This window comes from Stigmatopora argus, chromosome 1 (assembly GCF_051989625.1).
Source record: "Stigmatopora argus isolate UIUO_Sarg chromosome 1, RoL_Sarg_1.0, whole genome shotgun sequence".
Classification (NCBI taxonomy): domain Eukaryota; kingdom Metazoa; phylum Chordata; class Actinopteri; order Syngnathiformes; family Syngnathidae; genus Stigmatopora; species Stigmatopora argus.
Window position 1 is genome coordinate 15,984,370 of NC_135387.1, and position 243,793 is coordinate 16,228,162.

Here is a 243,793-nt window from a genome sequence, read left to right on the forward strand (position 1 = left end):
TGAGTGAAATGTCAACAACATTCAATCCAGCATGTGCCTCCTCTTCTCTCTACTTCTTCTATTGTCTGCACACTTTGTCTCCATTACCTTCTTAAAAACAACAATTTCAATCTCAATGTGTTGATAAAATTGTGTTCCAGAATCAATAATCTTGCTTAGTGCAAAAGGCATAAAACAATAACTCAGTTACACCTCTACGGTTGTATCATGTAGTTTCAAAAAAAGAAATGTATCATCAGGCAATGACTCAATTCTTATAATTATCATTACATTGCTCATGATTAAAGATTTTTAAACTAGCCAGTATATCAAGTAGCTCTCAGCTCGTTTCAGTTAATAGATTCTACTCACCAATGTGATACTGGAAATACTGCTGTTACATTTAATGCAAATTTACATTTAACGTGAACACTTTGGACTCATTTTTCGACAACAGCACACTGATTTTAATGTACTGGATTATTTATGTAGCTTCTGATTCCAAAACAGGTTACAGATACAAACTGGGCCTACAGTAACCTGCTCATTCCTTACTCTGCATTTAACCCGACCTTTGTCGTCATCATTCTCATTCTGCACAGTAAATAATGTCTAAAACCTCTTCCTACCATTGTACCCTGACCCCTCTCATCTTTTCCTGCTTCCCCTCAGTTGATCCTCAGGGGGATGATTGCCCAGGAAGTGAAATCAAATGTTTGTATTTTGTCTGCTTCTCATGCACTGTTTTCACTCTCTGCTTCATAGTTAAAATAACATTGCTTTGAGACCCAAATTAGCTCAAAATTGGAACTAGGGTTGGGCGATATGTTGAAATGGTTATTTTTTTAAACTGACAATTTGTCTACAGGCCATAGTAATGTAGTAGACAGATGAACGAACTTAAAATGATGATTGTAAAGATTAGTAGGTACCTACTGTGTTTCAAGCATATTCATCATGCATAATGTACTAGATTAGGAAGGGATTTTTTTTAGAATTTTCTTACTGTGTCTTGATTAATGATGGGAATGTGTCAAAAATAACTGCTATACGGATTTAACGATGAATTCCGCAGTTATATTTTTAAAAGCCATAGCTAGTTGAAGCAATCTAAAGTTCTCAATTTGAACACAAGTACAAAAAGATGTGAATAATCAACAAATACTGCGCAAAATTCTTAAATATATAATGCACATCTTGGCTGGCAACCAATTCAAGCTGTAGCCCATTCACTGTCCGTTGTTGGCTGGGATAGGCTTCAGCACCCCCGCGCTAAGCGGCTCAAAAATGAATGAATGCGATAATATTGCACATCCCTTTTGTTGAAACGTTGATGGTTTCTGACAATACAAAAATCCACATATTTTACTCCTTCCCCCAAAATACCCTTATAATCACAATTCTTTAATTTAATGCAGACAGAACAACATTACATTTTTGATAGCTTTAATTTTTATCTAGCCATATCGCCCAGCCTTAATTACTAAACTGCTATCTGCTCTGCATGTAAAAGCAAAGATGCTAAAGCTGAATAGAATTGCAAGGCTCCCTTCATTTTGCTGTTCTGGCCATAATTAGCATGCTGCCATAGCATGTGCTTGTGGTGATGAACTCTGCTTATTGCAGTTCCTAAGTAACTGTTAAAAGTGGTCTTTTAAGGCTTGTCCCCTTTAGACATAGCTAGTAATAGCATCATTTTCTGGCAATATTGTCTTAGTACTCTCTGTTTGCCCTTTCTTATTTGGCAGCAGCATTTCTTTGTATTTATTTATTTATTTTCTCACTAATCGTCCACTGCAGGTGACAGTGCTCAAAGCTTTAGAATGCCACTGCTCAGTTGTCACACTGAGGTTCAGAGCTTCAGACCAAAAGGTGCATTAAATAGACATTGAATGTAGTCTGAGAGATTCCACTAACCTAGAGTGAGTAGTTGGTTTGATGGTGTGCCCTTTGCTGTATTCCTAACACTTCTTCCTTCTTAACACTTATATTGTAATGATAAGTTTTAATTGGAGAAGCAATTGGACTTTTTTATTTTAACTTGATGTGGGGGTATCTTTTAGGTTGTATTGACAATTGTAAAGATTGCTGTGCATCTTGCATGATCTGGATGTGGAATCAATAATAAGTTGTGTGTGTGTGGGATGGGCTGAAATTTGGCGGCATGTCATCAAATATAATTTGCCCTCTGGAGCATTTTGCAGCCTCAATCTGAGGCCCACACTTACAGTGATAGCAGTTTTCTCAGCAACAAATATCAGTGCATTATTTTCAGGAATTGTACAGAGATAAATGCCAATACAGATGTCCTTGATTTGCTGTAGAAGTAGCAAAAGATGTTGGAAGAACTAACATAGAACATTTGAAGTGAAAACTGCTTTTCTGTAGCCGACATTGTGATGTACGCTCGTCTTATCTTCTTGGTACAACCTGTGTCTCACATTAGTCTTCCCTCCTTTTGTCCTCCCTTTCTTTCCCTGTCCCTGTTTCTTCCTCTCTCTTCATTTTGTATTTCATTCCTTTCATTTCATGTTTTATCACCCCTGTCCCTGTTCATATCCTTCCTGTTGTTGTTCTCTCTCTTTCCCTTTTGTTGTCGGTTCAGACCTCAAAGACATTCAGAACAATAAGAATAGATACTTGATAGCCTCAGAGAACCAACGCCCTGGCCATTTCTCCACAGCCCCTATCGGTTCCCTGACAACCTCCCCATCCTCTGGCTCACTGAGCAGCCAGGGGGCCCTCCAGTCGGTTACCAGCATCCAGGAGCGCATCATGTCCACTCCTGGTGGAGAGGAAGCTATTGAAAGGCTCAAGGTAAAGTTGGTCTCTGAGTTATATCATGGCATTGAAGTCTTAGAACACTAGCCAAACAGGATCCATTAATTTTCTGTGGGATTGACCCTTCCGGATACAATTGGAATTTATCAAGTTACACAGATATTTAGAAATAAGTCAAATGAATCAGATGTTAATATTTATGTTTTGTAATTCCAAAGTCCCTGTCAAGCTAATTCTGCTCATATGACTGTTGAATGGAAAAGTACAATCAAGCAACCAGTAGAAGCTGCAGTTGCCAAGACAACCACAGTGCCCACTCTTTCATCAAATGACGTCAAGCCCGAATGGAGATATGGGGGAAAGCGTACAAAAATAGCGCTTGAGTTATGCCAATTTAGTTCTGGAAGTCAGGGACATATGAGTCAAAGGCGGCACTCGTTTATTTTTGTTTTTGATACGATGGCTCTCCCTTGTGATCCATATATAAACATAACTTTAGATACTGTGTCGATTTGTAGTAGTTAGGCTGGGATGACTGTATAAGGCCTTTCTCAACAAAACCAATAGAGCATTTGTGCAAACTTCCCACATTGACTTTTGTGTTTTAGGAATCTGAAAAGATCATTGCTGAGCTCAATGAAACCTGGGAAGAGAAGCTTCGGAAGACCGAGGCAATCCGAATGGAGAGGTCACTATAAAACTTAACCAATCCGTCTACACTTTCTTTAATCTTGTGGCCGTTGTTTTCAAAATACCATTGGCGGGATCACTTCAAAAACTGCAGATGCTATTGTAGATACAAGCTAATTTTCTGGACAGTGTTATGTTTGCAATAGTGCAACACATGAATAATGATTATAAAACCTGCTCTGCCTTATTTGCAGGGAAGCATTACTTGCAGAAATGGGCGTGGCAATCCGAGAAGATGGAGGCACTTTGGGGGTTTTTTCTCCTAAAAAGGTAGGCCAGTCATCATCATACACTTGTATAGACAGTGACTGTGGGATGAATTTTCACACGGGTTTTTTTGTGATTCACTCCTCTCTTCACTTCCTCTTTTATTTGTGTGTATCATGTTTTGCTGTGTTATACAAGAACCCTTTATTCATTGTCTTTGAAATCTTTATTGTATCTTTTCTTGTTTTGGCTTTGTGATCATGCTTTATATTGTGCCTTGTTCATTTATCCAGCTCAGCCATGAGAATCCATTTGATGATCAATTTGATTGTTTTCCAAACAAGGTTTGTTTAGTCAAGTTGGCAGAAAACCTGATATTCTTGACTCCTTCCTTTAGTAAGGGTAGTTGATTATAGTCTTTTCTCCATATTGTATGCTGTGGTTTGAAATTCCATAATTGTATAATTGTTTTCGATACGTTTACAATTGGATTTCACACGGACTAGTAGAATGATCCTCATTTCCACTAAATTGTACCACCTCATCTCGAAATAGTTCTACAAATTGTTAAAGCTTTATATTGACAAGAACAGGTACAAACACTGGTTGCTCACTGGTTTAGATTTGGGACTTGGTTTTGTTGCAGCTTTTGAGAATGTGTGACTAGAAATGCCTTAAAAATAAACACACAGTAATTAACTTACCTTACTTCTTAGCTCTCTCTCCTTTCCCCACTTTTTCTAGTGGCTTGTTTGCAAGTCTGTTCTATAATGGAAATGATCCTTACTAAAGCCAGTAATAATTGGTTTTGTCAATGTGACCATTTTTCCCCTCCATCGGACTTTACTTTTGAAGTAGAGTAATTGACAAACCAAAATAGTAGTGATTAGAATGAACAAAGGTGTGTAGTTGAATAGCAAGAATTGTCCTTGTCCCTAGATTTATTCGTTTTTATGATTAATGAACTCTGGATGCTTACCACCAGAGAGTAATACGAGTAATACGACCTCAATATGTTACAGTCCACAGTTATTTGTGATTGACATGTGTTCATTCTTTTTTCTCATTCACTGCTGCTCCATTGGTTAGCTTTTGAATGAGAAGCCTTGTGATCTGTATACAGACTTTAATGGGGTCTTCTCCCCAAAGAAGGTTGGTTTTCTTTAACGAAGAACTCTGTTGTGGTAGCACAGTTTTATCTGACAGTATTAAAATACATTTAGAATAGTCATTTATAAAAGATGTTAGAAAGATCACCATGCCCACCTTTTTTTAGCTGATTTAGATTTTTGTGTTGCTATACACTGTTCTAATTACCTGTCACTTTGTCATGTTTATCCTGTAGACTCCTCACCTGGTTAACTTGAACGAGGATCCCCTCATGTCTGAGTGCCTGCTGTATTACATCAAGGACGGAGTTACAAGGTAAAATTAACTTAATGCATGTCCTTGAAGTGCTGACAAAAACCTAAACATTGGACTGAAGGATGGCTATCTTACATACTGTAGTTAACCACAAAGTATTATTTAAAACTTGTCTAAAATGGTATTGTGTGCTTTGTAAACTAACCAAGTAAGAGCACACTCTTGCTCTTGCTTAACTCACTGGCTGCTATTGACGACGGGAGACATGATCATTCACTTGTGGACTCAATAATGCAAATAAATCAGGTGAATCGAAACTGACATCTAAGGGTTTCAGGGTCGGACAGGCTGATGCTGAAAGACGGCAGGATATTGTCTTGAGTGGTGCTCATATCAAGGAGGAGCACTGTATTTTCCGTAGCGAGAGGAACGCCAATGGCAATGGTAACACATCATGTCATAAAGCTCTACTTTTGTGTCGCTTGAGTTCCTTAATATTGTTTGATGTGTTTCTGCTGAAGTGATCGTCATGCTTGTCCCCTGTGAGGGATCAGAGACCTACGTCAATGGCAAGCGTGTTGAGGACTCAATCCAACTGCGTTCAGGTTTGTGCATTCAGGGGGACTAGTCTCAATGGGGAAAAAAACAATGTAAATGCTAAAGCTGTTTTTCTATGCTCGTTTTGTTCACCTAAAATCTTTTAGGAAACCGTATTATTATGGGAAAAAATCACGTGTTCCGCTTTAACCACCCTGAGCAAGCCAGGGCAGAAAGGGAAAAAACGCCATCGGCCGAGACCCCCGTTGAACCGGTAGACTGGACCTTTGCTCAGAGGGAGTTGCTGGAGAAACAAGGCATAGATATGAAACAGGAAATGGAGAAAAGGTGCCACTTTGATTTGCATTGAAACTGTGTAAGGTACTGAACTGTAGTGTGTTTTTCAAAGCTGACGTTTTCTTGGTGTAGGCTAACTGAGATGGAAATCCTTTATAAGAAGGAGAAGGAAGAAGCCGACCAACTTCTTGAACAGCAGAGGCTGGTGAGTTCTGAGCAACTGGTCTTCCTACAAACTTATAACTACATTTGTTTGTTTTTCTCGTCAATTAGCTTGTTGTTACGAATATAGTTGGAACAAAGGGCTTCTGAGTGGGTTGGACTCGTGTAGCTTTCTTTTTGCTAGTTGTTGCAGCTTAAGGAAGCTTTGGGAGTGGTACAGTAAACTTGTCTCTTAAGAAATGATTGAATTTCCCACTTCATCCCTGCCAACCGCCAGAAGGCGGAGCTGAAATCGCTGAATGATACCTTCGCACATGCGCAGGGACCATTCTGTGATTGCAGCACTAGCCTCTGAAGGTCCTATAGGATTCATATAAACGTAGTTATATTTGTAACTTTAGTTGTTGGTTATCAATTTCCAGTGGCATAAGCAATTACTAATTCTCACACTGAGCTATGTGCGTGCACCAGTGCATGTCTTTGTATCCTTGCATGGACAATTTCTTATGAACCAGATAAGCTTTGTTTTCAGCAATTTGAAAGAGATTATGAAGCTTTCTCCTCTTTCAAAATCCCCTTTGTCACTCCTCTTATATTCCCTGCAGCGAATTTGAATCTTGCAAACCATTAGGCATCACGCAATGATGGGCATCTACAAAATTCTCTTGTTTAAATGAAGTGGAAAACTAATGATCAAATCAATTACTTTTTTGGGGGGATGAGAAAATCTCTCTGAATGTTATGGTCCGTTTCAGTGTGCGTGTTGCACTGAGCATTTGTAGTGATGTTTTTCGATTGTGTCCCAGAGCAGAAGTCTGTGTGGATGTAGCCCAACTTTCTATACAGAATGTCATGTTATTCAGTGCCTCTGCTAGATGTAGCCAAGACATGGATTCACATTTGACCTCAATTCATCTCCTCTAATCAATTGCACACATTTCACCAAATTTTTAACGGTCGGTTAACCAAATAATTAAGTATCATCTCCATCCCCAATCATAAGTGGTTAAAAATTTAATTTGAGAAAAAGGACAGTGTCAAATCCATTCGGATTTCTATGAATGGAGGCTGCTTCTGCATGGTTCATGTTAACTGCATGTTTTCTGAACTATATCGGTGTTGTCTCTGGGCACAGTTGCAAGATTCGCCTTTGACATTGTAATCTTGAGGTGACTGTGAACTTGCCTTGGCAAAATTAGATTTCTTGCTTTTAATGTTCATCTCTTCAATGTGGTGGCTGTCACGCACACTGCATTGTGGTAGCAAAAACTCTTCCTGTAGTTTTTGGGAGTGACAATGTGGTTTCTCATTGACTTCTTTGACCAAGTGTTTTGCAAACCTGAAGCCGTTGTCGGTACATTGAGGGCGCACCTCACTATCAACATTATCACTGCTCACAGCTGAATTAGTGAATCACAAACCCACAGTGTTATTTCAGGAAAACGTGTTAAGCTAAATCTGCAAAACCTAAAACATCTTCACCTACTGGTTGTGATCTGTCATGTATTTTGTCTACCAAAATGAGAAACTGCATTCCTTTTTTTAACTAACTTTTCTTGTAGTGATTTAACAATCCTTCAGCACAGTCTGTCCTCTCTCTTTTCTGGCTTTTTGATCAGCTGCAAGAACACGCTCTTCTAATACTCAGCTAACACTAAAGACACTCAAATCCTCTGGACTGAACGGGGAGAGCTTTCAAATCCAAGAACTGCATGCATGCTACAAATAGCATCTTGGGGACACAACTTTTCAATTACGAAGAGGAATTCGACCAAACCATAAAGATCAGCTTCAGTCGGCAGCATCTGTGCTCTGTTGATACTTCTTTGCTCACCATGACAGGCATAATCAACTTGTACTTTTAATATCAATATGCAACTTTGGGAGCAATGTTTTAAAATTGACAGCAGTCAGCCACAGCACATCAATCGACTGTTCAAAAATCCATGTTAACGTTGATGTCAAATCATCCATCTTTTCACCCACTTAAAATCACAAGAAAGTCAATGGAAGCCACGGTTTTGTCTCTTTTTATTGTGAACACAATTTTATTTTATCTTAGAAATAATATGGTGCATGTTTCAATACATTTCTTAAAGTTGTCATGTATGAAAAATGATTACTCAGCTACCTACATTAGTTCACCTCAAATCTTATCCCAGGAGTATCCCAAGTTAAAGCACTAACATTTGTTCCCATGTTGCATATTCATACCTTTGTATTCATCTTTTTTTAAAACGCATCCTTCATCCTTTCTTTGATTTCCCATTGTAATTTCTCCTTTTTTGGGGGGGTCCATTTGGTTTGTTTCCTGTGTTGTTCTCTCAAGGATGGCGACTCTGATAGTGGGGATGACTCAGATAAGAGGTCTTGCGAGGAGAGCTGGAGACTGATCACCTCCTTGAGGGAAAAGCTGCCTCCCAGCAAACTACAAACCATAGTGAAAAAGTGTGGATTACCTAGCAGCGGTAAGAGAAGAGAGCCTGTTAAAATGTACCAGATCCCTCAGCGGCGCCGCATCACCAAGGACTCCAAGTGGGTAACTATCTCAGACCTGAAGATTCAGGCTGTCAAAGAAATCTGCTACGAGGTAGCCCTCAACGATTTTCGCCACACACGCCAAGAAATTGAAGCTCTAGCCATCGTAAAGATGAAGGAACTTTGCGCCAGCTACAGCAAGAAGGACCCCAATGAGCGCGACTCATGGAGGGCAGTGGCGCGGGATGTGTGGGATACCGTGGGGGTTGGCGATGAGCGTATTGAGGATGTCATCACCAACGGGTCTCGAGCAGGTGGCGTTGTCATGGACGAGCTGAAGGTCCACATTGATAAGCTTGAGGACATCTTGCAAGAAGTCAAAAAACAGAATAACATGAAGGATGAGGAGATCCGGGCTCTCAGGAATAAAATGGTCAAAATGGAAAAAGTCCTTCCACTTATTGCCACCGAGGGTCAAGAGAGACCGCCCAGTACGGAACTTCCTAGCGAAACGAGTTCACCAAGCCCCCAACCGCCCGTGCCTGAAACAACTGACGCAGAGAATGGAGAGTCGCAAGCAGTGCAATACACAGGTGAAGACTCGACCCTAAAACGAGGACAAGCGCGTTGGATACGTCAGGAGCAGCTACGCCTTAAGAGCCTCCAACAACAGGAGATAGCCAGGCAGCTCCGCCGGCATACTGGACCCCACCGTTTTATCCCCCCAGAAGACCGCAAGCTACGTTTCCCCTTCAAAAGTAACCCCAAACACCGCAACTCGTGGAGCCCTGGTACCCACATCATTATCACAGATGAAAAAGTCGTTGAGCTAAAAGTGCCGAAAGAAGCTGTAGAGGAAGAAGAAGCTGAAAGCCAGGATACTGATGTACTGAGTCAGGAAAAGATAGCCGCTTCCGTCGTAGAGGTCACTCCCCTTTTACCAACTCCATCAGTCCAGCGCCGAGACAAACATTTTGATTACACTTTCAACCAGGGTCAGAGACAACACTATAGAAATAGCTACCATCAACAGCCCCACGAACGAGGTCGTAGCAATTCTTTTAACCACCGCCAGCAGCCCTCAGGTTCTACGGAGCACTTGCAGCAACCGGAAGCAAATCGCAGGCACACGCAAGCCTTCTACCAGCCCCGCCTCTATCCAAACCAGCAGCCTTCATACCACCAGCCCCACTTCCAACAGCCGTGCCACTATAACAGCACAGTGTATGTAGATGGCAACTTTAATGGCTATCAGCAGTACCACCAGCCTAACCATGCGAACCAGCCAATCAACTTTCAGGCACCTCCTAGGATCCGAAGGCAAATGTCTGCTCCCAATTTGAAAGCCAGCAGAGAGACAGTAGTTTAGAAATACTGTAGATGTAAAACTTATTTTGTTGGCAAAAAACATTACAGATCACAACTATGCATATTTAGACTGTTATTGGTTGATCCATAAGTACAGTATGTAGGCTATACTCACTGTTCATTTTTGAGCCAGTGGGACAATTCATCAATCATCATTTGATTTACCAAATGTACCTTGGTTGAATGTCAGTGTTTACATATTCACCTTTACTTGTTTCTTGTAGTTTTCAGCATTTCAACGGTGCCAGCATGTCTTATTTTGCCTGTAGTGAAGACACAATGACACTTTGGAAAGAAAATATTTTTCTTCAATTCAACTATACAACTGTATGTTAGGATTGGAAGCAAACATTTTATTCCATCTCGTGAAAGCCTTTGAACCTCAGTTTAATATTAACATTCAACATTGATAACAGAATAGAACTATTCAGCTGTTAAGCTGCCCCCAAATACATGTCAAAGAGAGTACATTTCATTTATAGTAGTTTTTTAAACAACTGTTATAATACGTAAAGCTAGTTTAGTATATCCTTAGAATGGTGCTTGAGTTTAATTCTTTTAGATAGGAGACTTTATTGAACTTGTGTGTTGACGGATCAAATGACACACTGTTTTAACTAGTGCCTGTTTTAGCAGCAAGTCTGCGTGCTATTGTCTTTATGCTAGCTAATGCCAGAACGTTTAGTTATTTGTCTCGATTTTATATGGCCTTAATATCATTTGAGGAAAAATTGCAGACCGTCTACAAAATGAGAGACTTTGATTATTAAATGTTTTTACATTTCAAACTTTTCCTTATGCTGTAATGTAAATGAAATAGCAGAGGCTTATGCAATACCCGTAGTTTTCCTGTCCTGTGCTGACTGTCTTTTAAATGCAACAACATAAATTGCTCATAAATGTGTGAGTAAAATGCTCGTTTTAATGTTTGCACGGGTGCACATTGCAGCCAGGTAAGCTGGAAAGTACAGTGTACAAAATCCAAGTCACAATGTCATACCTGTCAACCTCTGCCGATAACTGCCCTTATCATTTATAAGGGCAGTTATCGGCAGAGGTTGACAGGTATGCAATGTACTGTATTTTGAAATATGCTCTTTGTATGTGCTAAAAGTCTTCAAAGATATCTCGTGCACGTCGGCTGTTGGAATTCTTACATAATCAAAGTGCCTCGTGATCATGAACAAAAGTGTTCAAATATTTTGCAACGGTGTATGTACCTCCTGGAACTATTGTTCACGGGGTGGAAAAATATACTGTATTTACAACATGGCTGAGGCTTATTATAGCAGTAATAAATGGTTAAGATAAAAAAAATATGCTTTTTTATTTTTTATAAATTTGAGATGTGTCGCCATTTTTTTTAAAAAGCCACAGCCATGGAATTGGCTTAACGCTTGACAAGGTGTTTTTATTTATTTATAATGCAGCATTAATTTCACACGTGATCATCAATTTGCAATATAAATCAATGATGTCAGAAGACTAATTAGTTGCAAGAGAACGTGGTCAAATGCTTGATAAAGTGATAATAATCAGGGTAAGCGAAATAGGAAATGAATAGATGTATATTAAATTTTAAATGTCACCACATAATCAAACTTTTTTTCACCCATCAATAATTCCTAATCTAATGTTTTGCAGATAACGAAGTTATTAAATGTTGTACCATGGGAGAATGTAACTTTTTGGTAGAATGTCAGCAGGCTGGAGGTCAAATACAAATGAAAAGGCTCCATTGTTTTTCTCAAAAGAATGAACAAAGACGATGAGGTCACCAGGTTCAGAGGCAGTGCTGCTCTCATGAGGATGATGATGGCATACCCCATTGGATTACAGCAGATTTCTGCTTCCACGGGATATGGTGTCCTGCCCTCAAGCCATTGTTGTTTCCGCAATCCACATTTTTTTTGAAAACTACCAGTGTCAAACGTATCCAATTGCGAGTACATTTCTTAGCTTCAAGCATGACTAAAAGATGAGCTAGCTCTACAGGTGATGTGTCTGATCCAAATTTGTTTATGTGCTCTTTCCTCTTTCTTCACTGCCTATCCAGGTTTATGAGAGCAAACTGCAGGAACTTCAGAAACAGGTTGAGACGCGTTCACAGGTTGCCGAAACGCCTGATGAGGAAGAGCTAGAGGAGGAGGAGGAGGAAGGGGAAGGTTTGTATTAGGATTACTGGTTCTTCAGTGATGCCTTTCTACTTCTGTTTTACTTATATCAAATTAGAGAAGACACTACATTGTCACCAGGGGTGAGAATGATGGTTAATTCACTTTATATGTGCCATGCAATTGGTTGTAGACTGTCCCAGTCTTGGGTATACCTAATCTGTGATGCAACTGGGGTAGGCTCAGCACACATGTAATAAGGGCATGTCGTATGGAAAATGGATGAATTGTACAGTAGAATGATCAGTGACTGCATCGGAAAGGAATTTTCTCGTACTATAACTTGGACATGAAAAACGACTAAAGGAAAACCTTTCCACCAGATAATTTTTTTGGACTCCCTGCCAGCTTTTTAAAATGAATGTGCTTTGTCCTGGCATCCCACAGTGCCGTGGACTGAGCACGAGTTCAACCTCGCTCAATGGGCCTTCAGGAAGTGGCGATTCCACCAGTTCACATCGCTCCGGGACCAGCTTTGGGGAAACGCCGTCTACCTGAAGGAGGCTAATGCTATCAGTGTGGAACTTAAAAAGAAAGTAAGGAAAAGATCTTATACTGGGTAAAAAAAAATGTTTCAATCATTATTTTGAAGTCTAAAAGAAGTTCTAATGCTGACAGTTAATAACTGCCCTCTGATAAGTTGTTCCCTGTGTATACAAACTTAAATGACAATTTTAGCCTCGCAGCCACAATTGCCTTCGACGCAAAGGGGCATCAGCTTTCAGTGGTGTTTAACTTCAAGCTCAACCTTCAAAAGAAAATGGCTGTCTTCCCTCTGTCATTCAACCCATTCCCCTCTTCAACATAGGTTTTTCGAATGTGTGCTTAGTACAACCCTCCATCTTTCAGGTACAGTTCCAGTTTGTCTTATTGACGGACACACTGTATTCGCCACTGCCCCCCGAGCTCTTACCACCGGAACCTGAAAAAGAACGCGATTCCAGGCCATTTCCTCGCACCGTGGTGGCCGTTGAGGTCCAAGACCTAAAGAATGGAGCCACACACTACTGGTCCCTGGAGAAACTCAAGTAATGACAGTACTATCATATCTTCTGACATCAAGGGATTCTTTTATATGTAATAGATTAACTATATCTCTCTTTTTTTTTTCAAAGGCAGCGTCTGGACCAGATGCGTGAGATGTATGACCGTGCAGGAGAAATGGCTTCAACGCATCAAGAGGATGGCGGAGAAGGCACTTTGACAGGAAATGACCCCTTCTATGATCGCTTCCATTGGTTCAAGCTTGTAGGGAGGTATGGAAAAGCACTGGAAAATACATACACTATATTCAACACACATATTTACCCCATGTCTGTTGACTTCATGTGATGCCATTTATATCACTGTCAGGTTTTCAATCACTTTATTTATTTATTTTTTATATATGTCCAACCATTTTTTTCATCAATTTTTTTTCCGCCCAATATGTGAAATCCATGAATACCTACCTTGTCTTTATCTTGTTTTTAATTCATTGTATTCATTTTTCCTTCATATTTTGTTCATGAACAAGTATTATTTGGTTTGTTGATTTTGATTTCATGTCATTGCTCATGTGGTTTATTCATTTGACCTTGTGTCTTTTTACATTGTCATTATATTTACTAGTTACGATTTTTTCCCCTTTATTTGGGGTGTCAAACCAGTCCTCAAAGGGCCGCAGTGGGTGCACGTTTTCAGTCCAACTCAACAAGAGGATACCTTTTGCAAGTGTAATCAGTTGATTAAAGTCAGGTGCTACTTATTTTAGAAGTCACCTGATTGGTTAAAATATCCGCACTGGATCGGTTGGAACAAAGACCAGGACCCACTGCGGCCCTCGGCGGAATCGGTTTGACACGTGGCCTAGATCACTCACAACCATGTTAAAAATTTAAAAATCAAACACTACATATTATTTTGTAATTGCTTCTCTGTAAGATCCCAAATGTGAGAAGGTTGAGTTATCAATTCTCTCAAGAATGAGCGTTTAATTAGTTTTGATTTGAATTTGTTTGATTTTTGGCAATGCATGCCAAGAGTTCTTATGTTGGTGGAAGGAGCAAAAATGTGTAGTACATAGCACAAAGGTTTATGTGACTAATTGTCTCTCATCTTGAAACATTCCATTTCAAATCTCCATTTTGTTTTGACTGGGTTTTGCTTGGTGCCAATTTTCCCATCCAACTCGCCTCTCAGCTCCCCTATCTTCAACGGTTGCGTAAACGAGCATCTGACCGAACGCACGCCTTCGCCCACCTTCTCCACCACCGACTCTGAGATCACCGAGTTGGCGGACGAGCGGCAGAGCGAGACGTCTGACTTGATGGACGACGAGGCCTTCGTGGATGATACCAGCTCAGACGCCGGCACGGAGGAGGGCTCGGATATCTTCAGCGATGGCCAGGACCCCTTCTATGACCGCTCCCCCTGGTTCATCCTGGTGGGAAGGTTGGTGACTGGTCCTGGCTGGCTTTTCCATGTCATGCATATTAAGGCTAGCACATCAAACACTTGCTGCCTTGGTTAGCTTATAGTACAGTATTTTTGTTGCCTAGGTTTAGGTGACAAACACAAGAAGCGAGATAAGATACTTTGATATTTTTCATTTATCCTCTAAATTGACTCTGCCAAGAATAGTTGCAGATGGCATTCATAGCAACTTGCAGAGATAAATTGAATCTGGGTAGACGGAATGGATTATGATTAGTCACACCACTCAAGCTGCGTAAGACTCGCTATTCAGGGAAAGTAATAAGCCCCCATACTTTTTTTATTTTATATATTTTTTTATATACAATCCTCCCCCTCCCACTGTGATGTGTCTGGCCTTAACACCATGGTAACACTGAGTGTATTAACTTCTGTTCGTTGACCACATTTCTGTCATTTTGTTTTTATTTGCTTTAATTATCCCCTTAACCTGATTTGAATCCTGGTTTTGTTTTCTGTATGTTTTTTTAACATCTTGGTGTTCATGTTGCAGATATTAACAGTGCTTAATTTCAATCATTTAGCATGGTTGCCTTTTAGTTTGGAATTTATTATGACAGATAATTTACTGCTGCGACACAGTTTGTGACGTGCAACTAGATATCCAGTAGTAATGAAACAGTGGGACATTTTCAAAGCAGAGTTGACATAATCTGCGTCATCATGACATCAGACATTCTGCAGATTGATCACGCTCCTCTGCCACTTGCCTTGAGAGTCCCTGCCATAAGCAGATGAGAGGTGATGGTAGCGAATGTGTGGCCCACAAAAACATTATCACAACAGATCATATGTGCTGAAAATATGTCAGGGTTTAAAAAAAAAAAAGAAAACACTTTTTTTACAACCTTCCCTGCTGTATTAATCCTGTGTCAAATTGTGATAACATGAATAGTGGAAGTTGTGCTCATATTTTTAAAATATTGTTGTCACTTTGAATATCGTAAAATAAAACCATGGAATCTGTAGATACGTTTTTAAAAAAGAATGTACGACACATTCTAGATTCTAAACAGTTGAATAAATACACCAAATGTAGCATATTTGTTGTTTATTCTTTTCTTTCATATTCACCTCCAGAGCTTTCGTGTACCTGAGCAACCTGCTATACCCTGTTCCATTGGTTCATCGTGTTGCCATAGTAACAGAGAAAGGTGACGTGCGAGGATTCTTGCGTGTGGGGGTTCAAGCCATAGCTGGTGAGTCATAAATAAGGCTTTCTTAACTAGTATGCCTGTATACATGTGCTGAATTCTGCTCGATTAACACACTGTACAGATTTTGTGTCCCCCAAAAAAGATACAAAAAATCCTGATAAAATCTCGTGTTTTTGTAGCTGATGAGGAAGCCCCTGACTATGGGTCTGGGGTGCGACAGTCTGGAACCGCCAAGATCTCCTTTGATGATGACTACTTTAAGAAAGTAAGACATGAATTTTCTTAGTTAGTGCCTAAAGGATTTCAAAATCACTACTTGCTCTTGCATTCTCTGGATTTGTCGTTAAAAAGTAAATGTAGTAGGCGTGGTGGCTAATCATTTTTTTCTGTCCAATGTTCATTTCTCCTCTCTCTCTTTTGTCTTGTTATCCAATCAGAATGATTTCCCATCCACAGCAATGACCCACTCTGGCTTATCGTTAGAAGAGTTACGTATTGTGGAGGGTCAGGGTCAGAGTTCAGAGGTCAACACCCCATTAGAGGAGCTCAACAGAATTAATGACATGGGTACGGATGCCAGACCTTTATCCCGTAGTAGATAATAGATTTTGCTTTCGTACTCTAGTGATGTTTATGTTAAAATATCTGGACTATACATGTTATGTGAGAATTTAAAATGGCTAAACACAAGCTTTGTGCTAAACTTGGTTCTTTTCTACCAGAACTCAAATTGGGAAAAATTCCAGAGAGTAAGCTTCCTTGTGGCGACATGCTACCAGGCCAGCTGGAGATAGGCAGCACCTTCACCTTCCGCGTGACCGTACTCCAGACCACTGGTGTTCCGCCTGAATATGCGGATATCTTCTGCCAGTTCAAGTAAGTCCTTAAAATCAAAGTGTTGTTAGTACAGTTGGTGTACATAGTAATCACAAGAAATATTTTCATTAATAATATTAATACCGCAACTCACCATTTATTCATCAAATAAATGTGAAGCTATTGAAAAGAATTGACAGTTGTAACTAGTAATTCTTTTTCCTTGGCCACTCGCCTGTAAGTTTGTGTGAAAGTGTTGCACTGACATTCAACTGCTTCTTTAGTTTCTTGCATCGTCATGATGAAGCGTTTTCCACGGAGCCCTTGAAAAACACTGGCAAAGGCACACCGTTGGGATTTTATCATGTCCAAAACGTGAGTACTTTTACAGTGAGAATGGCGTATGACACAGTGAACACACCCAACTTCTCTTCAATGACTGTCTGAGCAGATTTCAGTGGAGGTGACCGAGTCCTTTATCGAATACATAAAGACCAAACCCATCGTGTTCGAAGTGTTCGGCCACTACCAGACACACCCGTTGCATCTTCATGGCCAGGACCTCATCAGGTGGGTGTCAAGGAATTGATGCCATACCCGTTTAAATCACTTGTGCCCAAATAAAATGTCCTTTTTGCAGTGGTTTCAAGGCTTTCTATTTTCTCCCCACAGTCCTCCAACAACATCCAGGAAATATTATCCGATTCCAATGCCACTATCTAGACCTGGTAAAGCTTTTACTTGCATGTTATCGACTCTCACGGTCAATCATTTGTCATTTGTCGGCATGCTTCATATTTCCTTCCACCTTTCTTTTATTTTTCGCTTCCTTCGGATTGCAACCTCAGACCATACTCGTAAGATAGAGTTGCTGCGCTATCTGATGAGTAGTTACGTGCACGGCAAGGTGCTGGACACGCTGTCCGAGCATGCCAATGCCTTGGCCTCGTCTGCTGTGGCCAGCCTGGAGGATGAAGCTGACCAGCTATCTCACTTCCCCTTCCTTTCAGTGCTCCACGATCCCGTGTTTGTCGTGCCTAGGCACCACGGTCGGTACAGTGGACAGTTGAATAGTTAGATTGTAGCCATCTGTCTGGTGTTTAGACTAGAGCTTTGCTTTATCGCTGCAGATGTGTAAATGTCCCTGCAGTATTGTGAGGTCTCACGCATCTTGCTGCAGTTCTTTTTATTCCTTTTGCTTCTCTTACTTTCCTTTTCTTTTGATGACCCTAACTAGAAGACAATGTGTTGCATTTCCTGTATCTCAGCACTAAAATAATGTTAGCCTTTATAATTTCAGCTGTCGTGTAGCTCCTGTAGTGGGGTTAGGGTTAGTTTTTTTTTGCTATGAGAATCATGTCAGATGAGGAATTTTTTTTCATTCATATCTTCATCCCTCACAGTTGTTGACTGGTTAGCACGCCCGCCTCTTAGTCAGTTTCTGAGATCAATGGTTTAAACTTAGCTTAGGTTCTTTCCAGAATCCAAAATCGTGCATTGAAAGTTGTTTGATTATTTTTATTGTTTTAAAGATTTTATTTATAGGGTATTTGATCTGGAGGATGAAGATAGTTGCGATAGTCTCCAGCACCTTTGTGGGCTTCATTAGGATAAGCGCAACAAATTATATTGATGGTTGGACAATGACTTTGTTGCATGTCTGATGATTTCTTTCTTTCTGTATGTCAGTGATGTATCTGACCAATTTATTGAGTTAACCTTTAAAAAGTTATTGTAATGGCCATCATCTCAGTTGACCCTACATAGATTCATCATAACTGATAGAACTATTAGGCTGTCCTCATGATAGCCTCCACACTGAAGTGTTGATCCTGCCGCCTGCAATGTCATCCTGAAGATTTCCCGGACAGGGTTATCTATGAAGTGTCCAATTTACTACCTGGATCCATGGTGGTCTGTATGGGGCATACCCTGTTGGTTGCGGGATGTTCACAGGGGGGTGCCTGAACCTTTTTTATTTGCCCAGTTTGTTTTTGTCCTTATACAACACCTAGTATTCACTAAAAGTGCTATATAAATGGATTTTTCTTGATTAATACGCCAACATTAGTATCACTTTACCCTTTTGTAGAATTTTGATATTTACTTAAGGTTTGTGTATGTATCAGTCCCAGCCACCAAGTTGAACACGATCACCAAGTCCAACCTGGGCCAGTGCGTCAGCAAGTATGACCTCCTCGTCTGGTTTGAGATCAGTGAGCTGGAACCCACTGGAGAGTGAGTTTTTGAGCGTACATGTTTTATTTTTACACTGTATTGTGTAGATTGGATTTAAAAGGATACATTGTCACATTGTTGTGTTTTCATACATATAGAAAAGTTCACTCTAAAATGTGACTGTTAGTTAGACGTCAATGTGACAGTCACAAGCTAGTATTTTCAAGCATATTGTTTGTATACAGACTTAACTATACATTTGTTTTGCATCTATCATTGTGTTCTCAAGTTATTCTTTGTTCCTTTACAGATACATACCAGCTATAGTGGATCACAGTGCGGCGATGCCTTGCCATGGAACATACCTGCTGCACCAGGTATTAACCGATGCAGTCTTTGTGTTCCACTGTACATAGCGTCATTGGGATGTTCCGGTTCACGTGAATTAGCATTTTAATGATTAAGGCTTTCATTCAAAGTAACTGATCGTTTAGCCGTTGTCACCTTCTGCTCTAGGGGATCCAGCGCCGGATCACTGTGACTCTCATCCACGAAAAGGGTAGCGAGCTCCACTGGAAAGATGTACGCGAACTGGTTGTGGGTGAGTAGCACATTAAAGGGGAATAGTTTTTCATTGGTCAGGAAAAAAAACCCAAGCTAATAGAACAAGCTGATTTCACAGCAATTTGATCAACTGCCTGTAACAAATCCAAAAGAGATTTGGAGAGAGCACTGAATTTGATCCAGTGGGCCGTACACTGTCCCAACAGGTCGTATTAGGAGCAAAGCCGAAGTGGACGAACGTGCTGCTGATGCCGTCTTGTCACTTAACATCATTTCTGCCAAGAATATTAAATCGTCCCACAATTCCAACAGGTAAATTCAGGACAGGCAGTTTTAGTAAAAAAGTATCAAATGTTCTTCTATGTACAGCACAGTTTAAAACATATTGAGATGTAATTTTACAATTGCCGTCCATTGTATTAGACTGCTTATGTTTGGTTGTACTGTATGTTTTGGAATCAGTGCATGACCATTGATTTGCTCCATCCTCTCTTTTCTTTTCCTGTGCATTTGTCCCTCCTGCTGCTGCTGGACTCTTGATTGTGCTCAGGCTGTCTATTGATAAAGATATTGATAGGTACTAGCGACCGGAGAACATAAGGTTCCTTCAGTGAAAGAACGTTATGTCTCTCTTTAGTAAAGTAGTCTTATAGAATGGAGCACCTAAATAGTCTGTGTATGCTTGTGTGTTGCATCAAATCTCCATGTGCTTTTTATTATGGTCCATTTCCTGGCTAGAGAAATACTTCAAGTCACACCCTGACATGCAGTAAATTACACACGTTCATTTTGATAAATGCTTTCATTTTTGTCTAAAATTTAGCTACACTTTCAACAAGATTATTTCCTGTCATTTTCCCCACTTGGAAACTAAAGCATTTTTTTATCTGAGCGCTGACTTTGGCAAGGTAAATTATACACGTTTATTGGCAAAGATATGCAAAATCAATACTATCAATCAGTCTTTTAAATCTATTTTGCTTCTCCCCTCACTAAGTTTTAAATCCCATGGGGGCATTTTTATGGCACTAAAATATTAATACATCTTCTCTGTCTGATGATCATTTTGGATGCAAAATATTTTCGCATATAGTTTCAATCTTGCTACCTTAGCCTTTTAAGCAAAATTGGTGAACCTGGCCAGCTTGCCATCATGTCAGACAGAAGACGTCTTTATGTGCCCACCTGACCCACATGCTGCTAATCATGAAAAATATGCTGCTTCAGTAGAGCTTCAAAACTTGATTTTCCCTATTTAAGTCATAAGCGCAACCTGCAAAATGTGAAACTCTTGTCACCCTTCAGACTGTGTCAAACATCATTCTGAAACCTTGCCACTCCTTCAAACACGATATTGATATTTCTTTTCTTGTGTTGCTGAACTTGCAATACAATATATTTCTTACATTGTGGTTTGAGCAGATAAAACATGTGAGAAATGTTTCACTGCACAGCGTTAGGTTCTGTAGGTCTTCACGCCCCTCCTTCTTCCCTTTGAGCTTTATTTTGAGCGTAAACACACTTTCCTTGTGCCCACACCAGTTCAATCAAGGGGAGTTATCCTTGTATTTTTCCCAACTGTTTTGATTTTCGTCCCCTGTAGGACCTTCTACCGCTTTGAGGCAGTTTGGGACAGCTCCTTGCACAACTCCCTCCTTCTAAATCGAGTCACTCCTTATGGAGAGAAGATCTATATGACGCTGTCAGCTTATCTGGAGGTCTGTCACTGCTCCTATGTCTGGTATCATGAAATTATCTCTATACTTGCCTCGTTCTTAAATATACCACACATCTGCTTTTCACAGCTTGACCACTGCATACAGCCTGCCATCATCACCAAGGACATCTGCATGGTTTTCTACTCCCGAGATGCAAAGATTTCCCCTCCCCGTTCTCTCAGGAACCTTTTCGGGAGCGGGTATTCTAAAACCCCGGACTGGTAAGACTGCAGCACACAAAACTAGAACTAACGTCACCAATCGGCAAGGTGGAGATCCCTGAGCCTAAGCAAAACAATAATTGGCATTTTGGTAGTAGAGGCAATGTACATCAGCATCACGATAGATAAAATGTAATAAAAAAAATTCCAGGAGGACCGGCAGTGTCCTTTCACTAGATTAAGATACCGGTAGCAGATCGGGCCAACACTGCCGTGATATTTTTCAACTTATTGGTTGCCGTTGTTGTGGATAGATGCCCAATCCATTTTGAGTGAGGGGAAAAAAATTGAGCGAATGCATTTTTCATCATTTTTAACTCATTGGCTGGCCCAGATGGCAATAGATGTCCCGTGTATTTTGACAGGGATGGATGATTACTAACCTATCTGCTCTTGTTTCCTCAGCAACCGTGTCACTGGAATCTACGAGTTGAGTTTGTGCAAGATGTCCGATTCTGGAAGCCCAGGTGACGTTGATGCGCAAGCACCGTGAAAAATGTCCCAAATCTAACAAGCCTTTTGTCTTCTCATGATCATTGTTCCTCCTGGTTTGCAGGAATGCAGCGTCGAAGGAGGAAGGTCTTGGACACATCAGTGGCGTATGTGCGTGGGGAGGAGAACCTGGCTGGTTGGAGGCCAAGGGGAGACAGTCTCATCCTGGAACATCAATGGGAGCTGGAGAAAATGGAGCAGCTACATGAGGTAATCTACATTGTTTTCAAATACCATCTACCCTCCGGATGACAGAATATATACCGTAGTTCAAGTGTTTGAAACACATTTTCCTTCCCTCCACCTGTCCAGGTGGAAAAGACCCGTCACCTCCTCCTGCTGAGAGACAAGTTGGGAGAAACGTCCCCTGTGGGATCAGCGCCAACAACAAAGTCCCTAAGCGAGTTTTTGTCTCCAAGCTTGAGCTCGGGCACCCTGTCCACCTCCACTTCCATCTCCTCGCAAATCTCCAGCACCACCTTTGAAAGTGCCATCACGCCCAGTGAGAGCAGCGGCTACGACTCTGCTGACATTGAGAGCCTGGTGGATCGTGAGAAGGAGCTGGCCACTAAGGTGACAGAAAAGTCCCAAACACGGCGAGGTTGACAATGGCCGTTTGCAGGAATTTCCTCCATTCTTTTACTTTTGTACAATGTCGTTTTAGTATTCTAGTCATTACTACATTTCGTACAATACCTGAACCTATAGGGTTTCGCAGCAAGCGATTGTGTTCGTAATTGTCACTTTCTTTCCCGTGTAGTGCCTCCACCTCCTGACTCATACCTTCAACAACGAATACAACCAGTTGGTGAACAGCATCAGTGACTGCAAGGTGAGAGACCGTGACGCCACATGACAACCCCAATGCCACTCTGCATGCACTGCCTTCAACGTCCGTCTCCCTTTTTAGCTCTCTGACATCTCTCCCATCGGACGTGACCTGTCGATGACAAGCTTCAGCAGCGCCACACTCACCCCTTCCTCCACCTGCCCTTCTCTCTCAGACTCTCGTTGCGGCTCTGTAGAACAGAAGTAAGTCATTGAGCCTGTGGCTTGCTGACCTTGACCACTGGTTTTTTTTCTTCTTTTTTTTTAACTTGTGTACTTCTGTACTTCTGCCCAAGGACTCCAGAGAATTGTTCCCGTGCGTCCAGCCCATCCTGCTCAGACTATGAAAACTTTCCCATGGTTCCCAGCCTTGAGGTGTCATACCTAGCACGTGCTGGGAAGAACGAGTTCCTCAACTTAGTGCCTGATATCGAAGAAATGAGACCGGGGTGAGAGCGGCCACGCGTCCATGACTAAATGCGAGATATAGAGAAAGTGTTTCATTGTAGCAACTCGAGAAAAGACTTGGAGATAAAAACGTTAACTGGGAAATTCACTTTCTTTTAGATCTGTTGTGTCCAAGAAGGGCTTCCTAAGCTTCATGGAACCACGCTCCAACTCGTGGGTGAAGCATTTTGTAGTCGTTCGTCGACCTTACGTCTTCATCTACAACACTGACAAGGATCCGGTGGAACGGGGGGTCCTCAACCTTTCCACAGCACAAGTGGAATACAGTGAAGACCAGCAGGCCATGCTTAAGGTCTACTTAAAAGTTCCATACTACCAACTTATTTAGGTAGTCATTCTTCGCACGACCTCTTGAAGAAATGATCGATCGAGCAATCCATCCCTCAAGTGGTCGTGCGCTGATATAAACAAAAGATTTTGACACCTTTTCATATACACATTCGCGAAATACGTATAGAACTGAAATACTAAGTGATTATGCGGCAAAAATGTGAACAAAAACTCTTTTTCCACATCAGACACCCAACACATTTGCTGTGTGCACAAAGCATCGAGGTATCCTCCTGCAGGCCAACAATGAGAAAGATATGAATGACTGGCTCTACGCATTTAACCCTCTGCTCGCGGGAACGATAAGGTAGGCACACTTTTGCACTCTACGCATTCAAACCACGCAATCTAATTTCCTCAACACCTCCTACCCAGGTCCAAGCTGGCGAGGAGGCGCAGCGGCCTCATCAAGAACTGAAGTGGACACCCACGAGGTCCATTCTTTCCAAACGCCTTTGAACATACCATGTTAATATCTATTAATCTTTGTGGTTCTTGACAGTTTTCTCTTGTAAGTAGACTTGTGGCTTATGTCTCTTTCTTGCGATTTCTGTCTTCTTTAATCTTAAGCTTTTTGTTTTGCTTCATCCATGACAAAGTCTCATTTTGTCCCGCTTTACCGTCACCCCACCGACGCCGAGTCCCTAACTAGTAGCATGTCGTGATAGTCTTCTCGTGTGCACGATTCTGCCGAAAGTGTTTCTCGGCCCACTCGTTTTCCGTTTGCAAATCACTTGTGAAAATGTCTCCCAGTGTTATTTGTCACCCTGTGATTTTTGCTTTTATTATTGCATGGTCACTGCAACTGTCCTCAGGAGAACACCCTATTTGCTTACTGGGAAAAAATGGGATTCAAAGATGAAGGGAACATATTTATCATATTTCTAAGAGATGCATCTGTTCTACGCAAAAGAAACACATGCTCGAGAACAACTGCTGCTAATGTTGACATTTTCCATACGAGTTGTTTCAGGATTCAACCGCGTCCCAACATAAGACGCTTGGCCTGCTCCTGAATTGCCTTTAGAAAACAAACCAACATAACACCCATGTACAGTACATAACCCCGCTGCAAGGCCACCTCACTATGGGATAACAGGGTGATGGTGAGGTCAGCTGCATATTTGTAACCTCACATGGGCAGAACCACAGAATATATGAATAATATGTGAGGTTTAAAGTGCAATGCTGGGGTAGGGAACCGTTTAAAAAAAATAAAGAAATAAAAAAGAGGAAAAAAATTAATATTTATCTATACATGTGTATAGTATAAGACTGCTTGTGCAAAACAATGCTAAAAAAATTATCATTTAAAAAATTATATTCACTCAAAACACCCGCGATGCGAAATAGGTTCCCCACTCCCGACGCACACACGGTATGTACAAGAGCATGAATTGGGGTTGGATTTTCACTCCCATTCTCTCCCGCTCTCAAAGAAAAATTCCCATTTCATCCCAATCCAAAAGTAAATCCCTCATGACTCAGCATATCTCAATTCCTTTGCGCAATATCATGTCGCAAACACAGAGTTCACAAAATTTGGACTTTCTCACGGGAATCCCAATAATTCATGCTCGTGTATGTACACAAACCGGACCCCCTGTTTTCTGGTTGTCAGCATTCACATGTTTGAAATTGCATTACACTAACACTCAATGTCACTGTGTCAACACCATGTGTTCTATTCACCTTGTCTTCTCAGTCTAGAAGTTGCTATTTTTCAGTTGCCGTTAATCTTTTTTTTTGTACCAGGCTTTCTTTCAATGATTTAATAAGGATGTTTTCTATACAATGTGACAGGGCATTGTCTCTATTTTTTTGAACCAGCTGCATTAGTCTTAACCTTTTATTGCATGTGTACACTAAAGCAAGGAAGGGCCGAAAAGCACATATCAAGGCTACGTACACTGGATGGCTGTTCACATAAAAAGGGTTATTTGAGAGATGATATATTTGAGGGGAAACGTATATACAGGTACTTTAGTCATGGGATTGTTGTCTGAAAATAGTTGCTCTGTGCATCACTGGTTCACTCTTTCACTTTTGGCCTCTCTGTCTCAATATGTAAGCTTGAAATTAAGGGTACAGAAGGGTGAATTAGACTCTGGCCAGCCAACCACGAGTTTTCCCTTTGTACATTGTGAATATGTATGAAATGAAGAAAAACAGAGAGGACAAATTTGCTATTATAATAATTGCCAACATCAACAAATCGTTGTCCTCAGGTCAGTCATCCTGCTGGTCAACATATGAAATTTGAGGGATGGCTTGATGTCCAGGGTTGCCATTTGTTTTTGCCAGAGCACTTATTTTCCACCAGCATGGCTCATTTGCAGAGTTCTCTCACTTTGTGTTGTGTATTCATTATTTGCAATGTACATATTAGTTTGCAGGTCTTTGCACATATTTACAGAAAATGTTGAACTAACTGAACAAAATCTGCTCAGTGTAGTTGCGCTTGAACCAAATGAATTGGCGTGGCCATAGGATGTACTGAGATGTGTGGATTTCCAGGGAATTAAAGAACCAGAATGAAGCTCACTGTTTCTTGTTGGGGACATTTTGATTGATTGATGCTTCCTTTCTTTCCCCGTCAGAAAGGTTTTCAGCTGAAAGTCTGCCTGTGATTGCAAGCATATTTACGCACTACTCATACTAGCCAGCCATGGGCAATTGAAATCATATTAGGTCTGTATTTTTGCGTATATCAGGGATTCTAATATGAAGTAGCTCATGAAATCTAAAATGACCAATGTGTTAGTGTTTGTGCTTCTGTTTTCACCTGGACACGTTTCCGTTGATGCCTTTTGAACAAAACACCCCCCCTCTGACAATTATCAGTCAATTCTGTGGAATCACCAAAAGTTAGAATTCTTGTAGAAAAAGCAAACATCAATTCTGTACATTGTTTTCGTTTCCATACTTATTTTGTAAATATCTGTGTCGTATGGAGCTTCAATTCAAATGTAAATATGTTTACTGTATTTGTAATAATTATAATCCATTCGCTGTATAGCATAGATGTGTCATGCAGATATCCTATCCTAATAACTGTACGGTAACCCTTGCACCATTGGTCTGTCTAGTGAATGAGAAAACAATAAACGTGCAAACTGGCAAGATTAAGTGATCCCTGTTTGTCTTGTTGTGGGGTGCCGTGTGTGTGCTTGGGGTCCGCAAAATCATTTGGATGGACGAATCTCTTCCATGGCATGTCGTTAGTGACAAAATAATATTGGACTAAAAACATGATTTACATGAATTTATGTGCTCAAAACTCTTTTTAAGAAAACTCTGATACTTAACTGATTTAGTGCAAATCATTTCCCGGATCTATTGAGGACAGGAAAATTTATATATATATATATATATATATATATATATATATATATATATATATATATATATATATATATATATATATATATATATATATATATATATATATATATATATATATATATATATATATATATATATATATATATATATATATATAATATATATATATATATATTATATATATTATATATATATAATATATATTATATATTATATATATATATATATATATATATATATATATATATATATATATATATATATATATATATATATATATATATATATATATATATATATATATATATATATATATATATATAAAGGTTGAATATCAATCATGGGATGGGTGCTTTTGGGACAAAAAAATATTTTTGTGAAAGTAATGATAACATAAGCGGGATTTGATGCCAAAATAGAGGTATATATGTTAATATATAGCGGCATTTATCATTACTTTTCAAAATGTAAACCTATTTTATGCATTTATAAACGAATGAAAATAGGACAACTAAATACGCCAATTTTTTAAAAAAAATAATTATTTACAAAAGAAGCATGACTGAATTGTTAGGGGGAAAACACATTTGAATCATGTGCCACATTGGTTTATGTTAAAATGGAACGACATCCACTTGCGTAATGCGTGATGTCTACATTGACCAATAGCAGAAGTCCCACCTCTGCTCAGCAATCTAGACCAATCACGGTTATCGTCTTGCCTCGTCCCTCGGTGTGAGGAGATTTGATTGGATGACAGCCTGAGTGGGGTGTCGTCAACCAGCTGAGAGCAGAACGAGGAAGTCGATTGTCATTTGGTAATTTCACGCCGACTGAGCACAATGCCTGAGTAAGTTCTCCGCAGTATTTTCCTACTTTAGTAAACAAATTTTTATGCTATGGCGACAAAAATATTAAAGGGACGTTTCGTTTCACTTTATTTAATAAGCATCAAAGCAAGGTGTTAGCTTGTTTGCTAGTTATTTTCGGAGTACATATGAGATGAAATTTGGTGAAATCACTTCCTTGACAAGCATGCACCGCACTGCATTTCATATAGCGAATATTTATTATCTGGGTAGTTGTTGTTATATCTGGAAAAAAATAACTCGCTCATTTTAGCATTTAATTTATCATGTATCGCTTTTGATTTTGTTTTATGCTTCAAACAGAGCAGACATCGCACTTATTGGTTTGGCTGTCATGGGCCAGAACCTCATCATGAACATGAATGACCATGGCTTCGTCGTAAGTTCTTCTTGTCATTTTTTATCTTTTTTAATGAGATTTAAAGTCGTCAATGTATTGGTAGATTATTCAGATCATTTAAAGTGCCACAACTACTAGATTGACCTACTAACTAACTAAATGAAGTGTGCTACAGTAAAAGTGTGCAAAAACCTATTTGTATTCTTTAGGTTGCTTGTCACATTTTTCACTGATTCCTGCATAATTTCCAATCAACACCTTTTTAGAATAATTATTTTTTACAGAAAGTCATCCTTGCCATCATATTCGTTTTTCAATTCTCTTAAAACTATTTCATTGTAAATGAAGATGGATGATTATGACTATGGGGTTGCTTTTAACTATTGGTATCATTTTTTTTAAATTAAAAATGATAACTTATGAATGTAATTCAAGTGTGTTTTAATGAATTATCCTAATGAACAAGGGTACTAAATAACATTACGAATGAATTTGAGCACTAAACAAATTCAAAAGGTCAAAATACCATAACAGAAACAAGGGAAAGTTTGACAAGATTAAATTGTATTCCCCATTTTTCGTGTTTTTTCCATCTTTTGTGGTTTTTGCAATACACAGCAAATAACAGGGAATTACTGCGGAAATATTTTTCACAATAAAACCCTACTTCTCACGTTTTTCATTTTTTGTGTTTTATTGCGGCGCACAGCAAAAACATTTTTGACCGGTCAAATAATTCATTGAATAACCTTAAGAGTTCCAACAGTTATGCCAGTTAATTTGACGTCAGCGTAAAAAGAAGTTTTTTTTTATAGCTGCTCTGGTTCATTGTCAACAGCAAACAAAGATTTCAGCACATCACAGAAACCGGAAAAATCCACTTGTGTGCAGTTGCAATGACTTTCTAACAAAGAAAATAACAATCCTGTTGTCTACTGAATAGGTGTGCGCCTACAACCGCACCGTGTCCAAGGTGCATGACTTCCTGCAGAACGAGGCAAAGGGCTCCAAGGTGATTGGCGCCGAGTCACTTGAAGAAATGGTGTCCAAACTGAAGAAGCCCAGGAGGATCGTTCTGCTGGTCAAGGCCGGACAGGCGGTGGATGACTTCATTGACAAACTGGTCGGTGTCTCCCGCATTTGAACGGTGCCCGAACTCTACGTTTTGTTGACCGTGTCGGCCGTGGTCAGGTTCCCCTCCTCGAGACGGGAGATATTATCATCGACGGTGGCAACTCGGAATACAGCGACACGACGGTAAGCAGGACGTTTTTGCCAAGGTACGCATGCAGTGAGGATTCTCTTCAGGCGCTTCTGTACGTTTGTTTTCACACAGCGACGCTGTAAAAGTCTGAAAGAGAAGGACTTGCTCTTTGTGGGAAGTGGAGTCAGCGGTGGCGAGGAGGGGGCACGCTACGGACCCTCTCTCATGCCGGGAGGACACCCGGAGGCCTGGTGAGACATGCGTTCCACAGATTTTACAGAATTTACGCTTTATTTTCATTCGTCACGTGTTATTTTAGATTTTCAAGCAACGTAAATACAGTAATCCCTCGATTATCGCGAATTCACATCTTCACGTTTTTCCCCCGCTATTAATTATTTAAAAAAATTGGGGATGTTCATAAAAATGTGAAAATCTTTGCTGAAACTCGTAAGTGGAAGCCACTCTTGCTACTAGGACTCAACACTGAAGGAAAAAAAGGTTATAATAGGGGTGACGCTATGGTTTTTCGATTACTGCGGCCATGTCTGGTCTACATTGACCGCGATATTCGAGGGATTACTGTATACTCAAAAAAGATTCTGACCAGCAGTAAAGCAAGAGAAAATTTCTCCATGCTTACTGTGGAGGATCACTATTTTGTAGTTGAGCTCAAAGCACTCGAATACTGCATTGGAATGGACCATCTGACGTTATTTTACAATTAATTCTGTCTTGATGCTCTTCATTTTGAAAGGCCTCACATAAAAGGCATTTTCCAGAGCATCGCTGCCAAGGTGGGAACGGGAGAGCCGTGCTGCGATTGGGTGAGTGTCCCCACTTGACTTCTGCGTGTGAGGCCACCATTGTTGTAATTTGAACGTCCTTCCCGTGCAGGTAGGAGACGAGGGTGCCGGTCATTTTGTCAAAATGGTTCACAATGGCATCGAGTATGGTGACATGCAGCTGATTTGCGAGGCCTATCACCTCATGAAGGACGTACTCCAAATGGACCACGACGAGATGGCCAAGGTGAGCGTTAAGCGTGCGATTCATCAACCCCGGTCGCTCTTTACCCGCCCGTTTGTGTCCTAACCCCTCAGGCTTTTGACGAGTGGAACAAAACCGAGCTGGACTCGTTTCTAATCGAAATCACCGCCAACATCCTCAAGTTTCGAGACGCCGACGATACACATCTGCTGCCCAAGATCCGCGACAGTGCGGGACAAAAAGGCACTGGGAAGTGGACTGCTATTTCAGCCTTGGAGTACGGCACTCCCGTAACCTTGATCGGTAAGGAAGTAGTTCCCTTTTTTTCTTCTTTTGATTTAGCTGCTGAGTCATTCATTGCCAATAGTGTCTGATGTCACACGTGTTTCAACATGCAGTGAAGAAACAAAAACCTATCAGGATGTAAAATTACAAAAAAACAGTCCCACTGAGATGGTTCAAAGATAAAATGAAAGATGGCAATATTCTTGAACTTTGATTGCCCTTTTGTGACAATTCAGCATTTGGCAACTCATAACTAGTTGCAGAAAAATACGCTCACACGATCCCACTGCGATTGTTTTTAGAGGAGGTTAGTGAGCCGTTTTCAGGCAACGAGCTTGATTTGTGTCTGCGCTTAAGAAGATTGAAGGCTTTTCTAGCAGTCTGCTCATCTAAGGTGACATAAGCGGGATTTGTCAGCCTCCCAGCTGACTCGCGGCAAGGTTAGAAAGCAGAACGTTTGTTGAGAATATGAAGGAGTGCTCCCTAACAGATCCGTCCATTCTTAATCGATACGTCCCACACTTTTCTACAAAAGCTGCACTGTGCTTGAAATTCAGCCATTCGTCAACCCCGCGTGCGTTTCAAAGAAAATGTAGCAGTAAAACAATGTCCTCTTGTGTAAAGTGCCTAGCCTAGCTGCTGCAGTCTGCCGTTTGCGTACACAAGATTTAAAAATGGGGAGTTACACTTGAATGTCACATTTAAAAAAGGAGTAACTAAGAAAAGTTTTCTGCCGTGTGCGAAAGTAAGGGAACGGTGATGGTCCGTATGCTTTTCTTTCCAATCGAAGTCTAGGATTGGACTTATTTTGACGTGCCTGCATTGGGTCGATTGCTGTCCGTGCGCTTGTATTAAAACACTACAACTACTGCAATAGATTTTTTTTGTGTGGCGGAAACGCAATTAGATATCACAACCGGTGTTACATCACACTCTATTCCTCCATATCCTGCTTCCTCAATAACCTGTTTTGCAAGATGAGAGGAAATTGAAATAACTTCCTTGTCCTGGCTCCTCCTGCATTTCTATCTTATGTTCCCATGTCGTCAGGAGAGGCCGTCTTCGCTCGGTGTCTGTCCTCACTGAAGGACGAGAGGGTGGAGGCCAGCTGCAGCCTGGCGGGGCCAGCAGGGGTCAATTTCAGTGGCAATAAGGAGGTCTTCCTAGAAGACATCAGGAAGGTACAAACAATCAAGTCAAAGGAAACCCGCACTCGGTCAACCACAGCTATGGAAACAAACCGAATCAATTTTTACTCACTTAATCAATTCATATTATTAAAAGAAAAAACTATAAATGTCCATTCCATTTCAACTGGTTTCCAGTAGCACCCAAAAACATTGAGCTTTGTGAAATCAACAAAATGAACCCTTTGACTGCCTAATGCACTTTTTGCCAGAATTAAAACAGTCTCATGACAGGCCTAAATAGCAAAAATGCACCGGATGGCAAAAAAATATTAAAGTTAGTGCTATGCTGTGTAGAAATGAAAAGTAATGTTTACATGCTGCCATCTCTCGCTAGTTTGAAGAAAAACCCACCCTCCGCAAAATGCCTTTTCTAATGGAAATGAAAGACGAGTGTGGACCACCATTTTATTGGACTTCTTTCAGGCTTTTAAACTCCCAAAAGTTTTCATTTTTCCTGAAAAAATATTCATTGTAAATATTTGACATGTCATAAGACGAACGCTAATAAGGCTATATTTGAATGGGAAATGGTCTCAACAACATCAGAAAATTATGAAAAGGAAAGAAATAAAACCCATTTCAATTTTTCAGACGCATAAATCCTCCCAGCATCGCGATGGCAGCCAAAGGCTTAAACCAACAAATTTGCTAGAGAATAACACATTGGTCGCACTTATTTGAATGTCTTTTCCAATTCTTTTGACATTTGATGACATTTTGGTTTAATTAGTTCTTCCAAGTTTAGATTTTTTGGAATGACAGTTGTTTTCTTTTTGTTTCCAGGCCCTGTACGCCTCCAAAATCATCTCGTACGCTCAAGGCTTCATGCTGCTTCGCCAGGCCGCCAAGGAGTTCGGCTGGTCCCTCAACTACGGCGCCATCGCTCTCATGTGGAGAGGCGGCTGTATCATTCGCAGGTACTGCGACCGGACCGCGTCCACCACGCCGGTGCTTTTGAAACGAGAAGTGTGATTGGACAACGTTCCCTGAATTCAGTGCTCAACCTCACTGAGTCCCGTCTTTCCTCCCCCCCAGCGTCTTCCTGGGCAAAATTAAAGAGGCGTTCGACAGGGACTCGGAGCTGCAGAACTTGTTGTTGGACTCTTTCTTCAGCGACGCCGTGCACAAGTGTCAGGTATGAGGAAGCGCCATTCCGCAATCACGCCGTTGACAAAGACGCACTCGCCTCGACAGCAATTTCCTCTTCTACATCAAGTTTCCAGTGAAGCAAGACTGTTTACGCTTAGAATCATTGCCAATCTTCTTGCGGCTAGTATAGACTTTATGGGAGGGATATCTGTTTTTTTATACTGTGACATTGATTTTTTTTTGGCTTCCCGCGTTAATAATCACACCAGGATTTGTGAATCGATTTTCAGGAGTCGTGGCGTCGAGCAGTCAGCACGGGCGTCCAGCACGGCATCCCCATGCCGTGCTTCACCACTGCTCTGTCCTTCTACGATGGCTACAGACACCAAATGCTGCCCGCCAACCTACTTCAGGTAGCACATAAAAAAATTAAGTTTACAAAGGCGTTTAGGTCAACGCTCGTATGAATCTTGCAAAGTTTTAGTTAAATAGTACAAGGGCATGCGAAATTTGCCAGTCCTATTCTCCATGTTGTATGTTTTCGGCGTCCATTTGAACATCCTTTGATGTGAATGGGTTAATTTGACCTATAATAGGCCTTGGTTTAGGTGTGTATACAGTTTGATTGGTTTTGTGTTGTGTTCAGGCTCAGAGAGATTACTTCGGGGCTCACACATACGAGCTGCTGACCCAGCCTGGCCGCTTTATCCACACTAACTGGACGGGCCACGGCGGAAACGTCTCGTCTTCCTCCTACAACGCATAGAGAGAGAACATGGAAAAAGGCACATTTCGCCAGTACAAAACCACAACATTTTGACTGTGGTGCTTCTTCTTTTTCCAAGCATAGATTGGTAAATGTGTGTGTCCCCTACATTGCCAGGTTGAGGCCTGAGTCTGGAGCGTTAACACTGGATTTAAGCTGAAGCGTTGCTCTGTACTTTACTAGGCTAAATAAAGATTTCAATCCCTTTATAATTAGCTTGAATACTCCTTACTCACAGGATTCCCCCGTGTTTGTGTCCGCTTTTATGAATAGGATGACAACAAACAAGTCCTACATTTCATACCTAGGCCTTCAGTAGTCCTACGTCTAAATCAATCTAACCCTCAATAACTATTTTATGGCTATAGTATAACCTTTACTGCAGCTGAGACACACAAAAAATCATCAATAATAACCTGGGTGGCCTGGCGGCTGAATGAATGTTTAACGTGTCGGCCTCACAGTGCTGGGATCCTGGGTTCAAATCCAGCTCGGTCCAAATATATGGAGTTTGGATGTTCTCGCGAGGCCTGTGTGGGTTTTCTCTGGGTGCACCGTTTCCTCCCACATTCCAAAGACATGCACGATAGGCTGTCTGGACACTAAATTGCTGCTAGGTATGAGTGTGAGCCTGAATGGTGGTTTGTCTCCTTGTGCCCTGCAATTGGCTGGTCACCAATTCAGGATGACCTGACCTCGGCCACGCCTATATAAAATACACAGAAAAAATAGTTTTCATAATAGCGTGTATTAGACTAATACACTATTATAAACACAATTTTTTGTGCATTTCACATCTACGCCTTCAGTATTGCTATGTCTGAATCAACGCTCAATTTTATGCCTATAAAACCTTTACTGCAGCGACACATAAAAACATCAATAATAACCTTATAAAGTTGAAATATTATTTAGGAATATAGCCACATTTTACTCACCCAAAATCATTTTACCGACTCCTATTTTACGCCGCAGGGTGTGCAGTACTGATTGTTAAGGCCTCCAGGTAGATTTCTGACCTTGGCAACAAATAATGGCTGAAATGTGATTGGTTAAATGCTTAAATATAAAATCACACATGTGGAAGCAGCACAACCAGGGGAAAAGCAATGAAAGGAAGCTAACAGACAATTTGGAATTACTTGATGCGTATTCATGCAGAAAATGTAATTAACATCAGTCTGTGATTCAGATATTTTTACGCCAGCAGAGAAGGCCTTGCAGGCCCTGACAGGCCACCACTGGCATAAAATATTACAGCATGGGTGTCAAATTCATTTCGCATCGTGGGCCACATACGGCCTAGGGAGATGTCAAGTGGGCCGGACCATTAAAATTATACCATGCTCTGCTATAAATAACCCAAATATCACGTCTTTCCTTTGTTTTGGTGTAAAGAAGCACAAGAACATTAGGAAAATATTGAAATTTAATGAACTATCCTTTTTCAAAACATTTCATTAAACACCTCATATTTCCTTAGACAAATGTGCAAATGACTTTTATCATTCACAAATATGGATTGCAACTGATCCCACTGATTGTACAAAGGCACAAAACTTTAATTGGTACTGAAAAATATAGTAATGCACTTTAAGATTAAATGAGACTTTTAAAGAAAGGAATTTTTAAACCACTTACACATACGCATATAAAATCTAAATGTAATCCCTGCATGCACCTTACAAACTAAGGAGAGTGATTTTAAATGTGTAATGAAGAAAGTGTTCGCCTGTCCTGTAAATCTGTAAACTTCATACATGAAACATACATACACATACAATACATACTGAAAATTTATGGAGTTGCTGCTGTTTTCAGTCTTTCTCAGTGATGCGGCTTGTCTTCTACTCTGATGGAAAGAGTGCGCCCCTTAGCGGATAATCCATGAATTGTAGCGAATTAAAAATATTAATTCCATGTCTTTTATGCATTTTTTCCACTTTCAAATTATCCTGCGGGCCTGATCGAACCTCCTTGGTGGCCGGTTCCGGCCCGCGGGCCGTATTTTTGACACTGTGCTTTAGCCAAATGAATCCCAATTGAAAAAGCATATCCAAGTATGTAACCTTAGAAGTAAAAAACAAACACTGAAGTGCATGTCACCGCAATGTTCATAATGTGCAATATTGTATCTTAAAGTATTAAAGCCCAACCAAAAAGTATTTACAGTATGTTATTATGAAAACAATGTATTTGTTTTGAAGTATTAATGCCCAACCTAAAAGTATTTGCAGCCCCAGCCCCCTGACTTAATGCACTCTATGATGAAAACGATCTCTTTTTTTGTGTCTATGTGTAATAGGCGTGGCCGAGGCGTGGCTGTGGTCAGAGTTCAAAAGACCGCCGCCATCGCCGCCATTTTTCAAAATGGCGGATGAGCCGGAGGCTGGGCGCGTTGGACTGCTGAGCTGCTCAGAATTGACGATTTCCCGAAGAAAGACCCGACAAACTTCTTCCAGGACAATGCAGCGCGTTCGGTACTTTGTCTTTTGGGGATTTCGTAGCCCCAGTTCTCATTTCAAGAGTGCTTTTTGACGGGAACGTGCTTCATTGGCGTGATGTAGCCCCGACGTGGATGCAAACACAAATGTTTGCTAGCAAGTTGGCTACATTGCATCACCTATTGCTCTTAATGTTTAAAAAGAAACCCTTCCATTGTGTGTTTCAGTCCCTCAACGAGGACAGACTCCTGGGAAACATCAAGAATGTGGCCATAACGGCCAAAAAGGAGCAGTTTGTCGGCAAAGTGAGTCTTTAATAGCTTCTAATTCCTCTACCCAGTGTAATTGGATTGGATAACTTTATTCATCCCGTATTCGGGAAATTTTGTTGTCACAGTAATGTTTAGATATCAGCGACCAGTGTTCACGGCTTTCCTAAATTAGCTTGTTTAGCATCATGATACACTCCAATTTTGAATGAAGACACTTTAACTGGGTTGGCGTTGATATTTTAATAGCAAGATCCTGTGTGGGTAACTCACACTAGTGCCATCAAGTGGAGGTGTAAGGAATAAACAGTACACTTCTAGAATACGTATATACCTTTGCCCTTCCCTTCCCTTTCCTAAAGGAAGACTTCAGGGCTTGGACCTTTTGATTTTTAATTGTGGTTTTGACAAAACCTAAGCGAGACATTCATTCAACCGTAGCGCATGGGTCATTTTTGACTCGTTTAAACAACCATTTTTCCTCCGTCTAAGAGCTTTGTGAGACGTATTTTATTTTTTTGATTGAATGGGAGTCATTTGTGCATCAAAATGGTTAAATAAGCAATGACATAATCATGGTGTGGTGTTTTGCAGAGGTTTAAAGCCACGGAGATGGTGGAAGCTGTCCAAATCTACAAGACCAAAGAAGTCGTGTATGACGTAAGACCTGTTTTTCCAGGTTATTTGATTTATTATTTTCATGTCATGTGTACTAAAAATACTCTATTTTGCTTCTCTTCAAGGTCCACCAAATCAACGCTAAAGAAAGGTGACTTTGGAGTGTGGCACAGCCTTTGACACCAACATCTTGAGGGCCCCTATCCAGTATGTTTTCCATATCTCTCACCACATCTGAAAAGAGAGATGGGTCCTTCTGATGTTGGTAAAACCTAACTGGCCCCCAGTCTATTGTGCTTTGACCCTCTTCTTTTTCTCCCCAGAATTCCATCCAGTGCCAAGAAGAGATTCATCAATGGAAATACCACCTCATCTTTAAATGCAGGAAGACTTGTGAACTTCTCAATTACCCCATTTTTGTGGGAAAATAAAACCTTTAAAATATACACATGTATTTTTCTTCATAGAACTAGCAAATGAATGCACGCAACATGACATTTTATAATTTTTATTTGAAGAAATACATTTGCACACTTAGGCTCACATTGATTGGTGTAGCTGGCGGTCTGCACCTGTAGAGAAAAGCAACACCAAAAAAAAAAGACCATTGAGGGTCTTGAGTCTTTTTTCTCCAAGTGTTTTAACAAAGACATGACACTCAAATCTCTTTTATTGAAATTTCTGATTGAAAAAAAAAAAAGGAAATCCTCCTCACCTTAGGGATCGGGACAACCCCTATAAAATAAGAGGGGGTTAGTAAATTGCAACTTTAGTCAATAAAATAATGTGAGATTGGAATGTTTTGACTTGGATACATTACCATATAACCCGGAAATAAGCTGCTTCCGATAGCCAGCGCTATCGCATTCCGATCTTAATCCATATGAAATAGTGCGTGCTTTTTGTGTCTAAAATACAGAAATAGCACTCGTTACTGACACTGCGGCGTAAGAAACGATGCGCCAAAAAGGCGTGAAAATACGGTATTAACCTCAGAGCAGAGTTCAGAGACGATGCATCATCTTCAAGTGGGCAACCTGGGAAGATCACCTGGTCCTCCAGGGTCTGGACATCACCATGGACCTGGTGCATGCAAAAAATAGAGCAAAAGTTATCATTTACAGAGACTGGAGATTCAACAGATGTGTTTAGGTGTTTTTTTTTGGTCATTAGTATTACCTTGATACCTTGGCCCAGTCTCCTCTCCCCTCAAGGGTGTGCATGGTTCTGGACTTGATTTAACCAAGCTATTTGGGAAGTGCAAACAATTATTACAGGAAAGAGAAATCTTAAAGTAAATGATCAAGATAAAGAATGAAAATAAGTTAGTGAGTGCTCGGTGCTAATTTCCCCTTTCCAGACAAAGCGATTCAATATACAGACTGATGTTTAAAAACTAGGAGAAAGTCGGCTTAACCATTTTGGTATCAATGATTTTTGTTTAAAACAGAATTACAAATTGGAAAAGGGCGTTTAGCAATCGCAGTGAAAACTATCATTACATTCAACACACCTTCACCTGGCAAACTGACCGTTGATATCTCGGCTTTGTTTGATAAAATGAAGTCTTCCCCCACGACTCAATAATGGAGAGAATACGGACAAAATACTTTTGAAGTCAAATGTCGTGAGGCGAATGCTAAGCTAGCTAGTGAGATGCCAAGGAGCCCATACTTCAAATGTCGACGGTGTGTTCGACCTGGCAATAAACTAACAGATTTGTTGGCGTTTTGGCTCAATTGATTCCTAAAAAAATCTCCCGGTAGGGTGTTAAAAATGCACATAGGCCAGTAAATTGCTCTAGTCTAGGGCTTACCTCGTTTGGGTGCTAGTCGTTCGACCGACGGCATGAAAATGGCTGCGCCAAAGGGCGAGATGCTGCGCAGGTGCATAATTTAAGCACCCGCGTCACCAATGGGCGTAACCACGCCCATAGGAGGTGATTTGTCCTCCCGACTCAATGACCATGTTTGGAAGATGACGTACTATAGTCGCCATTTTTGTAGTCTTGATGCTGTAAAAGAGTGTGTTCGGTTTTTTTTTTTTTTATATAAAAAGCCTTACTTTGCATGGTCATTTTTTAAAAATAAAAAGCCTTACTATACATGGTCATTTTTTACAAATTAAAAAGCCTTACTATATACTATGTCGTATTTTAAGAAAAAAAGCCTTACTATACTATGTCGTTTTTTTTTAAAGAAAAAAAGCCTTACTATATACACCATGTCGTTTTTTAGGAAAAAAACCTTACTATACTATGTCGTTTTTTAGGAAAAAAGCCTTACTATACTATGTCGTTTTTTAGGAAAAAAAGCCTTACTATACTATGTCGTTTTTTAGGAAAAAAAGCCTTACTATACTATGTCGTTTTTTAGGAAAAAAAGCCTTACTATACTATGTCGTTTTTTAGGAAAAAAGCCTTACTATACTATGTCGTTTTTTAGGAAAAAAAGCCTTACTATACTATGTCGTTTTTTAGGAAAAAAAGCCTTACTATACTATGTCGTTTTTTAGGAAAAAAGCCTTACTATACTATGTCGTTTTTTAGGAAAAAAAGCCTTACTATACTATGTCGTTTTTTAAGAAAAAAAGCCTTACTATACTATGTCGTTTTTTAAAGAAAAAAAGCCTTACTATATACCAGGGGTGTCAAACTCATTTCGCATCGTGGGCCACATACGGCCTAGGGAGATGTCAAGTGGGCCGGACCATTAAATTTATACCATGCTCTGCTATAAACAACCAAAATATCATGTCTTTCCTTTGTTTTGGTGTAAAGAAGCACAAGAACACTAGTAAAATATTGAAATTGAATGAACTATCCTTTTACAAAACATTTCATCAAACACCTCATATTTCCTTAGACAAATGTGCAATTGACTTTTATCATTCACAAATATGCATTGCAACTGATCCCACTGATTGTACAAAGGCACAAAACTTTAATTGGTACTGAAAAATATAGTCATGCATTTTAAGATTAAATGACTTTTAAAGAAAGGAATTTTTAAACCACTTACACATACGCATATAAAATCTAAATGTAATCCCTGCGTGCACCTTACAAACTAAGGAGAGTGATTTTAAATGTGTAATGAAGAAAGTGTTCGCCTGTCCTGTAAATCTGTAAACTTCATACATGAAACATACATACACATACAATACATACTGAAAATTTATGTAGTTGCTGCTGTTTTCAGTCTGTCTTAGTGATGCGTCTTGTCTTCTACTCTGATGGAAAAAGTGGGCCCCTTAGCGGATAATCCATGAATTGCAGCGAATTAAAAATATTAATTCCATGTCTTTTATGCATTTTTTCCACTTTCAAATTATCCTGCGGGCCTGATCGAACCTCCTTGGGGGCCGGTTCCGGCCCGCGGGCCGTATGTTTGACACCGCTGGTTTACAGCATACACTAAAGTCTTGTCTTAGATGCAAGTATTGGAAAATTCTAAAAGCTACTTCAATGACACATTGAACCCACAACTTTGGGGCAACAAACTAAACAATGTTAAGGAATAGGCTTTGGGCCAAATTAGTGGCATCACTAGGCCTATTTTAGGGTGCTGAAAAGCCCATGTAAAAAAAAGACCATGTATGGAAAGGCCTGATGAAATGCACTTTTTCTTACCTTACCATGATGTATCAAAATGTATGCCCTAGATTACCTGACTTCAAGTGAAATGCAAAACAACTTTGGAACTTACAACAAACTCTTAGTTGAACCTTCCAAAATGACTGACAAAATACCACTGTCCAAATACAGGTGCAAACTTAAGTTCCGCAATTGACCACTGGGTGTCGTCGTTTTCCCCAAATGTCATGCTCATTGCACACGTTACAATTCAGTGACAATCCACAAGCCTTTGCCATTTCCATTTGGGACGTGTGCGAGTTAAGAGGAACAACAAAATATGAACTACATCAAGTAAATTTTAATTTGCCTAGTGCTTTTTACAAACATTACACATTTGACACGCAAGCACGACTCACAAATAAAAACACTTCAAAATAACACTGCACAGGGCCAATTTGACAACTAATCTCCTTTTCAACTCCAATGACAGAACTCAACAACTCAAATGCTTTTATTTTTCCACAAGACTAAATAATTTCATTTGTCCGTTATTATCCCCTCACACTTCAGTTTGTGCGCACCGAATAAACTTTACAATGAATCGAAGAAAAAAACGCAGGCAACCTCCTGTCGTTAGAATAGACCGCAGAGGATTTTGATGCGACTGGGGGTTGGAGGGGGGCCAACTAGACATGGGAGAGTCCAAGGTTTCTTGTGGGTGGAATGAAGATAATCCTTTTCTGGATTTAAGGCATTCGTGTAGTAGTTATTCCATTGTGGCTTCTCCCCGTGGTCTTCAACTTCCCACCGCGAGCGACTCCTGGTTCCGTTGTTCCATGTCCAAGGGCCCCTATACATGTAAATTAAAGCGTTGGCAGTTCGATTAATGGACCGGGGGTGGGGGTGGGAAGAAGTCAACTTGAAGAGTGCATTATACCTAGTCAAAATCTCCTTTTATTTCAGTTTCAAATGACAAAAATAAAATAAACACAGGGGGAACCCTCATTCAAAACTCAAACTTTCAATAGGACCATGTCAAACATTTGTCATGTCAGCACACTTCCAAACGCTCCAAACAGCAGCAGTCTCATTTCCACACACGGAGGGTTGCTAGGTCAAACAAAGCACACAAGCAGACACACAATTCACATCGAACCTGACATTGAGAGAAACGCTCTGAAAAGAAATAGTCTTAGCACTTGGGCAGTGTTCTAAAAATAAAAATAATAAAAATGAAAATAGAAAAACACTACTTGGGGCTGGAAAATGATGTCCAAGCACACTCGCAACACTCCACAGGATCTTCCAACTTTCGCAGGCATTTGTCCCTTCCCACCAGAAAAAAAAATGGAAAGGAAAAAGCCAACAAAAACCAAGCAGTCTCTGCTCAATCTTGCGTCTTTCGTTCGCCACGTTGCACTCGCTCGTTCGCTCGCTCCACACCAAATCCCACTCAATGAGCTCAGACAAGAAGTCCACGACAAAGGAGGAGGAATGAGAAGGTGTCACCCACCGTGGAGCACAGTAAATGCAGAGTGAAGCTTGTGTGGTGCTGATGGCAAAGCTTTTACACGTGATACTGAGATCTGTAGAACATTGCTGCCAGTGAGGCGCTTCCTCCCGGGAGATTGCGAAACAGTTGGTTAACTGCAGGAGAGACGGTCGGTGAGGTGTTTCCGTCAGATTGGGACAGAGGGACAAAAATAAACAAAATACAAATACACTGCATCCACAACACAACAATATCAAGCCCAATTTGAGAGGGACTGGCGGTTAACAAACGACGCTGCATGCAAGTCAATTTTCTGAAAAGCAAATGACTAAACTCGCTCATGACGCGCGTCACGCACATTTCATGTTTTTATTCTTAACAAAAAAGGCAGTGTTTTTTTTAATTCATTTATCTCTCCTGCTTGGATTTTTTTTGTACTTACCACATGTGCTTAGGCCAGGGAACATATTTCTGTATTGTCTGATGGCTAGGCTAAACGGAAAAAAAAAACATCCAACTAAATGGCACGGCATCTAGGATACCGACGCCTACTCATTCATCTACATGCCCCAGTTGGAAGACTTGGTGTCCATGGAGGCGCCGAAGCCAGAGCCGAAACCCCCGCCGCCGCCCCCCGAGGCAGAGTTAGCGCCCGCGGGCCAGCCTAGGCCGGCAGAGTTGGAGCTGCTGTAACTGGCGCTGGACGAGCCATATGTTTGATCGCGGGTTGTGGAGGCCGAGCCCCCCGCCCCCGAGCTCATTCCCTGCTGGTTGGCCAGCATGCCCATCATGCCCCAGCTGCTCTGGAGCGCCGCCTGGGCAGCGGCCACCATGGCCGGATTGAGACCCAGGGCGCTGAAGTTGACCCCGCCCTTCCCGCCACCTTGGCCGCCCGCGCCCAAGCCGCCACCGCGATTCGCGCCATACGCCTGACTGAAAGCGCCCGCCCCGAAGCGGCCCCTCTCCATCATTTGCCTACTATTGTTGTGTTTGGGCTCGGCGTTGGAGATGTGCACGCTGACGCCCTTGATGATCAGGTCCTCTCCGCACAAGGCTTGGGCCACCTGAGGACGGCAGGCACACACACACGGCCCGACGTCAGAGTCGCGCCGGCCTGCGGCGAAAGGCCAGCTCGGCGGTCACGTCGTCCGTCCATTACCTGATCATCGGCAAAGGTGACGAAGGCGAAGGCCCGGAAGGGTTTGGGGATGAAGACGTCCGTGACCTCGCCGTATTGCATGAAGTACTGTCGCAGCTCGTCGGGAGTCATGTCCTCCGTGCAGCGGCCCACGAAGATTTTGCGACTCCGCATGGGCTCGTCCGTAAACGACTGAACGGGAAATAAAAAACGGTAATGAAACATGTCTGCAAAAGGAAATATTCAGGTAAAAGCTACTTGCCCTTCTTGTCAAATCAGTTGTGCACACTGGAAAGAATAATTTAAAAAAATGCCAACAAATCATGCCAACTTCAGATTTTAAATTCACATAACTCAAATATCTCATCTGTTAAGATTGACAAAATGAGTTGCGTTAATAACTAGATGAGAAGTTTGTTGGTAAACCTCAGCATTTCAAGTTATCACAAGCTCAGATTTCAACCTCTGTTTGCTCAGAAAGTTAAGTTATGTGAAGTGGCAATGATGAACTGCTTGAATGCGCCCCTTGACTCACTCCACCGGCCAGGTCTTTTTTCTCATGTCTACGCGATGCCACATTTCAGTGACCCAGTTTCGATTCCTGTTTGAATCAATTGATGTACTTCAATCCAGTTCACTTCAAATTTTGGGTTCAGACTGCTTACTGGAAGTCTGCTTTTCTTAAATTATGAGTTTGATATAGTAGGCACCAACTCCTTAAAAACTAATTCAAACTCACAGTAGAAGGATGAAAAGAGCCACATCATTGGGTGTCTATTATCACGAATAGCACCAGTTAACCTAAAATGTGACATTTCGACAATAACTTGACTTTGAAGGTTTTCCGTAGAACCGTACAAATTCAGTTGGGACAGGTTGACTTGAAATAAAAAGTCGAAAGTTTCGTTTCCCCCCCCCCGTGTGCATGACAAGTTAAGAGCTTCCCTTTAAACAAACCTTGGAATTCGGCAGCTTGCAGTCGCACCATCGTCCGTCTATCATGTGTCTCTGAGAAATCACCTTAACTTGAGTTTCATATTCAGTGAAACGCACAAAGCCAAACCCTTTGGAGTTTCCAGTGTTTGCATCCCTCTTGATCTGGAGGAGAAAAAATGGTGGTTACAAAGGTGAATAAGTACAAAAACAGTGCAAAGTCTTCAGCTGCTAACTACTGATGCCTCAATCCGATACTCAGTATCGGCCGCTGATACAGCTCATTTTGGAGTATTGAACAGTATCGGATTTGTTTGCAAGATCGGATCCGATTAACTAAGCATCATGTAATATTTGTAAACCGAGCATTTCTTGACCCCAATACAAGCAAGTGTGATTTATCATTTACTGCTTGCATTGCATTTTTAATGGACTGAAAAATGAACGTTCGGGACCAGATCGGCACAGGCAAAACGGAAAAAAACGGATTGAAAGTCAAGTCAGTATTGGGAGATCCCGAGTTTAGATTGTCCATAATAAGGGAGGGGCTCAATACCTGTACCATGATGACCTCGCCAAAAGTGGTGAAATAGTCTTTCAGGTCTTGTTCGGTGGTTTTCCACGGCAGGCCGAGAACAATCAGGTCTGATGTTTTCTGATAACCCCGCTTGACCTTCACGGCTGAAGCGGCGTCTATTTCATCCATCTTTCTTTTGTTGTCTGAAGAAGAAAAATGCATGGTGACTTTGAGGATGTAAAACATTGCTTTTTATGCAGTGTCAATGTAAATTGCTACGCCGTCAAACGTTTGAGTAACTTCCACTGTGGCAGACCTGAATCATTTTTAGGAAAACACCATCTCCAAAAGAAATAATTTGACTTTCAAAATAGCTGTCGGTGTGTTCGATAATTCACTAGTCCATCATAGTTGCAGGCCTAATGACATTCACTGAATTATTAATAAAACAATAATAAATATTTGAGAGATGGCATCCATATTTGTGGACATTACATTTTGGGCCATTGAGATACAGTTGGATACATGTTATGAATATTGTGACGTTTTAATTTGTATTTAATCCCAATTGCTTGCCCTTAAAGGGTTCAGGTTTGATGTCTCTTCTCAAAGACAGTACAAAACATATAATAGACACTATACATCTTTATTGATCAATTAAGATGCACGTGATCATAAAGTGTCGTGGTTTGCTTTGTTTAAGTGCCATGAAGCAATGGACGCGGGCCCCCCACTTACCTTTGGGGTAGTTGACCATGTAGACCAGGTTCCCCCAGTCGCTCTCCGGCGCGTGCAGGACGCCCTCCACAAGGCGGACTCCGCGCATGCACTGTGACTCGGGGTTCCTGTAGCGAAGCCCACAGGCCCCTGGAAACTGGGCCGCGACGGACGAGAGCAGAACTGTGCCGTCGTCCTCCGAGGGGATCTCCATCGGCTCTTCGCTCTCATCCTCGGCCACCCGAATGTACAACTCGGACATGTTCTCTGAAAGGCCGGTAGCCAGCTTGAAGCCTCGGGTGCTACCTCGCTACGAGGGAGCTAATCACGCAAGACGATGCGCCCGATTTTGTCTCCCCTTATGCAAACCAAAGGGCAAATACTACAAAACGTCGACACTCTTATTACTCCGAATGCCCGGGCGTCTGATTTGTTCGAGTTGTGGGGCGCGAACAGCGTCACTTTTTTTTCTTTTGTCGACGGCAAACAACTAGGCTACCTGGCTAACGAAGCTAGCGAAAACGCGAGAGAGCTTGACGTACAAACTGAGCTCCCACTCGAACAGCCGACTTGCAGTCACTGATCCTCCTTCTTACCTAGAGCTTTGCGCTCGTGAAGAACACAAAGTCGGTTTCGAAATACAACAGTTCGGTTTGAACTGGAGCTTGGCTACGCACAATGCACGTAATTAGCAACCACACGCTTCACCGGTTACCTCCCGAGTTGGCTAACAAAATGGCCGCCTTACATGGGTGTTGACGTCATACTACCCTACCGAGTATAAACTGGAATTTTACAAGTATAAATATCAAAGAATGAATAAGTAGACGCCGCCTTGAACACTGATTATCACGGCGTCGTTGCCCCCATGCTGGATTGAACTCAGTCCCACAATTTCCAAATGTAGTAACTCATAAATCAGTTTTAGTGGGAGGAATAGGGTTTAAAACAATTACTTTATCGCGTGCTGGACCTGTATGACATTTTTCCTCCAAATTGACTTTCAGACGTAGTACTGGTAGCAGGTGTAGATAAAAACTAAACGACGTGTCTGATGCGTTCTGTTGATAGCCAACAGTGACGAGCGTCGTCATTTGTCGGCCATTTTGCATCGGAGCCGTTCGTTAAATATAACAGTCTTTGAAATAGCTTCCAATTGCAAATTTTAAAAGATGTATCGTTTTTTACATACTTCATAAATGCAGCAAAATTAAATGCTCCAAGTAAAATATTTGTAAGTATTCAGGCGTAATAATGACCGTTTGTAATTAGAAATCACACTGCCCGTAGACGTCCCCCGACGCAAGATGGCCGGTAGTGACTAACGCTGCTGACTACCGCAACCTTATGGGATCTCTATGGTAGAAGCGCACAGCTAACGTTCACACAGTTCATTATATATATATATATATATATATATATATATATATATATATATATATATATATATATATATATATATATATATATATATATATATATATATATATATATATATATATATATATATATATATATATATATATATATATATATATATATAATGAACTGTGTGAACGTTAGCTGTCCTATATATATATATATATATATATATATATATATATATATATATATATATATATATATATATATATATATATATATGACGGAGAGAGATAATAAAAATGCTCTTAATATGCTATGTTACTTTTCGTTCTGTTACTCAAATGAGAAACCTCAGGTTAATAAAACATTCAAGCAAATAACACTGATTCTGTGGAATGACACGTTCCCAGATGGCCTACCGTGAATATGGTGCAATACACAAAAAATATACTAGAGGGCAATATTGTATTAATTGTGTACAGATCCCAGCCCCCCCGCGCGCACTCACGCAAGCATGCACACGCGCACACACACACACACACACACTAACACACGCACTCACACGCGCACACACGCACACTCACACGCGCGCACACACACACGCGCACGCACACTCACACGCGCACACGCACACACGCACACAATTAACCATTCTGCCATATTTTGCTCTTTATGCGCCAATCTTTGACTTTTCTGAAATTTACATTGCAGAATTATATGAACTATAGTTGAAAAATAAGAAATATAGTTGTAGGGGTATATATTTAATTCATTTCAAGTATTACTAACTAATGTGATGGATTCAATTACTATCTTGACAAATAAGGATATTATCTGCAAAATGTTAAGAATTAATACCAGAGTGACGGAAGCTCGTCCTTGCGAGGCCCGTCTTTTCCCCCATTGTTGTTGTGACCTCCCGGTGAGCACTCAAGCATCTGTAAATGATAACACTGCAGAGTTATGCACTTACATGGATCATATACAATGGGCCATGGGGCAGAAAATCTAAACTTCCTTGTGTCTTTGGTCCCCATCTGCTCGGTGAACTTATGAGCAGGAAATAGGAATAAGAGGTTCAAAAAGCGCAGCAACATCCGCGCCTCTTTCATGTGGTGTCTCCTCGGCCATCACCCTATCTGTAGTGACTGTCAACTTTCTTTACAAAGTTAAAAATCCCTTTCATGTTCCAGTCTTCCTATTTTGTTTTAATTTCAGTCACAACATATGGTTTGAACATCTGGGAAATGCTAAGCGTGGTGGCAACCCCTCACCACCACCGCCACGCACGTACGCACACAGACACACATACTGAGTTTTTATTTGAGGAATTCCAGTTTGATCTGTCAATCAAACAGATTGAAAGAAAAATAATAAGAGGTGCCTATGGGAATTTTGCCTGTGAGGAGTTTCTGCGAATACTACGCTTCTTACCACATCCCCAATATGCATTGGATTGGATTGGATAACTTTATTCATCCCGTATTCGGGACATTGCATTGTCACAGTAGCAAGAGGGTGTGAATGCAGATACAGGAAAGACATTTTAGACATAAGGAGATAGGTAATAAATAAGTCAATAAATAAATGAATAATTACATAAATAAATATATAAGTAAATAAATATATAAATAAATAAGCGTGTTGCTGAAAGATATATACATATACAGTAGGCTGAATGAACACCCTAAATTCTGAGCGTAAATTGTTATGTTCTTATACATGCCTTATGATTGGCTTGTAATCAATCCCGAGTCTTCCCCATCTGCCTATAATCAGATGGGATTGGCTCTTTGATTTCTAGAAAATTCTCATCTCAGATCGGGGATATATTTTTTTTTAGCGTGTAACAAAACTGAAAACTGAAAATCAACAATACTTTAAAAACAACAACATTACAATATAAATTTGCATGTGTCATTCCATTTGACTTGAAACCTTTCAAGTGAATGCTGGAAACTTGTAGCATGTTTTAATTGCTCATCTAAAGACAAGTTTTAGGCCTCTCCGTCCTGTGCTCTCCCGCTCGTGCCGCTCAGCGCCAGACTTTTGGCTCTTGGCACAGCAGACAGTGCATCACGCCACTGGAGGGCCACAATGAAGAAAGAGGGAGGCTTTGTGTGGCTTTGAGTGCTGCTGGGCCTCTTCATCTCGCTTGGTGGGTAATTACAGAATTATGGGTCAACCACGCATGTAACCGCAGTTACGTTGCACAGTAGCAGATGTGCTCGTGACATTATCCAGCAGCAGAGCAAAAGGTAAATAAAAACATCTGCAGCTGTTGCTACAGACCTTTGCCAAACTTGCCTCCGAGCCTAATTGTTCCCACATGGGCCCACTGAGCCGGAGTAGTAAAAGAGGTGGGTTGGCCACCACGTTTCAGAAATACCCTTGGAGAAATTTATGAATGGGACAGCCTGCGTTTCATGGTGGTGCGTGTTTTTTTTACACATGTTTACGTATGACTTGGGGCCTAAAGATGATCATTGAAAAAGCAACATCGTCATAAACAACTTTGCTTTTTTTGTAGCCATTTCTGTCTTTCCTGCGAAAGGATCTCTTGAAAAAATCTCCCGGTCATGGGGTTCCCCTGCTAAACCTTAAATGTGTGTATATCAATGTGAGGGAGGTCTATGTTGGACCCAAGCCAGCCCTGTTGCAGCCCACATGAAAAAAATAAGGAAGAGACACAATTTAGAGATATCCTGTCTTTGCTTGACTTTAGATGATTATACATGGCCTGTCATTGTCTGCTTCCGTATGAAACCACACGCACATGTTGGATACTCGGGACAATGCCCTGGAACATCTGATTCCCAAGATGGTGCTACTGTGATGGCTTCAATGGAGCTATGCAATGTTGTGGCAACTTATAATCAGTATTATAATCTAAGTACTGTTACAAATGTCAACTTTATGGCAGCTCAATGAATAATTCTTTTCACATGTACCTGTAGTATTTGTTGGATATTTATATTGTAATTGCAAATGCAGTGACAGCAATCAAACAAGAGAGAAAATATCTTACAATGCAAAGCTAGGGGATTGAAGGCACTAGTCACAACTGCCTTAGGTGTATTACAAAGTGTACAGTGTTCCAAAGTCAGGCGAAGACAGGAAGTTACAAAATCTGAGACAATTCCACAAACATTTTGGGTGCATATTGAAATATACTGTCGTGGTAGATGACATGATTGAAGGCTGACTGGACCGATATATAAAAATGAGTATAATAAGTCATGATATATATTTCTTTCTGTTTAATGTAATTATACTGCTAGGCTGTTTTTATTTTAAGATTTCCTTACCAAGTGGCATGATTGAACTCCTTTATATTGAGGGCTTGGTTTGTGTTTGGATATCGTCACATTTGGTATAATTAATACTTTTTGACGCCATATTGCCTCCTATTAGGGAGAATTCCGATCCCTAATCATCCGTTGATCACATTCAATATTGTGGCTCAATTTTGTGTGTGGTGCATACCTAGACTAAGGCAAGTCTTTTTCAGGTGAAAAGGGGTTTTCGACAATTTTTTTTAGGTGAAAATGTGTCTTCATGTTTTAGATGATTGCAAATGCGATTGCAACTAAATCCATTCTGAAAATAGTAGAAATTGGTCACGGCCTGACATCACGCCGTGCCTTATTCGGCAAGTACCTGCCCTCTCTGTTCAACCGCCACGTACACTAATATGGGGAACGCTCTTGGTAAGATGGAAATTGGACTCGAAGTTGGCCACTTCCTTTTTAACAGAGCCACACCTAGCATACAGCATATAAATAATGCAACATTTAAATGACAAAACAATTTTTGTTACATTTTACGCAGGAAGACGCCATCAAATTTGGTCCTTGGCATGGTCGTGAAAAATCAAATAAATGCATTTATGCAAGTAAATGCCCAGCAGTTTTCTTTTTTAATTGATTTTCTGAACTGCTTATCATCACAAGAGTCGTGGGGGTGCTAAAACCTATCCCAGCTAACTACGGGCACCAGGTAGGGCACACCCTGAATCGGTGGCCAGCCAATCACAGGGTACAAGGAGACGGACAACAATTCACGCTCACACTCATCCCTAGGGGCAAGATGGATTTTACACACACACACCCCCAAGCCCCCACAACCTTCCAAACACACAAACACACACGCTTGTGTCTTGCTGTGAAGCTGGCTGCCAACAGCATGATCCCCCTCTCCCTCTCATTAACCGCAACTGTCAGATATTCTCGACGAGGAGCAATTAAACTCCATAATAAACCCTCGCCATCAATTCCTGTTTGTTGATGTTGTTGGTGTGTTGTTGGTGACGGCAATGTCGACGAGCTCTGTGCTAACTAGGATTTCAGTGTTAACACCTTAGACGCAAAGAGAGACTTCTTAGGCCTCTCTGCGCACTCCACTGCACTGCAGAGGCAAAACTATGTATAAGCAATGATCCAAAGTCTGTTAACAATGTATAGCAATCACACACAACTCACAAAGGCGCCGCTGTCATTGCCCATCTTCACAGAAGGCAAACAAAGTGGTGCAAACTGTCAAGATAAAGCGCTACTTGGGATTAGGTGGTGTCTTCAGGTTCCTTAAAGGCCAGTAATCTAGGTGGCTGGGACAAGGCTGTAAAGACTCCCGTGTTTGCTCTTATATGCCCATGATAAGGCTGCTCATCCTCATCCACGTCGCTGATGAGGCTCGTCTCTCCTGACGAGGAGAACAAGCAGGAGCAGCAGCAGCGTTGGGCGGACACGTTTCACAAGCTGATGAATACCTGATGCTTCTTTTTTTTTTCCTTTTCTTTTTTTAATTTCATACATCCCGACTTCCCTTTTTTATGTAAATGTACACATGTATGGTATTAAACCTTAATGACATTTTGAACCAAGAGTTGTTGTAATGAGCTGAACTTTTAGTGACCTCATGAATAAGGCAAAGGTACATGTTCACTTCATTGTGGAGACTGGAAATTAGAAGACCGGGATGGGTTTTCACTTAAATTTCAAGGCTGGACAAAGCATTCTTCGGGAATTTAAAGACAATAGCCTTTCTTTGAGAGGCTATAAAAACATGTATACAGCTGTACAAGGAGTTTCCTGATCCTAAGGAAAAATATGGTGTCAGTTATTCCTATTAACACGTCAGACACTGGAAAATAATAACTAACGTGTCCTGTTCAGAAAGGAAAAAAAAGCTCACATTTCATGTTCTTTTTGGAAAAATGGCCTCTTGTTTTGCTGGCTTGTTTCCTAAAAAAGGCACTTAGAAAACCAAACAAAAGTGACAGAGTTGGATTTATTGTGTTCAGGTCTTTTGTCTTCAGTGGTTAGTGTTTGTGTGTTTGCCATGGAAACAGCCGTCTTATTTATCTTTACGGCCCTTTTACTATAACGCCCTGTTTTCCTGACCAAACAACAGAGGAAATATCAGGTCAAGCCTTCTTCCCCTCGCTAATGATCAGGTCAAATCAGCCTCACTATTCAAACAGCTTCTTTCCATACTCTTATTGTATTGGTCAGAAATTAAGATTTATGTCTTTAGTGTGCGCATGTTTTTTTCCTCCTTATTTTTTTAACATGCCTTTTGTTATTCAAGCAACCCTAATGTTAAAAGAGAATCACCCCACTTGGTTATATTTTTGTCCATTCACAGTATAAAACTGAAACAGATGGGGACAGAAAACAGACTCTGTATGAGAGTGAATTTCAGTGATTTTCTTGTAAATTGACTCAAGAAGCCCCACTTCGGCTGTAATTTGTGAAAAGACTTGGTTTTGACATTTGATTTGTTGAAAGACGTGGGTTGTTTTCTCACAGGATTAAACCATTTAATCATATGTACTCAGTGTTATCAACTTCAAACATCCTTGTGTCAATTCTCGCCGAGAATTGTACCCCCCAAGCTTTAAGAGGACCTATTATTCCTTTATAAGAGGTCTTTGTTGTCTACAGTTGTACGTCCTCATATTTCAACTGTTTCTTTCCATAGAAGAAAGTGACATTTTAGATGATGTTGAATCTGCATAAAAGCACAAGGTGTGTGGTAAGTGCATGTCACAATTAAATTACTTAATGGCTGAAAGTCCCACGATATATCACATGTAATTTACATCAAGCGTCAGGGTAATAAAGACTTTGTAAAACTTACATTGAAATTCAATTAGAGTGTTGAATGCATAACCAAAGCCGTGAAAAATGAACTCATTGGGGGTCCCTTTTCATTACTGCCCCGAGGCAAAAGAGACCATTAATTTAATACATTCCATGTTTTTTCACATGAGCATTTTTAACTTGGTGCACATTTCCGTACTAATGTTTCTAATACAAAGAGAGAGCTGCCAAAGACTATGTTATATCGTACACACACACAGGCACGCACGCTCACATGCACGTCTATATCCTCCCTGCAGTTGTTGTTGAGTGTAGTCGCACCACTTTCAATTACTCAAGCATGAGAGATGGTCGGGGGTTAAACAAAATACAAAAAAATATATAGTATATATATATATATATATAAACAGTCGTAAATCTACTTACAAAATTACTTGGTTCCAGAACTTTTATCGTAACTTGAAAATTTCGTAAGTAGAGGTGTACTTTATATGTAAATGTTCTAATTTGTTCCACGGTCCTGACACAACTACCAACTAAACCCTTTAAAATTGGTCAGTGTCCTAATTTTGTATGAAAGATGTGAGGAAACTCACAAAAAAATGAGAGCAAATTATAAGGAAATTATTTATTATTGTCTTAAAATAAATAAAGCATTTGAAAATGTGCCCTGCACCGCTGAAATAGTTCCCTCCACGACCGTTATTATGGGAGACGTAATACCCGTGTTTGTCCGGCAGATGGCGGCAATAGCTCGTTATACCAGGGTCCACTTTGTATTACATTTTAGACTTTTACCCGTGCCCTGTGTGTGTGTAAATATGTGCCGCGTTTGTACAGTTTTTAATCGCTTAATAAGGCGAATTGCAATCATTAATAAGGGGAGCATTTAGTCGAGGTGGACAGGTATGTAAGTGAGAATCTTGAAACATGGCTAGTGGTTGTTGCGAGACAGTTAATTGAATTGAATTGAATGCTTTTATTGTCATTATATGAGATAGAATGAGAGCGATGAAATGAGAGCCCAGTAGAGGGTAGCGATGTTCTAAAGTGAGAATCAATGCACCTGCGACAATATTTTCAAAAGAAAAGGATAAGGAAATGATTTTACTCTTTGGAGGATTTCATAACTTGGATCTTTTTCATAACTCGAGTCACTCATTTGCATATAAAAAAATTCGTAACCTGAAAATTTTGTACCAAGAGGCATTCGTAAGTAGAGGCATGAAAGTACATTTTTCTTTTGTGTTCACTATTTCTTTACTGATTCCTAGCATGGGTGGGTATGGTGTCTTATAAACTGTGGTGCAACAGCATATCTTAATTAAGAGATTTCAGTTTTACCTCACAGCACTGTATGTCCACCCTTCTGTCAACCACAAAGCCAAAACATAACCGGAACCTCTTCAGCCTAAAAGGAGAGTTAATTAAAATGCTATTTCATGAATTGTTCCAGCTTGGTAAATGTAGGTTTACCAGGGTTCAATAGACTTTACAACACCTAATGATTAGGAACACAATTGGGGTTTAAAAGGAGCCATAACGAATTGCTCTGAAACGAAGCAAACGTGTTTGTTGGGGCAGAGATGACCCAGTATGTCAGTCTTGGTTAACAGAGTGAGGAAGGCCGCTCATGTTAGTGGCTGTCATCTTGATGCTCTCTACAGTTTATCAACCTTCTGAGCGCTTTTATATAGTGTACAATAGCTTCCATTTGGCAAACATGGGATGTTTCTATTTTCCAACAATATGCATTCATAGCAATTTATAAAAAACAATAAATACATATGCGATTAAACAAATACAAATACCCGGTAAAAGGGGTTCTGATTTAGATTTTATATATCAGAAGTAAGGGGCTTTGGTCCAAAAGAGACATGGAAAAACGTATCCATACATTAATTTTTGTAGATTATAATATTATGATGGTCTAGTATTTACAAGTATTAAGAAAACTATTAGTCAGGGAGTTGTTTCTTAACAGAATGGAGTCGGAACCATATTACACTGGCTACCAGGAAGGCAAGTGTAAAACTATAAAATACTTCTGATGTTCTACAAAACAATAAGAGACTTATATATACATATATATATATATATATATATATATATATATATATATATATATATATATATATATATATACCTATATAAAATATAGGTCTGAATATAACTCTTCAGAACCTTTTTGCTGGGTTTTGGGTACGGCTGGGAATAGACAATTTTAGATGTTGTTAAACATTGTTTGTATTTCGTTTTAAAATAACTTTTCAATCCATTCGAAATACATTGGCATAATCATTGCAGGGACTGGCCACAAATCCAGGGTGTCCCCTGCCTGGTCCCCACAATTACCTGGGATAGGCTCCAGCACGCCCCGCGACCCTTGTGATAAGCGGTTGAATGAATGAATGAACAAATGAATGGTATAATTATTGCATGTGTTGAGTAGCAGTTACTTTAAAATGGGCCGATTTGACCCATCAAAAAGCAGGTTTATCATTATATTATTGAGGTCAATGTAAAATGGCTGGGTATTTTGTTATCATACAAAATCAACTCTTGCTCAATTAGGACTTTTTGTGTGCCCAGCCTTTTACACGCAGGATGCAAATGAAATCAACTCAGTGAACATTGCCTTGTGCTGTCAACAGCTCCTTTAATGAGTGGATACAAACAGCAGTGGCGCATGTTAAAAGTCATAAACACATATTTGGGCTAAAAACACGAGTGACACCGGGGGCCGACTAAGACTCTCAGCCAAGGAGGGAAATTCATGCATTATTCACAGAAAAGCTGCGAATGTTAGTGCTTCTTTTCCTTGTTTCAGCACGCATTTCTTCCATTTGTCTTGTGATGCTAAATTTTTAAATTTTTCCCCTCACATTGCATCGATGTTGCATATAATTAGAGAGTTTACATGAAAATCGTTTCTGACAACGCAGCATTCGCAAATTACAATACTTCAGATAGGGAAAATTCCTCTGGGAATTGTGGCGCTAGGATGTCTGAAAGTGGACTAAATATTATATGCAGTGGCCTGCAAAAGTGACAAAATCATTTGAATTAACAGAAAAGACGTGAACGCTAATTGAAAACTCTTGGTTTATTTATATATGTTAAGGAAACTGCTTGTGTTTTCAAGAACAGGACGCCGCTTGCACAAACACGACACCATATCCCGCACAGAAAAAGAGCAGGAAAGGCTGAAGTGCATGTGTGATTTATTTATTTTCACCCAGACGGATACTCAGAGGTTTATACAGATTTTGCCATTTGGAGGTTGAAATAATGGATGGAGTGCTCATCCATTTTTAATTCCACCATGTTGTGTGAAGGGTAAACATGTTGTTTGAGATGTCTTTTCTCTGTTGAACTGTGTTTTCACATTACAAGACTTTGTGTCATGGGCAAAAACTGGTCACGGAAGTGCCTAAAGTGTACTGTAACAAGTCTTATGGTTATTTCTAAAAGTTCCTTTAAAATATGGTTCAAAGTGCATTCGGCCCGAGGTTAGAAGGAACAGGCTCCAGATAAATAGGATAAGTGGTATAGAAAATAGATGGATGGGGCTCCAAAAAGAGCGCCTTTGTGCTTAAGAAAAGATAAGCAGACAAGTCTAATGATGGCCATTATTAGCCTCTCTAATCAAAACGTGATAGTCTAACAACAGGGATCTTTCCTGTTTTCTAAAGAAAGCGATGCCACTAATGCATTCCTCCATCTGGACACAGACACCCGTCCAAAGATCCAATGATAATTTTCCTTTTTAATAAGTCATAATTACACAGAGGGTCTGACTGTGCTGTGCAGTCCTTGAAAATGAAATATGTTACATTGGCGGCTGATGGTAAAGGATATTGCTTGCCGTTCATACATAATTGAGCAATCTTGAATGTCAAACCAGTGGGAGAAAATGCAACAGAAGCAACAGAACACTTCACCACAAATCTACTCAGCATCCTCTCCTTTTCCAAGCAGCCAACACGGAGGAACATGTGTTATGTGGTGTACCAATAGGCCCACAGAAGGTGTATACTGACAGCTTTTCGGGAAGCTCTCCTAAACACAGCCTCTTTTACTACTAATGTTACTACTACCACTACCACAGCTATTGGCAGCACTACTTGTAGTGACACAAAGGCCAACATACATTTTCACAAGCTCTATATGATATAACACGGAATTAACCTTACTCAAATCTTTTCGAGAAGTGATGTGAAAATGAACTTAAACAATGTGGTTGCACAAGTGCCAAACCATTAATGTGCCGATTTTCGGAATCAAGGAGCCACGAGAGATGGAATTTAATCTTTTTTTTTAAACCAGTGGGATACCCTCAGAGCTGAAAATTAAATGTAAACGAGTGGATAGTCCCTCTCACAGTTCCGAGATCAATGAATTCAGGCTGCCCACAGTTGGCTGAAATGGGCTTCAGCACCCCCATCACACCAAGTACAAACAAGGTCCAGTTTCTTACCTAGGTCTACAATGTCTTGTGTGTCTTATGTCTGTCTTGCTACTGCAACCAAGAAATAAGGGATTAAATAAAGTTCTAATCTAATCTAAATACATGTGTGAACTTAGAGTGAAACATTGACACCAATGACCAAATTCAAAGGTGAGTTTCCAAGCACAACTGCCTGCTTATTTGTTGAAAGGATATGATGGTGTTCACACCTATCAATGGCGCAAATACTTCTTTCCAAAACACATGCTTGCTCCTGCCCAACACCTGGTGAAGCATTGGTCTAGATGTAGATGGTACAAAAAAAAAAAGAAATAGGGCCCTAGTTATTACCTGGTCCAATTAAACGTTAACTCTACTGTATTATTACTAGTCTCCTTATTAGAAGTCTGAACAATGAGTGCATTTTATGAGCACTTTAATTCCTAAAGTATTGTTGCTAGGTGTTGTGTGTGTGTGTGTGTGTGTGTGTGTTAGTGTATGGGCAGGAGGGAAAAAAACCTTTCTTTCAGCAGATATTACTCCGCTATTGTAAATAAGTAGCTTGGCAAAGGACACTTTTTCTTTTCACCTCCTCACAGATGAGTGAGCGGCTGCCTCCCCAGTAAAGTGCAAGCTTTATATTTTTGACATTTTTGTGTTTAATGCATTGTAAACGTTTTATATAGCTTATCTTCATGCTCTACCTTTTTGTGCGTTCCCATCTAGCTCAGTTATTGATGCCCTTGCTCGAAGTACATTATGCCTCCCCTGCTAGTGGATTACTATTTTTGCATATTGACAGTAACAAGAAAATGCATGTATGGAAATGGGCTTCACTCTGCTCACTAAGCTCTTCTTCAAATAAAGTAAGTAAGTAACACTGTAAAAGATTGTCGTATTGAGGGATGTAAAAAGAAAAACAACGAGCTTGTTCCCCTTTAAACGGCTTTCATTTTATCTTGCGTTAGCGGAATGACAAATTGTGCCTCTTTCTAAAGCTTTTAAGCGATGTTTCAAGGGCCCCTGAGGGGGGCCAGGGGAGGCACAGGAGAACTAAAGGTAATATTGATAAGAATGGAAGGTGACGAGAAATGTACTCCAGTGTAACGTGTCTTTACAATGGCCTATTTCATTTGAACTGACTGTCATTTATGATTCAATTTCTGAGGTGCAGCATAGTGAAGTAGAACTGGAGAGGGGAAATGCAAAGAAGGAGCGAAACAGCGTCTTAACACAGAAACCCCAGTGAAATCAATTTTCTTGCAAAATATTTGCTTGTGAAATGAATGTGTTTTCATGAAAACAGCTTGTCGAATGGAGCTGATAATGAGCTGTTAACCTGCTCTGACAATATTCGCTCCTCATTAACAATTTGCACGTTTGGTTCAAGCTCCAAACTTATTAATTTGCTATCATATTTCATTTGTCTGGGATCTCTGCAGCGAAGAAGAGAAGATTTTTTGTCAAAGCATTAAATTGAACACAGGGAGCTTTTAGTTAAACCATTTAGCACAGTTTTTCCCTCCGACATCCTCATGATAATAACATTTTTTTCGTTCTGACGGAAGATATTAAGGCTTATTCAGCACTTCTTCACTATATTCAAATTTAACTGTTTCTGAATGCTCATTTGGGGTCAAATAAATATGTTGGCAACTATTGTAAAATTAGCATGTTTTTTTTCCCCTGGGAGATGATTTGCCAAAGGACTTATAGACAAACTCTTCACCATAATAAAAAAAAATAACACCTGTTTAATTAGAATGTCACATATAAAGTTTTTAGAGAAACATTAATGCCTCATCCTTCCCAACACATCCTTTTATGGCTCCATTTTGTGCTTATAATTTGAGTTTGAAGAAACCACCACACCTGAGAAAAAAACAAGGAATCTCAGGCAGAAGGTGTGATCAATACCTAAAATCAAGGGTCGACATACAGGAGCTGACTTCCAAAAGTGGAGCTATTGGCAGCTCAGCAAACTCAAAACTGACACGGAAATGGCAACATTTCTGCTTGACAGCTTTATTCATCAACTCCTGATTTGTAATGTTTTCTTAATTTCCTGAAAAAATTTAGTTCAACATTTTCAATTTTATTTTCATAATACAGCACGTCTCTTTCTACACAGCCAATATCTCTATGCAAGATTCGGTGTACACCACATTTAAAGGAGATGGGGAAATCCACTTGGATTGGTGAGGCCTCAAATCGGCTCTAAAGGCATTCCAATATGGGGATTAACTCTAACCTGTCCCTTGATACTTTCTGTTGCGCTGGAATTGCACTGATCACAAAAACTGAGCTATCAGTGTAGCATCGGTGGCCAATGTTGCCTTACTTTAGTTTACGTTTCAAGTTTTAAAACAGTAATAATGTTAAAATGTTAGTTATAGAATTGTGTGGTCAATAAAGCTTTTTTTGACAGAAACTGTTTGACCCACAATCACAGTAATTGTGTTCCACGCCGTTATTTATGTACTTGGGATTGCCATCTTAGCTCCACACACCAAGTCTACGTGATAAAATTAAACATTGTGGTCATCCTTTTGCAGAAGAACAGATGAAATGTTTCCCAACAAGAAAACTATAACATTACTGAAATGTAGAATAGGAAATATCCTATAAATGATTTTGGCCCCAATGCTGGCACAACTTGCTGATAAAATGCAGACTATGTGAGTGTTTTCATTGTGTCGCACAGAACTGCATTGTGTGATGGTGATAGTGATATTTTACAGGCCTCGCATTGCCACATACAATGCAGCATCATTTTCCTGTCTCCCAATAAGCTTTTGTGGATTTATTCTCAGGCACATAAAAGGCTTTATAAGGGTTCTTATAGAGAGACTCCAAAGGAATAAGGCTTTTTGAATCTGTCTAAATGATTTTAAAGGCAGAGCTGAAAGCTATGATTTTTTTTATTTATTGCCTCCCGTCTTTTAGTTCGGATTGATGTTTTGTGTGTGAGTGTGTGTAGGGTCTTCCAACACCCCCATTGGGTCCTGGCTTTTATGGCATCATCTTGTGTCCAGAGATGTGTCTTCTCCAATAAAGATCCTTTTAACTTTTCTCACATTTTTATAATAAAACGAGAACAAGAGAAGAATGAAAAAAATAATAATTCTGATTTCAAAACGCGGGCATGTGCAGTACAAATGAGACTTTTTGTTTGTAGAGGTTTCTCAAGTCACTTTCTAAAGCTCTATATACATTAAAGTCACGCTATGGGAAAAAAAATCCACTGAGGCGCAGTGTCCTCATCTCACAATTGTCGTGCGGGGTCGTCAATGAAACGAAGACGGTGGCCGGCATCCGAGAGGAGCTAGAGGGACAGGTTGGGCACGACGAGAGACATCCATTTTAATTAAATGCTACACAGTCCCACTCGGAAGCCCTAATACAAGTAGGCTTACTGCGAAGATCTCATTTAGGACAAACAAGATGACTGCATCTTTCTCTCACTATCAGCCACAGCCCTTGCTGGGTTGCAGGCCTGTAAAATGACTGATGTTTGTAAAAAGCGACAGTTGTGCCTGCTAAGCACTTCTGCGGGGACGCCGGCGACTTTTTATGTGTGGGTTCATAAACTCCCAGACTAATGCACTCTGACACTCTGTTTTGATATCATTACGCTGTTGTACTCATCCCTTTTTTGAGGAAAAAATGCAAGTACTTTGAAAGTCGAAATTCATAAATACATTTATGTCAAACTGCACTTAATATTGATTTTGTTAGCGTACAGATTCAATAATAAGGTACGGAGTGCATGAATATTTAAATATAATCTTCATTTCTGCATCTCCTAATGGCCTTTTCTCCTCTACACTCAATTTAAACACAATTTGAAAACTATAATGTATTGAAAATGACTGGAATTCAGCAATAAATCATTGCCAGACCTTTTTCTTTTCTTTGAGATAGTCCAGTCTTTGTCTCCAAGGGGACATGAACAATTAGATTTTGTTTAGCAATTATCCTTCCAACTATGGTTTCTCCTTTAGTGTTGCCATGCGTAAACAAAGCAAAGCCTAAATGGACTGCATGACAAAAAGGCTAGGTAGACATGTCAAAGGTCAAATGATCCCAACAACGTAACTGTTGATTTTGACTTTTTGCATCCTACAAGAAGTCACTTATTGCTAGCTGCCAATGGCGCAAAGTACAAGCAAACATAATGTGGAGCTTAAGCTGGCGTAAATGAATGAACACACGTGTAATAGGCATGCCGAGCCACAGCGTGTGCGCCATATGATGGCAATCAATAATTCATTCGTGACTCTGGCCTTTTGGGAGGCATTAAGGTAATATGAAGAGCAGCCGGGCCAACTGCTTTATGAATCCTTTTTGAGCAGGATACATTCTATCATTTCATCCATTGTACTTTACGATGATACCAACCATTTTACATCAGATTCCATTTATTCATTCACATTCCATACGGCTTATCCTCACAAGGGTCGCAGGTGTGCTGGCCCCTATCCCAGCCAACTGTGGGCAGAAGGGAGGGGACACCCTAAATCCATTACCAACCAAAGATTCATTTTATTGAGTGTGATTACAAGCAATTAACATTTTCATATAGATCTTGCTTTTCCCCAAATGTTAACCCAAACAAAGAAAATAAAACAAAATAAAAATGGCTCCGTCGTAGTTGACCCTGTAGCACATTAACAGCTGCTCGTAGTCTGTTGTACTTCCTCCCAGAGCATCTTCGCCGCAGCCCTATTTCCACTTTGGTGATGAGGCTGTTTGATTTGTCCCTACTTTTAGATGCCCATATGGCTGTGGTTTCTTTGAAAAATTGTTCTCATATTATAACTAAAAAAAAGAGAATTGTTTTAGGGTAGAGAAAACCACAATTATATCTACATCCTCTCTTATGTGTAGAAGGCATACTGTATGGACTTGAGTCTGCCAACCATTTGACTTCTCAGCCCTGTGATTAGTCTACCCCATAATATGTAAAGGTGGCCCGACAGTGGCGGCTAATAGCCTCCCTGTCCCTGTAAGTTATGGATGTAGCCTTTTGTGCTGCAGGGTCGCACATAAAGGTCCCCCTTTTTAATTCCCACTCACCCATGGTCAGGCTAAATGGCTGACCATGGAATTGAAGGCCCACGTTTATTCAAGTACACACACAGACAGACAGACACACACACACACACACACACTATGATGAAAAAAATAGGCTCTTGTCAGGCTCTTTCAACTTCTAATTATTTCATCTCATTGCTTTGAAAACAAAAATATTTCTTCAAAAAAATCATCTTTCCTACCAAACATTCATCAACAAAAACATATTCAATATACTATATTACAATCGTCTGTTTGCTCTGTTTGCTCCGCACACAGTTCACTGGTTTGTATTCACAGCAAGAGAGCAAAAGGTGCCGGATTTCAGCCTGGATCAAACGCTGCAGGTGTTAATATGCCCTTACCGAATTACACTGCAATGTGTCGATTCATGAGTAGTGCCATTGTATGTATCATAAGATATGCAGAATGCATATTGTTGTTAGCATTCCAAAAAGCTTCCAAGTAATGTTTTTTTTACGTATTTCAATAACCTAGTGGTTGTTCACATTGCTAAATACATACCTCCTTTTGGCAGTGCAACACTGTTTATTAAAGTCAATTCTGAGCATTTCTGAGTAGCACTTAATTTTTTGTTACTGGAATGAATGATTAAAAATTTATCATTCTTTGTAATAGAGTCATTTCTGTCACTTTTCATATTTTAATCCAGTTTTCAAGAAAACATGGTACATTAATCAAATATGACAGAACATACTCTTAATGTAATCATGCGGGGGCGATATGAATTGCAAATGTCTCACTGACTGAACCAGTGCACCAACACACACATAAGTGTAAATCCATTAATGTTACAAAATGAAATAATCATGACCATTTTATGTTTAAATCAACGGCTTGCAAATGTGACTGAATGTTTTGGATTGGGGTTTGTGCGAAAAGATAAAGTGAGAAAAGATTCACATTCAATTTTGGCGCACTTGGCATCAGACAAAAGTTAAGTCATGCATGCTTGGCCATGCACCATATTCTGTCTAGAACAAAGAGAATGTAAGAACAAAAAGAGGCAAACTTCCACAAAAATGAAATGGAGGTGCCATGGAGACAATTCACTGATGACATCCTGCAATAAATATATTCCATTATGAACAAACAGGAGCTATTAGATGCGCACACGGTTGCATTTACGGCCGAAAATATCTCATCAGCATTGGAAAGTTTTCTTAAAGAGACTGGGAATGAGCATTCTGCAGACATTGGCTTGAAATAGAGAGGCACCTTTCAAAACAAGTCAATATCCAGCGCAGAAGAAAGAGGTCCTAATTAGATTCATTTGCTCCTTGGATCAATGTTTTCCTAGGGATGTGAGTTATGAAGTCAGAGTGGAACATAAATAATCAAAAACAAATAAAGATGTGGGTTTGGAGAAATATGGCTGATAGTGCTCATAAAATCTCTGCCCAGCGAGCAAAAGCAAAATGAATATTTAAAGATGGGATGGGAGAAAATAGCGCAGGAAGAGGGGAAAAAAAGGAAAAGGTGCAGGTTTCTAAAAAGGGGCTGACCTTGGCTGGCTTTAGAGGGTACCTTGGCCATACTTAGTGAAAAGTAGATAATTTCTTAATGTCACGCACTTGTTGGAAATGGCAGATAAATGGATTCCAGCCATTATTTTCCCGCCTAAGTGAAGTGAAGGAGGAAACGTGGTGGGGAGGACAAACCCAGTTATGACTGATAAGTGTCTAAAAGCTAATGAAGGCTTCTTAGGCCAAGGTCAATGGCTGAGTGTGAGATGCTATGTGCAACGGCATTGTCCTGCTGCTTAAATATAGAGGAAATATACATTGAGCTTTTAACACCTTGAAACATAGGAGAGACTTGCATATGAAATATGGCCATGTAATGGTTTTTTAATGATGGCCTCCAAGCCCACTACTCTGGCCTGAGATTGGAAATCGGAGGTGAACCTTGATTTCAGTGCACTAAGTGCTTGTAATGCACTGTAACTTCTGGCCATCCCGTTGAGGGAGACAGTCCAGGCCGGCAGATAAATGCCCCTCAAGTGGACAGGGCCTCGGCTGGTATGAAGACATGGCACTCGCCGTGACTTCCACTCTGACTGGACACTCGCTGATTTGTGGCTTAGCATGCAAGCAGATGGATAAATACTAATTTAAAAGTGGTACATACCAAACAGTAGTTTCTTTTGGAGATTGAATAATAGGCCCCCAACAAATAAACAATTTTCAGCATAGCATGCTAGCACAGAATAGTAAACATTGAAAGATAAACTCTGGATCGGCATTCTGAGAAATTTCTGATAAAAATGAGGGAAGACAAAAATATGCATTGGAATTCCCATTTACGTCCAAGCAATTTTTTGCGTTCTCCGTGCGGTGTATTTTCTTCTTCTTTTTTTCTGGAGCATGTTGGTGTTCCTAGAAGACTCTCAGGCAGATATCCGAGGGTGTAGGTGATGCAAAAATCAAAGGGGGTAAGCGATAGTTCTGCTTGAATAAATGTGGGTAGAAATGTAATTTCTCCCAGTAAAACAGCTGGACTGTATTTTTCCTAGGAGTCAATAGGAAAAGCGAGAGTCAGGTCACCCAACTGAACTTATTATAGAGACCCCAAGAAAAACTACAATCAAGTTTCTGTGCTCTTGTAACCTGGGCAATAGACAAGATGGTGAACTGTTGAGGGGGGAGTGGAGGGGGGCTCGGACGCTCCCCCTGCGGTTGCAGCAGTGCAAATATTGATTTTAGAAAATGGCACAGGTGTCACATTAGGCTTATAGCTACAGCAAGGATCCTAAAGCAAACACGTGACACCATTAAGTAGCAAAGAGAGATTTTCAATGTAAAAGCGGAGGGTCGATGATAATTGAACATATGAAAAAGTAAGTAACAGAAAAAAATAAAATGAATAATTGGCACAGCACATGAATAACTCTCAATGTGAACAAAATAACAAAAATTCCTGGACAAAGCCATAAAAGCAATTACCACACAAGGTGCGCAACAGAATTTCCACATGTATCTGAAATAGTAACATTAGTAAGCATTTTGAGGTGCAAACAGGAAAAATATTTGGAAAATTAAACACAAATAACCAGAAAGTAATTGGAATAGTGTAATCTCCTCTTTCCGCAAGAGCAGAATCGATTGTTTTGCCAGTTAACTGGGAACAAGAAGTCTCCAACCAATGAGGGTCCCAAAAGCAACTGAATGTAGAACACAAAAACTAAAACAGCGGCACGACCATACGAAGCTCCTGCGATTAGAATGCGAGACTGCAGATCATGTAGAGTGTCACTGGACTGTCATTGGGTACAAGTATAGACCTTTGGCTGGACTTTCGGTTTTGACGCCCATAATCCAATCACTGAGTGAATAATTACAAAATAATAACACCGTGTGCAACATCATCGTGGCTCCATCCACGAGCATAGCTTCTCTCTGCCACTTGTGTGCTTAATGTCCTCTAAAGACCCATATTACATCCCAATTAGATGGCACTCTTGTTTCCTTACATCAAGGGCTTGACTTGACTACCTTGTCACCCTTCCTTGGCCTAATCAATTTCATTACTCCAGTTACAGCCCAGCTCTGGAAAGCTGTGCCCTTAAACTTCAGCTCCAGCTTTAATCGATCAATAGTCCACGTCCCTGCCAAGGTTCCATTTAAAGTTCATTTATTTTAAGCCATCATATAAAACAAGACAGCGCATCGATGCGGCCCCACTTTGTTTTATTTGAACGAGTATTTCCATCGCGACACTCAAATCCACTCTGTTTTTGTCACGATGCCGTTCTGGGAAGACCCATTAATGTAGGTCACATTCTGACGATGCTTTAATACAGGTAAATAAAATGAGTAAGAGTAAAAAAACCCATAAATGCTCTTTTGGTTTTTCTTCCATTCCTCCTGAATTAGTTTAATGATACAACAGGATCATCGACATAAACAGAGAACAACTATAATGCCCTTTATTTGTGATTGCTTTTGGTTTGATTTTCATTTGGATAAATTATTAAATTATATAAAAAATGTCAAACTAATACGCATTGTGATCCAACAAATAGGAGATGAGTTTGGATGGTGGTAATCTTATACAATAGGAAGAGGACATATTGTGACTGATGTTACGATAGTTCTCACCTGACTCTCTATTAGACACGTTGTAGTCAGTTTCAACTGACACACCTGTAAATGTCGTTTTATAGACAAGGTAATGTATCTAATATATGATCGTAAAAAAAACTAGAAAAAAAAACACAGGTACAAAAGTGTGGTTTGCTGTGGTACCAGGCAGCTCGTATGAATTTGAAAACAGCCATTTGTAGACTGACTCTCTGTTCACTCACCCTTTTGTGACCCCTTACTCTTTCCACCCCACCGCTAAATTTGTTAGATAGAATCTAATTAAGATGATATTAACGATCATGCATTAAAATTACATAGAAAACTTAGCCACTTGCAGCAGGTAGGTCCGCAATCCTGGTGCACACTGATCTACCAAACTCAAAACTGAGTTTGCATCGTCGCATTTCATGCCAGAGCGTGAGGGCACAGTTTATAAAAATAGGGCCGCAAGAGACAAGAAAAACTTTAAAAAAATTCACGACTTTTAGTTGTTAATCCCACACCTCAAATTTCACAAGCTTCTATACACCTCCACATTTTATGTGATAACATTTCACTTCTTCACAGTCCCTCCATGGATCTTACAAGTGCAACATCTTATGTTATCACCAGGTAATTAATTTCAATGAGTATTGAAATATACTTACTGTCTGTCCCCTCCATTACAGTATTGCTTTTGTCCTTCTTCCTTCTCAGAAAGGGCATTTGGAAAGAACAAGCCTTTGGTGGGCACCAAATGTGTGGCACAATTGCAGGATACAGAGATAAGATAACTATGGGATGGTATATATTGTCAATGAATGTGTCAATTTACATGGGAATGTCCAATCTTTGTAGACCAAAAACTTAAGTTGTGCATTCGACTTACGTTTTGTAACCTCTCTTGCCCTGTTTTTAATTTCACACAGAAGAGAGGCTTATTATTTAGTCTTTGTGTTTCATGTTGAAGACACTGACTGCAAGTTCACACTTGAGTAGCCACACAAGCTGCTCGCGTCTCAGGTTGCCTGACAGGTGTCAAGACAACCACCGAGTGACTTCTGTGGACTTTGTTCATTTGTGCTGCTGGTGAGTCAGCGCGTGACGGCTCGACCGCAACCACAGCCAGGCTCCTCAGATGTCCCTTCACATGAGCATGGACACATAACCTGTCAAAGGACATTTTCTCCTACTATTTTCCCATGTACATTCATCATCCGTCACAAACTAGAGATTAAACCAGACAAAGCTAGACACCATTATTGTACAGTTAGAATTAATGATTAACTCCCCAAAAGTCACATAAAAAAGCAAATATTACTTTTTCAAATGTTAGGACATAATAGGCATCATAATAACTGTAATTTTATTTTACACACTTAACACATTGTCAAACCAAAATTTAAGTTCCCCAAAAAATCTTAATTTTTAACCATGACCTTAGTTTCCACAACTTCTATAAAAACATATTGAAAATGTTCTTTCCAAATGCCTTTTTTGACAATTCTTACAACATAGAAGCAAAACATTTAAAATTTCAATAATTGAAATTCAGATAGTTTATGTTCAAGTTCAAGGCTCGGTGGATGGCAGGCTTCCTGTGAAGGGTTTGCGTGCTCTTCCCGCACCTGCGTGGGTTTTTTCCGGGTAATGGTTAGTCGTCTCCTCGTGGCCTGCGATTGTCTGGCAACCAATCCCGGGTGTCCTCGCCTACTTCCCATAGTTGACTGGGATAGGCTCTAGCAAACCGCAACCCTTATTGAATGTTTCTAAATCATCTGACTTGGAGCTCATAGATTTTGAAATATTAACAAGCAGTTTTATAAAACAGCCCCCATTTCTTGACAAAAGATAGGCACATTCGATACTGAGGATTTGATTGGGATTTAATATACACAGTTATGTTTTAAGGAGTGATGCTACGTGACTGGTACCTCTGGAACTCCACTTTGATGGAAGAGCCTTGATTTAGTTACATGTTCAAAGGCAATAAAAATTCTCTTTGGTACAATAATCATGTCAGCCTTGCCACATATGACAGAGCCTACTCACAGTGGCGCTTTGGCAACAAGAGGCCCATCTCTGCGAGTGATTTCTTCTAAAGCGAACCCAAATGACAGCATCTTGTTTTAATCAGGGATTTTGGCTGTGATAACTGTAGCAAGCGCTGCGAGTACTTGGCAGCTGCTTGCAACGCTAACCGTGGCACTCGTACAAAATACACAAATATTTCCACAGTAATTATGTGTCAAGTCAAACAAGCAATTGAGGGCTTGGGGTGAATGTGTAGGGAGGTGGCTGAGAGCAAAAAGAGCACGGTGAGTTACTTGGATGCATGAGCGGGACCCCAACAAGACAAATTAGGCCATCCGGCTTTCAAAGGCGCGAGGATGTTTTTTTTGGCCCTGGTAAGTGTAACAGACCGCTCAGTGCCTGTGATTGAACAACATCGTGTGCCGTTGCCAGGTCTCGTTCCAATGGAGAAATCCTCTCTCAGCTAACAAAATGGAGTTCAAAGACTCAGCTTCTGGCCAAAGGGACTAAACCATTGTGAGCTCATTGACTTGGGCTTTTTTTGTGGTTTATAATGGCTGATTTACAGCACAATCTGGCGTTGTCACATGAAAATTAATCATTCCCATGCAGTGTGGTTGAAGCGCTGCTGGAAAACAGAAATATGTGAAAAGAATTCACACTTCTAACAAGACTGTAAACAGAAACTGTTTAGACTGAAATGTTCATTTTAAGTCCAGAAGCCGAATGTGAATTCATTTCATTTTTTTCATGCAGCACAATGAAAAAAAAAAAAAATCTACCTTGTGTGTTTCATGTGAGTATAATGAATAAAAAATAATGAATTGATTACATGCATACATACATATTTTTAAATGATATTTCTATAGTTCAAAACCATAGAGTGACATCACATTCAGTGTAATCTCTGTGTCACTATGCAGTATCTAAAACCAACCAGCCACCCAGTGTGTTTGGCATCATCTTTAGTCTAATGACAACATCCTAGTTTCTCCGTTGTTTATTTGGTCGCTTGCCTTACGAGAAATTCCATCGAGGAGACTAGGATATTGGGAGAGGAGTGAGGCGGGAGGAGGGACAAACGCTTAGCGAAATGAAAAGGCTCCCTCCTTGATGACGCCAAATATATTGTAGAGATGGCATAGTTACAATTCAGTAATCTGTGTGGTTTTACTATACTTTATACTTTAATTGGGATTACATTGAAGTCAAATAGAATCAACTCTGTATTTTTTCATAACTCAATAAAGACAGAATGGACATTATTAATATTTGACTGTTTGGCTAAATAATATATGAAACATGAATAAATTCTAGTGTAACTCGTCATTTTTGATAATAATGTGGTATTCACATGGGCTAACACTAGTTAATGATCAGTCCAATTTGGAGCTCATTCATTCATTCATCGTCCATACCGCCTTGTAAGGGTAGCTGGAATTGCTGAAGCCAATCCCAGCCGACTTTGGGCGAAAGGCAGACTACACCCTAGACTGGTCGCTAGTCAGCCCTAGGGCACACGAAGAGACAGACGACCATTCGCACTCACAATGATGAGAGTTAGTAATGCTCTGTATGGCAAATTATACAAAAAAGCATTTCCTTTATTTAATGCCATTGGCTTCAATTTCAGAAGCTCTGAATGGGAAACTTCTTAGCAGGCATTTAGTAATACAGCCTGAAACTGCTGCAACTTGAACTAAGTTTTAGATGAATGTCAATAAAAATCAATTGTTTTGCAGAAAAGGGAGCCCTGCTGGACCCCAACATGCCTCAGTAGAATCAGCCACTATATAGGGCCAGGTTATTTTACACAGCCACTTTTGTCCCCTCACAAAGGTATTGTGTGACCTTCAAGCTCCAAGTATCAGCACACCTGATTTAAAGCTTGCTTATCCAAACAGGACACCAAGCACTTGTCAATTCAGCAAAAACAATATCCACACACACTTGCACACACACGCACATGCACATCTCAGTGTCTTTCAAAAGCGGCTTACACAGGATGAGGAATTTGAAAAGTGGCCTCACAGAAGCGTGTGCCAAAAGGTCGAGTCAAGTTTATATTTTCTCTCTCATTTAGTTCATCGACCAAAAGCAGGGCTCACATGCAAGCCAAAGTTTTTTTGTTCAGCTCCGTGATGCATTCAAAGAGGAGTAAAACCTGTTTAATTTGACTAAGAAATCTCAAATTATGGTGCATTTTACCTAACTTTCTGAGGTCCCTGAGATTTTAATTCTTCCCAATCATAAAACAAAAAGTGAGTGTTATTTTTTTTATTCCAATAAAAAAAATTCACATGTATATATTTGAAAACATTGAGATACAACACTGCAGGTAGTGCCAATATATACTAATCACAAAGAATACAGGATCGAAGTGTTGAATTTATTAATTTGACTAAATGTTGATTAATCTTTTCATGGTGGCCTCACAGTTCTGGGGTCGAGGGTTCGATTCTAGGATTCCTGGAGCCTATTCCAGCCTATGGCAGCAGGCCGGTGACTGAATTGGTCACCAGGCAATTGCAGGGCGCAAGTAGAAAGACTCACACTCATACCCGGGGACAATTTAGAGTGTTCTACCAGCCTACCATGCATGTTTTTGTGATGTGGGGGAAACCAGAGTACCCAGATTAAACCCACGCAGGCTCAGGTAGAAGATACAAATTCTATGCCAGAAGGTCGGAAGCCCTCAATCTCAGAACTGTAAGGCGCCATAATTTTTATATTTGACTGGAAATGTATGTCTACTATATTTACATGCACAGTACAACCGCCAAGTGACATCTGGAAGAATATTTTGCAAATCGATTGACATCATTTTCTTTAAGTTGTTAAAAAGTCGGCCACTGACTACAGATTGTTGGAAAATGTAGGAATGCAATGTAATGCATTCTAGCAAAAATGTTAAACTTCTGTAATTGCTTTAAAAATAAAATTAAAAAAAGAATACTCAATCACGGTAAAAAAAACTGTCATTGTTCTTTTTTTCATGCTTCATCTTCATACTTAATAAGGGAATTGAGATATAACATTTCATTTCTTATTTAAATACTCTCATTGTGTGTTCCAGAAAAATGTGATTTCCCTTCTCACTCTGCTACACAAAGCCAACTTCCCAGGTGCCTACTGCAGATGGTGTTTAAAGGTATTTGCTTTTTGAAGCCGTTGTCTTGGGTTGCGGTGTAAATTCATTATTAAGGACATCCTTGGCTGGCTCATTTATTATTGTCGTGTTTTTGGATGAAAACTTTCTGATTACTAGTGGAGTGAAAAATGTAGATGTGGGCCCTTGGATATTTCATCTGTGCAACTGTTAAACAAAAAAAGAACTTTTAATGAAATGTATGACTAGAATCCAAATTGTACAAAGTCCTGCAGGCTTTCATCACAGTCTTACAGTGATAAACATTTGGGAGCATTTCTATATAATGTGCCCCTAAAAGACTGTAATGATCCACTTCTGCATTTTCATCTGTAATTTCCTGAAACCTTATATTTAACGCTTTGTAAATCATTTGCAAACTCCTGCACTGAAAAAAAAGGCATTGTTAAAGATTTGGTGGCTCGTGGGCTTGCTCATGCATTTTACCAGTGGGGGGCGCTTAAGCAGTGCTGAATTTTAAAACCAAGTGTTACTGTGGCAAAACTTTCTCAACGTGGTTTTCATTGTCTGTCAAATATTTTCAACAAATATGCAGTGATAATAATGACGACTTTTCTTTTAGTTTCGGTGAGACATCTCCATGATACTAGGATGATGTATAATTGCAGACTTTAACTGTATATTTACATTTATCTCTATAGTTTGTGGCACAACAAGGCTTCATTTTGAATGATTTTTACAATATTTTGGTTATTTTGCAGCATTGTATGCTAGAGCAGAAATACACTATCACTATTTTAACAACAATACATAATACTGATAAATAACGCTAGAAATGTACACCTCCAACTAAGCCAAGCATTGTGATCTTTGTAAAAAAAAAGCATTTTAGGTACAACTATGTCTACGTATATAAGTATGCCTAAACGCGGCTAGTGAACACCTAGAGGTAATACATAGTGGAAGCAATAATGAGGAGAAAAAGCATAAGAAGAAAGGGCCACTGTGATCAGTGTCAACACTATGAATAAAGTCAGAGCATCATGTTGAGGTCAAAGTGTCTTTCCTCAGATTTCAGTTCATTTGCACTAAGACAGTGTGACGCCTATATCCACTGGCAGTCAATATCTGCAATGCAAAGTGAGCACATGCACAGAAAAGGACACTTCCTGGGACACGGAGAGTTGAGCTTTACTTCCGAGGGACGAGCTGCAAAAGAGAGGACACGAAAAAAAAAGCAAACTTTTCTCGCTGTAGAGAATATTAAACCTTTCTTTCATCTGTCTGCAAACTTTTCTCGCTGTAGAGAAAATTAAACCTTTCTTTCATCTGTCTATTTGTTCCAATCGAACAAGGCAGTGGTATCCAAACAACATCATGATAACGCATTTAAATATCAACCCTATTTTCGTTTTATTGTTATCTTGTATTTTCTCATTGCCGGCTTTGCATCTTTGCGTACCAGATGTGCCTCCACGTTGAAGAATTATTTCACCTCCCCTGAGTCAAATAAACGCAATCAATATTGCTCTCAGGCCTTGAAATATTGCATTAATGTTCCATGTGGTGACATTTTAGCTGGAATTTTCAAATACATCACGAAGGCCCAAATTAATATTTATCAGCAAGAGGCATTTATGCTGTGCAAAACGGTATTAGTGGGGACTCCAATAAACTTGTCCTCTTTGCCGGGGAGTGGTGTTGGAGAGGCTGGAAAATTTTGGAGCATTTAAGCACACCAGATGTTTCAATGTGGTCACACTTGAATTCAACTTACACTTACATAAAACAAAAAAGGGATTTTGAAATTCATTTCTTCATCAAACACGGCATATTTTCTAAGGCAATTTAAATTGCAATCACAATTCACATTTTTTACACTTATATTGCATTCCTCAAAGTGGTCAGACTCATTTGACTTCAGTGAGGGGGTGGGAGGACTCTGTATCGATATTATTATTTATTCAGCTATGTTAAACAATTTGCCCTTCCTATCCTTGCTGATTGGGGCAGAAACAGCTTAGAAATTCAGGAAAGATCAATTCTTCAATATGTTCTTGAACTCGCCCCATAAAGACAGTGTTGAAAAAAAGCTCAAAATATGTTGATGCACACACATGCTTAATTTAATGTAGTATGGCCCTTTATTTGCCTTCCCCCAACACAAGCAAATCTTTCCAGGGTTCATCCTGCCAATCCAATAAATTGTTATGCATCTGTGACCATAGGGAATAGCATTCTATCGTTTATAGATCTGTTTTAAATTATTCTTGTCATTGAGCCTCAAATTTATGCTGCCATTGATCTAGCGAGGAAAATATGAAACGAATTGGGGTTGCTATTTGAGGACCTGCAGGTCAAGGAGATTTTAACATTGCTATTATTGAGCGTGGCATCTGTCGTTTTTCACCCAGGCCGCTGCCCTATTCGCTTTCACTGCTCTTCACTGCCAGACAGGGAGACCAAACGTTCACAATCGGATGACTGCAAGGTGAAATGCAAAAATACATACTATATAGAGCAGGGGCGGCGAACAGGTGGCTCTCGAGCTGCATGCGGCTCCCAGACAAAATGAATGTGACTCTTTGCTTCCTATCATATTTGCCTCGTATCATGTATCTCTTATTATTATTCTCTCTTAAAACACACTCAAAATCATCAGGGCCCCTTAAAAATAACTAATAAATTCTATTTAAAAATAATTTGGCAGGTTGGATTTTTTTCATGCTCTTTGACTCCGACAATTTAAAAATTTTGGCTCTTTGTGTCTAACTTGTTCGCCATACCTGATATAGAGAGTGCAACGTAACATGAAAGAGATTGAACTGGAATTAGAGCCATGTGTTTCTATTTCAATTTGTTATTCATGAGGATTATGCACGTTAACAGTATACTAGTAACTAGTTGATGTACATCCCTAACCTCACCTGTCGTTACTAGCTTTGGGTTGTGACTGAAATAAAAGTCCACAGATACACGCGGCCGCAGTGCGTTTCCTCTGCAAGTTGTTTTAAGTGAAAGGGTAAAAAGCTCCGTCATCCGGAAGGAGCTTGGCGTAGAGCTGCTGCCCCACCACATCGAGGGGCATAGTTCTGCCATCTATGTAGTAATTAGGATGCCCCCTGGATGCCTCCCCGGTGAGGTGTTCTGGCAACGTTCCACAGGGAGGAACCCTGGTGTCGACCCAGGTTATACTGGGGACAGCATTTTTCCTGGCTGGCCTGGTAACATATCGGGATCCCCTTGGAAAAGCTGGGCGTAGTTTTGGGCAAAGTGAGAATATATTACGTTTGTGATCTGAAGAGTGAGCACTGCACTCTTTGCCTGGGAGCTTAAAGTGGGAATGAGCCAGGTGTTGAGGTAACAGACTTCCCCTGTGGCCCACTGATGAAGAACATCTGGAGTGCTTCTGTTCCGCCACTTCTTTCCTGTCCCCAATATGACCAGGCGGTGTAGCTAACAGTGCGGTGCATGTCAACACATGGCTCCAAGGTCCCCTGATAGAGGCGGAGACGCTCCGATACTCCTTCAGTGACATGTCCGCCAAATCCACACTTACATCGTGCTCTTCCCATATGTGTGACTGGTGCCGTTTTAAGGGGTTTGAGTTCATGAATCATAAAACGTTACACAAAGCTGTATACATTGTGCAAATTTGACAGATTAAAATCACAATGTATTTAACATTAATTTGAGGTATACATCATTTCTGCTCCAGTTGAAAACTTCACAACTTTCTGATCAGTTTATAAACAGCATGTATTTAGCGCACAGAAGACATGCATACACGTACACCCACACGCACCCACAACTGTTTTCCCAATACTATGTTAAGCTTCTAAATAGTGGAGTGGTCAGTCCACCAAGCCTGCGTGATTTTGGCTATATCCTTTTTTGCAGCTTTAGTTCACTAGTATACAGTATCAAATGAGTGTCAATCATTGTCTCACGTTAGAATTGCACATCTACCACAATGTAAACGAGCATACATTTGTATAAATACAAGTGCTAAGTGAATAAAGTATACGAAAGTGTCATTCCAAAATAAATGGATTATTTCAATTTGGAACATTTTAAAGTACATCCAACATTTTTTGTTCATATACTGTATTTGATCCCATCACATTGAGATAATGGTTAGAGGTACCGTATTTTAAAGGTGTGTACTTTACTGTATTTACTGTGTAATGTTAAGGAATGTAAAAATCTGTGACTGTAATGTTTGGTAGCATTTAGTGTTTTCGGTAAAATTCTGTATCTGTGTTCGGGTAGACAAACTGTAGAAGAATATTAAAAGAACAATCGAGCTGGTGTTGTGTTTGTCCTTCTTAGGCCATGGATGAGTTAAATCTGCTGGAAGGCTGCCCTACTGGCCAAATGAAGGGTAAGCACAGTGATCCAAAACACAGTCTGCAAAAATAAAACAATATATAGAAATGTGCAACCCTGGGATTTAATTTTCCCTCTACCATCCATTTATATAATACATGAAATGAACCTCAAATTAATTTGCACCGAGGCTCTAAAGTAACAATGTAATCTCAGCGTTATGGTGCAGTTGCAAATGGATTTCTGTCTCTGGTAATTTTATAAGAAGCACTCCAGAGGTCACCTTAAAAGATGTCGCTATTTTTTAAAAGCACAAACTACCCCGTGGCCTGTCAGCAAAAGGGAATCTCGGCAAGGCAATCTGTTTTGTGCCATCGATTTGTCTGCTGTTGCACCTTGTCACATGGTTTGCCTGTTAGCTTTGCTCCTATTGGCAGAGATGACTAATATTATACCTTCACGTCTGTAATAGAGTGAGGTGTCTCCGCTTACTTGTGTGCAATCTGCTTCTTCCTGACCACAGCGCAATGACTTGAATGTGAGAAATTTTTAAATGACCAAGCTGATATTACATGGCACAACTAGAATATAACCAATACATCGAATCGAAATTCCTTAATATTACTGGGGGTCATGATGGAGCTTTGTTCGAACATGACATTTATTTTTCCATCTTCTAGTCTGTGACTTGAACTATCCACAAAATGTTACAGAAATCAGGCTTTCACTTTTGGCTTGTAAATATAAGAGGAAAAATCAACAAGGATTTGATGCCCACTCAATAAAGTAAGTGCTTGTAGATGAGAGTTGAAAAGCACATTTTATTCCCTTTGGATGAGAATATGTCCAGAAAAAAAGAAGATTCTCTACTCACGCCAGAATAGTCCCAAGTACAAAAAAAAGCGACTACGATAGTTAACAAATAGTATATATCTGCGACAATGCGGGAATAATAGTTAAGATTCGGGTTTGTATAATACAGCCTTTTCCTCAAGCTACTCAAAATGGAACTGATAATATTCTATTGGTAGATGTATCATTTGAGCAAAGTCCCAGACCATGTTTTTGCTGGTATGAAATACATTATGCTGAAGTTTACGTAAATAGTCAAATGAATAGGATGTGTGCAGTCTATTCCAGTACAGACTGAGAGAGTGGGAGAGAAAAAGATAAATAATGGGTCACAAGGACCGAAAAGCCATTAAAGTGGTGTCTTTTCCATTTTAAAAGGGCAAATATCTGACACATGTCGAGCAGCAGCTGTCAGACAATCAGTCAAACTAGCCAGAATCAACGTCCTCTTACACCTGAAATCCACTCAGCATTTACAGAGCTTTTTCATATGTCACATGAGCCTACACCGATAACTCCTCCGCCATAACTCAGTGCCTAAATTTAGGCTATATATTAAAGCGATCCCCGGCTGGACACGATCTGACTTTTGCCTTTTTGGGAGGGGAATTAAAAAGGCGGCGGATGCGACTGCCCTTGTGCAGTGTTTAGTTTTCAAATTACCACCCAGACTCTTTGAAGGACGCCCGGTATACACAGTGTGACATGATTTGTTAAAAAATAAAAATAAAAAGGCTTTCACAATGGCGTTGCTTGAGAATGACCCAATAAGACAGCACCGTTGCTTAAAAAGACAATGTGGACAACATCAATGCTATATAATTTTATTGATTGAGGCGTCTTTCTTCACAGTAATGTCACAAGACCGACAATAAATGACTCACTGTGATTGGATATGACATTGTGTGTCACTCTTGTCCTTCAGTGCCTTCCAAAGCAAGACCGATCTGGTAGCTTGTAAATTTCCTCATTTCAGCAGTTTATGGATCGTCCAGTTGTTGTCGTGTTATTAGACCACTTCCCAACCGCACTCTTTGTGCCTCAGCGTTTTCTCAGAAGGAGGAATTTAGGACACAGAAAGTTTATAAATAAGTCTTCTATCAAGTTCCACAACAGGTGTGACCCCAATGTCCTAAAACCGAACACTTTCAGTGAGTGTTGTTCATTGAGGCAGTGTGGAGGGAGGAAGTGGAGAAAGGAGAGAAGAGGCGCAAACTATAGCTGTAACCTTATCATATTAAAACCACGCTTTGGTATGTCATAATATGGTTTGGAAAAACAAAATGAAATGAAAAATAGATCTACCACCCATCCTATTTAGTGTCAAACAGCACTCATTTGACCTGGCAAAGCAGCTGCTGTGAGGATAGACAAAGTCATGCTGTGTCTCTAACAGTGGCCAAGGGGATATATACTTTACATGGTTTATTTGAAGCTGGTGTCGTGCTCAGGCCCACACTATTTGAGATAAAAATTTGCCAGAAACCGGAGCTCAACCAGACCAAGACCAAAAGTAGGCCGTGACCATAGAAACCCAATCAAAATGTTACAGTTGCATACATTTAATAGTGGAGGTGGAATGTTAGTAACACTTAATTCAATTTAGAGTAGTGCACCAAGTGCATTATTCTAAAGTTAGTCTTTCTCATTTTTTGCCACAAAACAGCCCTGTTTGTGACAGATGTAATCTGATGCATGCAATGCTGATACATATCTTAGAAAGTTTTTGCTAGGGTTTAATAATAAATCAAAAAGTTGTTAGAAATATAGTTTTGAATATATTATTTATTGTTTTGCATTCTAGCCACTGACCATGCAGCTGGTCCTGTTGATTGTTTGGACCACATCAAAACAATAAATCATTGTTGTTATGCTGTTTTGGGGTGATTGTGACATTGGGAAATGTTGTGTTGTGGAGAACACAATGGATATTTTAGAGCAAAATAGAGACATTAAATTCACAGTGGCAGTGTGCATTTGTGTGTTGTGTGTATTTAGCATATTAAACATCAATAAAAAACACTTTGGTAGGGGCATGAGTTTGAAGTTGAAGTGCTAGTCTTAACAGAAAATCCAGTGTGCTTCACTGACCAGTCAGAGACCGAGACAAAACCAAAACAATTAAAATGTAGACCCAAGAGTCATGAGAGTTATGCCGCTAGACACACTCGCTTTAAAGCTCACTCCATTCAAGAGTAAATTCCACTCCTCTGTGAGTCGTGATTCACAATTAAGGCATTTTTGGGCCCTAACTACAATCATGGACAATTTGGGAAATTGAGATCGTAGTAATCAGGGGTGTCACGGCGGCTGAGTGGTTAGCGCGACGGCCTCACGGTGGGGGACCTGGGTTAAAATCCAGGTCGGTTCATCTGTGTGGAGTTTGCATGTTCTCCCCGGGCCTGTGTGGGTTTTCTCTGGGCACTCCAGTTTCCTCCCACATTCCAAAGACATGCATGGTGGGCTGATTGGACTCTCTAAATTCCCCCTAGGTGTAAGTGTGAGCTTGAATGATTGGCCGTCTCTTCGTGCCCTGCAATTGGCTGGCCACCAATTCAGGGTGGTCCCTGGCTCTGACCCAAAGTCAGCTGGGATAGGCTCTAGCACCCTCCGTGACCCTAGCGAGGATAAAGCGGTTCAGAAAATGAGATGAGATGAGATCGTAGTAAACAGTGAAGATTTATTTAGCGGAGTCTGCCTCATGAATAGTTTTTTTGTCATGTTTGTGCATGAAACTCTAGGTTTTACTCATTTTAAGGATGTAGGAGAAATTATAGCTGCCAATGGTGTCCAAACTATATCTATACCAATAAGGGCGCCAGTGGGTGTAGGTTTTTATTTCAACTGATAAATAGGCCTGCTTTTCACAAATCAAGTTTCTTACAAGTATAATCAGTTGATTGCCATCAGGTCCTGCTTGTTTTAGCTGAAAACTCGGTGTTAAACTGTTTGTGCTGGATCGATGGGGGAAAAAAATGAACCCACAACAATCCTTGAGGAGACCCCTGGATTCATCTGTAGAGTCCAGAAAGAGTTAGTGCAGAGCTAAACAAAGTTATCAAAAGAGAGACACTGGTTCGCCTCCCCTGATGCAGAGCAGTGCAAAAAAATAAAATAAAAAAATAATCAGAAATCTTGTAAAGAGAAGGTCTATAAATTTTATCATTTGTGTGAAAGAGTAAGGAGTGTTCATTATTTCCATTTGCTTGGCACAGACTTGAAGATTTAGAAGCCACATGAAAATTAGAATCACAAGCCTTTGGCTGTGTTTAGCTTGCTAATAAAGTAAGTAAAGGATGTGACAAACATGGTCTCTTCAGCTTCTTTCCATGCTTCTGCCATATCTCACATTCTCTTCAATTTGAAAATTGAAAATTTAAAAGCTTGCGTTGTATAGTGGAGTGAGTGACTTATAGGTAAATAAAATGGCAAACTTGTAGGGGAACCTAGGAGGAAAAAAGACCATCTATTCCTTTAGATGGATTTCTCAAGTGTGAGAGGGCCTCAGGTGTGCATGCATCTATCAATAACACATGGAGAGCAACTGGTGAGTGATTGCCCCTCAGATGAAATGTCTGCAATGTTTGGATGTGAAGAAGAAGAGCAAAAAAATGAATCTATTTCATGCATTTTAATACATGCCATAAATTAGGCATTGTTATGAATTCGAGTAGGAAAGTTGAAAAATTAAAGTGCAAGGAGCATCCAATCCCTGGGGGAATAATTACGGTCAATCATAAAACTTTATCACAGTGTGAGACAAACAGAGTGACAGAGACGGAGCTGATTGCTCAAATACAGGCTAAACAAAGACACTCAGCCATGCATGACTGATGTTCCCCACTCTTCAGTCCTCTTAAACGTAATGATTTAAAAGCTACACAGTCATCATTCTACACGTCAGAAATGAGAAGTCCATTTCTGTCTTGTTTGTGTCTCGGCCTCGTAATCGGCTTATAGAAAAATAGATTTATATAATATTGTGGAAATAAAGGTACTTGGAAAAGCTGGTCAAAATGTGATTTCTGAACTATTTGTCAATCAAACTCAGTTTTTATTTGAATATTTATACAACTATAAATACATATGTATGTGTGTGTGTTTTTGGATATACATTTCATAGAAATACCTCCTTAAAAATTCTTACTTCAGTGGCAAGCAAGCAAGAATGTTGTTTTACCTGCAACAACTGCTCTCATTTGACAGGGGACAGGCAGGGACATTTGAGGACATGAGAGTAACATGGAGCAGTGGTCTGTATTGTACTGTGTACTGTACATGAGTACATCATTTGCCATACCTCAAGCAAGTAATTGTTGAGCCACTCCTATAGAAACTCTCCTCAAACTGGTTAAACAACATTTTCAACATAAAGCTGTGTGCTGTGCCAACAATGATGTGTTTTTTTTCAATTCAGCCTACACAGCCTAGAAGCAGGTCTTATTATATTCTTGCAATTTCTGCTTTTCATTGTCAGCTAATGGTTCAAAATGTAGAAAGAAAGTGGAGACGATGGTTAATGGTGGGTAAAATGCAGTGCTCCATGTTACCCTCATGTCCTCAAGTGTCCCTGACTGTCCCTTGTCAAATGAGTGCAGTTGTTGCAGGTAAAACAAGATTGAAAGCTGCTTGGATTACTTTACATTACTCCAATCAATTATTCAAATATGCCCTATGCCTTCGCAGAGGCTAAGTGGAACATTCCGGACGGCTGGTGTTCAACATTTTGCAGATTGCTGTTTACGCAATAACGACAAAATCTTTATTTCTTTTTTGGAGCCTTTTTTGCCAGTCCATGTAAAGTTATGCAACCTAAGTTATGAAAGAAAAATAAAGATGTTGGCCAAACAAGCGATACTGCCTTTGTCTCAGGGTGTGTTTTTATTTTTTTGGGCTGTGAAAAGCTAATAAATATTTTAGAATTGGGTGTGTGACAGGTTCACTCCATCAAGCGTCTGCTCGGCTTACTCTTCCAGGGAAACAGGTGCAGTCACATGAAGGAGAATTTCATTTCCAAAATAGCATTTAGCATTTTGCTCCTGCTGCTGGAGGCCTTCTCTGAGAGAATTTCTCATGTAATCGTACACCGTGGTTACGGAAAACGTCTGAAGTTGATCCACAGAGACATATGGCGTTCTAGTGGAGGGGAGGAGCCACAGGGGCTTAAGAGACCCAAATAGGATTTAAATGTTTATTTTGTGATTATCTGCAAAGGGCATATTTCTATGACAACTGCGCGAAATTGCCAGGCTCTCTCATAATAGTAATAATAAAACAAATACAATAATATATATAACAATTAGTGCTGTCAATCAATTAAAATGATTAAAATCATAGTTAATTGTATGTTTCCGTAGTTAACTTGTGATGTTTCGCACTATTTCTTTAATGCAATTTGTATGAATTTTAAGTTTTAAATACAACTATTAGTTACCTGCGATCAGCTGGCCACCGATTCAGTGTATCCCCTGCCTCTGGCCTGAAGTTAGCTGAGATAGGCTCCAGCACCCCACGTGACCCTGGTGAGGATAAAGCGGTTCAGGAAATTAATGAATATACCTATTAGCACAGGAACGTGCTTTCCTTACATAATTGTAAGCCTCATTAAAAACAAGAGTTGGTCAGTTTTAAACTTGTAAAGATTAATTAAACATGAATTCCCAAATAACTTAAAAAGGGGTTTTGAGAGGAAGATTGGTTTGCACAGTTCAGAGATCAAAGGTTCTTTCATGATCTTCATTTTATATACTGTATAAATACCCTGTCAGATCAGCAGTATCCCTATGCAAGTCTGAACATTTCTGAGCCAACCTAAGACAGACTTTTTAAAAGCTGAGGACCCTTATTTTTATTATGTAGGTTTTTGTACATGTCGATCTTCCTTGGGGCATGCTTGGGGCCGCTTACAATGCGTCTAGTAACTGCGCAGAGCGTCATGAGGTACATCAGTGTTTCCAATCCAAACATGCTAGAGAGCAACAATAATTGGTTGTGCCAAGCGACCAGACGGGTTCGTGCTTACCGCATAGCCTCAGTGTGCCATATATATATATATATATATATATATATATATATATATATATATATATATATATATATATATATATATATATATATATATATATATATATATATATATATATATATATATATGTTTTATCAAATTACCAATCTACTTTAATGAGATTTATTTATTTGTATAGAACTTCTTGCAAGTATAGCGAAATACTGTACTTCAACTACGCTTCACCATAGTAAAAAGGGTCTTTATACAAATTGAAGGTTAAAACACCACGTGCACTTAAAGCCAATGGCGGACAATTTTGATTTTTTTCATTTACGTCGTCAAATGCCGAGCGCAACATAATGAGAGATTTGGCAATTAATTTTCTTTTAATCAAGGTTGAAATGAAGTAAATTGCTGCAGCTGGGCGAATCCTCATTTTCTATTTTTGCAGTGATGCAAAACAAATACGATAAAATGATGGCCCTCCTCACCTCTTGTAATTAGAAAGCATGAATGATCAGTGGGAGATGATACGTATAGTACCTCCGACTGCGTCGCTCTCCCTAGAGATCAGATTTCAGCTCTTTTGAAACAGATGACCATGTTTTTGTCACCACGCCTCCCTTATTTGCCTCTTCTTGTTTCCCTCTGCTGCGGTTGTAGACAGCAAGAGCAGCCCAACGTGACATTGACTGCAGTGTTGTTTAATGCCTCTCAAATCTTATTAAAGACCACAGCTGTGAAAGACCTTGCTGACTCTTCACTTTCCCATTAACTGTGTTATTTCAGAAGCCTTGCGAGCTGATTAGGAATGTATTAAAATTACCTGGGCATTGTATTGTCGACATATGGCCAATAGCACGGTTCCGAAGCTGGAATTTGGTTTTAATTCTTCAATGTGGAGAAGGACTTGCATTTTAATATTTCAAATCTCATTAAAACTTGCAAGGGCACACTTACATGTCGAATAAACAACTTTGTTCTCTTGGAATATAACATTTCTCTTGAGAAAAAAAAATAGATTGTGGTGATAGTGCAGTATTCTCAGACAACCTTAATTTCCTGTTGGAGGTACTGAGGAAGAAGTCAACTGCTCTTAATAGCTGCTGCTTAAAACATGCAAACATGGAAGCAGGCAACATTTTCAAAGGGGCTGTAATAACTATACTTGATGTGTTTTAAGGTCCCTCTGTCGTAGTATTTTCCACACAGATTAAATGATTGAATCGTATCAAAAGGTGTTAAAAAATCTGTTATAAATATTCAATATACATACATTCATACAGTGTGGCAGTTTTGAAATTCACTATAAAACATAAAGTTAGAACATTGATCAAATGTGACCTCCAAGTTTCGACTGTAAACGTGGTATGGCACAGCTTTTGAATTTTTAACTACCACTCAACCCAAATTGGAACTCAAAAATAAATAAATCATTCATTTATTTTCTAGACCGCTTATCCTCACAAGGGTCGCGGGAGTTGCGGGAGCCTATCCCAGCTAACCAGGCTGAGGTCACCCTGAATCGTTGGGCAGCTAATCACAGGGCACAATCATTCACGCTCTTACTCTTACCTATGGGCAATTTACAGTGTTCAATCAGCCTACTCCGTATATTTTGGGGATGTGGCAGTATCCGGAGAGAACCCATGCAAGCCCGTGGAGAACTTGCAAATTCCACACAGTGAGGACCGACCTGGGATCGAACCCTCGACCAATTCATTCATTCATTTTCTGAACCGCTTTATCTTCACTGGGGTCGCGGGGGGGTCTGGAGTCTATCCCAGCTGACTTCGGGCCAGAGGAGGGGGACACCCAGCCAATCTTAGTCAATATAAATAAATAAATCAATAAAAAAAATGCTGTACAATAAAATAATAATAAATAAACAATAATACCTACATATAGGCAGCCGCTTGTAATGTTAACTTGCAAGAGAGCCACCTACTAAAGGACAATTGTGCATTTTTATTTGATTAAGGCAAGTGACACTTGCTTTGCCCCCTTAATATGACTCAGAATTAATTGACCTTGTTCAGGCTCTGAACACTGGAGAGATGCAAAACAAGGCGTCATCATCACTGACCAAAATCCTTGCTTTGCAGAAAAGTTTCCTCAATCTAGTAATCTAACCAACACACGTATCGTGCAAAATGAACTCATCCAAACGCTATTAGAGCCATATTTTTTTTCTCTTCAATTAACAACTTCACAAACAAGATATTTCACAAAACTATATTTTACGAATTTTAAGTCAGTTACATGGCGCACAATAAAAGTGTCACTTACTTTGGGGTAAAAATTGACATTGTTTAGACTAAGGGTGTCAGACGCGGGCCGCTTTAATGTCAACTTGATTTCACGTGGTCCGGACCATTTTAGATATAATATTTAGATTTTTTTAATAAATGGATTAAAAGAAGTGGATTAAAAGGCCTGAATATTCAATTTTTTTATAGATCTAAAACAATGTTTATTTTAGCTTTTTAAATATATTTTTAGATTTTACAAAATGATTTTTGAACTAAAAACACAGAAAAAAATTATTTAAAAAGTACAATTATTGATTTAAAAGGGGGGAAATCAGGAAATTTAATATAGTCTATAGTCTTCATTTTAATTTGATCCTAAAACAGAAAGTCGGGACTCATGATTTACTTTCCCGGGCCAGACAAAATGATGTGGTTTAGACAAAAACAACATGAAACAAGTACCAAGGTTTTTGCCACCTGAACTTTCTTTTTCTATATTTATTGTGAAATAAGATTTTGTTCAATAACTTTGAACTTGGACCTTTGTGTAGTGTGTAGCACTGTGTATATATACTCTGAGGAACTCAAAAAGCATAGAGCTAAGCAAAACGTGATTGGATATGTCTGTCACATAACAAATTGACAATGAGGTCACTGTTCGGTACAGATGAGTTTATTAGTCATTTCAAGGTTATTCCAACAGTACAATAAAATGAGGCTGACTAGAAGAACTGGTCTTCCTAACAATATGTGCATGGTGTTCTTCAGTAAAATACACAATTAATATTTCTATCAAAAACAGCTATTCAAACTATAATATAAAAAACACATGCAATTTGTCTTTCCAAGATCATTTCAAAAATGGTCATTAACTCTAAATGTGCTTTATTTTTCATGTCGCAACTAGAATGACTACAATAGAAAGTCACGTACATTGGTGGGGTCTTTAAAAATACTAACGCACAATGGTGGCAAATGTACTGTAGGTAATTTTTTTAACTTAGGATGTGCAGCTGGTTAGATTTTTGGAAGTGAAGAAATGGAATTGCAAAATGCAAAAGGAGCTGTTACGAAGTGGAGCTACACCATTTCCCACATTTCATTTGCTGGGACCGATCATTGCAAATTGGTTCATAAAGGTCTATAGTTGTACTGAAGTGTCCATTTTGCGTACAACTTAAGAGAGCAACTACTACGGTTGATCAGATTTTGAGTATATTTTACCCCTTTGGAAAGAATAATTCGCCCCATAATTTTGTGGGGCAAAAAGCCATATTTTGCACAATTTAATACTTCCTATAATTAATAATAATTTAATTTTGAGCAATTTAATATTTGAAGCTGGGAGTGTCCCAGGCTGGGAAGTTGTCAGTGAAGGTTCACTGGCAATGAACATTCCTACCTGTCCATGGAAGCCAATAAGTACTAGTGAATACTTAGTAAACATTCTATTTCACATTAGATAAGAACTATGATCATCTGTAGCAGGTGATTTTCTTTTTTCTTCTTATTATTTTTAGGTTAACAGTCTAAACACATAGAGAAAATATATTGCAAAACCATATAAGAGTTACAACACTATAATCATATCATTGCAGGTCAAGATAAGTATTATGTCATTCAGACATAAATATTTCCCTAACCGCCGAATAAAAACAATCAGAATGCACATTTTTTTTAGAAAGAAACAGAGCAAACAATGTGTCTTTTCTAACCTTGCTCTGACCTGTGATTAGCTTTTAATGTTTTATATAATTAGTGCGACTGGCAAATGCGTCAGCAGGGCAGAGGTGGGATTGCTACGCCCTTGAGAGTAGGAGTTATGAATCAGCGACGGGCAACAAATGGAGCGGATCATTACTGAATCAAGTGATCTGCAGAATAATCTATTGATTTTCTGGTCTTTCGTACTTCTTTATTATTCGGTATCACAGTATTGCAACATCAGGAAGAACCCACTGATGGATGGCATGCCTACGCTTTGAACAGACGGGCTGCAGTTTGCTAACACAGTCAAGGTTACAAGACGGCAGATGAACGATAATCCACAGATTTTCAACTTCTGACTCTTTATATGTTTTGGACTATTTTAGGTATGTACATTTCTCAATGAATAAAGATGGGAAAATGCCAGAATGTATTTTTCATTGCCAGTAAAAATGACAGTAAACTAAAACATGAACTAGACACAGATATGTTTAGAATTTATGTATATTCTTTCTCTGCATGGGTATCTATGTAAAAGATTTGTGCTCTTCATTTTTTGTTGACTTGTTGATATTAAATATCGATTATTTTGCAGTTGGTATTATGCTTTTGATTCTTGATCTACAGCAGAATGTGTCAGAGAACTGCTAATTATCGATAATTGGTGTGTCAATAGATGGTGGAAGAGCAGAATTTAGATAAGGAAAGTTTTAAATACATTCACCTCCAATGTGCTTGGCTTCAAGGAGCATCATGCTCAGAATAATATGCAGTAAATTATCGATTAATTACAGAGACTGCGAGTGAGGTAAGGGGAAACCTAAAGAGGAGATTATGTACTGTAAATGTATTCTGCAAATGGGAAGGCACAAAGGATCAGTGAATTTAATTTAATACAAACATTCCAAATTACAAGGGAGGAGTTATAAGGAACATTTTCTCAGACTAGGCAGCCATGGACTGAGGCTATCTCCAAAACCAGTGAAACATTGATATAACAAATTTGAACCAAGGATGCATGCGCCACCTTGAGTGATCGTCACCACTTTAAGCCAATTGAGCCGTGCTATGAATGGTGAAATTTGTTCATTCATTTTTTTTTATATAATCACAAAATGGAAGATAAAAAAGGTCCAAACCTGGGATTGAACCCTCAGTCTGAGACCTGTGAGGCTGTGACACACTAACCACCATGCTACCTATCTAGTTTTGTGAATCCTTATTATACTGAAGTCAGGTGCTTCTTGTTTCTGCAGAAAACTCATTGGTCAAACTGTCTGTGGTGAATAGGCTGGTAGAAAAATCTTCACCCAAAGTGGCCCGTGAGAATCGGTTTGCCCACTTCGGGTTTATCCAATAAGATTTCTTTGGAAAGAAAAGCACCTGATTGCAATCCACTGATTGCACGTGTAGGACTGCGGATTGGTGAAAAGGTGTCCTCTCAATGGGTTGGAACGAAGACCCACACCCACTTCTGTGGAATACTTTGCCCATGGCTGGTCAAGAATTGGGTTTGGACCCCACATTCCCACAACACCTGCCAGTGGGTACCACATGGGAGATGGCCAACTGACTTCTACAACGACACAAAGAACATGTTGCGTGTTTGGTTGAAATTTTACAAACCCACCACATTGGTAAAGTGCAATTAGCTAATGTAAAGTATTTTGACAGAACGGTCACCAATACTACAATAGGCAAATTCCAAAATGAACAATTTAGAAGCAATGATAAAACGTTTGCCAAAAATATGTCTTAATTATGTGATTTTATTGACTCATGTTAACTGAAATCACCTTTGTATTGTATTGTCAGCTTATCTGAGCACAGCTGCCAGAAATAAGCCAACCGTTTTTTTTAGTACTGCTTCCAAATATATTGCATTGCGTAGAGCTAATCAAGTTGATGCCATTTAAAAAAAACATAAAACATCTATTGCATGAAGTACCTAAGCATTTTTGGCAAATATAACCACATGCTAGATAAAACAACCTAAGAATCAATGCCAAAAACTCACCACATTGTGGTTAGTGTTGCTGCCAGGACTGATATGAATAAATATAAAGAGAGTGACTCAATCACTACTGCTCCTACTGTCACTCCCATTTGAAAACAAAGTTTTTGCTTCTCAAGAAGAAATAATGAAAATTCTGAGATTTCCATATTCCTCATCATGCCTCAAAACTTGACTGTGTATTACTTATTTAACTGCAAACCAAGGGACACGAAAAAAAACAGGTTTAGATTTTTTTTTTAAAGCCTAAATGAGTGTTAGAAAACGGTGTGTTCCAAATTTGGTACAAACTTTGGCTTTCTTTTAAATTCAGGCTTTTTTTAAAATCAGTAATATGTAACTAAAGATCTTTAGGGGGCGGCCCGGCAGCTGAGTGGTGAGCGCGTCGGCCTCACAGTGGGAGTCCCAGGTTCAAATCAAGGTCAGTCCACCTGTGTGGAGTTTGTATGTTCTCTGCGGGCCTGTGTGGGTTTTCACCAATACAGGGTAATCCCTCCCTCTGGCCTGAAATCAGCTGGGATAGGCTCTTGCACCCCCTGCAACCCTAATGAGGATAAAGTGGTTCAGAAAATGAAAAGAAAAATATTTCTTTAAGGCCATTAATTGAAATGCACATAGGCAAGTATGGCAAAAATGGGTGAGGAAACACATCCAGTATGAAAAAATGGTACCATAGAAAAATATTATATAAATCTCCTCATCTCATCTCATTTTCCAAACCGCTTCATCCTCATTAGGCCCGTGGGGGGTGCTGGAGCCTATCCCAGCTGACTCTGGGCCACAGGCAGGGGACACCCTGAATTGATGGCCAGCCCATCACAGGGCATGAGGAGACAGATAACCATGCACACTCACACCCATACCTAGGGGCAATTTAGAGTGTCCAATCAGCCTACCATGCATGCCTTTCCAATGTGGGAGGGAACCGGACTACCCGGTGGAAACTCATGCAGGCCCGGGGAGAACATGCAAACGCCACACAGATGGACATGACCTGGATTTGAACCGAGGACCCCAGAGCTGAGAGGCTGATGCACTAACCACTCGCCCCACTGGGCCAACCATGATATAAATACATTCTCAAATATGATTTTTATTTTATTTTTTATTGTACTCAGCAAATGCAGTAAAACAAAAAGTTTGCGAGAGTTGTATTTGGGCAATGTTCAAAGTCAGGATGAATCCAGGCCACTTTTTCCATGCCACATCAATGAAGCGACAAATTCAATTACGGACTCCTCTTCCCAGGGTCTCCAGGGCACATCTTCCGAGCGACGCACCTTAAAAGAAATTAGAATATGACACATTAAAAAAGGAAAACAACATCCTCCTGAAATCAATATTACGACTGATGATGCAAATATAATAATATGAAAACTCCCGTAAAGACGCCACTCACCGCCAAGGCACGTGGGTCGCTTGGAGTTTCAAGTGACGGCAGGGCGACAAAGTCCACACAGGTAAGAGTTTGGCTTTTCCTCCCAATGTGCTTTGCATGTTTCACTCCCCTGCGTAGAAGAAAGTCCGAAGTGGAGACGAAGCAGTAGTGCGTACAGCTTGGCATGAAAAGGGAGGGGACCTGGGAAAGTAGTACTACTATCACCACATCCATACGGTTGGCCGAGGGGAGTCGCGCTCGCTCCCCGTCGTTTGGCGGCTCTTCCACCGGCAGCGAAGACTCCTGGAGCCGCCGGTGAAGGCTGCTGTCCTGCCCCCTCCACCTTTTAACACTCGCCCTCTCATCACAAACTACAAACTTTCAAAGCCCTACCCCTGTCCAAAGTCATGAAATATACACACACTTCACACAAGTTCAGACGCTTAATGTAACTTTATCACTGTTCGATGTCGACAACGAACATAAATGCACTAGCCAAAGTCGTGTTTTATATATATAACAAAAGTGATGAAACTGCCTTCTTTTTTTTTGAAAACGTATTGCAACTTGCGTGAAACAGGCTGTAAATAGCATATAGTGTAGTTTACTTCAAATTAATTTAATATTAAGCGCTTAGAACACGGAAGTTCTGCATATTTCCCTTTTTTTTGCTTTACTTCATTTGTTTTCTATAAATGATTAGTATCCTTGCTCATTTATCTAGTTTCACGATTCACTTGTGAAAAATAGGATATCAAGTCACATCATTTATTCCCAATTAGATAGCGAGTAAACGCTTACAATTTTTCATGAATGTTTACGCACTAGAGCACACAAGTTGTGTGATATGATTTTGCATAAGTTTGCTCTTAGTGGCTGACAGGCAGGTTTAATGACTTCTACCTCCCGTAGAACAAACAATCTGTTTAAAAACTGCCTGTTAGCTTAGTGGCAATCACTCCAAAACACCATTATGATGTAAGATTTTAATTCACATGCCTTTTCTCCCTCTCAAATACTCCCCATTTGTTCTAACTGGTGTTTATTTGTTTGTAATTTCAAGGATGAAGATGAGGACAAGAATAGATGACTGGCACTTTAAAACTCAGGTCTCTCCCATTCTCGCCGGATCTTTCGCCTTTGCTAATTATTGTGTTGTTTTCAGAGCAAATATGTCATATCCATGGCGACCAGGCAGGTTTTATTGTCTCTCACATGCAATAGCTCACACAAGTAATTAATTATCCTTCCCCCTCTCTCTCCTTCCCCTCCTGTCTTTGGTTAAACAGATCATTCATGGAAAGCCATCATCTTTATTAAAATGCCACAGCTAGTACAACATAAGGTAAACAATGACTGTTTTTCAATTTTATCATTTCAATGTCCCTTTTTGTGCTTTGATTCTTTTTCTATTGTACCTAATGTGTGTACTTTGGTGATATTTGCCATCACACAGCAGTTTTGTTTTATCCATTCATGCATGCAAAGAAACCACACAAGAAATACATGTTATGTTAGGAAATCAGCTTGCGTTTTCTGTCAACTGATTGACAGTATTAGACAGATTAAAGGGTAAGTTGATTTTGATGGAGACCTATATACAATATTTCAAGAGATCACTGACTGTAATGACCTACAGCAAGTGACACTGCCAAGTACAATAGTCCAGCTGCATGTATTGCAGCTATGGGTGAGCTGCACTTTAACCCCCCACACGCACACACAAAAAGACATATATGATAAGTTAGTGCTCCATCAGTGTGGAATGTGACGGCACGTGTCTTCTGCTGCATGAAGGTCTGTTCTTGATCTGGACATCATCCAACCTTCACTGTCTGACTGGTGGCATAGATTCCCATCTCTGTTTAGCATTGATGTGACACAGCAATATCCATCTGTCAAACATACTGCCCCTTATTTCTTTTCCTGTCTTTTGACCGCTCACCGCCTCCCTTCCCTAATGTTTCTATGTCTTTATCAGTATGTCATTATCTTCCATAATGTGGGAGAAACTACTAAATGGTAATACAGTTGCAGTTTGATTTTCAGAGTTCATTCTCTTTTTGCATCCCAATAGGTCATTGTTCTGTTTCATTTTTTTTCAGTGCAGCAGTCCGTTGCTCGAGCAAAATCAAGGGTTACACATTTGTTGGGATATGGAATAGAAAAATATTGAACAAGTTTAATATTTTTGATTTTTTTTAACTGTGATCTGGGTAGATCAGGGAGGACAAAAAAAAGTCATGTTAGACCAGACACAAGAACTCTAACTTTTTAGAGGACCAAACTACCTTTATAGACTTTGATTGCAAAGGTTGGAAATGTTCAACTCCTGCTAGATGTGTACTACACTTGTAGGTATGCATAGACTGCTCAAAGAGCCAATATTTTCACAATTTGTCCTGTTTTCGCCGTCTGTGTTTTGTTATATATTGATATTCTTTCATAAAGATAAGCAAAATCTATTATTGTGGACATGCATTTGTTAATTGTCTTGCGGTGCCACAAATGTTTTTAATTCCTGCAGCCCTTTCAGTCGATGAGATGCGTCATATCTCGTAAGTACCCATCTGCATCTGTCAACGGGTGTGTGGAATTAAACCCATGTGCATTCTGCCTCTCTTTGACCTTGGCTGTGGACCCCTTGTCTTTTAATGTCAAATAAGCATCAGTAATCCCAGGCACCGCTTGACAGGCTTCAAGAGCCATTAGTTTTCTTTCCCAGCTCATAAGCTTTATCAATTGCCCCTTTGTGTAATGATTTTGTGTACAAATTCACACAAGCATAGTGTTTGGCCTTGTAAAAATATAGTGCCTTTAATATGTGCTAGTATACTAGCAACACAGCCTTTTTTTTAATCACCTTGATTTTTTTCTTCTTTCAGTAAAGAGGAAATGTCATTTTTGTATTTTTGCATACTTGATCAGCCAGTAGAAAAATCCAATATAATGGAGGTTCAAGGAGAATTGCATTCCGTGTGTTAACCCCCATCTGGGACTGAAGGAAAATTCCCAAGCTAAATAAACAAATCACAAAAACAAACAGAAAGAAGTATGGCCATGAAATAAATATTGATTGGTCTACATTTCATACTTGAATGAAAATGGCCTTTTTGGCCATTCAATGTTGGCATTTTCAATAGATTTGAGGATGAGACATGTTTGAAGTTGTAGGGGTTGGAGAATGGAACAAGTCACAGAGTTGAGAAAGGGACAAGCAGCCCCTTTCTGAGCTCATTATCATTCCTAATAAGTCTTAAGGAAAGAAGGAGCATTGAGTGTAAATTCACGGTAATCCTTCGACTGTCCAAGGTTAGGAGGGACGTCAGCACAGACGCACCATTCCCAGCTGGCCACTTTGGGACCAGAGGTGCACTATATAGGGTAGTTGTTCAAGGAGAAACTGAGGGCGTTTAGACGCTGGGTGAAGGTTATGTTTTACCTTCTCAATGGCAATGCACCATCTGGCACCTCTTCAAGACTTTAAAACACCCATTTTTGGACATATTAAGTAATAAGATTTCCCTGTGGGATTTAGAAGCCACATTAAAGATCCAATTGAGGGAGTTCCGCCTTCAGCGGAATGCTGAACTTAAAGGAACTCCCTCCACTTTGGGTGTGGTCCAGAAAACAAGTATTGGATTAAATTGGAAGAACTAGTGACCAATTAACTCATTTAATAAATTGCCACTCACTTGTAGCAGTTGTTCAACCATGTTGCTTTAATGGAAATCCAATGCAGTGCTTATTTATTCTCTCTTCTGAGCTCACAGTCCAATGTGCCGTCACCCTGTGTTTTCTAAAGAGGGTTGGCAATATTATTATATCCATATGCATTAATCAACTCAGATGTGGCACATTAATCTTAATCCGTAGTGAAAAGTGGGCAATTTTTATGCTCACACTAATTAGAACAGTCTTTTTTCACTAACATCACTAACAACAATTGGAGCTGGTGGTGTACAGTTGGAATTTCCCTATGTCTTGCACAGTTTAATCTGTGCTTTTTTGTAATACAAGGAAGGATAATATATCCTGAAAGAGATGTTTAAAACTTTGCTCACCCTATAGTAAGACCTTGACATACGAGTGGCCCGACATACGAAGAATTTGAGATACGAGAAAAAATTTCGAGCAAATATTTACCTTGAGCTACGAGACAAATTTTCAGATATGAGCATACAAGACAGTCAGGTGGCCACGAGAGGCTGCTTATGATTTCTCGCTACATCTCCCTCTTGCGAAGATCTCTACAAGCACTGGGCGGAGCATTGCATTTAGTTTGTTATTGCACAAGAAGGTTTAAATTTAATGTAACGTAAGATTGCATTTTTTTAATTTAAAGTTTATGTTACGTTACGAGTGCATCCGTCAAGTCTCTCTCTCCCATCCGCGAACTCCACGTTGGGTTGAATAGTGTTTCATTTTATTATTAGACATCATAACCACTAGTTATTTGTTACTCTGTTAGCAGATGGTGAATTACAACCAATAAAAATGTTTTTCCATTGTAATATCCTGTTTTTTGGTGTTTTTTTTCAGAGGGTAGGAACGAATTAATTTGTATTTAGTTCATTTCTATGGGAAACGTTGATTTGAGATACGAGTAAATCGACATACGAGCTCAGTCCCGGAACGCATTAAGCTCGTATCTCAAGGCATGACTGTATTGTTATTCTTTTCAAATATTTTTTTCTGCAACAGTGTTTGTTCACTCTCAGTTCTGCCCACGTCTGATTTACTCTCTTAGCTATGCTCATTAAATCAACCCTGCCGGAACGATTATGTATGTTTAAATATCTTTGAATTATGTGTTCAAAGTCATTTTCTTTATCACTGCATTTTTGGTTGCTGCTTACTTTACTCTATTGCTGTCCTCCCCCCATGAACTCTACAACCACCACCTAGGAGCCTCAGGAGGCAGAGAGGCATCACCATGGTGATCTCAACACAGATTCCCTACACAACGGTCCATTGTGATGGGCATGTTTTGCGGTGAGTTGTAACAAAATGTCAGCGCAACAGGTTTTCCCCCCATTTTTCCTTATGTATGAATACTCGGTTTTGATTGTTCAGGGATGCAGCGGATGACAATCCCAGTTATGGTTGATATTAATAATATTTTCCCCTAATGTGTGTTAAGCATCTTCACAATACACAAATTGTCCATCAGAAAAGCTTTAATTATGTGTTTAAAACACAACATATACGTTGACTGAGTCTTCGATTCACAAATGGGAAACTACTTCAGATTACCCACCTACACATAATTCAAGACTCAATATTTTGGGTATGCTTATTTACACGTAACCAAACAAAGCTATGATAGAAATTGACATGAAATTTTCCCATGCTTCAAAATCCTACTTCTATTAAAATTTTTGTGGTCTTATTATGTTCACCTTGGCGATTCCTTCAAGTAGCAGTTAATGCCAACGCTGCAAAGCCCAGTTTTCTTGCCTACAGACTTGCCTACAGATCTGACATTATTGCCCTTAGAGCTGTTTCAATATGTTGACTTTGACATGCCCATATCCAAATAGTTGGGCCCTCAAGAAAGATCTTAGAGAGGAAAAGGAGTGTATAGATAATGTGGCATTCAAGAGATATACAGGTTATACCCGCAACCCCCAAGAGATTGTGGGCTATTATCATAACAGGTACTGGGTTGCCCTCTGTCCCCGGGGTTGGAAAGGAAATGTCTGGGCACCTTGCTCTCTAGGGGAGGGATATGCCCATTGTTTAGGATTTGAAGGTCAAAGATGATCTTAGTTGAACCTTTGTGTCTTGCGGTATGTTGTGTTTATGTTCTTCAGTTTTTGTATGCATCAAGTCCCTTTAATGTTTGTTTGCACAATAGCTGCCAGGTCTGTTCATGCCAGTTCTGTAAGAATAATAAGCCCTCCTAGTAACATTTAGTCCCCGAGTAGGTGCAAAATTGTTGTTCCTGAGAGACTAATTTATGTTTGGAGACCTCACAGTTACCACAGCAGCGACATGTAGTTTGGGCTTCGCTAGTGGAAGACAACCCACTCCAGCAATACTCTTGGCAAAAGAAGAAAATAAATTTTTCATTGTTTATATACTACAACTTGCCAGAAGGGACTTCATCCTGCTCTCCTATTGCAGCTTTTGCCATTAGCAAATTGATTTGGAAGACTTGACCACACCTCCATGGCTCTTATCTCCTCATTCTTGGACAATATTGCTACACCATGGGACAATGTAAATATTTAAAGGGGGACCCTTAGTGTCTCTAAATAAATGGCCATGGGGTAGTGCAGCTGTCTTCATCTGAAGGTCCAAGCCAATTTTCTAAACTACGATTAAAGAAAAGTTTTGGATTATTTAAACATGTCTTGTCCTGTGGGGTTTTTCGTCCTTGTGCCGCAGAAGAGCAAAGTGATTATTGCACCCCTTCATACCAGGACTCCTGGCCTCCCCTCGGATCTATTAGTTTGAAATCATGTGGGTGACAACTCTTTGAAAGTGGGGGTCATTTTGGGATACCATGTTCGAAATGCCACAAAGACCTCGCTTTTATCCACAAATGCTAATTAAAAATTTTAACCTCCCTATCCCCAAGATGCACAGGGAAATACTTTGTTGCAATTTAGTGGATAATCACACTGCATTTTTAAACAGCGTTTAAAAATGACTGGGGTCTGTTCACAGGAGGAAGCAGTGGCACAAATTAGGCCTGAGTAAGATGCTACTATACACTCAGAGGAACAATACAGCAAAATTCACATCATTACATGCACTGCTCGACTTATCTTCTTAATGACTTCAAATGATCTTACTTAAAAAGACGATCAGATTTGTTTTCATGCACACAGGAATACTGTTTTTCTTTTAATTATAAATTCCTTCTTGTTAAGTAGCATTTTCTCTACAACGTGTCCTTACAATCTCGGCAGTTGGGGAGAAAAAGCTAATGAGGTATGATTTGTTAACGGCTGTTGTAACTTGGAAACATCTTAGTTGCAATTTTAGATTTTCAGTCTGACAGAAATGGCAAACTGGGTGGAAAATGTTGTCAACAGTTATCTTTGTCTGGAGAAAAAAACTGCAAAGCACTCCCCTCCACATTTAATTTACATCCTTAAATTATTTTCAGCCAGTCAAACATAAGATCACTAATTTAAATTTAATTAACATATGGGTTTATTGTACTTAAACTTCCTTTTAATATATATTCTATTCTACTTTTCAGTTAACTTATTAGTTTTTGTTTGTTAGACTGATTCTTTCACCAATTAAATCTAACTTAGTACTGGTAGTTACGTTTGGCTCTGTTTGACTGACCATACAAAACCAGACAGAACAGTGGTTTCCTGGCTCATCTAGTAAAAAAACACGAAGAAAATAAATGTGGTTCTTCATGAAATTGCCAAGAAAAACAACAACAACAAAAAAAAACTTCCAGCTACCGAATTCTGAGAGCTCCCCATCAGTAGGTTATCGACACCTTTTATTGAGGAACAAGCAGGAGACAAGCAAAGGGCAGCGGAGAGCCAAGGTCGGGGCAGGCGAGCAAATTGACAAATACAGGAAGGGTGACCGAACAGAAGCTTTCTAACCTAACGACTAATTAAGTATAGTATAAGGAAAACACGAGTTGGCCAATACATCAAACACATACTCTAACACTTACCTAAACCGAAGTATGGTTTCAAAATTATTCACGTGAAGAATGGCAGAAACAACGGCGTACGACTCACTGTTAGAAAAAGCAGAAAACCCCATGTTCACCTCACAGACTAAAAAAAGAGTACAGAAGTGTATGTCATGCTGTCATCTTTGAATTGAAAAATGTCTCTTAAGTTCAAAATAACTGTAGTTAGCTGTTTTCCATGTGATATGAGCTAAAGTAGCTGTGTGAACGTGGTTGTTGTTTTCTTAATTTGTTTTGTCACAGATTTTCACATTTGATGTTCTTTTGTATCATCAGATTTGTATTATTTGCGTATATTTGGGCTATATCAAATTTTAAGTAATAATTCATTCATCTTCCGTAGTGCGCATCCTCGCCAGGGATGCGGGGGTTGCCTGAACCTATCCTAGATGACTTTGGGCTAAAGGCAGACTAGCCAGTCAGCCATAGGGCACACAAAAACACACACACACACACACAGACAGACAACCAATTACACACACTCATACCTCCACAGAGCAGGAATTGATCCCATGCTTGCCCGCACCAAAGTCAGGCGGGAGAACCCCTACACAATCAGGTGGCCTAACTAACAATAGTAATTCAAATTATTCTTTTCAATATCTCCCGAAATTAATTTTTAAAGCAATTCACTGATTCATGTGTTGAAGCTAATTTCAAACTGGCTCTTATTCATGTTCTTTCCACATAGTGTGCTCCACTTGATTGGGGTGGTATGTTTACAAACATTCATCTTTATCCAACTATAATTTGCACGTTTATGAAGTTTGTCGCGAAGTTAATGTCATTCATGGGCTTTAATTGATCAAGTGGATGACTGATCCTAAAATTACTGTCAATATTTGGCTGTGCCAGTGTGTTTGGGGTGTATGGCTTGACACACAATGATGGAAAAACATACCTATATTTACCCTCAAGGCTCCACTCAGCATGATGTTGCTGCCTGTTTGCTGTACAGTAAATACTCATGATTTTGCAATTAGTAGGCTTGACTTATCTATGCAGCCCAAGCAAAGGAAAAAGGAAAAAGTTTCCTGTAGGCCTTTTTCTGTTACCGCAAGAAATTATGTTAAAAAAAAGAAGTCTTTTTTTTTAATAGAAAGCTGCCTAGACAATAGAGTAGCTTTGATTTTATGCTACAGCAACCATTATCTTTTTAATAAAAATCCCGACTTGGTGAAAGTTTAATTAATAAGGGACTTGAAGCAAATGAAATGAGCAAGGGAGTGCTGTCTTTAAGGGGCTGCTTATTTTTCCATCTGGGCTGTCCTCCAAAAAAATGGTCAATTAGTGCATTAAGCTGCAGAGACAAAAACTTCATTAGTTCTAGCAAAAAGAATAATAGGTTATAAAAGTTTAGCTTTGGTGGCAGGCGAAAAGTACAAGAGACAGCCTTGTGGATTTTGTGTTATGCAAGTATGAGTTTTGAAACAATATTGCACTGTGGCGTGTGATTGAAGAAATCGTTTTCTTTTTGTAATTTCCATGTTAGTAAAGATACCTTTTGCCATCTGGCTTTTTGAATTGTTTCTTGAAATAGGATTCAAGCGTGATCAAAAATCCTGATTTGGTTTAATTTGTGTTGAAGGTTCGTTTCTAAATGAGGCATCTCAACCCCTCTTCTGCCCTTGTTGCCATTCTTTGGTCAGTTTTTTTTCCATTGCCCTGATTGCAGTGTTTAACCTATTAACATCCATGATGAAGCAGTTGGGCAGAAAATATGCTTCTGGGAAGCTTTATCAAAAACTTGTCTTACACTTCAAAAAACAGACACACAGATATTATTGACGTTATGGGACAGTTTCTTCTGGAAACCTTTTCCCTTCTGTTTTTAACATACAAGTGCTGATCTGATCATGCTGTGAATTCTAGTATATGATTGGTTACAGTAGATCCACCAATAAATTAATTATTTCCACTCCATGGTTAAGTATGTGCTACTCTTCCAAATTGAGTGCTGGTACTTGGTTATTACACTTTAATAGCTCGGTTGCCAAACTAACGATATATTACTCCGTGTGCTGGCTCAGATCAGAGAAGATGAATTGGCTATTAATTAGAGTTACACTGAGAGGGCACCAGGGAGAGACTCCTCATAGCCTCGCAATCAACGCCAACATGGGCTCTTGTGACTTGGACAGTTGAGACAGGCTTGGGTCACTGGGTTTTTGTGCAAAATCCTCTGAATGTATTTGTAAGGGCAAATCTAATTCCCCAACCTTGGTCTAATCACCATTTTTGAGGGAAAGTATCCAAATTCTAGGTTCTAAAGAGGCACTTAACAAATCTCTCACACAACCAAAGACATTGACTATCAAGACGAATTGAAAGATTTGACGAGCATAGGTGAGTTCTGCAAATATCATTGTTTGGCTCACTTTTGTAGTGAAGCCTCTAAATTAGCCCTTTTATCACAATTAATTAAAAAAAAATATGCGGCTATATGAGATGTTCCATCTTGCGTTCATCCACACAGAATAAATAAGTCAAAGCTTTAGGATATACGTCTTTTTATTGGCTCACTTGATCTCAGGCACATTTGTTTTGGGGGCTAAAACTGTCTCTGCGGTGCGACTTTGTGGAGGACTTTCTGCTATCACTCATGTTGAATGCCTCTTTTATGACTCGTTTTGTTAAAAAAAAAATCAATGCAAGGTATCATGAGTTATAGGTTGTCTATGCAAATGAGGGAATTTTGACAGTTTGTTGTACATGTCATCTTTTTAAACACTCAAAACCAATAAATTTCACAGTGAAATTGCCACTGAATATTATTAGTTATTTTAACAAGTTCCTTGTAAATACGCGTTAAATGTTTGAATGATGGGTGGGAAGAATAATGGCTTTGCATCAACTTATTAGATGCCATAAAATTGGAAGTGATTTATCATTGATATTGTGTTTGCCATCTTTCGCTTACTTATTAGTAAGCTTGCTTTGTCTTGATATATCCATTAAATAAAGAAGCGCTTGTTAAAGCCTGTGGCTATGACTGTCATGAAAGTGGTAGCCTCACACATATATTTTTGTCCCTCTGATCCTACTTGTGGTAAGATTAAGTGCAATACAGTACATTATAGGAAGAACATATTTTTGTGCTTCTAAGACTGAGAATGATCTCCAGGGTTTAAAACTTGGACAAAATATTTAAGTAGAACTTTTGATACAGATATAGAAATTTTATGTATGCCGAAGGTGGCAGTTTTTAGTTTTTTTTTTAATGATATAATCCAGGCTATTGTGGTACATTTGAAATGAAATCTCCTCTGATCTCATCTCATGGACAGATGCTAAAAATGCAAGTGAACAAGATTTACCCAAAGCTAACAATATCCAATTTACAGTGACCCCATGACGAGTATTCAAATTATGGCACTTGGGGAAAAAAATTAGAATTGTGTCACATTAGGGGCGCCATGTATAAATGCATCTTTTCTTAATTCATTGCACTTTAATTAAGATTAGGTTCAACACCATGTCTGCTCCTATTAACCCTAAGAAGGGAAATAGTGTGAGTGGACCTCAACAAGAGTGACAATAAAAACTACTAGTCATGGTGACAAATTGGTAAGTTAAATGTTTTTGTTCCATGTTTTTTGGCATAAGGTACAAACCTCTAGACATTCATTTGCTAAACTAGGAGCTTGCAGTATAAATTTGAAAACGTTTTGGTAATGAATTAAAACTGGGGAAATATATTTTTCTTGAAGGCTTGATCATTCTCAACATATTGTGATAAACAATCAGGTGTTTGCCTCTCCGATTCACAAGAAAATTATATGCTTTTGTTGTAAATTAGGTTTAATCCTGCCTTTAGGAATTAACATTTTAGATGAAACCTGATCTTTGAAATTTCTAGGCCTGCTCATAGGTATTCAGAAGGCTATTGTGGGTCCTGTAATCCACCAACCCTTTACTGTTTGCTAAGAAGCATTACACAAATCTCAGTGCTGTCTGTGCACATCACTTTTAATGCTTAGTATGACGTGACGGCTGCCATGTCAGCAACACGGCACATCTCTGTTTTCCTTCTCCGGAGCCCTCTGTGCGTTTTCCCTGGGGTTGGCAGAATACGAGTGCCCCCTTGTTTGACTGGCTATAACCTTGCCACCAGCTTGCATGTGTGTGTGAGTGTGTGTGGTTCCCTACTCTAAAGACTTGGACAATGGTGACTCAAGCCGTGCCGAGTGCACCTCAGGGAAGATATAGTGGAAATATAACAAGTCAAAATAACAAGTGGGTTTTTGACTGCAGTCAGATTGAGGAGGAGGCATCCTGGCATGGGGCTAAAAGCTCAACTAGATTCTATCCCCCTGTCATTAGATTAGGGTGTCTAGTGTTCAGGAAGTGCTGAAAGGCACTACAGATTGTATCTGCATGAAATGCTGTCCTTAAGTCCCGTGACAGTTACCAGTCTGAGCTTTTGGATTCCACGGTAGTTCTCAATTCACTTAAATCTGATATGATAGTGTGGTTGTTTTTCTTGCCCCCTCTGAATATGAGATTGATGGCATTTGACTTTCTGTTTTAACTCATCTACTATATCCAGCAGACTGAAATATTTATTTTCCTGACAACAAATATGATGTAATACGTTTGTCTTGCAACAGAGTAGAAAAATACAAGGCCTTGATGGTGCTTCTTTCCGTGCATATACTTGGGAGACTCTCATCAAACAATGTCTGTTTTTTATTATTTCTCTTGTTTGGTGGGCTGTGTTGATGTAACTCATTGCAACTGTCTTCAGGGGATTCCTTCCGTCATCTATTTGATGTGATGATAAGCATAATTGGGCCAAAATGCGGAGTTGTCTGATAGAGCTGCACACGGATTTTATTTAGAAAGAGGACCCTGTCACTGCCATCTCGAACATGCTTGGGCAAATGTGCAAGAAGCTTAAAGGGATGCTGGAAAAATGGGGTCTTCTTTGAAATGCCACAATTAATTGCTATGCTTTGTCCCCAACGCATGGATGATTAAATGTGCTCCTAAACTGCTCTGATTTGTGGGGGCACCTTGCCGATTTTATTTGCCACTGTTAACATTTTCATTCGTGCATTATGCATGGTGCTGTGGGCCAAGGAAGTGCTGCAAACAAATGGCCTGAGGGATCGGCGTAAACACAGTGTGCCATAAGGGCGAGGCGAGTGGTAGTTGAGCGCCGCTGCAATCAGCTAGTCTTAACACACAAACGAGACAGCCCCTCTGCAGCTGTCTACTGTCACTTCTATCCAATATTCCAAACTATTGGCTAGAAATTTGCAGATATAAATTGAAAATGGGAAGACAGGAGTTGGGGTTTAATATTAATCAACACTGAATGCATGTCTGATGGAATATTCCTGTCTAATTGAATATGATTCGTCCTCTTTCAGCATGTATAGGCTAAGGTCACTTTCACTAGTTAAATGTGACAGCTAAAGCAATGCTCTGCCGGTTCCTTTGTGTTAAGGGATTTTAGTTCGTCATTGCAATAATCAGTGACTGATGGAAGCCTTAGTGTTTTTTGAAGGCATGCCAAGTCACATGTTCTCCCGTTCGAACATGAAACACACAGAAAAGAACAATCTGATTTTACACATTCAAGGCATATTAATACTGTGATTAGGATTCACTTGATCATGGCTCTTGACTGTTAAAAGAGTGAGGATGTATCCACGTACTATTCGAGGTGTCAGCTAATATGATATCAGCTCAGGGTGTCCACCCGCTCACCTCTGGCTGAAAATGCAAATCCAAATGCAAATGACATCTAGCCAGTGGACAGCTCTCAATACAACTAATGTCACATTATACGTAGTAGATGTATCACAGGCATTTTTCCCCCCCAAGAAATAGTGTTCCAGCACATGAAAATGCTCAGCTTGGCATGAACTATAAATAATGCTCTTGGCAGTGTAAAGACAGTCAGTATTGGATTTTATGGCCTGACCTTTAAAACATTATTGTTTTTTTGTGATAAATTTACACTGAACACAGGCATTCAACACATCTCCATAAGACAACAAAACAAAACCATCTTGTTGAGTTTCCAGTTCAAGTGTCACATGTTGCCTGGTAGATACAGAAAATCTGTTTTAGTGGACTGGAGAGAAGTGTTAAATAGGTGGCGACCAGCTCATTAGGATGCCTTTCCAAGCATGAAAAATGACCTTTTCCCATCTAATTGTAGTTATAGATAGTTGACGGGAACCCAAGCAATACCAGAACCTGTACATTGACAAGGATCACTGGAAACAATTAGCTTTACATTTCAATAGTCAGTTAACAAGTTGTTTCTATTAACAGTTTCAATGCATATTTTTTCTTTGTTCTTGCTCAAGTCAAGGATTTTTATATAGTGGTTCCACAGTAAATATGTAATTATTCCTGACCACTATACAGTAGTTGGGAAATGCTATACCATATATACAGTAAAATGCAGTAAACAGTAAACCGTATGAGTGTGAGTGTGAATGGTTGTCCGTCTCCTGGTGCCCTGTGACATGCTGGTAACCAATTTAGAGTGTCCCCCGCCTACCGCGCATCGTTAGCTGGGTTAGGCTCCAGCACCACCCTTGTGGAGACAAGCGATATGGAAAATGAATGAATAATTTATAGTAACAATTTGATTGGCTGGGAACCAATTAACAGTGTCTTACTGGTCATAGTTGGCTGGGATATGTTCGAGCACCCCAGCGACTCTTGTGAGAGGGTAAAAGAGTTTCAGAAAAGGAATGAATGAACCAATGTTAGTAATTTATATTTAATCTAGTTCGATTTTCTTACAAGAAAATTGTATTTTTTAACCTAATAATTAACTGCTATGCTCACAAAGATTTTTTTTCATCAAGATTATTTTTTATGGCTCTGCAATGTTTTGACCAATCATTTGAGAATGTAGAAGATATTCGAGTGCTTACGAATGTGATGCACATCTGTCAAAGAGCCTGGGGGGTGAAAAGCGGCATATAACAAGGCAACAAATGCTGATCTGGAACTTCTCTGCAGCAAAATAAAATATGGCTCAAGTTTTCATTAAGATCCTATTGATTAGCTTTTGCTAGGAATGAATTATGGAAGACATTAAATACAAGGGAAAATCTTTTTATGTCTTTGCTTAGGCCATGCCAGATTCTCCCTTTGCCTTGTTTACCTCATGTTTGCTCACTCCAACAGGAAGTTTTGTTTCTCTACATTTTAGATCAAGTTTTAATAGCCAAGTAACATTTTGTCATATAAAGTTCTTAAGAAACTTTTGGCTGAGATCACTTGCAGAGACCATCCAGCATCTTTAAGTTAAGCAATTTTAATTAACGCTAGTCTCTCAACCTTTTTCCAATTTCAAAAAGGATCCAGAAATGTAAAACTATTTTCACCTCGTATATTTTGTGGCTCATGATGTAATTTTTTTTTCCTCTTTACCTTTTTTTTAATTCTTATTTTTTACAATTTTTAATGGCAATAATTAAAAGTACATTTTGCACTTAACAATAGTTTAAAAAGTTAACATGAATTTAACCTTTTGTGCCCTTATCTTGTTGGCAAAGGTAAAAAAATTGAAAATTCCAGTGGCTATCATGAGAGTACCTTATTGTAGCAATGTAATAGATGGTAAAATTTAATTGCAAATAGATGTATTTCGTTGCTTTGAGTTTGGCATGAAGTCAAACTGTTTTATTTACCAACATCTATGCAGTTGTACAGGACAAGTTCTAGGGGCAAATGATAACAACAAACAAAACAAGGGATTGTGTTACATAAAGTACGTATTATGTTTAAGAAAAAAAAACAAAAAAACTCACCTTGTTCAGATGGCAAGTACTTTATAAGCCAGGTGTTTTGCCCCAGGCCATTTCCTGTAGATAAATGTGCTATATTCTTTAAAACATTCTGTGGATATTCTATACAAGTCCCCACAGCTGAGAAACCAAAAGTTGCTTTATTACACTTTCCTATCTTTGTCAGGCAGACCTTTGAGTTTACGTTTTCATGTAATTATAGTGCGCTTACACAAGACTGGCACAAATTAGCACTTTGAGAGGAAAAATCAATGGCTCTTTGCCCAACATTACTGGGACGGATATGATAAACACACATACCGGAATGCTTGCAAAATGCAAAAGTGTGTCGACATTTTGATGGAGGAAATGTTTAGGAGGATGGCCATCGATGTAGTCCACACTGCTATAAAACCTTGGAGATTCTGATTCCTTATTTTTTTAATAGAATAAGGAATAAAATAATATATATTTGTATTCAAATATAGCCAACCAACTATAGTCAGCAGGCGGAGGGATACCTTCAATTGGTTCCCAGCCAATCACAGGGCACATTTACGATCACACTCATACCCAGGAGCAAATTAAAGTGTGGAACAAGCCTAACATGCATGTTTTTGGAATGTGGGAGGAAACCGGAGTACTCGGAGAAAACGTACGGAGGCCCGGGAGCACATGCAATCGCCACGTAGGAAGGATAAATCCTGGGATTGAACCCTCGATCTCAGAACTGTGAAGTGGACGTACTAACCACATCCATCGGTCCATCTCATGAGCTCCATACTGTAAATTAATTTTCTTTCCCTCTTAAATGTATGGAATTGTGAAAAATATTCCAGGCACACTACCACCATATAATAAGTAGTGTAATGTATGAGTTAAAACAGTGTTTGCCATTCCGATGCCATGAAATAACATTCTGAGAATGGAGGGTTGGACAGTCAGAACTAAAACAAGGACACAAATCCTTCCTATTACATGTGGAATTTCATAGTCCTCCACACAAGAGCCCATTGTTATGATTTGTAGAGAGAAGAGAGTGACTGTCTTTATTCGATCTGCTACACATTTGCTAACTTTCATCTCACAAAGTCAGTTTACTCAGGAAAGCATTGTTGAAATCAGGCAATCAAAGCTATTACAGACAGTCCACATTCATATACACAGTTTATTCAATGTGTATATGCTCTGCCTGTGCGGTAATCAATATATGCCAAGAAATACTGTATGCATTGCACTTAGCGTAAGATCACAGCAGAAAATAACAATAAGTAATCTTGTGTCATTTAGCTGTTCTATGCAAAGTAATGCAATCATCTAATGTTTAGTGTAATGCATCAATCATGCAAAAATCTATTGTTGCATTAGCCGTGAAAGAACAATAATAATAAAAATGCTATAATGGTTCTGGCTTCCTTGTCATAAATCACACTTTGAGGCTGGGAAGCGAGGATCTTAACTTGCTATTTTAGCTTGTCCCTGCAGCACTGCTGAATGTTTGAATACTGAAAACTATACAATCCATTAAAAACAAAAAACTCAAAATGCTAAATTTTCATTTGGTAACTTTTAACCCAAAGTGCTTGGAAACACAGTGTGACGTAACCTCCATCTAAACATGACCCAACACCTTGTATAATGACATAAAGCAGTTTTTTGTTTGATAGCCACTCAGCACTTGACTGTAAATCAAGCTTAAATGCATAAAAACAGTGCAGACTTTTCGATTTATTGCTACATTACAAATCCTCTCAGACAAATATTAAAATAGGAACCAAATCAGTAGTGAGTTCAGTCTTGGAAGTTGACAGGCTATCTGAATTTACATCAGTATTAACATTGGAATAATAACACAGCTCTCAACATATGCCTGGATATGGTCCAAGTGTGTATATCTCTCATGTATCAACAAAATGCTAATAGAATCAACTCATTATCACGGTGTAGTTTACTTGGCAATGGTTGACCATTACACCAAGATATATACTGTACTTCACATGTTGTAAATGTGAGCATGCGAGCTTGACACACACTTTCTATCCGCGTGAATGTCATTACCAACCCAGTTTTGTCACAAATGTTTCTATTAGATAATAGGTGTACTGTCAACCTTTAGAAGTGATCGTCTCTGAGTGGTGCTCTGACTACTGTATGAAGAGTATGCACTCTGCCTGGAAAGTGGGTGGAGAAGATAATATTATGAAAGCAGAAAAAAAGCCTGCATTATTAAACCTTTTTCATTGCCATAATCTTCCATTTTGAACCTTAAAGTCAGCAGAACAACAAAACAAATCATTTTGGGAGGAAAATACAAGTATTTTAATGCCCCCAAGCAAAACTAATTAAAGACGACACCCAATTTACATAAATAAGCATTACAATCTGCATGTGTGCACAAGGGAATAGGGTGAGAAAAGAAAGCAATATTTTGCAGTCTGCTAATTTCATTTTATTCATGATTTAGGCTTAATAACGATTTATTTTGAGGGGGAGAGAAAATAATCAAAGGGGAAAATTGAACTATCTCCAAAGATGCAGCAGCTCTATTCAAAAGAATCCTTCCGAGTCACCAGATGACTCCTAATCTGGAGTGGCACTGCCTGGCCCCACTCCAACTCCTTGAAAGGTAACAAAAAAAGATGAGGAAGAAAAATAAAAAAATATTTTAAACGCGAGCAATATATATTAGTATGCAGTTCTTGCATCAAGTAGACAATTAATGGCGTCGTCTGATAATGACGGCAATTGTAGCACAAATGGGGTGTTGAAATAGCAAACAACGGGCACAAGCCATGTAATGGGGTTTTATTAATTACCCAAGGTTCATACTATGAGCAGTCTTTAGGATTTACTGCGACCATGCCGGCTGGTGGAAAGGGGTCAATAAGTCCAACCTGACATTAAAAGGGTCACATTGGACTCTACACTAGTACCAACCTGGCAGTCAGTGACTTATTTTAATGATCCATTTGGGACATTTTTTCACAGTAGTTGATGTATTACATAAGTTCTTTTCAGTTAACACCAAGAGAACAGACATCAAATTTTCCAAAACATTTTATGCCTGTTACTATACCACTTCTCCAAGGCTGAAAAATAAAACATTTTCACCATTGGTTGTCAAAATGTATCTCAAAGTAAAAGCTTATCCGGGTGAAGAGTGTTTAAAAGACAGTCTCATTGTGAAGATTTATCCAGGTGAAGGGTGTTTAAAAGACAGTTTTACTGTGAAGACCGACAACTCAACTGCTCATACAATGGTCTTTCCATTGGTCTGGCATTCTTATCAACAAAGATTTTTGTAGAATCAGGTCATGACTAGGATATTTTTATTCTTTTTTGGGGGGGGGCAAAAAAAACGCACACAAAAAATATTTATTTTTAATCATTTGTTACATGTGGTAAAATAAGTTGCTTTTAGCAAAACGATCAGCTAATAGAAAACACAAATCAACATATGTTAGACTAGTCAGGTAGGATAGATCATTCACACATCAACTTATCAACAAGACAGGTTTGATTAAAAGTCCTTTTTATTACTCACTGCATTCTTAATGGATGCCAGACTTTCAAAATGGAAGAAACAATTAGAGGTTTACTGCTTTGTGGGCGATGCTGATTTATATAAATCACTGCACGGGTGTAAATTTTCCAATAAAGGACTGAACCACTCTTGGCATACATAATTAACATGTCCGTATTTGGTACACACTGTCAAATGCATCTCTTTTAATTGGAAGGACTCAAAAGTCACACCAATACAGACTCACTCAATCAACAGATTAGAGGTGCTTGATGGGAATTTTAAATCGTTTTTCCAACTATTCGCTTTAAAGCTACTAATTATACTTTGTTTCCCGAGCCCAAAAATAGAAAAAAAAATGCCCACGGCAAGCAAAGATTACAACCTACAGTATATTCCACATTATTGTAGTATATTTAAATAAAATACCTTTTTTCTGTTAAATTGGTTATTGTTACGATACTATACGTACATATGCTCTTCCAAGAGTCTGGAATCCTAATCTTAAATCTTTCATAAAACATTGCTCTCAAAATGTGTAGCCCAGGTTTTATTTATTATGGTTTAGTTATGTCGAGCATGTCATTCTCAAATACTGTATGAAATAAAATATTGTTAAGAGCTTTTGCTTCTGCGGTATGCTACATATCAAATTTGGACCCATCAGACCAAAACACAGATTGTAAAGCTTGGCCCAAACAAATTTCTTCTGCATCTTGCTTCTCCTTAGAATTTGTTTCCTAGCAGCTATTTTACTACAAAGGCCTGATCCTCGCAGTGTCTCCTTAACACTTGATCGAGAGTTGGATCTGCAGATAGAATTCTCTGTGGGATTCATCTGGTCTCTGATCTAAGATGCTGTTAACTTGCGATTTCTGAGGCTGGTGACTCGGATCACTTATCCTCAACAGACAGTTCAGAGATTCAGATTTAATTTGTCATGAACAATCATCAGCCGATACCTAGTGAACATGCACACGTGGTGTTTTTCATGAATGCATGAAACTTAACCCCATCCTCTTCTCAGATTCAATGAGATGTGACAATTTAATTTGTAAAAAACTTTTTTGAAGTCAGTGATTTAAAAGCTAAAGTCAAAAATCTGTGCTATGAAAATTTACCCACAAGCATTTTATAAAGAGCCTTTGTAAACATTATGATAACCACACACTGACACTCTAAAACTAGGCAGCTGGGTTTTATTTGTCAGGGAAACCCAACAATTTGGGGAACACTTTGTAAACACTAAAGACTTGATGAAACATACTGTGTGCGGTGTATTGTTGGTACAAGATGTATCAAAACCGCTCGTTTTATATACCTGAAAACACATGAAATATTTTTGATGTTTTCATTAAATACTTTTTCTAGTTTTGTCAGCAAATATAGCAAGGGGAAAACATTTACTAGTATAATTGTGAGCCTTTCCAGTACAAGTGATACCTTTTTGCAAATGTGACTTTTTCAAAAAGGTATCACTTGTACTGGAAAGGCTCACAATTATACAGGTGGCCCGACGGCTTCAGGGGTTAGCACGTCGGCCTCAGACCTCTGGGGTCCTGGATTCAAATCCAGGTCGGTCCACCTGTGTGGAGTCTGCATTAAATTTGTTGAAAACATAATCTTTTTCAAAATCCTCTATGTCCATGTCATTTATGTGCCAGAATTTGGCATTTTAGAAATTGAATGGATTATAATTTTTGTGAAACACATTCCTAAAACCACTCATAACAGTCAGTCGCTCAACAGTTAAAACATTTCACCTAGTTTTGATTGCATGTTTTTATCCTCAAAATCAAAATATGCACTCTTTTAGAAGCTTCCCTTGTTCACATGTTCTGACAAGGTTTCTGCAAGTCTCTTGGCTCCAGATTGTGTTTACTGCATTACTGTGTATTTTAGTAAGTGTGCCTTCTGGAAAATACCAACTTATAAAAACAGCTGCATAACATCCAGTCAAATAGGGGAAAAATGGGATGATTGCTTCCTTCTTGATGTTATGTTTCATTTCACTTGAATAGAGCTTAATCTATCCAAGACACAGTGAGTGCAAATTTGCTAAACAGGCAGCCACTCAGTGGATTTCAGTTCAAACAATTTTTAGTAGCATAGATGCTGATGCTGTTCTATTAGTGTATTTTGTTTCGTAACTGTATAATTTGATTTTTTTTTTTACAGTATAGTTATTGGGAAAGATGTGAAAGATTTGTAACACAAAATATTTTTATAGAGCAAGAACCTGAGACAACATGCCTCCTTCACTTGTGAAATACTGTTTTTGCTTTTTGTTAGCGTTTTTTAGTATCTGATCCCTGGGTGTGTTACATTCTTTTGCAAGATGTGAGCTCATGTGTGAAAAATGTATTGAACAACAGTCATGCCATAACATATCAAAATCATAAATATATATATTTTTATAATCTCAATATTATTTTCTTTTTCGAAATGAGCCATATCTAGAAATATGCAATGAATATACTCTTCCTCTTCCTCTTGTCCTCTTTTAGTGTTAAGTTATACTGTAACCAATGTTGACAGCATTCTTCAGCGGTGACACACAAGCAGATCCAAGCGTGCAGACAGTATCATCTAAACTACACAATGGTCAATGTTTCGGCATATCAACACTATCATAAGTACAGTGGTACCTTGAGATACGAGCTTAATGCATTCCGGGACTGAGGTCGTATGTCGATTTACTGGTATCTCAAATCAACCCATAGAAATGAACTAAAAACAAATTAATTCGTTCCAACCCTCTGAAAAAAACAGGATATTGGAATGGAAAAACATTTTTATTTGTTTTAATTCAACATCTATTAACAGAGTAACAAATAACTAGTGGTTATGATGTTAGCTCTTTGCTCCGCCTCCACCCTGACTTTCAGCTGCAGTTTTTAAAAGGAACCTATCGAGGGTTGTTTGCTTTTGTCTACCCTTCAAAATATTCCAAAAATGATGTACACAAATGTCTTCACAATAGTATAACGCACGACCACTTTCCAACGGGAAGTAGTATACTCTTCTCGTATTGGCGAGCAAGCTCCACCACGCGTACACCATTCTGCACTGACTAACGGGGAACCCCCCCCCCCCGAAAAAATGCAACACTCCACCCAGGGCTCGTAGAGACATTTACACGAGGGTGTTGCGGCGAGATGATGTTCTCATAAGCGGCCTCCTGCGTAGGCTATATGCTCATATATCAAAATTTGTCTCGTATGTCAAGGTAAATATTTGCTCGAATTATCACTGGTATCTCAAATTCCTCGTATGTCGGGGCACTCGTATGTCAACGTATTACTGTATGAGCATTTTAATGTAATTTTACGAAACAAGAAATATGGGCCAAAATCAGGTGTGTTACCTTAGGTGTTTCAAACAAACTGGTAATGATATTTCTGAAGAATATAAGAATGACACAACTATATTGAGAAAGACAGCTGCTGCTGGTCACAGTCTTCAATCATTTTTCCTTACCATTTATCGTCACAAGATTTGCGAACTGGCTGGAGCTTATTAGACCCGACTGTGGGCAGTAATTGGGGGACACCCTGAATTGGTGGCCACTCAATCACAGGGCATAATGAGATGAGCAAACACCCTTGCTCACACTCATACCTAGGGATTGGGATATTTTAAGTGTTCAACCAGCCTAGTATGCATGTTTTTAGGATGTAGGAGAAAACCAGAGTACCCGGAGAAAACCCATTCAAGCACAGGGAGAACGTGCAAACTCCACAAAGGAAAGTCAGAACCCACCTTGGAGTGAACCCCTGATCTCAGAAAGTTCTAACCACTCTTCTATCATGCCACCTGTCGATAGGGTCAGTTTCATATGAATTTGTGTGGGACTTTTGACATTTGGTAGTCCACATTCTCGTTTGTCGTTCTCACACCAACAGCTCCATTACAAGGGATATTGAGCAACATCATGAAAAGTATCAACTTTTAATAATTGATAATTAAGCCGTTGTGATACTGACTTAATTGAGAATGTAATAAGCAATTGTAATTATTTCATTTGATAAAGACTTTCATTACCATGGTTATTTAAAACTGTTAATTAACAATAATTGAAATGCCCCCCATTGGAGTTTCAACACAAATTTTCATGAATCTGTCTATTCAAAGGCAAAACGATCACGGAATGATTTGCATTTTTGCCTCACAGTTCAGAGGTCTTGGGTTCATAGAAAACAGGCAAACAAACAAAAAAAATGTTAATTTTACGTGACGATGGATCATTCCCTCTGGCACCTCTGTGGAACAGCACGGTGGTGATAAATTACTACTTCAGAGTTTAGGAATTTACAAGCAATACTCACAGTTGATTCCGCCCTCAGTAGTACACCCTTAAAGTTTTAACACATCTTCCCTTTTACACAAACTTTACATACAATAAAATTGTTTTCTATATACTTAATCAATCAAATAATTAATCTAAAAAGTATCCAGAATTATTAAAACAATGACATTTGTTTTATTAGAGCCAAAATGTGGTCTCATATGTGAAGTACTGGTTGCTCTGCTATGGTTTGAACCTGCCCCTCTGTTTTGTGGAACAACATAATTGTCTCCAGCAAGCACACAAGCAGCATGCACCAGTCATGATACCCCAAGGCCTAGATTAATTAAGACATGAAAACCCATGAGCAGAGAGCATTCAGCAGGTGCCTGTTTGCTTTGCCATGGGACTTGTTTTTGGCACTGGTGCAGATTGTAAATCAACAATTAAGTTACAGTTTTATTTTTTGTTTTACTAAACTGACATTGGCAATATAGCCTACCCTTTCTTTTCTTTTTTACTCTATCGTATTCATAATTTCCCAAAATTACTATCATAGTTGTTGTTTCCAAGTTGGTATTCCCACACCAAAAGACTCAGAATTGACGATAGACTTGCATATTGGTGGGGCTTTGGCACCAGGTATGGTTGTTGTAGGACCCTAATGTAACATACAGAACAAGCTGAGTAATCGGCCATGTTTATAATGTTCCTTCAAAGCCAGGATGCATAGCAGCGAAGGCCAGTGTTTTTTGACGGGGGAATTTTGACCCAAGTTTTGCAGGGTTGTATAATCTACTGGTGGCTGGACAGAGGATGCTGACACCTTCTGTTTTAATTCTAACGTCACTTTCAATTAAATGTGCGGAAGCAGAATATGGGCCTGAACAATAGGCAAATGTGATCTAGCTAAAATTATGGGCTGAAACGATCTTGGAGTCTGACAACCAACCAGACATTGTGTACATTTTCAGGAGGAATTGTGCTTTTTCTATACTGAAACAGTTATGGAAAAAATATCTCAAGATTTTTTCCCCCCAAATCCCTTCAATTCTCTATACAGTAATACCTCGACATACGAGTGCCCCGACATGCGAGCAATTTGAGATACGGGTAAAATTTTGAGCAAATATTTATCGTGAGATACAAGACAAATTTTGATATACGGGCATACAACGGATGTGAGAGGCTGCTCATAACATCATGGGCACTGTGTTTCCCATTGCAACTCTCTTGTGTAATGTCTCTACGAGCACTGGGCAGAGCGTTGCATTTTTTCAGTGTTTTTTTCCCCGTTAGTCAGTGCAGAATGGCGGAGGTTGTTCGCTAATACGAGAGGAGTACTACTTCCCGGGCAAGTGGTCGTGCGTTATCCTATTGTGAGGAGATTTGAGTGCATCATTTTCAGAATATTTTGAAGGGAAAACAAAAGCAAACAACCCTCGATAGGTTGCATCTGAAAGTCAGGGTGGAGGTGGGGCAAATAGAGCCAACTCCGGAGAAGAAAGGTATACAAATTTAAAACTACATTAGAATTAAGTTTAGTGTAACGTTAGGTTAAACTTATTTCTGAGTGTGTCTGTATCGTAATCCAAATTCATTTAAATTTGTTTATGTTATGTTACGAGCGCGTTGCCGTGCAAAAAGTCCCCCCCTCCGCGAAATCGATCTAATTTTAGTACTATTAAACACATTTTAGTACTATTAAACCACTTGTTATTTGTTATTTTGTTAATAGATGGCGAATTAGAACAAATAAAAATGTTTTTCCAATCCAATATCCTGTTTTTGGTCTTTTTTCAGAGGGTTGAAACGAATTAATTTGTTTTTAGTTCATTTATATGGGAAACGTTCATTTAAGATACGAGTGAATCGACATACGAGCTGAGTCCCGGAACGCATTAAGCTCGTATCTCGAGGTACCACTGTGTTGGCTCTCCTAGTGTGTTGCAGCTTTCCTAGCTGAGCTGGTGAGATAGACCCCAAACTGGTCGTCAGCAGGACATGTTTAACAAGATCAGCACATATTCACACTCACACACAGCAGTCAATTTAGAGTTTGGCGACCAGTTCAGGGTGTACCCAGTCTCTTGCCTGAGGTCACAAGGGAAACGTTCAATTAAAACCTGAAACCCTAGTGAGGTGAAGTGGTAGCAACAATGGATAGATAGATATTTTTGGAATGTGAGAGGAACTGTATTACTCTAAGAAAATGCAAACCGGCATGATGGGAACGCTGTACAGGATGTCATGAATCAGCGAAGATAATGTTCCACTCGGCGGCCCGATTGAGCGAGTGGTTAGTGCGTCGGCCTCACAGCTCTGGGGTCCTACGTTCAAATCCAGTCCGGTCCTCCTGTGTGGAGTTTGCATGTTCTCCCTGAGCCTCGTGGGTTTCCTCCCGGTACTCCGGTTTCCTCCCACATTCCAAAAACATGCATGGTCGGCTGATTGGACACTCTAAATTGCCCCTGGGTATGGATGTGAGTGTGCATAGTTGTCCTTCTCCTTGTGCCCTGCAATCGCCTAGCCACCGATTCAGGGTGTCCCCCGCCTCTGGCCCCAGTCATCTGGGATAGGCTCCAGCACCCCCCGCAACCCTAATGAGGATTAAGTCATTCAGAATGTGAGATGAGATGAGGTGTACCACTGCTAGTTTTCTAGTCTGAACAGATAATATTAAAAACATTTGGATGTCTAGTCACCCTCGCAAATCCACCATAAGGCCATAATTTGCATTTAGCTTGATAGTTTACATTTAATTTAGGAGCTGTTCTATTCTCCATTGAATTCGCTCTATCGTGATTTTCCCTACTTTCCTTGATGCTTTCCCCCACTGGTTTACCCAAAGGAGGGACGCCTTGCACTTGTTGTAATAAGGGTAGTTGATATAATGAAGGTCATTGTAATCTAAGAGCTAATATGCCAAGGAGTCAAGGCACTGTAGCTTTACTTGCCAGTAAGGCATGCATTTTTTGGCCCTGGGGATCATGCTGATAGGGTTATCTCTGCTAACCTGACTGTAATGCAGCGCTGCTGTTTGTGTCAGTATGGAAGCTGAACTTTTCCCAGGGATACTCTTCAACTGGATGGGATGGATGAGGCACCATCCTGGTTAAATCCTATCCCAAGGTGTTCAGGTCTGCTGTGTGTTCACACACTTTGTTGAGAACGCTACTATTCGTCGTGATGACTGCCTGACTTGGAAAACAGATTGCTTTCGATTGAATGTGCTTGACAAAAAAACATTACATTGTTTTTTGCTGTGGCTCATAGGAGATGACCTCTAAATCGAATCCTATCTCACAGGATATGTAAATATTCTTCGATCAATTTGATCTGTTTTTATTTCATATATATATATATATATATATATATATATATATATATATATATATATATATATATATATATATATATATATATATACACATATGTATATGTATGTATATATTTTAAATTATTATTATTAATATTTGTTCAATTCAGGACCCGGCAGTTTGCACATATGCAGCTGTGCTTTATATTTTCTTTTTATTCTACCGGACTCAAGGCTTGACTGACAAACATAAAGATGAAACCAGACAGGCAATACATGCAATTTAAATATTTCATTTTCAATTTCATTTTTAGCTAGATTATTTCTACTCCAAATGAGGAAGCTGTGGGATATACTATAATTTATTGTTGTCCAACCTCAGTGTCCTCAGTGATTTTCATGTGCAGAAAATTGATCACCGTATCCAGGGCCGGACTGGGTGACTTTTTCAGGGAGAGTGTAAATATTAATTGAAATGTAAATCAGTTAACTGTCACTATTTTTCCATGACATTCACTCATAACTAATCTAATGATAGTCCCCAGCACACTAATATATCTGGGTACATTTATGTTTTCCTGCATCATTTTCTACAAAAGATTTTTCTTTTCTTGTTTATAAAAAAACTGCTATAGAAAACAATACACATCCACTGATCCCATCATTCAAACTTCTGAGGCTTTCTTTGTGGCTTCCTGGAGGACCACGGTGAGATGATCTTTTTTGTTTCGCATCATTAGTTCCATCTGTTGTGCAAGCAGGCCTGTCTGTTCCGGAGCATGCCAATGTGATGGTCGCCAGGGGCGACTGGAGAAGCTACCGTCCCGGTGGCTGGTGCCCTGACCCTGGCAACCAGCTTCGCCTAGTCTATCTCTGTCTGTGATCCCCATGACACTCTTTGGTTCTTGACTGCTTTAACCTGTGACTTCAGTACTTTCAAAGCAAGCACATGTCTACTTCCAATACTGTACATGTCTTTTGGCCCTATAGTCAGATATTCAAATGTATGCTTTATTACGCAACTTTTAAGTTTAACTTAAAAACAAGTGGTTATCTACATTTGTATAGTCTGCAAATGGTGTATTGCCAATTATACGTTTTACCCACGCTGGTCCTCAGTTTATTGTGCTTGTTGTTTTGCAATTAGGATTAAATGAAGTGCCAAACAGTTGTAACATTTCTCTCATCATGGAACCATTTTATTCATGATTTACATTGAAGATAAGTCTTCAAAACGTCTTAGGGCTATTGGGCATACACAATTTAAAATCTGTTTTCTTCAGGTTAACTAGCTGCATACTAAGTGCATACTTGAGTACTACTTTTACTTTGTTTGATATCATTATATCTTTAAAAGTAAAGCATTTCCCATGATGGACAGTGGTAGTGGGGCAGGAAGGGGGGCCCAGGTTGGTCAATTGGCCCAAAACTTTTCTTAGTTTTGTTTGAACAACTCCCTTTTAGTTTCTGGACCAAATCCACAAACACGCCCTCCCTAGCAGAGAACACCTTTTAATTATAATTTGTAATTCTCCAATGGATATTTCCATAATGTCTCCCACGTGAATTACTTCAGCCTTATTGCCACAGTCTGGGATGTGCAGCACAAGGGCATCTGTGCATGTCAATGGCGAGATCACCATATCATTTTCATTGAAGATGGAGCTATCAAAGGTCATAGCCATCTAAATGACCTAACCTTGCAATGTAACACCTGGATGTAAAAGTGGACTGATCCTATCTAGTGGTTGTCCGTAATGTACCTCTAATGTATAAAGTGCGGAAATAAAACTAGAGTTATAGGTTGCCAGTAGAGGTTCAGTATGGGTTAGAGAATACTGTAACTGGAGAGGGTGGAAAAACTCTGTTGGTCTCACCCAAGGTGACAGGCTACTGCCAAAGTGCTGTATTTGTTGGACACATGATGAAATAAAGGCAGTGGAAAAAGCCAATATTCAGTTTGAATTGATTCACTAAAAACTCCAGAAGTGAATATGCTTTTATTTTGATAGTATTACTATGGACAAAATGTGTTGTGTCCGTTTCACCTCACCATTACTTTGCTCCATTAGGGCAAAACCTGCTGATTTTATTTTAGCCCAGTCTATTTTCCGTGATAAAATGAAAATCTGAGAGCTTGATTAAGTCTGTGTGACGCCTAAAGCTGAGAGCCTGTATGAAAATAAGTCATTTGGGATCTAGTTTCAGTGTATTTCTTCTCTATTTCCACCTCTGATCAAATACTGCACTTTTCCAGTAGGTCTAATGGGAGTGTCAAGTTCCTATCACTCCATTACCTTTGAACAGTTCATCTTTTGGTATGCGTCTAGTAGGGTCCAATGTAGTAAGACTTGTGAAGATTTGTGTTGTGCTGATAAAGACAATACTATATTGTGAGAATTAGGAATGTAGCTTTCATTAACTGAGGTACATTTAATATGTAATATATGTTGATACACTGCAGTTAATAATATGTTGAGGATTCATAATACTTACCATGCTACTCCCAATGTCACACATTTCACTCCAATTCGGATGCCAATTATTCCATTTGCATTACAATACAATATTATAAGATTTTGGCCTTGGAGAGACATGCTGTTCTATCAACCATGATGCAGTGCTTCAAAGTAGCCCATCAGATGTTTGTCTGACCACCTGTCTGGCTGTATGTAAAATGTTGACGGGTTAACCTTTAAATTAATACACAGTTATTATTATTATTTTTAAATCAGACATCAACATTAAATCCACCAAAAAAAGAGTTAAAACTTTGGTCGGCTTTCTGTAAAGAATTATTCATATGTTCTTTTTACTTATGATCCCCACCAGAAGCTAAACATATTGTAACAGTTTCCAAATGCACAACTATTTTCCTGTTCATTATCATTATAAACACGAGAATGAATACTACCTTTGGAGAGCTTTTTCCTGTAACTACAGCCTTGGGAAAAAAACCCAACAGTGTATGGAATAGGTCTGTTCGTAAACTTTAAGTAAAAGACACTGGGACAATGGTGTTACAAACGGGACTAGAGAGCAAAGCAATAAAGCTTCAAACACTGCTGTTGGTAAATAGATGTGTACAAATTAAGTAATTGGATGGTTGTTGTCTATACCACCAAATGTTATCCAGTGAAGTTGCAAAGAAACGCTGCTTTTTTGCCTTCTTCTGTTGACGATACTGACGACGATGAGTAAGTATCCTTCAACTGAAATTAAATTATGCCGGAAGAACCTTCACGCAGTCTGATGTAATTTCCGTCATTTTGTGAAAAAGGTCTATTTTCATAAATTCAGAAACCTGCAAATGTAATATGATGCCTATTCCATCGGGATTATCTTTCCCAAATGTATGCAAATTGATGCTCTTTTAATCATTGATGTTACCCAATAACATTGTGTTAATGAACCATAACCCTTTTATGACAAACATGACAATGATGCTGATCCTTTGGTTTTAGGCTGTCTGACTATCCGTTAAATAATACAATTTAAAAAATAAGCTCAGCTGTGTACCATACAGGATCTGCCATGCTGAGCAACCCCCCTGAAAATCCGCCCCAACCTTCCTATTTCAAAGCTATCAAGCTCTTTGCTCCCCTGGGAGAACCAGCATCATCCTGTGGGCTTTACTTAAACTTGTTGGAAAGATATGATGCTTTTTATCTCTTGGCTTTGTGACATTTAGAGAACATGATCACGTGGTAAAGGGATATTTAAGTGTAGGTGAGTTTCCAGTTGCAGTTTCATTGAGGTAGTAGGCTTTTAAATCGGCCCACAATAACACCATATTCACCATAAGAACAAGGGTGCCCCTTCGGTGCTAGAGCTTCTACCGTGCTTAGATTGTTAGAAAAATGCGATTCCCTAGAAATGCTTCAGGTTTCCATTGGCAAAATGGTTCATTAAGACAGTTTGTAAAAGTTATTGCTGTCTTCATCTATGTGGCCTACACATTACTGAGCTTTGGCAAATGGAATGAAGATAAATAACAGATCTTGTATTTGGCAGATTGGTGGAGGGCTAGACATCTTTTGTAAACATATAATCAAAACAGCAACTACAACTCGTTTGATATCACTTTTAGAATGGAAAATCTCGGCTTAACAATTTATAAGCTCGTAAGAAGTAGTTCCAAAAAACATATTTTTTAATGTCCTTTGAAATATTAGGGCCGTTTAATGAATAACTGAAATGCAATTCTTACAAGAGCTCCTTTGAAGTGAGAAAGAAAGGAGGGAATAAAGGAAAAATGTCAAAGGCACAGTTTTAACTCGAGGCAAGACTCTGACTGGTTTTATTGACTTTTTGTCTTAAAATATCCCCCACCTAAATGTCATTATACAATTTATAGTTTCCATGTTACACTTTGATAGATGGTATTTGAGGTTGGTCTCATGGGTATTTTGTGAGCTTTTAAAAAAATAAAATAAAATTAAGACGTATGTTTAAGATACTGTAATACATAATACATATTTTACATTTTACCATTGTATGTATTCATTCGTTAATTTTCTGAACCGCTTATCCTCAGAAGGGTCGCGGGGGTGTTGCAGTAATTGCAAATAGGTTGTGCTTGTGGAGCGAGGTTAATGTTAAAAATTAGTCTCCTTTGGAAATGTAGTTACCTTTTAATATGAATTTCTACTAAATTCATATATGGCTACGCTGGGTGTTTTAAAAGAATCTACGTGTATAGTGCTTTTATTACAACTAAAAGTCTCACTATATAGACATTCAGTACATCTCTGGGAATTAATTAAGCCACTTGAAGTGCATTCCTTTTTATTGTTCATTTGGTATTTTACTGTCATTTGATTGCATGTATTATGAAGGTAGACACAAAGTTAGGGGAATAGTTTGACATAAAATAAAGGTCCCTGGCCTGAAGTGGACCTGTGCTGCCACTGCCATGTGGTATGGGCCTCAACTGTTTGGCTATCAGGATGCCCCAGCACATCTTTTTTTCATCACCTTTTTAACTGCCTTTTAAATCATCAAAGTGGTCAGCCTTAGTGTGTTACTTTTTTGTACCATCTTGGGAGGACAACTGTGCTTTGCCATTACATTATTGGACCATTAAACCGCAGCCCCTCCCACTCTTAGGCACTTCAGTTCTGTATAAATGCATCAGAATTACTTCCAGAGGGGGGTGGTGCAAAAAGACCACTGGAAAGCCTACTTACTCTCTTAATGATATCTTGTCCTTTTAAAAGTCGTCATCTTCTTTCACAAATGGATGAGTATGGAAGGGGAGCGCCTAAGGGACTGAGGTCATCCCAACCTTCTTGTATAGCACAGGAAGTTATTTTCTTAGAAAAGAGGCAGGCAGGGCAGGATCCGCACAAAAAGAGAGAAGTTAGAACAAGTAGGAAAGCATATTTCTGATTCTCTAGGATTTGTTTCATCTACTTCAAATCAGCTGTGTGGCTATATTCATTTGTTGCAAATGTCTACACTGGATGTGCATTGTAAAAGAAACTTTATATGTGATAAAATATTGAATCTGTTTTCAAGTGATAGAAGCACTGTGCGACCTGTTACTCTTACATTGTCCTTGGATAAATATTCTTGGGTCCACTCTAAGATGTCTTCCCCGTTTTCGCGCATTGTATTGCATCCCCAGGCATCCTGCATTCATCCTGCATTACAAAAATTATCCTTTTAAAATCACTACTGGTCGAGCCTATTCCAGCTGACTACGGGCACCAGACAGCGGACACTCTGAATTGGTGGCCAGTCAACCGCAGGTTGAGACGGACAACCATTCACACTCACACTCATACCTAGGGGAAATTTAGGGTGTTCAACCAGCCTATTCTGCATGTTTTTGGGATGTGGGAGGAAATCGGAGTACCCAGAGAAAACCCACACAACCCCAGGGAGAACATGCAAACTCCACAAAATAAGAACCGAACTGGCATCAAATTCTCAACCCCAGAACTGTGAGGCCGACGCGCTAACCCCTCAGCCGCCTTTCTGGCAAATAATTTGTATTTAAATAGTACTTTGGAAAAAAAAACTGCACGTCCTTGGACCATGGCACCCGGGTTGTGAATCACTGTTTAAGGATTACATTTATTGTACTTTCTCTCTGAAATCTCATCACCTTTGGGCTTTCTCCAGTCGCTCATCAAGTCTGTGAGATGTAGTCAGTTATATACATGACATGTGTCTCTAAGGAGCCTCTCATTTGTATAATAGCCTTCAGACAAGGTCGTAGCAGTTTGTGCGTCTTTGAAGATGGAGGAACATGAACATGTTCCCTCTGCATTGTGCCTGTGGAATAGAACAAGCGTGAGATTGTGTTGTCAAGAGGTTTCCACTCTTCACAGATGATATGAATCAGACATGAAACAATTTAGATGGAGTGATAGCTATCTTAATTCTGTGCATCGTCCGTTGACTGCAGTAAAGCATTGCAAAGTGGAATTGGCTATGGTTTTAGAGTGAATCACACGGAAACGTATCCATCTGGTATATGAATAATTTAAGCGACTCAAGTTGGTTCCTGTTGCTGGAGTGTTTGTGTTCGCTTTAGTCTCCCTGCACAGCACCCTGTAAGCCTCTCCTCCCTCTCAGAGTTGTCTCCTGAGGCTTGTTTGTGATGCTTAAAGGTACTGTAAAGCCATTTTATTTTAAATACATGAAATCTGTTTGAAGATAAGTGCTGAAAACCTGGGCACAAGCTAAGAACAAGTGATTGCCAAATCTGAGTTATAGACAGAAACTCTTTTGGGATGATTTTTTAAAGTTTTTTTAGGCAGGTTCGGGCAAAAGGCAAATTACAGCGTAGACTGGCCCCAGTCTGCCATTGGGCATACAGAGAGACAGACGACCATCTGCACTCACAATCATACCGCCACTAGCGGGAATTGAGCCCATGCCTGCCCACACCGAGTGTACCCCTACACCATCAGGCGGCCTATTGTTAGTATATCACATATAGAAATACTTATTATGCGCACATTGCTAGTAGAATAGAATAAAATGAGAAAACCTCAAAATTTAATATAACTATCAACATGCGTTATTTCAATCAATAGTGTGGCACTGAAGGACCAGTCTTAAAATAAAAACTATCAGGCTGAGAATTTGCAGATACTACTATAGGTAATGCAATAATCTGTGTGGTTCTTTATGTAGGCTTTTTTTTTTAAATCTCCTTATTGTCCGGTAGTTTAAAAAATCTAATAATGCTGTTTAATGTGTTGTGGAACCCAGGAAATGTGCATATCAAAGTCATTGTGGTGTTAGGCCTTGCTGAAATGGAAAATCAACTCAATAACAAGGACTAGCCACTGGCGACACTTTACTGGTAGGGAGGGACAGGCCAGAAAGCAGAATACCCATGCGACGACACCTGGTTGAATTCAAGACCCGCCTAAGAAATGCTGATAAAAAGCCACAAAAAGGTTTTTGGCTTTAGGTCAGAGATGTGTTCAAGTGTTCGCAGCTTTTGCCCATGTTTTCAGCACTTCAAACATATTTTCTTGTATTTTGAAGCAACACTTTTACAATTGTATGGTCTCTTTACAGATCACATTGTTGAACCAGCTGACTGAAAAAAAATGTAATTAGCCAATATTTCAACCTCGTATAGATCTACTTCGTGTCCTGCAGTGTACCAAAATGCTCTCACTATTCAAGAAAGGTACCCATGTCAAAGAAGGCAATGTCAGCGAGAAAAAAGCGGAAGATGCAAAGATGGAGAGAGCAAGGGAGGAAGAGCGGAAGGGAGGGAGGCAGGAGGGGGATGTGACAGGCCCTTGAAATCTCAACCTCTCTCTCCTGGCTCCAGCACTAATCAACCCCTGTAATTTATGCAGAAAATATGATTTATATTTAATTTCACTACACTTGCATTGTTAATTTGAGATGTAATTAACGCGTCGCCACAGCAACCAATTTCTCAATGCTGTAAATTATCTCTGCCTTTTCATCAAAATTCAGTTACTTTGGCTCCTGTGTGCAGTGTCGCGATGCAATTAGGTTACCACGGTAACTCTTGAGTGTTAATTTCCTTTTGTTGTATTGGAAGCAGAAGTTTTATAACACGAGTGCGTCTCACTTTTTACATCTACAGTATACATTATTCTTTGAAATGTAAAGCAGTTGACATTTTTGTAGACTGTAGCGCATAGTGCTCACAGTGCTACAATGCTTTGTTGAATGACAGATTGCCAATAGTTTGCTGTTGCGCCGGTCGAGGTGTTTGTCCTGTAAGTTGTCCTTTTGAAAAAGGGCATATTTGTCAAAGGTAATCTATATCAATGAGAAATGAGTTCATTGTTCAAATTCAGGGGCGCCCACTCTTTCAATCTCATCCCCTTCTCCCCCTTTCACTTTTTTTGTTCAGGCTTACAAACATGTTTTTGCATATCACACTCCTCCTTTTTTTTAATTCGCTTAACATCGACTGTGAAATGACTCAATACTTTAATCAACTGTGTCTAATTTGCACTTCGGCCGAAGATAGGGCCGCGCATGTGTATGCCCAGTAGATGCCTGTGATCCAGCCTACATTGCTCTGCTTGCCTGATTCTGCGGCCTACTCAGTGCACTCAGTGTCTCAACCCCACTCACTCCTCGGTTAGTTCTCAAGAAAAAAATTGGGTTAATGGGTAGTTAGCAGTGGTTTAAGGTAATTACTTTTCAAAGCTGGGAATGTTGGCTTCTTGGTACTACAAACATTTTGAAAGTGTTTTAAGTGAAAATCTTTGTTTGAATAAATCAGGGTGTGCCTCTCAAAAATCACTAAGTACTGCATTAAGATAATGGACCCTATTTTCACACAACACCCATGTAAATCAAGACCAGCACACCTAAGAACAAGGATCAGTTTAGACAAAGTTTTGTCATTTTCATAGACCGGTGGAAGCCTGTGCTTTCCAACGAGGGTAGGACGTTCTCGATATTAGGACGCACGCAAGCAAAGACACACGTTCAAATATTTGAGCCCCAGTCATATTAGTGCGTGAGAAAAGGTCACGAAGTTGCTTTTCATGGAAGTTACATAGAGTTGATTAGTCTTGTTTATTTCTTCAGGTCCAAATGAGTTTACGCTTTTGTCACATTTATTCCCATTTTGCCAGCACAAGGGGCCTTGGAAGACAAGTTACCATGGAACGCAAAATTTTAATTAGTGTATTTTAATCATTCAGGCTTTTCAAGCTAATCCACAGACCCCCGAGAATTCCCAAGATGCAGCTCTGTGCTGCTTTACTATTTATTGTTGAGTCTATTATAATTACTGTTAGCAGGTGGGGGAAGGGAGACATTTATTATGTTTTTCCATCTTTATTATAATTACTAGGGGGGAAAAAATGAAAGGATGCTGTTTCATTAAGTATAGAGATGATGCCATTTTCACCCTGTTTTCTCCTCAGTCTTCCTGCCTTTGTTCCATCAAGCTATTGTACTGTCTTTCATTCAGCAGCTTTTATACGTTTCACAGCTTTATAGGGGACAACAACAAAAAAGAAAAATCTCTTATTAAGAGGAGAAGAGGGGAAATATATTCTTAAAGGACTTAATTTTCGAATTAGATTGCAACATTGAAACAGTGCTCTCTGTGTGCAGTAGTACTAAAACACCAATGGGTGTTCATTAATAGAGTTGGACTGGGATCAGAACAGAACTGCAAAAAACTTTTCTTAAACATTTCTCATTAATAAAAGATAAGAGGATGACTAAAGCCCCTTTAAGCCCCTATCTTTTGGTGCTCTTCAGGGATTTTAGCATCTTTCAGCAATATTTCATGTTTGTTTAAATGTAATTTTACCCCAGCTGCTTCCTCTTAACTCTACGTGCGTACGTTGGAATTTGGATCTAATAGCATTAACTATTTTTAGATACATTTCTTTGCGTTGATGGAAGCGACTGTGTACGGATAGATGTGCTTTGGGTTGAATTTCGGTTCTGGCTGGGTTGGAGTCGACCACTTTTCATAAAATGTAATGCTTGTCATCGTTGCACTTTTCAGTTAAGGGTACCATCCTGTAAGTGCATCTCATTGAGTTTGCTGAATGTACTGATATGAAGCTGCCATTTGAGTGGAAAGCAGTTTGCAGAACCTTTCCTCAATAAACAAATTAGGCTTTCAGTTCTATAAATAGATGTCACACTATAGTCTATGATCACCAAGATGTACTTGAAACAGATAGCAATAGCTATCAAAAATGATCATTTGCATCCTGGTTAAACCATTTGTTGAGTGAGGAAAATAATGTCTCTAACAGTTGAGAATTAATTTCGTAACATTATGCCTGTCATTAACTTCTGAGTGATCATAATATGCAGGGTGATACACCATTGAGGTAAAAACAGAATATGCCAAGAAAATATATATATTTTTCAAATTTCTTTGTCAAAATTCCATCAGCATTTGCTGAGCGCAAGAAATGAAGTTTATCAAGTGATGCTGTTTAATAAAGTGAAAATGCACATAATTTCATTTTGTCCAAAAGTAATAGATTCTTCAAGTTTTAAAGAAAAAAAAACAAATGTATTTTCTTGTATCTTTTCCTAAAGTCTTTGAACTGATATGATTTTGTAGTGCATATGTGTGTGTTTGGTTTAAAGAGAGAAAATAAGTCAGGCTTGATAAAAGTGCCATTAATCCATGCGACTTCTCCCCTCCCTACATTGGACAAATTACTGCTCAATTCAGCTGCAATCATGCTCTTAACATGGAGCTGGTTTGGAGAGGAGCTTTTCTAATTATGGCCAATCTGTAGAAGATTGTTTTTGTGATTATAGCACAGGCTCGCTTGAGTGCAAGGTACATACAAATTGCTGCCCAGCAAAACAAAAACTCCATATGAGACCTTTTTTACTTTTTAATCCTCTATTAGTTTGTCAATTTAACATGTACAGTTTATGTTGGGTGAACACTAATTGTATTCTTCCTTTATCAATATGGCAAAACCATGTTGTTATTCCCCTCATACAATGCTATATATTACTTAAAACTAATGCTAACTTGGAATTTGGAAATAATGGTGAATACAACTGTATTGGTGAGAGTTCTAGCAAGCATATATGTCTTGGGGTTTTAATGAATTATTCATGGGAAAAAAATTAAAATAAAGTAATCTTGTCATTTTCACTTTTCTTAATGTAGTGCCTTCATCAATCACAGGAGCATGTTATTCAGCCTGTAGCTCACAATATTGACATTGCCCAGCACATAGAGTACAGACATATTGGGGTGACAAGTAACGTACTACTGTAGCGCATTTTCAGCTCGTTTGGGGACAAACCACCCACGCCTGACAATTAGGAGGAAATATATATATATTTTTTTACCATTTTGGTTCTTTTTAAAAAAACTTTAAACATCATTTAGATCAGGGGTCTCGAACTCAATTTACCTGGGGGCCGCTAGAGGCCGAGTCTGGGTGAGACTGGGCCGCATCAGGATTTCCACAAGAAAAGCACTGATAAAACATTCCAACGTTATCAAATATCTTTATTTTTTAACAAAAAATAATGAATTAAATAAATTAACTTAAAGATTAATAAAAAATTGATCGAAACATGCTGTAAAACACGAAAAACATGAGTGGACAGAGCTACTGCCACTGGCTGCCACTTAAACGGCGCCATCATGGGGAAAGGGGTAAAAAAAAAAAAAAAAAAAAAAAAAAAAAATTAAAAATCGATTTTTTTTTTACTGCGCGCCATATGATTGCTACTGCGCAGAGAAGACGAGAGTAGTGCGCAATTGCGCACGCGCGCAGCTTAGAGGGAACATTGCTCCGAACACAAGTGTCATTCATATCAATTTTGCGGGCCGCACGAACATTAATCTTTCATATTAAGACGGGGGCCGCAAATTATCATCCCGAGGGCCGCAGTTGGCCCGCGGGCCGCAAGTTTGAGACCCCTGATTTAGATGATGTGGTTGAGTGGTTAGTACGGCGGTCGGCAACCATAGGTTCTGGAGACGCATGTGACTCTTCAGCGCTGCCCTAGTGGTACCCTGGAACTTTTTCAAAAATGTTTGAAAATGTGAGAAAGAGATATATTATTTGTGTTAATATGGTTTCTGTAGAGGGACCAACATGACACAGACATTCTTAACGTTTTCCAATGCTCTAAGAATGTAAAGAATAAATATAAATTTTCAGCATTTCTGTCAACGAAGATTTGCGTCATAGCCTGCGACACCTGGGCGTGATGCTAAGCAGTTGCCTGTTGTAAACAAACCGGCGGCTGTGTGATGGGCCATGGATCCCAAGGGAAGTAGAAAAAATAAACTGAGGAAAACAGAGGATTCAACATTTTTTGCATTCATTGCCAATGCAGAAGGATTGCCTGTCACAAGATCTGATGAGAATTATTTTTATTTTTGGTGAACTTGAATGCAAACCTTGGCACAATTAGATTACTGAATAAGGTTATTATGTTGCTCTCCTGTCATTGAGCAGAAATCTGCACACGCGGGGGATCACAATGTAATTACTAGAAAAAGATTGCAACCTGAACGCCCTCATTAAAGTACACATTTCTTATAAGGCATCAAAGTCTGAGAACGCACCTTCCTTATGTGTAGGTGTGGAACAATTGCTCTCTTCTCTGCACCTCCCTAAAATAGCAGACGTGCAGGGCTTGTAAGAAAATTAGTCAATTTAATTTCCTTGAGTAATGAAAATGTCATGCGCCATTTAATAAAACTGCAAGAAAAAAAGTCTCAAGTTTTACAGGTTGAAAATAGAGAGGACCCTGTGGATTAGAAAGTTGGACAGTTTCCCTTTTTGATGTTTTCTCTGAGTTTTGTTTCTATTCTCCCCAGGTGTGATTTCCAATTAATCGTAACAGCTCGGATGTAAATGTGAAAATGAGACTTGTTTGGTCTCCCTCTGACAAGCCAGAGCGTTGCTAGCTGAGCCAACTGATATCTCTTTCCCCTTTAAACTGCAAATTATTTTACGTTTATGAGTTTGTCTCATCTTCAAGGTCAAAAATGTAATTTTTGCTCTTTCAAAGGGTTATAACCTTAAAAGGGAAGCGCCAACCTTGCTGATTAATAAGAGACTCCTGCATTTGATGTTTCAGCTGTGACATTTTAAACTTTAAATATTTTATATGGATACCTGTGAAAAAAGACATGCATTCATGTGGAATAAACGGTATTGCAGGGAAGAAAGGCTAGGCCGGGTATCATTTTAATAGAACAGTTAGAGTGCAATGGTTTTTCTTGGTGATTTTTATTTGAGGTTTTTATGTGTGCGCAAGCTGATTTAAAGGCATACTAAATCATTGGGGATGGGGAGTGCTGGATTATGCATTTAATCAAGAAGTAGGCCTTGGGAGAATAGCTGGCCTAGTCACCGGGGCATCAATGAGCCTTGGCTCTAACACGGGGCCAACCTTCTTTGTTCTTCTCCATAATTGGCCATTTTCACATCATTTGTAGAAAAAATGACAGAGGCTTAGCATTTGTTCTAGCGATGTCTCCATTGATCACTGGAATCAATGGCCGTTTACATACTACAAACGCTGTGTTTATATATAGGAAATTAGCAATAATAGCACAGCTAAATTAGCTTTTATTTTCAAAATCATGCTCATACACATTTTCTTCTATGTTGTAAATTTTGAGTAGCAGTGTGTGAGTGTTACATGCTACAGTCAATTAAAATTAACAGACATAGATGTCTCCTAACCAACAAAAAACATTCCTCAGGATTCATAAACATATATTTGCTCATTGAATACAGATTATAAAACACATCATGTCTTGCAACAAGGAAGATATGATCATTTGTATGACTTCCACACAACCATGTGCCTTAGTTGACCCATTAATATTATTGAACACTGAAGGTGATACATTTTTGTAATTTAAGTAACAAACTATAGTCCTTTTTAAAAGTCAATGTATCAAAGTTGTTTTGTGATTAGGACTTTATAACTGCATTCAGAAAGATATTAAAACCAAGCTTAACTAAACTTCAACCAAACATTGTGAGAATGTTGATGGTTAATGGTTCTACCTTGGCATGCAACGTTGAGATAAATTCCATTCATTCATTTTCCAAACCGCTCATCCTCATAAGGATCGCGGGGGCTGCTGGAGCCTATCAAAGTTCACTACAGGCACTAGGCAGCGGACACCCTGAATCAGTGTACAGCCAATCGCAGGGCACAAGGAGACCGACAATCATTCGCGCTCACACTCATACCTGGGGACAATTTAGAGTGTTCAACCAGCCTATACTCCATGTTTATGGTGTGTGGGAGGAACCGGAGTACCTGGGGAAAACACACGCAGCCCAGGAAGAACATGCAGACTCCACACAGTGAACTGTGAGGCTGACACGCTAACTGCTCGGCCCATGGGCCGCCCAACACACAACAGAAATTGTGCTTTAATGTATCTTTCTTGTTCCTTTTCAACCATGAACTTGGCAGCTTTCACTATGAAGCTGAAAACTTTGTTGAGGGGTACACAAATGTATTTCAAAAGTCTTTCAGAATGACTAATAATGGTTATCTTATTTATGTCACGTTTTCTTTGCTGAAATTTAATTATTAAATTGGACACATTCCAGAATGATAACAGACGACCAGGATTGTAATTCTAATTTTCTATATATTTTGCTCTTCTTTTGTACATTTCACAAGTGGAACTCACCATGCAAAATTAAATATACACAGTCCAGCATCTGGCTTATCTCAGCTCACACAGCGTTACCCGTGAAATTGAAGCAGCAGCCTTTATAGGAGTTTTATAGGATATACTTTTATTTATACTTTATAAATATGAATAAATACTGTGTTTACTTGCCCAATGGCTGACTGGGCGACCAGTCTAGGGTTTAGTCTGCCTTTTGGCGAGGATAGGCTCCTGTAACCCTTATGAGGATGCGCGGTACGGAAGATGACCGAATGGTTTCTGTGTAAACTACATACTGCCATGTGTGGTACAAAACAATCAAATTAAAATAAATGATGTATTGCATGATGCCCGTTACTCTCAACCCAGACTAAATTTATATATTTTCCGATAAATATGTGTGTGTTCTATCAAGGGTGCTAAGTTATACTAGACAAAGCATATTGATCATTTTTAAAAGGGTAAAAAAAGTTCACTATTCCACTGTAGAGAAACATGCTGTATTCTCCTATGGAATTATATTTTGGTTCAGATGGTTCATACATACATGTTAAAATAGGCTCAGGGCTTTAAGGGTTAACAAGCCTGATAAAATGAATTGAAATATAAATCAATGAAACATGCCGTAACAAAAGGTTTTTAGGTTGTTTTTACTAGTTTAGTGCTGCTAGCCTGAGGTGAGTCATTGTCATCATCTCCAAGACGTTCCCATTACCACCAGTTCTTCTAAAATGATTAAATGTTCTTGATGATGATTGATGATCTTAACTTTCCTATAGATACACAATTGAGAACAGTGATGTGCTTTCAGTGAGGCCATGGCTCTCCCCTTTTCTCCTGTGAGGGATTAATGTTGTCAGTCACTTTGACTGGCACCTCTCAAATCACACCCTTGCAGCAAAGTGGCTGATTTTGTCAGGGAGAGAATGCTGTTATCGGTACAACCTTGTTTGGAGACTCGCAAAACCGCTAAAGCCGCAATTCATGGGAGATCTGTTTACAATCTTCACCGGCCATTGACTGCTAAACAGCCTGCATAGATCCATCCTATGCCACTCACAGCAGGAGCGGATCAGAGCAATTACATCCTCAAACAACAATCTGAAGCTCGGACGACATGCAAACAGACGTGAAGTACACACATAAATACTGACAGAGTCTGTCATAAGAAATACGTTTGCTGAAGGCTGAGCTTTGTGAGAAGTCTTGTTAAGCTTCATGTTTAAATATATCTAGTCTAAGCCTGCGTAATATATCGCCATGTGCGCCTTCGCAATAGCTATAGTCCCGTGCGATTGTTATTGTTTTTTTTTAATACGCCAACTTTCGATATGCTTCATTAGAGCCGCAAGTTCCTCTGTGCTGAGCCTCTCTTTCTTTTAATAGTCTCATCCCATCTCATTTTCTGAACCGCTTTATCCTCATTAGGGTCGCGGGGGGTGCTGGAGCCTATCCCAGCTGACTCCGGGCCATAGGCGGGGGACACCCTGAATCGGTGACCAGCCGATCGCAGGGCATAAGGAGAAAGTATGGTAAGGTACGTGAAAAGTGTCAACGTGTGTCTTAGTTAAGTAATTGCTAGTTAAAAAAAATGTGTATCCCATTTATATAGATTAAACTCCTTTATTTACAGATGAACCCCCATAGCCTGGATTAAACTGTATTATAGGAGTACAATGTAGTAGTGGTGAGTCAACCAGTCTCCCCAAAAAGAGCTATTTAAATTGCCTAGTGAAAAATCTTCAATTTGTATCTTCAAAAACGATAGAGTTAAAGAGGGAGAGAGGGACGGAGAGAGAGAGAGAGAGAGAGAGAGAGAGAGAGAGAGAGAGAGGGAGAGGGAGTGAGAGAGAGAGAGAGAGAGAGAGAGAGAGAGAGAGAGAGAGAGAGAGAGAGAGGGGGGGGGGGGCAGCACTGCAAGTGTGAGAGGGAGAGCTAATATACACATTTTGTCTTTCTTGTATATTTTTCAACCCTCAATATAACCTCAATTACGTTTATATTGAAAGGTAGACAAATATTAATTCTCCACGCTTTTTATTCTTCACTCTGATTTCATTTTGCCTCTTTACAAAGTGTTGAAACAGTAAGGTTCTGAAGATTCCATAAGACCACGTGTTTGGAATACAACCAGGAACCCTGTGAGTCTTTCAAAGCAAGGTTAAAAGCTATAAAGATATCATAAGAAGATTTAAAAGCATTAGAAGTATTGTCAGAGGATCATTTTTATTTTGCCCACTACTCTACTAGTCAGCATTTCTTCTTGTTTTTCCCTTTTTGTTTGATTGGACATATGGTCTTCTAAGCTAAAGTGGCTGATTATTATTTTTACAGCCCTGAAAGATTTTCTCATTTCGGATAATCTGAATCATCATTTCATTCAATGATCTACAGACTGATAAAGTGGAGAACATAGTATGAATCCAATATTGTTCTGAGCTTAAACAGCATCTATTGCAATATCAGCTCCATTTAATTCTTTAATTTATTTGATCATGTTTACAACACACAAACATGAAGTCAAGTGTACTATTTTACAACAAGGAAATAAATAAAATAATTCTATATATTGCATACAAAATGTCACAGTAGGTGTCAATTAGGGTTTACGGTTCTTAAGGTACTCATCTGTTGATTGGAGCATTTGGCATTAAACCTGAAGATGATGCAAGAGTATATCGCTCCATCCATTAAAGGATTTTAATAGTTGAGTTACTTTATTGATTTGATTTTACTGTGAAAAATATATCACCGATTGAAGGTTTGTCATGTCAAAGACAAATTGCATTAGTCTGGCTTTTGGAGGAGTTGTAATATCGTCATGACATTGGAAAGCCATAAAATCTGTGTATGTGACACTCAATGTAGTCGTTACAACTGTGCAGATCTTTTAAGGGCAGTGTTTGAAAAGGCAGTAATCAAGAAGAATCTGCGACTGTAAATTAGGTGATATACACATGTTTCAACTAAATTGTGTGATTGAGCAAGTAATTTATTTTCAGTAAAGATACAGTTTGAATGCACAGCAGCTTGGTAAGCACTCATGACTGAAACTAAATAAATAAAAGTATAGAAAAAATGAGTTCCATTGGCTGTATGACTTTTATTTTTAGAATGTAGGTATTCATGAGATTTGGAGTGAATGATCATATGTGACAATTAGTAGCAGCAATTAGTGTTACTGTTAAGAAGCGTTTTTGTTTTCTCTCACCCATACAGAATGTCACAAATAAATCCTCACTGCATTTGCATATTAATTGGATCTGAGACGTCAAGCATCTTTCATTAAGCAAAATGATCTGCATATTTGGAGACATAAAATAGTTTATTTCACTGTGGGGAAAGAAGTCATTGAAAATGACCGCACACGGGATGCAAACTTTGGCTGATCCATTAAACCTTTACCCCCTGGCAGTGGATGGAACAGACAAAGCGACAGCAGGCTGATTAACAGTGTGATGTTTAAAACAAAGCCACACTCAGAAGAAGGCAAAAAAAGCGGCATACTGAACCACTTTTATTTCAATTTACATTTGATCTTGTATATTATCAACATCCTGGTGTTGTCTATGTAGATAACACATATTTACTTGATTAGTTTTGAAAATTATCACGAACAAGTGTACGTTGATAACCGCGTATATGGAATTGGCAATTGGCAATACCCGTATGCTGCGACCTTGAATCTGTGTGAGCAAACTCGCACGCAAACAGAAATTGTCTAGCTTTGGAAATTGTCTTATTGAATAAGTCATACTTGTATTTGAATCAGCAGTTTTGTTTAGCTTCTTTTCGGATTAGGCCCTCAAGGAACCCAACCCCATGATTATCAAAATCCCTTGTGTCATCTGCACTCGTCTTTCAAAGTTACCCTGAATAGCTCTAACTCTGCTCTGCTAATTACTAGAGCAGCCAACCTCCCTTGAAATCATTAGTTGGACATATCGTCTTAATGTTTTATGATTGCGAGCTCAAGTGATAAACTTCCCCTCCCCTTGTTCTGCTCTATTTGACAAAAGTCAGTCAAGTCCCCGAGAAATAAAATGCCAGTCTAAGTGGACAAGGAGGTCCAAAGACATTACTCGCCTGAAATCTTTGAGCGTCAGGCGCAGACAGTGTTTGTTTGCATTGTCTGGTGGCCAATCTAAAGGGAAAAGTGACATTGGTTGGTTCGATACGATTAGGCACAAAGGCTGGTAATGGGAAGGCTGCGTATCGCGGGGTGGACATAGTTAGGGGCTGAACTTGTGAATAATTTGATTAGTTTGTTGGGGAATATATCTGGAGGATTATGTAAATGAAGGTGCCCCCTCGCCGAATTCTTTTGAACTCTTCACAACTCACATCTGCCGGGGTCGACAGCTAGACAGGACGGCCGCCTTCTTGTAGCCTGATTCCTCCGTGTTAGAGGAAGGTGCTTAAAGGTCATTTTCAGTACAAACAGACTTGTCCTGAAAGACCTCTCTATTGCAAAGAGCTTCAATTCATTTTGTGTTGATGCCCATGCAATTATCATTTTCTTTGAGTCAACAATAGCTGCGCGTAGGACAATTAATGTTGTATACTAATTAGCCAGACTGTGTGCGTGTTTGTCACCAGTAACCTCTTGCAAGTATATGTACACACTGAAATCTCTAGGACCTGTTTACACGAAATTTAAGAATATCTCTGCCTCTCTTCCTGTGTCTTCTACTTATGAGATTTTCCCTCATGCCTTATTTGGCGTATATCTGGGTGGGGATATGTTTGTGTTGAGAACTATGGCAACCAAAGTCAAGGTGACCAAGAGCACGTTACACACAATAGATTACCAGAATGGAGGCTAGAGACAATGCAGTAGGCACACACCAAAAACCTTTATCTGCAAAACGATTCCTGGGATTTTAGAGACCAACCCTGGGCGGCATTTATTGTTCAGGTGAGTTGAAGCTGTACACTCTTCACTGCTTGAATGGTAACTTAACTGTTTACATACCTACACCCCCCAGCATTTGATACACCTTTATGCAAGCTAGTGAGCTTCAGCACAAGTAATGTGCCATATGAAAGAAATCTATCTAGTTTTGCTGTGTTTTGAATGATCGGACAGGTATTTTTTGATAATTATATATATGGCTATGAGTGTTTCTTTTTGGTGGCGTATAAGTACATACTGCACTATTAAGATCTATGTCTAATTTTGCCGCTCATTCTACACAACAAAAATATTTCATTCATTCATCCCAAAAAAATCTTACAGTAAAGTGGAATGGAACCTACTTTATTGCAAACTACTCTAAATCATAAACTCTTGTGGAATTCATAAGATAGGCTCTACTAAGGACACACGTGTTGATAGAGTACTTAGAGTGGACCTTCAGATTGTGCTTCTATTCTTAATGAATATACACAGCCATGTAAAAATGTTTTAATCTAGATTAAGGGTATTTTAACTTCAAATAAGAAACAATAACATCAGAGACCAAGCCACCTGTTGGTGTAGTGGTTTATTCGCCTGACTTCAGTGCGGACAACCGTAGGATCAATTCCTGCTGGGTGGTGATTTGCTTGTGAGTGCAAATCGGTTGTCTGTCTCTCTGCGTGCCCCACAGCTGATTGGCGACCAGTCTAGGGTGTAATCTACCTTTTTCCCAATGTCAGCTGGTATAGGTCCTTCTTCTGACTTTTCTGTTCTCTGCTATTTTATTGGTTTAGCTCCCTTTGATCTTAGTGTCCCAGCAACCCTTACGACGATGCGCGGTATGGAAATTGAATGGATGAAAGAAAATGTCGTCAAATGGAAACCTCACGTGTACCCTTTTTACATTGCTCTAGTATTCGGCCAACCTCGGAAAAATTAAAATTCTGTATGCTTACCAGCTGGTTAAGCTTCTACGAGCACATGCTCAGTAAACACAGGCAACTTGTGCTTGCACATGAATCGTATGTGCAAATGTATGTTAAGGCCTCAGAGATGACATGTTTGGGAATTTGCTGTGCAGTGTGGTGCTAACCCAGTAAAACACAAAGACTATATTGTTGAATTTCAGTTGCATTTGGCAAAAATTTGCAATGAAACATTAATTTTTATGGTCCGTCACCAGTTGAATTGGTGTAAAGTGCCCTGGATTAGTAAATCCCCATTCTTTGATGGGAATAACAATCGGAAATGCCTGGTGCTGTGGTATACTTGGTATATGTTGTTGTTTCCCCGCTACAAAGAATGATGTGCTGACACACTGTCATGAAAGAAGCCAGACAACCACCAGGAGCCACCTCCCCTCAACACCACTTCTAATCTTAGAGAATAGTTGATCATTATTTATTCTTGGGAAAATCTGCATGATTACTTCACCAACAGGAAAGAGGATACAAAGACATACTGTAATTATGTTCAAAGATACAGTTTTTGACTTGAGTAATCAGTTTTGAAATTCTCTTTTGTGGTTGTCGAGCAATTGGAGGAGTCTACTCTGCCTCGGCTTGTGACCACTTGTTGAAGGGGTTGGGAATGATTTAGGGAGGGCAGCTGGATTACAGAGATCACATTTATGTACTCTGGGATTGCTTCATTTTGTAAGCAGTTCTAGGCTGCTTTAATGTTATGAAATATGTTAAATAAATATGGCCAAAGGGACGGGCAGCTGAGAAGTTGAAGGTTCACGAAACAAGCACAAATATGTCCCTGTACACTAACAGGCTGAAGGCTGCGAGCATGGCCCTTGATTTGCTAACTCGGAACCAACAAACATATGTTGTCAACATCAATTAATCAGTACTTGGCTCTGAGGTTAGAAAAGTGCTGAAATGCTATATACCCATTTCCTTATGCTCTCTTACAAGAAATGAAATGCTATGTCCTCTGTAACATAGCTGTAACGGATATATACAATAAAAGAGTAAACATATTTGATGATAATTATTTAATTAAAATCACAAAATAATAATGGGCTCTTTACCTAAGATCCAATAGAGGCTTTTTCTAAAATATCCTTATTAGTTCACTCAGTGTAAGGATCACACTTCAGAATTTATAGTGTAATTGTTCAGTGTTGACATGTGTGTGAAGATAGATATGGTGGTCTTATTACCCATGAGAGGTCAAGGTTCAAGCATTAAGAAATCTCCCTGCATGGATCGCTGTATTAAAGATTTCAGTCTGTCAGCTCATGAAATACTCTTGTGTCTTTTGTAAATAATCGAGGAGTCCTTGAGCATACATATTTGAAATCTAGTAAATATACACAAGAGCCTGTAATTCAGACAAAAGATCACAGGAAATACTGTAGTCCACAGGCAATACAGAGTGTCCCCCCTATTATTTTTCTCTGTGTTTATACAGAGCCTTGCTCAGGAACAGGAATACCCTGATGGTCTCATGCTGTTACCTTTAGTCTTTATTTCTTGGTTTCATAACTGTGTTGTTTGACCTTCATCACTGGAACAGTTTGTTTTAACCTCATTCCTCTAAAATTCTGGAAAACAATGGGGCTAAGGATAGGAAGTCACCTTTCACTCTATCAAAAATAGATTAGAGAGTGTGAAAACACCAAAAACTAGCATGAAATAAGAATAGTGCCAATGAAAGTCATTTGAAAATAACACTGAGTGCAATGTTAAAACAGATTCAAAAAAGAACATAAATTAAAAGGCTAAAATTTACAAAAGTATTTATAACATGGTGGTTGAACAGTTACCAAATACACCCAATCTAAGCAAGCAATTAGAGTAGTGCCCTGTAAAATAATGCAAAGTACAATAATTATTAATATATAATTAAATATATATATATATATATATATTTATATATATATATATATATATATATATATATATATATATATATATATATATATATGATATATGATATATAATCAACTATATGGATATGCAGATGCAAGCTGACCAATGTGATGGATTTTGAACAGTTCCTTAAAAAGAGTACACTGTTGATTGTTTTCAGTCCATTTATTGCAAAACATTTACAAATGACACATATTGTGCAATGAAATTCAAATTTTCCACGAGCGCCTGCTAATTAAATCCTAATATATAAAGGTAGAAGGCATTGCTTAAAATTAAAAAATCCTCCAAAAATTAAGAAATGAATGAATAAAAGGTTGCATGATAAATAATAACTATAATATTAATATATATATATATATATATATATATATATATATATATTTTATAATAGGATGTGATCGTCCAGCCCTAATGTATATTTAGCCACCTATATTCAGCAAAGGCAACCAAATGTTGTAAATATTATAATTGTTTGTAATGTGAGTTTATGCTAAAATTACGTTCCAATGTAGAGCCTGATGGTGTAGTGGTTCACTCATCTGACTGCTGTGCTGCAGCAAGCGTGGGGTTGATTCCTGCAAGTTGGAGGTGTGATTGTGAGTGCAAATGGTTGTGTGTCTCTATGTGTGCCCTACAACTGACTTGTAACTAGTCAAGAGTGTATCCTGCTTTTTGCCCAAAGTCAGCTTCGATAGGCTTCAACACCCAGCGACCCTTCCCAGGATAAGTGGTTTTGAAAATGAATGAATGATAATGTAGGATGTGCAACAAGGCAAACTGTAAACATGGTCTAACAATCAAAGCAAAGCAAAAAAAATTGAGCTTTAACTAAATGGGGTCCAAAGGAATGGACATTTTTAGGTTGACGTGTATGGACTCTCTGTTGTTGGATTACCAATTTGTATTTTACTATCATTGAGATCCTTTATCTTCCCAAAATAACCTTCTTCTGGTTTGCCTCTTGTCAGACTCTCTAAAGAGGGACAGGAGTGTGCATTATCACACAAACTCAAAATAACCTTAGAAATCAGACAGTACCTTTTTAGGTCATGATTCCTTGAAGGGAAGTAAGTGAACAAAACTGTATTTACAGGCTCAGGACAGTGTAACCTAGAATGATACAAGCCAGAAGCCTGACTTCACAACAATTGCTTATTACTTAACCACTCACTCATTCACTTCAATTTGAATTTTTTGGGGAAAATATGCCGAATTGTTGAATAAATTCAACCTCCTTAAAATTGCTCACATTTTTATGTCACTCCTTGCACCCTGTTCTATGAACCCTATCACTTGAGATATAATTCTGACTCATTTGTAGATAGTTTTCAAAATTATTCTCGTACTGTTCTGTCACTTTAGCCCCCATTGACTCCTCTTAACCCCTCTGCTGAATTTGTCATGTTGGAAAAGCTGCTTTCCATCACCTTGGCACATTTCTTTGCAGATATCCTTTGACTCTCATTATTTTACTGTTATAGTGGAGTCTTGCTGTGGGCTGAATATGACTGATTCTTTTTCAGGTTCTCAATAGAACTGTATAAGAATCAAAGGTCACCAATTCGCTGCTGTGAACATTATTGGACCCAATATTAAGATTCATAATATTATGCTCGAGAGCTGTTGTCATCATTTTCTTCCCCTTAGTCTCAATAATGTTAAAACTGACCCTAAGTTAATCAGCACAGTTGAGCCCATTTGTTGCAATGACCTCTACACACTGTAATTTGAGTGATGGAAGAAGGCGGTAGTAGAAGCTACAAGATAGTAGTTTCAAGGAGGGCCTTACAGAGGACAATGAGTGACCCTATATGGGTGCCTTTCTTGCATATACCAGCAAGTTGAGGGGAAAACTGATAGGCAGGTGAAATATCTGGCACTTAGAGAAAAGGGGCTGTAAGGATAGACAGGGCAGAATGGATATGGATTGAGTCACAAGGCTGACATTCCTTTTCGAAGGAAATATAAAGTGCACTTAGTGACACACTGCTAAGGACAAAAAGAAGTTTAAATCCAATATATTCTTTGTGTTTGTTCTAGGAGAAATTTCAGAAAGTGCACATTCCACGAGACTGACCATGCGTCCAAAACCCAGTTTTTTTGGAGTAAGACAATGTAAACACGTCCAAAATATCCATCCGTATATGCTCATATTCTTTCATTTTCTCAGGGTTGTGGGGGTGCTAGAGCCTATCCCAGCCAATTCGGGGCAGTAGGCGGGGAATGACCTGAATTGTTTGCCTGCCCATCGCATAGAACAAGGACACAAACAACTACACAAACTGACACTCATACCTAGGGACAATTTGGACTGTTCAACAAGCCTAGCATGCATGTTTTTGGGGATGTAGAAGAAAACTGTACCAAGAGAAAGCCCATGCAGGCATGCGGAGAACATGCAAAGTCCACACAGGAAGTTCGAAGCTGTGAGGCGGACATGATAACCACTTTCTACCATGCCGTCTACTGATATTCAGATTTTTACAACTCAAATATCTGGTCATGTAAGCCTACTATTAGAATAATCATCTTGAAAGGATCTTCTGCGCATGCAGCATTCGCAATAAACCATTTTTTTTAGTAGAGGGAGTAGATGTTGATGAATCATGCATACTGGAAACTAATACTACTTCTACTCCTACTAGTACACTTTTGGCTTGTCCCATGAGGAGACCCCACAGCGAATCAATTTTTTTCCATTTCATCCTGTCCTTTGCATCATCCTCCCTTACACCAGCCACTTTTATGTCCTTCCTCTTCCATCAATGTATCTTCTCCTAGGTCGGCCTCTCACTGTTAGGGTCATGAAGACGTATCACCTTTAAAGCAACAAAAATGTTTCCAATATGTTTCAGCACATACAGTGCTCATAATAAATCTCTAATTTGGGATTCTTTTTATGTATTTATTTTTAAATGTCTGTCACAATAGTTGACCCCCCAAAAGTTAAATCCCGAATAAAGCAAAAATTTGATTGACTTGTATGTAATATGCAATTCTGTATATGTCCCCTTCCACCCCACCAACGGAGGAAAATTGTCACATGGTGGACTTGCACTTTGTATCAAGGCAATGCGGTGGAGGCACAACTAAACATGCCCAGGGGGCTGGAGTGAAACCAGAGTCTCATTTTCAGGGGCAAACAAACACATACACGAAGCAGACATGGCTGTCACATCTCCCTTAGCTCCCCTGTCACCCCTGAGGGCGATGGGCAGAGGAGAGCTTGGTGCTGTATGCCACACGAGTGTACATCATGCAAGGACATAGATACTGTACATGACTAGACACTTACAAATATGTACTGTACAGTGAGTAGACGTTCAATGTGTAAGGCTGTACTGTTGAAGGTATAAGACATATACCAGTCTTTTGGTTCCTATTAAGGCCACCAACATGACCTTATAAGGTGGAAAAGAATCACATGAAGTCAATGAACCATGCTCCATTTTTGGCTTTCCAAGATTGATCAATGATTACTACGCTGGCGCCAAGCAGTTGTATAGCTTTACAGCTGCCTGTAGGAGGTTTAGTGGTTTTCAATAGTATTTCAGGATATCCTCAGTGCTGCAGTTTTTGAAAGACTAACAGCTGCAACCGGTGTACGTGTTCAAGCAGGCAGTTCTTAATGTACCCCAGCCCTTTGCCTCATGTGTCACACATCTTCTATTCAACCTAAGTTACCCACTTGCCATTTCCATTGGTTTTCTTATTTCAAAGTGATATGCCTATCTGTTCGCAATATTTCTGAGAGCATCTTAGCTTTGGATTTAAGGTCAGTCATGATTACATGATTGCTTTTGACAGTCTCCCACAAACGCAGACAGCATGGAGACACCTTTCTAATTAAAAGGAGAAAAAAAAATTCCAGCAGTCTCTGGACCAAGGGAAATTAGTTACAAAGCCGTGTTGCTTATAATTTGACAACACTGCCTTGAATTCACTGAGATGTAAAATTAATTCTTGCAGTTGTTTTCAATGGGACCTTCATGTTTGCCTTGCTCTTTGTTAGAAATCTGAGAAAAATACAAATGATTGGGCTTGGATCAGTAACTTCATTGTGTGAGAGGAAAAAAAGCCAAACTGGCTGGGGTTCAGTAGATTTAGGCCTTTCGAGGGTTTGCGTGTCAGGATTTATGTATTTAATTACAGACATTCTACTAATGGAAGTGGAGGAAAAAAGGGAAATGGATAAATAAAAGCCTATCAAGCCAATAAGCTTGTAGTTTCCCTCTTACTGAAAGTTGGCCACTACTGCTGTTTAGCTCCCCTTAAACCGGGCTAATACTTGTCTATTCCGATTAGGATTAGTGTGTGATGCATAGGCTCAAAGACCCAGGGCTCGTAATCTAATAAATCAAGATAAAAAACACTAGGAATGGTTTGCAGTGGTCTGGGATTTACTGTGGCCTTCTAGGAGAAAGAAGGATTAACACAGCACTCTGTGCTGTAGCTACACACAGCCTATTCTGTTCCGACAGCGAGGCAAGCCAAGCAGGAAGAGAAGACTGACTGGGAGCAGGCGGCCTAGAAGGCCGGCATAAGCCTTTATAGCCAAACAGACAGCAAATTAGACTCACGTGGATAAGGTCGCATTAGATCTTCAAGATACGCCGTTATTTCATGGACAGGTTAATTTGACAGTTTTTGCATTTTCAGATCATGTTGAACATATTAGAAGTCGATGCTGAATGAAGTTCTGTTGCCCCACAGATGAGACATGAAGGCAGAGACAGCTACACCGTGCTAACCTTCTCAAATTGCTGAGAAACGACTGAAGGCAGCAGGTTAAGTCATGTTATGCTTTTCGAGCAAGACAGCTAATATGTCCCAATGATAAGTACTTTGTTGGTGACCCCCAATGGGACAAAATGAAAGGAAAAGTAAAGGACAGAAACATAGATCGCCTGTACCATTTATCCTCATGAGTGTTGCATGGGTGCTGGAGCCTGTCCCAGCTGATTCTGCCTATGACTATTTTTTATTGTTTCAAGGATTTTGGTCATGCATTTAATTTAATATAATATATAGTGTATATACATGGGCGGCCCGGTGGCACAAGTGGTTAGGGCGTCGGCCTCACAGCTCTGGATTCAAATCCAGGTCGCGTCCACCTGTGTGGAGTTTGTATTTTCTCCCCGGGCCTGCGTTGGTTTCCTCTGGGTGCTTTGGTTTCCTCCCACATTCCAAAGAGTGTGCATGGTTGTCCGTCTCCTTGTGCCCTGCGATCGGCTGGCCACTGATTCAGGGTGTCCCCCGACTCTGGCCCGGAGTCAGCTGGGATAGGCTCCAGTAACCCCCGCGACCCTAATGAGGATGAACCGGTTCAGAAAATGAGATGAGATGTATATACATAACAAATAATCCTATGTATATATTATTATTATATTTATATTACTATATTGTATGTATATATGTATACAGACGCTCCCCTACTTACGAACATTCAACTTACGAACAACGGTACATACGAACATGTCTGCAAATTGCGTTTAAGTCCAAAAATGTTCGCAAGTCCAATTTTGTATTTCGCGCCTTTTTCGGAGTAGTACTTCTTTCCGCCGCTAATACCGACGCCTGGCGCTGTGAGAGCTCAGCTCACCCAGCATCTACCTTCTTCTTCGTTGCAATGCGGAAGTGCGTGAATGTATCTCCAGTATGCAAAGAACCTTTTTCATTTGTATCATTAAATATCTCATGCATCCAATATTGAATATGGTTGGTAAAAAGCTAAAGGCTTCTATTGAGGGAGTTGCAAGGAAGAGGCAAGCCATTTCATTTGAAACGAGTGGCAATAATAACGAAGCTTGATGCGCGTGAGAGTGGTGAGCTTTGCACATATACAACTTAAATCGTTCGACCGTCAGTACCATTTATAAACAGAAAGATCGAGCAGCAGGACCCAAATATTGAACGTTGCACAAAGTTTGCAAATCAATTGAATGATGCCATACAGTGCTACCGCATCATTTATGATGAAAAAAAGAAGAAAAATGTGCAATCGTCATTAGGTCACTTCTTTTGGCCAGTTTCTAATACATAAATCTCTCTCTCTCTCTACAGTACTGTACATATTCTCTCCATTTTATTAATTTTTTTTTTTTTCAGTACAAACCAATGCGTGTTATTTATACAAGCCTTAAACATACAAATGCACTTATATAAACCTTCAATATACTTATATCGGCCTTAAACATAAATTATAATACAAAATATAGCACTGAATCAACTTACAAACAAATTCAACTTATGAACAATCGCTCGGAACCAATTGCGTTCGTAAGTAGGGGAGCCTCTGTATACAGGGAATAGATTTATTTTTGCAAAGATCACTAAATTTAATTTGTTGATCTCTGACATAAGATACTATTGATGAAATAGTACTTTCATATTTAAAACGGTATAATTTTAAAGTAAGATTCATTTTAAAAGAACATTGTATTATACAAATGCATGGTAGCGACATTGCACAAGTGTTTTTTCAGACAAGGATTTTTTTTGGGGGGGACAACCAAAAACCTTTTTACTCCCATTCCAGACATGATTTTTCAAAGTTATACTGTACATTTTCAAAGTGAAACAGCCTTATATCAGCCTGACTTTCTTGTTAAGCAAATATAAACATGGATAATTTTGGTAACATGATTTTGAAGTCTGCAAAATCCTCCCAACACATTCTAGCTTGTGCCGGGAGGCCGCTTTGCTTTGCTTTTAAGAAAACTCTTAGTAATATCAGCCGGCAATTAGCAATGAAACGAGGGAGAAATAGAGAAGCCAATTACTTCTGCGAGTTAGCTAAAGGCCATTTTAAACTGTGTGCCCATGACATAATAATGTTTATGGTAAATATTATAGTTGGAGACAGTGAGTGCATGGTGTGAGGGGCGAGGTAGGGGGGTGGTGGGCATCAATCTCAGATCGAGAATAATTTATTAAGATTTGAGATGTGGCAATTACGTGGAAAGGACCAAAAAGAAAAAAAAATAGAAAGAAGCCAACTCTCCAGGAAGCGCATACATGATTGCAATCTTGATTAAATCCCCCTGGATCTAATGAGTTGATTTTCTGCTGTTAATATTGCATTGGCTGATGATGGATTCGTTAAGATAATGGAACGAAGCTAAAATATAAATGACTCCCTGTCAAGGAGCAGATTTTCGTCATTTTCCGTCTGACACCTCAGCCGTGGGGATTTGGTGAGGCCTTTTTGTGTTTAGAACTATAAGTATCTAGAATACTAATTGCTCGTGTGAGAGCTGCTAGTACACCCCCCACCCCATGCACACACACTTACCTACACACACGTGCACACACACCCCCTCCACCATCCCATCATCTTGGTAAATATGTCTACTCCATAGTAATCCTCTATGCTGAAACAAAGGAATGGAGTTCCCCTTTTACAGTATTTATTGCTGGTTAAATAAGTATTGTGGTCATGTAATTAAACTGTTAAACTTATTTTTCATTCATGCATCCTTTAAGATATATTTTTCCTTGTTTCAGTGCAGTTTAGTTGAAACATGTCAGCCCAGCTAGTTAACGTTGCTGAAGCAGCCCAGATGATTGATTGAAAGCTCACACGGTTACCCATTCCTGGAATGAGCGCAGTGAATCCAGTCAGAAATAGTCACTCCTTCTTCCTTTCTCTGTATCACTTTTAAACTGGCCAGTATTAGGGGTCCATCTCTGGATACTGAAAAATGTGAATACCCTAGTTTTTGGACTGTAAAGCACTATTCTTCTCACGTTTAATCCAGTGTATCTTATTTATGGATTTTTTAAGTCACAACCATACCACTACTGGTTGGAATCAAGGGGGTGTCTGCCCGCACCGAAGTCAGGCGATTGAAGCACTACACCATATGGCGGCCCTTTTTTAAAAAATATATATTTGCCTCATTCCCTTAATCACCAGAGTAGTCAACTTTCACGCTTAGTCTGCCGCCCCTTTTCGACAATGATGATATTTTCACATTTCTTTGCCCTATGATTGAAGGACCTGTCTGATTGGGCCATCCACGAGAGCCCTTTCTTGTGTGTCACGTTTTGTGTCCTTTAACATGGTTTTACTAGAAAGTCTTTTTTAATCAATCAAAAGCAAGCAGAAAATAGGCTTTGTTACGGTCAGGCCTGGGGTCGTGTGATGCTTGGTGACAGCTCTTCAAAGGGGATAAAAAGGAATATTTTTGTAGGAAAACTGTGGTTTCCATGGCACTTGTTGCACATGGATCCCCATTCTTTAGTTCTGCATGAGATGGAGGTCTCAAAGGGCTGGACAACAAAAATTAGGCAGGGACGGGACAGCGGGACTGTGGAGGTAGCTGCCCTTTAAGCCCCCCGACTCTGTCCTCTCCTGGGGGACAACAGAATAAAAGCCAGAAGTGACAGCACAAAAAGGGGCCTACTAGGTGCTGTCAAATCTGCATGAGTAAATGGTCAGTTTCCCATTCTCCAAATGCTGACCAGTGGATGCACAGGGCACATGCATTGTTGTAGCACATATTACTTTGAACCAGTGTTGGGTGCAGTGTGGTTTGGAATAATGTAAGGCAATCCTCTTCTAAAAGAAAAGGAATAATATTACAATTTAACAAGCTCCTGATGTAAAATGAAGGTTTTGACAACATCTAATTGCAACAAACCACCTGATATGGTAGTTCTTCACTTGCCTGACTTCAGCGTGGGCAAGCGTGGGATCAATTCTCGCTTGGTGGTGGTGTGATTTTGAGTGTGTTGGTTTCCTGTTTCTATGTGTGCCCTACGGTTGACTGTTGTCTGCCTTTCGCCCAAAGTCAGCTGGGCTAGGCTCCAGCACCCCCCGCGACCCTTGTGAGAATAAGCAGTACGGAAGATGAATTAATTGTAACACTAAGCGTTGTGAATATACGTTATGTCGTTGGTAACCGGATGGATTGTTGGCCAAGTTGTTAGTGTGTTGACCTCACAGTTCTGAGATTGAGGTTTAAATGTCACGTCCGGACCTTCCTGTATGAGCTTGCATGTTCTCCCCGAGCTTGCGTGGGCTTTCTCTGGGTACTCTGGTTTCTTTCCACATCCCCAAAAAATGCAGTGTAGACTGGTTGAACACTCTCAAATTGCCCCTAAGTATGAGTGTGAGCGTGATTGGTCTCCTTGTGGCCTGCGATTGGCAGTAGTAAAATGCAGACTTAATTGACTTATGCCTATTCACTGTGTCCATTGCCTGGTGCCCATTGTTGGCGGACCCTTAAGGGGATAAGCTATGATCCACGCAGAATAAACAATAAACCAATAAAGTGCATATTTTAGAGTGCACCAAATTGTTAAAATATATAAACAGCTCACCCAAATATGCAACATGATCTTTACTTGTTTTCAGAATAAATTTGTGCTCAAATCCAATGGTGAAAACAATGCACTTGGCCCATCATTTTTGTAACATTTTATGTAACTAACTTACTGTATTGGTTCCACTTCTTACAGTTAGCCCAGAATAATTACCTTTGTACTCCACCTTGAATTCCTCAACAATTACATATTTGTGTCTCTCTGAGAAATGACATTGAGAGGGCAAGGTTTTTTTTTGCATGTCAGGATTCCTTAAAGCAATTTGCAAAAATTTCCATAGCATCATCACCGCCACCTTCATTAACAAACAAGGTTACGAACATGCTGTCAACACTCATGCAATCAGCAGATTGTGTTTCAGTGGCGTTCCTCACTCACTCAGTCAGTGCATCTACATCTAAAATATGGCATTTAAAGTGGTAAAGGTTGCAAGAATTGATGTTCTTTATTTAAAAATGTTTAAGTATAAGGAGGACATTTTATAACTATCTAATGGTTGAATTTCAGCATTGAACACTTCCATGGTGAAAAATTTGTTCCACCAGAAGCTGGATCTGAATGGCTTCATATACATAATGTTTTTCTGCAGTTCAAAACGGTTGTGCTGACATTCCTAGAAACAGCTACATGTGTGCCTTTGAGGCACAATGAAGCCACTTGTTCTCCAGGTTTCTTCCTTGTATTTTGACGAACAAATTGGAAAAAAAAGTTCATTTTGTGTAAAACGCAATCAGTTGCTCAATAGTTGGCATTTATGCTCACAAAGCCAAGTGTCAAGTGGTCAAAAGCAAATGTTAGGAGATCTTTATCTTTAACTGACTGCATTTCTTGGTGTTTGTTTAAGCAACTTTAGAATCTAATATCATTTGAATGGTGTGTCCTGAATGTCAAAAATATTTTTGATTGTATCACACTAATACATACAACTTCAAACAACACTGTTCAATTTCACATTTTCAGTGGAAAGATTCAAATTAAACCAAGTAACTTGAAATTATATAATTCATCCCCCACCCCAGCATTCTATATTCAATTTGTAGTTGCTCAAATTTCAGCCTAGTTACACAGTGTAGTTAAATGTTGACTACATACCACAAGGACTTCCATGTGCATTTTATTATTTTGTTTTTCAGGGTTCCCAACAATGTTCTGTCAGTGTGTTTAAAAGGTTAATGCAGCTGGGATATGTTCCTTGATGGGATTTTATCATTCTAGGCATGCTCTGTTTCCTGATGAATATATTAAAATTATTACTGTGCAAACAGAGTTTCTAATTACTGACCTGCTTGCCATTGTACTCTGCGTTCCATGTGCCCCCCGACACCCCTCTTCCATGCCTTGTTTATTTATCTGCACCAGTGAATACCGAATAGTCAATGCAATGTCATTTCCATCCACATGAAAATGATTTTGAAAATGCCAATCTTGCCTATTATGCAGTGTAATTACTTGTCCGCTTTTGATGATATCATATATTCAGTCCTTGCAGAGGCTAAACATCTTAGTGGCGCTTGTCAGCCGATGAAACAGGACTTGAAGCAAGAAATATCCTATTTAACAAAAGAAAATATTTTTCCATCTGTACAAAGCCATAAGTGCATGGTGGATTTAATCCATTGTGAGGAAATTTGAGATTTACAGCAAAGAGTGATGTCGTTGGGTGCCACTGTACGTGGTGGATGAAAAAGGTCACATGAATAAGCACTTTAGGTAACATGCATGATTGACATTGTTATGAAATGTTTTTTTTTCCACATATTTCACAGCAGGTGCAGTTTTTCAAATATGACTACACCCTCATGCATTCTTGGGTTACGACTGATGTTCGGGGAGGCTACAGGCCTGTCACTTCAGCAGGTTTTTCAACTTGCTTTGCCAAAAATGTTCATTTTGATTAGCTCAGCCAAATCGCCACCGTGCAGCATTTCCTCCCGGATAGCTATAGCCTGTATAGGAGTGCTATGGGAGAGTGGCGTGAGCGTTTCCCCTTTGCTGTGCAAAAGGGCAACCTTGTTGTTTACTTGTCTGCCTGCAATGTTACACAGGGGGGGTTGATCAGGGGAATTGATAGGAGCAGTAATTTAAAAAGAGGACACTTCAGCTCAGAACAAAAACAATTAAAGGAAAATGAAAGATGTCCCCCAAGGGTTAAAAATAGAAAATTATCAACGTGCATCCAGGAATCTACCACGTCCCACGTCCCACTCCGCCTCGGCCCCCTTTCGTTCACCCATCCCTCCCTCTCTGAAACTGACTGGGCCTGCATTGTTATGTATGATCAGATCTGCTAGTTCTTCCTCTAAGCTCCTTGTCACATTTTGACTTAATGAAGTGCAACTTAGAAGGGAATTGGGTTCATCATGCTAGTCGCACGATGCTCCCTTGTTGTAGCAAACAGGAGCGGCATGGGACCTAAACGCTACAGCGCGAGTCGTTATCATTCCGGTCAGTCTGTTTAACACAAAATTAAACAAAGAACTAATTAGTGCCTCATGAATTAATAACTGCACTGTTGCCGAGAAGAAGTTAGGTTGCTGAGGGGAGATATAAAATAAGTAGGAAGATCAGGTTAGAATTATTATTACTTTTTCGGGGATGCATGGGCTTTCAAGGTTAGGAAACTTTTGAGAGGATTTAAAAGTTACTCAAGCAGCACGGATGAAGTCAGTGTTTGTCCTGGTGTTACATTTTGTCAGGGTTAATGGGTGTCATTAATGGCAATTGCACCTTTTCTTTTCTGACATGACAAGAAAACACACCCTCTTGTCCAGCACAGCCTGTTTACAAATACCAATGAAAGTTACTGCTTAAGAAAAAAAACAAAAAACTTTTGTTTACGAGTGAAAGTGGGTATAGCTCCAAAGAAAGTAAAAACTGGGAGTGGTAGTACTGTGATGAAGTCTAATAGCAGTACTGTTGGTAAAAAGGGCAACTCATAGCTAGTGCTTTGGCAAAATCTGACGTGTTGAAGGAGGTTCAATATGGGCTGGTCATATGGAAGGCCATGTAGTGTCATGTTGGGGAGATCTTGTTCAGTGTTATGTTATGCTCAATAATGTGTAAACTCTGTGCTTTTCTTAAGAATGATGATACATACATTTTGGCATAAGTTGATTAAGTCCACACTTTACTACTGGTGTGACAAAAGGAACATGGCTAAATGTCAATTAAGAATCTTTAATTTCAACACATACGTATCTATGCCCTGGATCAGTTGCCAGGCAATCACAGGGCGACATTCCACTTGAGAAAAGGCTTCTTTATAACATTGTACCACCGTTGACATCCAGTATAGTGCTATCTCCAGCCGAAATACTATCATTACATTAAGTTGTGATGCATGTTAAATGTTAATACGCAAATATAAATAATATGTGAACTGTTACAATTGTGCACACACACCGTTTATAAAAAAATGGAATGCAGGAATTTAGATCGACGTTGTTGGGTTTATAGGACAGACTTGTTTTCAGTCATTTATTTTTACGTAATGTGCATATATGTGTTTTTATGCTTCTCATTCAATCTCCTTTTCAGATGAAGTGAGCCTGCTGAAGACAGTGCCTACCCAGGAAGAGAAAACAAGGTAAGAAAAATTTCCAACATGACTGATTACTGTCCCCACCATCTCCCCTGTTCATATCTACAACAATATCAGGCATCTTCATTAATCCCCATGGATCAATGTGTCTGGGGGTTGTAAAAATTGACAAATGACTTATTAGAATCCCACCGTTTTATTTTCCAACTGATTAACTCACAGCAATGTTGTACACTATACTGGCACACTGATGTATCTGTTTTCTAAAGAGGGCCTCTCTCGCTCATTCACTTTCTCCTCGTGTGGTGAGGTATCTATACTACAGTTGTCACGATAATAATAAATTCAACCAATGTTGATACTCAAAAAATACTCAATACATGATACAATTTTCAATACTAAATAAATAAAATGATATTTTTTTTTAGAAACATGTATAATCCCAAAAATATTGATTACGATGACTATCAAGAGTAGTGCAAAATCCAAATTTCCCCACGACAACAAGTTTCCTATGGTAGTACAAAAGCAAATAACTAAGTATCGAAATGTTTGCAATCGTATAACATTACCTGATACAATATTCAAGTATTTATACTTGGATATTTGTGGATACATTAAAAAGAGGGCCTGTGAGTGTATTGACTCCGTGGTACAAGAACAATATGCAACTTTTGACTTACAACAACTGCTCTTTTATTCGTTCCTTGGCATAAACAACTGGAGAGCTGTGCTTTTTTAAAATTAGTGTTGCACTGGTTATTCTTAGCTCATATGTGACAATTGTTTTATGAACAACAAATCCATTTGCTTTGCACATTTTGTTGTTATTTTTTTACTTGTGGTGTTAATTTCAAGATGATGTTCCGTAATCCCTGGTTTATGTCTGGAAAGTGTCATAGCAACATCCCATATTGTCATCTCAACAAAATAATGTAATTTTTTCCATGGTATGGCATTTATTACTCGAACAGACATTAGACACAGACATCTAAGTAAAGATGACATCCACCAAATTAACAAGAGTATAAAACCTTTTGTTGCTGATATATTAAAAAAAACTGCCTCTGTACAATTTGACTCTTCAGAGGACACTAATGACTTGTGACTTAAAGAAACGGGGTTGCTTTCCCCGCCCTTCTTCCTCCTTTTCCCTGAGATGAAACCTTGTGTGCTAATGATGTTAGCTCGTAGAAGCACAATGCTGATGTGGGAGTCTGTCATGAGGATGCAGAAAAAAAACCTCTGCCCCTGGCCTCTTAGTCAAGAGGGATGGTAGTGACACCGTGGGCTGCCTTATGTCAAACTCGGAGACCCTGGCTTCATCTGGGGGTTGGCATGATTGTGAATTTAGACGGATGGCCAAGCTACTCTCTTTTGTGTCTTAGGGTGTCACCCGCTCAGCACAGATGAGACATGAATTGAAAACATTTGCACTTAGTGGAAGTTCACATAAAGATACACACATTTATTATACATATCAGCCAAAGTGTAGGTGTTGATGGTTTGACGTGCCACGCACAGCTGCATGCATGAACAAGTTGCTTTAAAGTGCTGTATGACTGTCAACGGTGTATACCATCCAAACATTTCCCTAGTGTAACCACATAGAAGCAACATCGTTAGTTTAATTGGCTTCTGATAAATGTTAATGGAAGTTATAAAGACCAACTGGCTTTAATGCGGTGTTGGTGTGACCCCCCCTTCTCCAACCCCAACCACTACACACACACACACACATACACTTTCTCCCTCTCCTCATGGCTCTCGTAAACGTACCATCGGCCCAGGGAACACTCTTGGAGTAGCACACAGTCGCTCTCCTGTACAGCGAGAAGAAAATTAAACTGCCAAATTTGTTTTCATTGGTTCCAGGGACGATCTCGTGGGACATTTCGGCTTTTAATTGAGCTCACTGAGCAGAAATGTATAGGTCTGCTTACCAACAGTGACGTCTCCCCTTTCCTTCTCGTTAAGCCCCAGCACATTGTTTGTTAAGTAAAGTGACGATTTACCAAGCATTTGTGCTTACTTGGTAGTTGACAGTTTCTCTACTTGCGATCCTTTTTAGACAAATCAATGTAGTCTTGGCCATTATGGATTTTGTAAAATGAGATTATTTTTCTTTTCTCTTACACTTTTTTTAATCTTGCTTTTCTGCATTCTGGCAATGCGTCGTAAAAAGAGTAAAGCTTGAGTTCATTATAAAGCATCCGCTTTATTAAATATACAAAGGTTGCCGTGAAAATGTTGCTTCACAAAACTGAAACCTGTTAAGTATACTCTGTGTCAGTCGCTCACTCAGGATTGTATTATAAAGTCAGCTTTATCATTCCCCCACTTTTGCCGTTTTTTTGTCCTTCATTTTTTTTCAGTGTGTCAAAACAAGCAAAGGCTACATGGATACGGCAGCCCTGTGTAAATATTTATGATGTAACATCTCCATGTGAATAGACTTTCCTCTGAATCCATCCATCATATAGTGAAAGCCCACCTCCCAGCCCTATGGAGCTGAGACAGGAGCGGCGTGTCCCCCTCTCTCAAAGTATTTGTTTTTCTATGGACTGGGCGCAGCCCAGCTGTGAGGGCATTTCATGTGTCAGACCCACATTATTTTTTTCCACCAACTTCAAAGCCCATTTTGCTCCATTGTATTTTTTATCTTTTTTGACTTGGCTTCTGGACCAGAAAATCAGCAACAGAGAGATGTGATGTAGGTCAACTTCCACCAACTGAGGAAAAGTGGCATTCCTAAAGTCAAAACATTTAAATCACAGTTACCACCTAATCTTTTGTTCTTTAAGCACTTGAACTCTTTCTAACCGAAGAGCAAGTTAATTAAGTTTAAAAGCAACATGTTAAAAAAAACCCAAATGAAACAGGTACTCAATAAGCCTTCATTATTCACTCTGTATATTTGCATGCTTCTTCAACGATCAAATTAAGAAATTAGTGTAAAATCAGACCCAAGGTTTTTCCCGTATTTTGTTTACAAAGTTGGATTATTACCTTGGACATGAATGAATGGATAAATGGATGAATGAAACTTTCAACTTTAGGAATCCCAGCCATTTCAACATTATACCCATTCTCTAAGGCTCACATTTGAGTGAAAATTTCACAAATGTTTCTACAGAGCAAAATAAATTAAAAAATAATTGTTTTTTGTATATTCATTGTAGCAATATCTTGTCTAAATCCTTCTTAGATAGAGAGAAAGAAAGAGACACTTGTTGGATGGCAACGCGCTCGTAACATAACACGTATACAAATTCAACTTAAAGGAAGGGTTTTGGTGGTGTTGAAGGCTTCTCTTTTTCAGATGCTTGCTTTGCTTTTAAATTCATGTAAATTCCGCTGGCTTTTTCGCATATTATCGACTCAGTCACGCTATCTCCTGCTAACTGTTTATCTTTTATCCATATTAAAAGAAGGCTCTCCATCTCGTTGTGAATGGCAGTGCTCAGCTTGGAAATTATGGTTAGTGTTTGGAAGGCTTGATATTCTTAATAGCGTCTGTCTGCTTCAGGGTGGTGCATATTGGTCAAAAACTCCTCGTATTGGCAAGCCAGCTCCATCACATGTACACCACTCACGGAAAAACGAAATGCAACGCTAAGCCCAGTTTCTCGTAGAGATGTTTACACGAGGGAAATGCGGCGAGAAAGACAGTGCGCTAAAATCATAAGCAGCCTCTCGCGTCTCGTATGCTCGTATCTCAAGTTAAATATTTGCTCGGAATTTTACTCGTATCTCAAATTCCTCGTAAGTCGGAGCACTCGTATGTCAAGGTATTACTGTACATGAATGGTATTTAGGGCCTGAAGCACTAAGCAGGACTCACTCACGCAACTTGTTTCTTTTGAAGTTCAAAAATTAAATTAGAGTTGCTGTATTGTTATAGCCTTGGCAGTATAGTATACAAGTGCAAATGTGCAGTGGATTTATAAGGTTGTGTGTTTGCAGAAGTAGGTAAGTCTACCGCCTTACCTAAGTGGATTACAAGGTTTTAGGCTTTTCTCCTTGCACAACATATTGGCAGAAAATAAGCATTGCAGACGTTGGCTAAATATCACTGCACCATCTCTCTTCAAATTATCCTTAGCTACAGTGGATTGCTGAAATGTGAGTGAATATATCACCTTTTTGACATGCCTCAAAATATAATATGGATTACAATAACAGTTTTAAAGTCTCATTGCTTCCATCCAGATTTGCCCGATAATATGCACTTATGAGAAGACTCCTCTGTGCTTTTACCAATATACAATCTAAATCTCAATATACATCTAAATAACAAATGCACCTCACCCATTCAACATTGTAATGCTGTTAGCACTTGGCCCATGCAAGGCACAAATACAACTTGACTCAGAATGGGGAAAAGTTCATAATGCATGATGAACATCATATTCAGGATCAGATATCTGATTACCTCAAACAAAATATTTGATCCTGTAACGCTATTCCCATATAGCTGCTTGAGTTCTAAACGATGCAGTTCAGATGAGACGTGATGAGTAAATACCCCTTTTCTGTCATTTCAAGTGCCTCTTTTCTCTCGATTTATTCTTTCAAGCTTTCAATACCTGTTCTTCCCTCTCTTCTGTCTCTTTTTTTCCATGAGCAGGAGGGTTTTACTTTACTCCTTTGTCATCCTAATTGATTGCATTAACCTTTTGAGTATTGAATTTCCTGTGCATCACGCCGAGCACAATGTGGAATATTATCATAATCCTTCCAAGTAATGGACACAGGGCAATCAACAATGCTTTAGGAAAAGTACATCTTTGAAAGATGGATCATCATATTATTTTCAGCCGAAAGATGGGGGCTTGGCCAGGAATGTTGGTTTGAAAAAAAACTTGGTCAAATTAAGTAAGGCATTTTTCCACATTTATTGAATAAGTCAAGACATATACTCTCCTAGTTACTGGTTTTGAACCATTGGTGCGTGATGAAATAACAGGAAAAAAATACTCTTCAAACTATTTAAAAGAATACACAAAAACACAAAGGTTGACCCACGCTCTCTTCACTGAAACTAATCCTTCAAAAAATACTTAATAAATAATACAAATGTTTAATACAAATATATTAACTACTGTATTTCCAGAGCTCCATAAGCTATAACAGACAAAGTGCAAATTTCACAGGAGTTTGAGAAATTTTAGTTGTAAGTAGTCCTATCTTTACATTTTATCCAGTTGAAATTGGGTTTTTTTCATTTTTATAAAAAATATTTAGGTACATAGATTTGTTGGTAAGTTATCTGTTGATTTCATTCACCATTTTATATGTTATAATAAATATGGAAATTTGTAGTTTAAAATGGACAACGCGAGATTTGCTGATTCGCTATGGCGATCCCGCATGGGACTAGCCGAAAATATAGTTAATAGTAGTAGTAATGCAGTGCAAAACATTAATTCCTTTTCCGAGCCAGTTATCTTCGCAGGGGTGATGGAGCATATCCCAGGCTACTGTGTGCAGTAGACAGGGCATTCCCTGAATTGGTCCCAAGCCAATCGTAAGACAACAAGACAGACAACCATTCATGCTCACACTAATACCTAGGGGCAATTTAGAGTGTTCACCCTGCCTACCATGTGTTTTTGGGATGCGGGAGGAAACTGTATTCATTTTTTTTGTTATTCAAACCACTTCTACTACTACTACTACTACTTACTATGCGTTTTCAGTGCCTTTATAGAAAATGTAGCCATAGGGAAATTTAAATCTTTTTTTGCCAGTTTTTATCCCACTGAAAGAAACCCTCACAATACTGTCTACCGTGTAATGCAGAAGCACATATGGTGCCATGGATTCCATAAACTATGAATGCATGTTGGTAATTTGCACAGACTATGTAAACACTGGCCTTTAATGCATTAAAGTAATTGATTGTTGAAAAACTGACAAAAACCATTATTGTTTCCTTGGCAACGGCCAGTATTATCTGAGTTGTTTTGATGAATAGAGGCAAGATACCCTGTAATTCATATCAGCTCTATTATTTTTTCACTGCAAAGAAGGACAAAAATCAATTGCTACAAGCTCTTATGCATGGATAGACGCTAGTATTGATCGGTACGATGTTCATAGGGATAGTGCCTTTGAGTTTGATTTAAGACAGGTCACTCAAAGCCATTCAGTGGGGCTCTTAGCGTGTATGAAAATGTTGATTGTCAAGGAGAATGGAGTCAGCTTTTGCATGTTATGGCTAATTTCCTCAAATTTTGTGATCAAAATAGAATCCACTGATTGGCAAAGGTCAAAAAGCAAGACCAAGGTCAGTCAAAAGCAGAAAGCTTTAGCCTCTGTCTTCCAGCAAGCATCACTTCTATTACACTGGGAACCTCTATAATGTCAACACATGGAAAACAAGGGCCCAAAGTTCAATTATACTACAAGGTCATGGAGCATCGCAGTATTGACATTGGTCTGTATTTTGAAAACGCGAAATTGATGGAGTTCACAAAAAAATGTCAGAAAACAATTTGGAGGGTAGATTTAGTTTTCATTGACTTGCAGTGATTGGCTGATAAAGTAATACAGCCTGTGAACAAATAGTGTGTGGGAAAACCAATGTTGTGTAAGACTTCAGTCCACAAAAAATAAAACAAAGAATGATAATCCTAAAATACATTGCAACATATAAATAGTTATTTTGATAAGTAGTGGTGCAATATAGACTATATCCAACCACACCTAGTGAAATTGTTATTTCTTTATACTAGTATCACTTACTGTATATTCATTTGAGAATATTGTCACCATCCACTGAAACAAGATGTGGCGCTAGCGCAAAATACTGCTTCTGTTAGAAATATAACAAAATAGCCAAATACAATATCTAAAATATATCGGGTTTAGTCCTTAACAGTTTGCACATTATTTGTAGAACATATACTTGTTATGTGAATTTAAAGTGGTGAAAAAGTTAAAATATACAGGTGTTAAAATTAAAACAATGTTGCACACTCTTGACTTTTGTTTGTAATCTGTCACTTAGTTTATTTTCCTGCCTCGCTTTATTCAGCACCAGAAACAGCCACAATCTTAATTGAACTAATCTGGTTAGCGCTGGCTATTTTCCACAGTTACATTAAATCCTCCCCCACACCACCTATCTCCATTCACCTCCCTCATGCTCTGCCCCCCACACCCCCATCTGCCCTGACCTACATGGTAGTCACATGGCCCCGACTCCCTGGCTTGTCATTTTATGGAAAATCTGCAGGAGATAAAGCCACAGGGTTTAAAGTGTTATCCCCGCCTGTCCTTTGAGAAGGGCTAAAGACTGAATGAGGTGTTATTGCATCAATGCTGTTGGACACTTGCAGGCGACAGAGAGGATATCTTCCTCCCTTTCTCCCTTACCGCCTCCCACTCTTCAGTTTTATTGGATTTATTACAGTGTCACAACTGTGACTTTGGGGGATTTCTCTTTCTCTTTGCATGCCTGCTTAGGTTATTTACTTAACTTGTCCAGAAAATGGACTGTGAGCTACAGCTTACTGCCAAGTCTAGCCAGGGACTAGTGCCTCATTCAAGTTAAGATGTACCAGACAGACACCTATACGATGCTTGCTCAAATCGCTTCACTGGTGCTCAGGGCTTAGTTTTGCACTGTGACCGAGTCCCCTTCACATTGTTTTCTGGCTCTATGTTTTCTGTTGCCCTTGCACTTCAGCCAATTACTGCAAAACAGCTTAAGCCATTTTATCTCTTACTATTTTTCTCTCCTCTCCTCCACTTTTCTTTCTTTTCTTTTTCCTCGTATACTATGTTTGGAGAGATTGTATTTTAGAGCTGAAAGAAACCATTATTAATTTCTTGTCAGGTCATTTATTAGATTTTAATTATACTAGTTATCACTTTTCAATATGTCTTTAAAGTGTTTATAAACCCTTCCTCCCTCAAAATGTTAATCATTTTTGTCATTTTGTACAAATGTGTTAAAGTGTTCAGGGATGTGATATACCCGAATAGATTTGAAATCCTGCTAAAATTATCCGTCCATCTTTTGCTTCTCCGTGGCCGGGTAATATTAGCAGCAGCTGCAGCAGGAAAGCTGAAACTTCCCTTTCCCTAGCCATTTTGTCCAGCCTTTTCAGAGGGATGCAGAGGCATTCCCACTGTACAGGCATCAAGATAGGGGTCAATGAGTATGCTCACACCTGCTCGTTGCCTGAGGTGTGCATAGAGGTGAGCCCGACTATATCTAATTGGAATTTTTGAACCTCATGTACTAGCTTAGGCTCCTTCCCAACCAGAGAGGTGACATTCCACATCCCAAAAGTCAGCTTCTGCAGCCGGGGATCAAACTGTGAAGGCCCCCTCCTTTGGCTTCCACCTAACTGCCTGCGCATCCAGCCCCCTAGGGCCCTCCCAAAGGTGTTTAGTCGATAACGCATCCAGCCCCCTAGGGCCCTCCCAAAGGTGTTTCATCAATAGAAAGAGGAACCCTCGTTTATTCTTCGGGCTATGCCCAGTTGGGCCCCATGGACACAGTGCTGACCACCAGTGGGTCGGCATCATGTTCGACCTCTAGGCCTGGCTTCAGAGAAGTGCCCTGGGTACCAGCGCCCAGGCAAGGGAAAACTAAGTTCATAGTTGGGACTTGTCATAGGTGTCATATTTTGTTAGGGCCCACACCTAGGACCTGTTTGCCATGGGTGACCCTGCCAGGGGCACCGAACAACAACTTATTTCTTAAGATCATTGGTACTAACAATACCCCCCCCCCACACACACACACACACACACCACAATAAGGTGCTGACTCACTGCAGTTGGTCGCAGGGTGGGGGCCTGTAGTTATTTTTTAATTTATTTTATTTTTACTTTTTGCCCTTTTATTTAATTTTGATGTAACCCATTTTCTCTTAGAGAGGAGGCAGAGATACATGTTTTTGCCACTACTCAGCTACACGGCATTACAGCTTGACATGGTTAATGTGTTGCCAATAATTATGTCAAATGGTGACTGTAAGTGGAGCTAGAGTTGGGGGCTGCCTCTTAGCTCCTGCTGGAACTATCGACTGCTGCTAACACAAACTCCCCACCTCTGCTTTGTCACGATAACCCAGTTACTTGATGTAGTTAGTGGTTCGCTGGCCTTTGCTTGGCCTAGCAAGGATGTGGTGCCTCCTAAGCATTGCACAAGCCTGGTTCTAGTGAAGAACAACCACAAACTCAGGAAAAAGGGGCCCTGTGTGACCTTGTAATTGTATTAAAGCTCCTATAATACCTTATACTTGGTATTGCTCTTGTGTAGGGTAAAAATAAAACCTCACTACAATGTCAAAAGAATTGTAGAGCCACACAGTATTTGAGGAATGCCCAGCCATTCACAGGGCATGAGGAGACAAACAACCATTCACGCTCAAACTCATACCTAGGGGCAATTTAATGTTAAAACAGCATACCATACATGTTTTTGGAATGTGGGAGAAAATCAGAGTACCCCCAGAAAACCTACACAGGCCCAGGGAGAAAATGCAAACTCCACACAGGTGGACCAACCTGGATTCAAACCCAGAACCCCAGAACTGTGAGGCCAATGCGCTAACCACTCAGATGCCAGGTCACCTAACACTGGCAATATCCTTTTAAAATATGACCATGCAATACATGCAAGGGACCGGTTCTGGCTGATGTTTTAACCAGTTGAGCTTTGCATAAGATGCTCTTAGAAGTTTTCCCGTTTTACATAAAACTACAAAATGTGCACCGAGAGCTCTACCTACAAGTGAGAATGTTAAGTGAAAATGCGTTGGTGACAAAACAAATGCAAATATTGCAACAGAATAGTAGAATTAGGATACTGAAAGATTCATGCCTCATTTTTATTTATAAATTGTTTTCTTTTCCTTAATATTGTAGTGTAGTCCCACTTAATATTTGATGAATATAGCCTCAGACGTAAGGAGGTAAAGTCTGCAAAGGAAACAGAAAGCAAAGAGAAACCAGAGAAATGCATTTTGCTAAGTTTGCGCTTTGGAATAAACTGAACTCTCTTTTCGCAAGTGGCTTCTTAATTAAATGAGAGGATAGTTCTCTATCTGCAGGTTGTGCTGAGCCCTGGTGAGGCGAGAGCGTGCCTCCCCGTATGTGCCGTACTGGCCGCTGGGTAGTCTCCGTGCACAAAACACCATCTGCATTTTGCTGTTAACGCTCCTTCACATTCGAGGGAGGATTAAGAGACAATCCCCAGGTTTTTTTTCAACCAGTTGACAAATATCAGATTTGTCTCTTAAAAAATTAGCTCCATCTATATCTCCCACCATATGACACACAAAAAAAGATTATCTTTAATACCCAGCCAGCTTGAGTGTGGAAAAAGCAGATTAAAATTTTAGTTTGGTCATAATTATCCAGACACTTATAGAACGAGACGATACAGCAGACAGACCACCTCACAAAGTCCCCCCCATCCTTACACATACAAATTCATATAGAATCTTCTGTGCACACACTCACCCACAAACACAGCCCAATCCTTCCAGGAACAAGCTGCCTGCCTTAAACCAATTAGACATCATACTTTAATAATTCTGGATTTTTCTGTCAGTCTTTAAACAACACAGTCAACTACCAAAGGGGGTTAAAGTGAGTAAAAGCAGCGGGTGCCTTTTCATATGAATCTTTGTACTCTTCAGAGGGTGTTGGGCTTTTATTTGAGAAGGCGACGGATGAAAAGCAGGGGGTGGCTGCAAACTGGAGCTAGTTGCTGGCCGGGGACCCCAATGTAGCCAGTAGTCAGTTGACGTGTGTGTCAGTACCCTTACCCATTTAGGCCTACTCAAAATCATCCCTGGCCTGAGTATATACTATACTTATACTTAGATTATATATATATATATATATATATATATATATATATATGTATATGTATGTATGTATGTATGTGTATATATATATGTATGTATGTATGTATGTATGTATGTATGTATGTATGTATGTATGTATGTGTATATATATATATATATATATATATATATATATATATATATATATATATATATATATATATATATATATATATACAATAGAAGAATATAGAGAAATACGTAGAAGAACTACAGCTCAAACTAACATCCAGCAAATGTAAAAAAAAAAACATGAGAAAAGTGAATATTTCAGGATAATAAATATTTTAGAAGTTGGAATGAATGGATCTGAACACCAAAGTAAATTCCCGTTTAAACCACAGATAAGTATCTTAATTCTCCCTTATGATCATAACAATAATCATCATCTGCCAAGAAGAGACCTGAAGGCCCCGGGCCCTACTTGGTGTCCTGGATGCAGACAAGACCACTGCCCCACCCAGAGGTTGCTTTATGAACGCAGGAGCTCTATAAATGAAATTAGGTGTCAATTAGTCAATTACAGTATAATAACTCTGAGGGCAGACATTTAGAGACAGAGAGAATCTCAGCTAAGTTCATTTCCTGCGGCCCAAGAGCCTAGCGCTTGGCACACGTCACTCTCCACCCAGACTCGCTGAATAAGGGCCCCAGTGCTCTCCCTAATGTTATTTTCCCCTAGATATCTTCTTTGATCAACAATTTCCTTTCATGGGATTGTTTTCCACATGCAGGGGATGTACTATTTCGCTACCCAATTTGGCCAGAGAGAATTTTATAATTTAGTAATTAAAATCTTTGTTAGGCTTTAGAAATGACAACTAATTGAATTTAATGGGGAGATGAATTTCATTTTTATTTGATTAGTGGGACCCCTGGCATAGGTATTTATGGAAAAAAAACTTGACAAAAATATGCTGTGTGGGCTAAGATGGCATAATCGAATTACATCTAATCGCATTTCACTGTCCTGAATTTCACTCTAATTTCACTATAATTTTCCATTAGATAGCTGGTTTACAAATATTTGCTCATCTGCAATGGTCAAGGCTATCTGTCTAAAATGATTACTGAGCAAGCCTTCAGAAATATGTCCCCTTTCTCCCCCTCCCTTTTAAAAACCAGATTGCGAGGGATCAAAATTAGGAAGATTGCATTATGGATGTCTGCATCCGGGAGAGCATTGGGGGAGATATGATGATTACGGCCGGGGGATGAAAGCTGTGTCAAGAAAAATATATTACTCTAAAACATAAGCCTATTCTATCTAGAAAATCTCCTGCTCTCAGCACACTGCCGCCAAGTAACATACTATATCATAATTCATGCGGTAGTATAAACAATGTGCAAATAGAAAGCCGTTGCAGCATGTTATAATGTGCGCCAAACAAACTCTGTGTTAATTGCTTTCAAGTGTGTAACCATCATGAGATTCTGCTGTTTTTTCCATAGAATGTCTTAGTCAACATATAAGTTGCAATTATAAAAATCAAATTAGATAGTGATTCGTTGTCAGGAGTGATGCAAATGACCATCTTCAAGAAATGCTGCTGCTTTGCTATCATTGTCATCGTCTTAATCATCATCATCACCACCATCAAGCTGCCTTTAAGTTTAATATTCAGCTCATTCCCTCTCTAAAGATAAATTTATAATGCAAAATAAACAGACGTGAGGGGGAATAATACTCCGCATCACGGGCAACCTCAAATAACACAAGGCTGAACTCTTGTTGAATCGCATCTTAGAAGCTACTGCTCCAGAATTAAGTTTTTCCACTTTCAATTTCCTTTCCAATTTGACAGCAACATGTCAGTGAATATCAAGAATAAACTTTTCCATTGCCTGGTGAAAAATGCAAAGTCTTAATTTGTTTGTTGAGGCAGCAGAAGGGCCTCATGCAGTCCGCCACCCCAATCAAGGAACCCTCCCACTAACCAACTTGTCCTTTCACTTTGTCAGGGCTGTGCTCTACCCAAAAACTATAGCCAATTCCTCCCCTCCCTTCCGTTGGGCTCACTTACTCTTTGGCCCGAGATGCCAGAGACAGCAAGAGGGGTTCGAAAAACAAAATCGGACTCCCAGGAAAGGTCAGATTTCTCACTCTACATGTCTCTGGGCTTTGGACACAAAAGCCACTGAATTCACATCTTTCAACTGGATCATAGCCTTTGTCCCGGCTAAAGGAGGCTGGTGAGTGGCCCTGCACCAGACCAGCCCCTCCTGGAGAGCCCTGTCAGGGGCAGCCAAACGTCTGGCCCTCATCCCTTTGAGTGATGCACCCCTACCATGTCACATGCACGGCAGCATGCACACACACTCACATACTTACACACTCCACCTTGCCCTCAATATTCTCCTGAACGAAGCATACAATACATCGGGGCCACATCAAACGAAAAGCCCCCACAGCTCCTTTTGAAAAGTAATCATTAAGCCCCCAAAGATGGCAGCCAGAGGGCTGTGCTACATCCACCCACCCCGCTGAGGAGGTTGCCAGTTGAATACAATGTGTCCTTCCGCTCGAATGATACTGTAAATACAGTGTCTACGGTAGACACTCAGCTTTTAATGTGTGCCTCTGCATGCAAAAGATATTCTTAATACAAAATCCACCACAGATAGGTCTATAATACATTGACCCCGCCTATTCACAGTTCAGCATTTGCGACTTTCCTCATTGAAGGATTTTTATATGGGACAAGACACTTTTGACAATTTCATGCAGCCTTTATAAATGATTCGCTTTTGCATCGCAAGGCTTGTTTGTTTTCTAGTTATTGCAAGGTTTTCATGGGTTGCGCCACGGATATGCTTAGACGCTGTCTATGCCGGAGTTAGAAGTCGACAACAACATACGAGAACCCTCCGATGTGTATGTGACTAACCTGTGCTGAAGAGAAATAAAGTTTACGCTAGAGAATCCTTTTTTCGTGAGAGTCTGTTCACCCACGCCAAGTACCACTAGCTTTAAATAGGTCAGAAGTGTATCTAAGTGTTAGGGTTCATAACCTATAGTGTATCGAGTGTTGACATCATAATAGAGCATTCTGAGTAGTTTTAAGAAGGTTGAATTCCTTTGCAATTTCGGCGTATGACAATCGTAACCCATTATAAGCAGGTTTAAGGACGTTGTACTTATCTGTGATTTTGGCATGCTAGGTCCCTAACTCTACATTTGTAGTCTTGGGGACTATGTCTTCATTGTTTTTCATTACGTATGATGATAATGATCACAATCTTAATGAAACATTCTGGATATTGCCAAAAGAAAATGCAATGCATATATATATATATATATATATATATATATATATATATATATATATATATATATATAATATCCGGGCCGGAGTATCATTTCCCCGGGAAAAAGACAGCGATGAACGTCGATACGTGCATATACGTCCATACGCGAAACGGCAAAAATTGCACTAAAATGGGGTAAAATCCACTTCCTAGCAGCATTTATTGATTAAATACAAATACTGGAGCTTTTCAGACATTACAACCGGGCCCTGGGGGTGATTTCCCCGGGAAAAAGACAGCAATAAACGTTGATGCGTCCATATGCGTCCATATATACGTTCATACGCGAAAGGGCCAAAATTGCACTAAAATGGGGTAAAATCAGCACTTATTGATTAAATACAAATACTGGAGCTTTTCAGACATTACAACCGGGCCCTGCGGGTGATTTTCCCGTGAAAAAGACAGCGATAAACGTCAACGCGTCCATATGCGTCCATATACGTCCATACGCGAAAGGGCCCAAATTGCACTAAAATCGGGTAAAATCCACTTCCTAGCAGCATTTAGTGATTAAATACAAGCACTGGAGCTTAAATGCAAACACTGGAGCTTTTCAGATATCAGAACCGGGCCCACAATTGAAATATTATTTCGGAATATTGCCATATTTTACTCACCAAAAATCATTTTTAACTGTAGACAATATCCATCCTCCTTTCTTTCTTCCTTCTTTTCTATCGCCATCGAAGCTAATGCTGAAAGTCGAGCCTGTCCTGTCGTATTTCTGGCATAGTCCGTCTTGAAAATGGCTTTAAATCAACACAACAATATATTTGCTAATCACTAGCCAATCATAGTTGGTGAAAGCGATGACGTATCCCTATGCCTGCGACAAGGCATTGTGGTGTTGCCAACTCGAAATCTGATTGTTTAAAGCAACAGTCTTATCGACGCTTGTTTAATGCAGCAGAGCCTGCAGAACTGATTGTGAAGGCCTTGAGGCAGATTTCTGACCCTGGCAACAAATAATGGCTGAAATGTGATTGGTTAAATGCTTCAATATGAAAACACACATCAGGAAAGCAGTGCAACCAGGGGGAAAGCAATGAAAGGAAGCTGTAGTAAGGAGGCTGGCTCAATGGCAACAATCTTTGCAGCAGGAGTAGCCTGCTGATTGCTGTGTGCCACATCAAGCCTAATGCACGCCATTGACATTTTACTACTTCTATACATATATATATATATATATATATATATATATATATATATATATATATATATATATATATATATATGTATATATACGTATATATACATATATATATGTGTATATATATTTATTTATATATATATATATACAGTCAAGTAATAATCGGAAGTTGCAATTGGAATTTTGACAAAGACAACAACAGTTTATGATAACCCATTTCAAAATCCACATTAAAGTGGTAAATAAAAATGCATCGTTGCATTTTCTTTGGCCAATTGTATATATATTGTTGCCTACATGTTGCACGAAATTCAACATTAGTGAATACTTGCACAAACAATACTATTCATATTTCAGCATGAATATGTTAACGGTGTCGTTTATTCTGTTGAATATCAATTGAAAAGGATTTCCAAATCAATGCATTGTTTGAACTTGTATTGCCAAGCTCCCAACTTTGGTTGAAATGTCATTTGTACATTTATAAATTGAAGAAAATAAAAAAAGTTATTATTGGTAAATAAATGATAGCTTTACAGTTCTTTACTCTCAAGGAGAGACTGTTTTCCCTTTATGATCTTAGATGAGTCATCAACTTTTAGAAATGAACCAAAACCTGTTTTATGTACAAACTTTTTTTGCTGACAGCATTCAGCTGAAGCCAGCACAGTGTATCATTGCGTGTCGGTTCACAGTCATAAATTTGTTCATTTCCTCTTTTTTCTCTCCAGTAAATGGTAGTTAGGCACCACCTTTATCCAAACTTGTGGGGTTTTGTAGACTCTGGATTCTTTGTACCAAATCATGTTGACACTACTAGGGTATTATGTCCAAATGCTCCAGAGACGCTTTGCATGCCACTGTGGGAGGGGAAAAAACTGCCAGGCAAATACAAGGTTTGACTTATAAAGTATTCATTGTCACCTGGTAACGGCCAGCCTTTATCATTTCACCTGAAATTGCAATGAAAACTGATAGCTTATCAGAAGGAGGCACAGAAAAAGATTGAGTGTTATATGACGTGGGAACTCTATTTGTGTGAGAGATGGAGCTTATTTTCTGTAAACTAAAAAGTCATAAACATGTTTTATTTTTCCTCTTTTTATGTACACTTGGTGTACTTTAAGTGGCACAGTGCATTTTGAACCACTTAAAGCAGCAACAAGTAATAAATGTGTTGCTTTTATTCTTTTGCTCCAGAGATCATTCTACATCTGTCATTTATGTAAAAAAATATTCATTGAAAGGGCTTATTTCTAAAGCTATGAAAGATGTTTGTTTTTCTCTTTGGAAAAAGTAACAAACATCTTCGCTTTTAAGCTTTTATACTAAAATACTGAATACCGAGATAGCACCAACGATTGCGCTGTGAGGTGTTGGTCCAATAATATTGACATGAATTGTAAACATGTATTGTCTGATTAGACAGTTCAAAGTAATAATTATTACAATTTGGAGAATCAAAAATGATGTTGTTTGATTTGATGGCTATCAAGACTTATGCTGACTTATACTGCAAATTCAGTTGTATAATAAAGTTTGCTCATTTGCATAAAATAATTTTCTCTACAAAAATTAGGAAAGGGGTTCTCTTAATTTTAATGGAGGCAGCACAGGCTCCTCCCCGAGAGAGTTGAAAGGCTAGAAGAGCACAAAGATGGAAAAGGCCAGCCCACTGAGGGAGGGAGTTAAAAAAAAAAGAGCGCAGGGGCTCCTCTGCCATAATTTCCTATCAGCCTATTGAGACGACATCACCAGCAGCTTGGTCTGTGCGTGTGTGCATGGAAGCAAAGCAGAGGGCGAGAGAGAGGCAGACGCACCGGAGAGAGAGCGAGAGGAGGGAAGGGAAGGGGGAGGCTCCATATTCACTCACCTACCTCCCCCCAAGCCACAGGAAGGAGGGGCCAGAGTCAAAGCTGCCAATCAAATCTGCTTGTGGCAGCCGGCATTATCTCAGCAACAAACTATTGACAGATTACATGTCAAGGAGTTTAGTGCATGATTGAAGGAAGCCCCTTTTTTTGTTGTAGTCACTTTTTCGCTTTATCGTCCCCTCCGCTGTGCAACATTTGAATGACTTTCCGGCAGAGTTGAGTAGTATTATGAAAGTTACATGTCTGAGAGGATTTAACTTCGACTTCCCTGAATATGGTGAGTACGTTTTTTCCTGATTTTGCTTCTCATTTTCTTATTTCTTTTTTTTCCTGTTTTTTTATTTTTTATTTTTTATTTCATTATATGCAGACATGCAGACATTTAAAGGAGTGCCTTCAGCTCTCTCCCTCTCTCACACACACCCGGGGAAAGTTGTTCATGATTAAACTGTGCCAGTCAGGACGGAATACTGTATACAGTATACCAAAGTGTTGCAACACCCTTATTTATAGTACTTTACCAAGTGCCCAAAGGTGACTGCAATATCGAAATAACCGTATCCCGTTCGACTCAGTGTTGACACCTTAAAGCACTCATGTAGATAAAGTTCCCAGGACCAGTTTCATTTTTTCCCTACCTGGCTCTTTCTTTCCTGTTTTTAAAATAAATTCTCATTCTTTTGTGAACAGGCCAACATATTTTTACTGTACAAATACAGGTGTTGGTTTTCTCCACAGAAGCACTGACAATGCCATTAGGATAGAATGAATGGCCTAAGGATTTGTTGCCAAGGGGACAAAGCAAACAAACTGTTTTGTTGTCACACATGTAAATGGTGCAGGGCAGTCACTCTATCACCTTTCCATGTAATTCTCAGTAATGTATGTGCTTTGCAATGATGTATCGTTAAGCGGGACGCTCCAATTAAAATCCTTTATGTAATTGGTTTACAATGAATGGGGTTGTTGCGAAAATGGGTTGCATACTTTTTATACGAGGTGTTTCTGGTCATGAACTTGTGCCGTTGTGTTTGAATAAAAGCGGACGAGTGTCACCGTACTTTCCACGGGGCTGGCTCTCTTTTATTTTAATAATTACTAGTAAATGGTAACATTAAGTTCTTTCCGTTGTGTGTTTGTGTGTGTGTGTGTGTGAGTTTATCATGTTCTTATGGGTGTGTGTTCTTTTGGCGTGCGCAGCCTCGTGATTGTACCTGTATGTGTGTATCATCAGCTGCTGTATATTTTATTTTGTAAGCCTAAAGAATGCATTACCTTCGATAGAACTTTTCATGTAATATTTGCTTTTGCAATTTAGATGCATGTTCATGCCTTCATATTTATTCTGTATGTGTGCCTGCACGTATGTATATTTAGGCGTGTGTAAGTGTCTATCTGTATGTGTGGATACTCAAATATAGTTTTCCATAGTTATATAGAGACATTGTGGGACATTGATGAGTATTTACAGTGACATAGGGATGTTGTCATTATTAACATTGATACTGCTCTGGAGTAAACATTATTTTACCAATATATTAATATACTAAATTATTTCTCATACACTTTTTTTTCTTCCCCAAATTGTAATTCACTCTCGTCAGCTTTTGCTTCAGGCTGCAATTTTGAATATGCTTATGTGACACTTGGGAACTCCCTTTGTTACCTTTTTATGTTGTGTTTGTTTGTAGTTGTGTGGAGTCCATTGTATTAGTGATCACTGCCCACATGCAGGACATTGATTTTCTATCACTTGTCATGATGGAGAATTTAAAGTGATTTATTTATTTATTTTTACATTCAGGCAGGTTTTATCCTTGAGAACAACAAGACTACAAATTTATACGAGTTAAGCTTGCGTGCTCGCCTGTCATGTGTGGTCACTCTCGCTGAGCGCTTAGATTTTTTTTTTTTGTGGAGAATGACACAAGTCGAGCAGATTCCTATAGTGACACAGTGTAATTAAAAACTTTTCTCCTGTTTGTTCAATGTTTTCCTCCCCTTTTTATAAGCCATAATGTTGATTGCTTTCACCCACAAAGAGTTGTCTCATTAACCCTTTGTGGCACCCTCCATCTTTTATGGCCTTCCACAAAACCGGCATGAAATGAGGGAGGAAAACAAGTCGTGGTCTAAAGGGCCTCAATAACCTTAAATCACAATTTAGCTATAACCGGATTCATTTTAAAGTCTAAGCAATAAAATATGCCGTTGAGATCCTATTTCTCCTTCTCCTTGGATGACAGCAAATTTACATTTTTTAATTAAACTAGCCTAAATTTTTTTTTATTGGGGGGCCGGGTTATGCTAATAGGAATGTTGTGTACAGCAGATTAACAGAGTTATGAAATAAATTTAACATGCAGACATTTAGATATGGGAAAAAAGTCATTTTCTCAAATCTCTGTAATGACAATTTCTCCTGGGAATTCCTGGACTTCTATAAGGAGCTTTATGGTGCGCCAAACCTATAAGTAGAATAAATAAATAAATAAAATAAAATAAAGGCTTGAAACAAAATTTTACTGATTAATTTTATAGATTAGAATAATCAATGAGAACTCAATTTTACCAACTCTATATACAATATTAAAATGACTTTAAATGAGTGACTCAATATATTTTACATTTCAGGATATTTTTCATTCTAAAAAGTTTTTTGTGTTTTTGATTCATATTTTCAAGGGTTAGCGCTAAGTATAATAAAACACAAAATGATAATATAATAAAAAACATTACATAAGTTCAAGGTAGCGTGTTATGATGTTTTTGGTGTTTTATGCCCGCAAAGTAGTGCTTAATTGATGTTTTGTGGGCTTGTGCGTGTGTGTTACATGTTTTATGCAGTGGGAAAAAGAGAGGGAACACAAACAGGAGGTGAGGGAAAGGAACTGCGCGCACGTGTGTGTGTGTGTGTGTGTGTGTGTGTGTGTGTGTGTGTGTTTGTGTGTGTGTGTGTGTGTGTGTGTGCGTGTGTGTGTCTGCCTGCGCAAACGTGTACGCGTACACGTTTGCGTGCATTTGTGAGTGAATGTATACGTGTGTGTTAGGGGTAGACAGAGAGCGCGAGAGAGAGACAGCTGAGTACTGATTGAGCATGTGCCCAGTCATCAGACACTCGGCATCATAAATTCCTTAATTCCATCTTTTAATTCCAAAATTTCACCAACTGGCCTTTTCAATTTTGGGGGGGGAGCGAGTGAGATAAAATGGTGAAATTAAGTCCAGATGCACGTGGGCTGTCCCGCATCTTACCGCAGTAGTCAAAGAGTTGGCGGCTACTTGATATGGGCCACGAGTAAGGCAAGTGGCATCAACACCCCCTTTCTTCGTGGCTGTGCACTCATGCATTGGCCGGCACCTAATTAAAACCTCAAAGCTCCCCGTCACCAATATGGAGTAATGGCCTAATTACTTTACCCAGAAATATTCCGAAATGATGAACAGGTTGCTCTTTGGGTCTTCATAGCTTTTAGTGTGTGAATAAGTATTTTTCGCAAATATAGTATATGTTGAGATCGAGTCGTTTTTAATCAACTGTGAGGGTTTCATTTTTGCCTGATTATTGTAACAACTGGGACAAATTCAAATGTGAAATAAAATTTCACAAAAGAAAGAATCTGGAAGCTTCCTGTAACTTGCATCCTTCTCCTAATTTTACATACAAAATTGAAATTTCACAGGGTGGGAGGGATAGAAATAATCTCAAGTCATTGATATGCCGTATAAGAGGGTAAAACGGAAAATGAAGAGGTAATTAGCACAGTGGAAGACTTTGGCGTGTTTGTCTGAAAGCGCGGTCTCCACCGGCCATGAATGAATTTGCATGCTTCGCTTATCGAGGCGCACTTATTAGGCGGGCTGAAAGAGAGATTAAGCCGGCGCAAAATGTGGTGACTAATCCTTTTAAATGTGGCAGGGGGTCTTTAGGTGCAAACCAGGCGGCCCGCGCGCACGTTAGCTGCAGTGGAATGTGAGAGGTCGCAACTTTGATACAGGGAGGCGACGGATGCCGAGTTCAGGTTCAGATAGGACGCTGATTGGTGATCATCTCCTGACCTTCTTTTACCCCAACGCCTAGCCGCCAAGTGGGGCCTCTAATTTTTTTTTTTTCATTTAAATTGCTCTATTCTGTCTTCGTATTACAAACGCAAATGGTGTGATGATACAGTTTTGTGTGACTGTGCGTCTTGTTGATAAGAATGTGAGGAACAAAGCAGCTTTTTCCCCTTTCCCTGTCTAGCGCGGGGAGTGAGGAAATATTTGTTCTGCTGAGTTACCGAGCCAGTAGCCCCGTCCTCATCCGTAATTGACTGCAAACACGAATGTCTAAACACTGCCCGCACTCACCCTCCACTTCAGCTTTCACCTCCTGCTTGTGCTTCACGGTGACATTAGGGTCAGCAATGATTACTCCTCTCTTTGCGTGTTATATCTGAAGGCCAGCTGCTCATTTTTGTCTGTGCCAACAGAAAGAGAAAAAGAGAAGCATTGAGAAGGGATAGAGTGGAGCAGGAGTTTGCTGTATTTCTTTCCTTTTTTTAGTCGGTAACTTGATAGGATTACATGGTTCTGGAGCCTACACCTGTTAAGAGGCTGTTAGAAGAACAGTTGGCAGTCCCGTGGCCGATCTGCTAAGCTTTTCCCCCCCTTTCTATCTGCTGTCCGCTCTGTGTCGCCTTGTGGGGATTTTACCCGGCATGTACACGGGGAGTTCATTTCGCAGGGTAGGGGGGCAACCGCTCCTTGTGACATGCAAGGATGTGTTCGAGTGTATATCCTGTATCGGTGTGTGTGTGGATAGCTGGGTCGCCCTCCCCTCTCCTGAGACTCATTGTCTCCGTGCAGTCGTGCTTCCCTCTCTGACACCAGTCACCCACGGCCGAACCACCCACACAAGAACGAATAAGTAACACAAAGAATTCCATTTTAGTTTGTCTTTTCCACAAAGGCTTTGGGACAGGTGTTGGCAGAGTTGTAAAATGCCCAAATACTGGTTAAACCAGACCATTTATATGATTAAGGGTTAGGTTGAGAACATTTGTGCATATTTTAGGAGTGTCAAAGACCTGTTGTCAATCAAAAATACTTTTAGAAGGAGTGGAGAAATGAGTAATGCATATAATGTCTTACTTGTTTTCTCTTGTTCCTCTATTATTTAAGTGGGAAACAGTCGTGAATTGTTGTCTCTAGTTGGGAGAGCGATTCAAACGAAACCGTTTGTCAGCCGGTGACGGTTATCAGAAAAATGACAATAGATTTGAGTGTTTTGTTTCCCACTGCCTTATTTGAGATACAGCAGCTCTGTCACTTTCTATAGTCCTTCAGCACCTGTTCCCTCTATTGTGCCGGAATTTTCTATATTTGGCAGGAAGTGGATTGGTGCATAGGTCAAAGTTTGCACCACTTTTAGAGGCATAAACTTGATATTCTCATGTCTATTTTTGTTTTTCTCCCTCAGTTGTTTAGCAGACAATATTAGACAACATGATTCACCACACGAGGACAAAACATTTCTCTGCGGGGCTTCTAAATGTCATGTATGATATTGGCACGGAGCTTTTCCTTGGTGGAAAATGATGTCCTGAAGCACAAGAGAAATAAAAAAGATCAGAGTTAATAAATATCTCAGGCTAACTTTTAATTGTTCTGATATGTAATCGCTAAATGACAATAAAAAAAAGGAGGACAGCCACTTTAAAAGCTTTATCTCTGCTGCTCTGCGCTCAAAGTGTCATGTCCATAACAGCACCACCTGATCTACAGAGTAAAATAACCGCTTAGGCTTATTGTTTGGACAATATTGGAACACCCCCACCACCTCCACCTCCAAGGCCCCAGCTCCCCTCGCTGCTCCACTCCCCTCTCCCTTGATTCATTTCACCCACTGTCCTCGGCTGCTGGAAAATGGCGTTAATTTTTTTATTACCTGTTTGACTCTCCAGCCTTATTACTGTAGCCCCTTAATGTTCCCTGTAACCGTGGAAACCAGATGAATAAATGTCCGCCAAAGAAAATGAGATGATTAAACAGGTCACCCTTGCAAAACAAATTCGCTTGGTCGAGCGCAATTTGTGTACCAAGCGGCTGTCTTAACAGTTTGCTAACAAGGGGATTGTTTGCTAGACTTATTCAAAAGGGGGGTTGGGGTGAAGATATCTTTGGAGGGAAGAGGCTTGATTGAAGAGATAATATTTTAGATGGCCATGCAATTTGTCGCATCACTTTATTCTCTGTGATAGTCTGGTGTATGTTCATGATTTAAAGATCCACCTTCATTCATTGCGAGTGACACTTTTTGCTGCCTGTGCGTATGTATATTTAAATCATCTTGTTGTCAGTGGCATTTGGTCTATGATCATCAGCAAGTGCGGTGGCGAATAGAAATCCCTTCATTCATGTGGCAACCAATCATTACTGCTAATTGTCCTTGAAGCCATCTGTATAGGGTGGTTTGTCCTCTGTGGCTGTTGGTACTGGCTTGGTCATGGATTTACAAGTACTGGACCCATCTTGTAGTCAGCACAAAAAAAACATTTGCGAGGCTCCACTGCAGTGGGAAATGTCTTTAATGGCGACAAACGATCGCAATTTTGGTTCCCCTCTACTTTTTTCACCTGGCTCCAAGTCTATAATTCCAACAAAACCCACATTCCCATCATTCAATCCGGTTCAGTTTGGTTTACTAAAGAACAATTTGGTATAGTAACACCATGTCTGGCGACTAACAGTGCGTAAGGGATGTTGAAAGAGTGGCACAGAACACACCCAACAATTAATTCAACACGATGAATTGTGACACAATTCTCCTGATATATTTTTTTCGTGTAATGTCTGTAGTCTGACATTTTTCATCTAGATGCACAAAAATATTAATCTTATACACGTTACTTTCTTTAGTCTTCATTCTTTGACTATGTGTGCCATTGCGCTTGCCTGACCACCTATTCAGGGTGTTCCCCACCGATGCCATAGTCGAATGGTTAAGCTTGAGCACCCCTTGCAAACCTTGTGAGGACAAGCGGTACTGAAAATGAATGAACATTTGATGTTGGGGTCAATCATTGCAATCTAATGGGTATTCACAATACCAAGGCCATACTGCACATCGCTGTTATCCCTGAATTCTTGTCATTGCTCATTATTTCACACCAAACAGTTAATTGCTCGGGAATTACTCATGAATCACAAGACATATTTTCCCTTGTCTAGGTATACATTTCTTTGTCACAGTCCTAAATAACTTATAATTCAGGACCTGCCGATCAAATGACTAATCGGCACAATTTTTTTTATTTGCCTCATACACAATTTATAAGACCAGATATACGGTAGGTGTATATCACAATTAACAATGTAACTTAGTACCAATGATCTTTTTTGCGATAGTTAACACACCTTCACGTAGGCCTTTAACCCAAAAAACGTCAACCATAAACAACCAGATTCACACTCTTTACGAGAATGGATGTGAACCCACTGTGCTCATGAGTTTTCTTGGAGAATTAGAGGAATGACCCCACCTAACTGATTAAATTTGTTGAAGTCCAGGATGTGGCTGCATGGTTCCTTGTGGAGACATGACAATATTTTTAGGGATGTGAAGATTTTTTACCACCTAAAAGTTGTTGCCTGTTTGCACTGATGAACCACCAGCACTTACTCGCCTCCTGTTAAAAATGAGGAGGGTTAAGCCAAATGGATCTCAGCCCATGCCAATTTATCCTGTTACAAATCCCTTTGCCAATCCATATTGTCACGGGTCCCTATCATTTGTCCTACATTTGGCCTTAAGAATCAGATAGGTCATTTGCTTAGATAGACCTTACCTAACATGGAATAAGTGATAGGGAGCCATCGTTTTTGTCCCCCCCACCGGCAGAGGAGGTATTTCATCCCAATACCAGGACGCTATAGCTCAAAACTGAAAAGCACTTATGCATTATTGATGTTTTAATTTGTGCAAATGCCCAAGTCTTTGTTAAGTGATTATAGTGCTAGGGAGATAACAGGGGAGGTACTTTTCTATGAAACAAGAGCTTGCTTGCTGGCCGCACTGGGAGGCCATTGAACTAAATCTAACAACCTTCTACTCTGCTTAGTGAGACGGAGCTTGCATTGAGAGTGGGAGGGAGTAAGGAGAGTTGACTCTAAATATCAACAGATAAGGAAAGAATCAACCATTGATCTTTCGTCCCTATTTCAGTTACACCCCTTTGGTTTATGATGCATGGTTTATAGGTCTTTTACATCCCTTATCAAAAATTATTTGATGTAAATACAATAGAAGTGACCTGAAAAGGCTCGTGTGCAAATACTCTACGTGGCACACAAGGAACTGACCTTGCAGGGAGGGGACGAGAGAATGCAAAGTTGTAATGCTTGCAAAACAAGCCAATAAAATAATGCTCCATTGAAAAGGAGGGAGTTTGGATAAATATAAAAGCGATGAGAAACAATGATTAACTCAGAACAAAGGTTATATGGGATGGCATTTTTTAAACAGATAATTGTTGTTAGTCTTGTAAAGATACTAACATTTTTCAAGAATATTCCTACTCAAAAAAATATTTGATAGCATTTTCAAATAAACCAGTAGATTAAAAAAAACAGCAACGGCAAGCTAAATCAATTACATATCATATCAGTATCAATACTTAAATATTTTTTTATACTTTTGACACTGAGTGACATTATTTGCTACAGTCCCAGGTGGCGGTAAAAAGAAAGAAGAAGAAAAAGCACATACATGTGTCTGTGCGTGCGTGTGCACACACAATCTTACCACAGCATTTACTGCTTTATTAAGCTGTCTCATGAACCCACCAGCAGAACATTAAAATAAGGAGGAAGGGGGGAATAAAGGAAAAGCCCATATTACATAAATGATTTTATTTTATATCATTTGTGAACTACAAAATGCTCACTTTTTATGGTGTGCACAGGCAGAAGAGAGCGAGGAAAATAGTGATTGGCTTATAAATTCAGAATTTCAATTAGCATATGTAATCTGAACCTGCCGACTTTGATAGGCATTTTTTTCTTTCTCTCACCAAGAATAAAGTAGCACTTGTAAAACATTAATTAATAGGACTTTTTATTTTTTTTAAAGGGAGAGTAAAGTGTCCTTTATACCGCCTCTGTTCTCCAGTTACATCCCAAGCGCGACAACCCAAATCATTGGGAAAATTCAATTGGAGTAGTTTAAAACATGAAAGAGACACCATTGAGAGGATGATATCATGTCATGTGAGGGCTTAGCCTTTTGCTGGAGAATTGAAATGCATCCTTGGCTCAGTGAAACTTAAGCTGGGTGCGGGAGAATGAGCTTCTATTTTAATGCCTTTCTACCTGACTAATATCTTTACCGTTTTCTTTTCTTTTCTTTTTTTTGTAGCACATTGCTCCAACAAAGCAAATCATTGTTTATTCGCTGTTAAAATAACAGATAATACAGCTGTCTTAATAATATCATGTCAAGGTTTCTTAAAAGATTAAATTCTGTAAGAATTCTAAGCTTTGGTTTTAACAAGAGTCAAATGGATGAGAGGAGCTGAATGCTGCTTAACATGAAAAGTTATTACACCTCATTCACACTCTTCAAGACTTGAATGAATCACGACATGGAATTTTGTAGTTTCGTCCCAAATGAGCATTTACGTAGCAAGTTCATTCATACATATTGGCACACACAAAAATGAATGTTAAAGATGATTCTTCTTTTAAACTCTTCTGAAACAAATTATATTTTTACGACATTTAGTTCTTGGAATATAAAGTAAAACATGTCCCCCAAGTACACATATGCTCTTGCACAGACTACTGTAAATCCTCTAGTAGTGTGAGATGAGTACACATAGAGATGATACATTAAAAGTGCCATAACTCGCACACCCAGCAAAGCTAAAAATCAATTGGAATGGATAGTTAAGCTGGCCCCTAAAAATCAATGAGCAATTCATGTCCTTGATCACAGTGAGTGTCATTCCTCTCAATGTTAGAGCTAGCCGAGGGACGAATATGCTGTTCACCATTTTTTATTCACATTCAGCACAAATTCATAGGAAACTTGAACACACCACATGCCGTTCTCATATATTTTAAGATGGTGTTAAATGATGTTTGGATATTTTATAAAGGCCAACTGCTAAATAAAACACTAGTCAAAATAGCAGTGTCAAATATCCAGTCAAGTGTTGTTTTTAAACTCTGCAAAATGATGCAATCCAAGGACATTGTACACCATGCTTGGAAAGTAGAGATGACCATAGTCGCACGCGCACACAAACAAACACACATTCGCATGACGGTGGTTCCAAAGAAGTGGGTGAAAACTGTGTTTCAAAATAGTAATTTTGCCCTTATTAATGCCATTAGTGTAACAGTCATAGTCGATCAAATCAAGGGATGACCGAATGTACTCCTCTGTCTCTGCACTGTGACGGGATCATGTCACCAACAATTTGGCCATTTTGATTTGATGAGGGAAGTTTACTGTGCGGTCGGATCCTACATGCTGAATGTTTTGTTTTCTCCTTTCTCTCAACTGTTCTTTGTTTGGCCCATCACTAATTGTTTCCAGGTTTTCAAAATTACGCACTAACTACTGTAAACTATTGTTTGCAAGATCTCCATTAATAATTACACAACATTTTGGCAATGTCCCGATGTCTGTTTAATCCTGATCATTGAGGAATAATCTCAACTACTCTGCGTAATTTCCAGGTAAAAACCCATCCATTAAAAAAAAAGCTGTTAAATTCAAAATGTGAAAAAGTTCAAAGGTCTCTATCAAGGGTTGCAGTTTGATACCTAATCCACTGTTCCACTATGGGAATTTTAGATAAAATATCAGCCAAAATACTTCAGACATTGATTGGCTATCACCATCTTATTTTGTGCCAACCATTAGAGAACAACTATATTTTGAACCCAGATTTAGATAACAGCACTGTGGAAAGCCACAATCAACTCCTGGGTTATTTCGGGCCCTTCCTGTCACTCGCGTGTCCTTCCCAGCTTTTAGAGCAAAGACTAGTTCAGGGCAACACTTCAATCCAACTCCTGTTTGTGCGCCAACATATTTAACCTCCAAATGCAGAATTCTCTCCTCACAAGCTTTTTGACACCACATGACAGGTGGTTGTGTTTTACAGCCCATAGTCCGGTAACATTTGAAAGGGTCATTCAGGTTCCCTAACTAAATACCTCAGATTTGGAGAGTGGGCCTTGGAAACAGTTGTCACCAAGCGGATCGGTGGAACAGTTGCTCATCTCTTCATTGAGGTGCGAAATTTTCCAGCAGCTGCCACTTGGTCAGTTTTTTTTCTCTGCGTACTTTTCTTTCCCTTCTTTTCTAATAAAGCAGAAATGAATGTTTGTGGCAACTGGAAAGGGAGGGGCCATCCAATGCCGTTTGTGCTGTCACTCACAATGTCGACCACGTGTGTCCTCCCTTAGCAGGACAACATCGATGAGCCTAACGTGTTCCCACTGTCAGTTTTTTTTTTTGCTGGGTGGTTGGTTCAGTGCTAATATTGTATTATGTATAAAATATTACAATGGTGTTTTACTCGTCCCAACTATCTTTCTTGTTGCCATTTCATTTTCCCTTCTCCTTCACTACCCCCTTCTCCCCCCTCAATCCATCTGCATCATGTCGATCTGTCAGACTGCCAGTGTCTGTTCCAATTAGATTCCACTTAATTCACGTAACCTCGATTAACACGCAATCAAGCCCAGATAAATCACATCCTTTAAGTTCCCCCCTCTGCCTCTTCGGTGTTGCTTTGCATCACTCACTTTTTCTCAACAAGCTTCCTTCTTCCACCACCCTTCTTGTTCACAATGTAAAAAAAGTAGTAGCTTTATTTTCAGACCTAACCACCACACACGAGGGACACAGAGGTGTTACCGCGAGACTTGCTTCTGCCCTCTAACCCCTGAAGATGAAGGCATCCTAATTAGATCTCTGGTACAAAAGGTACTAAAGACGCACTGTGCTTTCGAGAGGCTGTGTAGTCTATTGTCTCAGTGACCTTTTTAGCTAGCGGACAATTGGTTTGACTACAAATTAAGACACAGCACCAGGCGCTTAGACAGTGAGTCTTTTAGAGAGCAGTTGTGTTACTAGCAGTTTTGTGGATGCCATCAGTCCACGTAGTGTATTTGCAGCAAAGAATAAAACGGGACAAAGTACTTTCAGATTGTCCATATACTGTACATTTAGCATAAAGTTTTTTTTTTCAATGATAACAACGAGCCTCTGCCAGTGGCAGAAACGTAAAAGAAAAAAATCACTGTATAGCTCTGGATACATGACTGATTATAGTTCTTTCAACAAAGTTAATAATTCACATTGCTTATGCTAATATGGAAGAGGAATGTTGAATAACCAAACAGCAAAAGGTAGTAAAAACACAAACGGAAGAGAAACAACCGGGGGCAATGAGAAAGCACACGCAGCACTCCTGGGGTCTTCTTTTATTAATCGCAGCTAAAAGTGCTAACATTGACATGTTGAACAGATTAGCCTCTTTAATAACAGGGCGGGTCAACATGGCTATGGCTGCTGATCCATGAGGATATCCTGTATGGAGGTGAACACCTCGTGTGTTCCATATCCTGACCTGTACCTCCATTGGCTTGGCCCCAGCAGAGAAGCCGATCCAACCAGTTTATTCACTTGTATTGTCACAAACTATACGTCATCATCCTTTCTCTGCAATTTTATCTGCATTTTTCTACTTTGGTGAATTTTTTGTAGGCCTGTTGTAATATAAGTGCCAAGTACTTTGCTGCATTCACACACTTTTTGTCTAGTACAAACTCATTTCATGAATATCTCAATGGTAGTTTGGGATGACAAAAGCTCCAGCAGTGGAAATAGGGCTTAGATTTAAAATTATACATGACGCAATGACAAAGCTAACATTTATCAACTTTTTTCTACCGAACAATGTAATCAATTTGAGACTTTTTTAGTTTGCTGATAGTACATTGTAATGCACGTGGAAATGTGTATTCAATGCTAACGTGTCCGTCAGAAAGTTGTGCGTGTTTTATTTAATTAGTATTGGGTGCAAACACAATGACTATTGAATAAACACTCAATAGCCCTCCGCTCTGTCTTTTTCCATTTAGAAACTCTGCCCTCTGCCACAACAATGTCGCACTGTTTCTTTAAACAGGGTGACAGTTTTCACTCTAAGTTGAGCTATTTTTTGTCCTCTCTTTCCCAGAGAGAAAAGTGGAATAACACTGATGAGTTTTAACAGCTTCAGCCAGGCGATGGGCAAATATAATAAGTGTTTTTATAGACGCCACCACTGATTATCTCATCTAGGCATTTGGGGTGAATGTAGTGGATTTAGAGGCTTGCCTCCCATTGTGCTGACATCACCCTTTCACAAAACAAATTAAATCATGGTTAAAATCATCTGAAACTCTCCCAGAGTCTGTCTCAAATAGCTAAACAATGAAAGTCTGGGAACATTTGAAAAGGAACACTGTGTGCATGTGAGTATGCCTCTCTATGTATATGGACAAGAATGTTTTGTCATGGGGGTTGGCGTCTTTACGTCGAAATGAGGCCAATTTTACTCCTATGGGGAATGATAAAATAAGGCCCTTAATTGACTCTTGCATACAATATACAACTTTATGTACAGTAGAATTGTAATTTCCCATATTCATTTTTTAAATTATATAATCAACTTTTGATAACATTAAAGTTTCTAATCGGACACCTCACGTGAAATATATTATTGTATACATTTATCATTTTAATATCTTAAATCCTTGTGAATTATTATACCTGATTTATTCATTGTATAACTGGTTTACACAAACTTCACAAAAGGAAAAAGATCAACAAAATAACTAAAAAAAACAAAGTCCTGTCATTGACTAAATAAAAAGTACTTAGAGAAAAGTGCACAGTGCAATGTTTACACAGCCAGCCAATATTGTATTGCTGTTCCCTACCAATATTTATAAAAATCTGACAAGATAGAGGAAACTAATGGTAAGATGACAATTTAGAACACTGTGATTGTGCTATCAAGAAAGTGATAAAAAATGCTATGCTTGATGCACACTATATTTGAAAGGACTTCTGTCACTTGGTTTTAAATGTCATTTTCTAATCTCTCAAATCTAACCACTTTCCAAGTCTGAAAATGAATGTTGTCCCATATTTTTGGGGGGCCAAAGCATCACCAACGGGACCAACTGCTGTAGCAGAGCAGGTATCCACTAGGAGTCATCAGGTGTTTTACCACCTGCATCATGGTGCTTGCCACCTGTAACCCCGTGAAGCGGACTTGAATCGGATTGAATCAGCCAACTCTGTTAAGGTGCAGTGTCGAAGTGTGGAGGTGCGGTGTCGAAGTGTGGAGGTGCGCAGAGGTAGCGCAAGACGAGGGCGGGGGAAAGTTGCTAAATGCCTCAACTGAGCCCTTGTGTCCTGATGTGACAAGATTAGCTAAGCCCCGGTGAGCAGGGCTGGTACTGCGTGTGTGCGTGTGTATGTGTGTGTGTGTGTGTGTGTGAGGCGGAATGGGAACTCAGAACTGCTGCTCGCCACCAGCCGAGCCAAGACAAGACATGAGAAGTCAACAGCGAGTAGGCCCGTCGCTGCCATTAAGCCTTCATCATCACCCTCCTCTTCTAACAACGGGAGGGGGGCAGACCATCGAAGCCATGGCCGAGGCAGTCAAGATGCATTGGGGAGGGCTGGGACACAGTGGGGGACAAGTGGGCGGGCAGCTGGGGCTAAAGTGAACGTGAGTAGGGAAATGATCCTATTAAATCGAATTAAAGAGGCAGTCTTCATTTACCCCAAGAATGATGGATTTGGCTAATTAACAGTGTTAATGGGGACTGGTTAAAGAGGGCAAAGGAAACTAGTGATTGCAGACTAAAAGGGCCAGGTCGCTTGTTGGCAATTCTTTTCCAAATGTTTCCAGACGGCGACGCTCATGCTTCGATGTTTGGTTTTCAATGTGCTCTATTTTGTCCATCTTCATGAACAGATGACAGCTTTGAGTTAATCAGAACGCGGCATTTCAAACCTTCCTGTTAACAACACGCGCTTGTGAAATAAAAGCAATAGTCAAGTGTGGGTTTAGTGTCGATTTATTTCAAAGCCGTGAGGGCGTTTTACCAGTTTAATGCCCTCATCCTGACAATCTAATTATGGCAGTCACGCTGTTTGTGCAATGTACTGTATGTATGTGCGAGTGTGTGCAGGCAAAAAAGCACAATGTGGTGTGCTGGTACGCCTGCATTTTCACTTTGGTCATGGCACTAACGCTATCTACGCTATGTCCTTAATTCTGGATGATGTGCAGGCCTCGGGCAGCGTGTGTGATGGAGAGGTTGCCTGTGTGCCAAGTTGGAATGATCAGGCGGAGGGGGCCGTGCGTCGGCCCTCAGCCCTTCTGAACAATCCCATTGCAGCTCACTGCTCATACTGTTGTGTGTTGCCAGTTTTCACACGGGAGCCAAGTAGCAGCGAGTCAGGCCCGCAAAGGAGCCCGATTTATGGGCTGTGTGCAAAGGCGATCTGCCGCTCGTCTATTGCTTTGGAAATAATAGCTAATCCCGCAGAACAACTTTAGTTGGCTTCATAATACCTACCTACCTTAATAATTCTGGTACTTCATTACAGATGCGGTTTATATTTCTCGCTGCATTGTTCGAGGTCAGTCATTTTTCTTTCAATGCAAAGCGGCGTGCGTAATCAATTTAGACAGTTTTCAAACACACACCCCCGACTGTCCGTTATGTCAGATCGTGTGCACAGCAGCTTACCTGCACCCTGATTAGGCAGACGTTGTCCTCACTAAGGGGATCAAATCATTGTATGCTATTTTTTCCTCTCAAAAAAAGGAATTAACACTACTGTTGTAGGCGCTTACGTGCGAACAAGACAGTGAGGAAAAAACAATCTCATCAAGCACAGGCCGTTTGCTTAGCAAGAGCTGACAGTCTTTGTGTATGTAAATGAAGAATTTAGACTAATGGAGTTGAACCATTTCTAATTTTGTGATGGCAAGAGGATTTTGATTGAAAGTAATTAAGCAAGCTAGCTGTAAAATTAATTAAAGCAAAAGGAGGAGGGGTAGGGGGGACTTTTATTGGATTGGTTAGCGATATAGCTGCTGTCAGGCAGGGGGACAAATGGGGGTGACCTGGATTCTCTGCCCTCCCTCCTCCCACTCGGGACTTTTATGTCACTTTAATCTCCTTAGAGCGGCTGGTGTGCATTTGTTTGAAATAATCAAGGAAATATGGTCAGAAATTGTCAGCTTTCAGATCTAATTTACCTGACAGCCTCGCAAGTGTGTGTGCACGCACAAATATGTGACAGTGGCAGGTCCCTCTTTTTTTTCTTCTTGTCCTCCCCTCAGCTTTGCGGAAAATGCTTTTGACAGTCTTGAAAGCATCGCGCTTGTCGGAGGGCAGGGCGGGAGGGACGAGGAACTTGGGTGGCGTTAAGATGGACATTTCAATGAGCAACATTTGGCCCCGTCTTTGCACCTTTAACCCCGGTGTATGTGTATTTGTGTATATGTGCGTGTGTGTGTGTATAGTCATGCTTAATTCTCTGTAACCTATTCAAATATCTTGGGTCCATTGTGCCTGCACTTCCAAACTATTGTTGTCTGCGAGTTGGCCCAAACCAGCAGAAGCAGATTACTGCCATGACAAAGCCTGTTACAGCTACTTAACTAGTGACAAATAAGATTGGACAATCTTGCTTGAATAGAACTCTTATATTTCCAACTAAGTCTAATATTTTTGGATCTCCTATATTTTCTCACTGTAAGACTACAATTCAGTGGGTGTTCAAAGCAGTAGCCTCCTCGTGCAATATCTGTTAAGCTAATAAGCAGCCATAAAATCGCCCTACTAATGTCTTGCGACATCTATATAGCTTAGAGCTGTATGGGGTCCGTATTAAAGGTCCGCGGGGTTTCCAATGATTCCATGGTGGGTGAGATGCCACTTCCTCTTAAAGCTACTGTTTGTTGGGGTTTGTGGCCCAGGGTCTCAGTGTGGCCTTCAGTACCCCCTCACGAGAGAGTTAATTAAGGTCTAGGCCCAGACAACACTGCTGGGACTCTCAGCTGCACTGTTGTCCTGCCTTTCCTGTTCTCCTCCTGGACTCTGCTGCTTGTGGGAAAGCAAAGCGCCACCATCAGGGCCTTTAACAGGATTAGCAAAGCCTCTCAGTTGCTCAAAAGACCCCCATCCCTTCTGCACACCCCAAGTTACATCCCTTCCTCCAGCTCCAGTTCTGTTTTATCAATTGATATACTAATAAAAAGTGGAACAATGAGCTTTCTTACCCATGCTCTTTAATTCGAGGAGGAGATTTACTGAGCAATGGCATTTTTTTTTCCGTAAAAAAAAAGAAACTCACTTGCAATCAACCCCCTTTGATTCCTCCAGTCATGCAGAACCTGGCAGCTCAATATATAAGGGTGATAATGTAAATGTAATGCACGCATGAGACCAAAAGAGGCAAATTTTTTCATCTGTGTAAGAACAAATAGAAGTCAAATTTTCAAAGTTATACATCATTTACTTTGCGATACTTTCTTTCACTGTCTCGTTTACATGGGTCCGGCCCAGTATGTATTCTCCGTATAACATTTGTGGCTGTCCCTATTCTTACATATTATGTGTCACTGCAAGCTGTTAACAAATGTGAGAAATATTCACCTAAATTGAGAATATCAGGTATGGTGCTGTGAAGGTGAGATGCCATCGACTTTCATGTGACTGCCTTTGTCTCTCTTGTCTACTTAACTGTGCACGGGTGTGAAAGAAAGAGAGAGAAAGAGTAAGCTGCAGCGCCCACTTTCACAAGCACTGAAGCTTTTAAATAGAAATTAGTTTTACAACATATGCAAATGTTCCCCCTTGCGAATGGGGTCTTTAAGTGACAGGTTGATATGTGATTAAACGACAATTAGAGCGCTGAAAATATGTGTCGGAAGAGGGTTGGGCACTGGGCGGCTCACGCTATTCGGGATAACATGTTCCAAGGTGGAACTGTGCAAAAAAAAAATTAGCCGTGAGAGCGACATTGTGTTCCCTGAAAGATCTGATGCCTGTATTTTTTCATGAAGTCGCCACAATGCGATTTCGAATAACTTGCATTTGCCATTGTAGCATATTCCTGAAAAAGCTGATACAGTGAGGCCTTCAAACTAGGATTTGACTCTTCTGCCCTAAAGTTCACAACCACAATGTGTTTTATATTAGCCACACACAAAGTGCTTACAGACACATAAAAAGGTTCCTGCTTATTCTGGCAACAGATGGCCTCGTCAATTTAATCCCTGTGATGCTGCGGTGGACAGTGGCTTGTGAACATCTTGCAAGCCAAAGCCTTAACAAAACTTGAGCTACTTTTCCTTTAAGTAACCCCAATTTGCCAAGAATTTGTAAGCTGCCATTGCTCGTTAAGACACCAAAGGGCATAGGTTTCTGGTTCTTCCAGTTTGCGCTGTTGCACACTCTTCCCTCCTTTTTTCACCAGTGGAGGCAGTGAACGCACGGTTTAGTGGGAGCACTTGAGCCCGCATTGCACTTAACTTCTCTCCTGGTCTCTTTCCAGAAGGGCATAACACTCTTCACTGTAATATGGTGGCTGCAGAATGGCAGCGGGTAGGCTAATAGACTCACACCTCATCAATAAGATCACCCTTATCATTGGGATTGATGAAGGCAAAAAGATCACATTTGAAAGCATATCTGTGGAAAAAAACGTTTAAATGACAGCAATGTATCCTATTGGAATAGATCCAATCTACGCCTCTCACAATTTCATGTACCCCACAAGTAATCATTTGAAGTAAACAATGTTGAAGTGCAGTTGAACTAAATCCAGTTATTTTTTTCTAATAATCAATGTCTAATTATTTCAGTCAAATCAAGGACTGAACTTTCAATGATTTATTTAGATCTCTGACTGTATACAGTCTTTTTCCCTCTCTATTTTTTTATTGCCTTTTAATTTAAAAGCGCTGTCAACATTTGTCCTAATCCTCGGTCAGGTTGTTCTTCTATGTTTGCTCCTTCAATTGATGACAGTGAACACACTGTTGCATATTTGAAACACCAAATTTATAAAGCACAGAGCATACCCGAATCAGGGCAGACTCTCAATAAGGTATTTTCACGCAAGAGCTCAGGGGGATAATCATCACTGAGATTTGCTCATGTTTCCTGCAGGTCTGCTGAGACGCATGTACGTAGCTAATGGGATTGGACTTTTTTTCCCCTCTACCCCTCTCCTGTGGCGTTATGGAGCTACCATATGAACATGAACGGATATGCGCACTGCTGACTTGTGCACAGGACTATTTCAAGACCGAAATGCGATTGTTTTAATACTTTAATCCACCTGTCCTTGGCATTCACGATGTTCCAGAAGTTGCCTAATTATTTCAGTGCCCTCTATCCATCCGGGTCGAAACACAATAGACAGCCATGGTCCTATCTACAAACTCTTCAAATTGTAGGTTGTGGCAAAAAATGCACAGTAGAAAATGTCGTGATTTCTCTAACCTGCTGTAGGAAGAGAACTTTGTAGTTTTCCGTCTTCTTTCTAAAATCTTGTCTCTTAATTGCGATATTAAAAATGCATATATGCAACAGCGATTTGGAATATCAGAATCAAGCTATCCAACGACAAGTTTTCTCAGAATTGTCAAAGGATTCAACCCCGATAGTATGCAAACACAAATATTTTCTTTTAATTAAAAAGGTCTCATCTCCCTATATCCCCCGCCAAGTCTGCTGCCTTCTCCCACCGACCCCACACTACAAACACAAGCACAGCCAACCCCACACACACACAAAGTTGGTACTTTATCTACATTCTATACACATATTTACAGGCACATTTTGGAAAAGTCATTATTTTAATTGTGACCTGAGCCATGGATTCTTCACTGGCTGTTAATCTGTCAGAGCCGGATTGTCAATTAAGAACCGGGGACACCAGCAGTGACGACTGTCCAGTTCATTGATAGCCCCCTGAGGGACAGTTAACCCTCACAGAGCCCCCTCAACAAAAAAATAAAAAATAAACCTCTTGTGTATTCCCTCCTCCTTAGTCTAGGACATTCTATCAAAGCTCACAGTGATACTTAAATGAAGGAAGAGGCTACGGGTGCGGGAGCACTAGCATTTTGTATTGTGTATATGTCTGCGGACATGCAAAACGCATGGTTTTGTAGGGGCTGGCAGCTTGATAGTAATGCATGTTGATGGTTTTAGCGATTCTTCATTTCAGAAACAGGGGCCTCATTAACTGGAGTCTTCATCAGGCCAGCAAGCAGCGGGCACATTAGGGGTCCACAGGAAGTCGGAGTACAGCAGGAGAGTGCATTAAGGAGGCCTGGGGAGACACACTTCCCCTAGTTCCACTTCCACCTTCAGTGCTTTGCTATATTTTAATGTTGCTTTCAGAGGAATTCAGATAGAGGTCAATAATTATACTCTTTAAATTATTCACTCGAGGTCCTCTGTAATTGTGCTTTTTAGATGCTTTGACATCGACATGTTTTACTGCGCCTGACCGGATGAGGCGAAGGTTGGTGCGCTCCTCCTCTCTGAAGCAGAAGTCAGCCTCATAGGTGACACGAAAACACGACATCACCGAACGGAAGATGAGCTGAGCAAACCTGTCATCGCATCAGGTTTCTTAACCCTTAAAACACAAGTTTCCACAAACGTGCTAATGTTTTTGTTTGGCCGTGTTTACAACGTGTACGAGTGGAAAGACCAAACTGCGAAGAGTAGTGAAAACAAACAAACACTTGACTTCTTGACCAACCCAACTTTGCCAAAGCCTGCCCCCAACTACAATATGTATATAATTAGCATTTTAAACATGATTGTTAGAAGCGGCGCTGGTCATTTTAGTTCTTGTCAATAAGGTCTTATATTCATGCACTTTATCTGATCAAGAAGTGCTCTGACAAACGGTGTCCAACACCATTGCCAACCACAGTCTTTTGTCACACTTTTGTTGCAGCTAGGGCGAGTCACTAATTACTGCCTAATGATTCTTAGTTGCCGCATTAAAATAGCATCGCCCGTGTTCTGCACCCAGGCAGCCAAATTGCACCTCTGAAAAAAATATTTCTCCTCTCACTTCCTCTTTTTGGGATTCAGGCTCGTTCTTTTCAGTTGAGAACCGTTGCCTTATAAAAGAATATATGCCTTTCACTCCCTTCTGACACACCCACGCACAAATAAACATAAAACGCTCATTTGTTAGCGCATTCATTTCAAAGGCCTGCACTGGAGAATATTGTCGGGGTGAAGGGGGGGGGGGGGTAGCGAGTAATGCTTTGTCAAATGTTGACATGTGTTGCAAACATGGGGCCTTCAGCAGCAGCTTTTGGTGGAGCTGCTGCAGCACATTGTTGGCACATGAAGAGAGGATGCTTTGAAACAAGATTAGCCTCCAAATGGCCCTGCCTGACCCAACCAACCCCCACCTCACTCTGCCCCATCAATACTCTGCATTTGAATGTTTTTGTGTGTGTGTGTCTGTGTGTCTGTGTGTCCCACACCAAAATACTAAACGATCGGATCAAATAAAATATTCCATGGGCCTGTTGTTCCTGTGCGCTGCGTGCTCTTGTTCGGCCAAGAGGGCCCCAATGTTTGACACATAGGTTCTGCTGGCCAGGAAGAGCAGATCGCTGTCACCAAGGCCTCCTCCTCCTCTTGGCTTTGGGTCAGGGTGACACTAAGCAGGGGGAGGAAGAATCCATCACCCAACAAGCCTGCCCCACAAAAATGAATAAAAATTGGAAAACAACATGCAAGGTCCGCTAAATACAAGAACACTCACAATATGCTGATGTTTTGTTTTGCACACTGTGTTTGCTAAATTGCCTTTGACTGCGTGCATCAGTAATGAAACTTTATGTCCTTGTGGAGAGGGCAGCAAGTCCGTTCCAGTTAGGACCGAGACGATCACTCCTGCCTTGCTATTGGTAGACTTTTACTTTTCCTTTCTAATTCACGTCCTTATGAATAAATGAAGCGCATGAAGTCATTTTTTTTACCCATATTTGCGTAAATTGCTTTAAAAGCATTTTATCATGTCATAAAGAGCACAATTGATCTGCTGGGCTTAGCCCATTGGACAGCTGTGTGTTTTGTTAATGGCCACTTTGCTCCAAGCAGCTTATTAAAAAATTCATATATAAATGCTAAAATTGCATACATTATTTAGATACAGTAAGCATTTTTTTTGTTTTAGTCTGGCAGGGAGGGGCTGCTATCAGTATGGAAATTTACTATAGTCTAATATAGTAATATATCTACCCAGACACATGTGTCCTCCTCGCTGCACCCCCGCATGCTGCACATGCAAAGGCGCTGGGAGGGGGGGAAAAAGTATATATTTTTTGATGACTTCGTTTCAGCAACCACGGAATGTCACCCATATCCCAGTTGATTGTACTTTCGAATTTTATGATGTTTTTCCATTGATTTGTTTCCCCGGCGCAGCTGCCGACCTCTATTGAGGGACGAACATAATCAGCGCTGACGCAAATTAGATGGTTATTCGTTTCGAAAATTGACAGAAAAACAATAAAAAAGATGAAATGCTCCCAAATCAATAGATATAATGAAATTCAAATAATCCGAGAGATGGGATCTCCATGGCAACTGATAATGTGGAAAAGAAAACAATTTAATAAAGGACAGACACGCTTTGAAAACAGATTGGGGAGGGAGGGGGTCGGCTGTAAAGCGGTGAGAGGAAGGTGGAGGAGATGGAGGAGGGAGGGCGCCCGATGGGGTGTTGAGGCTCTAGTGCTTGCTCTATAGCTTGTTTCCCCCGGCGTGTGAAGGATCTGTGTCTGTCCCAAGGACACCGCAATAATTAGAAAAGCTTTCAGGCCAGAAAGTGCAGATTCAGGTTTTAATACACAAAATTATTTCAGGGGCAGTGAATCGGAAAACCATTTGTTGGTGACCTTCCCTAAAGGCCTGCCCCCCACCACTCACACTCACACACACACACGCTCACACACACACACCCCTCCGGTACAGGGCAAGATGGAGGCTATGTGGCAGCACTGGCTGAGTTATAGCATATTTGTGTTTTTATAGAGGCACGGGGAATGGAGTTGGCCGGGTGTATGGGGTAAATGTGCGCCTGTGATTGTATTTGTGTGGCAGGGTGTGCGTGAACAGGGGGATGGGGCACAGTGAGACCTTCATGTCTCTAGTGTGCAATTTTGGGGAAGAGGGAGAAAAACGCAAAGATCAGAGCGCAGAGAGTGGCAGCGGCAGACAGCGGGAAGTTGAAGATCTGGCTTTATTTACAGATCATTTGTCAAAAGGAGCCATTTATGGGGAATACACCCGTTTCTGCATTATGACAGGCGAGGTGGCTGTTTATAAGAAAAAAAAGACAAGCATGAACCTGCGTGTGAAATAGTCAAACAGGCTTTTTCCGTTGAAGACGCACAGAGCACAGGGTGGCGAGGGAGGCGAGTGGTTGTTAAGTGACTTCATTTGTAGTCTATTTAAGGTATGTTTTACTTGTTCTGGTTCAGCTCCTCCATCGCCTATAACTCTTGCTGCCTACTTCTTCCAGCAGCACGCACACGGTATTTTTCTTGCAGTAACAACAATTTTCTGTCATTTGGCAACAAAGGTGTTTGTTTCCATCCCTCTCTACAAAGTATAATTTGCAACTATGTCGACTTCATTCAGTATCCGTGTCCTGTTTTCACATCCTATTTTGCTTTCCACCATGACACTTTGTCACGGTTTAAAAAGTCGTCTGACAGGGCGTTGAGCCTCGTCTGTCAACCAGTACTCACAATTTTGGTGTCATTCTAGTGCTTTGTTTTATTCAAATACAGGTGATCCACCCTCTGTTCAAATGATAGCACGTCCAGGATATCAAATCTTGACAGATACCCTTATCCTGTTCCTGGCAGCAATAAATAGGAAAAAACAAGTCCTCATACAAACTTTGACCTGATAATGATAATTCTGATATTTTAATGGTGGGGCAACCTCATGCGATCAGCGCTTTCCGCGTTATAAACCAGCTTACATGTTGAGCAATATATGATCAAAATCATTTAATAATATGAGCCGAATAAAGTTCCAACTTGTGTTTATCTCAGGCGTTTCTTATCTTCACACCAGAATATGACAAATGTGCTATGCAATTCTCTTGCTAATGGGACATTGCACCCCTTTGTCAAGTCTTAAACAATCTTTTTTTTTACTCCTGCGTGATGTTTTTAAAGCAAACACGTTAAATTTGCCGTTAACAAGATGCAGCAAACACGGGCTTGTTTGGACTCTTGACAAGCACATTCTAACTTATTATCCCCTGGCGATTTTGCACTTTTTCGAAAACAAACACAAGACATGGCACTTTTCAGCAGGACAACTCATATCCTCAAGTATTGATATTACGATGTGAAAACTCACCCTCAAGTAAGAGAGAAACTAGAAATTCCCCACCGCAGACTAGCTGAGAGCCTTCAAATCTAACACACCAGTGTCAATGAGCTGTTTTCTTTTTTTCTCTCTCTCTGTCCCAATAAAAAAGATTTAGATAGAGCTGAAATACGAGAGCCAGCAAAGACACGTGGTGCGTTTGTGTACGTACGTATTGCACACATTAAGGCACAAAGCATGTGGTATCACTGTTAACAGCATCACAAAACAGTTGATTGCCTGTGTTGTGTTTGAGTTGAAATTGGTGTCCAAAGGAGCCCCCAGACCACCCCACCACCCACCAACAGCAGCTGGTGTTTCAGTGTAACTCAGCCAGTGTGTTTGTACATGTGAATGAGAGAGTGAGAAGGGACTACTACACTACCAGACACTTGAGGGGCCAGGAGCCAAGACAGAACCAGGTCGAACAGGACTGGAAAGGGCCGAGGGCCAGCTCCCTGTGTAGATCACCCTCTTTACACCTGTCTCTTGCTCTCTCTCTCTCTCTCTTACTCTCTCTCTCTCTCACACACACACGCACACACATGCACACATACGTACAAGCCTAACTCAGTCGTGCTGCTCAGCGCATGGTTCTCATTGTAGCAGTGACAGGGGGCGTCCGTTAAGTAGCTCACTCTGCCTCTGAGTGTGTGTGAGTGTGTGCCGTGCCACTTCTGTCTGCGGGGTGCGAAAGAGCGATGAAGGACCCCTACTGGTAAAGTAGGTAAACTTGCACAGCTTCGACATCCGTGCTTGGAAAAGGAGGAGGGGGAGTGGGGACAGACAGTGAGAGAGGAGAAGTAGGAGGAGGATGAGGAGCACGGAGTGGGAAAGAGGAGAAGAAGAGTGTGAAGGAGAGAGAGATCAGAGCCCCGGTGCTAAGTAGTTGAGGAGAAAATGCCTTGTTTTGTGGAGAGAATCCTTCCAGGGCAGGAGGGAGAGGTGAGGCAGAGTGCGGAGGGCGGTCTGCTGCCAGGTAAGACTCTCACCTACACACAGACACACACACACACACACACTCACACACACACCCTTCCCAACCCTCTGCCCCTCCCTCCCCTCACAGACAAAACACACACAGTGCTACCTCGAGGTGAGCCGCCTCGCTACTAGTTGCAGCTGTTGATGATGGCGTCAAAGTTTGCAGAGAACAGGTGTCGAAGTTCACTTTGTCATTGTTAAATACTCTTTTCATGGTGATGACGATGATGAGACCTTCAAGTTTGACTTGATTTCAGCACTTTGATTAAAAAAAATCCTTTGGTGAAGAGGAACTAACTTTCTTTACTATTGAAAAGTTATTGTTCTGCTTTTTAACTCTTGTTCTGTTTAAGCCACAGGAGAAAAAAACATGCAAACTGTAGTCACAGTGAGGTAACTTAATTGTTTTTCTTTATTATTATTTTTTTTGTGGATTATGTTGGGGGGGACTCGAATTGAGATTTGTTTTTCCATATATAATTAATTAACAAGAAAGCAGCATAGACCTAAGAGAGAAGTCAACAAAGCGACAACTTTTTTTTCAGGTGTTTATAATTACATTTTCTGATAGCATGTGTGTGTGTGTGTGTGTGTGTATATATATATATATATATATATATATATATATATATATATATATATATATATATATATATATATATATATACAGACTAAATAAGAATACACAACATTTGAGTTTGATTTATTTGAGAAGGGACAGCACATAATAATGCCCATATTTATATTCACATTAATGAACATATATCTGTAAATATGTAAGATTGTAGCCGAGAGTGAATGTCCATCTTTATTCCTCAATAACATAAACAAAAATGAAGAAAGATAAACAGTTTGATAACTTTTTACCACTACAAATGAAAAATGCTGTGCAACTGCAGGGTCAGCATGAATAAGAAGCAGGTAAAAAAACTTGCGTTTAAAATTTAGACAACCTCAATCTCGTTTAGAACAGTGGTGCAATACAGCAATTTACCTTTATTTTGATTTTGTAGGAGTTTTACTTCATCTTTACTATGCTGGTTTTCCGCTCAAGTAAAGGATTACTACTCCGTCAGCCACTAATTACATCTTATAAGACTTTATTGCAAATGCATTTGATATTTTATGAAGCCCCTATTCAAGCAATGGCAATGATTAAAGGCTACATCAATATATGGCCTAAGTACACCGTTGCAAGCTAAAAAAGGATTCAAAAGCACCTTTAAATCCTGCTGATCTAATGTCAAGTACAGATGTGTTTTTGTGTGTGCGTTTTTTTTTCTGGACGTGACATTGAAATAATTTGCAGTCTGGAGATTGATTTGGCGGTTGAAACGCAGATGTTTGATGGAGAGGTTTGTCATCTGAGGGATTTTCCACCCTGCACATGTAAACACTGTCTGGGGCTGAAGAGCCCTGTCCTTATCATTGCAAAGTGGAGAGAATCCTTCTCTCACAATTCAACTCTACAATTCTATTTCCTTTAGCTCAAATAACCACAGCATGTCTCAGTGTAAACACAGATTTACATGCACTGGCCCTATAAGTGTCTGCCTCGGCCTCCCGCCACACCACACCACCAAGCTAGTAGGTCAAAATGGGGTGCAGACTTAAGTCGGTGAACTTTTGGGCTCTCGTTTTATTTGTCTCGTTAAATAAATAAGTAAATAAATAAATGTAGAGAAGAGCAGCTTCCTGAGTGAAAGGTGAAGTCAGAATTGAATTTGGATCGTGTTACCATGACGATCTTGAAACCCCTCCTCGTGTCCCACAGGGCCGCTCTGGTTGCTGTGTGCCAGCGCGTGTGTTTGTTATTTAACTTTGTGTGTGTGTGTTTGAGCAGTGGGTGGTGGTAGCTGCATTCACCAGAGAGACATTGTACTAAGCAGACATTTCCCCCTCTGTTTTCACTCTGACCTGGTAGGAGATTGATGACTGAATTGTGGAGTAGATGTTAACAGTAACTGGTGATTTATGAAGATACTTAGGGTAAGTGAGGCCGCACAGGCTGAAGGGGAAGAAAAAAAAAGATAAAGCCTTTTAAGTTAATGCAAAAATATAGCCTTTTTAAGTAATAATTGTTATTACGGCTGCCGGGGCCACACAAGAGTCTTGAGACAAATCTGAGATGTGCACAAAGTAGAAAGTGAGGTTCTTCCTTTTCCGTTGGCCACGAGCCTTTGCTGGCTTTTGAACTTAACTTCAAAAGGAAGTTTACTGCATGGAAAAAATAATAATTTGGGAAAAATACTGCTATATTTGTGTCACATATATATACAAATTAAAATTGATTTTGTTCAATGAATAGCTTCAAATAAAGGAGGTAAAACACTTTTCCTGTTTAAACCACAGTGGAAAACTTTTCTTGGACGACCTCTTGCACTGCAACAAGTGCACTGTATGTTTTGGCTGCCCCACTTAGCCCAAGTTCTCAGTAAGCCTCAATATGTAATTTTTGATTCATTCTCTTTTTCTTGGCTCATGACTTCCCAAAGTAGTATACACAAGGGAGGCTTCACCTCTGCATTCAAATTTTTGGAATTAAATTCACTTGAATGCGACTCTGTGGTATTTTTAAGGAAGAAAATAAAGTTAGGGAATCCGGAAAAGGTCTTCCTATGGAAGGAGGGAAAGTACTTTTCTTCCTTTTTTTTTAAAGCCACCATCAAATGAGTGAGTGAAATGTTTCCCTTTTCGCTCTGGGACAATTTTATTTCTTACTGGGGATTTAACACTCACTCAGTCCCCTCATAAATACAGCGTCCCTCAGCCTTTTGCTCGCCATAACTCACGCGCTAACTCTCTGGCTAACTAAACTCATATAGCAGAGCCAATGCTCGCTTGTCTTTTTACCTCTGCCTTTCTTTTTCTTCCCTTAAGCTGATTTACACGGGACACAATCTCCTCTGACCGCTGCCTCACCGGGCGGCTCTCATCTTCTCAGCTCACTCGTGTGGTGTGTTTTAGGAGAAATTGCCTTTTAATTAGGAGCCAGGCTAATCTCCTTCACATACATCCAAATCTACAGTGTTAAAGACAAACCTTTATTTCCATTAGTATTCTGTTTAAAAAAATACTTGCCATACGACTACAGTCAAACATTGCTGATTATCTCTTATTTGTTGACGAGTGCTCAGGTGCTCACTTTGCGCCTGAGTGAAGATTCGACAGAACTGCTCAGTTCACTATTCCGTGGTATGTTTTGTAATGATAAACCTCAATCTGACTCCGGTTTCCACTGTAGTAGTGTGCGTATGCCAGATGGCGAAAGTTGCGTCACTTACATGCAGTAATGTGACATCAACTACAACCTTATTGGTCTTTGCAAGCTCGAAAAACCAACACCAATTACTGTAACTTCTGAGTGCTGTTTGGGTCCCTAACAGATGTGTGGTAGCATTTGTCATTTCAGTTCCCTTAACAACTTTTGAAGACCAATAAAAACTAATGCACTATCAAACTAGTAATTCAAACGGGGGTGGACCCAGTTGGCAGGTTGGGAGGAGACTTTCCTTCTTGTAGGGTTTCTGTATTGGTTGTTAACTGGCTTGTGGCGCCTTCTGTTCCTACTGTTCTGTCCCAAAGGCCCGACTCTGACATCTCCTGAAGCATCTGAACACCCTCTGAAGTCAAAATCGTCCAGTTTGATGTCTCATGGCAGTTTGTTGTATTTGCGTTTGAAAACAGTCCTTGCTTGGAGAAATTACCCTCAGTACTTATTGGTGGATGGGGGAGGAGGATGGAGTTCAACTTTTTCTCCCCCCTTATACACTCTCTCCTTGCTGTCCTTCCTCCCTTTTTGATCTTGCTATCAAATCTTCCTTTCTGTTTCATGAGCGACGTTTACCCGAGAGCGGCGAGGGAAATAGATGGTGTAAGAAGACGTTTGAGAAAATGCTTCTTAGCAAGCGATCACCTTTGATAATAGCAAAGTTCCAGTGGGAGAGAAAGAAGAAAGGCAACGAGAAGAGGCATTGTTGGTAATGAAAAAGGGCCTTGCAGAAAAGAGCGGTGCTGTGATCCCAGCCTAGTAAACCAACGTTGTACAGTACAACAAATAGTGCAGTGGCACATCAGTACTCAGTCTCCTCTTGTCCAACCAGATGACTGATCTTGATCTGGGATAGCACACCCGTGTATTTCATTGCACACCAGCTGGCCACCAAGTAATCTCATAATGATACAATGACACTGTCCACACTCATACACTCCCACATTCATGCACACAGGTGCTGCCGTTAACCACGTCTACCTCTGCACTGAGGTGTGTCAAAAGAAAAAGAAATAATTGAAGAAGTGTCTCTGGTGAAAGACCAGAGTAGCAAGAAATGGTAGCTTTACTACTTTCATGGAGAAGCAGCGGAAAGGCCAGACAGGCAAGCGAGCTACAAAGGAGGCCCCCCTGTGCAGATAATGATGGGGTATCATGGCAGCTGAATCTTAGAGTTCAGCGTTTAGATATGGTGCGTAGGTGCACGGGACTGCCATGTAACAGTACTTTCTCAGTCTGTGCCCATTGTTTAAAGCAGGTTTGTCTTGTTTTGTCCATAATTGGCCATTCTGATAAAATGTCTGAGCCTAATTAAATCAGAACTGGTCTATTATATACATTTTTGTTGGTTTGATTTGTCAATTAGAAGAATAAGTGGGAGCCTGTGTTAATTCAGCGGGATATAAATTTAATACATGCTAGACACATTACAGGTCAAGTCACAAATATTTAATATACTAGAATACAAAATAATCTAAAATGGTCATAAAAAATATATTTTTGACCAATGTCCCAAACCAGTCCTCAAAGGGCCGCAGTGGGTGCAGGTTTTCATTCCAACTCAACAAGAGGATACCTTTTGCAAGTGTAATCAGTTAATTAAAGTCAGGTGCTACTTATTTTAGAAGACACCTGATTGGTTAAAATGTCGGCATTGGATCGGTTGGAACAAAGACCAGGACCCACTGCGGCCCTCGGCGGAATCAGTTTGACACGTGGGTTAGAGTGAATCAAGTTGGCTGTGACATGGATTCCATGATACTACCATGACAGTCACAGTTTTTAGACACTTTTGGAATAGACCACACAACTTTTCAGGTTCTTTGCTGGAGACCTCAGTGTTTCCCTTCTTTGCAGAAAAGAGAAGGAATGGAGTAAAGCATGAGAGGGTAGCGGGAGACAAACTTTGGGTTCGCGTGTATACGCCCCCAAACCCCCCCACCGCAAACACACACACACACATACCATCCTCTTCCCATTTGAAGTTCTGACACTTTTGTTTAAGCCTTATCGCACAGCAACACAAGAGAAAGTGTAATGAATATGTATCAACACAGCATATGGCAGCAGTAGCACTGGGACTAGGTGTGTCCAGAAGGTAGAGTGCTGCCAATGCATTATTCTCCACTCAAATTAGAGGAGAGGAGCTGAAGGTGTTCAGAGCCTCCTTAGATGGGCAGAAGTAGAAGATAAAAACGAAGAAGAGGCGCTATGTGAAACGAGCAAAACATGAAAGATGGTCACGAATGTAGTCAGATTTCCTTAATATCGTTGGTCTATTTTGCCTCCCAACCTAGTGCTCGCTGACATTAACGTGATTAAAAGTGATCTTTCTGACACATTAGGATGCACACGGGAAGTAACCTCCTCTAAAGTGTTCATTATTAGATGCATGACAGACCTGAATATTTATAAAATAGGTTTTAATAATTAATTGCAGCAATCTGCTCCTGTAATTCATCAGATTTGCACTTCAACAGACTATCTATTTTCACTTTAAAATAATAATAAGAGGAATATGAATGTTGCAGAAATGTAAAACGGGGCGCTGGATGCAGCAGGTGAGTTTGTTCTCATGCTTTTCTTTTCACATCAGGAATTGGAAACTATATTTCAAGCCTCTACTAGTACAGAGTGAACACTTAAATTGTTGTGTATGATTGACAGCTTACTGAGTGGCTTTCACAACTGTCATGAAGATAAAAATGCAGGAAACTGAGTCGGTTTGGTTTAGAATGCTAAAGTAGTTTCTGTGGTTTTTATCTAAAGGTAATTTATTTGTTTTGAGTCAACCTAACAGTATTTCCTTTGGTCTACCAAAATAGGCTTCGTTATTTTTTTTCCCGTAAAGTAGCGTTGTTTATTTCCTTTTCCCCCCGTTACCCCTTTTGAAAGAACCGTTTTATCACACCTTCAAACGCAGCCATGACACATTCCTCACTTGATTGAACTCCCAGAAAAAAAAACATTGTCCCTGTTTCAGTTGAAAACTGCCTTGTTTGGTTTCGCCTCCTGGTAAATGTTTCCTTTAAAATATTTTTTTCTCTGATGATGTGGATTAGTTTAGAGTGTGCAATAGTTCTGACCCACAGCCACAAACCACGGCAAACAGAAAAATGTATAACATTTTTATATATATATACGTGTGTGTATGTGTGTGTGTGTGTAGGTGTGTGTGTGTGTGTAGGTGTGTGTGTGTGTGTGTGTGTGTGTGTGTGTGTGTGTGTGTGTGTGTGTGTGTAAAGAAAACTTGTTTCTTCTGGAGTTAGTTATCAAGGTTTTAATTTCTCTTTTATTCCACTCTCGATCTCTCTCTCTCTCTCTCTCTCTCTCTCTCTCTCTCTCTCTCTCTCTCTCTCGCTCGCTCTCTTTTATATGCCATAATGCCTTGTTTGCTGTCAAAAGGTTTTAAGACTCTTATTAGAAGAATGCCACAGCTCATTTCCTATTAATGCCATTCATAATCTTGTGAAAGAGGGCATGTCCAAAGTTCTAAACAGCCGGCTTTTTAGGCCGCACATTAGAGCTTTTGTGTCATTGATTGACATTATTTGGCCTGACAGGGCTTCACATCAAGGTTAACCTCGTGGACAAAAATTCCGGCCACACCAACACACATGAGCGTGGACCCATGTGCCACGCTTATTCGTTTGCTCATATGCCATCGACTGAAAAGAGAGACGTGATGATTGCTCTTGAGTGTGTTTGTGCGTGTGCGTGTGTCATCTTCATTGTTGTGCGTGGGATGCCAGGTGGAGATTTCAAGACTTAATTGATAACTAATGGAGCGGCATGTGCTGAGTTTACCCTGGAGGATTGACACCATGCGTGTGTGTGATGGGACGCGTGCGCATGTGTTTGACTTACTCAGCAGTGTACCTCCGGATTGTGGTGAATTAAATATGACCCCGAAAGATTACAAATTGCAGTGACACGTCAGTCTAAGTCACCTGACCTTTTAGACCAAGTTGTAATTGTCTTTTTCATACAAACAGAATGTGTGTAATAATGTCACTTACGCACACACACACACTGACATCATCTCACTCTCAACAAGCCACAAAGACAAAGAGAGATCCCCGTGACCAAACTACAAGTGAAGCAGTTAATCTGTACAGATATTAGCTGAAGGGCCCTTGAGGGGTGCACCGCTGAGCCCTCTTCTCCACTGTACTACCCACGATGCCTCGCTGCCGCGCCACACGCCGCAGCCGTGGGACACACACAGAGACGCGCAGGAGTTGTCTGCTCATTTACCGTGGTGCTCGGTTTATCAAATTGCACCCCTGCGAACGTCTTGAAAGTGAACGTGGAAGCTGAGGCGCAAAACAAAACTGCAGGAATAAATTTCCCTTGCTATTCTCAGCAAAAACGTTTGAACTGTGTGCCAATTGTCTACCTAGTCAATGTCTAGACTCCTGAAGTTGAAACACAAGTAAAGCCATCATCCGCTTCCAGCTGTGAGTCCAGATTTTGTATACAATATTAACAAGTTAGCCATGTGTCTTGTGAATTACCCAAAGCAGCAAACAGAATAAAAGTGGGCTGTTTTGGTGCGTGGCTGTCACAATGGTTCTTGTCACTCATGTCAGTTTCTTTCTTCACCCTTAAAGCACTTTAGGCTGCTTGTGCTCTGCTCTGGAAATGACAATAATTATACTCTTTGTGATGAAGCCCCAGGGCGTATTTGTCCTTAGATTTGCACTCAAGTTCAATGTATTTCCTCCTGCACTTGAAACATTGCTTTCTTCAGCTACGATCCTCTACCTCTTTTCTACTTGAGTGTCTGCCTTTGCCCGATAGAGACTTGTTTGTGTTTTGTGGCATCGGGATGGGAGCATGTCGCTTAGCTTGAGGACTCGTTTGTGTGTGTGATAACAGCCCAGAGACGGTGCCAATGTGAAATAGTCAAACGGGCCCTTCAAGTATACACAATGAGCAAGGTCACGTTCTGGACTCAGAGCAAGAAGTGCTTTATTGACCAGTAATAGGAAAACAAGAAGGCAGATCTACAACCAACTCTTAAAAAACATGTTTTTAAAAGAAAGAAAAGATTTTGTGTCAGAGTGGGACCAGTAAGCAGAGATTTGGCAAAGTAGCCTTTTTTGACCCTTATCTGCATGCTGTTGTGCGCTTGCACGTATGCATCGATCCTGCAGTGGAACCAAAAATCAGTTAGAAAAGCCATCTGTTTAAAAAGGGGGAAACTAAATGTTACAAAATGCTACTAGTGGAAATTTTCCAAAGTTGTGCTCACGGTCCCACTGTTCACTCATATTGTGAGTGATGTTGTCTACACTGCTATTATCTACGTTCATAAAAGTAATCAGAAACACCTTGCCAACAAGGGAGCTCCAAAATGAGCAGATTTACATTCGGGTTGGGGAGCGCTATCCCAGCACCAACTAAAGATGTTCCTGTAGGACGAGTGAGGCTCAGGTGGGCAGGCAGGGCTCAATCTGCTCTGCCAGCCCTTTTACCTAAAAATGTAATCCGATTGCCCCCAAAACCCCCACCGCCACCACTCCTGGTACCACGCTTCGTCCTCCCTGGAAGCGTGCACAGATTTTTTACAGCCTCTGCTTTAAATCCCCAATCTACATAAACTTCTCCTCTGATGTGCCCACCCCCAAATCTTCATCTATCATCTAGTTGGCAATGGCATTGTTTTTAATCATCAGAACCTCAAAATTATTATCGCTTCTGATGCGGCAATTAAAACTTCAGGTCAGAGGCACAACGAGCGGTGATCAGCAGCTGAGCTGAGAAGTTTTAATTAGACGATCAGAACCATTAATGCACAAAAAAAGGTGTGCGCTGGGAAATTAACGGGAACGTCTTAATCAGGGTTAGCGACTCCGAAGAGGAGTCAAGTGAACAGAGAGCAAAAAACAAATCATTTCCGCACCACTGGGACAAAACTCAATTAAATATGGATGCGGAAAAATGGAAATTTCCCGGCATCAGCTTCACAGACTCTTAGAAAAGTGTAGCAAATTCACGGCGGGGTTGACGACCCCACTTATTGTTATTCTTGTGTAATAAAATTGAGAAAAGGGGCCAGATGTTGGGGTCCTCGCATCGTGGCGCACGTCCATCAGTCGCTTTCTGCTTGACTTCCTTACGAAGGAGAACAATTTTAAATACTCTGCCTGCATTGGCCACTGTGATTTAGACAACACACACTTACACACAAACACACATCTCAAAGACGCAGCCAGGGTTCAATGAGGTACACGGTGCTTGTTTCATCCACCAAAGGTTCATAATGTTATAAGCTATAGCAAATCTCAGTTGCATCATGTAAAATAATCTTCATCTCACAGACCCTGTTTATATTAATTAAGTCCAGATATTGCCTGCTTATTTGCCTTTGCGTGATTCACATTGTAGCCCAGCAGGATTCGACAACAAACACAAGCAGAGGGTCCATTTGAGGTGTTCACTAAAGTGGGTCTTTTTCAACATCTATGAATCGTATTTAGATGATAAAACTATTCGCAGCACAAACAAACTAAACAATATATATAATGTCTAGACAGGGACTCCTGGTAATATGATAAGATACGGATATTTGCAATTTATGTATTCATAGGTATACTAAACTATCTGTTAAATGTAGGGCTAGAAATTTTATATTAAAAAAGTCAATGGACACAGGTCTTGAAATTGCAGAAAAGTGTGTTGGACGGGTTTCTCATGTTTTCTCTTTCATAATAATAATAAAAAGATAAATATGCAGTGAAGTCAGTCAGAATTAAATCTTATTTCAACCATTTAAAATATTTTCCTATTATTTTCCTCATGTTTTGCCCTTATACATACAACAAATGGGGCTCATCCTTAGCTCTGTGCTTTTCCCAGTAGAAATACTGTCACGCTTACTTAAGCAATTGGAGAAATTAGTTTTAAAAGTGTTTGACTTTAAACTATCTTTTTTAACTCACAATCATGACTGAGCTGTCAGTTCCTTGACACTTAGCACACGAGGGTAAAACCAAGTGTAAATACATCCAATCCGCATGACAGCCTTGTTTTTATTTCTGATATTCATTAATAAGGCAGAACGCTTGGTGGACTCAGCGGGGGGCTGGGGAGATGGTAGAGACCCTCCCTGGGGAAAAAGTTGTTCTTTCGTGTAGGTCCCCTTAGATTTGATATCATTGTACCCTATCATGCACACAAACGACTTAAGGTAAACAGCTTAGTGTTACCATAGCAATCTGTAATGTAAGCAAAGGGCAAAAAGCTGCTGTGCACAGAAACCTCAGCATAAATAATAGTGAAGACAGCTTCTATAAACCATTCAACCTTAACACCATTCTCCTTGGGGCCTTTTAAGTAAGTTCTGCTCACGTTCTTTGTTGTTAAAAGAAAATACTACATAAATAGTCTCTAACACAGAGAAACAACTCTACAGGGGTCATTTTGTACAAGGATCTGGAGATGGCAATGCAAAGGAATCGGTAGTTAAAGCATGAAATACTGAACACGGTTAAAAAAAAAAATGTCCTCCACTGTAACACCCAAATGACCTCAATCTTCCTTGGAGTGTACTTGTAAAAAAATAAAAAGTTGGAAATTTATATCCTCTGCTTCTTAATAGTTTTTCCAGCTGATTTTGTTTCTCCGTCAGCACACCCGCCAACTATCTCGCCACCCACTCAACCCCCCCCAAAAAACGTTGTCCTCTAAAAGGTTGCCCTTTCAGGCCTGCTTGCAATTGTCTAACACTAATTTGTTGGCGTAATGTGCCGTTGCAACTTGCCCCCACCCCCAGCTCTCAAAACGACATCATTTTTCTAAAGTCATTGTTTCACTGAGGAAGTGTGCAATGTAAATACAGTAACTGAGAAAGCATGTGTGCCGAGCGCTGCTTGCATTGTCCGCTGTCGGGGTGATTTGTACACTCCCTCCAATGGTATATCCTCTAATGATTCTTTGGAAAAGAAAATGAAAACAGGATTTTATGTTGCACCAGCGTGATTTACATAATGCCAGCAATGGCTCACGCGTGATTGTGCTGCGTTTTATGGCCGAGGGAAAATGAAGTGGCTTGCACTTGTTATAGAAAGTCAATTGAGTCTTAAAGATAGAACTTTGCAACCTATGATATCATGCATTCCTCTCCAGTGAAATTGTGCGCATATTATGTTAGGCGAAATGCGGAGTCAACACAACGAGAATAAATATCTCTGCTTCAGCCTGCTGCCAGAGCTTAACGTGAAATGAAAAAAACAGATCACAACTTTTAAAAATATCACAAACGCCGCGTTGCTCCTTAGTTATTTACAACCTCGATCAAAATCTGGCCTTGAGTCGGCATCTGCAAAATGCCGTTGCAAGGTGAACTTTGGTGGCTCTGGAAATAAAGTGAAAGGTAACAGAGTGTGCTTTCTGCCCTAAAAAGGCAGCTCGGGATGTGGAATGCCACAGGCAGCTGTTACTGCCTCATCAGAGGACATGTTATAAAGATAGCCCCACTTGGGTTGAAATAATGCCACCCATTCCCGCCCCAAAGCACACTCTATCACACTCTATTGTTCAGAGAGGCTGTGCTGGGGGGAGCAATGACACCGTGCCGTACAGTATGTCCGTGCCGCATGTCAAACACGCAAACTCGATGCCTGTTTTTTGCATGACGTGAGCCGTCAGGTTATATGTCAAAGAGCAAATCTGCACATTTGAAGCAACACCCAGGGACATATTTTTCATCCTGAGCAGCCAAACTATTACATTTTTTTCATATTCACAATCATTTATTTACTGTTTATTAAACTTGTACAGCCAAAATCATTCATACCCTGTTCAAATTTTGATCTGTTCCTTGAATGGACTTCTGGGTTATGTTCAAAACAGCACAAGGAAGCGGTTCGAAACAAATCAAAAACAAACTCATTCTTCAATCTTTAATCATTTTGTAACTTGTTTTATTTCCTCAAAATTGCCAGATGTAAAAATTCAAGACTAATAATTGTATAGCTATATTAATTTAATGGGCTTTATTTAGTAATGTGTCATATCTAAATAAAGACGCACTGATTGATTACAAATTAACTAACTCCACCTTTTGGCTGTGGGAGTAAACACATCTTTGTTGTGATCCTATTAAATTTCAGTCTTTAGAGGAAATACATTTCACATTAGGGTATTGAGATTTGCTTTCAATGATTTAATAACTTTTACTCAACAAGAGGATGCGGTAAATGTTTCCTTTCGATCACTCCATAGCCAAAGTGTTTTAAAGATGTGCTCTCCTCCCCTCTCTCAGTGGCCGAACCACAGCCTCTTGAAAGGGTGAAGATAACATTTCAGTGTGTCTATAGCGCTGTCATGTGAAGGATTATGTAGCCCGCTTGTCCTGTTGTAGCGTAGTGGGTTAAGGTTTTTGTGTGTGTGTGTGTGTTGGTGGGGGGCGATAAATACTGTATCAGTCTGTGGCTTCAGCTGCCACTGCTCTTTTCTCCTTGTTTTTTTCGCCCGCACATTGAGCTACCCGTGAAGGTGCCACTCGGAAAGATATGTACAGTATCTCTGTGTCCTCACTCTTGTGCCCTTTTAAGTGCTTTGGGAGTTATTAATAGAGGCCGTTACCATTCGATGTTCGTTGTTTTTCCATTGTGATATTTAAAATCCGATGTCATTTATGACTGTGAGGTTCATTGCGAGTCTGCTGAGAGCTCACGCTTGGAAGAACTGTGACACTTAATTCTTAATTGAGCTTTTTCTTTTTTGTTTCTTCTCCCTCAGCTGAAAGAAGTTTATGCACTGAAACGACCTCAGGAAAACCCAAGATGGCCGCCAAAAGGAAAGGTGGCCTAAAGCTCAATGCTATCTGTGCCAAACTGAGCCGCCAGGTGGTGTTCGACGGCAGCTCGCAAAACGCAGAGGGAGACCAGAGCGTAGCTGAAAACAGCGAACGGGGAAGTTCCCACTACGATGACAATGAGGCCAACTTCTGCGAGAGCCTGAGCCTGAGTCAGAGCCTAGAGGAAGACCAGAAGAGACGCGAGGCCATCGAGAAGTGGGTGAACGGCGAGTACGGGGACGAGCTTCCGGCGCCAGACGGCGCCGACGAGCACGAGCGTGACCTCCTGGATGGCGACGATGAAGGCGCACCTCCCGAAGGCGTCTACATGGTCCAGCCCAAAGGTTGCAGTGACGACGAGGACAACGATGGCGAGGAAGTGGAGCCATCTCAGGATGGCAGTTACCACGACGACAAAGATGCTGACGACGGGCCTTCTAAGCCTGACTCATACGTCCCTCCGAGCCAGGCCCCAAGTCGCCAAGCACCTTTCTCCTCTCCAGGTAAATTGTGCTCGTCATTTTCCAGTCACATTGAACGGCACCCTCAGTCTGCCCTTTAAAACATTCCACTTTAGAGTATTAGGGGGCAAAGGCTCAAATTGTGAGCGTGCGTGTGTGCGCGTGTGTGAGAAAGAGCGACATTGCCACATGCACATAAGCTTAAGTGTGCCCATTATTGGAGAGAGACATTCTAGGGTTGCATTATGAATAGTCGTGACATTATTACCCTAAAGACGGATTCAACTGGGGTGCTGGAGGGCGAACATAGGAACTTGTCAGTGTGTGCTAAACTGTATGAAGAACTTCATAAATGGAGTAGGCTTACAGCGCGAGGCAGTTGTAGCAGCTGTGCATGGTCAAGAGCACATGGTAGGGCTGGGCTAAGCTTCATATTACATTTAGGATTACATATTGAGTCTTTGATTGTCCCTAAGCTCACTAAAGTTAGCCACTGCTGCACCATCAGCTTCTAGATGCGCTTCAAGCACTATTATCTACCAAGAGATTGTGAATAATCATTAAAATATAGCATACTTGCCACCCACTTTAAATTAGTCTTGTTCAAAATAATCAAATGCACAAGAGAAATTATGTAAATGAACATCAAATGTTTTTGTACAGGAACTGAAAATGTTTCTTTCAGGTACTACTCGACTCAAATATGATGTATTTTGGAATGAGTAGTAATTATAAGCTTTCAAAGAAACCAATTTTAATCAAAAGTTGCAATTTAGACATGTTTTCATTTAAATGTAAGGTTATACTCTTTTCAGAGTTATTCAAATGTAAATTGTTTTATGTTATCAGTCTGAACAGGAATATCATTTTAATATTCTTAACGCATTAAAATAAGGTCGTATGTGATAAAATACCTTAATTTGTAGTGTATAATAAGCACCTCCAAAAGCCTTCTTTAAACAGAGTCTTTTTTTTCTTGTTTGTTGTCTTGCCCTCAAAACATAAAGCACGGTATCGTGTGCATTGTAATATTTGTATTTTATTCAGATTTTCAAAAAGCACCTATAATCTTATTTTGCATTGTAAAATTTTCACGAAGAGGCAAATTAACATACAACAACAGATGTATCACTGTTTTCATTCAAGTCAAAATCAACATTGAATAAAAACTTATTCTGGGAATCATTCTAATATTTTCAGAGATTGAGGTTTCATGACACTGTATATCTACATACACACATTTTTTGCAGCTTGGTTGCTATTCATAAACTCGTTCATGTTACTTCAAATATGGCAAAATCAACACACGACTCCAAAAACATGTACACACACAGCACCCTTATAGGTCTGAATCCCATTGTAAATCTCTTATTTTGATGTTATATATATAGGAATTTGTAACATTAGACATTACGTACCTCGTTGAAAGGAAAGTAGACATTTTTCCCTAATCCTAACAGTGATAATTACAGTATACTGATACTCTATGACAAATTTTCTTAATTTTGCTTGTACTTTTATACTATATTATGTGTCACACTAAACTTTCATGATATTTTTTTATAAATTGCTAGTGAGAAATTTCAATAGTTACAATTTTTAAATAAAATATTTAATTTACTGTAGCAATTAAAAAAATGTTGTCTAAATATGCACAGCATACCCATACCTTCACTTGTTACTCTAATACTGCATGCAACATTTCATTTTGTCTGCCTCAGAGTTCCTCTTTGTTGATTGTAAGTAGGGCATCTCATATACTTCTGTGTTTCTCCTCAGCACACAATTAAAACATTTTTCCTGCTCTCCCTCTCCGCTGTCGTTCAAAGGCTGATGTGCACTGCACATAATTATGCATATAAACATAGTGGCTTAATTATCTCTCACAACATCAGTGACAATGTAATTAACAAACATTGCAAGATCAATGAGAGAAACTGCGACCTTCAAAACATTTAACTCCTCACACTGAAGCATCATGCGAGATTTCCTATCAGTGCAAAACCCCAGAATACTTTCGTAGATAAGTTAAAGCCAGACCAACAGGAAATTTAAATAAATAAATAAATACAATTTAAAAAAATACTTTCAATCCCCAATCTATATAAACCTCCCCTCTGATGTGCCCACCCTCAAATCATCATCTATCCATCAATCATCAGATAAATTTGACCAATGTAATTAATTGATTGGAAATGTTAGAGATAATTGTTTTAAGACCAGTATTGTACCTATAACATTAAAAAAAACATCTAGCCCCAACAATTGCATTAAGAATACAAATAAACAGATGAAATTGTCAAAAATGTAGCATTGTTGTAAAATGTAGATGAGGTTTATGGCTTTTTTTCTGTTATTCTAAAAACATAATTATTTTAATTTTATTTTAAATACAATTCTTTCATTTAAGCATCGACTTGATTGAAATCAGATCTTAATACGTTTAGACTTGTTCACCACATTAAGGTGGGTGATGTTTGATCGCCATGACACTTTAAAAAATCCTATTCTGCCTTAATACGAATTAATGGTGAAAAAAGGTCGCAATGTTTGATATTGTTATTTCAAGGTATTTACCATTTGATGTAACAATATAAAATGTGTCCATATTTTTTAAGCAAGTGTTTTACGTTGTTCAGGTACAGTATGACAAGCCTGCTAGTGTTCCAACTCTAGATTAGTCCATATATAGACACTCGCGTGCATCTTTATCATCAGCGACACCTCTGCCTCTCGTCCCGTTTGCAGACCAACTATGCCACACTGGTGCCCATATATGGCTTGCCTAAAGTTATAATGCCCATCTGTTGTCTGAAATGTGGCCTAATTGTTTCCCAGACAAGTCAGGTCTGCATCTTGTTACGTTTTTGAGTGTAAGAGAAAAAACAGGAGGTAAAAGTGCTAGTGATTTCAATCAGGTTCACATTAGAAGGGATCAGTAGAACAGTAACTGGGGGGAAGCAGCCTGATAGGGCTTGAGAGGGAAAAGTAATTTACAGTGCTTAAAAAAAATGTTATCTTCTCTGTGTGGCAGCCCTAATCCTGGCAAACCAACATCATTTGCCCTCCACTGATAGCATGGTCACATGCCTTCCTCTCTAAATACACTCTTAGCCCTTTTTTTTCCTTCTTTCGCAGGATGATGATAATACAAAAAGCAAACAAAACATTTTTAAAAGCATAATTGGCACTACCAGCAATGGCTTTCAGATATATATAAATATATATACACCTTTTTATACAATACCTGCTTCGAAGCATAAACTTAAAGTCAATATATATTCATTATAATAGGGTCAATATTTATATAAGTGATTATATTATATATGTTTAATTTTTAAATTAAAAATTTGGTAATAGGATTTTCATTCAATTATGTTGACGGAAATGTTTTCATTACATGTAAAGTAGTCCAATAGAGACCCATGTTGTGTCTTATAATCTGGGCTAGTCCACCCTAAATGTAGAGATATATATTATCTACTGTGTCCTGAAATGACCTTAATAATACAGCAGCACCAAAGTCCCTTAAAGCATGCTCAAGCTAGTCACACCTGTTGGGAAAATTCAGTACAATTTGAACTTGTTAAACCTGAAAAAAAGAAATTAATTAATTAAAAAGATGAATTCTATTATGAGGCAACTGCTAGATCACTTTATGTGAAAATATTTGATTGAATCATCCATAGCAAACATGCAAGCCCATTCATTGGTTAATTCCTCTAAATGTTTAATGCCCTTTTCAATCCACCGGATACTCTTTCACACTGATCTTCTATGCAGAAGAACAACCCCAAAGCAGTGGGTGGAAATTTGGGGATTATTTTACATGCTGCGAAGGAGATGTGAAAAGCCGAGCACAGCAACTCATTTAGCAATAACTGAGAAATTGGAGACAGGAGCTGAAATATTTGTGTATTAATTACACGAGTGGTAGGCGGTATTACCTCTGACCAGCTTAAGTGCGCTCTGCGGCTGAAAAAGCAATAAAGTACTTTAAAATAAATAAATAAATAAAAATGGATAATGGGTAGTCATGAGAATTTTGGAGCATTGCATTTTACAAACGGTTCAGCACTATTCTATATAGATAACACTGCCTTGAGTTCCCAGAGCTGATGATGAACATTTTTTTTTTTTCAGACAAGACAAACTTAAGTGGCATTGTTTGTGGTAGTTGCAGACTGCATAAATGACATGAAAACAATTCCACATTTGTTATGTATTAAAAGTATATAGTCCCGGCGGCCGAATGGTTAGCACGCCTCACAGTTGTGAAGTTGAGGATTCGATCCCAGTTCGGTCCTAACTGTGTGGAGTTTGCATGTTCTCCCTGGCCTTGCGTAGGTTTTCTCCAGGCACTCTAGTTTCCTCCCACATCCCAAAAAACATGCAGTGTAGGCTGGTTGAACACTCTAAATTGCCCCTAGGTATGAGTGTGAGTGTGAATGGTTGTCCGTCTCCTTGTGCCTTGTGATCGGCTGGCTACTGATTCAGGGTGTCCCCCGCCTGATGCCCGTAGTTAGCTGGGATAGGCTCCAGCACCCCCAGCGACCCTTGTGAAGATAAGCAGTTCAGAAAATGAATGAATAAAATTATATACAATAAAAGTTACCCAGCTTTAAAAATAATACACATCCTGTTTCTTGAGAACAATTGGTAAATCCCCAAATGTTCAAAAGTGGTCTTTTTTCCTACCATTTAAAGAATCTGCATTGTTAATTTGATATTTGATGCATAGATGAATCCCATTATTAAAACATGCCTTTTTGTTTTGTCATGCATTGAATCTCTAAGGTTTTTATTCAATGTTTGCACAATGTAGTGAACCTGCAAATTCTGCAGCTGCGTAACATGAAACCTGAACAGGAAATAGTAGTGCTATATCAGACTACCTCTTTGTCAAATACCTTACACACTATTATGTGTCTTAATCCTGTTGTTTAACACTTTGCCAGATATAAAATACTATATTTTAGTTTATCAAATCATGTTTTCACATTTTATACAGTTGTATAGTTCTGAATCAAAGTGAAATGTTTCAATAAGGTATACAATAATTGACTCTGATAGCAGTAGCAGAAGGTACACAATGGTAAAGACTACAGTTAAAAACAGAGAAACCTTGAAGCTAAAGTTGACAAATGAAGAACAAGGTGTATAAATCATTTGGAAATGTTTACATCTTATCTTTGTGCTGTTTCAGGAGAAGCATCTGCTCTCCGAGACTATGCAGCCAACACAATGAATGAGTTTTTGGGAATGTTTGGCTATGACGACCATCATATGCGCGATGAACTAAGCAAGAAGCTCTGCTTTGAGAAGCTCAAGGCTGCTACCTCAGACGCTCCATCCCTCAGCAGCGAAGAGGCCTCTCGGCGAGCCCGCTTCTCCAAGTATGAAGAGTACATCCGAAAGCTAAAAGCTGGTGAAGCCCTTCCTTGGCCCATGCATGCATCCCCACCCAAACCAGATGACCTCAACTCCAAAATGTCCCGAGAAAAAAGTCCAACCATTCTCCAGACCCCCGGGGTTCTCCCTTCGGCTGAGGCTCAGATCTTCCCCACTAGCTTGGATCACAAGCAGCAAGGTGGAGCAGCATTGGCTGCTACACAGCCATCTAATCCCACTCACCTGCAGAACATGGCCTCCCGGGCCTCTAAGTATGACTTCTTCATTCAGAAACTAAAACTGGGTGAGAGTATACAGCCTAATGGTAATGCTTTTAAACGACCATCCAAGTATGACCTGGACAACGTCAAGTTTCTGAATCTTTTCAAACCCGGTGACGGCAGCCCCGACATGGGCGGGGCCATTGCCTTTAAGACCGGGAAAGGTGGTCGCCCTTCCAAATACGACATCAGAACAATCCAGAAGCTTATGCCAGGAAATCCTGATGGTTCACTAATGCCCAACATACTCGCAACTGCTCCAGGGAACCCTGGAGCTCCGGGTGTCCCCACCATTGGCACAGCCAGTGCCAGCATTGCACCAGGACTCACCGTGGACCAGACAGGCCACATAAGCTTCACCACATCTGACTACCTGAAGTCCAGCTTCTCTAAGACTGACTCAATTACCACTGGCACTGTTTCCTCCGTTAAGTAAGTCTGCTCACACATTCACTTTTAATGAAATATGTTGTCTTCCTACCCTTTCCATGAAAATCGTATTATTTGCAAGATCATGAGGTGGCAGGAGTATAGCCGAGTTTTCTTGAAAACGCCACATATACTGCAAATAACCAGTCATGCACATGCTGACACCTAAATATACAGTTTGTGTAGATGGGCTCAGAGTCAGTCAAACCTGTTTGAATAGCTTTAACTGATTTTCAGGACAGATTTCAACATGTTTAGAAATCCACCCAGCCGTTTTCTTTACTGTATCCTCACTCGGGTCACTGTTGTGTTGGCGCCTATCCCAGCTAACTTTTGGGCGAGATTTGTGGCACATGGTAAAAAAAAAGGTGACCAGGCAGTCGCTGAGATGTTTAGAAATCAGTTTATTAATCATTTATTAAAAAAAAAAGAAAACCAAATCCGAACCACACTAATGTAACCTGCATTTCTAACCTCCAATTTAAGACAACTGACATGCATATACAGCCCTAAATCATCAAAATAAAAGTTTTGACGTGCTTCACACATACATACAGATTAGCGAGCAATAAACATTAAAATATTAGGGAAACAGCAAAACGTGAAGAAAAAAAAGTAGAAATAAAACACAGTAAAAAGCAATTCATTTAATAAATTATGAAATCCCCTGATCTAAAGCCATCCAAAAACCTTAGAAACATTGGTGACCACTAAAATAGGTTAGAAAATACTGAGACTAAACGTTAACCAATAAAGGAAGACATTTTTTAAAAATAACACATGATGTAACATAAATGTTGGAGGCCTGTCTCTTTTACAGTTATTGCGTCTCAAAGGAGCAGCTTGACGCTCCTGTGAGCTCTCACACACTTGACTGCTACAGCGAGTCAGTTTGCCCAACAAAAAGGTAATTGCTACCTCCGCGGAAGCCAACAGCACTGTAGTGTGAAATAGTGAATGGAGCCCAATAGGACAGCGACAAGATGAGTTGCGAAGACACATGAAATGTTTACTTGCTGTATTGGCCCCTCGAAGACTGATTTAGCACAAGTCATCGCAAAGTGACTGACTTGGTTCATTTTGGCTTGGGTGTAACAACTCTCTTTTTAATTACTTTGGAGTCATGAATAGCCAGTCACAGGGGTACGTACATACAACACCGAAAGCAAGGGAATGAGAGGTAGGCTGCGTGAACCGATATCAAACCACTGTTTGATTAGGTTTAATATGGTTTTTGGTGAGGTTAGAGATGTCAAAGGCGACATTCAAAAGCCCCCAGGCACTACTCCCTTCGGGTCTGGCCTGGTTGAATTGTGGCTCGTAGAAGCAACAAGCTTGGCTAACTGACCCGTTTAGTGGAAGACATGGTCTGGCAGGACATTCTCCCCTCTGGGCCAGATTAACCTCAGGTCATTCCCCTTGCGGCGCTTCACATGAAACTAAAAGCAGAGGCTGAGGAGGACAAATGATATATATAATAACTGTTATCCCACAGATAGTACTGCTCCTATATAAAGGAAAATCTGATCTCATATACAAGAAAAATAACATCCATTTGCAGTGAATCCATTCAACGGTGAATCAGCTGGATATGTGTATAGCCCCATAAAGAGGATAGCATTTTTTCCACCACCCCATTATCCAGTTTTGCATATAAGCACTCACCAAAACACCCCTATAAAAGATTAATGTCCTTTTTGCTTCTGCATTTCTCCACCCATTGGCTGAAAGGCCATGCATCAAATGTGTGCTCCTTCCATCTCTGATTCATATGGCACAGGAAAAAGCTGCTCTGCCACGAGAAAATGTGAATTGATAGCCCAAAGTTTCCGCAAGTAAATATTGTGTCACTCTGTGTTTATTAACAACAGGCAGCCCAAACCTACCATTAATCCTGTCCCTTTTGTGTTTCCTGCGGCGTTAGGAATGGCCTGCCACCAGATAAACCTGCCACCGACGATGTCAACCTCTACCAGAAATACATCGCCAGGTATGCAAATCCCTCAACGGACAATGCTAACCACCACACATTAAATAAGAGAGCCAAACTGAGAGAAAACATTTCCTCTTCCGCTGATGGTGTTTTATTCACTAGTGTAACTTGAATCTACAAAGAAGATGTGCTATGTGCAGTGAAGTGATTAAGAATAGACATCGATTTATGTGGCAAGCGGGATGAAGGGTAATGAAAAAGAAATGGGTTGATTGTGAATGTGACCGTAAATGTTTGACTACATTCCGTGAGTGTGTATACGAGCTAAAGTCCTCCTTTCATTTTACATGACCTCAGAGAAAAGCTAATTATTGCCATAGTTGAACTGAAATTTCTTTTAAAATGGATGTTAACACTTTAACCTGACTGATATTTTAATGGTCACAGTCAGACAAAAAACTGGGACAAAAATGCAAAATTGTGATAATACAATATTGAAGTTGCCATAATAATTATTATTAGGATTTTGGTACCCTTATCTTGAGTAGCATTTTAGAGAGACACAAAAACAATCATCATCCATGGTACATCTGGTAATCAATGGTTACATCAGGTATACAACAATCGATGAACCGGAAGTTGTTTGGTTTCGGTTTTGGTATTTTGGGGGGCATGATGCAAGCATTTTAGTGTGACGGTTTAACTTTGGTGTGAACATGGCTTTAAACCTGTTGTAAAATTAAAACAGTCAGGTAGACCAGGAAGAAAATCTGGTATTTGACGTTTTAGTTAATGAAAGTAAGGTTTACATATAAAGGAAGCATAAGACTTCAACATTGATTTCCACAATAGTGATTAAAGATTGTAAGCAATATGTTTGCCTACAGAGAGCTTACGCCAACTTTGGGACTTTAAAAACCGAACAAACTAGATCGAGATTTTGTTTTCCTGTATCCATACCCGGACACAATTTTGTATAATGCCTTTCTCAATAGGCTTTCAATTACTGGCAGAGAGGCATTGAATACAGTGCTTTTTAGGGGTAATATTTTAGAGCTCATGCTCAAAAGATATTATCACTTGTTTGTTCATTCAGACTAAAACAGAAAGAAAATCAGCATTTGAAAAGTCGAAGTGGCTATGGCATTAATGATTACTTCTCCAAGCCATAACATGAAGGGCACAAATCAAAGCCTTGGCACGGACACACACACGCAAACATGCACACTCAAATGCACAAAACCTCTTCCTTGGACTGATTACATTTTGCAAGAAGATTTAATTAAGGAATTTTTAATGAGGCTTCTGCTGGCACTGCCAAGAACTGTTTTGATATTTGCACTGCATAATGCATAAAATTTGTCTAAACATCTCGGCAGTTGATGCACGGGGACGTTGCAGATAAGCTCAGATACAGTTTCAATTTCCGTGTTGAGTTGGGTTGGAGGGAAAGAGAAAGGAGGGATGGAAAACTGGGCTAGGAGTGCTCATAAAAAGGGCAAATGCCGCACAGAGAGGGAGATAGAAGCGGGGGAGGGTGATGCTTGGAGCTAATGAACACATACAAGTATTAAAACCAGTTTGGTAAAGATGCTTGCACCTAGTCCTTGCTATTATTATTATTTTTATTATTTTAAGTTATCTCATCTTCTCACCGTAAAACATTTGCCGCTTCCCTGGTAATGTTTAGTCGCAATTTTCTCTCTTGCTTTCATGCACACACGAATTGCCTCGCCACTTTGATCTGTGTCTCTATTGTAACTGGAGATGCGCTGCAATCTCTGCATCGTGGCGATATTAATATTTAATCTGCAGCTGAATAGCGGCGGCCCATTAGGCCCCCTGACGCGGCAAGTGGGAATTGTCCAGAGGCAAAGTGATACAGCTGGGCAATGAGCGAGGGGTGGGCCTCAGTCTCAGGGGGCTGTGTGTATTCATAAAGATGTATGCATAGGGAAGAGGAGTGTATAGAAAGTGTGAATGTTTGGGACTAGCATTGGTTTTATTACGTTTGAAGCCCCCTCCTCCCCGAATGCAAACCCACTTTCACACGCATGCAAAAAAAACAAGATAAAAGTAGTGGATATGGCGTTCAATTAGCTTAATGAACTCTGCAAAGTGATCTGTAAACGCAGCTTTGGGATAATCTGCACAATGATAAAAGAGAAAGCAAGAAAAAAAACACTACTTAGTCCCTTTCACCCCCCAGACACACACATATGTACACACACACTCCCTTTTTCTCCTCCAGCGCTAGCAGATGGAGTTCTTGGCAGCAGCGATGCAATGTTTATTTGTGTGTTTTCACTGGTAATTGGAGGATTTTAACAGTCATCATCGCCTGGCTTATAATCAGTGCTATAAAGTTGCTGTACTGTAGCAGGCAGCCGCTTCTTCCTCTCGAGTGCCACGCTAGACAAGAAGAGAAAAAGGCAATGTTGGTTGTTAAAAATCAGCATGATGTTTGTACTTCTCAAAATGAAGGATCCTCTACAAAAAAGAATAATGACATCAATTTGACAAGGATTTTCACAGTGATGAGACATTAAGCATCAGGGGATTTCGGTGTGTAATAAGTGTGTCGTATGGCTGCCTTGGCAATAAATGTAGATAATTTGGCTGAAATTGGTGTGACAGACTGGTAAATTGTCAAAGCAATGAATGGAGTAGGATGTGAACAGTGATACTTTGAAGGTGAGATGAGCGTCATGTCTTTGAAAACTCGCTCACCTGTTTTACTGCGCCTGCTTTCACTGTTGACAGGCTGTTTGATAGCCTTTATTGTCACACATCTGTCCTAAATAGAACACCCCGTTCAAGCCTACTCCTATGTGCAGGGCTGAAGTCATACAAAGAGGTAATACCCTGCATTGGGAGAGAATGTACACAGGTCTGACTGGATTTGACTGTAATCTTGGCACACCTTTACAAATTTGCATTCTACTAATGCAAAAAAATGTTTTTTTATGAGCAACACGTAACTCACCTTGCTGTTGGAATCAGGAAACAAACGTTGCTCATTTTATGGTCCGTTGGTCCAAGCCTTCCTCGTGTCAATGCTGACTTACTGGCATGCTCCACCACTGCAACAAAGTCCCACAGAAGTGTAGTTCAATTTTGCACAAGATACCCATAACACTTGATTCTCCACAGAGTTAAATAACTCTTGTTTTTTTATTTTTTTTATTTTTTTCAATCGAAAGTGGTTACACCAATTTCATATAAAATGAACATGCCGACTTGTCCCATGACACACGCTTCCCAAATACACACCCTTTGCCTTAAAATGAACATCATGATCTAATTAGAATAAAATTTAAATAAATAATAATAACTATGTTCCCACAAATTCCAATTTCTGTAATTTTTGGACTACAAAATGCACCCACCACATTTTGCGTGGCTGTTCCTATATTACTAAATTGCAGTGAACTACAAGCCGCAGGCGCATACACACTAAAAGACATGACAATAATTAGACTGTTAAAAACACATAAATTAGCCAAACTGGACCAAAAGCTGTTCAAAGATCAAGAAAAAGTAGTGGTGTATGGTCCAAAAATTACGACATGTTTACTTTTTTTTGTCTTCTCTAATATATTGGTGTCTAAGTTGGTCATTTTTCCATTGTATCTGAGGTTTCCAAGCTGTGACAATTATATTTGTCTTTGTTGATGCTATATGGCAAATGTTTGATTTATTTTCTTGTCTATCTTGTTCCTTTTTCAGGTTTTCTGGAAGTCAACATTGTGGGCATGTTCACTGCGCCTACCAGTATAGGGAGCACTACCACTGCATGGATCCTGAGTGCAACTATCAGGTAAGCTTGATCATCATTTGAACACTTCGATGAGAGTTTTAATTTCTGCTCAGTATGAGCACAATGCTGCTAATTTATCTGATCGAAAACAGTTTGGGAGTTTTGAAGAATTGAACGCAAAAGGTCGTGTTCTTTAAAATAAACCAAAATGTCGGGGGGGAAAAGATGTCGCTTGACAAACAGTGTGATCTGTCACACTTTCAATATTCATAACGTCCTGCCAAATATGAACTCATCATAAGTTTATTAGCCTGTGGTTTTCCAAACAGAATATTGTTCCGTTTGTAAGCGTCCTCAAGCCAGTGTTGTTCCTTGCTTGAAATGTTTGTGTTTGTTATTTATTTAGTATTAAGCTTCATTAAAAAAATTAAAAAAACATTAGCAAAAAAAGTTAACTAATACAATTAGTTCACTTTTTCTACTTATGTTTTACCTCGTCATGTGTCATGTGGAGAGTTGACAGAATTAGTAAAGTAAATCATATAGCCTGTACTGAAGGTATTTGGCACAATTGTATTTGCCTCTCCTTTTTGTGCAATTTTCCAAATGAAGCCGCCACATATTTTTCTTCTAGACACTCATCAGGAGTGATTAGCTGGAAATAAAAAAATAAAAAAAATGGTTAAGAGGTGGAAAGCACTAAAGACCCAAGATTTCAGGCTCCAGCTTCCCAGCCTGATGATACACAGTCTGGAATGAATACAAAGGAAAATCATTGCATGTCTTCATTTAGACTGTTAGTTCAGGTTATCACGGCAATTTCCACACTCGAGTCTACGTACATTAAGCTGCTGCTTCTGTGCAAATATTCTGTTTAAGTGACTATGGGTGTCATTTCCTTGAAAAGTTGGCAAAAAACAGGCAGGGTGTGATGAGCAGTCTCATTCCAAGTGATAACTCTTGAAATGTTACATGACACACACTCTTGGAATATTATCCTACTGCCAGCCTGAGGCCCATTGGCTGAGTCTTAACATTCTCCTTTCATGGGCCTGTACATGAGGGACGGTGTGTGCATCTTGCCACACTAGTGGGAATCCTAAAATAAATTGTAGCAAGTGGCTTCCAACCTTCATCACCACTCCACTGAAAATGAGATCTTTTTCCCAGTCAGCTCTCTCCACGGCCTATTTTGGACGCCTCGATGGATCGAATGTACGGCGACTGCATTTCCACTCATCTTCCAATCCAAATCAGACTGAACCTCAGACATGAGTAGGGTTATTTTTTCCCTAGGAAAATTCTCAAACAGCTGAATATTAAGAATCCTAATTAAGTCTTTGCTCTTTGAGTCAAACAAAACAAATAGGCAGCGGGAAACGAGCCAAGATAGGCGAGGATGCGCTTTTTTTAAAAACATTTTAACATTTTGTGCAAGAGTGGAACACACGGCACAAAGCAATTAGCCCACTTTGTAGAGCATTTAGTTGCTTTTCAAAATGCTTCTTTATGATGTTTTTCCCCTTCAAATGGAGATAAATATGGATTGAAGACAGAAGTGTCTCATTGATTTGCGCGTCTCTCATTACAGTTTCTGTTACATCAGCTTAAGGCCAATTACAGTAGATTTGGTTGCTGCGGGTCTCTGAGGAGTCACTTTCTGCTTTCTAACTGCAACGTGTGGGAAGCATCTTTTATTTAGTAATTTTCAATGTGAGGTCTCTTAGCGCACGCAGTCATCATAAACAACAGGAAAAGCAAGTGTTCATGAATTGAAATCCCACTTTCGGCAATTGAATGTGAAACCTTATCCGGACAAATTGATAGGGAAAAGTTCTTTTTGATGTGTGGGCTTGATCATGTGTCTTATTTTTTTTATTTTTTTTACTCGATTCAAATTCATTTGATGTTTTTTTTCAGCAATCCTTTTTGTTAAGCGGTTTCAAAATAAAGAGAAAATGTCCTCCCACTCTCACTTAAGTTGTACCTAAATAAGTGGACCAAAAGCATGTTAATGAAATTCATCTAAATTTGGGAAAATACATAATTTTTAAGAGTGGACAATGTGACTGAATGGAAAGAAAATCAATACTGGTCTGTTTTTGGTGCATGCATATTGTCTGCCTGTACTTGGAAAAGACATCTCATCTCTTTCTGAGCCGCTTTATCCTCATTAGGATCGCAGGGGGTGCTGGAGCTTTCCCAGCTGACTCCGGGCCAGAGGCGGGGGACACCCTGAATCGGTGGCCAGCCGATCGCAGGGCACAACGAGACAGACAACCATGCACTCTCACAGCTATACCTAGGGGCAATTTAGAGTGTCCAATTAGCCTCCCATGCATGTTTTGGAATGTGGGAGGAAACCACGCAGGCCCGGGGAGAACATGCAAACTCCACACAGATGGACATAACCTGGATTTGAACCCAATACCCCAGAGCTGTGAGGCCGACGTGCTAACCTCTCGCTCCACATGGCTGCCCTGGAAAAGACATGTAGAGGAAAAAACATTTTCTAAGGTGTCCTGCTCACTCCATTTCTCATTATAACCCTCAGCCTTCAAATGCCAACTAGCTGCTATGTGCTGCAGCTGTTGTTTCCACTGATATAAAGTGACAGGTTGCTGATTTTCTTTTGACTGTTTTCAATAAACACTAACCTGTTGCTTTACATTTTATCCCATCCATGCCCCCCTCCTTTCATTGCAGAGGTTTACCAGTAAACAGGATGTAATCAGGCACTACAACATGCACAAGAAGAGGGATAACTCCCTGCAGCATGGTTTCATGCGATTTAGCCCTCTGGATGACTGCAGCGTCTACTACCATGGCTGCCACCTTAATGGCAAAAGTACTCATTACCACTGCATGCAGGTACAGTACACAACAACAACGAAAACACTGGCACAAATGTGACAAATGCTTGCATAGCCTTCCAAAGTAGTAATTTTTTGCCATAATAATTAGAGTCAAATGAAAATGATCCAATCCTAGTCCAAGGGTCAGTTTTTATCCATTGATCCAAGTATCTTTTAATAGGAAATGACATAGAACAAATAATAATATAAGTCAGCTTTGTGTTCTTTCTTTAAAATTCAGAGAGAAATATAAAAAGACTTTGTGTCTTTAAAAAAAAAAAAATGACTGATTCTAAATGTAGTGTAAAGTTAAATATAAATGTTCCACAGCAAGTAGATGTGGTGTTTGTTGTGCAGCATGCAGGTACTGTGACACTGCACTTTGAACATTATAGTCTGCCACTTTTTGAAGGATTTCCTATTGAACTTTTGAGAGCACATTTTAAATTTGGAGCTTTAAAACATCAATCGCGCTGAGGCAAACATGAGAGACTGTTAAAAAAGGACAGCACAGGTAAAAAGTGTCATCTTGATTATTCACTCAGTGTAGCAGCAAAACGACACCCCCACACTCCTTTTCATCCAAATTGAAGCAAATAAAATAATGTGTTGACAAATAAGCAGCAGAATTGAAGATTAAAATTGATGTTCCCACACAGGACAGCTGCTCTGCCTCTTTTCTGCCTCACTCCTTAATTGGTGTCAATGAAATTCAGTAAGATGTTTATACAAATATACCGATTCTTCATACTTTTGTTCTGGGCAGACAGTTAAAGAATATTGCCCTGTCTGGGTTTTTTTAGTACGTCTGCATAATTTCAATATGCCATTTTGCTTTTAGCCTTCCTTGCCAGATGTGGACGTGCTTTAATTTTTTTAAACACTTAACATTCTCATGGTTATTACGACATTTCAAGTATTGTTTTAATAGTACTGACAAGTTGCAGTAGGTCTCAGAATAACACATTTCGGAGGGAAAACACAATTTAACATTTTTTTTAAATTCTATGACTTTATGTGACGAAGTTACCCGCGCAACAACCAAGCCCCCCAGACCCCCCCCCCCCCCCCCCCCCCCATGTTAGGGTTCAACTTGAGACCGTCATGTTCCACTTTTACCTTCCTGACAGAGAGTTACAGTAAATTTGTGGTGATCTCAGCCTACAGATGTGAAGCGAAAAACGTACTGTAGTGTGAGGTCTTTTTTGATTTTTATAAGCAGCAGTGCTTTCAATACCAAACCACAAATGAAATGTTGTGCATGAGAGCCATTTATCAGCCATTTTTTTAAACACAGAAAGAGCGTCTTTTAACTCTTCTCGCAAACGGAAATCCTGTAGTCCGCTCTTTGTCTGTGCTCAACAGGTGGGCTGTAGCAAGGTGTACACTAGCACCTCAGATGTAATGACTCACGAAAACTTTCATAAAAAGAACGCCCAGCTGATCAACGATGGCTTCCAGAGGTTCCGTGCGACCGAAGACTGCGGCACAGTCGGATGCCAGTTTTATGGGCAGAAGACGACGCACTTCCACTGCAGGTGACATTTGAAAAATGAAACTTGTTTTTATTTGTCTTGTTCACTCATATATATGTTAGTTGCTATGAGTTATTTAGGTTGTAGGTCTTTAAATCAATACTGATGACTGAGAAAGAAAGAAATGACTCCCTCTGCCAGATGAAGGTGGCGTGTCAGTCTGCTTCTAGGGCCTCTGTCACCGTTTGACCCTGCCATCTATAATTGTTTGAATTACGCGTAACCCCTACGTGGACATAGGTACAAAGGCGTCTATGTGACAGAATATTTAACCATATCTTTATGGTCCTTCTTTCCTCAGGCGCCCGGGCTGCACTTTCACCTTCAAGAACAAGTGTGATATCGAGAAGCACAAGAGCTACCACATCAAGGATGATGCTTATGCCAAAGATGGCTTCAAGAAATTCTACAAGTATGAGGAGTGCAAGTATGAGGGTTGCGTGTACAGCAAAGCTACCAACCATTTCCACTGTATCCGCTCGGGCTGTGGGTTCACCTTCACCTCCACCAGCCAGATGACCTCCCACAAGCGCAAACACGAGCGCCGGCACATTCGCTCCTCTGGTGTCATGGGCCTCTCCTCCACTTTCCTGGCTCCAAAAGATGAGCAGGAGGAATCGAGCAACGACGACTTAATGGACTTCTCGGCCATCAGCAGCAAGAATTCAAGTCTGAGTGCCTCGCCCACCACCCAGCAGTCCACCACTGTATCCCACCTCATGGCCACACCCACTACTGCTGTCTCTTCCTCCTCATCGGTGGGCCTAAACCTCAAGCCTACGCCCTCGCTGCCCAACGTGGGCCAGCGTATGTCCAACCTACTGTCCCAGGCCCTGCCCAGCAACATGCCAGTGGCCCTCTCTCTGTCCAACAGCACCATGGCTGCTTCAAGTCCTTTCTACCCACTCATACCCAGGTTGCCTCTCCAGCCGCCTCCACATGCAGCTGGCTTGTTATCAGCTGTCTCATCCGGGGCTCATTCCATGCCCACCAACTCGCTGACCCAAGGCTGCTCTACAGCGGGGTCAGATGGAGCCATGGCTTCTACACCGACCTCTTTCTCCAGCTCCTCCATTATGGAGAAGATCTCAGCCAGCAAAGGTCTGATATCACCCATGATGGCAAGATTGGCTGCTGCTGCACTGAAGCCAGCCAACGGTCCAGATGCAGGTCAGTCACTTCAATGGTGTCCAATCTCTATATCCAAAAATATATTACAAAAAGATACAATGGTACAAAAAGACACTGCGCACTGTGGTCATTTGATTTTCTGACCAAAAAGAGTAGCTCTGGTCCCTGAGCTTATTTTATGTTGATGATGGTTAAGTCTTTAATGCTACTCACTGAAAACGGGAGGCAAGCTACTTGGGCCTATATGAATGGTGTTTCCTTATCTTTAGCCCTCTTATCTGTCTATCGCTACTATCGCCAGTTTCAAACAAATGGAGGTAGAAAGGAACAAAATAATAAAAGACCCTAAAAAAAATGTTTTCGGAAACCCTGTGCACTAAAATCTGGTGAAAAAAAATCCTAAAAATAAGTCAAGCAGAAAAGACAGCCGAGAGATTTTCCTTCTTTCATTATTACAAGAACCATAGCACGCTTTCACGCATCAGCGGAGACACGCTTTTTGAAAATCCCACAAAAACATGTTGTCATCTATTTAGCATAAACGAAATCGGCTCACATTTTGAGAGGTAATTGCCATGTTTGTGTTCATCACATTATGCTCAACAAGGCAAATAAAATGACAATAAAATTGAAGTTAAAGCATTTAACGGATACAGAACCTCACAGCACTGTTTGAAAGGTTGCATTGGGATCTCCTGTGTTGAGCCAGAGCAGGTGGGGTACAGAAAAGATTAGGGGATGCGAGGGGTGGTTGGGGGGGACGTTGAGACCGGGGTGGATTACAATTCCTGGTGGAGCTCCCCGGGAGATCTTTGGGGCGTCTGCTCCGGAGGTAGCATTGAGCTCAGGCTGTCAGGCTGAGCTCCACCTCTGTGCTTCCAGTAGGTAGTCATAATCGCTGGGAAGGGGCTTCTGCTGAGGGCGGGGCTTCCACAGATGGTGCAGTCACCACCCATCTTAACAGCCCAGAGAGAGTTTGCAAGTCACACCTCTCTGCTATTTAACATTTTAAAACATCTGTGTATTGTATGGTAAAGTGCAGACACAGGATGGGTGGTTAGTTGTGGTTTTGTTTCTCGTATTTTTCTCATATGTGTTATTTTATGCCTAAAATGTAGGAGGAAGTGGCTTTTGCCTCTTTTTAGAAGTCAATGTTGGCTATTTTCCTTGAGAAACTTTCACATCGCTTCACAGTTTTTCAGTGAGTGTTTTTTCCCCATTTACTTTTCCTGTTTTTAATTAATGTTCCTCTCTAATTTACCCCTGCGTGTTTTGCCCAGAGATCCGAGCATATGAAAGGTTTACTAATTAGACACGTAGTACAAATGATCTTTCGCAAGCTCTGTATCTTATCCCGAGCAATTACGGAGCGATACATTATTCCTGGATAATTTCCAGAAAGAAGCTGCTTTGAGTCAAACTCATTTGTACTCCCTCTTTGGGGGAAAAAAACCATAATGATTTGAAACAGAACAAGAGATGTTTGCACTTTAATCTACCCTAAATAGTCCATTTATCCTCTGAGATTTTGAAAGAATTCTTTAATCTGCCTGGTGATCATGTGTTGATCACATAGCAAATGGTTCCTCTCTGAAGCCGGCTCTCTTTTGGGCTGATTTAATTGTCGTTGACAAAGCCAGCTAGTTAATTTTGTGTGCGCTCTGATCAAGTTGGAGGTTGGAAATGCTGGACTCTGCAAGCCATCATGACCTCAAAGTAGACGTCAATTATGGCTGCGGTTTTCTTGAGTGCCGCCCACTCTCCGTCAACAATCCCCTCAAAGCAATGCCATTGTCAAGCTCAACTGACATTGACACTTGCTCATCTCCGAGCTTTTAGCTGACAAGACCCGAGACTAGCCTTTCTACTTCTATTCTGCCTGATATGTCTCTGGGTCATTTTGCAGCACCAAGTAGAGGGAGGGGGCAGGGGTATTATTGTCATGTCCACACCCCCAACGTCCCGTACGTTTGTCTGTTTTTCTCCCCAGCATTAAAAAAAAGGAGACTGGCCTCACCAGAATAAGGCCAAGGGCACACACTTGGCTGCTCACGACCTTGCTTGTCACAATCCCTTAACACAATCCCCAATTCCTTACCAGATTCAAAAACCCTGCTGGTGTTCTGATGTTTTGGCGTACAGTTTTCTACGCCGACGTGGTGGGGGCATGTTTGCCATGCTCCCCTTAATGCAGATAAAACACCACTTATTGTCTCCCACAAGCCCGAACTTCCCAGAATCGCCCCAGGACAAATTAATATTTAAATCCCTTGGGGATTTGAAAAGTGGGTTCACCTTCCAGTCAACATTTCTACCTTATGTTATTCTGCTAGCCTTTGTTTATTACCTCCACCAAGGGACCTCTATTTTCATATCTCGTATATTTGTGAGCATTAACATTTCCTCATATAGTGGTTGGAAGGCTGCGTTTATTAAAAGGTTGGCCTTTATTTTGTTAAAAACTAAAATCACAGTATTAAAGATTTTTCTCACAAAACATGGAACAGCATCCCTCATCTGCTCCGTTCCTTCAATATTGTCGTTATATATGTTTGGCTTTCGTGATGGGGAGAATGGAAAGTATGTATTTGTAGGGAACCGTGTACTTGAAAGTAAGTCCATTTTCTTAGCCATTTTCCATTGCAGGGCCAAAGAAGATTATGCCTTTTGAAACGTGATCTAAATTTTCATGAATAAAGTCATCACACAAACAAAATATTCTATAAATAAATGTGAGCAATCAGCAGTTGGTTCTAATGATAATTTTTAGTGCCCTCGATGAAGGTGTGCACTGTACTGAATTCCATTATTTCGGTTTACTCCTCTCTTGAATAATCTTCCAAATTACCCATTTGGATCAGACTGAAAGCACGAGGTCGCTTTGTTTGAACCGATCCGATTGGCTGTCATCTCCAATCTGACCAGCGTAACAACCCCGTTGCTCGTGGGTACGCTCAGCGGCATTGGTCGCGGCACATCACCAGGCCAACAAGGAACCAGGCAGGGTGGGGCTTGCGGGGGGTGTCCAATCTGAGGCTGCCACTTTCCCTCAGCATTAGCATCTCACTTAATGACCAGTTAAGGGGCAGCGCGGCAAATGAGTTGTGACAAGTGCTGGAGAAAAAGGAGTCTTTTTCCCTCATATCACCCGCCTCTCAATCACCATTTAAAAGGCTTGACGGCCTGACATAATTTCACAATAATTATCACTCCGAGTTCTCTTTTCGGGCCAAGATAGAAGTCAGATTGAATCTCATCATAGAATAATAGCGCTGACCAACAATAACGTTGTTGTTTCTCCTCTGTTATGCTTGATCGTCAGGGAGCGGGCAGCCGGTCTCGGTCAGCCACTTCAATCTGGCTCAAGTGAAGCAAGAACCAACGGAAGCCACTTCAGGGGCCTCACAGGAGTCCACGCAGGAACATAGTCTGGACCTGAGCAAGAAAGACAACAGGTAGCCTGAGTCTCGAGTATTTTTGCAAAATGTGGACCTTGCAAACAACAACTGTGACTGATGGGAGCATTGCCGAAGGGATTGTTTATCAGAAACACTCCATTTATTCATATCCTCTCATGTCTCAGTTTTTGCCTGAGAAGGATGTTTGTGCAATCTTCAACTTCTACACAAGCTTTATTGTTGTTGGTTTTTTTTTACAAGACAGTGTTTTCATCTTCATTACGTTGGCGCACCCTGCGTGATAAATAGTAATATTTACTGTTCTCATGCAAATCTTGACGAAACATTGTTCATTTTCCTTGTTCCAGTAATGAATCAAATGGACATGCTGTACCAGGGAATGCATCTCTTTTATCCTCGCTTATGAATAAGGTAAGATCCATCCATCAAAGCCCTTTCATCCCAAGACAAATTAGCAGCACACGGCGGGATCTGTTTGTTTTTTAATGTTTCACCGCTAATAAGATGAGTTTGTATCATTTAAATTTTCCAGCCATTTTTCACACGGTATTATTTCTATCGCACCTCGCACAAATTAATATAATAAAGTAGTGGCTGGCTACCCTAGATATATAGTGATGTTTGTTTTCTGATGAGCTGTTTTGAACTCTGGGCTCCATTTTTTTTCCTCTATGTTTTTTTTCTTCTCGCCCTGCCTCTCTGCATTGATTCACAGTTTATAAATGATATGATTAAAACACTGCATTACAATAGAAGAGGGAGGTGCTTGTCTAATTTTTCCCCAAAAGTCCAAATGTTAGGCTATGGAAATTTTAATGTATGTGTGTGTGTCGTGCAGATTAAAATGGACAATGTCTTTCATTACATTAATGACAGGTCAGACGACCCATTTCTTTTTACACACGGGCAACTGACCAAAAGATCTTCTTTCACATAGAAATTTCCCTATGTCATCATTATTAGTATCGAAATGGACTTGCCCTCCCTTTCCATTGAAGCCAGAAAAACTATAAAGCTTTTTTTTTCAATCCCCCGCATCACATTAAGGGGTTAACAGCTAGTCCCAGGGGACGCTTGGCAAACGTTCCTGGCCTGCTCTCAAGCAAAATGCCGAATGTTTGCAAATCCATTTGCGCTTTTCTTCCCTCGCCAAATTTTTTCTGCACTTGAAAGTGTGTAAATTCTCTCCCCAGTGTCAACATAATCAGGAGCCCAGCATGTGCCTTTTAGTTTTACACTGCATCTTTTACTGTAGATGTCACAGGTGAACCCTGCCCTCTTTAACGCCATGCACCTGAAGACAGAGATGGAGGCCAGTGACACCACAGAGGCGGCTCAGTACCTGACCCAAGCTCTGAAGAGGCCCCCGGCAGACAAACCCAGTGAAATCTGGAGGACTTACCTCCGCAGGTCAGAAAATAAAAGTTGTGGGCCGCTTTTGAGTGCTTGTTCCTACTTGTTTTTAATTGTATTTTAATGTGTCAATTGAATTAGCTTTCTGATTTGGTGATACGAAAAACAAAGACTAAATTATAAATTGATATGAAAGGCCACCCATGTTTCAGAGTTTAGAATTCCATAGTTTGCTTTTACAGATATTTATGTATCACAATTAAGTGGAGTAATTCTAACTGTGTAGAAATCCTTTCAATATAATCTTGTGTGAGTATCTTCATTTGACCTAACATGTTCGATTTTAACTTCTTTTGATTATTACTTTTTTGGGCCTGAATCATTTCCTCTCTGTCTACAAAAGATTTGACACAGATGACTTCTGTGAGGCTCAGTGTGACTTCCTCCAGAAAGTGCACTTTCACTGTCTGGTAGAGGACTGCGGCGCCCTTTTTAGTACTGTGGACGGAGCCATAAAACATGCAAAGTAGGTTCTGTAATAGTTAAATCTTGGAAAACCTCATTCCTTGTGCTCTATCAGCCTCAAAAACAAGATCGTGTGTTACAGTTTCCACCTGCGAGCTACTCTGAAAGTCAAGTCGGAGCCTCCGTTCAGCGAGGGCAAGGCGTCCGGCGAAGGTGTTCCGCTGCGGCCCGCCGCCCCCGTCTCCATGGCCAACAACCCCTCGGTGGATGTGGCGCACCTCCCCTCCTCTGGTGGCTACAACTCGCCTCCCCCTTCGCTGCTGGCCTGGAAGCAGCTGACCGGCAGCATCCCCCAGATGCCCGCCTCCATGCCCAACCTGCCTGCCAACTCCCCTCTGGCCACCACCTCGCTAGAGAATGCCAAGCCCCAAGTCAAACCTGGTTTTCTGCAGTTCCAGGAAAAGTATGGAAAACTCAAACACTCAACACTAGAGATAGCCGCATAGTTTTTCATTTGCATTTCCGCGCTGTCACCTTCTAGCAAACACACATACACTGCATACCCTGCATCATGCTCTCCAAGAATACTATGGCCTATAGCTATACATTCCACACAAAGCAGATATCCTTTACTGAAAGGGCTGTTTTGCTTTAGAAAAGGCATTCGTTTGAAGTGGTTAAGCAGTGTGTGTTAGTACATCTCCATTAGTCCCCCACGGAGTGAGGTTCACACAGTGATCAAAAGAAGTGAACTCCACAAAGCATATCAATTACAGTGGTACCTCGAGATACGAGCTTAATCCGTTCCGGGACTGAGCTCGTATGACAAGATACTCGTAACTCGAGGTAAAGTTTCCCATTGAAATGAATGGGAAACAAATTAATTCGTTCCAACTCTCTGAAAAAAACACCAAAAACAGGATATTGGATTGAAAAAAATGTTTTATTTCTTATAATTCGCCATATATTGACAAAGTAATAAATAACGAGTGGTTTAATAGAAATAAAGTGTTTAATCTAACTAAAATTGGGTGGATTTCGCCGAGGGGAGAGAGAGACGCACAAAAGGGGCGGGGGGCTTCGGTTTGTTTTCCACACGACGCACTCGTAAACAGAACAAACACTCCACCCTCACGTTCGCTATCCATGGGCTGTTTGCTGTCGTACTATTCCCTTCAAAATATTCCGAAAATGATGCACACAAATGTCCTCACAATCGGAGAACGCACGACCACTTGCCAACGAGCAGCAGTCTTATCAGCGATCGCCCCGCTGCTCATGGGAGCTTCGGGGGCGCTGGCTAGTGGCTCCCTTTTAGCTTGTAGCATCTGTGTTCGCATCCCCTCGAACGGCGCCTATGATAGAGTTGCTACCGGGGATGCTGTAGCGAGCCAGTGCCCCTGATGTTCTTATGAGCAGCCAACGAGCAGAGTCTTTTATCAGCGATCGCCCCGTTGCTTATGGGAGCTTCGGGGGCGCTGGCTAGCGGCTCCTTTTAGCTTGTAGCATCTGTGTTCGCATCCCCTCGAACGGCGCCTATGATAGAGTTGCTACCGGGGATGCTTTTGCGAGCACGAGTATACTTCATTACCCAGAAAGCCCTCTTTTCACCGCGCATGCGCGTTGTGCGTTTCCTGGTCTGAATAGCTCATCCGGTGCTCGTAAATATTGTTATACACGAAAGATATGCCAAAAAAAATGCCATGGCAACCTGGCTTGGTCGCATCACGAAATTTTGACCGCATCACGGGCGAATTATTCGATCGAAATTTCCCCCGTAAGACGAGAATTCCGTATGACGAACGGTCGTATGACGAGGTACCACTGTATATGTTTTTCTTGAAAATCCTGATACATTGAATTAATTCATAATACATTGAATTAATTCTCTTTCTGCGCCTCTCTTAACTCACAATTTTTGCTTTGGATTTATCCAGCGATCCTTGTTTGGCAACAGACTGCAAGTACTCAAACAAGTTCCACTTCCACTGTCTGTTCGGGAATTGCAAGTACGTGTGCAAGACCTCCGGCAAGGCCGAGTCCCACTGTTTGGACCACATCAACCCCAACAACAACCTGGTCAATGTCCGTGACCAGTTTTCCTACTACTCCCTTCAGTGTCTGTGTCCCAACCAGGTGAGTGCGCTGGAATAATACCTGCTGTCACCCCCTCTCCAAGTGTTCTCTAAGCATGAAGTATGCTGCCCATTAGAGCACTATTTGAGGTGATTGGACTCAAGGCTTTCACAAGCGTGGCTTGCCGTCTTCCATCTCAGCTGAAAAAGACAGTCAAGTCACCCCAGTAATGCCTGTTTATATGTCAATAATGTCATTTTGACTGCCGCATTCTCCTCTCAGAAAAGGCCAATTTAGCTGATATTACCCAATAAATCATTGTCACTGGCACAGTAAACACGGCTGCCTGGAATAGAGCAAAAATCAGCGGAATGCTTTCCAAATGAAACTTAAATGGCAGCCCCTGCTCGCTGTCATGAACCCATATTTGGGAAAGCATTTAAATGAATTCATTAACGTGTCGAAAATCACCCCTTTCGCAAAAGCAACTCTACCTCCCCCCCGTAGCCCCCTCCTTTCACCCAGCGCCTCGCTGCCCTCCCTCCCCCTGGCTTCCATCTCTTGAACAGACCAGATCTTATTTAACTCAGTCCTTTGGGATGTGGGCCTCACCAACAGATGGTGGTGTACAGACATGTCCGAAAGGAGGGGCGACGCCTTCTTCTTCTGAGATAGGGGCCATGCTCCAACAGGGAGTACTTCATCTAGAAATTGAAATCAGAAGTGCTGTTGTTGAGCTAAAAGTTGATAAAGCGTGTCAAGACAAGGTGTCAGTATGCCAAAGGATAAGAATGAAATTATCAAAAATCATGAAAATATGCTTTCACGGCCTGGAGCAAATATTCATCAAACGATCTGATGTTTAAAGCTAATTAAATTTTGCACCATATGTGATCAATCCATACAAGACACCCAAAACATCAAGTTTACATTTTCCCATTGAGATGCAATATCTCATTTTAATAATAATAATCGGACATAGGCCCTGTCGTCATCATCAACAACAAAAAGCCTACTTGTCATCACACCCAGAAACTGCATATGACGAAATTAGTGAATTTTCAAGGGAGTCTTTGATCATCGATAACATGATTTGGTTTTGAACAAAAAAACGGACATGGGATAATGAAATCCTTCACGTCTATCGTCTGTGCAGCACTGTGAATTCCGAATGCGGGGCCACTATCACTGCCTGCGGCCCGGCTGCTACTTCGTCACCAACATCACCACCAAGCTGCCGTGGCACGTTAAGAAGCATGAGAAGGCCGAGCGCCGTGCTGCCAATGGCTTCAAATATTTCACCAAAAGGGAGGAGTGTGGAAGGCTTGGTAAGAAAACTTTTTTTCTTTTAATCTATTTGTTTTTTGTGTCCCATAATGCCTTCCAAAATACATTTTTGCCTCTTAACTGTGAGCAAAACCCACAGACGTAAATAACAAAAACCCTCGTTCATTTACATGATCTTTGTTTGTTTCCCGTTGTCTCAGATCTGATGCGTTCAATGCGGCGTAGATTTCTCGTTTTCCCCCGGTACTAAATTAGAGTGGAAAAATGGACAATTTTTGCTCTTTGATGTTGACTATCAAGCTTTTGTTACGGATGTAGACTAGAAAATGTGGTGTTCCAAGGAAAAGAGGAGGGGTTAGGTCTTTTTTTTATTTTATTTTTTTTTTTTTTTTTATTTGACTCTCAATGACACCTCAGGTCCCCAAGGTGGTTTTACTGTAGCGGCAATAACATCAGTAGGTATCGAGCTTTGTTTTCCTCTTCCTTTTAGCCCCTGTCAGAAATAAGCAATTAGGTTTGTGTTAGTTAATTAGCCGGCATGTCTGGTTTAGCCTGTTTGCGCTGGGAAGCTGCGCCTCACAGCCGCTGCTGCCACAGCACACAAATGAATTAAAAGTGATCTGGGTTTTTTGTTGTTGTTGTTTTTTCAGGCAGTTACACAAGCTTTTCACAACGCTTAGACAAAGCAAACAAAACCAGGCCCGAAACAGCTGTTTTTTGTCCCCAGCCGGATCTGCCAAGTGTATTGTTTGAGCGGGGGCGTGTGGGGCGCCAGTGGCGGGGGAACAGAGAGGATTAACATGGCTAACACTCCAGTCATAAAGAATTGATGGTTTGCCAGTATCCATGGCAGCGACATTAAACTGAACACCACAGATGATGTTACCTGGTTTGTGTGTGACAGAAAGCACACTGTCTAATGCCAGTTACTGTTATTTGCTTAACTTGGCCTGTTTTTAAACATGCCCTATGCGAGAGACAAGTATTTGATGACACACACGAATACTGCTCTTAAACCCAGGCGCCATGGTTACTGACACGCTAGAACCTGCCCAGCATGTAACTCAATTATTTCTGCCTGCCTTTAATATACAAGAGTATTTGATTAAGTGGCACAATACAGAACCTTCATTAAATTTGAAATCATAAAGCAATTAGGGCTTAAAAACGGGGGAAAGAGCACAAGATGTTTGAAAAATATGAACAAAAGAACAAATGACAACAGAGACACTTGGAAAAATGAATTTAATACAGCAGTAATTGTGTATTTAGTTTGGCTCACAAGGGTGTTTGTGTATTATTGGCCAACAGAAAATGAGAATTTATTTATGTAAATTCCTAATTGAATAAAGCATGTCAGTGTAATAAAAGAGCTCCACAGGTTTAGCGCACCAAAGTCCTTACTCGCTCAGCGTGACACCCTTGGAATATCTAATATTCGTGCTACCTGCATTTTCTCTTATGCTGTAGCTATATTATGAAATTAAAATGCTCCAAATATTGGTCTTTCTGTGATCTAATCAAAATAACCCCTGTTGTACTGGCAATATTTGAGGATTGGAGAAAGCAGACCCTCACTGGAACAGTAATATGAACTTACAAACATTGGTGCTATATTTTGCCAGGTTGTAAATATAACCAAGTCAACAGCCACTTTCACTGCATCCGCGAAGGCTGCCTGTTCTCCTTCCTGCTCAAGCACCAAATGACCTCACATGCACGCAAACACATGAGGCGGATGCTGGGGAAGAACTTTGATCGTGTCCCATCCCAGGTACTGACTGACTCAGCGTGTGAGAAAAGATCTGTGCCATTCACAAAAGATTAATTGTCAAGTACAAGTGGGTGACAATTGTTACAGGCATTCACTTCATTCTTTGTAGCAATTTACTCAAGATATTTGTATTTTTTCATCCACATTGCTATGTGTATGTACTTGCACACAGAAATCTAAAATCAGGTTTATTTCTTATCGGCTGGAGAAAGGAAAAAAAAAACTGCTTTTGGATCGGCCCAATCAAGTCCAGACTTGAATCTGATTGACATGACATTAAAAGGTGGTACATAGTTGAAAACCCTCCATTGTTGCATAATTATTACAATTCTGCAAGGAAGTGCAGTGCAAAACATCTCCACAAAATGTGAAAGAATCATTGTCAGTCAAAGGAAAGGCTTGATTTTATTTGTTCCTACTAATGGCCGAACCAGTTACTAGGTAAAATGTCTAATTGCATTTTCACTCGGGATTTTGTAGCTTTGATTTGTATTTTTTCCTTCTTAATGCATCATGATTTAAAATCTATTTACGTGAACTCTAGGTATGATAGTTACTATTCAACACTGTCTTAAAACCATTATTATTATTTTGCACAAATGATGACATTTTTTCACTTTTAACAAATGGTTTCCGTTCCCTGGAGCATCTTTAAAAAATGACTACCGTTGTTTTGTTTGAGAAGATGAAACATTAAAGTTGGGTATAAATGGCAAAAACTAAGAATTGGAGAATAGGGGAAAACCTTTTAAATTCCACTTTTAAAAAGCATGTATGTTTTGCACCATTTCAGGTGATCCCACTGAGCCAGAGAAGTGATGAGATGCATCATGGCTCTTGCATGGTGTCAGGAGCCATGACGGCTCACTCCGATATCTACTCCTCCGGCACCGTAGACGAGGGTGACGATTACGTCGACTACATGGGAGGAGGGGGCAGCCCATTAGGCATCTCCTCCGAGTCGTCCAATCAAGACCGTAGTTGCACCAGCACGCCCGTGGGCAATGATGGCTCCCCAGTAGGTGAGTTCTTTACACAAGTACACCCGGGAAGGCTGCCATGAGTCTCACAGGTGGGAATCTCCAAAGTCATCCATCACGCATCATCATGAAAGCATGTATGTCTTCATTTAGAAGTACAGGCATCTAAAATAAGAGTCGCATGGCACTATATTTGATCAAAGTTAGGAAATAAATCGGATAAAATTTTAACCAATCAGACAATCAGTTTATTATGCATATTCATAAAGACAATTATGGAAATCAAGCATTGGCATTATTCAAAATGTATTCACTAGAAAACACAGGTATTAACTTATTGGATGATCTCTAATCATGATTATTTATATATCTGCTTGTAATTTCACATTTCCTGATGTGGTGCCACCTTTGTCATCATTGTTTTTTTTTTCTGGCTGGTGCTTACTTGTCTTGAATGGGCCTCATTTTATATCATTCTCTTATCTTTATCTTCCCTTTTTACCTCCTGCCCCTGTGTGTTTGTGTGTGTGTGTGTGTGTGTGTGTGTGTGTGTGTGTGTGTGTGTGTGTGTGTGTGTGTGTGTGTGCGTGTGCGTGTGCGTGTATGCGTGTGTGTGTGTTTGTTTGTTTGTGGCCCAAACCCTTCCCTTCTGCCCACCCTTCACCCTCTTTGGTCAACCTGTCTCTCCAGGACAAGGCTGCCCCACCACTACCACCTCTGCTCCCACCACCCCTGCTGACACTAGCCAAACCGTTCCTCCTTCCTCACCTCCTCCTGCTCCTCTTCCGCCTCCACCACTTCCACCTGCTCCTTCCGTTCCTCAAGCTGGCCTGCCGGCCCAGGCTACATCACTGTCCCCCGCTCTCCTCCGACCACCTCTGCCCTCGCTCCCATACCTCCTCTCTCCATCCTGTCTGTCATACTCTCTGCTCAGCGCCTCTCTGGGAGCCACTCTGAGTGTTGTCATGCCAACCAACACACCAGCTTACAGCCCCATCATTGCCACTCCGTCGCCAGTTAAAAATGACGTCCCAATAGTGCAGGACGCTGCAGGTACTTATCCCCGAAGCAAACCAACACTGCAGCTGTCACTCTGTTTTGAGCTATGTGCAACATTTTTATTGACTCAGACAGGAAAGTGGGATATTAGCATGCATCAAAAGGCTGGGGTAAAAAGAGAAACAAAAACACTTTATTTCCATTTTACGTAAATTCATAACACGTGGTAAAAAGCGTTGGAGATATCTGGCAATTAGATGCACAATAAGCACTAGGAAGAATATGTGGAATTATTACTTCTTCTACCTTTATGACTTGCCAACCAAAACATGTCGGCATGTGTTCCACTAGATTAGAAAAAAATGAGCATCTTTGGAAGATGGAGATTCAAATTAGTCCAGGTCCTGATGGGCGGATTAATGACACAGTCTCAAAGTAGCACTGTAGTGACTGTAAAAATGTGAAACATTCATTTTGCAACGAGCAAAAGGCTTGTTCGCTTGTAAAAATCCAAAAACGAGGCATTGTGTTATTAAAGTCGAAATATTGAAAGTGAAAGAAACATGTCCTGGCTGAAATTCCCCCCCAAAATACAGTAATTCAGCAATAGTGCACTCAAGTTAGTACAGCCTCCATTTAATCTTCCATTAACAAGCCAATTATTTGGATCACGCCTCAAGTTTTATCGAGGCGCACTTTTTCCCATCTTGCAGATCGGGGATTACATCATTAGCGTTGACCGCAGGGTGTTGCAGAAGGTGGGTGCCCCCACATAAAATAACACGCAGATGAGAGGGCCGGTTAAGACCCACAGCTCCGCCGTCTCTGTTTGGAGGCAGGGGGGGGGACACCCTGTAAAAGTGTCATGTTCCAAAGTCAATCTATCACTCTCCTCCCTCTTTGGATCATTATGGGAATTAGGAGTAAGAATTTGTGGCTCTCTGTGCTTACTCAGCTGTGAACCACTTCTGGCTGAGTAAGGTGGGACATTAGTGTTTCTACCAGGAGAATTCACAATGTGATTATGTAGTTTGTGGCTTTTGCTTTGAGATGCAACTGATTATTCATTAATGCGTATCCTCACTTGATTTTCCTCCAGGAAACACCATCTCCATCCCCACGGCCGCCGGAGCCAAGAAGCGCTTCTGGATCATCGAGGACATGTCCCCGTTCGGGAAGCGGCGAAAGACGGCGTCCTCACGCAAGATGCTGGATGAGGGAATGATGTTGGAGGGCTTCCGGCGCTACGACTTGTACGAAAACTGCAAAGACTCAGGGTGCCAGTTCTCCCTCAAGGTGACCCACTACCACTGCACCCGCGAGAACTGTGGCTACAAATTCTGCGGGCGCACCCACATGTACAAGCACGCCCAGCACCACGACCGCGTTGACAACCTGGTCTTAGATGACTTCAAGAGGTTCAAGTCCACACTAAGCTGCAACTTCCTGGATTGCCAGTTCTCCGGCAACAGTACCCACTTCCACTGCCTGCGCTGCGGCTTCCGCTGCACCGACAGCACCAAGGTGACGGCCCACCGCAAGCACCACGGCAAGCAGGACGTGATCAGCGCCGCCGGCTTCTGTCAGTTCAGCTCAAGTGTCGACTGCGAGATTCCCGACTGCAAATACAAGCTCAAGTGCTCCCACTTCCACTGCACCTTTCCTGAATGTAAGCACACGGTGGTGGGGATGTCCCAGATGGACTCCCACAAGCGCAAGCACGAGAAGCAGGAGCGGGGCGAGCTACCGTCCGTCTCGCCCAAACCGGACGCCGTGCCTCACCTGGCCTCCTCTGCGGGGGCTCAGGCCTCCCTGGCTCTGAACGCATCCCGCGGGCTGACCCGCCCCGGAAGCAACAGCATGGTGCCCTACTCGACGGGCGGCGGTGGCTCCGAGTACCACCACCCGTACCGACCGTCCTCCATCAACCTGGATGGCTCCCTCAACCTGGGCACGGACACCGCTAGCTCGCTTTTCTTCCTCAAAAACGCCACCGGGCTGGGTCTCAACGACTCTCTGGACCTGAGCAAGAAGATACACCAAGAGGCCATCCGACGCACACCCGGTCACAGCACGTCGCTGGGCATGCTGGCATCTCACGACGACACCACTGGAACCTCCGGGGAGGCCGAGGAGGAAGACGAGGAAGACGAGGATGAGGACGACGACGACGATGCGGAGGAAGAACTCAACACTGACTCAAACGATGATTCGGTGGCAGAGCCAGAAGAGGAGAAGGACAACGGGGAGAGTTACGGCGCTTCCGTTAACCACATTGACGCTTCCCAATTGAATAGACAAGATGGCAACCCGTAAAGAAAAAGACGGGGAAAGCGACCCGATGTACGATGAACAAATAAGAAGGAAAGAGACCGCATTCATCATTTTTAGAGGTTGTCACGCGACAACTAAAACACAACAGCAGCGGGTAGAACAGAAGGAAAAATGACGGCCCAAAAATGATTTACGATGATGTTTACAAGATGACCAACAATATTAATTCAATTATGCATTGAAAAAAAAACATGAACAGAAACACAGAATCTAGCCCCGATTTACACGCGGGAGCTGAAATGTAAAGCATTTTACTACACATCAGTCTTTTTGTGTGCGTGCATGTTTGACTTTAATTTATTCCTATTCTTATTTTTCACCTTTTTGTGTGGGGAAAATAATTGTCTCTATATATACATGTCCTATGATAGAAAAGGAACTTTGTGGGCCCACGCCACATGAACTGCGGGGTCAAGCACACATAAAAAAAGGGAAGTGAATCACTAAAGAGGAAATGGATGTGTTAAAAAAAAACTTTTTTTTCTTGTGTATTACGTATAAATATTATTATTGCAACGAGACACCAAGAGAGAGAGAGAGGAATCACACTTCTCTCACATTGGACTTCCTTGGCGGAGGCGAAGGAGCAACCCGTCTGGTTGGTCCAGGAGGCAGCTGAGTTCAGCTTCGCCCATGCTGACATTCTGCGTTTTGAAAAGGCACCAAATGAGCAGCCTGTGTAATTTAACCCCAGCCCTGCCCCATCGTCATACCCACTCATGATCAACCACCATCTCTGGTGGAAGAAATCAACTCTGTGTGTGGATAGTGCACTTTTATACTAGCTGACCATTACGCAAATACAGTGGTGGTGGAGGACTCGTGTTTATTTTTGTTACCATTTGCATTACGGTGTTGTTTTGTTGCTGTCAGTGAGAAGCATATCAATTTATAAAGGGGAATTCATGGAGCTGTATGCTGGCGGGGGAAAGGAGGTCAAGAATTGATTAGTTGTAGTGTGTTTGGGACGGGGAGGAGGATCAGGTAGTCTATTTAATGTTGGAAAATTGTACAGACCGAAAACTGCCTCAAATGGCGTACTATTTCCTCTTTTTTTTCCCTCCCTTCGTTCACTGTCGTGGCTGTAAGGGCCCAGCTCCAGTTTGTAATGATCTTTATTTAATATTTATGTGAACTTCCAAAAATGAGAATTTTTAGGGTGTTGTTGCACTTTTTAGTTTCATTTTAACCATCTGGGGATTACAAAAAAAATTATATATATATATATATGATATATAACTTTTTACAGGGAATTTGCTTTAAAAGATTGTTGTTTTAGTTCACTTTGCTTTAATGCACAAATAGATGTTAGTGTGACAAAAATGTTTTGTGATTTATTTAACATACAAAAAAACAAGCTGTTTTGGTTTTTATTTTGCTTTTTTTGATGGGAAACCTTGTTAACAAGAAAATGAGTATGCCAGGTAATTGGCATGCTAGCAAGAAACACTAATACAGACTGTGATTTTATGTTTTAAACTTCATGGAAATGCTCTTATTGTAGTGCTAAATTATCAATCTGTCACTCTGGTTTATACTGAGCAAATGTGTACGACTGAGGAGCAGACACACTGGTGATAAATGATCTCCTGAGCTTGGCATTGGAAATAAATATTCATTATATAGGGCATAATGATGTGCGTAGATGAGTTTCCTCCAGATATTGTTTTGAAAAGAAAAAAAAGAGGTTGTACAGTATTTCCCTCTGTAAAAAAAATGAACAAAATTCTCTTTGAGGAATTTTTAAAAAGAAAACCACAAGAAGGAAAAATGTCAATAATAAAAAGACAAGAGTACAAATAACATCATAGTTTGCGCGTGTGTGTGTGTGCGTGTGTATGTGTGTGTGGGCGTGACCTTTCTCAATGATAAAATGTTCTGAATTATTTAATAAAGAGAACACAATTGCTTCCGCTATTAAGCATTTTTACAATGTCAAAGCTCAAACTCACTGATTAGAATGTGTCTGCTTTATTTAACGTGTTTTATTCATTTGTCATTTCTGTGTGTGCTTTGTTTTGTGTCCCTCATTCATTGAACTTTTTGTTTTGTTTTGTTTTAGTTTTTATTTGTAGTTTGCTGTGGGCATGGCTCGTTCACAGAATGTCTCCCGGGACTCTCTCGCAAAGCAAGAGATCTTCCTAGATTCGTTTTTTTGCATATTTTTTTTGTTGATGTTTGTTTTTCCTTTTGTTGACATCTGTAGAAGCTGGGAGACAATAATCACTTGAATTTAGTTTCTACGTGTGTATGTGTGTGGCTGTAAAATTGCAGAATTTGTAAAAAGTTGGAAATAAAGAAAATATAATTATAATGGCGATATATAGTACATGTGGTGCTTGAGCTGCTCGGGGCCTTGGGGTGCTGGATGAAAGCGGGCCAAAGGTTAAAGCGGACCACTTGCTGCCTTTTTTGTAATGTCACTGACACAACTGGTGTGTGAGTGCGTGTGTGTGACTGTAAGAACACACACTAAGGTTCCCAGCTGCTCACAGCTTCGATTCATATTTCATGACCTTGCGCCCTGCTTTGTTCTGCGATAATCCATCTGGGACAATTTTGTCTGTCTCATATTCTCTAGAAGAAGAAGCAAAAAATATACTCATGGACTCAGTTGGAAGGCTCATCAATATTTTGTCTTGGATCAGCCATCATTTATCCGCCTTTGATAATCCTTCCAAATGTGTTCCCATTTGTAAAAAAAAATAATTGCTTCCATTCCAAATAATAATGATTGAATTACAGGTAGTAGAGATCGCGAATAAATGGATGTTTGGATGGATGTCAAGTCCTAGTTTATCACAAGCCTGCCCTAAATGTTTAATAAAGGCCAATATTTCCAAGTGGTCAAACAACATTTTTAAATGGCAGAATAGTTTTAGGCAATCAAATCACATTGCATGTGGCCAGGTAACAAGCAGTTATATCGTAGCTTTAAGTCTCTTCCTCCTTTCTTTGCCTCTTTGTCACTGTTTGAGTCTATCGGTGTTTATGTGCAATACGCTAAAAGTGCCTACTAATCTTGTAGTCCATCAAGAAAAGTGCAAATATCAGAATATTAGTCTTGTATGAGTTATCTCCACATACATTTTCCTAACCTTTATTCTCCCAATGCAGATGACTCAAACTATTAACCTCCAGCCGGCATTCCGACAAAAAACTTGAGAACGGAGCATCCTTCGAACTAGTTGAGGAAGTCCATCTGATGATTTTATTATAACCCCCCCTGCCTTCTCCGGAGCTCAGACACATCCTGGCTGGCAGTTCGCTCGCAAATGTCCTCCAGCACAAGCGTGGGTATAACTGACATCACATTTGACCCAAAATGCAGCACAAGCATGGGTATAACTGACATCACATTTGACCCAAAATGGCAACGCCTATGAGCTGTGTCATTTTCTGTGTTTAAGGATTATTTTCTTTGTTACCTTAGGTTAAAAAAAAACATTGACCATTGTTCACTTGAAGGTCATTTATACTACTAAATTGTTTATTTCCCTTAAAAGGCCTGATAGTGCTAACAAGATGGCTTTCACTTGGTATAAATGCTCGATTGTGTGTGTGTGTGTGTTGGGGGGATGGGGGAGGGTGGGGGTCTGGTCAGAGGGCACCCTGATTTCATTGTCTGTTTAGTTTGATGCACATGCTGGGCTCCACTCCCACATGTCACCGTTCAGTAGCCAGTGTGCCAAGTCTGTTTGTCCCTCGTCTACAGCTGTTCCGGTTCTTCCTCCTTCAATTCCTTGTGATGTTTTTCCCCAATAAAAAAAAAAAGCGGAGGGGAAAATGGAGGTAAAGACATCACCATCTGCTTGCCAGCTGGCATCCTGTATATAAGGTTTGGAGAAAAAAAAA

At 40.1% G+C, this 243,793-nt stretch overlaps 4 protein-coding genes and 2 long non-coding RNA genes across 55 annotated transcripts in view; 4 read left to right on the plus strand and 2 right to left on the minus strand.

Moving 5' to 3' along the window:
• The window catches only part of kif1b (kinesin family member 1B), a 44,285-nt gene extending 17,871 nt beyond the window's left edge, over positions 1–26,414 (plus strand). For 2 of the 28 annotated variants that reach the window (XM_077602591.1, XM_077602600.1), the window contains 41 exons: positions 652–693; positions 1,780–1,851; positions 2,585–2,796; positions 3,369–3,448; positions 3,645–3,720; positions 3,951–4,001; positions 4,747–4,809; positions 5,003–5,082; positions 5,360–5,466; positions 5,544–5,627; positions 5,727–5,907; positions 5,989–6,061; positions 11,921–12,029; positions 12,426–12,574; positions 12,888–13,066; positions 13,154–13,294; positions 14,220–14,471; positions 15,594–15,712; positions 15,850–15,935; positions 16,108–16,237; positions 16,393–16,546; positions 16,771–16,861; positions 16,938–17,056; positions 17,159–17,214; positions 17,335–17,535; positions 18,616–18,724; positions 18,975–19,041; positions 19,181–19,265; positions 19,435–19,540; positions 19,779–19,805; positions 20,832–20,946; positions 21,034–21,167; positions 21,573–21,634; positions 21,724–21,869; positions 21,972–22,232; positions 22,420–22,491; positions 22,570–22,691; positions 22,784–22,936; positions 23,055–23,247; positions 23,474–23,592; positions 23,661–26,414. In XM_077602591.1, coding sequence (XP_077458717.1) covers positions 652–693; positions 1,780–1,851; positions 2,585–2,796; positions 3,369–3,448; positions 3,645–3,720; positions 3,951–4,001; positions 4,747–4,809; positions 5,003–5,082; positions 5,360–5,466; positions 5,544–5,627; positions 5,727–5,907; positions 5,989–6,061; positions 11,921–12,029; positions 12,426–12,574; positions 12,888–13,066; positions 13,154–13,294; positions 14,220–14,471; positions 15,594–15,712; positions 15,850–15,935; positions 16,108–16,237; positions 16,393–16,546; positions 16,771–16,861; positions 16,938–17,056; positions 17,159–17,214; positions 17,335–17,535; positions 18,616–18,724; positions 18,975–19,041; positions 19,181–19,265; positions 19,435–19,540; positions 19,779–19,805; positions 20,832–20,946; positions 21,034–21,167; positions 21,573–21,634; positions 21,724–21,869; positions 21,972–22,232; positions 22,420–22,491; positions 22,570–22,691; positions 22,784–22,936; positions 23,055–23,247; positions 23,474–23,592; positions 23,661–23,703 — 4,721 coding nt within the window. In that variant the 3' untranslated portion in view covers positions 23,704–26,414. Of the gene's footprint in view, positions 1–651; positions 694–1,779; positions 1,852–2,584; positions 2,797–3,368; positions 3,449–3,644; positions 3,721–3,950; positions 4,002–4,746; positions 4,810–5,002; positions 5,083–5,359; positions 5,467–5,543; positions 5,628–5,726; positions 5,908–5,988; positions 6,062–8,347; positions 10,896–11,920; positions 12,030–12,425; positions 12,575–12,887; positions 13,067–13,153; positions 13,295–14,219; positions 14,472–15,593; positions 15,713–15,849; positions 15,936–16,107; positions 16,238–16,392; positions 16,547–16,770; positions 16,862–16,937; positions 17,057–17,158; positions 17,215–17,334; positions 17,536–18,615; positions 18,725–18,974; positions 19,042–19,180; positions 19,266–19,434; positions 19,541–19,778; positions 19,806–20,831; positions 20,947–21,033; positions 21,168–21,572; positions 21,635–21,723; positions 21,870–21,971; positions 22,233–22,419; positions 22,492–22,569; positions 22,692–22,783; positions 22,937–23,054; positions 23,248–23,473; positions 23,597–23,660 lie in introns of those variants that run through there. The other 26 variants (XM_077602826.1, XM_077602790.1, XM_077602637.1 and 23 more) reach the window with 25 other exon arrangements.
• Positions 26,415–27,385: 971 nt separating this feature from the next.
• On the plus strand, positions 27,386–33,369 carry pgd (phosphogluconate dehydrogenase). Its single transcript, XM_077602901.1, has 13 exons — positions 27,386–27,480; positions 27,803–27,878; positions 28,783–28,962; positions 29,031–29,096; positions 29,176–29,294; positions 29,801–29,870; positions 29,941–30,075; positions 30,147–30,336; positions 31,369–31,499; positions 32,292–32,425; positions 32,544–32,643; positions 32,888–33,010; positions 33,244–33,369. Exons 1-13 carry the CDS (start codon positions 27,473–27,475, stop codon positions 33,361–33,363), a joined length of 1,452 nt encoding a protein of 483 aa, XP_077459027.1. The 5' UTR covers positions 27,386–27,472; the 3' UTR covers positions 33,364–33,369.
• Positions 33,370–35,657: 2,288 nt separating this feature from the next.
• LOC144075665 (uncharacterized) lies at positions 35,658–37,140 on the plus strand. Of its 3 annotated transcripts, none has more exons than XR_013300596.1 (5): positions 35,658–35,843; positions 36,035–36,112; positions 36,671–36,736; positions 36,820–36,959; positions 37,018–37,140. It is a non-coding gene; the product is annotated as an uncharacterized LOC144075665 (long non-coding RNA). The 3 variants fall into 3 exon arrangements; XR_013300598.1 differs by having other exon boundaries at positions 36,820–36,955; XR_013300599.1 differs by having other exon boundaries at positions 35,661–35,843; positions 36,820–36,901.
• A 46-nt stretch (positions 37,141–37,186) lies between these two features.
• LOC144075676 (uncharacterized) lies at positions 37,187–38,707 on the minus strand. Its single transcript, XR_013300602.1, has 6 exons — positions 38,511–38,707; positions 37,874–37,941; positions 37,686–37,777; positions 37,515–37,602; positions 37,410–37,429; positions 37,187–37,266 (listed from the first exon to the last, which is right to left on the minus strand). It is a non-coding gene; the product is annotated as an uncharacterized LOC144075676 (long non-coding RNA).
• A 1,902-nt stretch (positions 38,708–40,609) lies between these two features.
• tardbpa (TAR DNA binding protein a) lies at positions 40,610–46,060 on the minus strand. 4 transcript variants are annotated; one of them, XR_013300604.1, is made up of 7 exons: positions 45,090–46,053; positions 44,391–44,554; positions 43,859–43,999; positions 42,923–43,093; positions 42,743–42,827; positions 41,785–41,918; positions 40,610–41,121 (listed from the first exon to the last, which is right to left on the minus strand). XR_013300604.1 is itself a non-coding variant. In XM_077603007.1 (6 exons), the coding sequence occupies exons 1-6, from the start codon at positions 45,328–45,330 to the stop codon at positions 41,839–41,841; spliced, it is 882 nt and encodes a 293-aa protein (XP_077459133.1). In that variant the 5' UTR covers positions 45,331–46,054; the 3' UTR covers positions 41,203–41,838. The 4 variants fall into 4 exon arrangements, 2 of the variants coding, with proteins under 2 accessions (XP_077459133.1, XP_077459117.1); XR_013300603.1 differs by having other exon boundaries at positions 41,785–42,827; positions 45,090–46,060; XM_077603007.1 differs by lacking the exon at positions 40,610–41,121 and having other exon boundaries at positions 41,203–41,918; positions 45,090–46,054.
• Positions 46,061–89,699: 43,639 nt separating this feature from the next.
• Positions 89,700–242,258, plus strand: casz1 (castor zinc finger 1). 18 transcript variants are annotated; one of them, XM_077603212.1, is made up of 26 exons: positions 89,700–89,912; positions 90,894–90,939; positions 90,996–91,024; positions 91,120–91,175; positions 94,748–94,825; positions 151,680–151,728; positions 189,465–189,619; positions 207,418–207,978; positions 213,143–214,040; positions 214,858–214,944; positions 215,962–216,027; positions 219,700–219,790; positions 222,437–222,601; positions 223,951–224,123; positions 224,422–225,290; positions 228,574–228,706; positions 229,018–229,081; positions 229,926–230,080; positions 230,427–230,549; positions 230,631–230,951; positions 232,426–232,624; positions 233,721–233,892; positions 235,477–235,625; positions 236,419–236,647; positions 237,296–237,658; positions 238,704–242,258. In XM_077603212.1, the coding sequence occupies exons 8-26, from the start codon at positions 207,462–207,464 to the stop codon at positions 239,918–239,920; spliced, it is 5,991 nt and encodes a 1,996-aa protein (XP_077459338.1). In that variant the 5' UTR covers positions 89,700–89,912; positions 90,894–90,939; positions 90,996–91,024; positions 91,120–91,175; positions 94,748–94,825; positions 151,680–151,728; positions 189,465–189,619; positions 207,418–207,461; the 3' UTR covers positions 239,921–242,258. The 18 variants fall into 18 exon arrangements, with proteins under 18 accessions (XP_077459338.1, XP_077459293.1, XP_077459322.1 ...); XM_077603167.1 differs by having other exon boundaries at positions 90,894–91,024; positions 91,936–94,825; XM_077603196.1 differs by having other exon boundaries at positions 90,894–91,024.
• The last annotated feature ends 1,535 nt before the right edge of the window (positions 242,259–243,793 follow it).

Excerpts from the sequence above, each read along its gene's own strand:
- pgd (XM_077602901.1), top strand. Across the intron at positions 30,076-30,146 it reads ACCACGACGAGATGGCCAAG|GCTTTTGACGAGTGGAACAA; the intron begins GTGAGCGTTAAG and ends CTAACCCCTCAG. Across the intron at positions 32,644-32,887 it reads ACGCCGTGCACAAGTGTCAG|GAGTCGTGGCGTCGAGCAGT; the intron begins GTATGAGGAAGC and ends ATCGATTTTCAG.
- tardbpa (XM_077602991.1), bottom strand. The coding sequence starts at position 45,330 with ATGTCCGAGTTGTACATTCGGGTGGCCGAGGATGAGAGCGAAGAGCCG. Across the intron at positions 44,555-45,089 it reads CATGGTCAACTACCCCAAAG|ACAACAAAAGAAAGATGGAT; the intron begins GTAAGTGGGGGG and ends TTTCTTCTTCAG. Across the intron at positions 43,094-43,858 it reads GCAAGCTGCCGAATTCCAAG|TCGTTTACGGACGAGCCCAT; the intron begins GTTTGTTTAAAG and ends TTTCCCGTTCAG.
- casz1 (XM_077603103.1), top strand. The coding sequence starts at position 194,313 with ATGCCTTGTTTTGTGGAGAGAATCCTTCCAGGGCAGGAGGGAGAGGTG. Across the intron at positions 214,945-215,961 it reads TCAGTTTGCCCAACAAAAAG|GAATGGCCTGCCACCAGATA; the intron begins GTAATTGCTACC and ends CTGCGGCGTTAG. Across the intron at positions 216,028-219,699 it reads TACCAGAAATACATCGCCAG|GTTTTCTGGAAGTCAACATT; the intron begins GTATGCAAATCC and ends TTCCTTTTTCAG.